The sequence below is a fragment of the Rhineura floridana genome, chromosome 3, assembly GCF_030035675.1.
Source record: "Rhineura floridana isolate rRhiFlo1 chromosome 3, rRhiFlo1.hap2, whole genome shotgun sequence".
In the NCBI taxonomy this organism is placed as follows: domain Eukaryota; kingdom Metazoa; phylum Chordata; class Lepidosauria; order Squamata; family Rhineuridae; genus Rhineura; species Rhineura floridana.
The window spans coordinates 181,577,430-181,838,147 of record NC_084482.1 but is presented as its reverse complement, the minus strand read 5'-3'; the positions used below and the strand labels follow the sequence as shown (position 1 = coordinate 181,838,147).

The 260,718-nt window shown below is 41.1% G+C and overlaps 4 protein-coding genes across 6 annotated transcripts; 2 read left to right on the top strand and 2 right to left on the bottom strand.

Annotated features, from left to right (window-relative positions):
* Positions 1-38,565: 38,565 nt before the first annotated feature.
* C3H3orf49 (chromosome 3 C3orf49 homolog) lies at positions 38,566-59,411 on the top strand. The gene is made up of 5 exons (XM_061613434.1): positions 38,566-38,642; positions 41,279-41,607; positions 44,209-44,339; positions 47,873-47,983; positions 59,217-59,411. Exons 1-5 carry the CDS (start codon positions 38,566-38,568, stop codon positions 59,409-59,411), a joined length of 843 nt encoding a protein of 280 aa, XP_061469418.1.
* A 994-nt stretch (positions 59,412-60,405) lies between these two features.
* On the bottom strand, positions 60,406-71,168 carry THOC7 (THO complex subunit 7). The gene is made up of 8 exons (XM_061618732.1): positions 70,780-71,168; positions 69,175-69,292; positions 66,017-66,144; positions 62,937-63,023; positions 61,765-61,822; positions 61,289-61,355; positions 61,100-61,169; positions 60,406-60,644 (listed from the first exon to the last, which is right to left on the bottom strand). The coding sequence occupies exons 1-8, from the start codon at positions 70,796-70,798 to the stop codon at positions 60,580-60,582; spliced, it is 612 nt and encodes a 203-aa protein (XP_061474716.1). The 5' UTR covers positions 70,799-71,168; the 3' UTR covers positions 60,406-60,579.
* ATXN7 (ataxin 7) lies at positions 70,929-227,213 on the top strand. Of its 3 annotated transcripts, XM_061618729.1 has the most exons (13): positions 70,929-71,168; positions 91,332-91,424; positions 112,843-113,121; positions 114,266-114,334; positions 145,374-145,478; positions 210,400-210,655; positions 212,739-212,998; positions 214,419-214,501; positions 216,265-216,530; positions 218,532-218,730; positions 219,153-219,274; positions 220,348-221,293; positions 222,457-227,213. In XM_061618729.1, the coding sequence occupies exons 3-13, from the start codon at positions 112,854-112,856 to the stop codon at positions 222,472-222,474; spliced, it is 2,592 nt and encodes an 863-aa protein (XP_061474713.1). In that variant the 5' UTR covers positions 70,929-71,168; positions 91,332-91,424; positions 112,843-112,853; the 3' UTR covers positions 222,475-227,213. The 3 variants fall into 3 exon arrangements, with proteins under 3 accessions (XP_061474713.1, XP_061474714.1, XP_061474715.1); XM_061618730.1 differs by lacking the exons at positions 70,929-71,168; positions 91,332-91,424 and adding an exon at positions 112,027-112,071; XM_061618731.1 differs by lacking the exons at positions 70,929-71,168; positions 91,332-91,424; positions 112,843-113,121; positions 114,266-114,334; positions 145,374-145,478 and adding an exon at positions 185,816-186,073.
* A 4,615-nt stretch (positions 227,214-231,828) lies between these two features.
* Positions 231,829-251,975, bottom strand: PSMD6 (proteasome 26S subunit, non-ATPase 6). The gene is made up of 8 exons (XM_061618734.1): positions 251,692-251,975; positions 247,532-247,737; positions 245,326-245,471; positions 240,755-240,974; positions 240,543-240,651; positions 239,422-239,590; positions 237,860-237,937; positions 231,829-232,114 (listed from the first exon to the last, which is right to left on the bottom strand). The coding sequence occupies exons 1-8, from the start codon at positions 251,834-251,836 to the stop codon at positions 232,018-232,020; spliced, it is 1,170 nt and encodes a 389-aa protein (XP_061474718.1). The 5' UTR covers positions 251,837-251,975; the 3' UTR covers positions 231,829-232,017.
* Positions 251,976-260,718: the final 8,743 nt, after the last annotated feature.

Genomic DNA, 260,718 nt, shown 5'->3' with positions numbered 1-260,718 from the left:
GGTCAAAGATAAAAGATCCCTCCAGCTGCACACCCACCACTGGCATATAGCCCTCAGAGGGGTGGCTGACCACCAATGTGACCCTCAGGTGGGAAAGGATTAGCCACCGCTGGTCTAAGGGCCCAAGGAGTGAGTTCTCAATCTGTTCCCTAAAATGCAGGGTTTTTTAAGAAGATGCTAGCCTGGGCCCTTCTGATTGGGACCATAGTGGAGGGTCAACATGTTTGAAGCAAAGTCCCCTTACCTGCTATGCTTCCACATTGCTGTTGCCATTCCTTCCCAACCAATAGTAGCACGTGAAGAACCCTCCTGGTGGTGGTGGCAGTGGCACTATCACTTGCCAATGTGGGGCAGAGCGAAGTTGGAGGAGCTCTGGGTTGGTGGCATCAGTGTCCCACAGGTGTGCACACACCCAGAGCCAGCCCAGAGCTCCCCTGACCTCACCACCACCTTATCCTATCCTAGTGAGAGGCAGCATCGCTCCCCTCATGTCACTGCTGTTACCAACCACTCATATTTCTTTCTTGTTCTTTGAAGCCTTTCCCATAGTCTGATGAGATGACATTATTATTATTTATCATTTATATAGCACCATCGGTGTGCATGGAGAGTACAATCTGGGGGGCAATGGGAGACAATAGGAGACTATTGCAGTGATCTAGGAAAGAGACGGGCAGGGCATGGGCCAGAGATTTTACTGAGTGGGTAGGTGGATGGTATTTTTGCAGTGCTGTAAAGAGAAAAAGTGACATGACCTGGGTACAGACTGAAGATGGGGAACAAAGGAGAGGGAGGTGTCAAAGTTAAAGCCAAGGCTGTTCAGTGGAAGGATGCTAAGATTTTTGATGGTTATGGAAAGCTGTCTGAAGAGAGGAAGGATTGGGATGGGGTCAGGGATGAGAAGTTCAGCACTGGACACAGTGAGCTTGAGATGATGATGATACATCCAATCTGAAATATCAGAGAGGCAATAGAGATGCAGGACTGGAGTATGAGGGCAGTTCAGGGGTAGAGAGATAGAGCTGAGTACCACCTGCGTACAGGTGATTCAGTAAGGCATTGATGAGGTTACCCAGGGACATAAAGACATGTTTGAAGCAAAGCTGTAGATACTTTTAAAAGTGGATTAATAGGGCATTGACATTTGAAAAACACAGCACATCTCTTCAAATTGTAACCCTGCAGAAAACCTAACGAAGGCATTTTAGCTGTGGTCAGCTAATGTTCTGAACTTGTCTGCCACCTGGTGGCTAATATGGCATTAACTCAAGGGCTCAATTTGCAATTGACAGCAACCTAGTTTGCACGGCATTGCACTCCTTCATAAAGGAGGGTATGAATGTTCAAAAAACGTATGCGCTTATGGAGCTTTGCTTCTTGGTTTTGATACAGTAATTCTCAACACTGAAAAGAAAGCAGCTGTGCCATTTTAAGAGATGTTTTGTGTCTTTGACAATGGAAACTGCTGCAGCAAAACTGGGAAAGAACACTCTAGCTCATATTTGCATATTCTTTCTTTGTCTCTATCCCTGTTATTTTAAGGGGGCTAAACCAGTGCACATGGTTTATCAGTCACTATTCTACATTTTAAAAATGTGCTCTGTCATCCTCTAAATTGTTCTCAGCTTTTCAGCGACCTTCATTCAACCACCTTCTCTATGAATCCACACTGTAACAAAAGATTTGGACAGCTCCTTGAAAGTTTGGATTAAAACCCAGAGTGGATTCCACTGCCCCACTGACATGGAGCTATCAGTCGCCACTGGTTATACTGGATAGTCCCTCCCTGTGACAGCAAATTCAGCTAGTAGCCAAGATGGGGCCACTAAGAAACAAATAGAAGTATCAGCATGCAGAAATACAAACAAATCTTGGGGTGGGAGGGATATAAAATGGACAAAAAATTCTTTAAAATATCTCATTGAGCACTGTGCATGCTCAGTGACAAAGAATGCTAATAGGGGATGGGGAAATGGAATGGAGTATACTGGAAAAGGGTGTGACTGACTGGCTGGCTGGCACACTGAACAGCAACACTCCACATTGCAGTGTTGTATTGCAGGTCCAACCCCCTCCCCATTTTAATTTGCTGTTCCTTAACACAAATCTCTGAGCCATTACTTAGGCAATATGCAAAAAGTAATTCATTCGTCTTGGATGATAGTGTTTTATTTAGACTGCTTTTTATCAGCACCACAAGAGCCTTTGTTCTTTTTTTCCTGCAGCAAACTAATGTGGCTACTGTTATGTTTATGGCAGATCCATTATTTGGTGCTGACCAGGGTTCTAGAATTCGCTGGGCTAAGCATAAACTAGTCCATCCATGAACTTTGGCCACATCCGCACTATACATTTAAAGCATTATGATAGCACTTGAACAGTCGTGGGAATCCTGGGAACTGTAGCTTGTTACAGGTGTGGAGAGGAGACCCCTATTCCCCTCACAGATGAAATTCTGGAATCCTGGTCTGGATCAAGGAACGGATCTCCCATTAGGGTTGCCAGGTCAGAAGCATCCCAAAACCTGAGATTTTAGGGGCAGGCCCAAGTGATGCCACGGGGCGGGCATGAGTGATGTCATGGGGTGGGCCAAGTGATGTCACAGGGCAGGGCGAGTGATGTCACAGGGCAGGGCGAGTGATGTCACGGGGCGGGCCCAAGTGATGTCATTAAGCATGATACATTAAGCATCAACCACAGTTGCTTGGAGTGTACAATTAAAAAAAAATCTGACTGGAAATTAAGCTAGACATCTTAGCTAAAAGATGGAGCCTGGGTAGGGAACATTTAATCTAGCCTACTTGCTTTCGGCAAGAAGGGTTTAAGTGCCTTCAGGCCAGGCCAGTCACCAGAAGGCCACTGTAGGAAGGAGCCTAGTGTTGTGGAGATGTTAGATGGGAGCATTCAGGAGTAAAGATGGATGCCGCTGAAGGCTGCAATTCTAAATACACGTACTAAGGGACTAAGCACCCATAGAACTCAATAGGACTTACTTCTGGGTAGATATAGTTTGGATTGTGCTGTTGGTAAAGCTTGACTAGGGATCCTTTGCAAAGAGATCCATATCCAAGCATGGATGGCAACCCCCTGCCTGGAATGCCCTGCCCTTATCTTTTAATGTGGCTGCTCCAAATGTTTTTACAGATTTGACCCTTCACTTCAGAAAGAGGTCTGAGAAATGAGTAAGAGTAAGAAGATTCTCTACCCTTTCTGTCTGCATAGATGCCCTCCTCCGTGCCCTGCACCCAGCAGAAGCTCTGGGCCAGGCGGGACGCAGTGGCATCTCATAGAGGACACCCTCCCCTTTCCTGGGGTATATGATTAGTCCTGGCCCAGAGCAGAGTTTGGGGTGGGCACCCCCAGTTACTTATTTTTTATGATTTTATGACATTATTATGTATTTATGATAATATCAGAAGCCTGATGCTTTTGATTGCATAAATGTATAGTTATTCTTGACGGGGAGAGTCCTCCGATCACAGTGATATATCATACAGGGTACCTCAACATATATTTTGGGGTTCAGAGACATGTTAAGTTTGGTTTGAAGTTGCTGTAGTTGTCAACTCTTCTTTTTTAGTGTTTTGAACTTGCCATGCTTGTGTTTGATGTTTGTTTCATGGCTGAATTATCAACCAAAGAAAATGGCACTTTATAATTAAAATCTAAATTGTTCCTTAATTACAGGTATTGTTAAAGTACCGTTCCCTGCTATATAATTACTTCTCATGGAGATGACTAATTTATTATTATTATTTAAAAAATATCCAATAAAACATCCCCATAATGGAGGGTTGCCAAGACACAAGATTTGCTCAAAATGTTAGGGGTCTCTTTTGGAGAAAAGAGGTGAAGTCTCAGGTCAGGAGCCAGGGCAAGGGGACAAGATATCTTCTGCAGGACCTGTTTCCCCAGCAAGCACCTCCATCCTGCATTTTAAACCATCCAATTGTTGCAACATATATTTCCAGGCCCAGAATCTCTCTCACACACATTTGTTTGGTGGGAGGGAGAGACTAAGGAGCAGACAGCAATACAAGCATTTTTGTAATGGACGCACATGGTGGAGACAGGCCTACTATTTACACACACCATGCTCAGGCACCTGCCAGGGACTACGTGCCCAGGGAGGGCCCACTGGGACGAACGCCTACCAGCACCAAAGGCTGGCATGGTCAGGCATCCACTGAGGGTCCACGCCCCAGCATAGGGCCCACTGACCAAAGCCCCCCAACCCAGTAGTGTGGCAGCAAATTCCGAAGTGCAGGGTCCTGTCATGATAGTCACACCACGCTCCCTCACAGCACCACTCCTTTTTCCTATTTCCCTCGTCTCCCTTGCTCTCCGTGTCCTCTCTGATTCACACTCTACAATAACAGATATCCCTAGGAGCCAGTCAGCATGATAGGAGAGGCTGTGTGTTAGCTACTGAGAAGAGTCTCATACAATCTCAAAATAACTACAACAATGTTATGAGCACAGGTCAAACAGCCACACACACTGCAAACAAAAAGTATTTGAGCTTTTGTCATTTATAAACCCATTTAAGGATAGGGGGTGGGGGGTGGGGGTGGCAGGACGATTGAGCCAGCGGAAAGAGCAGGCTGCGGGAGACAGCGGGGGTTACATGTCTGTTGCCCACCAATCACAGGAGCAGAAGACTTCCCCTGCTTCCTCCAAGTAACTGGAAGGGGAGGGTGGAGGGAGAGTGAAACGAAAGAACTCCTAGTTTCTACTGCACCTGCGTGACGTTATCACCCACGGTAATGCATTTTTTAATCTATTAATTAAAAACAAGCCATGCCGTTTTTTACTTTAAACCTACTGAAGATGAAGGTCTATGTTTGGGGCAAGCTCAGAGATTTGATTAGAGATACCTTACAGTCATCTCTGAGTTTTAATGAATGACCACAGATTATGAGAACTTCTCAAGAAAAAAATCCAAATGGCTTCTTGTTTTTTCTCTCTCGTTTTTCACTTTAACCTGTGGATTCTCCATGGGGGGGTTGTGTATCACCAAGAAAACTTTCAGAGTTGTAGAGCAAGCGATTCTGAATCCAACACTATAAGACTTGTAAGTTTTTGTTTTGAAGTGGGACTATACAAAGCACCAGAAAGGTGTGTGTGGGGGTATTTTCATTTAACATGGTAGAACACAAAAAATCCCTACTAACTATAGTATACAGCCACTCTCGTGGCTGTATAATAAAGATCAAATAAGGAACAGGTTTGAGGCTTTCAACTTAGTTGACAGAGAACCAGAAGAACTATGGAGTAAAGTCAGACACATTATCAGGGAGGAATGCAAAAAGACAATACCTCTAGTTAAAAAGAGAGAAAGACTTCAATGGATGATTGAAGAAACTCTTAAAATGGTTAAAGAGAGAAGGAAAGCAAAAACAAAAGGAGAGAGAAACATGGTCAGAACCCTAAATGCAACAATACAGCGACTAGTGCGTAGGGACAAAGAGAACTATTACAATAGTTATTGTATAGAAATAGAAGAGGACAACAAAAAGGGTAGAACAAGAGCTCTATTCCAAAAGATTAGAGAAATGAAAGGGAAATTTAAACCAGGGAGGGATGTTGAATAATCAACAGGGGAGCACATTGACCGACCAAGATGAAATAAAAGGAAGATGGAAGGAATACATTTTTGTAACCTTTTTTATGCTTTTCTCATTTTCTTTTTAATAAACTTTAATTACTTTAAACCAACGTGTGTTTATTCCAGAGAGAGGGGTCAGTTCCTAAATTCAGTCCTTGCCATTTGACCACAACTACCGTGTAACAGAGAAACGTTTTTACCTAAGGCTTCAGAAGGGGCCAGGAGTGTATCCAGACTCTGGTCCTGAGAGGCTCAGGTGTTTAAGTGGGCTCTGGGGTCCCCTTCGCCCCAGAGTAGCTAACCAGTTGAGGGGTGGTGGTAACCTTGCAGGGTTGGTGTTGACGTGCACAACCTTGGCAAACCAGGATTTGCTGGGATCAATTGCCCAAGGCTGGGGATTGACTCCTAGGACAGTGAGAGCAGACGGGGAAGGGTTCCCCGCTTTCACTACAGAAGCATTCAATATACATCCCAATTCCAAAGAAAGGGGATCCCAGGGAATGCAGTAATTATCCAACTATTGCCTTAATATCCCATGCAAGTAAAGTAATGCTCAAGATTCTACAACAGAGGCTCTTACTGTATATGGAGCAAGAAATGCCAGACATCCAATCTGGATTTAGAAAGGGAAGAGGCACCAGAGATCATATTGCAACCATATGTAGGATAATGGACCAAGGAATTTCAGAGGAAAATCACCCTGTGCTTTATAGATTACAGCAAAGCCTTTGACTGTGTAGATCATGAAAAACTATGGAATGCTTTAAAAGAAATGGGGGTGCCACAGCATCTGATTGTCCTGATGCGCAACCTATACTCTGGACAAGAGGCTACTATAAGGACAGAATATGGAGAAACTGATCGGTTCCCAATCGGTAAGGATGTGAGACAGGGGTGTATTTTATCACCCTATTTATTTAATCTATATGCAGAACATATCATACGGAAAGCAGGATTGAACAGGATGAAGGAGGTGTGAAAATTGGAGGGAGAAATATCAATCATTTAAGATATGCAGACTATACCATACTACTAGCAGAAACCAATAATGATTTAAAACGAATCTAATGAAAGTTAGAGAGGAAAGCACAAAAGCAGGACTACAGCTGAACATGAAAAAGACTAAAGTAATGACAACAGAAGATTTATGTAACTTTACAGTTGACAATGAGGACCTTGAACTTGGCAAGGATTATCAATATCTTGGCACAGTTATTAACCAAAATGGAGACAATAGTCAAGAAATCAGAAGAAGGCTAGGACTTGGGGAGGGCAGCTGTAGGAGAACTAGAAAAAATCAGGATCATTCAGACCATGGTATTCCTGATCTCTAGGTATGGATGTGAAAGTTGGACAGTGAAAAAAGTGGATAAGAGAAAAATCCACTCATTTGAAATGTGGTGTTGGAGGAGAGTTTTGTGCATACCATGGACTGCGAAAAAGACAAATAATTAGGTGTTAGAACAAATTAAACCAGAACTATCATGAGAAGTTAAAATGATGAAACTGAGATTATCATACTTTGGACACATCATGAGAAGACCTGATTCACTAGAAAAGACAATAATGCTGGGAAAAACAGAAGGGAGTAGAAAAAGAGGAAGGCCAAACAAGAGATGGATTGATTCCATAAAGGAAGCCACAGACCTGAACTTACAAGATCTGAACAGGGTGGTTTATAACAGATGCTCTTGGAGGTTGCTGATTCATAGGGTCACCATAAGTCGTAGTCGACTTGAAGGCACATAACAACAACAAACATAGTAAGTTAGATATTATGTTTATCAGTGCTTTCATGTTCAGCAACCCTCAGGCTGCACTTCCGGTGCCCAGTGGAGGAAGAGGTCAAACAATAAAGAATTCATATACACTTTGGGACTTACACATTTTCCTGTGACCACCATCCATAAACATAAACCTTGTAGTCAAATGAGTTTTTATTTCATTCTTATGTTCTTATACCCAATGCCCAACAGTTAAGCTGTAGAAATTTCCTTTCACTAAAGTCAGCAATCACTTGCTCCAGAACAAAATGCCAATAAAATGGGCACTACACAACCTCATCTTAATGGGTCCAGGTAACCTCAGCTCAGGGAGACACTGCACAGGTAATTAAAGGATCTTATATACGCTGATAGCCAGAAACTACATCATATTGGCATATATGTCAAGGTTCTTTTCTACTTGGGCTTGGTGCTAGTTCCACCATAAAAATTAATAGAACCAGACAGGGCTCCAAATGTTATCCATAGTTCAGCTTATCAACCCACAGTCCCAGTATATTTTCTGTAGCTAATTGTGCTCTGACAGGTAGCAATTGGCAGATTACATAGCAGAGTGTTCCATGCCTTGTTTTACATTGATGTATCTATGCAATCAGTGCATTTTGTTGTCTTACTTTTGTTTCCTGATGAAATCACTATTGTTTTATTTGACTGACTGCCCAGATCCCACTGCTAGGTGGAAGGAATAATTGTAAAGCAAACAGGCAAATGAAGAGAAGCTCAACAATGGGTAATGATATGATAATGCAAATTCAGGAAGGCACATTTGCTTGCTGATGCATTATAAAAGATGTTTTTTAAAAATCCACAAAAAAGAAACCAGCAAGGGTATTCAAGCCTTTCTCTTTGGCTATAATTTGTTTCCTCCACTGTTACTTTACAAATTAATTCTTAAGCAACAAGAGTCTTTCAAGAAAGACTATCTGTAAAAATAAATAAATATCTGCCAAGTTTATCAACTCACAAGCACATGTAGAGGAATCAGCTTGTAGTATTTGAATGAGAATAAATTTGATGAAAAATACAAATGGACTGTCAGACATTAGTACCTGAAGAAGAATCACTAAGCAAATACTTCACTGATCATTTTTTAAATGAATAGATTAATTCATTAGTAAGACTGCATATTAAGAATGGCATAGGAAGGGTAATTTTGGAAATGCCTGCAGGCAATGGGGGACTGAGAACAGAGTTCTGAAGCACTGGCCTTTCCCATAACTCTTAGAGGTATAAAATGTGTCTCTAGCTCTGGATTGACTGGTATTATGAGCATGGGGGTTGGGATGGATGATTCCTGTGGGTCACCTTTCCAGCCTCTGATTTGGAATCCTGTGCCTTAGAATGAGGAACTCTCTGCTGGTCAAATGGGTCTTTTGTTAACCAAATAGATTGGCCAGGTAAGATAATGGGCCAATCAGTTGCCTAGCAATGGAGAATGGGCCAGGAAGAGCCCTTTTGTCATTTAAACTCTACAGGAGAGCCTCCCCCCCACTCCTGGCATCTAGCAGAAGTTGTGTGCTTGTAGTTTTTAGTGTGTGTCTAGAGAATTGCTGGGAACTGGAAGGCAGGGCAGAGAGAGACTAGCGCTCTGCACCATGGCCTTTGGGGTGCCTCCTGCAACCCAGAAGAAAAGCTGGATATTGGACTGCTGATGCCTTGAACCCCTCCATGCTTGAGCTCAGGTTGGAATGTGTGTAAATAAATAAACCATATTTCATAAAGACACCGCAGTCTCCACTGACCTTCTTCCCAAAGGAAATCAAACCCTGGATGGGTGCAGAGACCCATGAAATCTCACCGCTCGGAGATTGGGAGAGGCACGCAACACTGGAATTGTTGACTCCTACTTAGTGGGCTGAAGCTTCTGTAATAGCTGGTTCATAGTTGTGATTTTCTCCATTGTTTTATTTGTTTGTTTGTTTGTTTATTATTTGAATTATATCCCGCCCTTCCTCCCAGCAGGAGCCCAGGGCAGCAAACAAAAGCACTAAAAACACTTTAAAACATCATAAAAACAGACATTAAAATACATTAAAACAAAACAACTTTAAAAACATTTTTTCAAAAAGCTTTGAAGATTTTCTTTTTTAAAAAGTTTTTAAAACATTGTTGTTGTTTTTTAAAAAAAGGTTTAAAAGCATATTAAAAAGCAATTCCAACACAGAAGCAGACTGGGATAAGGTCTCAACTTAAAAGGCTTGTTGAAATAACTAAATAACTAAAATGTTTTAGTTATTTATGATTTATTTTTCATTAAATGGTTGGATTTTAGATGCATTTGACATTTGTTTAACACTGTGAATGTTATTGAAACAGAAAGGCAGGGCATTAGTAGTTTAAAATAAATAAAAATGAATACTTGGTGGCGTTTAAGTGATGCGAAAAGGGCAGACCAAGTTCTATTCCACAGTCACACCAATCTGCATTTAACAAACCTCATGAACCTTGGTCACCCAATTATTTTGTAAGGGGAGGTGAATGTAAGGACGATGCTCTTCACAAACAAGCAAAATCATTGCACTGGTCATCAAACACCCTGGGCCATATCTAACTAAATCATTCCACTAACAGAAGCCAGCGCAAGGATTCCCACTAGCACAATGGGACTTTGACCCCCCTTCCCCAGTACTCCCCATGCCCTCCCCAAATCTGCTTTGGAAAGCCCCCAGAACAATACAAAAGGGGAGGAGATAACATTCCTTTGAGCAAGTAAAAATGCTTGCACTGATGGAACGATCTCCTTAGGGCTAAGTTGAATACAATCTCTTGTCCTCTGCCGACATATCTGAGATAGCAGAAGACATCTTTCTGTGCTATCAGAAACAATGCCACAGCACACTTGAAATGAGAGCGCCCTCAAGTCTGGAAGAATATGAATGAGCTTTCCATCACCCAGTCCTGCCAAGTGAAGAGAGCAGCAGGAACATCAGAAGTCCCTCCTATATTATTAACAGAACTGAGACAAGTGCTTTATTCAACTAACTCATAGACAAAAAGTAAAGATAGCTATGTAGATCTTTAAGGAAAAAAGAAATCCAAAATGTATATTAGGGCAATATTGGGGGGGGGGGATCCCAGGGGATGCAGTAAATATCGAAGCATCACCTTAATATCCCATGCAAGTAAAGTAATGCTCAAGGTTCTGCAACAAAAGCTCTTACCATATATGGAGTGAGAAATGCCAGACATCCCAACTGGATTTAGAAAGGGAAGAGGTAACAAAAATCATATCACAAACATACGTGGGATAATGGAACAGAGCAAGGGAACAGACCAAGGAATTTCTGAAGAAAATCACCCTGAGTTTTATAGATTACAGCAAAGCCTTTGACTGTGTAAATCATGAAAAACTGTGGAATGCTTAAAAGAAATGGGGGTGCCACAGCATCTGATTGTCCTGATGAGCAACCTATACTCTGGACAAGAGGCTACTATAAGGACAGAATATGGAGAAACTGATTGGTTCCCAATCGGAAAGGGTGTGAGACAGGGGTGTATTTTATCACCCTATTTATTTAATCTATATGCAGAACATATCATACGGAAAGCAGGATTGAACAGGATGAAGGAGGTGTGAAAATTGGAGGGAGAAATATCAATCATTTAAGATATGCAGACAATACCATAGTACTAGCAGAAACCAGTAATGATTTAAAACGAATGCTGATAAAAGTTAAAGGGGAAAGCACAAAAGCAGGATGACAGCTGAAAGTCAAAAAGACTAAAGTAATAACAACAGAAGATTTATGTAACTTTAAAGTTGACAATAAGGACCAGTAGTGGATTTTGAACCAAATTTTCCATTAATTTGCTTATTCACCATAATTGAGAATTGGATTTTGATGTATTATTATTATTTATTACATTGTATACTGCCCCGTAGCTGAAGCTCTCTGGGTGGTTTACAACAATTATATGTAGTGATTTTCTGCATCTATTTTTGGAAATGAAAAATTTAAAAAATCCATGTCGATGCCCTAGTTAATCTTTGGAATAGGGAAATGTCCAGGGCGGTGGACACGATCGCTCCCGAGCGTCCCCTCTTTTGGAGTCGAGTCAAACCGGCTCCATGGTTTTCCAAGGAGCTGGTGGTGATGAAACGTGTCAGATGGGGACTAGAGCGATGTTGGCGGAAAACTCGGAGCGAATCTGACCAATCTCGGGCTACAGCCTATTTGAAGGCCTACTCCGAGGCAGTACAGGCTAAGAAGAAATCTTTCTTCTCGGACTCCATTGCGTCTGCTGGAAGCCATCCAGCAGAACTGTTTTGAGTGGTTAGGGGGCTTTTAACTACTAGCTCCCGTGAAGGTAATTCTGACCACTCAGCAGTCCGCTGTCAAGAATTTGCACGGCACTTTGCGGACAAAGTTGCTCAGATTCGCTGTGATTTGGACGCTAAAATTGATACAATCTCTGAGGATGTAACTTCGGCGCCTGTTTGTCCAATTAAAATGGATTCCTTTCAACTTGTTCTACCCGAGGATGTGGAAAAGATCCTTGGAGCGGCGCGCACCACTACGTGTGTACTGGACCCTTGCCCTTCCTGGCTCATTAGAAGTACCAGAGGGGGACTGGTCGATTGGATCAGGGGAATAGTTAATGCCTCTTTACAACAAGGCAGAATTCCATCATGCTTAAAGGAGGCAGTTATAAGACCACTGCTGAAAAAGCCCTCCCTTGATCCCTCTTTATTGGGTAACTACTGGCCAGTCTCCAATATTCCATTTTTAAGCAAGGTAATAGAACGTGTGGTGGTCGCCCAACTCCAGAGATTCCTGGATGATACAGATTATCTAGATCCATTTCAATCTGGTTTCAGACCTGGCTATGGGACAGAGACGGCTTTGGTCACCTTGGTGGATGACCTATGCAGAGAACTGGACGGGGGGAGTGTGTCTCTGCTGGTTCTCCTAAACCTCTCAACGGCTTTCGATACCATCGATCATGGTATCCTTCTGGGCCGCCTTGCTGAGATGGGACTTGGGGGCACTGTTTTACAGTGGCTCCAGTCCTTCCTGGAGGATCGAACCCAGAAGGTGGTACTGGGGGACTCCTGCTCGACCCCTTGGCTATTGACCTATGGGGTCCCTCAGGGTTCTGTTTTGTCCCCCATGTTATTTAACATCTACATGAAACCGCTGGGAGAGGTTGTCCGGGGTTTTGGTGTTCGGTGCCATCAGTATGCTGATGACACTCAACTCTATTTCTCTTTTCCACCTGAAGCCAAGGAAGCCGTACAGACCCTAAACCAGTGCCTGGCATCAGTGATGGACTGGATGAGGGTAAACAAGTTGAGATTAAATCCTGACAAAACAGAGGTACTCCTGGTCAGTCGGAGGGTGGATCAGGGAATAGGGGTTCAACCGGTACTGGATGGGGTCGCACTCCCCCTGAAGTCTCAGGTTCGCAGTTTGGGTGTACTCCTGGACTCAGCTTTGAATTTGGAGGCCCAGATTGCTGCAGTATCCAGGAGCGCATTTGCCCAATTAAAACTGGTGCGCCACCTGCGCCCGTTCCTGGACTTGCCTGATCTGACCAGGGTGATGCATGCCTTTGTTACATCCCGTTTAGACTATTGTAACACGCTCTACATGGGGCTGCCTTTGAAGACTGTTCGGAAACTTAAATTGGTACAAAGAGCTGCAGCCAGAGTACTAACTGGAGCTGGTTACAGGGACCATACAACTCCCCTGTTACAACAGCTCCACTGGCTGCCAATTTGTTTCCGGTCACAATTCAAAGTGCTGGTTTTGACCTACAAAGCCCTATACGGCTCAGGTCCAGACTATTTGACAGATCGTATCTCCCTACATGAACCAGCCCGGGACTTGAGATCTTTAGGTGAGGCCCTTCTTGTGCTCCCTACACCTTCGCAAGCATATTTGACGCGGACACGAGATAGGGCCTTTTCGGTGGTCGCCCCTAGGTTATGGAACTACCTCCTGAGTGAGGTACAATCAGCTCCCTCCTTGCCGTCTTTTTTGCGACAAGTAAAGACTGTTTTATTTCAGCGGGCATTTATTTATTTATTTAGTTGCATTTCTAAACCGCCCTATAGCTAGCAGCTCCCAGGGCGGTGTACAACATGATAAAACCACAATATTTAAAATACAGCAAGTGTGTATTGCACAGACAATATAAACATTATATAAACAAAGTAAAAGAAAACTAAAAAAAAATAAGATTAAAAGCTTAAAATACTTTAAAATGCCTGGGTGAAGAGGTGGGTTTTTACCTGGCGCCGGAAAGATGACAGAGAAGGCGCCAGGCATATCTCATCTGGGAGGGCATTCCATAATTCGGGGGCCACCACCAAAAAGGCCCTAGATCTTGTTACTGTTCTCCGGGCCTCTGTATGGGTTGGGACCCGGAGAAGGGCCTTAGACGTCGAGCGGAGTGAACGGGTAGGAACATAGCGGGAGAGGCGTTCCATCAGATATTGCAGTCCAGTGCCGTTAAGGGCTTTATAGGTAAGGACCAACACTTTGAATCTGGCCCGGAAACATATTGGAAGCCAGTGCAGTTGGGCCAGAATAGGTGTTATGTGGTTGAATTTCTTCGTCCCAGTAAGAACTCTGGCCGCAGCATTCTGCACTAGCTGAAGTTTCCAAATCGTTTTCAAAGGTAACCCTACGTAGAGAGCATTACAGTAATCCAATCTAGAGGTTACCAGAGCGTGAATAACTGAGGCTAGGTTCTCCCTGTCCAGATAGGGTCATAGTTGGGCTACCAGCCGAAGCTGGTAGAACGCATTTCGTGCCACCGAGGCTACCTGGGCCTCAAATGACAGAAGCGGATCTAATAAGATCCCCAAACTACGGACCTGTTCCTTTAGGGGGAGTGTAACCCCATCTAGGGCAGGTCTGACATCAACCATCTGAGCAGAGGGCCCCCCAACTAGCAGCATCTCAGTCTTGTCAGGATTGAGTTTCAGTTTGTTTGCTCTCATCCAGTCCATTATCGCGGCCAGGCAGCGGTTCAGTACAGCAACAGCCTCACCTGAAGAAGATGAAAAGGAGAAATAGAGCTGCGTATCATCAGCATATTGCTGGAAACACACTCCATAACTCCTGATGACCTCACCCAGCAGCTTCATATAGATATTAAAAAGCATGGGGGACAGAACTGAGCCCTGCGGGACCCCATACTGGAGCACCCAGGGACTCGAGTAGTGTTCCCCAAGCATCACCTTCTGGAGACGATTCCCAAGATAGGAGCACAGCCACCGCCAAGAAGTGCCTCCAACTCCTAAATCCGCGAGTCGCCCCAGAAGGATACCATGGTCGATGGTATCAAAAGCCGCCGAGAGATCAAGGAGAACCAACAGAGTTACACTCCCTCTGTCTTTCTCCCGACAGAGGTCATCATACAGGGCGACCAAGGCTGTTTCTGTACCAAACCCCGGCCGAAAGCCGGATTGAAATGGATCCAGATAATCAGTTTCATCCAAGAGGGCCTGGAGTTGGCGAGCGACCACGCGCTCTAGAACCTTGCCCAGAAATGGAACATTTGCTACCGGCCTATAGTTGTTAAAGTTATCAGGGTCCAAGGAGGGCTTTTTTAGGAGCGGTCGCACTACCGCCTGTTTCAGGCAAGGTGGGACCACTCCCTCTCGTAACGAGGCATTAATCACCTCCTTGGCCCAGCCGTCCGTTCCATTTCTGCTAGCTTTTATTAGCCACGAGGGGCAAGGGTCCAGAGCGGAAGTAGTACCCCCTATCTGTCCAAGCACCTTGTCCACATCCTCGAGCTGTACCAACTGAAACTCATCCAATAAAACAGGACAAGACTGTGTTCTGGACACCTCATTAGATTCAACTGTTACAATATTGGAGTCAAGGTCCCGACAGATGTTTATGATCTTGTCTTGGAAGTGCCTCGCAAACTCATTACAGTGGGCCATTGATGGTAATATTGCGTCCGGAGAACCAGAGTGTAAAAGTCTCCGGACAACCTTATAAAGTTCCACTGGGAGGTTACAAGATGACTGAATGGAGGTAGCGAAGTATTGCTTCTTCGCCATCCTCACCGCCTTCACATAGCGTTTCGTGGAGGCCTTCACAAGTGCATAATTACAACCGTCGGGAGTTCATCTCCATTTACCCTCCAACCGTCTCCTTTCTTGCTTCATCACTCTTAGCTCCTCGGTAAACCAAGGGGCCAATTGAGCTCTGCAATGGAGAGGGCGCACCGGGGCGATTGTGTCAACTGCCCGGGTCATTTCCGTATTCCACAGAGTGACCAGGGTTTCGACAGAATCGTCAGTTTTATCCGCCGGAAAATCCCCCAGAGCCCTCTGAAATCCTTCAGGATTCATTAGTCTCCGGGGACGGACCATCTTAATTGGTCCTCCACCCTTGCAGAGGGGAGAAGACGATGTGAGTCTAAATCTCAAGAGGCGATGATCTGTCCATGACAAAGGAATAGATGTAAGATTCCTCACTCCCAGATCACCTTCCCCCATTCCAGTGGCAAAAATCAAGTCTAGAGTATGTCCTGACAGATGCGTTGGGCCAGTAACAAATTGAGACAGCCCCATGGCTGTCATGGAGGTCATGAAGTCCTGAGCTGCTCCAGAGGCGGCCTTGGCATGAATGTTGAGATCCCCCAATACCAAAAGTTTGGGAGATCGCAACACCAAGTCCAAGACCACCTCTGTCAGCTCAGTTAGGAAAGCTGTTGGGCAGCAGGGTGGACGGTACACCAACAGTATTCCCAGTCTGTCTCACTGGCCCAACGTAATGTGCAGACACTCCAGGCCATTAGCCACTTGGATGGGGTGCCTAACAAGAGAGATGGAACTTCTATAGACCACAGCGATTCCCCCTCCCCGACTCTCGGATCTACCCAGATGCTGAACCGAATACCCAGGTGGGCACAACTGGGAGAGATTAATACCTCCCAGATCGCTCACCCAGGTTTCGGTAATGCATGCCAGATCGGCATGAGAACGACCAGGATTGATGTCTTATAGGCTTGGTGATCATATTATATGGTTTTATTATTTTAAATTGTTCGCTGTTTTAACCTATATTTTGTAGTTTTTAACTTTCCCTGATAGTTTAATTCTTTTTTAATAATATATTAATCTCTCAGCGGCTTTTGATACTGTCGACCACAGTATCCTTTTACATCGCCTGGAGGAATCGGGAATAGGAGGCACTGTACTACGGTGGTTCCATTCCTTTCTTTCCGACAGGCATCAACAGGTAGCATTGGGGGAGGAGGTTTCAGACCCTTGGCCTCTCAATTGTGGTGTGCCACAGGGCTCTATCCTCTCTCCCATGCTATTTAATATCTATATGAAGCCGCTGGGAACAATCATCAGGAGATTTGGGCTGCAGTGTCACCAATATGCGGATGACACTCAGCTCTATCTCTCGTTTAAATCTTCACCAGAGTCTGCTGTGGAGACCATGTCCAAGTGCCTGGAATCCGTGAGTGGATGGATGGCAAGGAACAGGCTGAAGTTGAATCCTGATAAGACTGAGGTGCTACTCGTGGGAGACAAGGGAAGGTTGGGAGATGTTGACCTGGTGTTCGATGGGGTGAAATTGCCCCTGAAGGACCAGGTCCGCAGCCTTGGGGTTGTTCTTGATTCCAAGCTGTCCATGGAGGCTCAGATTTCGGCAGTGAGCCGGGCAGCTTGGTATCAATTGCACCTCATTCGTAGACTGCAGCCCTACCTTCCTGCTCATCAGCTCCCACTGGTGGTACATGCCCTGGTCACCCCTCGGTTGGATTACTGTAATGCGCTCTACGTGGGGTTACCCCTGAAAACGGTCCGGAAATTACAACTTATACAGAATGCTGCGGCTCGACTGCTTACAAACTGTCGCCGCCGGGAACACATCACCCCAGTGTTGTTCGACCTACACTGGCTTCCAGTTATTTTCCGGGCCCAATTCAAGGTGTTGGTATTAACCTTTAAATCCCTATACGGTCTTGGCCCAGTTTATCTGATGGAGCGCCTCCAGCGCCACCAACCATGCCGCCCAACAAGATCAGCCACACAGGACCTTCTCTCAATCCCGCCAACAAAAACAGCTAGGTTGGCGGGGACAAGAGAGAGGGCATTTTCAGTGGCGGCCCCCACTCTCTGGAACTCCCTCCCGTATGACCTTCGACATGCCCCATCCCTGAATGTATTCCGCCAAGCTTTGAAGACCTGGCTCTTCAGACAGGCCTTTGGGACTTACGGGGAGGGTTAAATTTTTACGATGAATAGCCTACTGCTCTGTACTGGAACTGTTTTATTGTTTTATTGTTATATTGTATTTTATGATGTATTTTATTATGATGTAATGTATTGTTGTTAAATTGTACGTCGCCTAGAGTGGCCATTGGCCACTTAGGCGACCCACAAATTAAATTATTATTATTATTATTATTATTATTATTATATTCTGTATGTTTTAACGATGTTGTTTTTAGTTGTAAGCCACTCTGAATCCTATTGGAAAAGGGCGGGGTAAAAATAAAGTTTTATTATTATTATTATTATTATTATTTATTTATCTTCCTTTAATATATCACTAAATCCTTGCAAAATATTGTTTTCTTTAAAAAGATATATATTTCCTTTAAAAATTGATATTAATATCAATATTTTTCTGAGGGGGGAAAACAGATTGGTAAAAGCAGTGGCTTGTGGACAAAGAATGATCTCGAATTGATACCAGCCTGTTAGGTTTTTGGAATGCTTTCAAACTGGCACCGGCCAATGGATCCCATTCCTAGAAGGCACACAGCACTCCCACTGGTACGCAAGCATAGCACCAACCTTGCCACTCCCTCCCCCACACCAGCCCCATCTAGGTGAACTGCAGCAACATTGGTGTCAGGAGGGTGGATCCACAGTGCTGCCCCACCTCACTAGCCACTACTGCCATCGACCAACCCACTCCCCCCCTGCCACTTTATTTACCATCTAGCCTGATGAAAAGGTCTGGGGAACTTGAAAGGTTGCGTATTACTTTGTGACATATTGATTGATTTAATAAAGATATTGCCCTAATATGGATTTGGGGGTTTGTGTACAAAGCTGTACCTTTCCTGATGACATCATCCACCTGGAAGAAGATTAGCCCTTTCTCATCTACCTCCCTAAGCCCTTGGCTGGCTGGGAGCAGAGGTAAAGTGACAGGGAGGGCAAATGAGGACATTGCCCTCCCAATGATAATTCTGCCCTCCCAAATGAAATTTTCCTTCAGTCCCCAAACTTCTAGCATTGCAGTAACTTAAAACTTCAGTTGAGCTTTTAGAAATACAGTTTAGGCATCCAAAGAGAGGGACAAGGCAAAGTTACCAAGGGAATGCGAACATGACAAATAAAAGAGTTAACAGTATGAACGAAATGAACACAAATCTTGATGGAGGTGGGAAGCAGCTGGCAAACCTAAGGGTTTGTAATTGGAGGAAAGCAAGGAGGGAAGGACAGTATTGTGATGCATTGTAAGCATATCCCCCATGGTTGCCAGTTTAATGATTTCCCCTCTAAACCTAGTGTTTTTAGGCACATATGTTGTGGCAAATTTTCCTGTCTAGTGGATAGTGGGAAATCTAGTGGATGTGAAACATTTTATGGTCAGAATCTGGCAGTTTTTACAAATATTTCAATTTCATTTTTTTCTCCATTATGTGTTTCATGAAACTAGCCAAATCTAGCCTTTTTAAAAAAAATTATACTTTCGAATATTTTATTGTATTTTTCCTTGTTTGCATATCTGTTTCTATGTACAGTCTGTAAAGTGCTACTTAACTATTGTTTTATTTCTGCTGTAAGCCATGGCTAGTTGGCTACTCCTTTAACTGAAAGGATACTGGAGTAATTTACCCAACACCACACAATGCACCAGTGACAGAGAGGAGGTTTGTTAGGATAAGTCTCCAGATCCTCCAGTGTGCTTGTTTTTTAAAGGTATATGACAAGGAGGTTCTTGCCAATTGACTTAGGCTGTTTTCACACTACACTTTATTCCATTATTCTGATGATTTCTTACCTAATAATTTGTGCATTATATTTGATCTTTCACACAATGTAAAAGCTAGTTTTGGAATTCTAGTGGAATATAGTGCAAGTTTAGCACTAATTTTTGTGATAAATAATACCAGAAATAATCCGTTTGCAAGCTTGGGAACCCGGAAAATAGCAGGAGTTGTTTGTTAGCTGCAGCTGCTCACATGACAGGCATCCCAGCATGCAGTGCATCCCCGCCCTTTAGGCACATGGGGTTTTATTGCCTGACTAAAATTGTACTGGTATTCCAGAGTAGGCATGGATAGAAGCTGCACTTCCTACAGACACCCCTGTGGCTATACAACTAATTTTTTTTTAAAAGTCAGATGCTAAAAGGAAAAGGGGTTGCATGGCGACATGACACGATTTTAGACCTCCTACACAGTGGGGAACTACAGCGCACATGTGTATAATGAGTGTGGGATGACAACAAGACATTGTTTGTTGCAGCTGTGTGAAAGACATTTATGCAAAATCCCAGTATATCGACTGAAAAAGCGACTGTTCCTTAACGCAACAGGTACTGCAGTGTGAAAGAAATGTTAGAAATCGGAACAGAAGCACAACCATTTAAATCTGTTAAACTAATGCAATAAGCCCCATGTCTGAAAACACTCCTACCCAATCAAAGCCTGACATAGTCTAAGCTCCATCAAAGGAGACAGGATGATTAGGAATTATAAGCCTCAGAAATGAATGGCATGTGCATGCACAGAGTGCACCTGCCTCACCAATGAGAAACCTCTGCTTGCATTTAATAAGGTGATTCCTCAACTGGTATCCTTTGTATAAACAGTACATCTTATAATCATCACAGAGAGGGCCTGCTGGATCAGGCAAAGGCCCATCTAGTCCAGCCAACCAACACACACACACACACAATTTTTTTAAACCTAAAAAAACCCCAAGAATGCAAAACCACCATACTTCTCTCAGAGCTAAAAGATATACACACATATGTATATCTGCAGTTCCAAACTTAAATACAACACACCAATGGTTACTAATACTTTTAAATTGTATTATCCACCTTGTTAAGCAATTCCTCATAAGAGTGTTTCACAATAACACAAAAATGTTATCAAATGTGGTGTCTAGTGGGTTAAGGTCAGATTTTGGTGGATTTGGGGCATGGGTCTGGTGGGGGGGATTCTTGTTGGCAACACTGATATCTTCCTGCCCTCTAGTGCTCAGGCAGCCTCTGTAGGTGGTGGGTGCTATTAGTGCATCTGGTGGGTGTGCCTAGGCTTTTGGGCCTAGACAGTGCAGTAGCCTCATAGGGTTGCCAGGTTCAGGGCCTGATCCTGATCCTGTATCTTTTGGAGAAGAGAAAGTCAGCCAAGTGCAGGTGTTCTTGCAACCCTGTAATGGGAAAAACCACACGGTGAAATTCTCCCTTCCCTCTGCACAACTTTTAAAGATACAGAAGACCTCTTGGAGGTCGGGCCTGGCAACCAAGAGGTCTTCTGTTCTTTAAAAGTTGGGTAGGGGGAAGGGAGAATTCCACCTTGTGGTTTTTCTCATTACAGAGTTGCAAGAACACCTGCACTTGGCTGACTTTCTCTTCTCCGAAAGTTACAGGATCAGTCTCAGGTCAAGCCAAGTCCAGTGCAGGACCTGAGAAGAAGCAGAGAGATGAGTGAGCTCTCTCTCCAAGGCCCAGGAAACCTAATGAGACCTTACGAACTTAGCCCAGGCAATGGGGAGGTGGAATATTGTGTGTGCATGTGTGTCTGGAGGACATTTTACCCTGGTTTGTTTAAAAAGTTGAAAAATATATCCTTTCATTCCTTTCAAGCTGATTTCATTTCAAATTGGTTTTGAAGAGTACAATGTGGCAGGAGCCTTAATTGCAACAGTTTTGAGATCTCCATCCAAATGTGCAAATGATCACTGTAAATAATTCACTTTATTTAACTTTTCTCATGCGAACTTAGGTACTACCAAAATAGGATGTGTGAGACTTGTTAGTAGAGCCATCAGAAGCAGTGTTAGCTGGCTGGCCCCAGGGCCTTGCTGTAGAACAGAGACTGTGTGCTTGTACAGTTGATTCTAGCACTTGTAGGTCCAGAGAGAGAGATAGTTCCTATGTGACACGCTGCTGTCAAGTATTTCCTTGTGAAAAATGATGTTTATAGGTATTAATTAATTTTAAAATGAAGCTTCTCTTAACCGCTTTCCTGGCATGGCAAAGGGGACCAGGGTAGTTAGTTAACGGGAAGTAGCTGCCTCAGGAGAACTGACTCACAGTTCACAAGCTTACTAAAACATTGTATCTGTACAAGGAAGCCTTTCCACACACATATGCTGCAGGACTCACATTTGCTGGATCTACAGCTGTGTGTGAAAATTCATTCTCAACTTTGACACATGTGCTGACACCATACAGGTGTTCAATGCTTGATCAGAGAAAAGCAAACTTAGTAATCTTGGCTTTTGAAAGTAACATATTTGAAGGAATTTTAAGTGAACAGTTCTGCAAGTTTGCAGAGAAATCATGGTGCATTAGACTTTATTAACAGTACAAATAATTGTGGTAGGATGACTTGCACAATATACATTTACTTCCTAGTAATGGTTATTTAGTTTCCACAACTATTGTGGAAAATATTGTATTTTAAATTGGTTTGCTTTTTGTAAACTTCACAAGTCATAATTGGGGTTTGTTTTTGTCATTACCTATGAAAACGTCCCCCCCAGAAACCTCTTTTATAGTGACCAATGCCCCCAACCCTTCTGCTCCTCTCAAATTTTTCCATCTGCCTCCCCAATGAAAATTGTCTCACAACACTCACATGGCCGGGAGTAAATCATGTGACAGCATTCTATAACAGAGGTAGGGAATCTCAGGCCCAGGGGCCAAATGTGGCCCTCCATGCCTCTTTATCTGGCCTTCAAGACTCTCTCTCCAGGCCACAGCCTCTCTACAGGTTACACCCCTCACTGGCCTTGCTTCACTCTGTGAATGTTTTAGCCTGGCCAGGATGCGTCCTTGAAAACTTGATAATGCCTCTTGCTTGCCAGGATGGAATATAGAGGGGGTGTGTGTGTGTAATGTGGCACTTGAGCTGAAAAAAGTTCCCCACCCCTCTTCTATAGGTGTCTTGGTTAGACTGATCTGAACAACATGAACATTCATCCTCCCAAATTAAGTGAGATGTTACAGACTTGGGCCAGCAGGATTTGGGGCCTGAATCTCTCCTCAGCCATAAACTTCTTTTATGAATGGAACTTGACCAGCATGCAAGGTTGTTATGAGGATGAGTGCAGCAATGACTGTAAAGCACCTTAAAGGCAACACGAAGCAGAAAAGGCAGATATGTTTCCCCACTGAAATTCCAGCTGGGTCACACGCAGGAAATTCCAGCTGGGTCACACACTGGGTCTCACGCAGGAGAAGGAGGTAGTAGAGCCCTTAGGTGGTAAAATGGATTGTGCCAGGGCTGGGATATCAATTTTGAATGTTCCCCTGTGTAAATGCTTCCAATAAATAAATACCTAGCACATCAGGGAAAAAAAAATCTGGCCCAGCCCAGGAAATATCAAAACTATGATTCTTCACCTGCACTCCTAAGTGGTGCAGGCCATTCTATCATTCTACCACTTTCGCACATCCAAAGCTGCCTTTTCCTGAGTCAGGCCTTTGGTCCATCTAGCTCGGTGTTGTCTACACAGGCAGCAGTTCTCCAGGGCTCCACACAGGATGTCTTTCCCAGCCTGACCTGGAGATGACTGGGATTGAATCTGGGACCTTCTGCATACAAAGCAGATGCTCTACCACTGAGCTGCAGCACTTGTGGACATTTTACCACTTCACTCTGCAACATGTGTAGACCAGGCCTATTTTGTTAGCCATTAGGTCAGGGTTAGCCCACAGACATTTGGCTGCCTCCAGCAAAGGAAATGATAATGCTTTCCTCCTATTTCGCTTGCAAAAGCCAGCCAGACTGCAGTCAGTTCCAGATTTATGCACAAGTTTACAGTAAGTAGGCTACAATTTAGGACCTCAGACTGTGAGATGCCTCTAAATAAAATTAAAATAAAACACAAAACCCTAAATTTCAGGTTTTACATAATTAATTTTTAGTTAGATTGTTAGCTTGCAATCTGATAGACTGCAAAGATAAAAGTTCATAATAAAATGCATCATGGGTCATCTTAAATTTGACATTGCTTATTTGATGCAGCCTCAGTTTGTCTTAATCCAGCCCTGCTGGCAGCTATGTCTGACTTCAACAATGGCGAGGGGCAGCATCTTCCACTGCACCTGAGTGTAACAGACTACCTTATATATGTGTGTGTGTGTGTGCTTAATTTTTTTTATCCTGTCTTTTCTCACATAGTGCATGGCACCATAAAAATAGTAAAATACAGCACATTAAAAGCAGAAGTATATTGAAGCAGCAGCAACCATAAAGGCAGGCAATAAAAGCAACTGTTTATCTTCAAGCAGAGGTGAGGGACCTTGGGCCCAGAGGCCAAATGGGCTCTGGGCACTCTGTCTGGGCTCTCTATATTCTGCCGAGGCCATACCCCCCAGGCCACATCCCTCACTGGCCCTGCTCTGGCCCTTCCTCTTGTGATTTTACTGGGCTCAAATGCATCCTTGAACTGTGATAATACCTCTAACTTGCCTAGATAGAGGATGAAAAGTGGTGTATATCTAGCCACGCCCACTCTAACCACACTCACCACTGGTCGCAGCCTGTGGAAGGTTGCCCAACCTGTGAGGGAATGTGACTCTTGGGCTGAAAAGGTTTCCCCACCCTGGCTTATAGAATCCCTTCAAGTGCCCATCTGGTACACTTCTGAATATGGAATGGGGTTGGTGGGTCACCATCTTCTCCTTTGCCTGACGCAGGAAAATGTCTTGGGCTGACCCTGATGCAGGGCAGTCCATGTGGCACACACTGCTCTATCCAGTCCCTGCTGTTCAGTTGTAAACAGCCCAGAGAGCTTCAGCTATGGGGCGGTATACAAATAAAAGAACAAGTAGCCGGAGTGGATGGCATCCAACAAAACAGGAGGATCTGGGGGGTGGGGGACCCAGGATGCCAGAAAGAAAAAATGTAGATGATGAAGTTCCAAATGGATTTATTAAAAATAGTAAAGAAAATATGCCCAACGCGTACCAGGGAAGGGAGAATTCCACCTTGTGGTTTTTCTCATTATAGTGTTGCAAGAACACCTGCACTTGGCTAACTTTCTCTTCTGCTAAAGATACAGGATCAGTCTCAGGCCATGCACCTGGCAAACCCTATGTCTAAGGGTTCTAGAATGGATCTTCCTGCTAGCTCCCCAAACTCCACACCTCCATTTAGAGCAACCTGAAAAGCTGTCCTCCCCAACAGTATCATTGGTTGGTCTGGCAAGAAAAGGAATGCCTGTTAATTAGAAAAATTAGCTAGCCCGTGAGGATTCTATCATACAATCAGCCCTTCACATTAACAGGCATTACCCCTTAACAATAGCCACCACTTTAAACAAAGTTAATCTGACAACATATTCAGGTGCAACGCCTGCTGCAACTTCTTGCGAATTGTTTCAGTTGATGCGGCCTGATGATGTGGACAAGGTGCTTGCGATGATGTGGCCAGCAACGTGTCTTCTTGACCCTTGCCATTCTTGGCTTATTAAAGCTTGCTGAGGGGGTTTGACCGAGTGGATCCAGGGTGTGGTCAATGCATCATTGCGGGAGGGAGTGGTTCCAGCTGCCTTGAAAGAGGCGGTGATTCGACCACTCCTGAAAAAGCCCACCCTGGACCCATTGGTTTGTGACAACTACCGACTGGTTGCAAATACTCCCTTTTTAGGGAAGGTGATTGAGAGGGTCGTGGTGCAGCAACTGCAAGTACTCTTGAATGAAACAGCTTATCTTGACCCATCCCAGTCTGAGTTCAGGCCTGGTTATGGGACTGGATCAGCCTTGGTTGCCCTGATGGATGACCTTTATCAGGAGAAGGACAGGAGGAGTGCGATCCTGTTATTCTTACTTGATCTCTCAGTGGCTTTTGATACCATTGACCAAGGTATCCTTCTGGGCCGACTTGGTGAGATGGGTATTGGAGGCACTGTTTTACAGTGGTTCCCATCCTATCTCCAGGGTAATTCTCAGAGAATAGCATTGGGTAACTGTCTTTCGGCCCCCTGGCAGCTGTGCTGTGGGTTGCCGCAGGGTACCATCTTGTCCCCCATGCTGTTTAACATCTATATGAAGTCCTTGGGAGCAGTCATCGGGAGCTTTGGGGCGAGGTGTCAGCAGTATGCTGATGATACCCAGCTCTATTTCTCCATAACATCTGAATTGGGAGAGGCTGTGCAAGCCCTGGACTGCTGCCTGGACTCGGTGGTGGGCTGGATGAGGGCCAATAAACTGAGTCTGAATCCTAGCAAGACGGAGGCACTGTGGGTTGGTGGTTCCCGAGTTCGGATAATTGGTCAGTTGCCTGCTTTGGACGGGGTCGTACTCTCTCTGAAAGAGCAGGTCCGTAGCCTGGGGTTCTCCTGGATCCATCTTTGTCACTAGAGGCCCAGGTGACCTCAGTGGCTAGGAGTGCCTTTTACCAGCTTCGGCTGGTGAGACAGCTGTGGCCGTTTCTGGACCGGGATAGCCTGACCACTGTTGTCCATGCACTGGTAACCTCCAGGCTGGATTACTGTAATGTGTTCTATGTGAGGCTGCCCTTGAGGTTGGTCCGGAAACTGCAGCTGGTGCAAAATGTGGCAGCGAGACTGCTCACTGGGGCAGGGTATCACCAACTTGTCACCCCGCTGCTGAAAGAATTGCACTGGCTGCGCATTTGCTACCGGGCCAAGTTCAAGGTTCTAGTTTTGGTGTACAAAGCCCTATACAGCTCAGGACCAGGATACCTGAAAGACCGTCTTATCCCTTATATACCCAGCCGATCACTGCACTCTGCAGGTGAGGGCCTCCTGCAGATACCATCTTATTAGGAGATTCGTTCTGTACAATATAGGAAATGGACCTTTAGTGTGGCAGCACCTATCCTGTGGAATTCCCTCCCTTTGAATATTAGGCAGGCGCCATCTCTGCTATCTTTTCGCCTTTTGAAGACTTTTCTTTTTCAACAATTCTTTTAAGTTGAGAGCTATCCCAGTCTGTGTCTGTGACAGAATTACTTAATATGTTTAATAATGTTTTTAACCCTTTTAAAAAAGTTTTTAAAATGTTTTTAATGCTGTTTTGTCTTAATGTATTTTAAGATTTGTTTTTATGATGTTTTAAAGTGTTTTTAGTGCCTTGTTTGCCGCCCTGGGCTCCTGCTGGGAGGAAGGGCAGGATACAAATTAATTAAATAAATAAATAATTTATTTATTTAACAGGCACCATTAACAGTGCCTGGTTAGTACTGTGTTATTTGCTGCTGGTATGAAAAAGAAAACAGCACAACACCAATGTACCCAGAAGGATATGCTCCAAACATATGTTTCCAAAACCCTCTGGAAAAAGCTATCAAAGCACTGTAGAACCAGAGTATATGTAAGTGTGACACATTTCAAAGATCTGGATATATTTAAGGGAAAAGACTATGCCAAACATAGTTCGTTGCAAATTATACCTTTTTGCCAGTACTGAGTCATTGCAAAAATACTGGCAATTACATCAGAAAACAAATCATAGTAGTAGGAAGGACACTGTTATCCTCTGCTGTCCCCTGGTGTTTAAAAAGCACAACTGCATGACTACTACTGACGTACTGTTGACTTTGGGCATAATCAAAATAATCAGGTAGGGTAATCATTTCCTCTCCCCAGGGAATCCTGGGAATTGTAGTACTGTAAAAGGAGCTAGAAATAATTAACACAGAATTTGCAGATCTCAGCAAAACACAGGATTTAGCAGAAACTTTATCAGTTAATGTGGTATTAAAAGCAATATGACCATAATCCAGACCGTTCACCAAAGATTTGGCCATTTGGGACCATGCATCATTTTCTCTGTTTCCAATGTTCAGACATGAGTGCTAATGCTTATGCATCCAAAATGGCACCATCCATGCACGAGAGGGAGATGCCAGCAGTCTTGGGGAAATGCCAAACTTTGCAGAAATACAAAAAATCTTTAGGATGGAAAGATAAGGGGAAACCCCAAAAATAGCCCAATCAGAAATGAACATGGTCAGTGGCTGTGGACTACTGACTGACGGTTGTGAGGGGGCACTTGAAAATGGGACGGGAGGGGGAATGGAATAGAATATCCCAGAGGAGGGCATGACTGATTGATTTGCTGCTGGCCTCACTTGTATTCAAATATAATCCCCCTCCTACTCCTCCTGAGCAGACTTGGATTTATTGGCTGAAGCAAACTTCACATCTGCACACAGAAAGCACTTAGTGCAATGGAAAGGTCTTTGCTTCAGACTGGATATATTTGTATTGATAGATGAATGCTAATACCTTGCTGGACCCACTGTTGAATATGCCTCTTCCCCACCACAGTAAAATTCTCATTCAGTGTTTGATGTTACATCACTGCAGGCAGATCCTGCAGGTAATTTACTACTACCACCATCAGTATTTTAGAAAAGGGATTGAAAGGTGAGTGACAATTATTCTTAAATGACACCATAAACTGGTATGTTTGCTGTGTGAGATTCTCGGAGCTAGCAAGCGGTAGATGACCCAACCAAAGAGGGAATGAATATGAGAAGGTTGACTGCCTTGCTCCACCAGATGATTTAAAGCAGTACTGTATAGTTGTTCTCCAGCTTTGAATCTGCAGCATGGATAGCCAATGTGGTGCCCTCCAATTCTAAAGGGGAAGAGCTGTAGCTTGATGCTAGAGTACAAAGGGGCCATAAGTGGTTTGAATGCAAAAGGTTCCAGGTTCAATCCTGGCACCCCAGGTAGGGCTAGGAATACCCTCCCACCTGAAACCCTGGAGAGCCACTGCCAGTCAGTGTTGACAAGACTGAGCTAGATGGACCATGGTCTCAGTATAAGGAAGATTCCTATGTTCCTCCCATCACCCTTAAATATTGGCCATGCTTGCTAGGGCTGATGGGATGGGAGTTGTAGTCCACAACATCTGGAGTACACCACATTAACTACAGGGGTGTAGTTGTCTAGGGTCTCGGGGAGTCTTAGACCTCTTGCTTTTTTGGGAGAAGGGTCCAGGCAGGGTCCCTATGTCTCCAGCATCTTACAAGCCAATCAGCAAGAAAGGGGAGTGTGTTAGCCACCCGGAAAAGGCTTCTATCATGGTTCCTTATCCTTTCCTGCTGATTGGAGCCAATCAGAGTGAAAGAAGGTTAGACAGCCACTGAGAAGACTCTTCTCAGTAGCTAATACAATCCCCTTTCATGCTGCTTGGCTTCTAGGTATGTCTGTTGTTGTGGGAGAAGGCACTCACGGAAGGGACTAAGCGGTGTGGAGATTATAACAGTGAGCAAACAAGCAAAGGGGTGAGACTTGACTATCATGAAGGGACTGCACTTCTGAATCTGCTACTGTTGTTGTTATGTGCCTTCAAGTCGACCACAACTCATGGCGACCCTATGAATCAGTGACCTCCAAGAGCATCTGTCATGAACCACCCTGTTAAGATCTTGTATGTTCAGGTCTGCGGCTTCCTTTATGGAATCAATTCATCTCTTGTTTGGCTTTCCTCTTTTTCTACTTCCTTCTGTTTTTCCCAGCATTATGGTTTTTTCTAGGGAATCATGTCTTCTCATTATGTGTCCAAAGTATGATAATCTCAGTTTCATCATTTTAGCTTCTAGTGACAGTTCTGGTTTAATTTGTTCTAACACCCAATTATTTGTCTTTTTTGCAGTCCATGGTATCCGCAAAGCTCTCCTCCAACACCACATTTCAAATGAGTTGATTTTTCTCTTATCCACTTTTTTTACTATCCAACGTTCACATCCATACATAGAAATCGGGAATACCATGGTCTGAATGATCCTGACTTTGGTGTTCAGTGATACATCTTTGCATTTGAGGACCTTTTCTAGTTCTCTCATAGCTGCCCTCCCCAGCCCTAGCCTTCTTCTGATTTCTTGACTATTGTCCCCATTTTGGTTAATGACTGTGCCAAGGTATTGATAAAGTTCAATGTCCTCATTGTCAACTTTAAAGTTACATAAATCTTCTGTTGTCATTACTTTAGTCTTTTTGACTTTCAGCTGTAGTCCTGCCTTTGTGCTTTCTTCTTGAACTTTCATCAGCATTCTTTTAAAATCATTACTGGTTTCTGCTAGTAATATGGTATCATCTGCATATCTTAAATTATTGATATTTCTCCCTCCAATTTTCACACCTTCATCTTGGTCCAATCCTGCTTTCCGTATGATATGTTCTGCGCACAGATTAAACAAATACGGTGATAAAATACACCCCTGTCTCACACCTTTTCCGATTGGAAACCAATCGGTTTCTCCATATCCTGTCCTTACAGTAGCCTCTTATCCAGAGTATAGGTTGCGCATCAGGACAATCAGATGCTGTGGCACCCCCATTTCTTTTAAAGCATTCCATAGTTTTTCATGATCTACACCAGCCTTTCCCAACCAGTGTGCCTCCAGATGTTGTTGGACCACAACTCCCATCAGCCTCAGCCAGCATTGCCCATGGCTGAGGCTGATGGGAGTTGTGATCCAACAACATCTGGAGGTATACTGGTTGGAAAGTCGGATCTACACAGTCAAAGGCTTTGCTGTAATCTATAAAGCACAGGGTGATTTTCTTCTGAAATTCTTTGCTCCGTTCTATTATCCCATGTATGTTTGCGATATGATCTCTGGTGCCTCTTCCCTTTCTAAATCCAGCTTGGACATCTGGCTTTTCTCGGTCCATATACAGTAAGAGCCTTTGTTGTAGAATCTTGAGCATTACTTTACCTGCATGGGATATTAAGGCAATAGTTGGATAATTACTGCATTCCCTGGGATCCCCTTTCTTTGGAATTGGGATATATGAACGCTTCCTGTCTGTGGGCTGTAGTTTAGTTTTCCATATTTCTTGATGGATTTTTGTCCAAATTTGGACAGATTCAGTCTCAGTAGCTTGTAGCAACTCTATTGGTATGCCATCTGTTCCTGTTGATTTGTTTCTTCCAAGTTTTTTAAGAGCGGCTTTTACCTCACATTCTAAAATGTCTGGTTCTTCATCATATGGTTCCTCCATGAATGAATCTGTCATCCCTGCATCTTTTTTATAGAGTTCTTCAGTGTATTGCTTCCATCTTCCTTTTATTTCATCTTGGTCAGTCAGTGTGTTCCCCTATTGATTATTCAACATCCCTACTCGTGGTTTAAATTTCCCTTTCATTTCTCTAATCTTTTGGAATAGGGCTCTTGTTCTTCCCATTTTGTTGTCCTTTTCTATTTCTATACAATAACTATTGTAATAGTTTTCTTTGTCCCTACGTACCAGTTGCTGTATTGTTGCATTTAGGGTTCTGACCGTGTTTCTATCTCCTTTTGCTTTTGCTTTCCTTCTCTCTTTAACCATTTTAAGAGTTTCTTCAGTCATCCATTGAGGTCTTTCTCTCTTTTTAACTAGAGGTATTTTGCATTCTTCCCTGATCATGTCTCTGACTTCATTCCATAGTTCTTCTGGTTCTCTGTCAACTAAGTTTAAAGCCTCAAATCTGTTCCTTATTTGATCTTTATATTCTTCTGGGATGTTATTTAAATTATATTTTGGCATTATGATTGCTTTGTTCTTCTTCTTTAGCTTTACTCTGATTTTCGATATAACCAGTTCATGATCTGTATCGCAGGTCTGCTCCTGGTCTTGTCTTTGCAGAAAGTATGGAACTTCTCCATCTTCTGTTGCCGATTATATAATCAATTTGATTTCTATATTGACCATCTGGTGATGTCCACATGTATAGTCGTCTTTTTGGTCGCTCAAAAAATGTGTTTGCAAGAAACAAATTATTGGCTTCACAGAATTCAGTAAGTCTTTCTCCTTCTTCATTTCTCTCTCCTAAGCCCCATTTCCCCACAATTCCTTGTTCTTCTCTGTTCCCTACTTTTGCATTCCAGTCCCCCATGATTATCATCATATCTTGTTTTGGTGTGTGATCAATTTCCTCCTGTACTTCTGTATAAAATCTCCCCAATTCTTCTTCTTCTGCGTTTGACGTTGGAGCATAGACTTGGATGATGGTTATGTTAATAGGTTTCCCATTTAATCTCATTGATATCACTTGCTCAGACCTTGCATTGTAGCTCCTAATTGCTTTTGCTACATCACTTCTCACTATTAAAGCAACCCCGTCTCTTCTTTATTTCTCATTTCCTGCTTAAAGTATTTTGTAGTTGCCTGATTGAAAATGTCCCATTCCCATCCATTTTAATTCACTCATGCCAAGTATTGTAATGTTGATGCGTTCCATTTCTTGCTTGACAATTTCTAACATTCCCTTGTTCATGCTTCTCACATTCCATATTGTGTGCATCATACAACTCTGGACTCTCCTTTCGCATCTGTGCATATCAGCCTCTGGGCTTCTTTTCGGCTTTGACCCAGCTGCATCATTAGTCACAGCGCTACTCATACTTGTCCTTTGTTCTTCCCCAGTAGCTCGGTGAGTGCCTTCTGACCTGGGGGTCTCATCTTCCAGCACTATCTCGTGTTGCATTTTGGATACTCTGTTCATAGGGTTTTTGTGGTAAGAGGTATTCAGAGGTGGTTTACCATTGCCTTCCTCTGAGTTTGGATGCATCTTAGTCTGGTGTTTCAGCTTTGACCATTCCGCCGTGGGTGCCCCTGCTAGGAGTCTAGCCTCTTGGTCTAGACTCCTGACGGCATTGCTCTCAGCTTCTTCAACACTCTCAAACGCCCTCACCACATTAAGGTGTGCATCCTAAAGGGGGAATCAGCTACTACACTAGTGATTAACTATCCCTTTCTTACAGTCTTTAAAACAAGGGGCATCTTGAAAACCTGGGGCGTATGACCATGAGTTGCAAGGTGGAAGGTGGTAGTTGTGATGTTCACTCCGTTCCTCTCTGGGATACCCCACACTTGGATCAGGAGGTAGAATCCCAGAGAGGCACAGGGGTGCATATCACAAATGGCGGCAAAAGCAGTGGGATCCAAAATAAAAAAGCTTTATTTCATGGTCAGCTAAAGGCTACTGAATAAAAGGGAATCTTGTTTAGTCACAGGGTGGTGACAGGCGAAGAGTGCACTGGTGAAACAATATATCAAACCCTAACTCAGTATGGTGAAAGTTAAGTTGAAATATTGTTTGTGAGGGAGAAAAGAAAAGGAAAAAATCTATTTGGGAAAATGGAGATTATAGAATCATAGAGTTGGAAGGCGCCTATAAGGCCATCAAGTCCAACTTCCTGCTCAATACAGAAATCCAAATTAAAGCATACCCAATAGGTGGCTGTCCAGCTGCCTCTTGAAGGCCTCCAGTGTTGGACAGCATACCACCTCCCTAGGTCATTGGTTCCATTGTTGTACTGTGTGATGATCCTATTAGTGTAAATAGGGTAAGTGCTGTTTGTTTAGAAGATACATGGTAAGTGGAGTGAAAGAGGAGGGGGAGTGAATGGGCAGTAGAATGCTGGATGATTGGCTGAATGTTTAAAAAGGCTGACAGTATAAAAGGAAGAATGACAGGTAAATCTGGGTGGTGAATGTTAGTGGGTGGATGTGAAGTGGATGTGAGGTGGATGTTGGTGGGTTTGAGAGAGTTGTTTGTCAGGAGAGCGTGGAGAAGGAGGGGGGTGGAGTTCAGATTAGTATTAGATAAAACCATATGCTTATGTGCCTTATGAAGAAATCTTGTTAATCTTGTTCTCTGTGTTATTTAATAAATACTTAATTTGGTTTACCAGAGGCCTGAACCTTGGCTGGGGTTTCACAGACCAGAAGGGAGGGTGAGGTAAATAACCAAGGCTGAAGAGTGGCAAATGGTGGCAGCGGGTGACGGGAAGAATATAACACCACAAGTATTCAGAGCAAACCAGAATTATAAGCAGTCTGAGTAAATCAAAGGGATTGGGACAGCTTAAGCACGCAGTCACAGAGGTAACCTAATTGAGGGAGACTCAGGCAGAGTCTCTAGGAATACTGGTTATAGGACGTGACTGGTGATGCTGCCTAGCAGGGGGATCTGTTGAGATCTATGCTAGAGCGGAGAGGGAAACCATAAAAAAGGACAGTCTGGACTGGTGGAGTCCCTGGTGGTGCCTAGAGACAGGCAGTAACCACGAGCAGGTAGGAACCTGACAGGGAGAGCCAGGGAAGGACGCCTCACATACTGCTGTAACAGTTAGGAATTTTTTCCTGATGTTCAGTTGAAATCTGGCTTCCTGCAACGTGAGCCCATTATTCCGTGTCCTGCATTCTGGGATGATTGGGAAGAGATCCTGGCCCTCCTATGTGTGACAACCTTTCAAGTACTTGAAGAGTGCTATCATATCTCCCCTCAGTCTCCTCTTCTCAAGGCTAAACATGCCCAGTTCTTTCAGTCTCTCCTCAAAGGGCTTTGCTTCCAGTCCTGTAATCATCCTCATTGCCCTCCTTTGAACCCATTCCAGTTTGTCTGCATCCTTCTTAAATTGTGGTGTCCAGAATTGGGCGCAATACTCATGAGGAGGCCTAACCAGTACCGAATAGAGAATATTTCACACGATTTGGAAACTACACTTCTGTTAATGCAGCCTAAAATAGCATTTGCCTTTTTGCAGCCACATCACACTGTTGGCTCATATTCATTTTGTGATCAGCAACAATCCCAAGATCCTTCTCGCATGTAGTATTGCTCAGCCAAGTATTCCCTATCTTATAACTGTGCATTTGGTTTCTTTTTCCTAGGTGTAGAACTTGGCAATGATCCCTGTTAAATTTCATTCTGTTGTTTTCAGCCCAATGCTCCAGCCTATCAAGGTCCCTTTGATACCTGTCTTCCAAGGTATTAGCTATCCCTCCCAATTATGTAACATCTGGAAGTTTGATAAGCATTCCCAGCACCTTCCCATCCAAGTCATTAATAAAAATGTTGAAGAGCACTGGGCCCAGGACCGAGCACTGCAGTACCCCACTCGTTACCTCCTCCCAGTTTGGGAAGGAACCATTGATAAGTACTCTTTGAGTACGATTTTGTAGCCGTGGATCCACTTGATAGTTGTTCCATCCAGCCCACATTCAGCTAGCTTGCTAATCAAAATAACATATGGCATTTTGTCAAAAGCTTTGCTGAAGTCAAGATATATTATGTCCACAGCATTTCCAGTCTACCAGGGAGGTTATCTGATCAAAAAATGAGATAAGATTAGTCTGGCAGGATTTGTTCTTGATAAATCCCTGTTGGCTTCCAGTAATCATTGCATTGTTTTCTAGGCGCGTACAGACTGACCGCTTTATAATCTGCTCCAGAATTTTCCCAGGGATTGATGGAAGGTTGACTGGTCTGTAGTTCCCAGGTTCTTACTTTTTGCCCTTTTTGAAGATAGGGACAAAATTATCTTCTCCAGTCAGTGAAGAAAGAGAGCTTGATTGACAAATGTAAACAGTTGAATCTTCCTCATGAAGGGAAACCAGCTGATGAGCTAAAGCTGATGCTTTTAGATTACCTCAGAGGTAAAAGTGCTGGGGAGGTTGAAAGAATAGCCAATAGACCCACACCTATGGAAATGAATCCTCAATATCTGGAGTTCCGGAGACAGAAAGCAAGGGCTGAAATGTAACATAAAGAGGCAAACAAAGAGAAAAGGATAGAGAATTGGAATTTGAAATATTTGAAAAAGAGAAAATACTGAGGGGAAAGAGTAGGAGAGGGATTAGACCTTGAAGAGTTAGAGTGTGTTGTTTGGAGGGATAGGATTGGGAGGGTACTGAGGGAGGATTTCATTAGGATTAGAGGGGTAGAATAGGATGGATAAGGACTATAACAAAGACTAAAGTAATGACAACAGAAGATTTATGCAGCTTTACAGTTGACAATGAGGACATTGAACTTGTCAAGGATTATCAATACCTCGGCACAGTCCTTAACCAAAATGGGGACAATAGTGAAGAAATCAGAAGAAGGCTAGGACTGGGGAGGGCAGCTGTGAGAGAACTAGAAAAGGTCCTCAAATGTAAAGATGTAAAGAACACTGAAAAAATCAGGATCACTCAGACCATGATATTTCCGATCTCTATGTATGGATGTGAAAGTTGGACAGTGAAAAAAGTGGATAAGAGAAAAATCAACTCATTTGAAATGTGGTGCTGGAGAAGAGCTTTGCGCATACCATGGACTGCGAAAAAGACAAATAATTGGGTGTTAGAATAAATTAAACCAGAACTATCACTAGAAGCTAAAATGATGAAACTGAGGTTATCATACTTTGCACACATCATGAGAAGACATTTCATTAGAAAAGACCATAATGCTGTGAAAAACAGAAGGGAGTAGAAAAAGAGGAAGGCCAAACAAGAGCTGGATTGATTCCATAAAGGAAGCCACAGACCTGAACTTACAAGATCTGAACAGGGTGGTTCATGACAGATGCTCTTGGAGGTCGCTGATTGATAGGGTCTCCATAAGTCGTAGTCGACTTGAAGGCACATAACAACAATTAATAAAGTTTATTTTGTTTGTTCAAAATCCTGTGTGTCAGCTTGGTCACTTATGCCACCACAACAAGGTCCACTTCCATACCATACCTATAACAATCCTGTTATCAGTTTACACCAGTGATCACCTTTTGAGGAGAAAGGTGGTGGGCTGAAACTTGTGGTTCAGAGTGTATATCTGACATAAGCTGAGGCAGATATCTCATGGGGGATTTTCTGATCCAAGTGTGGGGTGTCAGGAGGTAGAATCCCGAAGAGGCACAGGGGTGGATGTCACAGCAGCTCTCAATGAGAATCTACACTTTTATTAATGGGAATGATACAGTCCTCCTGTCTTCCTCACAAGTGGGTTTAAGGATAAGGGATTTTTGTAGCTATTGTAAGTCTGAGTTACTAACTATCAACTATGGTAAAACTGAAATTATGGTAGTAAGGAAAGATCAGAGACAACGTAAGTGGTCTATGAATGGAAATCAAATAGCCCATGTTAAGCAATTTAGATATTTTGGGATCACTTTTTCCAGCTCAGGATCTTTTAAAGTCCATCTGGAGTCAGCCAGAAAATGAGTTGGTAGGACAGCAAAAGGATTAGTTAAATTTGACTTTGGCAGAGGAGGCCAGCTAATTCAGCCTGCACTTAAAGTCTATAAGACAAAAGTAGTGGGACAGTTGCTTTATGGAGCACAGCTCTGGGGTAATACTGATTTATGTTGGAAGTGGGGCAAGAGCAACTCCTGTTTTGTTCTTTTGTTTGTGTTCCAGAAGGGAGATAGAGCTAGGGTCCTCCATATGGATAGGCTTGTTTACCTTTACCTGTGATGCTCTGACTGATTTCCTTCTGTTGCTAGACTGTTATGTCTTTAGGGAAGCTTACCTGCCCCTCCTCCTTCTGCCTTTTCCACTTCTTTCTTCTCCCACTGTCTGGGAGAGATGAGACATCCTTTTGTCTCTGCTCTCACTCCTAGTATGGGGCTAACTCCTACACCTGGGTGTTACGCCTCCAGCTTAGTTAGTTAGTTAGAACTAGGTTTGCCTTTCTATCTCCTATGTATTTCTATAAATAAAGTAGCTTATTTTACTAAGTCTCAAGTCTCAGTGATCCTGATGCAGGGTACAAGCCTGCTTTCTTAGGTAAGCACACACACATGCTGGCACACTCGCATTTCAACATCCGCTGTTACTCTCTACTGCTGTTGTGCTGCTTTAAACAAAATTAAGCACACAAACACACACGGCAACAATTTACAGAGGATTGAATCTATCCAAAACCGATACCTCAGAACAATTTTTCAAATGCCAAATGATACACCATCTTCCCTGCTACGACTTGAAGCAAACTTACCAAACCTGACTTCACTTATAAACAATAAGATGCTAGTCTACTAGATTAATATGGTTTATGGAGAGTCAGAATCTCTTAAATCTAGCATTGATTAGAATCTCTTAAATCTAGCATTGATTAGTATCTCAGACAGTGGTTGGGTTAAATAAGTACATCAGCCGATAGCCTCAATAGGATTTTTAGCTGAATTCCTATTAACGCAAGGGAGGAAAAAAGCAACAGTTTTGGTGAAGAAACGTTTATTGGATCTAGATTTTCATGAACTGGTGGCAGAGATTAATACCCAAAGAACAGCCCCCTATACCCAAGATTGCATGTTAGGAGCTCTTTATCCTTATATATAATAAAGTTAACTTATCCAAAATGTCAGAGAGCAATTACCTTGCTAAGAATGAGCAGCTTTTCCTCAGCAGTTACCATGGGATGGTTCAGAGGGATCCCCTTGGGAGAATGCTGGTGCCAGTGTGGACTGTCAGCTGTGGAGACCTTGGAGCACTTTGTACTGCAGTGCAGTCTCTATTGTTGCCTAAGGCAGAAATCCATACAGAAATGGTTGGGGGACAAAATGGATTGGAGGGGAGGGGATATTTTAGTCGTCTTGCTGACAAGCCAGATCCATCAGATTATTTTTGATATAGCCAGCTTTTTGGTAGCCATTCTTGCTAATAAGAGAATGGGCTGAATCTCGTATGATTGCCAACATGATGTGGAGCAATGAAAATGGGGAGGTAAAGCTGCCAATAGTGAGCTAAGAATATCAAACTAAATTAAAGTCATAGGCAAGATTTTTGTTATGTTTTACTGTCAGAGTACTGTTGCATTGTCGGAGCATGGAGATTTGACAAGTGCTGTTTTGTATTTTTCTCTTTGTACAATTGATGGCCCTTGAATAAAGATTTTGGTGTTAGTGGGAATGAAATAGATTTCATTCTGTCGTCTGCAGCATAATATTTGCTCTAAGTACAAAAATGTTTCATGTCTCTGAGGAGGAATTTACCATGCCACGATGAGCTGCGCATTGTAGAATTTCCCAGGGCTCCGACAAATTTGATACCAACCCTTGTAATATTCAATAATTTCACATCACAATTGGTCCAAATCCTTACAAGCCAAGGACAGATGGCTCAGGGAAGCACCAAGTCCAGCATCTACAGGATACCTATAAAGACTGCATATTAGGAATCTAATTAGCCAGCTACCTTGATAGGAAGGAGCCATGCATGGCAACCCAAGGTGTTTCCCTGGCTCTCTTGGGAGCTATATGGAAAGACCTCCCAGTGAAAAGACACAGGAAGCTCAGAAGAAAGCTGTCCAAGTAAAAGAAGAGGGGGCTGAAAGGTGAGTCACAATAATTTTCAACGTGCACCTTAAACAAGTTGTAAACGTTCCCAGGAGCTTCTGCCATCTAGTCAAGGGATCCCTGACGCTTAAGAAAAGAAAATGTCAAAAGTACTGCTATGTTGTTGGGTTTTTTTGGGGGGGGGGTTATTGTTGTATACTGCATTGTATTGTAGTTTTGCATTATATTGCATTGTATTATTTTATATTGTACTTTTGTCAGTTTCATTGTTTGTTTTATATATATACATATTGTAATTGTCATTTTGTAAATCACTTACAGACTTAGTATTAAGCAGTATATAAATATCTGAAATGAAATATGTATTCTTGTTCCAGCAGACATCTGTCCTATTGGCTTGAGTAGTTTTAACAGGCTGATCCTGTCTTTTAGGTTTGTAACTGTAACTCCTGTCTCTTTTTAATTTTTTAATAGTGGTATTAATTTTTGTGTTTTTTTGTCATTTAAAATTGTTACAAGCCACCCCGAACACACACACACACATCTGTCTATAGCAGCCTATTCCAGCCTGGTGCCCTCCAGATGTTTTGGATTATAATTCCTATATCTACATCTGTCTGCCTACCTGTCTGTCTACGGCAGCCTTCCCCTAAAGATGCATTTATCTACAGCTTTCTGTCTGTATGCCTGCCTGTCTGTCAATAGCAGTCTTCTCCATCCTGGTTCCCCTCCAAATGATTTGGACTACAACCCTTATGAGCTCCAGCCTGCACTGCCATGAACCCATCAGCCTCATCATTGTACAGCCATGCTGGCTGGGGCTGACTGGAGTTGCAGTCCAAAATATCTGGAGAGCAATAGCTTGGGTAAGGCTAGACAAGCCCCAATTTTCTGAGCAGTGAGAACTCCAGGGGCACAGTGTGTACCCAGGTTCTTGGAATGCCTGAATTCTGTTGCCTTGGAAAGAGGTCACTGGAGGCTTACTGGCATTTTGTGATATATGCTTTATTTGCACACACATCCAGAAAAAGCAAAGGTAGCCACGAGAAAAACAACTACAAAATCCACTGTTAGGTAATGCCTTTGTTAGGAGCGAGCAACCATAAAGTCACGAAAATGTGGACTTGGGAGGGATATATGCAATTTGAGTATAGGAGAAGATACAGCATAACTCCAACAGATATCCCACACTCACTGCTCCTCACGAGATTTCTTGGGGAGCTGCCAGCACCATTAGATCCTTACAGAAAACAACTCACTCCTCTGCTCTCTCTTAGCTTGACTGAAAACACAGAGGGTGGTATTCAGTGCTATTTCTACTCAGAGTAGACTCATTGAAGTTAATGGACATGACAAACTTGGGTTCTTTCATTTCAGTGGGTCTATTCTGAGTAGGATTTGAATGCAACCCATCATTAGCACATTCCACAGATGAGAGGATGGAGGGGGAAGGTAAGCCCCCTAATAACAAGACACTTTCTTCTTCTAGGAGGTCTCCAACCATTAGCTCCCATGGCAACAAATCACCTGTACTTTGCCAACTGTTTTACATACCAAAGCAGACCTGTTCAGCAGATGTGACCATTTTAGCAGTCCTTCTAATGCCCAGACTCCAACCTTACAACAATAGAATCACCCAGTTAGAATGGACCCCAAAGTCATCCATTTCAATCCTGAGCCTGGCCTCAGTTGTTCAATGTTCTGATCACTTCCCATCTGGACTACTGCTGTGTGCTGTATGTGGGGCTGCCCTTGAAGACAGTCTGGAGGTTGCAGCTAGTGCAGAATGTTGCTGCTAGGCTAGTAAGTGGGGCAGCCAAATGGGACCATGTGTCACTGGTCCTGAAAGTGCTGCACTGGCTGCCAGTGAACTATCAGGCCCAATACAAAGTATTAGTACTAGTATATAAACCCTGGTACTAGCATATATACAACCCAACCGTAAATGGCTTGGGACCCAAGTATCTAAAAGAGTACTTTCCCCACTATCAACCATCTGAAACCCTACAACTGGCAAGCGAGGCCTTGTTGGTGCTTCTACCACTAGGGGCTGCCCAGTTGTCACTGACCCATGACAGACCCTTTTCCGTGGTGGCTCCCCATTTGTGGAATGTTCTTCCAATTAGGTGTATCTGTCTCCCTCACTATTGACTTTTCATTTGAAAACATTACTGTTTACCCAGGTGTTTGATGGCTGAAGGGGACTGTTCCCACAACACGGAAATCATTGGATGAAATAATGTTTTTAACTATAATTAAGTTAGAATTTTAGAATGCTTTTCTTTTTGTTGTTAAATTGTTTTGTTGATATGTTTGTCATCCTGGGGTCCTTCAGGAGGAAGGGTGGGATATAAATTCAATAATTAAATAAATCCTATTACTAACACAATTGCTTAGAATTCATCTACAAAAGTTAAGATCCAAGTTTCTATTCTTTCTTTTTTAAAATAAAATGCCCAAAGAAACAATTTTAAAAACAAAAATTGAAATGGCTTTAAATTCTGAAAAACCTATTTTGAATTTCAGAAATACAGCCTCCTATTTCAAGGCACAGTTTTGTTTTTTAGTCAATTCATTAACAACAATACACTGAACCCTTTGCATAAATCAGAACTGTGGGTGGCTTAGTTGTTTTCATAATCAGTAACGATCCATGATCTTTGTTCATTTTCAGATGGCAAAGAGTCATCCCTGTTCATTTAGTGAGAGAGGATACACAGATGCCTCAAGGAGCATTGCCTAACAGTTCTGAAACTCTTGAATTCCACATGGGCAAGAAAAAGAGCTTTATGAAACAGTTTAGGACCACAGTGATGAAACTGTTTCCCTTCTATCAAAAGGCAAGGGAGAAATCCAAGCTGCATAGTGACAGCCCTCCAAAACCAGTGATGCCTAAGATTTGTGCTATTCCCAACAAGTGCCATGTTCTTCCAAGGGCCATTAGGGAATTGCCGTCTCCAAAAGTATTTTCAACATTGAAAAGAAGAAAGCTGTCTCAGAATGGTATGTACCTACTTCACCAACAGCCACTACATACAAGCTGGTTTTGTGTGCATCATAACTTGTTTCAGGCCAAGTGTTTGCTTCTGGGGTTGCCTATCAATAACAGTGGTGGCTGCTGGCTCCATGTCAGCGGGGCAGTGGAGTCCGGTGTGGGTTTTTGCTTGAACTTCCAAAAAGCTTCATCACTTTGGACAGTTCCTCGAAAGTTTGGACTAAAACTTGGAGCAGATTCCACTGCCCCACTGACATCAGAGCCACCGGCTGCCACTAAATATATATAATGTAGGTCCTCTATTGTAGCCTGAGTGAGCTCAACACACTGAAATCCATGTATTTATGGCACAATTAAATGTGATACTGAGAAATCTCTGATTAGAACTCCTGCAGTTTTTTACAAAAGGTAAAAGTGGTTGGAGGAAGAGGATGCTTAGCCTTTCCCCCTGCTGTTTTCCTGATTCAATTTCCCCCTCTGATGATATTGGCCTTGCAGATAAAAACTTTTAGATGTTATGTTATGTTATGTTAATGTTTATTTATACCCCGCCTTTCGGCCAAAAGGCCCTCAAGGCGGCTTACAGAAAAAGTAAACACAAATGTAAAAATACATCAACAAGGCAATACACCAATAAAGCAATACATCAACAAAGCAATACATTGTACAAAAAATTAAATTAAAAAAGTTTCTAATTTCTATCTAAAATACTGACGCTGAATAATTTGTAGTGCAGCTCTACTTTATGTGGTCAGCTCAGGTCCAGGCTGTCCAAAACCACCACTACCATAGGCTCGCTCCTTTAGAATAAGCCCTGGATCACTGAAGTTATGTTAAACAGTCTTGGGGGCAGGAAAGCCAACTGCAGCAATGTTGATTTTCTCCTCTTCATTATCTTGGCCCATGTTACTATTCAATCAGAAACACCTCAACATAAATATTTCACATTCAGCCCCATTCCAAAGGTTCCAAGTCCCTTTTGTCTGATCCTCTTCAAATCATTTGTCCATTTTGAATAGCTCGGACACACAAATATATCTGTGTATGTTTCCAGCTCTGTGGTGTGTGCATCTTTGAGCATCATAAAAATCAGTATTCAGATGGTCCCTCCCCTCAGGCTTACGTGGCAGAAGACAGCGCAGCCAAAATGTCTTTGATGGCAACTCTCATCACCTTTTCAGTCTCATTTATCTCCAGAGGTCTGGCAATTGCCAGATATCTATGTGGCTTTGGGAAGTGAGCCATGCAGATGAGGAAAACATCATAGGGTTCCTAGACCTGGAGAGCTTGATCACAGTAGTGCAGGCACTGGGGACTTCTAGATTGGCTTACTGAAACGTGCTCAGTGTGGGGTTTCTCTTGCATTTAGTCTGGAAACTGCAGCTAGTGCAGGACACTGCAGCACAGTTGCTGACAAGAGTGAGACCCTTTCAACATATAATACCCCTGCTCAGAAAACTGCACTGACTGCCAATTTGTTCCTGGGCAAAATTCAAGGTATTAGTATATAAAGCCCTTAATAGCTGAAGACCACTTTTCCTGAAGCCTTACCCCATTTAAGTTTTTTTTTTAAATCCTACATTGTTCTGCTTTAACAAACAAACACCACCACAACCCAGCTCTTCAGAATTCTATAGGCAACATTTTTGGACAGTATCAGAGGACACTGAAAAAAGAAAGAGTGGAGTTTAAAAAAATATACAGGCAAGAATATACACTACTTGGCCACCTCTTAATTATTTTAAGGTAAGAAAGAGCATGAGACAACTCCTCCCCCCTCATAAGGGATTATGGGAAAAAAGCAAATCCCTATTACTTTATCCCCCCCCAAAAAAACCCTGGACCTTTTTATCTGCAATTTGGCAGGCTTAATCCGCTCTGGAGGGGCTGCTGTTCCTGCAAATGTCATCTGCTTTGGTCAAAAAGAGAAAATGTTATACCTGTTTTTATATTCTCCATTATAGTGAATGGGGAATACAGTGCTTCATTTCTATGCAGCGCCGCTTGGAACCCAAAACACAGACTGAAGCAGAGAGATAACAGAGCTACTCAGAAACAGATCAGAATTATTTTTAAAATGCACAAATACAAGGCAAATCTTTGGGGCCATGCACACCCCACTAACCATTATTCTAGGTATAATACAGTGGTTGCAATGGGGGAAATGGTGATGTGCATTTGTATAATGTGTCTTTCAGAGGAATCAACACCTGACATAGGAAGGATGCTCCCCTCCTTTTAAAACCTGCATGTGAAATAGTGTTTATAGTAGAGATAGGGAGCCTGTGGCTCTCCAGGTGTTGTTGGGCTTCTTCCATCAGCCCCAGCCTGCATGGCCAATGGTCAAGAATGTTGGGAGCTGTGGTACAATAGCACCTAGAGGACCATAGGTCCCCCACCTCTGGTTTAAGTTATAACTCCTAATCATCTCCTTGGAGTGTAGCTAATGAAGCGTAAGGGTCTCTTTGGGCCCTTTGGGATATGGTTCTGGCATGTGGAACAGCAGTATTCATTCCAGATTACCTAACTGAGAATGAATAGATTTGATCTTGTGAATAATGAGCTACAGTCATTTGACTTGACACGTTCTGTTCTTTATTCATTGGAAGCATCAGTTCAGCTGGATGTGAACATTGTGGAAGAACATGCACAAAGCAAGCGTGGGACAAACACAGTTGTGCAAGCAAGACGGATGACAAGGCGCATCTCAGTAGTGTCACTGCCACCTGGGATCCGAAAGGTAACAGTGATGTGACTATTGGCAAACAAGCTGAATTTGCTGTGTTTATTAAATGGCGATGTTTACTGGGTCATTTCTTCATGGAATGAATGGATATTTTACCTGTGTGACAGCTGAGGACCTGGAGTCTATTAATCTATGCTATTCATTGTACAGACGCACATACATACCAATGTTAAGACACTTACAAAGCACTAACATAATTTTAACAGGCATAAGTGCAAAGTTCTACACCTAGGAAAAAGAAACCAAATGCACAGTTATAAGATGGGGGATACTTGGCTGAGAAACACTACATGCAAGAAGGATCTTGGAATTGTTATTGATCACAAGGTGAATATGAGCCAACAGTGTGATGTGGCTGCAAAAAAGGCAAATGCTATTTTAGGCTACATTGACAGAAGTATAGCTTGCAAACTGGATGAAGTATTGGTTCCCTCTATTCGGCACAGGTTAGGCCTCATCCTGAGTACTGCGTCCAGTTCTGGACACCACACTTTAAGAAAGATGCAGACAAACTGGAATGGGTTCAGAGGAGGGCAACGAGGATGATCAAGACACTGAAAACAAAGCCCTATGAGGAGAGACTGAATGAACTGGGCATGTTTAGCCTGGAGAAGACTGAGGGGAGATATGATACCATTCTTCCAAGTACTTGAAAGGTTGTCACATAGAGGAGGGCCGGGATCTCTACTCGATCGTCCCAGAGTGCAGGACACGGAATAATGGGCTCAAGTTGTAGGAAGCCAGATTTCAACTGGACGTTAGGAAAAACTTCCTGTTACAGTGACATGACAATGGAACCAATTACCTAGAGAGGTAGTGGGCTCTCCGACACTGGAGGCCTTCAAGAGGCAGCTAGACAGTTACCTGTTGGGTATGCTTTACTTTGGATTCCTGCAGGATGTTGGACCGATGGCCTTATAGGCCTTATAGGCCCCTTCCAACTCTATGATTCTCTGAATTGGCTCCCGCATCACCTAAACTCTCAAAGTTTGCAGATTTGCACTAGGGACTCACATTCAGAGATAGCAACCACTACCACCCCACAAGTAAATCCAGCTGTTCCACAGAACCTAGATCTATTACTGTAGCCACTGTTATTGATGACATTTTCAGAATTTATTTTATTATTTATTTATTAATTAAAATTATATCCCACCTTTCCACCCAAAAGAAGCCCTGTTTTTAGTTTTGAAAAGAATCAAGTTTTTTGATACTCCTGTTTAAAAAATATTCACTTTTCTCCCTCCCCTTCTGAAATGCATTTTCAATGTTAACATTGATGCATACTGCTCATTTCAGCTGTGTACAGCACTCCATCTCAAAAAGGACACTGTAAAATTGGAGGATACATTGGAAAAAACAACCAATTACAATCAGATTGAGGGTCATCTGGTTGCACAATTCTTGTTTCTAGAGCACTTGATCTTATCTGCGTTGTGCAACTGTTTTCCTTTAAAAAAAGCATAAAGGTTCATACAATGCAGATGTCTTGTGGATTAGGATACCCTCCATAATAGAACTACTTTACCTGTGAGAGAAAAGGTTAATAAACTAGGCAGATTAGATTAGAGAGCAAACTTGCAGTGAAGCAGGCTTTTATTCTTTAAAAGCAAATTCAAAGACAACCTTAGTTTTCGTAAGGCATGCATGAAACTTGCTGGAATAGGAACTCCCAGTATCAGTTCTGTTTCCCAATCCTGAGCAGCTGATTTCTACAGATAAACTACTTGCCAAATTTTGTTTGTTTGTTGAAGCCCTCTGCTGGTCAGAAGTGAAATTAAGTTTGTTCCTTTTTATGTGTTCATAAAGGTGGCAAAAGATTCACTGCACTTGATGAAAATTATATATATATATTTAAAAAAAAAAGAATTAACGAAAGTAACCAAGATACATATTGGCTTGGGTCATTGTGTGGTATACCCTGAAAATACAACACTAAATTGCCTTGCTGGATCAAACAAAAGGTGTCTCTAGTACAGTACTCCATTGCTAACAGAAACCAACCATTTGTCCTGTGGAGCTTGTGTTTTGCTGTCTACTACTGTTTTATTAAGTGGGCTCCGTTTTAGCTGCTAGGCACAATAGCTCTTATAAACCTAATGTCCATTTTAAAAAAAAACACCCACACAAGCCTCGGTGTTTTCAGTACTGACCTCAGTAGTGCCCCCCCATCTGTAGAATACTTTCCTCTGCAGAAGTAGATTGGCTTCACCAGTGTGTCTGCTAATCTGCCCACTGCCTTTCCCTCTCCCTGTAAGCAGAAGTGACACCCTTGATTAGAAGCTAGAGTTCTGGCTCTGCTGCACCGGGCAACCTGGCAATACATCCCATCAGGGCCTCCTTGGTGTTGGCTTTGCCGTCTTTTCAGCACCAGGTCAAGATGTTTCTCTGCTCCAGGGATGGAGAATCTGTTATCACCCTCCAGATGTTGCTGGAATACATTTCTGACGGTTGGCCATGCTGGTTGAGGCTACTGGGAAGTAGAACCCAATATCATCTAAAGGGCCACAGGTTCTTTACCCTTAACTACTGCTAGCCATTTGATGAAATGTAATGGTCAATTTCAGGCCTTTCTTTACTAAATCCCTGAAGTTTTGTCTGCTGGGGTGAATGCTATATTATGATATTGTTTACACCATTTTCTATTAGTTTTATTTTTTGTAATTTTAATCTGCTGTAAGACACAAGTATTTTTTAGAAATAGGAATGTAAGAACTTTAAACTAATCCAGCCTTCCCAACTTGGTGCCTTCCAGATGTTTTGTACTGCAACTCCTATGATCCCTGCATTGGTTATGCTGCCTGGGGCTGACTGGAGTTGTAGTCCAAACTCCTGGAGGGCACCAGCTTGGAAAAGACTGAAGTCATTCCTTAAGCTAACACAAGTCATCCCAGTTTCCTGATCAGAATTAGTTGCTTTTTTGCTTGCACCTCTTCCAGTTTTACAGTTGAAGTGGGGTGATCACAACTACCAATAGTATTTTAAAATGTAGATAATTAAAGCTGCAGTTGTATGATCTTCAGGGAATAAGACCCATTTTACCTCAGTTGGATCTACACTGAGTAGATATATATAGGATTGCACTATAATGGTACTGGACTTCTCGTGGGTGAAAGATGTTTAAAATGACGCTATCAAGTTCATGAGGAGGAGACTGTACACATACCTATCTGCACACCATGTCAGATAGACATTTTTGACAGCCTATGACCTGTAGTGTGTTTGATAAGTATCAACTGCATTTTTGTTTTTATTGATATTATTTGCATTTTTTTAAAAAAAATGTAGCTGTATTATTTTTAACCACCTTGAGCACCATGTGGTGGAAATGCAGGGCACAAATTTAAGTCAAACAAAATACACTAACAAAAATAGGGCTCCATGCATTCCCATTTTGTATGAGGCCAGAGATCCTCAGGGAGCATGATGGCAATTGTCTGCATATGCACAGCACATAACTTTCACATGGAATATAATGGAAAGCCCCTATCTATGTGGATCACAGGATGCTGTTCTTTTTTAAACAGGTTTCGTATCTGGCAAAAAAGAAAACCTTCCCAGTCTTCAAAAAGAAGGAAAAAAGTATGCCATCGATATGGTACCATTCAGACATTACACTAGGGAAGCTTCAAATGCAGGTATGTTAAAACATTATTATTCAGCCATTAGAGCAGCTCTGTACTATAGCCAGCATGGATTTTTCATATTCTGCTATGTTAAACTGAAAATAGCCCCCATGTAGGGTTGCTATACTCCAAATATTTGGAGAGCTCTCCAGGTCTCTGAGTAAGTCATCCTAATCTCTGGACTCTCAGCTTTCATTTAAAAAAAAAAAAATTACGTTTCTTGGTGGTCTGGTTTCCAAGATATACACCAAAACATCAGCACCTCTCGCACTTCAGTTAAATGAGCTTGTTGGCTGCTCTAATCCTGCTCTTTCAGGTTTGTAGCCAATATGTGAAGTCAAGGTTGTGATTGAGAAGGCAGTAGCTACACCCCTTTGCAAGTCAAAAAAACTTGTTTTTTTTCCTGCTTATCTGAAAATCTTATAAATTGAGTAAGTATATAGCTTTCAGTGTTTTTCTCTCTTGTGTGCAGGAGTCAAACAAGTTTAAATTTTCCTGGGCTGTTCAAGAGGGCAGTATTTTGAAAAACATCCCAATATGAAGCTTTAATCCAATACTCACTTTTCTGGGAGTAAAGCTGCAATGCTAATCCCACATACCCAGAGTAAGACCCATTGAATTCAGTAGGACTTACTTTTGTATAGACATGGTTAGGATTGTGCTGTAAATTGGTGGGACTTTTGAGGGAACATAGCAAAAATTGTGTTTCAGTTGTAAATCTTTCTCTCCCCCTCCAATCCTGTTTTTGAAAGCAATTAGAGAAGGCTTACTTAGGTATCACTGCTTTTATTATATTGGAAACTAATACTGATTTTTAAAAAAATGTTCTGCAATAACCAACTGGTTTTGACAATAAACTGTTATATGGGGTGTATGTATTTTTACATCTCCAATGTGTGTGTGTGGAGTCTTTCCAACAACCCTGTGAGGTAGGGTTGCAGACTTCAAGGGAGCTCACAATAAGAAATAAATCCCTTTAAAATCCAATAACCATAAAACCAAATATAAACAGCTGCAAAACAGCTTAAAGTGGCATGATTCTGAATTTTGGGTTGGGTGAATGAAGTTCCTTATCACTTGAGGTTGCAGTTCTCTGCACGCTTCCCTGTTTGAGTAAGCCACATTGAATTCATTGGGACTTGCTTCTGAGTAAACAAACATAGGATTGCACTATAAATATCTTTACAGATTGTGTAAATAATAAACCTATTTGATAGTCATGCTTATATAAATATTTTTTCATACTATGTCCCGATAAGTATCTGATTTCACACTATGGTTGTACATGATTATTTCCTCTAATTATTTCCTCTACATTTTAAGTATGCCCTTCTTGGTGGTCTTGGTTCTTCTCTGTTGTTTTCATCTTGAGGGGCAGATTAGACTGAGAGATAGTGAGTAGCCCATGGTCACCCAGTAAATTTTATAGCTCATTTCCATTTAAAAAAATTAATTAAAACAGTTTACATGCAGGCAAAGTTTATTAAGTAGATCCACACAATACATTGAAAGTACATCCAACTTGCAATTAAAGCATATGACATCCCCTAACAAATCCTGGGAAATATAGTTTCCCCCTCACTGTTATAGTTCCCACCACCCTTAATAAACTACAGTTCCCATGATTCTGGTGTGATTCATGTGCTTCAAATACATGTTGAATGTGCTTTAAATGAATGTTGTGGATCTGCACTAGGTATGATGTACATTCATTTGTGAATCAAAAATAACAATTTTAAAAGATTTTTAAACAGGGGAAGGTTGTAGCTCAGTGGTAGGGCATGCGCTTTGCATGCAAAGGTCCAAAATTCAATTTCTGGAAAAGACTATTGCCTGGAATCCTGGACAGCCAATGCTAGTCCATGTCATCAGTACTCAGGTAGATGACACCAAATGGCCTGAGTCAGTATAAGGCAGATTCCTTTGTTCCTAAAAGTGGAAAGAGACCCAAGGGCCACAGTGACTCCAAATTGTATTTATGTATTTTATTTACAACATTTATATACTGCTTTATTGTAAAAAATCTCAAAGCGGTTTACAGAAGGAATTAAAACAGTACAATTATTGGCAAAAACAGTAAAAGGCAGGTACTTAAAAACATTCAAAGTATAAAACCCAACAATGAGTTAAAAACAGATAAAAAAACACAATAGCTTCTAATAGCTTCTACATGTCTGGGTAGGCTTGCCTAAAAAATGTTTATGGCAGCTGCCGAAAAGAGTACAATGAAAGCGTCTGCCTAATGTCAATAGGCAGCGAGTTCCAAAGTATAGGTACTGCCACACTAAAGGATCACTTTCTTACAGGAGCAGAACCAATACCCTTAACGTGGACAGCACACCTTGCAAATTGGAAACCAGTACAGATTTCAGAGCAGAGGTATTATGTGCTGATAGGGACTCACTCATGTCAGCAATCGTGCCACAGCATTCTACACTACCTGCATCCCCTGGGTCAGGTGGTGTTGCATGGGGATTTCTGTGACCTTGGTTGACTGGCTGCCAGGAATTTTTTAGTTTTGGTTAGGAACCTTGACTGGTTGGATGCTGAGTTTTCTGTCTTACAGGAATCTTGTTGTGGTTGGTATGGTGTTGCATTTAGGAAATCATCACTGCCTTTTCTTTCTCCTTTTGCATTTCATTTACCTTTAACCTCACTCGCGTACATCCACAGAAGCAACAATGGTTCCATGCGCTGAGGTCAACTGCCTTAAACCCACTGATGCTGCACTTTGTTGGGTGCATGACAGTTTGTTTCTTGCTCAATAGTGGTAAAAGAGAATTCATACTGAGAAGCATGGCTGAAATTGTTGTTCCCAAGCTGCTGCTTGTGAAGGTAGACCAAACCATGTGTGTTTTCTCTCTGTCAATTATTATTCACTGGAATTGAGTTGCCTATCAAAGTGAGTTTATAGCAGCCCACAGGGTAGACAGAAAAAGGTAGAGAATCCTCTTACTCTTACTCATTTCTCAGACCTCTTTCTGAAGTAAAGGGTCAAATCTGTAAAGAAATTTGGAGTAGCCATGTTAAAAGGTAGGGGCAGGGCATTCAAGGTTGAGGAATGCCTGGATATCTTTGTAGAGGATCCCTAGTCAAGCTTTACCAACAGCAAAATCCAAACCATATCTACTCAGAATAGGGTTGCCAGGCTCAAGGCCTGAGAATGATTCTGTATCTTTAAGAGAAGAGAAAATTCAGCCAAGTGCAGGTTTTCTTGCAACACTGTAATGGGAAAAACCACAAGCCGAATACGAGCCAACAGTGTGATGTGGCTGCAAAAAAGGCAAATGCTTTATTAGGCTGCATTAACAGAAGTATAGTTTCCAAATCTCATGAAGTATTAGTTCCCCTCTATTCAGCACTGGTTAGGCCTCATCTTGAATACTGCATCCAGTTCTGGTCTCGGCACTTCAAGAAGGTGCTTTTTGGCAGACAAACTGGAACAGGTTCAAATCTAAAACAAGAGTAAAATACCCGTTGGACTTTTTTGTTAGTGGTCTCATAATTTGTTGAAATTAATTAATTATCAGCCATGTTCACAGAGTACCTGTAATCCTATTACTAACCTTGCCCCATAGTCTGACCTTCATCTTCTGCAGTTTAAAAGAGACTGAAAAAACTGAGTATGTTTAGCCTTGAGAAGACCGAGGGGAGATATGATAGCACTCTTGAAGTATATGAAATGTTGTCGCACAGAGGAGGGCCGGGGTCTCTTCTCAATCATCCCAGAGTGCAGGACACGGAATAACGGGCTCAAGTTGCAGGAAGCCAGATTTCGACTGGACATCAGGAAAAACTTCCTAAGTGTTAGAGCCATACAACAATGGAACCAATTACCTAGAGAGGTAGTGGGCTCTCCGACACTGGAGGCATTCAAGAGGCAGCTGGACAGCCATCTGTCGGGAATGCTTTGATTTGGATTCCTGCATTGAGGAGGGGGTTGGACTTGATGGCCTTATAGGCCCCTTCCAACTCTACTATTCAAAGATTCTATGATTCTATGGATATGGATATCTTTGCAGAGGATCCCTAGTCAGCTTTACCAACAGCACAATCCAAACCATATGTACTCAGAAGTAAGTCCTGATGAGTTCCATGGAGCTTAGTCCGTTAGTAAGTGTGTTTAGAATTGCAGCCTTCAGGGGCATCCATCTTTACTCCTGAGTGCTCCCATCTAACACATTCATGACACTAGACTCCTTTCTTCCTACAATGGCCTTCTGGTGACAGGCCTGAGGGCACTTAAAACCCTTTTTTGCCCTAAGCAAGTAGGCTAGGTTAAATGTTCCCTACCCAGGCTCCTTAAGTGTGTGAGAAGGAATGATCCCGTCACTTCAGCTGGACCTGGGAACACCATCTTTTAGCTAAGATTTCTATCTTAATTTGTAATCAGAGAAATGTTTGTTTGAATTATCTTAATTTGTAATCAGAGAAATGTTTGTTTGAATTATATCCTCCAAGCAACTGTGGTTGATGCTTAATATATCATGTTTAATGACATCACTAGGCCCGCCCCTGAAATTTCAGAGTTTGGGATGCTTCTGACTTGGAAACCCTAATTGGTGTGGAATGTGTAGTTGATTAGGCCCTTACAGACAGTTTATTCCAGAGAGTCTTGTGAAAATTGAATGTTATGAATAATTGTTGTAGCAGTGGCAGCTGATCAGATTGTTTTGGACCAGAAACCTCGGAGTTTCATGGTGGTGTTAGAAAGGGGACTTACATCATGCAGTTAACCCTAAGACTTCAAATAACGCTTGCATCCCAGGATGAATAGGCCCATTATATTTCCTCCTTCTTGCAAAAGAAGTATAAAATCTACCTTCCTATTTCTATAGCAACAAAAGTAGAAAACATTCACTCTGTAGGTAAAAAAGGGTTTGTAAAAATGGCATTTACTCATGGCATTCATCTTTTCTAGCATGTAAACCATCTTGCCATATAATGCATTTTTCTTTTTCAACTACTGCTACCAAGAAGACCAGTTATTAATCTCTTCTATTATATCATACATCAATGACTTGTCTCTCTGTAAAAGAATTTTTGGTATTCTGTGCACAAGTGGGACCTGCAATAAAATGTTGCTGCATACACTCACCTTCTAACAAGAGTGCTCCTATTCACGTTCCAACCAGCTAGCTATGCTCACCTCCAGGATATTTCATTCCATTTCATCACACACAGTTTCCATTTTTTTTCCATCTGACACTCAACATTCCATGACTTCTAAAAATGCTTAGCAGTCATTTGGCTGTTTTGTTGCACATGTGCTGAGTTTGAGGTTCACCCCCTATATATATATATGTATATATGTATATGTGTATATGTGTATATATGTATATATATGTATATATGTATATGTATATATGTATATGTGTATATGTGTATATATGTATATATATGTATATATGTATATGTATATATGTATATGTATATATATATATATATATATATATATTACTTCTCCAAACTATGGGGGAACCCCAAGCATTCTGATACCTCCTTCTTGTTTCTCAGAAATGCTGGCACTCACCACCTGGCTTTGCTATTAGAGGGAGTGATTTAATTTGATTTTGCTTGAGTTTTGTCATTTCCCCCTCTCAGTCTGTTTACTGTTATTTACCTGTGTAGTTGTTTTATCTCCATCTTATTTCCTTGGAGCAGTAGAATTGGCAGCATTTTAAATTACTATGGTCCCATTTGTCAGGACATCTTTTTGTGAAGAAAAACTATTTCAACTGCCAAAACAGTTCTTGGCTCATGTGGTGATGGTCAGACTCTGAGACATTTGTCAGGTAATTTCTGAAAGTGGACAACCCCTGTGCTGTCAAGTAGGTGTGAATAAAGGAACTAGTGGAAAAATATCAAAATCAGAAAGAAAGAAAAAACTGAAGGCAAATAATCAGATAAAGTTCAGAAGATGTAATAAAACAAAACCTCTTTCTGGCGCTTTATGCAATTTCTTACCTAAACCTCCTTAACATGGCTGCACCATGCTTAATTGATTGGATGTATTCACTGTAAATATGTACAAGAATAATGGCAAATAAAATCCAGAACCCCATGCATTAGGGTTGCCAGGCTCAGGGCCTGAGAATGCTTCTGTATCTTGGTTGCCAGGCCCAGCCTCCAAGACGTCTTCTGTATCTTTAAAAGTTGTGCAGGGGGAAAAGAGAATTTCACCTTGTGGTTTTTCCCATTACAATGTTGCAAGAAAACGTGCACTTGGCTGAATTTCCTCTTAAAGATACAGAATCATTCTCAGGTCCTGAGCCTGGCAACCCTAACTCAGAAATAAATGCAATTGAGTTTTATGGGACTTACTCCCTTAGTAAGTGTGTTTAGAATGCAGCCTTCAGGCATATCCATCATTAGTTCTTTTTTTTTTTTTTTTTTTCAATAATTTTTATTCAGATTTTCATAAAACATACAAGACAAAATCATAAAACATTCAAAGACAAAAAACAAAATCAAAAATAGTTAAACAAAAAGAAAAAAAGAAAAGAAGAAAAAAATAAAAAATAAAAAATAAAGAATAAAATATTGACTTCCCATTTGTCAAAGATCAAATCAGTTATAAGTCTATAATATATAGCAATCCTGTCTCTTAAGTCATATTATAAAATCACTTTCCTCCAGTAGTTATCTTACTTAATCATCAAATCTCATAAACATTACTTTATTCTTTCCACAAAAAGTCAAAGAGAGGTTTCAATTCTTTAAGAAATATATCTATCAATTTTTTTTCCAGATAAGCATATCGATTAATCCATCTCATTACTAATTATGATAATCTTATTGTCATAACCATAGTCAAAATAAACATTTCAATTAATCCATCACATCAGAATCTGTTAGGTTCAGTAATTTCAGTAGCCATTGTTCTATTATCTCTATTAGTTCCATTTTCCATCTTCCATCTTCAGTAGTCTTGTTAAGTCCAGTAATTTCAATATCCAATCTTCCATTATCAGTATTCCATAATAATCTTGCTGTCAAAGCCATAGTCATATAATAAGAGTCTGATGGGAATTACCTCTACCCCAAATATTTTCTTGCCATCCATTCTGAATAAGTTGCTGAAATACTGCTGTAAAATCATATCTCTGTTCTTTTTTTCAAAATACACTGGGTCATCTCTTAAAAGTTTTTCCATTGTCACATGGCTGCAGTTAATTCCATAGATTTTCTCTATATTGGGCTCCATCACATCATTCCAGTCCAGAAGATAATCCATGCCATTGATAACTTTATCTCTAGAATCTTCATTAGTTTCTTCAGAGATAACATTGAGTTCCAAACAATAGATTTTATTTCTAAAGTCCATAGACTCCAAATCTTGTTCCTGTTCCACGTTTGTTCCAATCTCCGGGATCTCCTCTCTCACAGGGACCCCTATTCCAGTCTCCAGGGTCTCCTCTCTCACAGGGACCCCTATTCCAATCTCTGGGGTCTCCTCTCTCACAGGGACCCCTTCCAGGGTCACCTCTCTCACAGGGACCCTTATATCTTTAATCTCCTGCTTCATTTTACTCAATTCAATTTTCGTTATCTCAATCTCATTCATTATTCTCTGAAACATAGTTATTTCCAGATTCTCAGCCACTTTCTTAATTGCCATTTTAAAAGAAAAATATAGGAAAACCACTTCTTATTTCAGCAACAATTGGGTTAATACTCCAAACTTGGTGACATCACAGTATAAACAGAGCAGACAGCCTTATCTCTCCAATAGTTAAGTAAACAAAATGCAGTTCCCAGGATCGAAGCAGTTAATGGCAATCGTCAAGAAACAGATTCGTCAAAATAAAATAGACCAAAAAGAGAGTAGTCTCAAAACAGTATAATATTTTTCAAAATAAAAATCTGGAATAGAAATCCCTCTTCTGTGTGTATCTTTAGAATGCAAATCCAGGACAGCTTTTTGCAACAAAAACAGAGATAAGCTATTAATTAGTGCGTAGCAGAGAGAAGTTACGGCTCCCCAGTGAGATGTCAAAAACCGATCAATCTGGCAAATCTCTTTTAAACAGCAACAATTTAAGTCAAATAAAAGAAAAATATAGAAAGAAGGGTGCTTGCCTGTTAGTGCGTTCTCTCTTAGAAGATAAGGTGAACGTTCGCTTTATCAGATAGAGCTTGCTGTTGAAAATCCGTCCCACCTTCGTCGGCTGGACCTCGTCCCATAAATTAATGAGATCTGGTCGTCCCAACAAAAATAGGCTTTGAGGTTAATTTCTTCGTTTCTCCCTACCCGGGAGAAGTTTAATCAGTCAAAAAAAAAAGAAAAAACTGACTGATATATCTGAATAAGCTTCTTTTGAGGCAGGAGCCCGTCTCAAAAGCAGGCACAGGCTAAGTCACCCTTCCCGGAAGTCCATATCCATCATTAGTTCTGAGTGCTCCCATCTAACATTTCCACAACACTATGCTCTTTTCTGGCCTGGTCTGAGGGCACTTAAACCCTTCTTGCCGGAAGCAAGTATGCTAGATTAAATGTCCCCTACCCAGGCTCCATCTTTTAGCTAAGATTTCTATCTTTTCCAATCAGAGAAACGTTTGTTTGAATTTTATGCACCAAGCAACTGTGGTTGATGTGTAGGGTTACCAACCGTACTCTTTTAAGAGTACAAGTACTCTTTTTGAGATGGTGCAACAGCATACTCTTACTTTTCACTTATCGAAGCCAAATGTACTCTTTTTGAAATGACAAAATGATGGTAACCCTATTGATGTGTAATGCACCATGTTTAATGACATCACTAGGACCTGCCCCTGTGACATCAGTAGGGTCCACCCCCAAAATCTCAGGGTTTGGGGTGCTTCTGACCTGGTACCCCTACCTGCATGCCAGTTTGCTGCTTCCCATAAACTCATCCCAAAACAAAATCTTACAAAATTTATAGTCCTGAACTCAGAAACGCTTGCTTAACAACCCTCCAAGTTTTCATGGCAATACACAAAACACTCAGAGAAAATCCAGAGTTCAAATCTAAAACAAGAGTAAAATACCCGTTGGACTTTTTTGTTAGTGGTCTCATAATTTGTTGAAATTAATTAATTATCAGCCATGTTCACAGAGTACCTGTAATCCTATTACTAACCTTGCCCCATAGTCTGACCTTCATCTTCTGCAGTTTAAAAATTAAAAAAATGCCTGGCTGATTTTTAATTAATTTAAGAAATTTAACACTGAAGTCCATTATAGCGTCAGGCATGCTCAATGAGAACCATCAGTGTTCTAAAAGCCAGACTCACAGCTGTTTGGCTTGGCTAATCAGGGGGCCACACTCACACCATCTTCTCTACTTACAGTCAAGGCTTCCCCCAAAGAATCCTGGGAAGTGTAGTTTGAAAAGGGTGCTAGGAGACTCTTATTCCCCTGACAGAGCTTCAGTGGCCAGAGTGGTTTAACATTCAGCCCCTCTTCCCAGAGAATTCTGGGGATTGGAGCTCAGTGAATGAAATAGGATGTCTCCAAACTCTCAGCACTCTTCATAAACTATACTTCCCAGGATTCTTTGGGGGAAGCCATGACGGTTTAAAGTGGGATAAATGTCTGGTAAGGATGTAGCCAGGGAGTTTTGATTTAAAAGTGGGTGTGTCTGCTGTAGAATAAAAAGGTGGGAGAAACCCCCCAAAATAATACTGTTGTTTTCCTGTTGGAAAGGGGCTTTCCTTCTGCCCAGTGTTCACCCACTTAATCTCTTCCTCTGCCTCCCCCAGGTCAGTTTCACCTATTGTAAGCATGATTACACAGGAGTAAATCTCACTGAACTCAATAAGTATGCAAATGATCAAACCTGCCTCCCCCTCCCCCCCCCTCTGCTCAGAGGCACATTATCAAATTCTTTCAAGCTACACAGGAGGTGGATTGGACTGTGAAAGACCAACCCAAATTGTGTTTGCATTTTTACAAATTTGTCAGCTCTCCTACTCCCCGTGTGCATACGCTATAGCTGCCCAATTTCCCTGCTTTTTAAAGTTTGATAGAAATAGCTATAGGTACATTCTTAAACCACAAGGGATTTTGCGTATTAGTGAATTTGTATTATGCAACATCTTTTTTTAACTCACTGCAGCTCCTCCTTCTACATAACAAACTGCTTTAGTGCTTGTCACCTCACCCCTAAACACTATCAATGATACTCAGCCATACTCAGAGTAGACCCATTTATTTCAATGGATGTACTTTGACTATGACTTAGCTGAATATCATTCATTAATTGGAAGCGAGCTCACGAAGAATGCTCATGAAGTGAGTTTAAGAATGACTTCATTGACTGCAACACATTGTTGGTTCATCTGGGAACAATCTAAGGACGCTTGGATTATGCGGGTTATGAATCTCTCTTATTGTGACTTTTCTTCTTTGGATCCACCCTGTGAGAAATGCTTATTTTAGAATAATTCAGGACTCCGCTCCCTTCTCATCTCAGGTTCTCTAGAAGTTAAAACTCTGGAGTTGATAAATGAAGGTACTTCTGTCATCTGCGTATGTAGGAAAATGCATGTATATTAAGTACACACTGTCATTTTATACACACTGCAGCTGTTGAGGTAAATTTTGAATTGTTGATAATGTATTGTAGGATTGTTATTCTAAAAATATGTGGCTTTTAAATCAGTGGGGGACAGGCCTATACCCTTCAACAATGAACTGAATCCTGTAAAGGGGTGAGCCCACAAAGTAATGCTTGATATGTGATGGGGGGGCTACAAGTATATTCCCGTTTTCATCCATCACGCAGAGTAGAGAACCTTTTTTAGCCCAAGGGTCACATTTCTTCATGGGCAACCTTCTGTGGGCTACGTGCTACTGGTGGATTGGGCCATAGGCAAAGATTGGGTGGGACAATGGATGTGACTCCTACCTTTGTACAGTAGGCTACATTTCAGCCAGACGAAAGTCAGAGGTCTATACAGGCAACCAAGGAAGAAGCACTCCTCCCAAGTTCAAGGTACTTGAGGAGGGAATGGAGCAAGGCCTATGAAGAGTGTGACCTAGGGAAAGGGGGGTGGGGTAGCCTGAGGAGAGTCCATAGGGTGATATGTGACCCCGGCCTTGAGGTTCCCTGCCCGACCCACAGTCTCCACTATAAATTGTTTCTATATATTACTGCTACATGCTTTTCTAAACAAATCCACAACCTCTTCAGTGACTAAAACATTTTCTCTTTCTTTCAGCCAAAACACATTTGGTTTATTCTCCTATGCTTCACATTTTGAACTTGTTTCTCACTAGGTGGATAACCTCTTGGATAACATCAGTGAAAAATCTATTCACTTATTGGCTCTGAGAAGTGCAGAGCTGCAACGGTGCGAGTCTTTGGGAGACAAGATACTGCAATCTTCTAAGCAGTTCCAAAGGGTTTCCTTAAGGACAACAAAGAAGCATAAACTGAAAAATATGTGTTTTCCATGTAGATGTTGTTGCTAATATGTTATTGCCACCTTGAGCCTGTTTTCGGAGGAAGGGCGGGATATAAAATAAATAAATCTCTTTTTTTAAAAAAAATGTTCAGGCTGAAGGTGAACTGCTTGCTATGAATCTTGTAATTTTTGATTGACCTTTCTGAGATAAAGTAGATTAAGATTTGAAGCTATTGTAAGCAGCAATTCATAGTTTTGCTATTTTCAGTTTCAATAATGTCAGCTCAAGATCAGGATGTTCCTTTGTTTATTGGTATCACTTCAAATATTGCTGAAATGTTGTGTTTATATGATGTACAAGATATATCTTGTATTTACAATATATGCTTTAAGTGTGACCTGAAAGCTTTTGTGGTGGATAAACACTGCTGGTGCACTGGTACTCCCTCCCTATGCTTGGAAAAGACCCCGATGCCAATCACCAGCAATCCACAAAAAACTTTACATGGTTATCTAAAAGAAGAAATCAAATTACTAGATCTACAGCTTATTTGAGAACCTTCTAATTGCAGCTACAATGTGCATTACTCAACACTGGAAATCAATAAAATCACTTAACAATGAAGAATGGATTAAAACAATGTGGGATATAGTATTCCTCAAAAAAACAAAGCAAAAACAAAACCCTGACCTATTACTTAAGTGGAAAACATAACTCTCAAAATGATAAAATTATAAATTATTCCTGTTCATTGATTATTGGAAATATAAGGATAATTCAACCTTATGTACTTTTTTTCTATTTTACACCTAAATATCTAAGTTTGTAACAATGCTAGCTAAGGCGGTATCAAATAAGTGATCACTATAAGGCCATGCCCTTGTATTACATTTAATATATTTTTTCTCTTTGTTCTTTTTTAATAGCTACACCAATGTATTAATTTAAATATGGATTTTTTTAAAAATTGAAAAAGAAAGAACTCAAAACCTAAAGTGGTATTTTAATTCCAGAATGCTAACACTTCTGTATGGTGTGAATCCGAAACTAAATTACTCTATTATTGTGTCATTCTCTTTATTGTATAAAAAGATAAAATAGTATTTCAAACATTAAGACAAATTCACTCCAATGGAAACATAATTTAGTTTCTCAGATGCAAAAAAGAGAAAGGATTCATCAGCTGCAGGGAGGGGGGGGGAGTCCTGGCTTCTGAGATATGTCCAGGACTCATCTATTTATTCTCTGGTTCCATTGCACTGTCTGAGGCTTCTTCTGCTTCTGAAAGCTTCTCATCATCTGAAAAAAAATATTATGTTCATTGTTTAAAAATATTCACTTTGGAATGAATGTAGAGTATATTATGCCCTAATATTTTGAGCACTACTGAGGTGAGTATGAAAGGTAAGTAGACATATTGAAGGTTCTGATGAAATCGTTTAGGGGACCACTTCTGTTGAAGAACTTTTGTTTTTAAGATGTTTTTAGTGTTTTATCAATTGTTATTTCTGGCCTCAGCTCCTTTTAGAGCAATGACGGGATACAAATTTAAATAAATTTAATAATAAATGATATAAATGTAATAAATAAATAAGTAAAAATAAAGCTTGGCATGCTGAGTGCATGAGGGAAGGAGCAAGTGTGCAAACCCATTATGTTCTCAGTCTTATACTTTGGGGAATTGAAGTCTGAACCTGCCCAGTATCTTCAGGCAAGGAAAGCAAGGCACGTCTTTATGTACTGGAATAACTTACTTTCCAGTGTTTGCTGAAGTTCATGGATAGTGCTCAGAAGAACATGGAACTGCTTTCGTCTCAACTCCAGCTACAACAAACCAAAAAGAATTACTGAACTATATGAAATATTTCTCTGTTCTGTTGTGTATCTATAAAGATGTATACAATATTCCATTATAAAATGAGGAAAAAATAGGGGGAAATTACTTTGTCTTCTACATTTTCTTTGATATGGGAAAGGTGTTGAAGTTCTTTTCCCAGAGCTTCTAATTGCCTGTGGAAAGATTTAACATATTGTCATGGAAGACATGGTATCTTTATTTTATTAATTATTAATTCCATTTATAACCCAACTTTCAACCCAAAGATTTTACTTATATCCCACTCCAACTGTCTGTGGTTCCCAGAGCAGCTTACACAAATAATAACAGGCATATGAAAGTACTTGAACTTAAAACAATGCAACACAATATAAAATAGAGAGAAGTGTTCTAGCAGTTTTTGTTAAAAACAACAACAACAACACAAGGTGAGGGCACCACAGTTGAGAAAGCCCTGTCTCCTATCACCACCTGTATTAATTCCATGTTAATAATTCCATGTTAATTTCAGTGACTACAGCTTCCAGCTACTCTAACGGACTTTCATCACAGTTTTATATCAGATGTTAGACCCATACTTACTTCAGTGTTTCATGCCTATCTGGATGATGCTGTATTACTTTAGCCAAAGCATCATATTCTGAAAAGAATAAAATGGTTATAAACATGACATCCAGTTTTATTCCAATTCCACAAGATAAGAGCATAAATTCACTAATTTGAAAAATTGTATTTATAACTTTGCCCATTCTCAAATGTTGAGACACGTAACAATTAGCATAAGAAATATTATTATAACAATATAACTGGGATGACAGATGCATGGATAATGGTTTAGTTGCTTTGCATACCCACAGCCTCCCACTCATAGACCTATCCACATTCCAGCATGACACACTGGCTTGTCCACATCTTCGCCAGTCTCCCTTCTCAAAAGAAATCTCCTTCCTAGTTCATAACAGTCCTACACTGGTGAGGCAGAATATGAAGTCCCCACTCCTTCCAACCCCTTCCTCTAACTTACAATCATGGGGTCCACATCACCCCTGGCATACGCTCTCCCTCACAGAGGAAGCCCTCACAGAGAGGAGCACAGCTTTCCTGCAAACCAGAATGACCAGGATTAAAATGTGGTTTGTGATCCTAATCTGTAGGAAACAATGCTTTGTGCCAACCACTGTTAGCCAGATTCAGTCTAAATGGCAAACTATGGTTTGCTGCACACTATAATATGAATCTCAACATGAAGGGGGACAAGGGGAAAGGGAAGCAAGGAAAATTTGAGGTAGAGGTTTATAACTGCTTGGTTTGGCATTACACCTGAATTTGGCCCCTGGGTGTGACTTAAAATCTGGGAGTGTATAAGGCAGCCAGCTGTTGTTCCCAAGTTTGCAATTTGATTAGGCATGCCAAGAACCACTTGTAGGTTCAGTAGTCTCAAATATGATACTGAAATTTGTTCTACACTATCTGGATACATCATGAGTAGTCTGAGCCAATCTAGGAAGCAATTATTTCCAGTCATGCCACAAGAAATACACCAAAAGAGCAGGCATTTTGTGGTTCAAGTTCAAATTTGGGAAGTGACAAATAGCATATTTAATAATTTACTTGTAAAGATGTAGCAAACCATACCCTTCATAGAAACTGAAAATAATCAGGACAATTTAAAACTCGTGTCCTAAGCATAAAAACCACACGTTACATGCCTCTTAATATAAAACTAACAATTACTAACTGTAATAAATTGTTACCTTGGCGATTTTTTCGTATTCTTTTTGCTTGAAGAATTTGCTTTTTGCATTCTGCAATTTTCTCATGTGCTGCAGCTATGCTATTTTCTTCCAGACAAATAAAATAAAAAGTGATTTGACGCAAATCTATAAATGTCACAATGCCTATTTATTAAACAATGTATGGTACTAAAGTGGCAACATTACATTAAACATCTGGCTTTCAAGTTTCATCTCTAGTAATTGTGAGTAGGTCTATAAATCACAGTATGTTGTGTATTCTAATACTGTAGTTACTCTGAATGTTTAGAACGCAGATCTACTCAAATTAATATTTTTGTAGATATACCAGACAAATAGAAGATACATTTATACTAAGTTACATGAAATCTGATGTGTTTACTGGTCAAAAATGTTAATGTGGATTTAGGATTATTTATTTTATTTAAAATATTTCTATGCCACCCTGTAGCTATATTCTCAGCACAACTTACAAGAAAATAGAACTACGTACAATAAAACAGATGAACAGCAAAACATACAAAAGCAGTGGCTCCGAAAAATTAATCAGAAATGTAACAGATTAAAAGGCCATGGAAACTAAAAAAGTATTTGCCTGATGCGAAAATAACATCATAGATGCCTTTCTGGGGATGCCACCACTGAAAAAGCCATTTCCCTGATGGTTACCTGCTGCATCTCCTCCAGCAGGTGCTCCTGGAGAAGGCTTCGGAATAAGACCTTTTTCTTTCAACAAGCCTTTTAAGTAGAGACCTTATTCCAGTCTGCGTCTGTGCTGGAATTTTTTTTTAAGATATTTTTACAGCTGTTTTTAAAAGATTTTTTAAAACTGTTTTGTTTTAATATGTTTTTAAGGATGTCTTGTTTTAATATGTTTTAAAGTCTTTTGTTTTTAAGATGCTTTAGAATGTTTTTAGTGTTTTTGTTTGGCGGCCTGGGATTCTTCTGGGAGGGGAGGATGGGCAGGATATAAATTAAATAAATAGTGGTGGGACTATTCTTCTTCTTCATCATCATCTTAAATTCCAGGCAGGCACATGTGGAAAGAGGGGATCCTTCAGATATCTTGGTCCCAAATCTTATGGGCCTTTAAAGTTCAAAACTAGCACTCTGTACTAGGCTCAGAAATGGACTAGGAGCCAGTGATGTTGGCAAAGCACTGGAGTAATCTGCTTATATGTCCAGTCCCAATTACTAATCCTGGAGTTATATGCTGAACTTACTGAAGTTTCAAGATAGTCTTCAATAGTATTCCCACATGCAATATATTACAGTAGTCCAAATGGAGGGTACTATAGTGTGGATAATTGAAACCAGGTTATCTCTGCCCAGGTAGAGTCATAACAGTGCACCAGCCTAAACTGGTAAAAGGCTCTTCATGCCACAGTGGCATCATGAGTCTTCATCAGGTTAGAGTGATTTAACTGTGTGATTTAATTCAAGTTTCTCTTTGATACTTTTTCATGTTTTCTAAACAATTGTGCTAATCTGACCACTAAACCATGTTAATCTAAAACTAAAGAGAATATTATTTACACTGTTGTTTCATTCTCTTAGCTAGGCCTTGCATCTCCTTGTCGCACTGCACACATTTCGTATATCTTCCTTTTTTACCTATAGAGGGAATATCTTCAAAATGTATCCTCAGGTAGGGTTTTTCTTATGCCCAGCTGCCATAGCAATTTGTAAGGTTAAGAGTACAATCCTGTACATGTTTACTCAAAAATAAATCTCAGTAAGTTCAGTGGAGCTTTCTCCCAGGTAAATGACAATAAGACTGAAGACTAAGTGTGAAAATATAGAAACCTGTGCCCTGGATAATTTTGTATTTCCTCCTTCTTTCTAGTGTTGCTCCTTTCACCTACAGTCTGGATTGGCCCAGCCTCACAACAATAGGCAGACTAGAGCAGTTTATTTTATTGGGTGATGAAATGGCAATGTTTGGTAGATAAAGTGTAAATATTCATATCAAAGAAATTATCAAACCGGTTCTTCATTTACACAGAAAAACCCCCTTGAACATGGCATCTGGTAGAACACATTGATTCTGTTTAGTGATTATTTGCAGGGCTAACACAGCCTTGTAAATAGGCCTCAAAATCACCAGCCTGCTGGGGACTGGCAGAAGAGAGATGAAGAGCTATTTTTCTATGCTGAATGCAGAGGAGGGCTGGAGCGCTCCATCCCTCCTACCTCAGCCAACTTACTTGCCTGTATGGATACCTCTGTCAGTGATTCCCAAACTTTCCTCCCCACAGACCACTTGAAAATTTCTGAGGATCTTGGCTAAAAACTTAATATTTTTCTGCCTGTTGTAACAATTATAGTGTGCTATGCCAGATGCTGTATGATTTTTAATTGTATTTTTACAGATGCACCATGGATCATGTGAATGAAGCTTGTGGATCAGTTTGGTAACCCCTGCTTTATGGCTATCAGGCTACTGTGTAAATAAAAAGATGGGATAATATTTTTATATTTATAAAAATAAAATATTATATTTTCCTATTTTAAAAAAAAATATTTTATCCATTCTAGGCTCTAATGGCAAAGATGGATCAAGATGTTCCCCTTTCCCAGCTACGCACCTGAGTTTTTAAGACAGTGAACTAGTAGCCCTTCAGATGTTGTTTAACTGGGATTCCCATCAGCCCCAGCCAGCATGATCAATGAGCAGGGAATATGAGAATTCAAACCAAACAACATCTCAAGGGTCACAGTTTTCCCACCTTTACTTAAGGGGGCCTGTCACCTCCTCACAAACAGGGCAAATACCACTCCCCTGAGTAGATATACCCTCTACTAACCAAATCTCTGTCTTATCTTGATTGAGCTTCTCCTTGAAGAACAAAACAAGAACTAAACAGTTGGCATCTTGGCATCTAGCCAGCAGCTTTAGATTTCAATGTATAGAATTGAAATAAATGCAGTATATTTTAAAGGACTGTGGCAAGATTGGATGACTTCCTTGCACAGCTAAAAGTGCTAAACTATGTAACTTTAAGACTCATACCTGTTTATGTTTTCTAAAATTGAATTTAAATATGACACTAACATTCAGTAGGAATTCTGCTGTTTACCTATATGTTTGTAGATTTTTTCATAGTTCTCCATTTCTCTGAGATTCATATCATATACAAGCAAGGTTTTTCCCATTGAAAATTCACATTGTGACAGAGTACTCAACATGCGCTGGTATTGGGTGTAACTGAAAACCAAAAAAGGTATTATGCATCTCAAGAAGTTAACATCTCATGCACATTACAATGATTCACAGAGGCTCAATGCTGAATTTAAGCTTGAAGTGAATTAACAGACATGAATGTTATTTCTGTATTTAAGGGGTCCTACAGCTACTTTCCAATCTATCTGCTCTTACTGGTGATTTTCTGGAATGTATTATCAGTTTTAAACCATGGAGTTATTATAAAAACAACAACAAGAATGTTTGTTGCAAAGCTGATCCCTTACCCTACTAATATGTGTATATTATCACAGCTATCAAATTGTCATTTTGTAAATGAACCTGGTTAACTGGTATCAATTAATTGCAAGGAGCGAATGCATACAAAAGGAGGAAGGAGTTTTCCTTTAACCAACATTTGAGCAATGCAGAGTAGTCAGAAGGATGCTGCCGCCAAGGAGACATAAAATGGCTGCCTCGTTCTTTGTGTTGGCTGAATATTAATAAAGTTAAAACAGGCACTGCACTCTATTCTTGTGTATAATCTTTCAGACAAAAAGTGTTTTAAAAGACAACATGCTACTATTGGTTCTGCTCTAGAAATAGGGTGGGGGAAGAAGGCAGACTTAACCCCATTTACCTGACAGTAAGTCCCACTGAATTCAATAGGACTTACCTCTGAGTAGACATGGTTTAAGATTGCAGCCTTAATTATTTAAACACCAGAGCAGGTGTTACAAAGGAAGAAACAATTTAAACACAGCAAAGCAACATCCCCAACATCAGTCTCAGCTATTTGAAAAAGAAAAAATATTCCGTATTTCTAACTAGGTTCTGTAATTGCTGCTGGTATCAGCTTCAAAACAGCAAGAGAAGCTAATCATTACGGTACTAAAATTGTATCCCTTAAACTGTTTATTTCAGACATAAATGGGGCCATAGTAAACAGTTTGAGGAGTGTACTTTAACTGCTCTGAGAATCTCAGCCTTAAGGGAAATAAGTGGAGCTAATAAATAGATGACAGCACTCCTCAAGCACTGTGCAAAATGCAAATTTATTTTAAAAGGAACACTGCAACTGATTATAACCCAGATGAAAACTCAACAACATTAAAAAAAATCATTCTGCATTACTTGACAGACCTAAGATGTTTATACTTTACATTAAATGGATTTGCACTTTAGGGGCATGAATGTAACTTCCTGATGCAGACTGCTTGGGCCTCTGGAAGTATTCATCAACAATAAATAATAACTATTAGAATAAATTTCATATACTATCCTGCTTTTTGCCAACACTGTTTTACTACAAGTCGTATTTATTTGTGAATCACCATTCATAAAGAGCCCAGGGCAATGTACACCAAACATATGAATAAAATTCAATTAAACAGTGCTAAAAACATATGTACACTAAAAAAATTGTTAACAAATCAACTAAAACAGAAATGCATACAATGCTGATGAGGAGTACACCAATTATTTATCTAACTGCAAAGGCCTGGGCAAATAAAAACATTTTCATTTGAAACCCAACTATGTGGGAGATCTTTAAGGGTAGATCATTCCTGAGTCAGGCCACTACCATGGAGAAGACCCTTCCACACATCCATTTACTGCAAATCCTGGCAGGGACTGCAAGCAGAGTCCCCTTCTCTGCTGATTTTAAGGATAAAGTTGGCTGGTACTGGAGGAGGTGCTCCTGCAGATATCTGGGACCTAAGCCACATAGGGTTTTCTACACTGTCACTAATACCTTGAATTGAGGCCAGTACTTCAAAGCACTTTTGAAAAACCATGGTTTAGTCTAGTTTTAGAATGCTTTTTCTAATAACACCTTCCTAACTTGAGTGAAGCTTGCTTCAGACCATAAGCCTAGCTGCCCCATCTTTTTATAGCTTTTGTTTGACAGCCTTGGAAGTTCCTATTCGAAAGCCGTAATACCACATCCAATTCACATGGAACAGATTGGATGGGGTAGTATTGGGAACAGTCATACCGTCCATCACAAAGATATGCACTCCAGTACTAGAGAGGGAGAACATACAACCTTCAAGAACTAAATGGAATAAAAAGAACAAAAAAGCTTTCTATGAGAGGAGTGTATGTGCATCCTTGGTGTTGTTTACCTTTTTAAAAAAAGCTAAGTGAGTGTTCCTGTGTAACAGTGGTATGATGGTGGAACACTACAGCAGATGTGGGGAACCTGTGTTCCTCCATATGTTGCTGGACTACAACTCCCATCATCCCTAACTAGCATGACCAATGGTCAGAGAATATGCAAATTGTAGTGCAGCAATATGTGGCCCCCTTCCTCTAAAGCATGAACAATTAAAAATCCCTCGAAGTGTTGTTGTGCCATCACCATTCATGTTTCAATCAATACCCAAGGTGCCTGCAACACCCATTACAGACAACATTCCATGAGGCAGCTGCATTACAATGGATCCATTATCTGGAGACAGAATTGCATTTTCCTAAATAAAAAATACATAGCATGTCCAATGCGAGGAATGTGACATGCTTGCAACATAAGCAGAACCCTGAAGGATTATATAGAGACTGCACACAACAAATGGGTGGCAACTATGCATTTATGTTAAAATGTTTGTGTTTGAAGGCTCTCAGAGAGTTTTCTTCTATATTTGTTGTTTTTCCTAAAGGTACAACTCAATACACCTTTCCAGGGTATACTATTTAGTTTGCCTGTTTCATACTAATCAGCAGCTGTTGGAAAGCCCATTACCAACAGCTGCCAAAAATGTTCACGCAGGTTGTTGAACAGGATATAGTTGAAAATAACAAGTAATTATATAATTGGTGTACCATAGATGGATTTCAATCATTTACACTTCACTGCAATATTTAGACTGTTTAAGTATTTGTTTCCCTAAAAAGCCTCATCTCTGTAATACAGAAATTTGGATACACATTTGTTTCTGGCATCTGCCAGTGGACAAAATTCCCAGACTCGGTTAAAATGAACAGATTTTATGTAGCATTGGTATCTGAGAATCTGTTCCCACTTTCTATTTATAGGTAACAGTAAAATACCCTTCTTCTTGAGATCCAGAGTTACACCACTTGATGAAACTCTTCACCAACAAATTAATTCGTCTGTCGTCACCTGCACCATCTCCATCGATCAACAGTCGTTTGCGAATAACTTCATCTAAAGTGTAAACGATATTGTAAAAATTGAGCAATATCAATAATATATTGGTTATTGTCACAGAAAACTGTCATTAGGTAAGGCGACTGCCCAAATCGGGAACCTGTTTAATTAAAAGTAAGTCCTGGTTTCAATGGGTTTTCTTAGTTGAAAGTAAGTATACAAGTGTAGTCTTGTGAATATATTTCCTGTTAACTAAAGTAGCGTACCACAGTAATATTACACTAGACTGTTTTCATAATCAGTAGCTGATTTTATACAGGCACGCAGATGGGGGCTTAAAGCACAATCCTAGACATGCATGCTCAGAAGCAAGTCCTACTGGGATCATAATTATTAGTACATTTTCAGGCCAGAAGCTTATTACAGTAGGTCCCCGCTTTTCGGCATTCCGTTAATACAGTGGTTTTCAATTAGAGTAAGGCCCCACTCATACGGTGCTTGTTCTGCTTTTATAGGTGCCATTTTATTGATAGAGTTCTGCTTTTCAGCGGGTTTTGCTTTTTGGGGGGGGTCTATATGAGTGGGGCCCTACTGTATTAACATTGTTGTCAAAAATACATCAAAGGGAAGAGTACAGAAAAGACAGAAAACTATGTAGCAAAAGGAAGCAAATGTACATATGTACATACATACATACTGGACCTGGAAGTGAGTGGGAAGGGGGCACACTGCTGCACTAACCTCTGGAAACTAACTACTCTTTAAATCTATGTGATGAGGTGCAAAATGAAAATGGGGAGTAGGGGGCCCTTTACAGAAAGAGTCATATTTGAGGCTCCCATTGGGGCTTTGTACATGTACTGAGCCTACATGTTTTAGTATTTGTCTGGGAGGAGATAAAATCCCCATGTTCACTGTACACAGATATGTACACATGTGAAAAAAACCACATTCTAGTTTCTTGGAAGGCAGGATTTAGATCCTAAAATATAATACTATACACATAATAGTATTTCCCCACATTGTAACTCTGTACCCTTATGCCTACCCTTGGTTTCCCCACCATCTATTTTAGAACGTGCCATGTGTTCTGGTGGCACAGCACAAATAAATTCAGCATCATGATCATCAAAAGGAGAGGTTGGGTTGGGGGAATAGACTGGAGTGGATAGATGAGCCACCTGATAGAGCTCCCCAGGATTTAAAATTTGACAGCGAGAGTGAGAGGAATTAAAAGCGTATTTCATGTCTCTCCTCCCCTCCTCTCATTAAAGGCCACGAGATTCCTTTAAAGCAGAAACGAGGGGGGTGATTTCTCGGTTAGGGAGGGTCTATTCTGGGCCACGGAAAAGGGGTGGCCAGGAACCGTAGAGGTCCCAAGGCGGGAAGAGGCCTAACGCTAGGACGGGAGGAGAAGACTGGGAAGGCCCCGGCTCAGAAGGGAAAACGCGGCGACAAGGCCCTCGCTGGGCCCATCCGGGAACGCGGAGCGGGAGAAGGAAGGACAGAAAGACACGCCGGGGGTTGGTCGGTCGGTGTCTCACCGTCGGTTACTGCCCCCATGGCGATGGCTGAAGCAGGAGTCAGTTTGGGCGGCGGCGGCGGCGGCGAGTGAGGTGGATCCGGCTCACCGCTTCCCACAATGCAGCAGCGGCGACGGCGGCAGCAGCAGCGACGGCAGCCGGGTAAGCGGCGGCCATGGAGTGGGAGGAGGAGGAGGAGGTGTCGTCGTCGTCGGTGGTGGCGACGGGGACGGCTGGGGCCTGATCCGAGCCGGGACGCGCGCGGGAGGAGGGGGTGACAGAAAGGGGAGACCAAGCAGGCCTGGCGCGGCAACTGAGCACTGGCAGCAGTGCAAGAGCCGCCCGCCAAGTGTTCCCCCGCCCCGAGGGCCCCGGCCTCCAACACCCCAGTAGGATTCCTTCTTCGTCAGGTGAGGGCAAAATAAGAGAGGGTGGGGGGAGGTGAGGGGATAGGGCTCCACCCCTCATCCTAACTGCTGTGGGTTTGTTCTGAGGGAAGTCGGGGCATGTCAAACTGACAGAATAGCTCTGTGACAGGACATCTATAACTCATCCCACGGAATCCAGTAAATTCTCTTGTAAATGTCTGTGACCTTAAGCTCAGAGCTGTCTGAAGTATGATCGGATTCCCGAATTCACTGCTCTGAATTCAGATTTGCGGCCGATATCAAAGGCGAACTGTCAGATTCAGAATCTTGGGTGTCAGTTTTGGCTGTCTAGCTGCATACAGTCAGTGGCTAATCCCGATTGGGGCTTCAGCAGTAAATTCTGGTGTGGATTTGGAAGAAGAATGGCTCTGTGTAAGCATAGCGACTTTCTAATTTGTGTTGGGCTTTCAGGACTTCCCTTACTGTTTTCCTGGCAATTTAAGTATCAGCTGCTGACAGCGAAATGAGGAATGGTGTTCATGCTGAGAGATGTAAGGCAAAGAGGCAGAAGTATGCTTTGTTTTACTCAAGTTCTTATTGGTCGTCTTGTTCTTCAGATCAACTGTCTCTGGACCCAGTCAAAGCTCCAAATGTGGTTTAGGGGGTGAGAATGTGGAGGGGGGGAGGGAGAGAGTTATGGAAATGGATGGAAAGAAAAAAAGAAATTAAAGGAGGAATGAAGCTGTGGAAGCGCTGTGAGGTGCTGTAGTCTGTAGGAAGACAGACCATGAAAACTGCAGTGATGTTAGTGAAAGCTGTAGGCTTTGATATTGCAGAAATCATAAGCTGTACAATATGGGGTATGTCTCAAATGTTTGAAGGTCTGGCCAGAATGTTTCATGCACAGATCCTTTTTCAGTAATTCCAGTTTTTGTTTTTTGCTGACATTTTAAAATGAACCAATCTGTTTTTCACATATTCAAAATATTTGTCTTTTTCAGGGTCTTTCTTTTGTTTAGACAGTTTCAATCAATGTTTTATAATGTTCTGAACATTGATATGGAGAACATGAAAGAATAATGGTTTCCAGTTTGTTCTTCTTCTGGTTTAGGGATTCATTCTGAGCCTGAAGATAACCTCCAATAGAAACACAGGAAATGTACAAAATTCATCCAGTTGTTCAGCCAGTGTAGTATCTTGTTTGCATTTTAGAACTATAAGCCATTATCAATATGCCCTTGTGCTCATAGAAATTTTATTAGCCATCTCAAATGTGTTCTAAGCTGAACCAGAAAACTTCTTCTTAATTTGTATATCCCATTAGGACAAAGAGAACTTAGTAGTACTGTAGATGTATTTTAGGGTTTGAACCCTTAGCAAACTTGTTCAGAGGGAAAGTGCATGAATCAGCATGGTAGACCCCAACAACATCTGCAGTTGTGTGTCTAGCTATTACTTTTAGAGGTGGCAGTATGAAAACTTTATAACAAACACTTTGCTCTGTTGTGTATAAACAGTGCATATTTGTGAGGCAGCGCTGAAATCAAATCTCTACTGAAGTAGCAATATTCCTGTTGGTTCTTGGTGAGACCTTTAAGCAGTTAACACCAGGAAGTCCTGCTTGCTTCAGTTAGGAGTGCTCTGGATTAAAATTTCAAGGTTTAAGCTAAGTGTCCATCTACACAGTTACTCCAAATTGAAGACAATCTGATCAGTATTTACATTTGATAACACCAGTTAGAATCATAGAGTTAGAAGGGCCTTTGAGGGTATCTGGTCCCAACTCCTGCTTGATACAGGAATTGCCATTTCATTTTAAATACCTACTGGAACCATGCAAAATGTATTATTTAATCATCCCTTGAAACTTAGCCATCTTGATTGTAAGAATTTCCAGAGGAGTAGCTGTGTTAGTCTGTTGCAGCAAAAACAACAAAGAAACACATTCAATATGGCATAAGCTTTCATGGACTAGAGTCCATTCCATTAGGTACATGAAATATTATTCTTGATGGGAGTATGATGGAGAAGCTAAGAATTTGATGCATAAAGAATTGTTAACATTTATGTTTACGCTGGCTTGATTGATATCAGCCAAACTATTATTATTATTATTATTATTATTATTATTATTATTATTATTATTATTTATTATTATTATTATGTATATCACACCCTTCCTCCTGAAGGAGCCCAGCTCAGCAAACATAAAAACCAAACATTTTCACAAGGGAAGAAAAGCATTTTAAAGCAGTCTGAAATCACAATTAAAACATTGTAAACACAATTACAATTAAAAATATTCTACACATTTTAAAATGCAGTTAAAACATTCTAAAAACAGTTAAAATACTCTAAAAACACAGTTAAAAATTATTTCACTGGTGATCTTCGAATTGTCAGGAGCAGCCATCAGCTGCCTGGGTAAACAGGAATGTTTTCAAATTCCTTCTGTAAGTCAAAAGTGATGGAGACAGACACACCTCACTGGGGAGGGCATTCCACAACAGAGAGCCACCACTGAGAAAGCCCTGTCACAGGTCAGCATCAACCAGGCAGTGCTTGGTGGTGGCACTACCAACAGGGCTTCATCTGCAGATTGTAGAGGTTGTTGATAGGGGACCTGATATTGGACTGGGTGGAACAGATATGGTAGTTTGCACTGATGGAGAAACTGACTAAGCAAGTTAGGACAAGAAGAATTAATGCACTGGTAAACAATTTATACATGGTAGTATTTTATTTGTTATGCACTTAAAAAACCATAATTCTCAATCTTCTGCTACATATGGACAACTTTGTAGGACGCTTTAAGATGATTCTGAGGTGTTAACCAGGGTGATGGTTCTGCCCACAGACAGTTATTTGTGAAAGATGCATTTAGTAATGAGTGAGAACTGACACTCTGATCCACATTTGAATATGTTCCCTACCCATTTTAAGTTGTACATAGATTGAGGATTTAATCTTATTAGTCTGTGTTTTATTTCTTGTATTTCATTTTTTCTGATCTCACTGCTTGCTTTTTTGTTTTGTATACCCATATGTATATATCTGGAAATTTAGGATAACCCTTCATGTATATGATGAAGTGGAATCTTTGTTTCATCTTGAGTATGGGAGCAAAGTAGTGGTTAATGTGTTGATTGTTCTTAGCGATCTTGGAGGCCATACTCTGCAGGCAAACAAGGTAAAATTGTGTCTTTTATTGGCTCAACCTCCTTTAAAAGAGTACAGACTTTCCTATTATAGAAATAGGGCTCCCCTTGCTGTTTAATTGTGCTAATGGATGCACCATTAATGTGTGTATTCAGTAACTGTTTCCTAAATTTAAAATTATCTATTACTTCTAATTCTGCCTTAGTTGACCTATGAATTTTGAACCAGTAGAATAAATGTTTCTTTATGTAGTTTGTGTCTTGTACCTTTTGGTCTCTAATAGCTTAACCCTATATAGTTATATAGGGTTCTTTCTACTTGAGCGCTGCTTCTTTCTCAGTGATACTTCATAGAAATGAGCCTTACAGCTTTGGATACTTTGTATTTAAAGTTGGCTAGTACCTGTATCATAATGTTCTCGGCATTAGGAAATGCGTTAAATAGGAGCATCTGATTGGACATAGCTAAACTGAACCTGCATATTTATCTTTGGCTGATGTCTTCTTTTAACCATTTTCATTGAGACCTTAACTATTTTCATAATTTTCCACTCCTTTAATTTTGTGCATTTTCTCCCTTATCAACATGTATTTTTATTTATTTTTAGGATAATGGAATTGTCCACCTGTTCAAGGCAGCCAATCAATGTTATATCATAGAATATAAAAATTTTATTTTTAGCCTTGGAAAGTAAATCAAAGTGGAAGTTCATAAAAATTCATTAGACTGATGCTTGGATATGTCCTTTGTCTTGTGTTATAACCAAATTTCAGTAGCAGTAAAAAAAACCCAGGTTTACAAAACTATGTCCTTAGTTGTATAACATACTTGCACTTAATCTCTATGGGTAGTTTAGTTTGAGATTGCAATACTCCAGTTTTGGGATATTCCTGAATATTGTAACATAGGCAGGAATATATTTATGTTTGTAAGTTTGTCATAACACTGCTCACTTTGCCAACAGCCTGTATACTTAGTTGTTAACACCACGGCATGATATGGGGAAGGTTTGATAAAAATGTTGGTAGACCTATAATTTCCTGGGCCATCACTGCTAATTGAACAAGCTGCATTTTCTGTTGTATTTCAAGAATTGTTAACCTTTAAAGTATTAAGGGGGTAAAGATCTTTAAACCCTCACTTAACAACACCAAGCCTAGATATCTGATGATAACTCAAGTAGCCTTGATAAAAGATAATGAAGGGTGGTAAAGGATTCTTTGTTGCCTGCATCCACCCGAAGAACTGAATGTGAACTGAGTACAACTTTGGACAGAAGAAAGTGATGGTGGCGAAGGTAGCAGGAGGATTCCCAGCAGAACCCTAGCTTGCATTCTTCTCTTTTCCCCTGCAGAAATTAATGTGGATAGTATTACGCTCCTGCTGGCGATACTGGGAGAGACTGACACCACTGCTTCCTCCTCCTGTCCTTAGTAAATTTGGTGGACCCTGGGGGGCAGGGGAAGGTGGTGATAGAAGCAGCGGCAGGTGCCTGAGATATGGGTCTAGCTCATTTCTTGTGGGAAGCCTTCTTTTATTGATGAATAACCAAATAGGGGCCCTCTTCTTTGATACTATTTCTATTTGCTTTCAGTTTATACATTGAAAAACAGGCTATTTTTCATTTCAGTTAATTGCAAATAGGTTATGGCAGTCACTTTGGTAAGAATAAATAAATAATGGAGGATACTTTCACTCTAAAGCAGTGTAGGGAACCTTTCCTCTCCAGATGTTGTTGTGGCCCTCCAGATGTTTCTTTACCCAGCTCCCATCAGCTGCAGCCAACAGAGCCATTGGTCAGGGATGATGGGAGTTGTAGTCCAGCAACAATTTGAGGGCTACAGCTTCCCACCCCCTCTAAAGGTTCCAAGCAAAGGTATAGGATGGAAGACTGCATCATATGTGGCATTTGAGTGTAATTTATAGTGACTTGGACATAGAGCGTAAGTGGAAACTTGATTTAAAAAAAGTTGATAGCTGAAAAAGAAAGAGGGTTTTATCCAGCTAAGTTTGGTACAGAGTAGACTGACTGAAATAAATGGAGCTAAGTTATCATGTTAATTAATTTAAATTGTTCTTCTTTAGTATGACTAGCATTGGATCGACACAGTCCTAAATTTTCCATTTAAGTTTTAATCCAAACCTCCTCTGCACTGGGCTGGAGGGGTGCATTGATCTGGGTGGAGTTATACCTTCACTCAGTTCTTCTGGTGTGTGTCAGCTTCTCCCTGCAGAGTGATGCCAGCAGTTTGACACATAGTATACTGATGCAGAGTACACCTGCAGAATGATGCCAGCATCATGCTGCCAGCAAGGAGCTTCTCATTCTGCCTGCCAGAAGGCAGGTGGAAGCACTGCTAGTGGGATTGCTGCTGGTGGCAGCTGACAGAAAGCCTCAAAACAGGGCATTCTCGGGGAGGGTGTGAGCTGGCCTGGAATGCATTGCATCCTGAGTCAGCCCCATTGCTGTTGCTTGGTACAGGTGGGGTTGCCACACCAATTTGCCTGCTCTTCCACCTTCTGCCCCAGTTGGTATGAGCAGCAGGGCTGCGGGTGCGATGGTGGTTCTGCCACTCGTTTAGCCATGCTGCTGCCCAGATTGCAGTGTTAAATTAGGCATATTAAGTTGGTCTTTCAAAGCTGAAATTTCTGAGCTTTATACCACTGTTGTCTATTAACTTATTTCCTTTGATAGGTACCAAATATGAAATCTCAAAAGCTATTAACTCTATAATATTGTCAGATACCAAATGTCATTGCATATAATATTTTGTCAAAATACAATAGCTGATATCCCATAATATTGTAAGTTTCATGCTTATTATTAAATTCAGTCAAATGCTACTTCATGTCAACTGTCACGTAGTGGTCAGAGTGTTGGACTATGACCCAGGAGACCAGGGTTTGAATCCCCACACAGCCATGAGGCTCACTGGTGACCTTGGGCCAGTCACTGCCTCTCAGCCTCAGAGGAAGGTAATTGTAAAATCACCTCTGAATACCACTTACCATGAACACCCTATTCATAGGGTCGCCATAAACCGGGATCGACTTGAAGGCAGTCCATTTCCATTTTCCAAATAATTGTATATTAAATGTACTATTGCATGCCAATTATCAAATAGTATTTCATACAAAAACAAAATATTGGTAAACAACAAATATTTGAAATTAAATATCATTGGATATCAATACTGGTATCAAATGCTTGGAGAATATTTAGTGAAATGTTGAATGCTTATCTAGATTGAAAATCAAAATTCATAGAGAAAAACGTTGAGAAACATGTTTAGGATTAACAGTTGTTGTTTTTACTACCCTTTTAGTGATGTTAATTTATTGAACAGAAAATTTCCAAGAGTTTTCCCTGATATCGATATAATTAACTGGTCTTCCGCTACAGTGGCTTGTGTTTTTTGTTTTTGCTATCTCCTTCCCAATATTCCTGCATTTTTTTTAGTATATTATTCCAGTAATTTCGTCACTAAATCTGTAGAAAGGAGTGATATCATCTCCTTACTTCACTGGCATTTTAGTGTAAGTGATCATGATGTTTAAGGATTGTATTGACTCTTAGCTGTTAACGCTAAATATTTTCAACTTCCTATGAGGATGTGGCACAGCTGATTTGCTTAAGCCAGCTATATTTGTTTTATTAAGCTCATTCTTTGCCCTGTAGGTACCTCTGGTGTTATATGCCTTGATCAAATGAATGAATCTGCATAATGTGGGCTACTTAAGATATTTTGGATAGAAGATACTGCCTCTAATTCCTTCCATTTGTGAATTAGACAGGTTGAGCATTGTATGATTCAAGATGGTACTGACTCCCTCCACCTGCAATAGGGTTGTTGTACAAAAGGCAGAAACATTCCACAGATGAAGTGCATTTCCATGTTTTTGAATTTTGAGTTTGTTTTGCTTTTCTGCAGCTGTTAGGAACAAGAGGCCTGCCCAGAAAGAAAGTGGGCAGCCCTAGTCGAAGCACTAAAGGAAATTCATATTCTGCTGAATGATATACATAATGATTAGAGAAAAAACACAAATGCAAAGGGGGAATAAAATAGGAGTTGCAGTAACAGTTGAAAAGCAACCGTGGAGTTTCTTAGGCTTAGCTGTGGGTTCTGCCTACTTTCAGTACCATTCTTAGCCAGGGTTAATCACAGTGATGTAGCATGAATGAGACTTTTTCTGGTCACATTTGGAGAGGTGGACAGTACCTAAGTGACTAATCATATTTTGGAGGATTACTTACTAGTACTTGATATAGTCATTCATGCTTGTAAATAGCTAGTGGTCTGTGACAAGTAATAATGGCCTTCCAGCTGAGGAAGACAACAAAAGTTTATCCTTCTTTTTTCCATCTAAGTGACAAAAGATTAACATTTATACATGTAAGAGGGTAGGCAGGCAAAACAAAAATTATGTGTGCTAGTAACTTCTGGATTTCAATCTTGTAATCATCATTCCTTTTAATATATTACCATTACAATATTATTGGCTGGTTAGTTTTTATTTACAATATTTTTATCCAACCTTTAAAAATAGGATTCCAAAGGAAGCTAACAAAATATAATAATTAAAATAATAAAAACTTAATAAATAATACTGAACTGGAGCTAAAACTGACCTGAAAACCATTAAAAGCCTGAGAAAACAAAAACAAAAAGATATTTTGCCTGCCATCTAAAAGAAATCTGATTTGATGTCAAGAGAGTAAATAAGAGGAGGGAGTTACAAAATTGAGGTATTTCTACCAAAAAAGCCCTCCCTCTGGTAATGCATCATCTTCTCACCTTAGATGATGAGGCAGAGATGAGCTGCTAATGATAGTCATATTGTTATATGGTGCTCAATTTGAGCCATGGACCATCTCAGTTTAAACCATAGAAAGTGTTTTTAGTTCCAGGATTTGCTCTTGGAATATGAGATGTACACACTTGGTAGTACTGTTCTTACAAGGTTCTGCTCCTTCAGCACATAGTAACTACCTTAGTCCCAACACAGATCTCCATCAGTGTGTGTGTGACCTCTGAGCTGAGCTTTAGTTCTCACTTTGGAAATTCAGCACTGTGAACATATGACGTTTTATTGTTTACGTTGCCTTATACCAAGCTGCACCATTGATTCATGTTCCAGTACAGTATACTCCAACTAGCGGTGGCTCTCCAGAGACATACGTAGAGGCTTTCCCCAGCCCTGTTCCCTGATGTCCTTGCAACTGGAGATGCAGAGAGTAAAAAGGCTGTAGTATAGAGGTAGAGCATCTGCTTTGTGTGCAGACCGTCCTAGGTACAATCGTTGGCATCACCAAGTGGGGCTGGGAAAACTCCCTGCTTGAAACTCTGGAGAGCTGCTGCCAGTCAGTGTAGAGAGTTCTGAGTTACATGGACCAATGGTCTGACTCGGTATAAGGCAGCTTCCTAAAATAAAAAGTGTTGAAAGGAAATACAAATCAAATTCTCAGGTAGAATGTTAGGTCCTAATATAAAACTATATGTAGAAATATTCAGGGTTGTATGTAGTGTAGCGCTAAGTAAGTATCCTGCAAGGATTTCTGCTTGCATGACAGGACTTCCTCTCCTCCTCCCACATGTGCTGTGTGTCCTCTCCAGATCTTCTCTGGAGGGTTGGCTGAACCCTTAGAACATATTTGGGGGTGCAGTAGGGAGGAAAGGGGGGAATTCCCATTGCACAAGTAAAAATTGTTGCACTGATGGGACACTTACTTAGCACTACGTTAGATACAACTCTCAGTCATCTGTCCCTGGAATCTTTCCATTAAAAGGTAAAATGTAAATGTACTGCCTTCAAGTCGATTCCGACTTATGGCGACCCTATGAATAGGAGTTTCATGAAGCTGAGAGGCAGTGACTGGCCCAAGGTCACCCAGTGAACTTCATGGCTATGTGGGGATTCAAACCCTGGTCTCCCAGGTCATAGTACAACACCTTAACCACTACACCACATGGCTCTCATTAAAAGGTATCATACGTAAATATGAAATAACATTTCAGTTGGGTTTCAGGCCTGGTTTTGGCACGGAAACAGCCTTGGTCGCCCTGTATGATGACCGCTGAGTGTGACTCTGTTGATTCTCCTTGATCTCTCAGTGGCTTTCGATACCATCGACCATGGTATTCTTCTGGGAAGACTGGCTGAGTTGGGAGTGGGAGGTGGTTCCGCTCCTACTTGGCGGGTCGGCTCCAGAAGATGGTGCTTCGGGAGCATTGCTCGGCACCCTGGACTCTCCAGTATGGGGTCCCACAGGGGTCAGTTCTGTCCCCCATGCTGTTTTTTTAAGGAAGGGAAGGAGAAATCCCAAGCAGCGGTGGGGGGGGCGGATCTGTGCACCTGCCTGTGTTCGGCAGCTCCTCCTCATCTCCCACTCCCTTGAAGTCACATGAGCCATCCAATAATTTCTCACCTCAGTGGGGGGAATAAATGCCGGGGAACTGTTTGGTGACACAAAGAGAGGTGCTCTCCCACAGGGATTGCCCTTTCCCTAGTGTGTGTGTGTGTGTGGGGGGGTTGACAGGAACCCCACTGTTGCGGGAGGGTGGTCAGAGTTCCACTGAGTGCACAGCTGAGTAAAACTTCCAAAGATTGCGGAGAACTGGCCTGCTGAATAGACGTCAGCATGGGGCTGCTCTCCAAGCCTTTGCTCTGCCAAATTCCAGCAGAGCCCCTCACAATCAGTCCATATGAGTTCTTCTGCTTTCCCCACACGCATGCGCAGGTCTCTGAATGTGCTGTTGGCTGGGAAGGAGAGAATGGGCTCGGAATATGACGGGAAAACGCCCATGGACCACCCCTGGAATGCCTATCTAGGTAAACTCCGCGACATTGCATCCGAGCTCCATGAGGCAATGCAATTGATTTCCGCTTTAGGAAGTCATATTGGGTTTTTCCAGGAATTGATAATGCGGATTTGTGAGAGCAAAAATCTGCAATAGCTTGCAACATCGTATGGACCACTACACAAAGCAATTACATTCCAGATTATACAGTCGTTTGGACGAGCCCTAGGTTCTTCTCTGGAAGATTAGCATGGTGTGCTTGCTGAGAGGCTGCAGAACCCTCTACTTTGGTCATTTGCTTCCAGAGAGATGTTTCACATGAATATTGTGGTCCCATTTTGGTCCACAACCACAAGAGCAAAAAGTTGAACCGATTATAATGATGAGGATTCAGTTGTTGCTCTGATGAGAATTACAGTTGTACATTCGCTGTTGCTTCATGTAACTGTTGAAATCAACGGAGGCTGCACAGCAGCAGTCTTGAATGAATTGTACCTGCACCGATTAGGCTCTTCTGTGTCTGCTTTCCCATTTTTTAAATAAAGTAAACCCTGTAATTATTTTTGTTCTATTAATGAAACACTACTTTATTGTTCTCTTCAAGCATAACAAGGTCTGTCATGCTGCAATATCTCCACACTCAGGTGTGTTTCCAAAAGTATACTTGGGTCTTGTCCTGAAGAATTACCTGCCCTAGAATGACATATGCTCATTCATTGTCTTGTAATATTACACTATGTGAGGAAACTGGCGTTCTTCTAGATGGGAGGAATTTTCAGTTTAATCCTTGTTTTTCTCTGTGGGATGGACTAGACATAGGAAGTTGCTTAGCTCTCTCTTAAAATAATGATTTTATATATAATTGAGCTACTAACTTGTATGTTTTTAACTGTATTTGTTTTAATTTTTGTGAGCCACCTGGAGTTCCAGTTGTAGGAAAAAGGCTGGATATAAATGAATAACTACAATAACAATAGTTATAGTAATAGTTGTGGTGCAGCAACTGCAAGTACTCTTGAATGAAACAGCTTATCTTGACCCATCCCAGTCTGGGTTCAGGCCTGGTTATGGGACTGGATCGGCCTTGGTCGCCCTGATGGATGACCTTTATCGGGAGAAGGACAGGGGGAGTGCGACCCTGTTATTCTTACTTAATCTCTCAGCAGCTTTTGATACCATTGACCATGGTATCCTTCTGGGCTGACTTGGTGAGATGGGTATTGGAGGCACTGTTTTACAGTGGTTCCGATCATATCTCCAAGGTCGCTCTCAGAGAATAGCACTGGGTGACTGTCTTTCGGCCCCCTGGCAGCTGTGCTGTGGGTTGCCGCAGGGTACCATCTTGTCCCCAATGCTTTTTAACATCTATATGAAGCCCTTGGGAGCAGTCATCAGGAGATCTGGGGCGAGGTGTCAGCAGTATGCTGATGATACCCAGCTCTATTTCTCCGTAACATCTGAATCGGGAGAGGCCGTGCAAGCCCTGGACTGCTGCCTGGATTCAGTGGTGGGCTGGATGAGGGCCAATAAACTGAATCTGAATCCTAGCAAGATGGAGGCACTGTGCATTGGTGGTTCCTGAGTTCAGATAATTGGTCAGTTGCCTGCTTTGGATGGGGTTTTACTCCCTCTGAAAGAGCAGGTCTGTAACGTGGGGGTGCTCCTGGATCCATCTTTGTCACTAGAGGCCCAGGTGACCTCTGGCTAGGAGTGCCTTTTACTAGCTTCGGCTGGTGAAACAGCTGTGGCTGTTTCTGGACTGGGAAAGCCTGACCACTGTTGTCCACACACTGGTAACCTCCAGGCTGGATTACTGTAATGTGCTCTATGTGGGGCTTCTGGTCCAGAAGCTGCAGCTGGTGCAAAATGTGGCGGCGAGACTGTTCACTGGGGCAGGGTATTGCCAACTTGTCACCCCGTTGCTGAAAGAATTGCACTGGCTGCCCATTTGCTACCGGGCCAAGTTCAAGGTTCTAGTTTTGGTGTACAAAGCCCCATACAGCTCAGGACCAGGATACCTGAAAGACTGTCTTACCCCTTATATACCAAGTCGATCACTGTGCTCTGCAGGCGAGGGCCTGCTGCAGATCTCATCTTATCAGGAGGCTCATTCTGCACAATATAGGAAATGGACCTTCAGTGTGGCAGCACCTACCCTGTGGAATTCCCTCCCTTTGAATATTAGGCAGGCTAATATTGGCGCCTTTTGAAGACTTTCCTCTTTCAACAAGCCTTTTAGGTTGAGACCCATCCCAGTCTGCGTCGGTGTTAGAATTGCTTAATATGTTTTTTAATAATGTTTTTAACCCGTTTTTAAAGTTTTTTTTAAAAAATGTTTTTAACGCTGTTTTATTTTAATGTATTTTAAGATCTGTTTTTATGGTGTTTTTAAATGTTTTTAGCGCTTTGCCGCCCTGGGCTCCTGCTGGGAGGAAGAGCGGGATACAAATAAATAAATAACAATAACAACAATAATAATATAAACCTCTTGTATATATTGCAAAACAGAAGATAATTTAGCTTACATCACTGGATTGTGATCACAATTTATGTGATTTCCATTATGTAGTTTTACCTTATGTCTTTGAAATTTGGAAGACTATCTCAGGGATCAGTTTTAACTCTCCTTTTTCATGTAGTATCAAGAAACATTTTAATATTTTTTGCAACCTTTCCTAGAGTGATGGATAACATGAAAATGAATTTAAATGTATGTGAGGGCTGATAGTGCTATAAATATAATTGCATGCCGTTTGCTATGCAGATAGTCTGAACAACAATTTAGTGAAATTAAATGGTAAATGTGTATTATAGAATAGCCTATAGCAGTGCAGGGTAGTGAGCCTTGTGCATTTCCAATTGATAATAAAGATTAAGTGATCAGCATCCCAGCCAATTAAGAACTGGATTGTGACATTTTCCAAGCACTTTACAATTTTATTTTGCTTAGCCTCACAGTTGCAACAACAGGTTATTTCCGTTTTACAGATGGAGTATGGAAGTTGAGAAGGAGTGATTCCATAACTTTTGGGGGATTTGTGCATGGTTTTTCCGGGTACAAGTCCAACACTTTCTCCACTAGGCCACATTGTCTATAAACGCAAGATTATCTAGTGTTACTCTGAGGAGGCCTCTGAAGAAATGGAAAAATATGTTGTTCCACAGAAAAATTAGGAAACGCTTGGTTTCTACACCTTAGACATGTTACCTGGACACAGAATTAGATGATACACTTCTTGACATCTGATTTCAGAATCAGCCCTAAAGGTTACTGAATGGCTGTATGAAATAGATATCTATTTTTCCCCTTTAAGGAAAAGTAGTTCCTGACATGAAATAATTAACAATAGAAACAATATTCAGGGATTAAGATTCTCATAAATTGACACATTTACATGGAAGTTGCTGTCTTGATTTTAGTGCAGCTATGTCAAAGGAAGTGCAGTTAGAATCACTGGCTTAATATGTGTTTGTAAACATCTGAAAATCAGAAAAAGCAAATTTATTAAGTAAACCAAGCTGCAATCCACTATACACACTTATTTTTAAGTCCTATCAAATTCAACCAGGCTTATTTCTGAGTATACATGCATAGGGTTCTGCTGTCAATAAGTGAAACTGCTGTTAATGGTACTGTGGTATTTATTTTGGCTAGTATATATCCCAGTACTTGATAGTATTAAAGTTACACACTTTTGTTAGGTTTTTATAGTTAAAAGATTATCAGGTCTATGGATTTTTTCCCTTTAATTTTTTTCCTATTAAATTTGAAGGCAACACATTCAGGTTTTCTTGTTCAGCTTTCCCTCCTGCTTGCTACATGACAAGTATTTTGTCTTCCTCAATAATTAGTGCCCCTCCCTCTGCCTCAACGTGGTGAAGAGGTTTGAGAGTGTCGAAGAAGCTGAGAGCAGTGTCATCAGGAGTCTAGACCAAGAGGCTAGACTCCTAGCAGGGGCACCCAAGGCAGAATGGTCAAAGGTGAGACACCAGACACATGTTAAGGTGTGCGTCCTAGAGTAGGTTCCCACCGATTGCTTCCCCGTCGGAAAGGGTATGAGACAGGGGTGTATTTTATCATCCTATTTGTTTAATCTATATTCAGAACATATCATATGGAAAGTGGGATTGGACCAAGATGAAGGAGGTGTGAAAATTGGAGGGAGAAATATCAATAATTTAAGATATGCAGATGATACCATACTACTAGCAGAAACCACTAATGATTTGAAATGAACGCTGATAAAAGTTAAAGAGGAAACCACAAAAGCAGGACTACAGATGAACGTCAAGAAGACTAAAGTAATGACAGCAGAAGATTTACGTAACTTTAAAGTTGACAATGAGGACATTGAACTTGTCAAGGATTATCAATACCTTGGCACAGTCAATAACCAAAATAGAGACAATAGTCAAGAAATCAGAAGAAGGCTAGGGCTGGGGAGGGCAGCTGTGAGAGAACTAGTAAAGGTCCTCAAATGTAAACATGTATCACTGAACACTAAAGTCAGGATCATTCAGACCATGGTATTCCCAATCTCTATATATGGATGTGAAAGTTGGACAGTGAAAAAAGCGGGTAAGAGAAAAATCAACTCATTTGAAATGTGGTGTTGGAGGAGAGCTTTACACATAACATGGACCACGAAAAAGACAAATAATTGGGTGTTAGAATAAATTAAACCAGAACTATCACTAGAAGCTAAAATGATGAAACTGAGGTTATCATACTTTGCACACATCATGAGAAGACATGATTCATTAGAAAAGATAATAATGCTGGGAAAAACAGAAGGGAGTAGAAAAAGAGGAAGGCCAAACAAGAGATGGACTGATTCCATAAAGGAAGCCACAGACCTGAACTTACAAGATCTGAACAGGGTGGTTTATAACAGATGCTATTGGAGGTCGCTGATTCATAGGGTTGCCTTAAGTCATAATCAACTTGAAAGCACATAACAACAAAATGGCATTTCAATAGTTTCTTATTGTGTTCATCAAAAGGCTGTTTTTTAAAATGCTGACATATATAGATAGGTGAATAGATTTCCTCAGCAAGTTTTCTAAGGATTCTCGAGAGTTTTAGTTTAAAAATCTGGAAAGTGAAACTAACAAAGTTAATCATTGTTTGAAAGAGGAAGGATACACAAATAAGTCCCTTGCTTCTGAAATCAAGCAGCGTCTTGAAAATGTGAAGTCTTTCCGTTTCTCATTCTTTTGAAAGTTTTAAAAAGTTGATATACAGTTAAATAAACATAACTAATGCTTGTTACATTATATAAAATGCTTTATTATGTACACATCCAATATAGAAAGTGTATGGTTAGAGGCAGTTTTTTTACTTGCTGCTTTGGTGGGTGAGCAGGAGCAGTTAATTTGTCAAAAACAAAAGTTTAGCGAACTTGCTACTAAGCAAATCTATTTTTATATTTAATTTGTAAAGATTCATATCATTCCTTCCTATAACTTACTAGTTTTCACTTTGCCTCTAAAACTGAAGCCATTTACAAGGTTTGATTTGTGTTTGAGGAACTCAAAGGTCTGCCCACCATACTTTTTAAGAGAAGAATTGTATATGGAAATAAATGTGTATTAAGGAATAAGCTTGTAAGCAATGCATATATCTTGGGAATAGAAGTAGTTGATTTCAAACAACTATTATGAGTACAAAGGTGCTAGAAATAACAGTGAGGTCATTCTATTTAATTCATTTACAACTCTGAATGTGTTTCCTTTGGAATCTTGAGTAACTACCGCTGGGAGTTGTGCCACAATAAACTGCACCATTAATACTTCAACTACTAGAAGATTGAGAACAAATTTGAGGGTTTTGTGTAATGACTTGGTGGCAATACGTTTAAAGATGAAGCCCAAGAAACGACACTTTGCAGTCATTGGCTGTGTTCACATGTCACGTTAAAGCATAGCTAATGTGTAGCTACTGTTTTAATGCAGATAAGCAGTGTGCTGGTGCCTGCTGCTCAAAAGTCCCTGCTTTGCTCCTCCCCATCTCCTGGCCATGCTGATAGTAACAAACCACAAGACTTGGCTTGTCATGTCATCTGAATCTGGGCTTGTGTTTGTTTCTCTCAAACACACCAAGAGTGACAACCCAAGACTTTGGCTACTGGTCATGGTTTGGAGAAAAATAAGCCATGAGCCTAAATTCGGATGACATGCGGCTTGTGGTTTGTTACTTCTGGCGTGATGCAGCCAGGAACAGACGAGGAGTGAAAATGAGACTTTTGAGCAGCATGCACAAGCATGCAGCTTGTTCATGTTAAACCATAGTTAAACATTTACTATGATTTGTGAACCAGGTCATTGTGACATGCTGAAATTTATACTTGGTTGCAACCTCCTACCATTGTATGTATGGGAGGGGCACTCTTCCATAGAGCTTCTCTGTTGGTCTTTGATTTATTTATTTGTTTGATTTATTTATTATTTGATTTATATCCCACCCTTCCTCCCAGTAGGAGCCCAGTGGGATTTAGCCAAGAGCAGCCTCCCCAAACCCAGTGCCCTCCAGATGGTTTGGATTTCAACTGCCATCAGCCAGTATGGCAGTCATTAGACCTTGTTCTCCTATATTGTTTCTCTGTCTTCTAGATAATTAAAGTACTCTCTGGTGTCAGCACACACGCCTGTCATCACCCAAGATGGCAGCAGGGATGTCAAACCCTTAGAGATGCCCCTGCCGCCATCTTGGGCTATGGTAGGCATGCACATGCAGAATGGGGTGTATGTGCACTGATGCAGCAGGTAGGTGCGCTTATTTAAGCCCATACCACCTGCATTGTGGGGGTTGCCTGGGAGATCCCCTTGGGCGGTCCACAGCAGCGTTGGGTTGCTGGGTCCCACAACCCAATGGATCACAGAGCAGGAGCTCCACCTTCCCAGCTTCAGGAGGGGCCCTTTAGGGGCCCCTCTTGTGCCAGGCCTGGCCACCAACATAATTATCTGTTTGGTGCTGGTGTTCTCCCAAGCCTTTAAATGTTTTTTTTAAAAAAAACATACTGTTACGTTATTTTTCTAAACTGCTCTGGAAGCTTTGCTGAAGCACAGTATATAAAACTTTTAAATAAAAGAATGTATTAATTGAAACTGTTGTGACAATGCTGCAGCTTGTTTTTGCATTTTTATTTTTACAGAGTGTAGATCTTTCTTGGGGTTGATGAAGTTTCGTCTCTACTTAGCTCTTTGCCCCACTCCATGATTAGGAGAAGCCACGTAAATTATTGGATATAAGCAAATGCATGATGTTGGTTGCAAAGAGTTTCTTTTGCCAACATTTGGAATGGGCCCTATAAATCCCTTTGTGTATCTGGAGCTTCACTCTTCACTGAAGTAATTTAGTAATTTTTGCCTGTGTGCCATGTGAAAGTATTGGCCTACACTCTTTATGTGTACAAGGAACTGCTTCTATCCACACAAATATAATTATTTATTGGCTGCTACAGAATAAATGGTTTATATATGACATATTTCAAAACATTTTGAAGTAGGTAGCTCAGTGTGTGTTTGTTTTCTGTTTTCTCTTACTCATTTTAACTAAAGGTAAAGGTAAAGGTGTCCCCGCACTTATAGTGCGAGTCGTTTCCGACTCTTAGGGTGACATCTTGCGACGTTTACTAGGCAGACCGTATATATGGGGTGGGATTGCCAGTTCCTTCCCTGGCCTTTCTTTACCCCCCAGCATATGCCGGGTACTCATTTTACCGACCACGGATGGATGGAAGGCTGAGTGGACCTCGACCCCTTTTACCGGAGATTTGACTTCCTCCTTCCGTTGGAATCGAACTCCGGCTGTGAGCAGAGCTTCGGCTGCGTTACCGCCACTTACCACTCTGCGCCACGGAGGGTCTTTCTGTTAAAAGTTTGAGTGTAGGACTCTGTGTTAGATGCTAACATTATATAATAAATAGATAAAATGTATTTCTTTGAATCAGTAATGTTTCAGAGTGATTTCTGGAAGATAATGCAAGCTGGAAGACCAGTTTAAAGGCTATGTGTATAGGTATAGTACATACAATAATATTTTCATGCAAGTAAGAAGTCGTAGTAATGCTGGAATTATGCCAGTTATTAATGCCAGCATGTATTAAAAGAGGCTAGATATCACTCTGGTTGAAAATAATGCTGCCTGTATCTGATGTCTATGTTTCAACATACATTCTAGGATTACATGCTACTTTGCTTAATGAGGACATTACATTTTGTCATTAGATCAAAAATCCTATGCTTACTCTGTGCTTCCTACCTTCTTTAGTTTTTGTGTTCTAAGCACAATATAGTTATCCTTGGAATAGTTTTTATCTCTTCTCCTGCTATTTTAGACCCTTTGTACTGCCAATTAAAACTCCAGTTAGTGGATTGGTGGGTAAAGAATGTCAAATCTTTCCCTCAGTTGCTCCCACCCTCAGCTTGCCATCTCCACCTCCCTTTGTATCTCCATCTCTCTTTGGCCACTGAAAATGTAGGTCAAATTGCATCACCATAAAATGGAACAGTCAGAAAGGTGTTTGAAAAATGCTGACATCCTTAGCCTGGGGTGCATGCTGCTGTCTTTTGTTTACATTGAGAATAGCGATGTGGCATTGTACCTGTAAATGAACAAACCTCTACTTTAAGGTTAGTGGTGTGGCGCATAAATTATTAGTCAGATTGGAGTTATATTTTCCTTTTCTGTGTGTGTGTGTGTGTGTTTTGTAGTAAATTAAAACTGCACAGATAAACATGCAGTAATTTACAGTAGTGAAACATTAGGGGACTCATTTGAATATCCTGTTTATGGTAGCCATAGCTGTTGACTTTGAAAACCCCCTGTTTTTCTATTAACAATAGATTTTATCATATTAATATTCATGTGCTTTGTAGTAATTAGTTCCTTCTCTCAGAGGTATAGTGAATATGCTTTACATTTTGTTTATGGTTTTTGTCAGTATTTTGTTGAAATATATGTAATAATCTGGGCCATTCTGTTATGGGAGAAGGTATTCTATGTAGAATGTTTTTTAGTGACTGTTTAACTCATCTCTTCTATGAGATTTTTAGGAACTATTGATCATAATAATTTTTTATCAGAAAAAATAAAGATCAACAGAAGATCTGTCATAACAATTCAAATGTTTTTACTTGTTTTTTGCCCACAAAGTTTGGCATGAAATGTAAAGAGACCTTTAAGTGTGTTCTAGTCTTGCAGGATATTAATATAATTTCTCTAACTAAGCCTTCAGTCATTGTTCAAAAATTCATAAAGGAAGAAAGAATTTTAGTGAGGTAATAGTAGTACAAAACCAGCATTCACATTTTTGCAGCTTAGGTATTTAAATAGATACAGTTACCTGAACTATATAAAAGAGCAGAATTACAATATCTAAATATATCTTATTTTCTTATTAACAATTCTGTCTGCTTTTGATGATTATCTGGAAATTAAAAGGAAAACTACTGCAGATAGAAATGAGTATACTATTTACAATAGCCTGTGATTGACTGTTAGGGCAAAAATAAGAATCCTGGATGGCTGTGTGCTGTAATTACACAGAGGAAGAAACAGCAAATGGAGAAGTCAAACACTAGTGTGAAGAGTGCACTTTATTGTGGAAGAGTTAGTTCTACAGGTTGTTTATTACCAGGACACTGAGATAGTTGCATCAAAGATACTGAAAGTCAGCAATTGACAGTCAAATGCTATGACTATGAATTAAAAGTTTCAGTATTTTTTATAAGTTGCGCTACTTCTGGGAGTTTGCTAACATTCTGTTATCATAAATTACAGCAATCCTAGAAAGTGTGCTTTCACACATCTACATTACATTTCTTCACAAAGAAATAAATTAAAAATTCTTAACAGTGCAATCCTAACCATGTCCTATTGAGTTTAATGGGGCTTACTCCCAGGTAAATGTGGTTAGGATAGCAACATAAATTTGTAGCATCCTGGACCATGAAAGCACTGTCTTAGCCTTAAATTTTTAAAATATATTTGTAAGAACTGAATTTGGGAAAACTAAACAGTTTATATTTAAGCCTTGATCCTATTATTCAAATACAGAAACTACAGTAATGAGAGTTTAGCGTCAAACTACTTTATTCAAATATGCTCGAGACAATATTAATAGTGGCATTAAATGGCCTGCATAGAAGAGATCAGAGTAATTTCAATTAAGTGTTTTCTGCAAGATAAGATGGCAAAATCTTGTTACTGTAATAGTGATTGTTACCATGTGTTCCATTATAGATTTAATCAAGTATAAGAAAGAGGAAACTTCCACAGTCCAGGCAGATGATGATCAATTGATATCCCAACGCTGAGTTTTACCAGACTTTTAAGGTACCGTGACCTGCCTACCTACCTACCTAATATATTCCTCAGCTATTATGTCTGTGTACTCCAGATGCAAGAGAGATTGAGACACAAAGGACAATAAGAATTTGAAAAAGACAAGACACAAAAGTTGTTTGGAATGCAACAGTAATATTAAGTGCTGCTAGATGTAAAGCATTTTGTTTATGGCAAAGGGGTTTTATAATTGTACATAATATATTTTGACCAATGACACCAACTTAACCCACTCTGTTACGCTGCTACAGGTCTCAAAAGAGGAATCATGAGGGTGATTTAGTCTTCATGCAGGATGGATAGTACTGCTGTAGCAGAACGCCTCTTTTTAAAGAAGAGGGATATTGTTCAAAGAAAAACCAAGAACAGGATTTTGTAAATTGTAAAAGAGGAAGAATAAAATTTAGACAAGAGCTGCATCCCTGAGTTACAGTCTTGAGAGGTCTACAGCTTTTAAAAAATGCTAGGACCTCAACAACATTTTTTAAGAATTTGCAAAGCAAGAGTGTATACTTGTGCTTATTACTCTGTTAAGAGTTCTCAAATGCCTTGTGACTCAGATCAGAGTTCACATACTCCAGCATTCTTTGCAAAATCTCTAGCAACCAGCCAGTATTATGTGGCCTACTGAAAGTTAGCCAGTGGTCCACAGGTAGACCTTGGACCACCTTCTGACCACTCTTGTGTTAACAGGAACAAAAGGCTCTAGTCTTAGTGATATCCTATAGTGTTTAGGTTCTCAGCAATGGAGGTATGAACTGGAGTGAACACCTTTGTATTCCTAGAAACACTGGACGTGCACAGATAGTGTTTTCAAGACTTTTATTTGTATATGTGTCTTTTTTGTTTTGCACCATACGTAATACATGACTCTTTGTTGCTGGGATTCTAACAAACACACTATGATTTTATGTTGCTGATTAAATGCAGTTCTTTCTCCAGCTAACATCTTCATAGCAATTGAGGTTTCTGTGTGTATCGTGGCTGAGCAACCACCATGAACACCTATTGGATAGGAGCCAGAGCTCACACCTCTTGTTCATCTGTGGTTCTTTCTTTCTCCCTCCTCCCCCATCCCCTAAGTAGTAAACAGCTTCAGCAGCCTCTCTCCTATTATATTTGGAATATAGAAAGTTGCCTTGTAGAAGATGAGGAGGTACAGAGCATGCTTATCAAATTTGCAGATGATACAAAATTGCGGGGCATAGCTAATACCACGGAAGACAGAAACAAAATTCAAAGAGACCTTGATAGGCTGGAGCATTGGGCTGAAAACAACAGCATGAAATTAAACAGGGATAAATGCAAAGTTCTACACTTAGGAAAAATAAACCAAATGCACAGTTATAAGATGGGGGATACTTGGCTCAGCAATACGACATGTGAGAAGGATCTTGGAATTGTCGTTGATCACAAGCTGAATATGAGCCAACAGTGTGATGTGGCTGCAAAAAAGGCAAATGCTATATTAGGCTGCATTAACAGAAGTATAGTTTCCAAATCACGTGAAGTACTAGTTCAACTCTATTCAGCACTGGTTAGGCCTCATCTTGAATACTGCGTCCAGTTCTGGTCTCCGCACTTCAAGAAGGATGCAGACAAACTGGAACGGGTTCAGAGGAGGGCAACAAAGATGATCAGGAGACTGGAAACCAAGCCCTATGAGGAGAGACTGAAAGAACTGGGCATGTTTAGCCTGGAGAAGAGAAGACTGAGAGGAGATATGATAGCACTCTTCAAGTACATGAAAGGTTGTCACATAGAGGAGGGCCGGGATCTCTTCTTGATCGTCCCAGAGTGCAGGACACGGAATAATGGGCTCAAGTTGCAGGAAGCCAGATTTTGACTGGACATCAGGAAAAACGTCCTAACTGTTAGAGCCATACAACAATGGAACCAATTACCTAGAGAGGTAGTGGGCTCTCCGACACTGGAGGCCTTTAAGAAGCAGCTGGACAGCCATCTGTTGGGAATGCTTTCATTTGGATTCCTGCATTGAGCAGGGGGTTGGACTTGATGGCCTTATAGGCCCCTTCCAACTCTACTATTCTGTGATTCTCAGATCAGACTATTTGTCCATCTATCCCAGTCTTGTCTATTCTCACTGTCAGAGGCTCTCAAGGATCTGAGGCAGAGGTTGTTCACATCATGTGAACCTTTTAATTAGAGACACCTGAGACTGGGACCTTCTGCAAGCAAAGTCTCTGAGCTATAACCACCTCCCACCTTTGCAAAATCAGGGCTACTGTGAGTTAGGGCTAAGATGGAACCGATTGTCATCACTTCTTAGAAATGATTGGCTAGACAAGCACTTACAACAAGTCACATATCCGAAAGAGAATGTAAAGCACACCACTGAATGCCACAGTGAGCTGTATATGTAGTTAATTGGAACCACAAATTTCTTTATTTTGAGAATTATATCTTGCCTTTCAATTAAAGGAAACTCAAAGTGCCTCACAACAGTGTAATTATAAAATACAAAGCACACACACACAAATATGCCAGCTGCTCTGACTGATGGATGTGCCCAGAATGTGCTTCTCTTCTGTTCTACAGCCCCAAGCAAAACTGACATTTGGACAAAACATTCTTCCTGGTAGGAAGTTGAGAATGAATGGATGAATAAAATTTATTACAGTCAAAGACCAGCATAGAAGTTGAGAAGCAAGGTCCCTGCAGCTGCTCCTTCTTTGGATGATGGTTTGGGCCAGGTCTTCTCCATGGTATGGTGTTTCCTGGGAGGCAGGGAGTGGCCAGTCGTCCTCTGTTGGATGGATGGGACCAGAGTATGCTTTCCTTAATTTCTACAGTCCTAGGGTTGTAAATTTGTTCATATTTTTAATCACATGTAAAATATAAAGTTATTTACGTCTTCCTTTTGTGTCTTCTATTCCCATTTAACAAGTTGGGCAGTGAGACTAAAAGACTGGCTTGGCCAAAGATGTGCAGGGATTTTTACCTGAATCATGTCCTACACATTGACCACTGGGAGTTATGTTACATAAATTTAAACAAAATCATCATTTTGTTTAATTAGCAAGTGATAGAATATGTCTTTCCTCAGGTGAAAGTATGTTTTCTCTAATAAAGGGTAGCATTGGAGAACATAATCTTTTATTGTAATATGAGGCTTTCCTTGAGACAATATCACATTACAGTTCCTTTAAAAAATATTTGTCTTAATTTTCTGGAATCTCTTCAGTTCTGTTAGATTATATGTTATTGTTTTTGCTTCATATTTACATAAGGTGGAATTCAGCACCTTCTAGAGTCCTTATGTATAGAGGTTAACCTATTTTAGTTGTGTTAATTTTGTTGTGATAACCATCTTTATGTGCTTTTAAAAATAGACTATTCTAGCAAATGCCTAAAGTGATAAAGGGTTGTTTTATGTAGCTGAAAGAAGCAGAACACATTTAAATGCAAAAATAATCTTGCAGAATGCTAGTCACAGTACAGATCTTTTCCCCTTTAAAATATTTATTTTCATGAAGCTCAGCTAAAAAACTACTTGGGAACGCTTGGATCAATAGCAGTTTTAGAAAATGTTACAAAGAGAGTAGCATATTAATATCGCCTCAGTTGAGTGTTCCATTTTCTTTTTGTAGAGATATGTATACATAGCTTTGCAGAGAAACAGTGCAAAGTGACAGTGTAACCAAGTTCACTTAATGGCTCTGTTCAGAAAAAACTAGAAACCATAGTTTCTGACTATGGGCACAATCCACCTCTTAGATACACTGGGCTGAGAGGATGCTGGATGCAACACAACTGCAGCAGCGGAAGGGTGTCGCTGCTGCTAGGCTCTGCCTGCAGATGTCCCCCTCTGGGTGCAGCTGCAGCACCACTGGGGAACTCCACTTTCACTGGCGTACAGCTGGGACCCAGCTGGCTCAGCCGAGACTGGCGGAGGTGGAGTCAAGGGAAGGCTGCAAGGGCATTTTGGGGCGTATGTTGGGGGCCGCACCAAGGGGAGGGGGACTTATGCTGCATCCTGAGCCCATTGGCTTGGTCCTGCAGCTCTCTGTCCTGGCAGCCAATATGCCAGGAAGAGGGGTGGTGAAAGGAAACATGCATTTTGTTTCCATCCTCCATACCCTGCTGGCACAGCCAGCGTTCCTCCCTCTGAGTGGCTCCTGAATGTGGTAGCCCTTCCGCCAGCTCATCTTCCACTGGCTTCACTCCTGCCAGCCTCTTCTGAGTTGGATTCCTCTGTATATAAATGAATCTTCACAAGCCACAGATTCTCACACTCTCTTCACCCTTCCCTTCCCCTCTCCTTCTCTTTCATGTGCCAAAGGAGGATATCAAAATCTTTTGCTTTTAAACTAAACACAGTTGCTTGTGACATTTATTTATTTATTATTTATTTATTTTATTACATTTTTAGACCGCCCTATAGCAATAAGCTCCCAGGGCAGTGTACAGCATAATAAAACAGGTTAAAATACAAAAACACAATAAAACATAATTAAAAATTTTCAATTTAAATACAGAGAACTGTTGTTTGTCTCAACTATAGCTAGTGAAAACAAGCCAAGATCAAACTGTATCTTACATAATTCATAGCGTCAGTCTTGTTACACAGAATGTTTTAAGGCATTGTTGAAATCTCACTCATCATATAATATTCTTCCGTTCAGGACCAGGATTTTGGATGGCTTAGAGCTTTCACCCTTAAAGAAGGAAAAAAATAGGTATTTAGAACCTTTTTTTGCAGGTAGTTCTCTTCTGTTTCAATTTTGTAGATAAGAAAATATTCTTTAGAAACAGTGAGTCACCAAAGGCTACCCACTGAACTTGTTATTCTTGTTCTTGTTTTAGATTTGTAGTAAACCTCATTCCAGAAAATTAGGGCAATAACAGTATGTAAAATGTTATGCAAAGGCCAACTAGTTAAAATGAAATTGACAAAAACATAATATTAAAACCATCCATATATCAGCTTAATTCCTGGTACCCTAGCCTAGTTCAGATAAAATATTTTATTGGAAGACATGATTTTATTGACTCCAGTATGTTTCTGGAGGAAGGGAATTCTGCAGATGAGGGCAGCCTTGATCTCTAAATACATTGCATAGAGAGTGTTTTAAGAGAATGATTATCCTTTATAATGACCTTGTCTCTTTACACCCAGTATAACTTTGCACCTACAATTCATTATACAAAGGCATTTGAGGACTTTATCAAGGTAAGTGGGACAGAGCTGGCTATATCTATCTCACTTTCTAGGGTTGAGATGCTGCTTTATGAATGTATCTTAGGCCTCTGCTTCTGCCATTGTAGCTAAGGTTAGCCATGTAAATCTAGGCTGCCAGGCAATGGTTTGACTTTTTAAAAAATCTTGTTTCCACATGAAAGTATCTACATGCATAACATAAGCTGTTTTTGCTTGCATTTCGCTACAGGTAGTATGTTTTTATGCTTCAGTATTTGTGATTGTTTTTATGTTTGCTAAATTACCTTGAGTTTTTGGATCAAACTTTTTGACTAAATGTTTACCCCTTAATATTTGCCTTTTACTTCTTGCCTTTATAGTAGGATAGTAAAAATTACAGTGGGCGCTATTCAACAAAATAATTGTTGTTGTTATGTGCCTTCAAGTCAATTACGACTTATGGCGACCCTATGAATCAGTGACCTCCAAGAGCATCTGTCATGAACCACCCTGTTCAGATCTTGTAAGTTCTGGTCTGTGGCTTCCTTTATGGAATCAATCCATCTCTTGTTTGGCCTTCCTCTTTTTCTACTCCCTTCTGTTTTTCCCAGCATTATTGTCTTTTCTAGTGAATCATGTCTTCTCATGATGTGTCCAAAATATGATAACCTCAGTTTCATCATTTTAGCTTCTAGTGATTTGTTGTTGCATGTGCCTTCAAGTCGATTACAACTTATGGCGACCCTATGAATCAGTGACCTCCAAGAGCATCTGTCATGAACCACCATATTCAGATCTTGTAAGTTCAGGTCTGTGGCTTCCTTTATGGAATCAGTCCATCTCTTAACAAAATAGTTACACTAGTTCTATGAGATTTTTCCTTCTCCTCCCCCTGAACGCTCCCCTCACAGTCCCCAAATCTGCTTTGGGGGGTTAGGGGTGCACAGGGGAAGGAAAGGGGAAGAGCATTCCACATGTGCCAATAACTTAATTCCAATCATGTAGTATGATGCTATTTTCATATTTTCCCTATCATTTACAGTCACAAAAGCTACTTTCAGTTGTTTAATTAGGCAGGTAAAATGTTCTACATAGCAATCCTAATCAATGATGTGGGCCACAAAATTTTCTGGATTTTTTTCAAGTGTTTTTTCTCCACAGAAATGTTTCCATTTCATAAATCTGTTAGTAACAATGAATGGATGCCAATTGCAAATACAATATTAGGCAAGCTTGATAGTTTCAGAGTTGTAGTTAACATTTTTAAATTCATTATCCTTAGCATGTATGGCAGTCAGCCTTACTGGATCATAGCTAAAGAATATAACACAGTGATAGCAGTGATACCAAAAAAGAGAGAGAAAAGTATCCCAACAATTCCCTTCCTCCCCAGTGCCATCTTAAAAAGGCAACTTAGATAAGATCAAGCAAATTTTCCTGGAATATGCTCAGACTCTTCTTGACTAAGGAGTTCTGCGGTTACAGTATATTTACCCAGAATACTTAAGAGATTGTAGTGGGACATGGGGAAGGAAATAGTTTTTTAAATGCCTATTTATTTACATTCTTGTCCCAACCTTTCAGTTATGAGTTTAAAGGAACATGCATAGATTTCCTAGGTTGTCTTGGATATTGGTGCTGCACTGGCAGCTTGCCAACCTGCTTAGATTTAGAAAGGGAACTACATCAGGCACATTTACACACCATTCTCTTGGTTTATGTGTTGTGAATGGTGAATTTAATCTATTTTTTTTTCTACCAGGAGGTGATAGTAAGGCAGTATCAACCTTGGAATGTTAGTGAAATATGCCCCCAATACTCATTTGAATCTTGAACTTTCAAGCATAGTTGTGCAGAATGCACTGATGTAATCTAGTAGTAGTTTTAGGTTGGAATCTGAAAAAGTTTTGTGTATGTGTGAAATTTCTGATCGGCAAATATTTTCCTATAGCAGCTTGTACCAGGATTTGTCACCTGGGGTACCTTGGCCCACAATTGGAAGCTGGTATTTGTACTCATGTACTTTGCACTATTGTCATGACAATGAGCAAAGAGTAGTTTATAAATGAGTCATGAGAACCAATGAACTGGGGGGAAAAAAGGAAAATGCAAGAGAACAAAAGTGTACAAAAATTAAAGAAAGTTTTATATATTTTCATGGGATATATTTTTAAGTTCTGGTTTCTGAATTACTGTGTATATGGAAGTTCTTTAAAGTTACTGTGAAGAAGGGTTTTATACCTGTAACACATGGGGCGTGTACCAGTAACAGGGATGAGGAACCCATGGCCCTCCAGATGGTGTTGGACTCCAGCTTCCATCAGTATCAATTAGCATGGCCAATGATGAGAGACGATGGGAGTTGTAACCCACAGGCTCCCCATTCCTGTTGTATAACCTTCAAGGATTCTTTTTTTTTGGTTCTCCTTTTCTTTTCCCCAATCAGCTCTGTTTCCATGCATTCCTTTTTTGGCAGGTTGATGAAAGTTACACACACCACACTGCAGTGCTTTGCTTGCCTGTTCTGCCATTTCAAATTCCATATCTGACGAGTGAATTTCTCAAGTGCTGTCTGTGAATTCATAATCTTTATTTTTCTACCATTATTGTTGTTGGTCTTGTTGTTGATTACATTTGTATACCGCCCCATAGCTGAAACTCTCTGGGCGGTTTACAACAGTTAAAAACATTAAAAACAAATATACAAATTTAAAAACACATTTTTTAAAAACCAATTTAAAAACACATGCTAAAATGCCTGGGAGAAGAGGAGACCTGGTGCCGAAAAGATAACAGGAAAGTCTTGACCAGGTGCACCATGTCAGGGAGATCATTCCATAATTTGGGGGCCACCACTCAAAAGGCCCTCACCCTTGTTGCCAGACTCCCAGCTTCCTTCGGAGGAGATAACCGGAGGAGGGCCTTGGATGTTCCGGCCTTGGATGTTCCGGCTGATAGAATTGACGGTCCTGTCGAAACCCTGGCCACGCCGTGGAATACAGAAATGGCCCGGGCAGTTGACACGATCGCCCCGGTGCGCCCTCTCCGTTGCAGAGCTCAATTGGCTCCCTGGTTTACCCCGGAGCTAAGAGTGATGAAGCAAGAAAGGAGACGGCTTGAGTGCAAATGGAGGCGAACTCCCGATGGCTGTAATCATGCACTTGTGAGGGTCTCTACCAAACTCTATGTGAAGGCAGTGAGAGCAGTTGCATGTCCAGTTGCAAAATCCAAGTCTAGAGTATGTCCTGCTACATGTGTTGGGCCAATGGCATATTGGGACAGTCCCATGGTTGTCATGGAGACCATGAAATCCTGAGCCGCCCAGGATAAGGTGGCCTTGGCATGGATGTTGACATCCCCCAGAACCAACAGTCTGGGGGATCTCAACAGTACACCCGAGACCACCTCTGTCAGCTCAGCTAGGGAGTCTGTTGGGCAGCGGGGTGGGCGGTACACCAACAGAATCCCCAGTCTGTCCCGCTGACCCAACACAAGGTGCAAACACTCCAGACCAGTAGTCACATGGACAGGGTACTTGCAGAGGGAGATGGAGCTCCTATAGACCACAGGAACCAGCCCTCCCCGACCCTCAGGTCTACCCTGATGCTGAACCAGGTACCCTGGCAGGCATAGCTGGGAGAAACTGACACCTCCCTGCTCACCCACCCAGGTCTCAGTTATACATGCCAGATCGGCTGCCTCATCCACAATTAAATCGTGAATGAGGGATACCTTATTGTGCACCAATCTGTCATTTAGGAGCAGCATCCGGAGGTCTGAGAGCTGGCTGATAGGGCAACCAACAAACCTGCAGGTGTGGAGAGGACCGGAACAAGGCACAATCGTTAACTGCCTGGGCCGCGTTCCCCTTATCTGGCAAGTCCTCCTCACAACGCCATATCTCCCTCGACCCGTCACTACACTGATTGGGCCTCCCTCAAGTCTCCCCACTTGGCTCTGAGTCCTCCCTCCCAGGTACATGACTGTCAGCTCTTCACTGAGACAGCAGTGTCAGTGGGGGTGCAGGCAGGGCTGGAGATTCCTTGGTAATTGCTAGGCCGTAAGTCCTCAGCCGGCAGCTTGGCTATAAATCTGCCAGGCTAGCAAGGAGGAAGCAAGATAAGGGCAGAGGCCGTTCAAAGCTTACGTGCCAAGCCAGAAATCCAGAAGAGACATCAGTGAAAGTCCGGGTCTAGTTTGCCGAGAGATCAGTCCAAGTCCAGGTTCAGGGGATAGAAAGACACACAGTGGCCTGACGTTGTAGTCAGCAACAAGGTGAAGCCAAGGTTTGACTTTTAAGGAGCAGGTTTGTCAGCAGGTGTGAGCCATCAGCGTTTTGGCCTTAAGTGGACAGGCCTGCCCCTCTTCTGCCTGACCTTCTGTTGTCTACGTTCTGCAGGTGAGGGGGGAGTGTCCTGTTCACTGACTGCGTCTGGCTGAAGGGCTTCAGCTGTGTCTGGGGTGCTCTGCAGCTGAGGGGGAGAAGGAGCTGGGTTCTCAGGAGTTTCCTCCATTTCTCCTTCTGGGTCTGCTGCTTCTGGGTCTGCTGCTGTTACTCCCGAGTCATCCTCGTCTGATGAGTCCTCTGACGGGGCCATGACAATGACCCACAAAAAGCCAGGCAATCTGCAAAGCAGGAGCCACCTCAGCCAGCTGGCTTATGCATCTCCTCCAGGGAAGGGACAGGTGGACGATATCAGCAACAGCTGGCTGAGTACCTGGGGGCCTGGTCCTGCAAGGCATGACCCCCGCAGAGCAGAGGTCCAACAGGGAGAGGGCCGTGGTGGTAGCCGAGCAGCAGCAGCAAGCAAGCAGGCAGGCAGGCAGGCAGGTGGGCAGACAGCAGCAGCAAACGGTTCTCCTTCTTCCCTGGGCGGTGGTGGTCCCCTTCCTCCTGCAGGCATTAAATATGTTCATTTTAGTCCTTTGCAAAACTATATCAGATTTTAAAAAAAATTTGATTAATTAAAGGGCCTTTTTGGTAGTTCCACCACCATCAGAAGCCAGGAGGTGGTGGCCCGGAGGGAGATAACATTATCTGTGGCAGCCCCTAAGTTGTGGAACTCCCTCCCAACCGAGGTACATCTGGCAATCTCACTATACAGCTTTAGGTGGATGCTGAAGACGTATCTCTTTATCCTGGCCTTTATTTATTTATTTATTTATTTATTAAACTTGTATACCGCCCCATAGCCAAAGCTCTCTGGGCGGCTTACAATAACTAAAAACAAATACAATTTAAAATACATCTTTTAAAAAACAATTCAAAACACAATTCAAAAATTTAAAACAATATAGAACACATGCTAAAATGCCTGGGAGAAGAGGAAAGTCTTGATGTGGCGCCGTAAAGTCAACAGTGTTGGCGCCAGGCACACCTCATCATAAAAATCATTCCATAATACCTTTGATACCTGAGATGGATATTTTTAGGACCCACCCTATTTTGTGACTCTGTTTGTTTAAAATTGTATTTAACTGTATTTTAAGTTTGTTGTAACCCGCTATGGGATCTCTGGGTGAAGTGTGGGCAATAAATGCTGCTGCTGCTAACAATAACAACAACAATAATAATAATATTTAAAGAAGTAACCATTCTCTCTTTTGTTAACTTCTTTGTCTTGTAGTATACAACATGTGAAATTGGCTCCCACTTATAACCCCATAAAAAAAACGTTCGGAACTGACTTTATTATTGAGTTTGACTTGACAATCCGTAATCTTGTTGGTTGAAGTGATGAACTGGTCTTTCTGCTGCTGCTCTTTTCTTTCTACTGGAATACTGATGGGTTCATGACACATTGGAGGAATGCTTCTGTAGTAGAAGAATAGTATAGCACCAACCGGCCTAACGTGATATCTCAACATGCAGAACAACTGCCAGGAGAGGACATGAATTTTTTCTCTCCCTCTCCTCTCTCCCCTGCCGTAACAGGGAAAAAATAATGATGTTAAATGAGCCAAAGAGCAATAAGACAACTGAGCAATATTGGGAAAATAACAGTTTAGAATTAGCATGTTAAGTGCTTTTTTTTATATACCAGTTGCCGAGTCAGAATTCCTCCCCCCCCCCCCCAGAATTTTGAGTTTTGACAGATTTAGGTGCTAGAGAACTGTATAGGGAATGAAAATGTGTATAGAAAGGAAGAAAATGACTAAGTTCAGAGATGGTACGCTGTTTTGTCTGAAGTGGAAATGTTTTTTTTGGCTTCCAAGTTTTCAGAAAATATGTACAGAAACTTGAAAATTATTTTGGTAGTCCTTCAAGACTTCACAATAATAGAAATTAAATGGGCCTCAAGTGGACTCTGAAAATAGCATTATCCCACTGGACAGTCTTTAGCTAGCAGATGCCTACTCAGAAGTAAACCTCTCTGAGTTCAATAGGGCTAACTTCCAGATAAGCTGATATAGGATTGCAGCCTTCCTCTGCTACTTTTATTGCAGAGTTTGTTTTTGATTATACTTGTCTTTATTTTGACTTCTTATGTTTCCCTGAGTTGACATGTGCTTAGAAAAGCAGGATATAGTTTTTTCAAAACAGACCTGTTGATATGGTATGGCTGAGCACAAGCTAGTTTCATTTCATGTTGTAGAAACTAATGCAATTATTTTCTTACACATGCCATATTTATCTGTTTTGATGTTTGCTTTTGTCTTATACCTACTTCTTGTTTTCAGTACAAAGAATGTTGTTATGGCGCAACGGGGCTTTAAAATCCTTCTTAAGAAGTATTAATTGACAAAAACCTTTGTTTAGCATGAGTCCAAGTTTGGAAAACCTTTGACTTCCTTCATTCTGTCAAAAATGCCTAGTTGTTTTGCTGTCAGTATTGCATGTTCAACTTGTTAATTTCTCACATCTAATTTTCATAATGCACTTATATGAGCAGTATTCACTCAGTTGCATTTCCACAGGCACTTGCATGAGGACAAGTCCTTTCTAACAACTGCTCTTATCTATTACAACTATCCGGGTAGCTATGCTCTAATATTTATTTATTAAATTTATATCCCTCCCTTACTCCTAGAAGGAGCCTAGAAAGAATTAAGGTGCCATTTCTTCCTGAATGAGCCTGGGACTGATTGGCAGATTCTGAAAGCCTCTGCTTAATACATCAAATAACCCTCATCTGGAAGTTCAAAAATATGAGTACTTGTCATTCTTTACAGGTGAAATGCATTTATTACAGGCAAAGTTTTGAAAATAGGAGGTGCAAGAGCTGTCTTGAGCCCTTCCATCCTCTTGACTGCAATTTGCTTAAATTTTAAAGCCACTCAGTTGACTCAAAATGGTCTTACGTGTTCACATTAAAAAAAAGTTCACATTAAAAAAAATGAGATTTTGGAAGGACTTGCTTTCTAAGTAAGGTTCCAGAATGTTAGCTGCCCTTGGTTGTTAGCCATTACCTCCTGTGGTTGCCACTGATTGTGCCACTAGCTTCTGGATTTGAGTGAGGGCTTGGCTTTGCCTTTTTCCAGGCTTTGGTGACACTTTGAAGTTGTGATGAAGTTACTTGCTGTTTCTGAGTGCATCCAAAGCTTGGTGAAAAGTAAGACTGATCTCTCATACAAATTCTGTCAGTGCCAACATACTCAAGGAAGGATAGACTCTGTCTTTCCCATCTCTGATAAACTGAAATACACCTTCCCCTCCTCTAAGTTCTGTGCTACATATGGAAAACATGTGATTGTCCCTGGTTTTTCTTCATATGATGCCTTACATTATTTGCACACGAGGGAGTGGTGAGCTCAGGATGGGGTATATCCAACTGTTCCCTGCTGTTCACAGCTCCCCCCTGCCTGCTTCCTCCCCACAAGAGTGTTCCAAGAGCAGAACTCCACTCATAGTTAGTCTGGATCCAACCCAGTATTTTTCTTATGGGGGAATGGGTGTAGAATCCTATTTCTTTTTTTATCATTTAGTATGTTAGATACATTTTTTATATCCTTATGACCAAAAGCACTCCAAACCTAACTGAAGTGTAGAACAACCAGCATTCTGCCAAACAACAAGATGAAAACTAGCACTGGAAAAGATGTTCTTTACGTGCATAGAAAATGTTTCCAAACATTTCGTCTCACCTTTTATATACCCAGTCTGCAAGTAAGGGCCTCCTGCAGATGCCATCTTATCAGAAGGCCTGTTCTGTACAATATAGGAATTGGGCCTTTAGTGTTGTGCCACCTTCCCTTTGGAATTCCCTCCCCTTTAAAAAGGCAAAAGAGCTCTGTCTCCATTGTTTTCAGATGGCACCAAATAGACCTTCCAACAAGCCTTTCCTACTCTTCATCTGTATTGCAATTGTTTTTAAGGTGTTTTCATTGTTTTACTGCTTGTCGTTTGGTCCCCTGGGCTCTTTTTGGGAAGGAGAGTGGAATATAAATTTAATGAATAAATAATATGGAAGTCAAGTGGGACCTGCAACAAATTCAGCATTCAGTCAATCAGCTGTGCCTTCTTTAACAATATTCCATACTATTCTTCTTTCTGTCTAGCTCTTCCATTTTTTCCTAAACATTCAGTCAGGATTCTGTGGCCACTGAATACACTCAATCCTCACTGAGTTGTTTTTGGAGTTCCCCCTTGATTCCTCTGTCTTTGTACTTTTCCACAAGCCTGCTGCTACCCACCCTCTTATTGTCTGTGAATGGTTCTGTTTTAGCTACGTAAGCACCAGTGCTCATGCTTGAATGTTGGAAATTGCATATTATTAAGGTATCAGTATGAGATGGCTTAAGTTTAATAAACCTTGAATTTCAAGGTCCATGAGCATATCCTAAAGTAGGGGGTGGCTAACCTGTGGCCCTCTGGATCTACAACTGCCATCATCCCTGACCGATGGTCAAGCTGGTTACATATAATGGCAGTTATAGTTCAGCTATATCTGGAAGGACACAGCTCAACCACCCTGTTCTAAAGTGCTCCTCATTAACACTAATCTGCTGGCCAACGGCTGTCTGCTGTACTGTCAAAATGGAGCTAGATCAGCTAATGCAATCAAGAGAAACATGGCAGATAGGGTAGTTTGAGATATGTAATGTTCAAAGCCTATCAGGTGCTAGAAGAAACACTGGCAATACCTTGCCAGGGAGACATTCCCCTAGTATAGATAAAACACTATTGGTACAAAGGGCTGACATACAGCCTTTCATATCTTGGTTGCAAAACAAGATACACAGAAATACTACGTTTTATTTTTGTGCCAGTAAGGTGCATTCCTATGTATATTTTATTTGACAATAAGACCCATGGAACACAGTTTCTCAGTAAACACAGGATTGGGCTGTATGGGTTATACTGGGCTAGGTTCTGCTCACTGAAAGTCATGGACCTTAGTGAGTCATGGCCATTAATTTCAACAGGTCTACTCTGAGTAGAACTAATAGTCGCTTCAACCCTATGTCCCACTAAATTACTTCTGAACAAAACTAAAGGATTATTCTGTCCTTAGAAGTAAGTTCCACTGAAATCAGTGGCTTTTCAGTCCAAATACACATTTTAACTTTGGTTCTTAAGTCTGATTTTCTGTTATACATGGAGCAACAAATATTTTCTTAATCTAATGACTTTAGTAACTGATCTGTTTACTAGATATTTTAGAGTACTTTTAATGAATTTTTTCTCCTATTCTGCCAGATTTTTGCTCTGTTTTTATGCCCAGTTGAGTAGTTAATTTTTAACCTATCTCCTGGCTCCACAGCTTCATATTTTTTGACTTCATGGAATATTTGACAATGTTTGATTGAAGTCAAACCATAAGACGTCAGTATAGTGCCTTCCTATCCTGAATAGGTGTGGTGAGGGGGTTTGAGGGTGCTGAAGAAGTTGAGAGCAATTCCATCAGGAGTGTAAACCAAGGGGCTAGACTCCTAGCAGGGGCACCCAAGGCAGAATGGTCAAAGCTGAGACACCAGACCACCTCTGAATACCTCTTACCACAAAAACCCTATGAACAGAGTATCCAAAATGCAGCACGAGATAGTGCTGGAAGATGAGACCCTCAGGTCAGAAGGCACTCAGCAAGCTACTGGGGAAGAACAAAGGACAAGTACGAGTAGCACTGTGACTAATGACGTAGCTGGGTCAAAGCCGAAAGGAAGCCCAGAGGCTGATGTGCACAGATGCGAAAGGAGAGTCCAGAGTTGTATGACGCACACAATAGGAACATAGAATGTGAGAAGCATGAACCAGCCAAGTTAGAAATTGTCAGACAAGAAATGGAACATATCAACATTACAATACTTGGTGTGAGTGAATTAAAATGGACGGGAATGGGACATTTTCAGTCAGGCAACTACAATATATTTTATGCAGGAAATGAGAAATTAACAAGGAACGGGGTTGCTTTAATAGTGAGAAGTGATGAAGCAAAAGCAATTAGGAGCTATAACACAAGGTCTGAGCGAGTTATGTATGAGATTTAACTGGAAACCTATTAACATAACAATCATCCAAGTCTATGCGACAATGGCAAACACAGAAGAAGAGGAATTGGAGAGATTTTATGCAGAAGTATAGGAGGAAATTGATCACACACCAAAACAAGATGTTCTGATAGTCATGGGGGACTGGAATGCAAAAATAGGGAACAGAGAAGAACTAGAAATTGTAGGGAAATGGGTCTTAGGAGATAGAAATGAAGCAGGAGAAAGACTTACCAAATTCTGTGAAGCCAGTAATTTGTTTCTTGCAAACTCCTTTTTTGAGCAACCAAAAAGACAACTGTACACATGGACATCACCAAATGGTCAATATAGGAATAAAATTGATTATATAATAGGTAGCAGAAGATGGAGAAGTTCCATACTTTCTGTGAAAACAAGACCAAGAGCAGACTGCGGTGGAGATCATATCGAAAATCAGAGTAAAGCTAAAGAAGAACAACAAAGCAATCATAATGCCAAAATACAATTTAAATAACATCCCAGAAGAATATAAAGATCAAATAAGGAACAGGTTTGAGGCTTTAAACCTAGTTGAAAGAGAACCAGAAGAACTATGGAATGAAGTCAGAGACATGATCAGGGAAGAATGCAAAAAGACAATACCTTTAGTTAAAAAGAGAGAAAGACCTCAATGGATGACTGACAAAACTCTTAAAATGGTTAAAGAGAGAAGAGAAGAAAAAGAAGATAGAAACACGGTTAGAACCCTAAATGCAACAATACAGCGACTAGTATGAAGGGACAAAGAGAACTATTACAATAGTTATTGCATAGAAATAGAAGAGGACGACAAAAAGGGTAGAGCAAGAGCCCTATTCTAAAAGAATAGAGAAATGAAAGGGAAATTTAAACCACGGGTAGGGATGTTGAATAATCAACAGGGAACACACTGACTGACCAAGATGAAATAAAAGGAAGATGGAAACAATACACTGAAGAACTCTATAAAAGAGATGCCAGGATGACAGTTTCATTCATGGAAGAACTGTACGATGAAGAACCAGAAATTTTAGAAAGTGAAGTGAAAGCTGTTCTTAAAATACTTGGAAGAAACAAATCACCAGGAACAGATGGCATACCAATAGAGTTGCTACAAGCTACTGAGACTGAATCTGTCCAAAGTTTGACAAAAAATTGTCAAGAAATATGGAAACAATGGCCTACAGACTGGAAGTGTTCAATATACATCCCAATTCCAAAGAAAGGAGATCCCAGAGAATGCAATAATCAAACTATTGCCTTAATATCCCATGCAAGTAAAGTAATGCTCAAGATTCTACAACAAGGCTCTTACCATATATGGAGCAAGAAGTGCCAGACATTCAAGCTGGATTTAGAAAGGGAAGGGACACCAGAGATCATATTGCAAATATACATTGGATAATGGAACAGACCAAGGAATTTCAGAAGGAAATCATCCTGTCCTTTATAGATTATAGCAAAGCCTTTGATTGTGTAGTAGATCATGACAAACTATGGAATGTTTTAAAAGAAATGGGGGTGCCACAGCATCTGATTGTCCTGATGCGCAACCTATACTCTGGACAAGAGGCTGCTGTAAGGACAGAATATAGAGATATTGATTGGTTCCCAATAGAAAAGGGTGTGAGACGGGTGTATTTTACCACCCTACTTGTTTAATCTATATGCAGAACACATCATACGGAAAGTGGGATTGGACCAAGATGAAGGAGGTGTGAAAATTGGAGGGAGAAATATAAGTAATTTAAGATATGCAGACGATACCATACTCTTAGCAGAAACCAGTAATGATTTGAAACGAATGCTGTTGAAAGTTAAAGAGAAAGCACACAAGCAGAACTACAGCTGAACTTCAAGAAGGCTAAAGTAATGACGAAAGAAGATTTATATAACTTTCAAGTTGAGAACGAGGACATTGAACTTGTCAAGGATTATGAATACCTTGGCACAGTCATTAACCAACATGGAGACAATAGTCAAGAAATCAGAAGAAGGCTAGGACTGGGGAGGGCAGCTGTGAGAGAACTTGCAAAGGTCCTCAAATGCAAAGATGTGTCACTGAACACTAAAGTCAGGATCATTCTGACCATGATATTCCTGATCTCTGTGTATGTGTGTGAAAGTTGGACAGTGAAAAAGACAGATAAGAGAAAAATCAACTCATTTGAAATGTGTTGGAGGAGAACTTTGTGGATACCATGGACTTCAAAAAAGACAAATAATTGGGTGTTAGAACAAATGAAACCAGAACTGTCACTATTTATTTATTTATTTATTGCATTTGTATACTGCCCCATAGCCAAAGCTCTCTGGGCAGTTTACAGCAATTAAAAACAAATATACAAATTTAAAAACACATTTTTTTTTTAGAAGCTAAAAGGATGAAACTGAGGTTATCATACTTTGGACACATAATGAGAAGACATGATTCACTATAAAAGACAGTAATGTTGGGAAAAATAAAAGAGAATTAAAAAAAAGAGGAAGGCCAAACAAGAGATGGATTGATTCCATAAAGGAAGCCACAGATTTGAACTTACAAGATCTGAACAGCGTGGTTCGTGACAGATGCTATTGGAGGTCGCTGATTCATAGGGTCACCCTAAGTTATAATTGACTTGAAGGCACATAACAACCAAATATAACTGTTTGTGGTCAGCACTGTATGGGTTCGCTTGGAGATGATAGCAAGAAATATCAAGCACCAACACAAAACCCACAGGCACAACTTTAATACAAGATCCAAAAGCTATGGTTACAAGGCTATTAAAAGGCCTGAGAGGAGATGAAGGCCTTTGCCTGGGGTCTAAAAGACAATAGCATAAGCACCAGGTGATCCTCTCTGGGGAAAGCATTCCATAGATGGGGTGTCACCAATGGAGAAAAGAAAGGCTCTCCAGCATTTTTAGAACACATGAATACTTCACTTTCACAAACATAGAAGTATATGTGGATAATCTTAATTAATTACAAAAGAATGTATAATGCTTATAAGATCACATTGTGGTAGAGTTTGCTTGTGCTTTGGGTGTATAAGACATGAAACACGGTTTTGAAATATAGAACATATGGATTAAATAAGTAGTGCCTATTGCTTGATGTTGGATAATAACTTCAGTTTTATTTTCTTAGCATGTGTAGGCAGCATGTAAATATATTTAACCATAACTTGCATTAAATGTTAATTTAACTCTTTTTTGGTACTGAATAGCCCAGATCTCTAATAAATATAGTGTTTAAAATTTTACTTGGCTTACCTTATGCATGCTAAATTAGAGTAACACTGATATTAAAAAGAGTATTTAATTGTATATATTTTAACATGCAATTTTTTAATGGTTCAGGATGTGTGATTTTGGCATACTCAGGATAAATCTAAACATTTTTAAACACATTCTTTTCTAAAGCACATGTAGGACCTGCAATAAGATGTTGCAGTGTATCTCTACCCACTGCTACTGTTTAGCATTCCAGATAGCAAGCTGTGTCCTCCTCTGGGTATGATAAGTTGTTAGACCAATTCTTTCTCACTCCCCAAGTGACACTGTTTTCTAGCTGACACTCACCTTGCACAGCTCTTGGAGACAAATGGATCTGCATTAAGGATTGGGGTTATTTCTTCTTTATACTTTTTGGGTTTTTTTTGTGCTTCTGAATAGCTAGGGAGTCACCTAGCAATTTAGAAACCATTACCTTATTTGTGGGTGAGCATATGTCATTTTCTAACTATTCACCACTCAACCAGCTGAGTACACTATTAATAACAATTTATGTACTGATGAAATTTTGTGATGACCAAGTATTTGTGTGACTTGAGTTCTTTTATGAAAAATGAAATGAACTGCCTTCAAGTCGATTCCGACTTATGGCAACCCTATGAATAGGGTTTTCATGGTAAGCGGTATTCAGAGGAGGTTTACCATTGCCTTCCTCTGAGGCTGAGAGGCAGTGACTGGCCCAAGGTCACCCAGTCAGCTTCATGGCTGTGTGGGGATTTGAACCCTGGTCTTCCAGGTTGTAGTCCAACACTCTAACCACTGTGCCACACTACTACACTGTATTTTGGGATCTGTTAAAGTATGCTAGAATTAAACATAATAAATTTGTGCAGCTATTGCTAAATTAAATATTCCAGAAGCTGTGTAATGATAACCTATGCTGCCCAAGATCAGCCTCAGAAGACCTTCTTTCCATCCCATCAGTCAAAACAGCCAAACTGGTGAGGACTAGAGAGCAGGCTTTTTCAGTTGTGGCCTCCACCCTGTGGATCTCCCTCCCAAATGATCTCTGACATGCCCTTTCCATTATGAGTTTCCGCCAGGCCTCGAAGACCTGGCTCTTCAGGCAGGCTTTTGGGGTTGGCTAGATTTTATCTTCATTGTTTTTAGATTTTTAATGTCTAGGTATTGTATGCCTATTTTGTACTGTTGTACTGTTGTCAAAACCACTCTTGTCCTCACTAGAAAAATCAAATCTTGAATTATATACATTTTCTATACTTTATATAAGAGTTAACATCACAGGTTTTACTTTGAATGAGAATATCTTCAGTTAATGTATGTGCAGTAGTACAAAATTGCAAGTACAGTTCCTCTGAGAAAAACGAAAGAGTTACGTAGAGGTCTGAATAATTTTGCTTCCTGGTCATCTTTTAAAGTGTTTAATTGTGTATTTTGGGGGAACGGGGAGAATATTTTTCTTGCTGATGCTTCTTTAACTCCTAGTATTGGAGGGTGGAGGGGACAGCGAGAAATTTGGCAATCTCGGTCTTCATTCATGGTTTTGACAGATATAAAGCCCGGCTGTGGGAGAACCGAGCGATTCTTAGCTAGGAAGCCGGCGTTTACTGTATTCTATTGGTGGATTGGTGCGGAGCGATTTAAATATTAAATGAGACCTTTTAAGGCAAGATCGGTGGATGACATTTGTGAGAGGAAGGTGTCCGCAACAGCGATGGGGGCGGGGATGAGTTACATAGATGGGGTTAGTTTCCTGCTCGCTTCCTATTCAGCCTCCGTTCCCATGCTTGACGTGAAAACTTTTAAGGTGGGAGCGAAGCGTCTAGTGTTTAAGGTAGCCTTGAGAGGGACAAAGTATTAGCGCAAAAAGGGTGCTAAGAGTAGGAGGAACGAAATGTATGTCGGGGGAGATTTGGGTTACGTGTTTGTAAAACGAATCACAATTAGGCGGTGGGGGTTGGGAGGTGCTTCTCGGGCTTCCGGGCTGTGTGTGGGGAATTGTTCTTGTCCCTTTAAGAGCCTGCCTCTGTGAAAGGAAAAGGGGCGGGGCGATTGTGATATGCCCGGACCTTTTCTGAGGCTCCTAAAATAACCAACTTCCTTTCGCTGAACTTGCTGGAGTTCTGGATCGTGCGGAGTCTGGTGCGGGAGAGGGGGAGGAAAGAAGTCGAGTATGGTTGCTTTGATGGCGCCCTTGAAACAAGCGCTCGTCGAGTCTAGAAGCGGACTAGAGAAAAGCACCTCCCTATCTCGCCTGTCGGGTCGGGATCCCAGATGACTGCGGTCGCACTGGTGTCGCGCTCGGTGTCTTGCTGCCCGCCTTTTCCTAATAGCTGCAGTCGGGAAATGCTGGTTCACTTCCAGGGCTAAGTGGGGGCTAACCCGCAGTAGCTTGTCGGAGCGGTTAATGGGAAACTGGAAACAAAGGCGATGCGAGGCCTCCAGCTGCTGCTTCTGCCAGCCCTGTGCCCTTAGCGGCAGCCCTGGTTCTGCCTGGCGAGGGGGAAATTCTCTTGGAGCTTCCTTAAGTGGCGGTGCCACCTTAAAGAGCCTGATGACTTTTCTCGTTACATTGTAGCAGCGGAAAGAATGTCGGCGCGGGCCGTGGCTGACGTCAGAGGGGAGCAACGCAGAGCGGTGGCGGCCAGCAGGCAGCAGCGGCGGCCCCGGCACGGAGGGGGTAGCAGCGGCGAGATCGGCCCCTGCCCCGCCACCACGACTCCCGCCACCACGACCCCCGCCACCAGCGCGGCAATGGCGACCGTCGGGGAGCGCAAGTCCTTGCCTAGCCCGGAGGCGATGCTGGGGCAGCCCTGGAGCCATTGGGTCGATGCTGCTAAACTTCACGGGAACGACGGTGAGCAATAGTCCGTTGTCTGTAGGGGAGCGAAAGGGGAGGGGTCCTGCCCGTGGCAGCCAAGGGGTTAACCCAGCTGGTCGCCTCCGGGGGGGGGGATGTAGGCTCTCTAGCCTTCCTCTTGCCACTGGAATCTCCGAGGTGGACTGTCTGTCCCGGACTCAGAGATGGGGGGTGCGTGAGGGGTTAAGATGGCCAAGAAGATCGTAGCTTCACCGTGGACCAGCTCCATACCTATGCCACTCTTCCAGGTTTATCTGTCTGTGGGTAATCTTTAGTGTATCTATCATAGGGTGTTCTGTGGTCCTTAGGTACAGGTATGCTTCCTCAACCTATTTTTGAGGGCAGATCTCAGATATGTTCTGCTCCTCAATTACCTAAGTAACCAAGACACCAGTTGCATATTTCCAGGCGCTTTGTTTATGTTAGGGCCATATTCTGTATTGCAATTTTTGTTTTACAGGTACTTCTTGAAGTCAGATAATAACAACAAAGTCACATCAAGCAAAAGACTTAAATCTGTTAACTAGTCCCTGTTAAGAAATTGATGTTTTAAAAATCTAAAGTTAATATAACTGCATATGACTAGTTTGTACATGTGGTTTTTGCTTTTTCACATCTTATAATGTGTGTTCACTAGTATGTTCCTACAAATCATTCCCATGATTAATAAGTTATTTCTTGGGACTAACTTGTATGCTACGTCTGTGAATGAAAATTGTCACATGGGAAATATTTCCTAATAAAAGTATATGCAGGTGTGTGTATCAAATGATATGTGTGTATCATTTAGGATCATGGTGCAGTCTGCTTTTTTCCTAGGCACTTGCTACAGTAATGATTTATATATGAAGGAAAAAAGAAGGATGTACTAAATTTAAATAGATCCCTGTGATAAGGAGCTGCTGTTTTGGCTATCAAATGAATTCACCCCCTTTTAGTTTTGTTGCTAAGATGAGGAGGAAGGTGGGAGGAAGGAGGATGTGTTTTAGATTTTTGTGAAAAGTATTTTATATCCTTGCTACAAATGTTTTGGATTAAGGAAGACAAAGACACTATACAGCATGTCATTTGCTATATAGTCATCACTCAACAAGGACTCCTTAAACTGAGGTTTTTATTTTTCTTTGTCTTGTTCACATAGGAGCAACCTTGGAAGAAAGTTTCAAGGAATATGGGAAAAACCGAGAAGCAATGCGACTCTGTAGAGAAGGTGAGTCTGACACTGAGAGGTCTTCTAGTTAAGAGGACGGTCAGTAAAATGTCCAGATCTTGTAAGGGCCTATATTTGCAAGCCCAGTATGTTCCAATCCTTAAATGAACATTTTGAGATTATTGTAAACGTGACTCAGGCTAGGTTTTGTCTGAAACCATTATATTTTTCCATTATTTCTTGTAAGTTTTCCACTTATATAATATGTTGAATTTAATAACATTCTGGTCACTGTTTCCATTCGGTTCACCAATGTTTTTTATCTCTCACTAAGTCGTGGATATCATGGATTTAGAATTAAGTCCTGTGTTACCTCCCCTCTGGAGTTGATTTCATGACCAACTGTTCTAGGGCATGGCTGTTGATGGCATTAATAGAAATTTCATCTTTTTGTTGAGGCCAGAACATGCATTTACCCAATCTGTGACCTAGTTCATACATGGTGCTTAGTCAACATGACATGGCCTAGCATAAATAAGCAAACCTGTGGGCTCCATAGAAAAGATTATGGCTGCTTTGCTCCTCCAGTCTTAATGGTACCTTGGTGCTATCGTCACTCTAAGCCATAGTTTGGCTTAGCATTATGTCTGAACCCGAGCTCATGTTTTATCTCACCCAGACAAATCATGAGTGGTAATCCATAGAACAAACCTTGGCTATAGCTTGTGGTTTGTCCGGAGCAAGATGATCCATGAGCCCTGGTTTGGCCATAATGCTAAGCCAAACTATGGCTTCTCTCACAGCAGCATGGCAGCAACAGGACTGGAGGAGGAGCAAAGGAGCCATTATCTTCTTTCAGAAAACTCACATGTTTGATTGTTGCTACGTCATGGTTTGGTTTAGCATTGCGCGTGAGCCGGGTCTGTATGATGGTAATTGTTGGCCATTGCTGCAACCCTATCCCCTTCAGAATCTTCCCTGATTTCATTTGCCATCTGAAGATCACACTTAGTATTTTGGTCAGGGGGAGAGTTAATACACTCTTGGTGCTAAATTACTTTTGGAGCCTAATGTTGCACCCAGAGTAATTCTGTGCAGAAGTTTTACTTTTGAAGATTCCTAGATTGTTACGATGAGAGGGCAGTGCCATTAGTTTCAGAAATATTTTTCTACTTTGCAAGTGCTAATTTAAAGAGTATTAATTTTTTATACGTAGAAAAGAAACAATTGATCAATACAGCCAGTTTTTACTATGAGGAAACTCATATCCAGTAATAAAACTATTTTGGTAATCTAAAAAAGGGGGGTTGTACAAGCAGGGGTACATAGAATCATAGAGTTGGAAGGGGCCTTGTAGGCCATCGAGTCCAACCCCCTGCTCACAGCAGAAAATCCACAGCTACAGCATCTCCCGCAGATAGCTGTCCAGCCTCTGCTTGAAGACATCCAGCGAAGGGGATCCCACCACCTCCCTAGGCAGTCGGTTCCATTGCCGAACTGCCCTTACTGTCAATCTGAATCTGTGCTCCTGCAACTTAAAACCATTAGACCTAGTCCTACCCTCTGGGGCAGCAGAGAACAAATCTGTACCCTCCTCTATGTGACAGCCCTTCACGTACTTAAAAAGTGTAATCATGTTGCCCCTCAGCCTTCTCCTCACCAGACTGAACATGCCAAGTTCCTTCAACCTTTCCTCATAAGACTTGTTCTCTATACCGGCTATCATCCTTGTCGCCCTCTTCTGAACCCGCTCTAACTTGTCTATATCTTTCTTAAAATGAGGTGCCCAGAACTGAACGCAGTATTCCAGATGAGGCCTGACTAATGCAGAATATAGTGGGACTATTACTTCCCTCGACCTGGAAACTATAGCTCTGTTTATGCAGCCCAAAACCGCGTTTGCCTTTTTTGCCACAGCATCACACTGCTGGGTCATGTTCAACTTGGGATCCACTACAATTCCAAGGTCCTTCTCACACGCACTACTGCTAAGCCGGGTATTTCCCATCCTGTACCCGTGCATTTTGTATTTGTGGCCTAAATGCAGAATCCTGCATTTGTCTTTATTGAATGTCATTTTATTAATTTCAGCCCAATTTTCTAGTCTATCCAGGTCCCTTTGGATTTTATTCCTGTCTTCCATTGTGTTAGCTATCCCTCCCAGTTTCGTATCATCCGCAAACTTCATAAGGCTTCCCTCCACCCTGTCATCTAAGTCATTGATAAAAATGTTGAAGAGTATTGGCCCCAGGACAGAACCCTGTGGCACTCCACTCGAAACCTCCTTCCAGTCCAAAGCAGAGCCACCGACGACCACTCTTTGAGTACGGTTTTCCAACCAGTTGTGAATCCACCTGACAGTATTTCCATGTAGTCCGCATTTGACCAGTTTGCTAATCAAAAGGTCGTGGGGGACTTTGTCAAACGCTTTGCTGAAATCTAGATAGATGACATCTACAGCATTTCCACCACCAACTAGGCTAGTGACCCAATCAAAAAAAGAGATGAGATTAGTGTGACAGGATTTTTTCTTGACAAACCCATGCTGGCTCCTACTAATCACAGCATTGTCATCTCGATAGTTGCCAATGGACTCTTTTATTATCCGTTCTAATATCTTTCCCGGTATTGAAGTCAGACTGACCGGCCTGTAATTCCCCGGATCTTCTTTTTTACCCTTTTTAAAGAGCGGGACGACGTTTGCCTGTCTCCAATCCTCTGGCACCTCTCCCGTTCTCCAGGATTTCTCAAAGATGATGGCAAGAGGTTCCGAGAGTACCTCTGCAAGTTCCTTCAATACTCTGGGATGCAGTTCATCAGGCCCTGGAGATTTGAACTCATTTAGGTTAACTAGGTATTTCTTGACTATCACCTTATCAATCTCGAACTGCAATCCCGACCCCTTACTGAGATTGCTACTGATGCAAGGTTGCACACTGTTCCCTTTTTGGGAGAAAACGGAGGCAAAATAGGTGTTGAGCAGTTCCGCCTTTTCCTTGTTATCTGTCAACATTTTGCCATCCTCATTGAGCAGCAGTCCCACAGTTTCCCTGGTCTTTCTCTTGCTTCGAACATATCTGAAAAACCCCTTTTTGTTGTTCCTCGCTTCCCTCGCCAGCCTCAGCTCATTCTGGATTGTAGCTTTCCTTACGCTATTCCTGCAAGCCCGAGCCGCTCGTCGGTACTCTTCCTTGGTGATGCGTCCTTCCTTCCATTCTTTATACATGCTCTTTTTTATAATAATAATAATAATAATAATATTTTATTTATTGGTCGCCTATCTGTCCAGGTTAGTGGACACTCTAGGCGACTTACAATAACAAAAAACTATACATAATATACATATACAAAAACAAACCACAGTCCTAAACAATTTAAAACCAATTTCCAATTAAAACATCATAAAATTAATCCTCCTTAATCCCACCAAAAAAAAAAAAAAGGCAGCACACAAAAAACAAACAAACACCCAGGCCACCCCAGCCAGCCGGCTTATGTATCCCTCTAAAGAGGGACAGGTGGTAGCAATCAGTCCCAGCTGGCTGGGTACCTGGGGCCTGGTCCTGCAGGATGCAGGTCTGCCAGGCAGAAGTCCCACAGGGAAGGGTGGTGGAGGTGGTGATCCCACAGCAGCAGCAGCAGCAGCCGCCTCTCCTTCCCTGGGCGGCGATGTTCTCTTCCTGCAGGCCCTGGGTCTCCCAGGCCACCCCAGCCAGCCGGCTTATGTATCCCTCCAAAGACGGACAGGTGGTAGCAATCAGTCCCAGCTGGCTGGGTACCTGGGGCCTGGTCCTGCAGGATGCAGGTCTGCCAGGCAGAAGTCCCACAGGGAAGGGTGGTGGAGGTGGTGATCCCACAGCAGCAGCAGCAGCAGCAGCTGCCGCCTCTCCTTCCCTGGGCAGCGATGTTCTCTTCCTGCAGGCCCTGGGTCTCCACTTTTACCTCCTCCACCAGTCTTCCGTGTAGCCACATTGGCTTTTTCCGATGTCTTCCGTTTTTCTTTCTCTTTGGAATTGTTTGCGATTGCGCTTTTTGTAATACGTTCTTCATGAACTCCCACGCTTCTTGGGCTCCTTTTTTCTTTAGTCTATCTAGCCACGGGATCCTACCCATCATTTCCCTGAGCTTGCTAAAATCGGCTTTCCTGAAATCCAAGGTCCATGTTTGACTATATTCTTCTTTGGTTTTCCCCAGAATCACAAATTCCAGCATTACGTGGTCACTTTCCCCCAAGGTACCGACCGCTTTAATTCCTGTGACCAATTTGTCCGTGTTAGTTAAGATCAGGTCCAGGATTGCCGATCCCCTTGTTCCTTCTTCTACTTTTTGAAAGAGGAAATTATCAGCAAGGCCCATCAGGAATTTGTTGGAGGCTTTGTGCTTCGCAGAGTTTGTCTCCCAGCAGATATCCGGGTAGTTGAAGTCCCCCATCACTACTACTTCTTGCCTCCTTGAGATTTCAGAGATTTGTTTGAGAAAGGCCTCGTCTACCACCTCTTCTTGGCCAGGAGGTCTGTAGTAGACACCTACTACCATGTCGGTTTTATTTGTTTCTCCATTTATTTTTACCCAAATGGGTCTCTACCGGACCCCTTTGTTCGCTCTCTTGGATTTCCATAGAGGTGTATTTGTCTTTGGGTGTATTTGGGTTAGCCGTGTAGCAGCAATACTTGGAGAACTGCACATAATACAGTCTTGTAAATAACAGCAAAAAGATTTTTAGTCCATGTGCATTTTCTATTTGTTCACTTGACCACAATATACCTGTATATGGGAGAGAGAAGACAGAGCAGACTGGATCTACAGTTCTCCCAATGGAGGGATGTAGAAAGTGGAGTCCCCCAAGGATCGGTATTGGGACCTGTATTTTTCAACTTATCCATAAACAATCAAGAGATAAGGGGAAAGCAGTGAGGTGGCCAAATTTACTGATGAACTAAATTGTTCAGGGTCGTTAAAACAAAAGGAATTGTGAATTGCTCCAAAGGGACCTCTTAGCGAATGAACGGACAGTGACATGGTAAATGCAGTTCAATGTAAACAAATGTCAAGTGATGCATGATGGCAAAAAAAAAATCTTAACTTCACATATACACTCATGAGGTCTACACTGGCAATTACTGATCAGGAGTGAGACCATAGGGTCATCGTGGATAGCTCAGTGAAGATGTCCACCCAGTGTGTGGCAGCTGTGAAAAAGACATATTTCATGGTAGGAATCATTAGGAAAGGAATTGAAAATAAAATTGCTGATATCATAATGCTGTTATACAAATCTATGGTGCAGTCACATTTGGTATATTGTGTACAGTACTGGTCGTCTCAGTTGTTGTATTATTTTTAGGCCATTTTTTCCCTTTAAATTGGCGTTTCTGGGCTTTTGAGAGCCATGGTATGCCTCATTTATATAATGTAGGTGTCATTGTGATGGGCATTTTAGCAGTCAATGGGAAGTGAAAATACTGCTGCAAGTAAGTACTTCACATATCTTCTCTGTGATCCTAGGGAACGTTTAAAGTACTCTGAAGTGTCATCTGGTAGATAATACAAAGGAAGGTGTAAGAAAACTGTATGCGTAATTAGTGTCATGAACAATCTCACTTTCCTGCATGCATGCATTTCTAGAAGATTGTGTTTGAGATAAATGAGTCTTTAGAAGGAAATCAGCCCATTGTTATCACAAATGTTAAAATATATCAGAAAAGCAATCCAGAATAAATGGCTGAGACACATCAAGAATTAAAATGTGATATGTTAAGCATTTTGCTAGTGATCATTGATACAGTGGTGCTGTGCAGAGATAACATTTACTAACATGCGTGATGCTTGTTTCAATTCTCTGTGTCTTGACATTGGCACCAGGATATATAGCTACAGAATGACATTTAGGTCTAAGTTTCAAACAAACTTAGTTTTCACAGTATTTAAAATTAAAATTATTATTTATTTATTTATTATTTATTAGATTTGATTAGACGCCCATCTGGCAGAGGTTAGTCTGCCACTTTGGGCAACATACAGCAAAACACAAATACAGTTCATATAAAAACATAAACAGAGAACATTAAAAATTAAAGGTTAAAACACCCCCAAAGCTGCACACTGCCAACCTAACCCCGCTCCCACGCCTGGTTAAAGAGCCAGGTCTTCAAGGGCCGACGGAAACAGAGCAAGGAGGGGGCCTGGTGAAGGTCGGTTGGCAGCGAGTTCCATAGTGAGGGAGACACTACTGAAAAGGCTCTGGACCTGGTCCTCACCAGTCTCGCTGCTCTTAATGGGGGAATAAGAAGTGAACCGTTCGAGGAGGATCTTGTTAACCAGCGCCCCTGATGAAAATGGAGGCGATCCTTTAGGTAGAGTGAGCCGGCTTCAAAAAGGGCCTTAAAGGCCATGACCTTGAATTTGGCCCGGACAAACACCGGTAACCAGTGCAGTTCCTTGAGGACTGGGGTGATATGATCCCGCCGGCAGCTGCCGTTAATCAGGTGAGCTGCCGCATTCTGCACTAACTGAAGCTTATGGACCGTTTTCCACGGAAGACCCACATATAACGCATTACAGTAATCCAACCGAGAGAGAACCAGCACGTGTACTACTGAAGAGAGCAGATGGCTCTGGAGGTAAGGGCGTATCCTTTGGATGAGATGAAGTTGGTAAAGCGCCGCTCGACTAACAGCCGCTACCTGTGCCTCCATCGATAACTGGGAGTCAAGAATGACCTTCAAACTCCGGACCTAGTCTCTCAGGGTCAATTCTACCCCGTTGAGCACCAGATCAGTGATTCCCAGTTTATCTTTGTCACCCACCAGATTACACAGTATATAACATAAAGTGAATTTTTGTTTAGTAAAAAGAAGTAAAACAATACCTAGAGTGAATTTTAATGGAGTACTAAAACAAATGGTCTGCTTTCCATAGTAGCTGATAGCAAGCAGAACAGAGGCTTTTTTGCCTATTTGGGAGCTGGGGGGAGGGGGAGATTTGCTAGCTTATAAGATTTTATGCAGAAGATTTAATTAGAAAGAATTTAGTAGCACAAAATTAACTTGTTTTAAATACACTTATTTGTATCCACCCCATTGCTTTCCCTATATCAAAAACATTAATGCAAACCCCAGTTGAAATGAATGGGTATTTTTCCTTGACAGTGCTTGATAAATTTCACATTTTTTGTCTGCAAACAGCGTTGGTTTCTCTGCACAGTAACAGGGTTTCTCTGCACAGTAACAGGACCTTCCAGTTGAGTTGCTTTCTTTCCAGAAAGTGTGCTGTTTTTAAAAATCTCTTTCTTATGGCTGCAACAAGGCCTATAAACCTGTCCTATGTTTTACGATTATATGGCTGTCCTATAAATCTGTGGATAAAATTTTGACCTGTATATCTCTTTATAGAAGCTACCTCAATTCTTTATTCCTCATTGGAGAAAGAAGAGAAAACATTAGAGGAAGATACTGCTTACTGTTTTGTCCCAATTTGTGAAAGTGGAAGGCATCTATTCCCATCTTAATTAAGAACAAATTAAGCCTAAGAACATAATGATTATAGGAGGATTCTTTCCATTAAGGAAATAATTTTCTTCTTCGAAGGCCTTATTAAAATTTACTAAATAAACAAATACCAATCCTAATTTAAATATATGCATAAAATATTAATGTTTATCAGTAGCCTGTTCTTAATGTAAAGAATAATAGTTATAATTGGATTATCTCTGTTATTCCTGATCTGTACAATCTTGCACTTGTTGGTACCCCCCTCCCAAAACTACAGATATCAAACGGATTGTGGATTTAAACAGATATGATCAACCTAATTATACAGCCACAAGAGTGGCTGTATACTATAGCCAGCATGGATTTTTCACATTCCATAATGTTAAATTGAAAATACCCCCTTTCCCATAAGCTGATTTGAAAACAAAACCTTACAAAACTTATAGTCTTGAACTCAGAAATGCTTGCTTAACAACCCTCCAAATTTTCATGATGATATTTGAAACAGTCAGAGAGAATTGAGAGTTCAAAGTCTGAAAAGAGAGGGGGGGGAAACAGACTCCTTTTGGACTTTTTTCTGTCAGAGTTCTCATAATCTGTTGAAATTAATTAAAAATCAGCCATGCTCACAGAGTACCTGTAATCCTGATACTGACCTTGCCCCATACTCTGACCTTCATCCTCTGCACCTTAAAAGTTAAAAAAATGCCTTGCTGATTTTTAATTAATTTAAGAAATTTTGGCTTTGATAATGTCAGGCATGCTCAATAAGAACAAACTGTCAGTGCTCTAAAAGCCAGACTCACAGCTGCTGGGTTTGCCTAATCGGGGCCACACCCACACCAGACTTTGATTTCACGTGAGACAGTCATGGCTTCCCCCAAAGAATCCTGGGAAGTGTAGTTTGTGAAGGATGCTGAGAGGAGACTCCTATTCCAGTGACAGAGCTCTAGTGGCCAGAGTGGTTTAACAGTCAGCCACTCTGATTGATGCTCTGTGAGGGGAAGAGGGCATCTCCTGACAACTCTCAGCACCCTTCACTAACTACACTTCCCAGGATTCTTTGGGAGAATCCATGACTGCCTAAAGTGAAATAGTCTGGTGTGGATGTGGCCAGGGACAGCTTTGGTTGAAATTTGAGTGGGAGATTACATGTGCCTGCTGTAGAATAAAAAGGTGGGGGAAATGCTGAAAAACTATGATACTGTTCACAATGTTTTCCTTTTGGAAAGGAAAGGGTTTTCCCTTCTGCCCAGTGCCCACCCACCCAATCTCCTCTGTTCTTCTTCCCTCTCCCTTTCCCTCCCCATGGTCAGTTTTACCTATCTTAAGCATGATTGCATGGGGTAAATACCACTGAACTCAATAAGCATGCATATGATCAAACCTGTCCTTCTCTCCCCCTTCCTTTGTCCCTCCCCCTCCAATCCCCTCCTTCTCCCTTCCCCTCCTTCTGCTTCCCTCTCCTCTCCCAAGTATAATGTGGTCACTTTCCCCCAGAGTCCCTGTAACTGCCACTTTCATCCACTAAGTCATCTCTGTTGGAGAGAATGAAGTCTAGGATAGGTGATCCTCTAGTTCCTTTCTCCACTTTCTAAGGAGAAAGTTATCTCCAACACAAGTCAGGAGTTCCTTGGAGGGGCCGTATTTGGCAAAAAATTGTGTCCTAACCTATATTGGAGTAACTGAAATCCCCCATTACTGCTGCATCATATCTCCATGAAACATTGGCAATTTGCTTTTGAAAAGCTTCATTCACATCTTCTCCTTGATTGGGTGGTCAGTAATAGAGTCTAACCATCATGTTCCTTTTAATCCAGATGCTCTCAGTGGGGCTACCAAGCTCATCCTCCTGTATTTCTATTCCATCTGTTCTTTTTGAACAAGTTCCATCTTTCATTTTCCAGTCATGGAGTCTTCCCACCAAGTTTTATTTATTCCTATCAAGTCGTATTTATCCTCCTGCACTGAGTTCCAGTTCGTCCTGTTTGTTTCCATGCTCTGGGCATTAGTATATAGCCATTGAAGACCATGTGATTTATGGTCTGGCTTCTTTCCTTCATCCTTAAGAAGACTGTTTTGGGGCCTCTTCCATTAGAGCTGTTCTCTCACTTCCTGTTGCTGTGCATAAGCCTTTGTCAATTGTTATCTCCAAGTTTACATCTCCCTTCCTCTTAGGATTCAGTTTAAAGCCCTCCTGATGAAGTTTTCCATGTTGTGGCCAAACACTTTCTTCCCAGTCCTTGTGAGGTGCAACAGTTCACTTGCCAGCAGTCTATCTTCCAGGAAGTGTAGCCCGTGGTCGCAGAATCCAAATCTCTCATAGCTAGTTGTTCACCTGGGGTTTCTTTCCTTTCCTTTCCTACTTTTCTTCTAAGTAATGGAAGGATGGATGCAAAAGCTATCTGGGCCCAAAGTCCTTGAGTTTCCTTCCCAGAGCTTCAAAGGCTGACATGATTTCTTGATAGCTATGCTTGGTAGTATCATTTGTTTCCACACAGATGAGAAGAAAGATGTGTCAGTGGGCTTTGAGGGTTGGTAACCATTCAGTCACATCTCTAATCTGTCTTCTAGGGAGACAGCATACCTGGTGAGTCCATGGGTCTTCTTGGCATACTTGAGTTTCAATCCTATGCAGCAGGGAGTCTCCCACTCCTCCTCCTCTTCTCTTGTTGTAGGGCGTAGTTTCATTGGCTCTGCTTGACTGGGCTTCAGCCTCTCACTCACTGTCCCTCGGGGTCTTTAAAGGACCGTGGAAGTCCTTAAAGTATCCTGAACCCAATTTGTTCAGGGATTTGAACCTGTTCCAGGAGGATATGGGTAGCCAGTGCAGAGTTGTATTCCCTGCTTTAAATTTAATTTCTGCTACATTCACAAGGTGGCCTTAGGCAAGTCCCTGCCTGTCAGCCTCAGGTTCCTTCCCATAGTATGAGGAAAAAACCCTGACCTACTTTACTGGGTTATTATAATGATTACTAGAATAATATATGTGCAATGCTTTAAGCACTGTAAAACAAACTACTAGTATCATAACACTACAATGTGTGGCTACATGTGGAATACTGGGTACAATTATTTCACCACTTCTCAAATAAGGATATTATAGAGCTGAAAAATATGCAAAAATGAGCAACCAAAATGATCAGGGAACAAAGTAAGGCTACAACAATTGAGGCTGTTTCGGTTAGAAGAAAGTTGAGTAATGGGGGATGGGGGAGATATCATAGCTTATTGTGTGGATGTTTTTCTCCGTCTCTCATAATACTAGAATTATCTATCCAATCAAAATGGCTAAAAATTTGGGATGAAGGGAGAGTACTTCTTCATACAATGCATACTTAATGTATGGGATTTTCTTCCACAAGATGTGGCAATGACCATTAGCGTAAATGGTTTTAAAAAGGGATCTGACACATTCATGATTGAGTAGTCACATGTGGTATGTGGGAAGACTGCTTGTTGGAATGAATTTTTGTATAGAAGTATTTATATACCTCTATCTCACAAAACAACAAAAAACTTTAAAAGTAGTACAGAACAATCATAAAATGACTGGCTACTCATAGGCCTGTTGGCATAAAAAAGAAAGCCGTGAGGAGATCACTGAAAGTCAAAAGAGGGGAGCCTACCATGTCTGCTGGGAGAATGTTAAACTGCATGGGGCCAGCAGCACTAAATGCTGACCTGGTTGAGGCCAGTCAGGTCTTCTGTAACATGTAGGCCAATGAACAGCACTCCTCTGGATGATAGTGCTTGGGCTGGGATATAAGGGCTCAGGTGCCTCAGCACTCTCCCTGCCTGAGCTGACACAGATGGTCTTAGAGATGATGTTGAAGACTCCCAGACTGTTGCGTTTGGGGGTCTTCAACATCCATGCTGGACCCAGCATTCAGCATCTGAGGCCCTTCTTTGTGTGCCCCCTCCAAGGGAGGTGCGGAGGATGGTACCATGAAAACAGGCCTTCTCCGTGGTGGCCCTCAGCTTATGGAACGCTCTCCCCAGAGAGGCATGCCTAGCATCATCATTATCTAGGCGCCAGGCAAAAACAATACTCTTCTCTCAGGTGTTCAGCTCCGAATTTTTGGAGGGTTTTTTGAGAGCTTTTGACATTGTAGCCTCTTTTAGGGGTTGCCGCTGTCTTATCCATGTATTTTTTAACATTTTTGTTGTGTTTTTGTTTTAATCTTTTTCTTGTACATCGCTTTGGGTTCATTTTTATGAAGAAAAGCAATGAATAAATGTAATAAATAACAAAAAAAAGTATCATGGATCCAAGTTGTTCATGGATTTGAACCTGGTCCACTAGGATATGGGCAGCCAGTGCAGATGTTTTAATAGTGGTGTCATTAGAGCCAGTGTGGCGTAGTGGTTAAGGTGCTGGATTATAACCTGGGAGACCAGGGTTCGAATGCTCACACAGTCGTGAAGCTCACTGGGTGACCTTGGGCCAGTCACTGCCTCTCAGCCTCAGAGGAAGCAATGGTAAACCACCTCTGAATACCACTTACCATGAAAACCCTGTTCAAAGGGTCGCCATAAGTCAGGATTGACTTGAAGGCAGTCCATTTCCATTTTTCACATGCCATTGGCCATCTGCCCCCATCAGCAGTCTAGCCACTGCATTCTGCACCAGCTGGAACTTCTAGACCAGATACAAGGGCAGCCCCACATACAGCGCTTTGCAGTAGGTTAACAGTGCATGGACTACAGTGGATGAACACTGAATATATTATCTATATTGGATACATAATTTTACAGAAGTTTGTACGCATGTTCCAGCTCTGTGCTGGGAACTGTCCCTGATTTAGCAGTGAATGGGGGAGACTGTGTTTATGAGAAGCTTTAATTAACAGCGCATCATCAGCAAAACATTCCACTTCAGATGATCAAATAAATGGGGGAGGGGAGAGAGTTCAATCTTAAGTGTGTCTTTAAAATAGCTTGCCTGCTATTAAAATTGTTGAATTTGTTGTAGTTTCTCCCTTCTAAATTTTTATTAGAGTGGTATTGTGCAGAGCTTTGTTGTCATTCTAACTGATGTATTCCGTGTCAGTTACAGTCTTCTTACCAGCTACACAGTTAACTTCCTCTAAAGAATGAAAGCAGATTGACTTGGCTGATTACTATGAAATTCATAGTTTGTTATAATTCATATCAAAGTTAAATTTGTAGGCTCCAATTTATGCATCTTGTCTGTTTGTAGCATACCTGGACTATATCTGACATTTCCTTTATTGTAGCTAATCTGGAGATTTAAGCTTTTCTATTTTAATTGCAGAATATCTTTTTACATTTTTTTATGTTCTGTGGTCTTTATTTTCACTCTCTTTTATGATATTGGAATACACATTGATTATGGCAATTATATTCTCTCAAAAGTGCCCAGCCTTTTTTTAACCTTTGTTTTTCTCCTAAATGATTTTCCAGTTCTCTCTTCAAAATCCTTGAACAGTAGAAAAAAGAGGGCTGAACCAATTTGTAAACCAAAAAGTAATAGACACAGTGTTTACTTCAAAAATCCTTTAGCCTGTTTGGTGACTTGTGTTCTTGTTCTGTTGTTTCTTAATATCACCATATAATGGTGGTTGTTTTTTCATCATCACTGCTATCTTAGCATCTTGAACCGATTCTTAGCTGTTGGATAGAAAGATAAAGTTGCTAAATATTTCTTTAAGTCTAAATAACCAATCCCTGGTTGTGAATGGTGTAATCTAGTTATTTGAAAAATGTTTGGCTGAATAATGTTTGTTTTACACCATGAATACTTTTCCATTATGGTGTATCTCGAGACTAGATGGTTGTAATTATGTAATTTGTAAAAGGGTGTTGAATCTGGGAGATTAAGACTGATTATCTTTCTGTGTGGACATTTAGAATATCATTGTCCTGTAAACTTGCAAGATTGACTATTGGTTTATCAGTACAGATAGGATATTAGTGTTTCACTGACCAAAATCGGGTTGAGACTTGTCCACTCTTGTTACAGTGGCCCAGTTTGAGTGTTACACTAAACCATAGTTTGACATGATGAGCAAGCTGCAGGTCAGGTTTGTGAGCTCCTCATTCCCCTCTCCTGCTCTAATGCAGTTTCAAGTGGGATTTCACCAGCTTTCACTTTGTTTTTGCTTAATTGCAGATTGTTGTTTTGTCCAAACAGACAAACTGTGGTTAATATTAACTATCGCTTTTTTATAGAAGCCAAATTCAAACCATGAATTATAAACTGGATTTAAATAAGACATACTTAATATTAACCACAGAGATGGTACTCGAAAACTGTGCTAATAGAAAGCAACAGCTTCTTATGTCCTTCATGCTGCGCTGGAGGGGGAATGCTCAAGGCACTCTGAAGCTTGTTCTCTTCACTGTAAACAGTGGTTTAGCCTGATATCTGAACATAGTGGATCATTCAACATATCTACTTTTGGACTGTAGAAATAATGTATGTTTTAAAATATTTAAAAGATACCTTATGGAAAATTTCTAGTACTGGGGTTATGCCAAGATTTAAGCAGAGGCTATTAAATTGGAATGCAGTGATTTGATTTTACAGATTTTTCTGAATTGGGAGAGATTTAAGTCATGCTGATGTGGCCTTAGTGTAGCTGTGGGAGAATGTGATGGGTTTGTAAGATTTCATTGAATAATACAACAGATGATATATTCTTTCTGTCATATTTTCCACTATACTTTCAACTTCTTTTATTTTAAAAAGATAGTGTGTAATATGTCTTTGCCTATGTGTATACTATCTTGCTTGAAGTCACATTCTGATTAGAAATAGGATGGTCCATGCAATGTAATTTTTCAGCTATTGGCTGGCATGTTTTCCACTTTAGCTAGAAAGTGTTGGCAGTGTAGTTGGGTTCTGCTCTAACATGGGGCAAAAGCATTGCAAGGTATTGCATTCTTTCATTAGAGCTGAGCGTTCTCAGGAGAGAGTGCTAAAAATAGCAGGAGCAAGTGAAGAATTAAATGCAGGAGCTAAACACTCACATATATTTTCAAAATACATGCACAGTTATGTGTCAGTCAGTGATCCCTGTTTGCCAACACTGCCAAAATCGTCCTTGGATCTAGTTCTAAAAAATTTGTCTGTCTTTCATTTTTCAACACAATCATCATATTTGCATGAGGAAAAAAATGTGTGTGCTAAGAGCTGCGATTCCAGAAAGTCATTTATCAAAGAGTCAAGATAATATACTGGTTTCATAGTATTTAAGAGACTGGCTCATGATTTGAAATATTTGGAATTGGCAGAACAGGACTCTTTATCTCTCTAGCTTGCTGGACAACTTTGCTGTGATTTCAGGAGCGGTATAAAAAATACTGCCACTATATCAAAATACTGTTTTATCGAATATATTTTTATGAAAAGGAGTCTAAACACAGAAATTGCCTAATGAATAGCATGGAGAAAGTAATTCCCACCCATCCAACAAAGATGAGTCAATCAGATTAGGATCTACCATCGGGATGTAAATTTCTTTTAACATTTTGGGTGCACGCATTAAACTACTAATAGTTGTTTACTCTGTGATAGTTTTTCTCTAAATATTTGCAAAATCTCTGCACTCAAAATACTCTATCATAACCCCATTTATCTGGGAGTAAGCCCCACTGAATTCAGTGCAAATTACTTTTGAATAGACATAGTTAGGATTATAGCCTAAGGCTGCAATCCAATGCATGTCTACTCAGAAGTAAACTCCATTGAGTTCTTCCAGGTAAGTGTGTGTTGGATTACAGCCTAAATTATTATTATTTATTTAATTTGCATACCACTTCATACTTCAAAAGAAGCCTCTAAGCAGTTTATAATACAGTAAAAATCACAAATGCAATAAAAACAAAATAGCACATTTTAAACAATACAAAACATTTTAAAAGATCCTCTTAAAGCATCAGTATGAAGTAAAAGAACTAACACAGCAATCACAATAACTATTAGTAGATCAAAATATAACCAAGACAACCAGCCCCACCCTCCAAATATACAAGCATGTGTGTGCAGGTAGCAGCATCTCTCCCACTTCTGCTGTTACCTCCCCAACTTATGCTCTCACCAAAAGGTGGGGCAAAACTACACACTCCCTACCCCTGGAGCTCCCTCCTCTCACTAGGGAGCACCCACAGACATTCCTCCCTCACACAGCACCCATAACAACAACAGCAGGGGGTGACATCCTCATCCTAAGGATAATCCAGAAAGATTAATCTGCAGTAGCGCTACGGGCATGTCTATGGGCTGGGATTTAGAGATGCATCTTGTTGAAGTCATCCAATGACTACACATTTCTTGGCCACCAGTAAGTTGGCATATTCCCTTAATGCCATATAGGCCAGACTTTTGTGCTCAGGCTACTCACCCCTGGCTGAGAGCCCTTTTGCTCTTGCCCTTTGGCTTGCTCCAATGGCTTGCACCTTTGCCATGCACGAGTCTGAATAATTATCTGGAGAGGGAACAAACCACACTCTTCAGTCAAGGGCCCAGCTGTACCACTAGTCCCACCCACCAGCACTTCTTGTCAGGCACAAATCTAAATGGATACCTGGAGAGAGGAAAAACATCAAACATCTCTTCTAGATTGTGAGCCTGAAGGCAGCAACCATCATGATTTTTGTAAGCTGCTCTGATTTTTGGCTCAAGAGCCAGGGTACTCATGCAGGAAACGTAGAAAGCCTTTTCTTTGTGGAGCTGGGAACCTCACACCTGTCATTATTTCTTCCCTTTGTCTGCCCATCCTGTGGTATTAATGACCATCATGCAGTTCAAAGATTATGTGACCTTTTCAACTGGCATGCTAGTACTCTGCTTTGCACTTGAAATTCTTAGAAAAGAATCTGATCTAACTAAACACAAAGCATGAAGCCTTTTACTTAGATTTGCTTGGGACAAATTAATTCACTAATAAGCAAAAAACCTTGCAGTTTCAGAACATACCTATAGCCAACAGATATTTCTATCAAACTTTAAAAAGCAGGGAAATTAGACAGCTTTAGCGAATGCACCAGGGGAGCAGGAGACCTGACCTCCTCTCTGAGATATTGGACTGCCCTACAAATTGGTCAAAATGCAAACCCAATTTGGGTTGGTCTTTCACAGTCCAATCCACTTCCTGTGTAGCTTGGAAGAATTTGGTAACATGCCTCTGAGCATATGGTGAGTGGTGGCAACACCTGCCATTTCCAAAGATGGAAAATTACATTTTTGTATGTTGGCGTTCTTCTTACTTTGTTTCTTTGCTGGCTTACTATTGTTTCTACAGAGAATCTAACTCACAAAATTATATTTCTCCCATTATTCATCCTAGAAATCTGTGTCAAATTTATTTTTATTAATTTCAAAGCCATTTTATTGGTCAATGTCATATGACAGTGAAGGCAGCATTTTGTGTTTCAAATTGAAGGTTATGTTCTATTTCTGTTTTGGGTGCATTAACAGTGGAATCTGAAACTGCAGTTTGATGTCGAATCAGACTGATAACAATATGTTAGTACTTAAGCAATGACTAGCTGCTGGAAAAAATAAACTTGGCCTACCCAAGATACAAGTTTTCAGTCTGCTATGCTTAAACCACCCCACTTAAGGAAAGAGATTGGGTGGATGGGCACTGGGCAGAGGAGAAGCCTTTTCCTTTCCAAAAGGAAAACATTGTGAATAGTATCATTGTTTTTCAGCATTTCCCCCACCTTTTTATTCTACAGCAGGCACATATAGTCTCCCACTCAAATTTCAACCAAAGCTGTCCCTGGCCACATCCACACCAGACCTTTATTTCACTGTAGACAGTCGTGGCTTCTCACAAAGAATCCTGGAAAGTGTAGTTAGTGAAGGGTGCTGACAGTTGCTAGGAGATGCCCTCTTCCCCTCATAGAGCTTCTATCATAGTAGCTGACTGTTAAACTACTCTGGCCACTAGAGCTCTGTCAGGGGAATAGGAGTCTCCTCTCAGTACCCTTCACAAACTACACGTCCCAGGATTCTTTGGGGGAAGCCATGACTGTCTAAAGTGAAATAAAGGTCTGGGGTGTGTGTGGCTCCGATTAGGCAAGCCCAGTAGCTGTGAGTCAGGCTTTTAAAACACTGACAGTTGGTTCTTACTGAGCATGCCCAATATTATCATCGACTCCAATGCTAAATTTCTTAAATTAATTAAAAATCGGCCTGGCATTTTTTTTAACTTTTAAACTGCAGAAGATGATGGTCAGAGTATGGGGCAAGGTCAGTAATAAGATTACAGGTACTCTGAACATGGCTGATTTTTAATTAATTTCAACAAATTATGAGAACTCTGATAGAAAAAAGTCCAAAAGGGGTCTGGTTTTCCCCCCTCTCTTTTTACAGTTTGAACTCTCGATTCTCTCTGACTGTTTTGTGTATAGCCATGAAAATTTGGAGGGTTGTTAAGCAAGCGTTTCTGAGTTCAGGACTATATGTTTTGTAAGGTTTTGTTTTGAAATGAGCTTATGGAAAGCATCAGAATGGCATGGGGGGTATTTTCAATTTAACATTGTGGAACTTGAAAAATCCATGCTGACTGTAGTATACAGCTACTCTTGCGACTGTATAATATAGAAATTATATAGAACATGTTATCTATATATGAAAATAAAAGATGAGTCTGTAGGTTGATGTTTTCATAGAATTACCCAATAATTTGCTTGTGCTTTTCTTTTGAATATAGGTATTTTGAACCTTTTAAAGACATGGAAGTCAGTAGAATGTCTTTGTTAACAGGCAACCAATTTGTTTATGTAGCAAAATATATGTATGCTAACAAATTTTGCAGACCATTAAACTTTTTTATTAATAAACCTATTCATTTACTGCTTCAGGTACATGATGAAAAATGGGTAGTGCTGTGTCACATTCTTGATGCTCATCTTGTGAAATGGTATTTCACAGAATACCAACAGATGCTAATATCATCCAGGAGCAGTAAGGTTCAGACAGCAGGGATGTAATGATATTTAGAACTCAGTTTAACCATGCATGGAATATTGATATGCTAGGGTTTGTTTATTTAATAATGATATTTGTATGCCATACCATAGCATAATGTGATAATAGGAAGCACAGATGATGCCATGGAAAATGGCAGTGTTGAAGCCCTATTCATGAGGTGACGTGTCTGCAATAGGTTCTCTTCTACTTGATGCATTTACAGCAGCTAAGGCGAATGCTTCTGCAGCAACTCATTGGTGCAGCTTTAGTTGGTCATTTTATTCTTTTTTTCATGTATCTCACTGTAATTTGGTTGTTTGGAATTCATGTCTGTATTATTGCTTCACTTATGACACTGGAGAAATTTTCTTTGGCCATGTTCTTATGATGCAGCTGCCATCTTTCAAGAAATATCATCTTACCCCTTATATACCGAATCAATCACTGCACTCTGCAGGGGACAATGCAGATACAATCTTACTAGGAGGTCCGTTCCGCACAACATAGGAATTGGACCTTTAGTGTTGTGGCACCGACACTTTGGAATTCCCTCCCTTTAAATGAGACAGGCGTCATGTCTGTTATCTTTTTGATGCATACTGAAGACCTTCCTCTTTCAGCAAGCCTTTTAAGTAGAGACCGTATTCCAGTCTGTGTCTGTGCTGGAATTGCTTTTAAATATGTTTTTAAAGTTGTTTTTAAAATGATTAAAATGTTTTGTTTTAATATGTTTTAAAGTCTTTGTTTTAAAGATGTTTTAAAGTGTTTTTAGTGTTTTTGTTTTCTACCCTGGGCTCCTTCTGGGAGGAAGGGCAGGATATAAAATGAATAAATACATAAGAAGGGATAATTTTATGGAGGGAAACTCCTTATCACTGATGACCACAACCACTTTCTCTTCTGCCTGAGTTATGTTTTACAGATAGATTCTTGCTGCATTTGACAATGCTTGCTCTAGAAGGTAATACATACATTTGTGTTTGGCCTTTTCTTAACTTAGTTAAAAACTAGAGCAGGGAAATAATACTAAAATTTGATGTGTGAATGGCCTCAATGCCATGCTCTACTCCTCTGTGCAAAATTACCTTTTATTTTGGGTTGTTGAAATACCACCTCTGAACTTTGCGTTTTCAAATATTTAAAGCTCATGTAATGTGGTACCAGCATACTCTAGGGTGCACCTTGACCCATACACTTCTCTCTCTACTTTTGGATCAGAGTTTGATATATTCGGATGTATGGGCCAGCAATGTATTAAGCAGGGAATTCTTGGTATTAGCACCCACACTGTGAAATTTCAAATTTGAAAATTTTCTATTGCCCTGAATCAGTCATAATTTGTTTTATTACATTTGACATCGTTTTGCTCACTAAATGTGTGCCAGTTTAACTGTATATGGTATGTCTCGTTTTTTTCCAACAGATTGGAGGAAAAGGTCATTATAGCATTGTTAAAATAAATGTTACATTCAAAGCTTGAAAATTACTTTGATTGAAATACATTAATTCCATTACATCTGTGTTGGAATTGCTTTTTTTAAAAAAGATGTTTTTAAAGCTTTTTTTAAAAAAGATGTTTTTTGAAGATGTTTTGTTTTAATGTCTTTAAAGGATGTTATGTTTTAATATATTTTCAAGTCTGTTTTAATGATGTTTTAGAGTGCTTTTAGTGCTTATGTTTGCTACCCTGGGCTCCTACTGGGAGAAAGGGCAGGATATAAATCTAGTAAATAAACAAGTAAAGCACTGAAAACATACTGATGTTACATACTTAAAGAACAGTGTGCATAAATACATGCAGTTTGTAGGTATAGTCACCTGAAAGAAGTTAATTGCAACTGATTTTAGATTTGACTTCAACTACAATCCTAACCTGATTTATCTGGGAGTAAACCCCATTGAATTCAGTAGGACTTCCTTCTAAGTATACACGGCTAGGATTGCAGTGTTAGTATTATATGCATCCCAGTTCCCCAGTGTGATTCATATTGGGTTCATTCATTATGTTACTAATTAATTTTAAAAACAATGTGCTTCTGAAAGTGGACACTTTCTGTAGAAAAATAGCATGAAATACTTTTCTATACCACACCACTGATTCCAGAGCTCTTTACCTTCCATTTTTAGATTGGTGTCTTCTAATTTGTTCTGCCTTTAATATAGCGATTAATGTTATTGCTGTGTTCTATTTTATTTCATTTTGAACTAATTTTTATGCATTTAAATTTTGTGTTAGTATGATCTTGTACAGTATATTGCCTTGTACATTTTGGAAAGACAATTGATCACTGTGATAAGTAATATATATGCTAACTAATGAAATCTGACGTCTTGTATATAACATAAATATTTGAAGCAACTGTATTCTTTGCAGTAGAATACTTTTTCTTCTTGAGACAATTGGTCAGGCAAAGATGTTGAATGTTTTATTGGAATTCTGTCAGCATATAAACAGAAATACTCATCAGAATTTAAAAGCATAAATTCTAGAGTTGGCAGTATATCTTAGCAGTCTAGATTTATTTTTTTAAATTGTCCTCATATCACCTGTTGTAAAACAACAGTTGCCACTCAATAAACCAATGTTCTGTTGATCATGAGTTGATTGGTTGAATTGTGACTTTTGTTAAAAACAAACAAACACCTGTATTTACAGAATTTCTTACCATGGGAGAGACATAAGATATGAGACATAAGTTCATGTAACATGAATCTGTAAACGAGTTGAATTGTTTCAATATGAATTATTTCTTCCTCCCTTTTGTAGTGTAGAGGAGTCTTCAGCATTGTAATGGAAGTCTACTTGGAGAAACCAGATGCAGCTGTGTCATTGAGAACAGTGTCAACAGGTGTTACCAAAACACTTTGACAGTGGGTAGCAGCGACACTCAATAGCACTTGCCTGACCAGTGTTAAAACAAGCCTCATCCTTTCCTTCTGAAAGGTGAAGTTGGGACTTGTTTTTGTGGTGCTGGATGGTGGAGGTGCTAGATTACTGTGCACTTCCAGCACCGAAACAAAGTCAAGCCTTACCCTTCAGAGAGGGAAGGGGGCTGGGGTTGACCATTTGTGTGTTAAGCTGCTGAAGTACCCAGACTGCCTTGGCATCAAGCACTCCATCTCCTGTCTCCACCTTCAAATCTGGAGCTAGAGAGGGGTGGCAGGAAACATGCTCACAGTTGTGTTGGGCTTCTGTAAATGTGGGAACAATATCCAACCACCCTCCACCTCCAGACCCAGACTTGGAGCTGGGAAGAGCTAGAAGGATTTCCCTCTGATCTTGCATGAAGTCAGACACAAGTCCTGGGTTTGGCAAGTCCTATCTTGGTGGGCAAGTCCAAGCTAGACAGTGCAGTAGGTCATGCATGTATCAGCAAATTAATGAATACTTACATCTCTGTTGACCAAATAGCACGGACATTTACTCTCCATGGGATCAAATAGAATGGATGTTTACTTTCCATCTCATGGGAAAACACGTTTTGCCTGGTAATGATCAGCCATGCTTCCAGAAAGTTCTGGACGCAACCCACAATCTGCCATTCAGCACAATGCTGATTGTCTGCTGGATTGTCGTCCTCATTTTCAAGTAAATGATGTTCTTTGGCTTATGGACATATGCAAGAGTACTGATCTGATATATAGTAATTTCACAATTACTCCTCTTGTCTCTGTGCAAACAGAATTATATAGTGCACAATGCACCCGGAGCATATGACCAGGTATTTTGGATTATATTTCTAGGTAGCATAAATGTTTTGTTTAATTGCAAACTGGTATGTTTTAACCAGTGGAATCAATTTGTGCTCACTGTTATGTACAAAATGTATGAATTGCATAACAGGAAATGGTATTTTAAGGTTTTTTGTGATTTAAATCAATCCTTATTTTAACAATAAAATCCAGAGGTAAAATTCCCCTTTTTTTACCTACTGGCCATAAACCCTGTGAAGTTCACTTTTCATAGAGACTTGCGTATGCTGCCTTCATTGCAGGGTTTGGGTGGCAGGCAGAGACTTTTTGTAGCCTGACATTTAGAATGCTTGTTCTCTGCTAAACATTTTATACTTAAATATCATATAAAATGTGATGGTTTTGGAATTTGTAATAACTGATTTAGGTAAATCATCTTGGGCAATTTTTTTTAAGGAGAAATTATTTAGAATACTTACAGTGCCTTGCAAAAGTACTCAGCCCCCTGACCAATGGTTCCTAGATTAGGAAAAGGGTACAAAATAACATCCAAGTGATTTGATATCCCAGTAAGTACAGTTGGATCAATAATCAGGAAGGGGAAGCTGCATCACACCACCCAGGCACTGCCAAGAAAAGGCTGTCCCTCAAAACTCAGTGCTTGAACAAGAAGGAGACTTGTAAGAGAAGCCATAGAGAGGCCAACAATCACGTTGAAGGAGCTACAGAGTTCAGTGGCTGGGAGTGGTGTAACGGTGCACCAGTCAACCATATCAAGAGCTCTGCATAACACTGGCCTTGTTGTGAGGGTGGCAAGAAAGAAGCCATTACCCAAAAAGTACCATCTGAAAGCACGTCTGGAGTTTGCCAGAAAACATGAGAATGTCCCAGCTCCGATGTGGGAAAGATGAGACCAAGATAGAGCTCTTCGGCCAAAACTCAAAGCGCCATGTCTGGCGCAAACCTAACACTGCCCAGTGAAGTATGGTGGTGGCAGCATCAGCAAGGACTAGGCATCTTGTTAAAATTGAAGGAAGAATGGATGGCGCAAAATACAGGGAAATACTTCAAGAGAACCTGCTTCAGTCCACTAAAAAACTGAAGGTTGGGAGGAAATTCACTTTTCAGCAGGACAATGATCCCAAGCACAAGGCCAAAGCAACACTGGAGTGGCTCAAGAACAAAAAGGTGAATGCCCTACAGTGGTCCAGTCAAAGTCCTGATGTCAATCCCATTGAGAATCTGTGGTGCTCTTTGAAAATTGTGCTCCACAAGCAATGTCCAACTGACCTGGAATGAATCTGCCAAGAAGAATGGGCCAAAATCCCTCTGACATAGTGTGCAAAGCTGATACATACCTACCCCGAAAGACTTAAAGCTGTTATTGCAGTGATAGGTGGCTCTACCAAATATTAATGTGTGTGGGGTGAACACTTATACAAGCAACATGTTTCAGTTTTTTATGTTTCTTACAAACATTTCCCAACATAAGACCAATGTCACCTTACAATAATTGATTTTAAGTTTCAGTGTTTCAAAATAAAATATCATACAGAACGAAACTACAATGTACCTTTTGTAATTCAGTAATATGAGAGCATTGGTCAGGGGGCTGAGTATTTTTGCAAGGCGCTGTTTATACTACATCTCATAATATATATCCCAGGGTAGTTTACAGTGCAAAAGGGTTTCCATGCAAAGCAGCACAAATATTTATTTTATTTATTTATTGTATTAAATTTATATACCACCCCATAGCCGAAGCTCCCTGGGCGGTTCACAACAGACAATATCAAAATACAATAAAACACATATTTAAAACAATTCAAACAGCATTAAAAATGGGCTTCCTTAAAAAATTTTAAATTTAAAACGTTTATAACACATATCAAACACATATTAAAACACTTATTAAAATGCCTGGGAGAAGAGGAAGGTTTTAACCTGGCGCCGAAAAGATAGTAATGTTGGCGCCAGGCGTACCTCATCAGGAAGACTATTCCACAATTCGGGGCCCACCACTGAGAAGGCCCTTTTTCTTGTTGCCACCCTCCGAGCTTCCCTTTGAGTAGGCACCCGGAGGAGGGTCTTCGATGTTGAGCGTAGCGTACGGGTAGGTTCATATCGGCAGATGCGTTCCACCAGATATTGTATTACATGTTATGCTCAAACCAGGCCACATACCTCAGCTCCACCCTTGCGCAGCCCTTTTCCATCTTCATGTGCTGCAACTGAAGACTTCTGGTTTAGTTAGCTGTAGCTTTCCTATAAATCCAAACTGGGGAAACTGTGGTTCAGAATAATCCATGATTTGAAAAAAAAAACCAAGACACAAAAGAGAATGGAAATAAAGGAAAAGATAGGGGGAGACCAGTTTTTCAAGGCCAGAATGAAGTTATATGTGGGTTCTTATAACCATCATAGACTAAGCTGATTTGTCCTTGACAGTGTTTTCTTGAAATAGCACATGATGGCTCTTTGGCCAATGGATGGGAGCATAGTGTTGTTTCCCCCTTGCTTCTGCAGTCCCAGGGCAACTGGTAGTTGGAACAGAGTGTTCTTTCTGGCAGTGAAAGCAAAACAAGCTCTGTGAAACTCCTCCTCCTTTGACTGATATATGGTACCAGCCTTGTCTTCCCCTTGCCATGATGTTCTGCTTGGGTATAATGTCCCCTGGCCAATTGTAGAGGCTAGAGTGTACTTCACTTCTGCTCTCCACTCCTCAAGCAGTTGGCAGTTGGAGCTGAATTGCCACAGTAAATTGAAGCACAAAGAATCCTAATCCAGTGCAGGCACAGCACTCACATGCAGAGTGATCCCCATAGGGCAGGGATAAGGAAATTGTGGCCCTCCAGATATTGGACTTCAATTCTCATCTTCCCCAGTCAGGAATGATGGGAGTTGTGGTCCATAGGAGAGCCACGGGTTCCCCATTGGAGTCATAGAACCTAACAGAGCCACTTCTCCCTCTTGGCAGTTCTGCACACAAATCAACTGCTTCCGGATGTTATAGGGAACTGGAGATTTGTATATGCCTTCCCAATCCCCATCCTGCCTTGGCTAAGGAATGAATGTTCTAAACTCATGCTACATGACTGAGTGGAAGGAGGAAAGCGGTTGTGGATATAAGAGGTGTGTTTCCTGTAGCATTTGTTAGAGGGGGTGAAAGAGTGAATAGCGAGTCTGGGGTCCCAGGATATTGGCTGAAGCCACATGAGGCTACCATAATGCTGAAGTCTGGATCTGGCCAGTACCTGGACAGGACACTTCCGGGGAACCACATGTCCATTGTCTTGGGTTTCACTATGGGGAAAAAGGCTGAATAGAAACATAAGAAATGTTTTGTTGTGTTTTTTACAAAATTGATAACATATATCCCACCCTTCCTCTCAACAGGAGCTCAGGGTGGCAAACAAAAGCACTAAAAACTTTAAAACATCATAAAAACAAACTTTAAAACACATTAAAACAAAACATCTTTAAAAACGTTTCTAAAAAAAGCTTTCATAACATCTTCTAAGATTAAAAACAGTTTAAAACGAAGGTTTAAGAACATATTAAAAAGCAGTTCCAACACAGATGCAGACTGGGTAGGTTTCAACTTAAAAGGCTTGTTGAAAGAGGAAGGTTTTCAATAGGCGCCGAAAAGATAACAGAGATGGCTCCTGTCTAATATTTAAATAACTTCATAGATTACCTAAGTCATCAAAATTGCAACTGGATTCTGAGCACTAAGAAGGCTAGAATAATACATTTTAGGAACACAGGAAACTGCTTTATACATATTTTTAAAATACTTCTGCTTGGAAATTTCAGACTGGAGTTCAAATTTGTTAAAAATAAGGATTAAGATGTAGATTCCAAGGATCAAAGCATGTGATTTTAATTTTGTTTACTACTAAACTATGAAACATTTATAAACAAGCTGCTTTTGTGGTATTCCAGCACCAGTCCTAAACCTTTTAAATATCCAAGCAGTTGATTTTCAAAATGGCAATTCATTCATGGGGTCTTGTTCTCTACATGAATGCAGTAGTGGTAAGTCAAACTAGAGCTGATGAGCGGATGTAGTCTGCTTGTTGGAGATACAGTGACTGATGTGGCTGTGAAGTTCTGTTGAAGTATTCAGTTGCAGATTCCTTGTATCAATAAATAATATGCTGAGTAAGAAAATAGTATGCTGAGTAAGAAAGTAGCATTCTACCTCCTAAATAGAAATGGCTCTAGGTTTTAACATTCTCCAGACTCAGTGACAGTGTGGTGATTGCTGTTTGTCCATACAATGGTAATTCTAAATGTCATTCTGTAATAAAATGTACCGTTGGTAGAAAAGCTAAGCTGTTATTACAAAACTGATAATAGTTGGCCCTTATTGCATAAGCTGAATCCTAACTGAAGAAATAAGATGATTTAGCTGCCCATTATGTACCTCTTAAAACTCTTTTAATTGCTGTGTACTGCCAGCTATCCAGATTAAATTGATAATGCAGAAATTTATTGGTATATTTAGTGCTAGGGCAGCCTGTGCCTTGAACTTATAGTCCTGAGTCAAACATAATGAGAAACTATGGTTTCCCACCACAGGAAGGCTCAGGCTCACATACTTGCCTCTCCAGTATCATATTTTGCATCTGCAAGGAAGAAGCATCCTTTGACATTCAAACAGTGGTTTGTTTAAATTCTAGTTAGTGAGAACAAACCAGGTTCAGACTCTTGAACAGTGCTCCAAGTTCATACGCTATGGCAAACAATGGCTTGTATAAAATCAGAAGCAATGTTTCTGATCTCCTTGCAGTTGTGAAAGAGGGGATGAGGACATTGTGGTTTGTTAATGCAGCAGGAAAACACAATATCCCGTTACATCTGAACCAGGCCATAGAATACAGTTCAGAGGAAATCAAGCAGACCTGAGGGTAATTTTGCATGGTAGTTGGGGTGGGTATGCCGATACTTGGAATCTGTGTGGCAGACTATGGTTAAGTCCATATGAGAAAGTAGAAATACTGTTTCTTTTTTTTTAGTTTATTTTATTTATATCCTGCTTTCCTTCCAAAGGAGCTTTGGTTGGCAAACACAAAAATGATAAAATAATACAACTAAAAATAAAATAAAAGCATATTTCAAATGTTTAAAAATAATGTAAAACATTTAAAAGCAATTTAAAACAATCACTCTCACTGCTAATAATTTTCAAGGTTGTCAGGAGCAGTTTCTTTTAGCCATCATAGAATGCTTTTAAATTCCTCCTGACAGTTGTTAATGACAGAGATAGGCAAACTTCATCAGGAAGGACATTCCACAAATGGGGAACTGTTTAGTGTTGAAGCAAATGCTCTTTTGTCAATACCGTTTACTTATTCTCTAACCTGTACTTCTCCAAAACAGATTTGAATAGACAAGAATCTGTTAATGGGTTAAGCACAATTGATTTCAGTACCAGTGATATTGTTGTGGGCTCCAAGGAGAACCTCTGGCAAAACTGGGAGGATGAAGAGTGGGTTACAGATGCCATGGGGGGGGTAGTTGGAGAAAACAGAGGAGAAATGTTTCCAGAAGTCTGGTAGCTTTGAGTCTGGTGAGACACTTCCAGAAGCCTCTGGCAACTCTTGAGTTTAGTGAAGTTAATATAGCCCAATGCCCTCCCCCGTCTCTGACGATTGATGAGGTTCCCTCATTGGCACCAGCCCAGACCTAGCTGTTGAAAAGATAACTCTTAATGAACAACCTGGAGTCGTCCAGAAAGAGGAAAGCAAAAGCAGTCTGTCTGACCCTGAGTTTACTCTTTCACTAACGTCACTGAAATTAGAGAAAAGGCAGCTTCAGAAAATGCTCTCAGCTTCTTGAAGGATCCCCCTATCTTTCAGCTAACAAGAAAGTACTAGGGAATGCTTGGACAAGTATGTGGCCGTCCACCTCTCTTATATTTAGGGTGGGTGGATGAGATTAGTTTGTTGCAACAACAGTCTGCCATTGCCTCTGCATACTTAGTTTGTATCCTGAGATATGTAGTCTGCTGTTGCTTTCATTTTGCCTAGTCTGTGTCCTGAGAGATGACTAGCCTGCTTTTGAGATATGTCTAGTCTTCTCCTGCCCTATATCCTGAATCATGCACAGAATGCCTGATGCTGACTTCTGGAATAAAACTCTTTAAAAACTCAGCCTTTGAGTCCTGAGTCTGCTTCTCTGGTTGGGAGCCAGGATGGGTATTAGGCAAGGCATGAAAATCAACTGGCCTTTGTACTTCTAAGTGATTGGGAGTTAGGCTGTTTTAAAGTTGCCTCCTGTTTTACAATTAAGGTTGTAATTAAGGTTAAGGTTGTAATCCAGTACCCACTTACCTGGAAGTAAGACCCACTGAACTCAGTGAAACTTGGTTTTGAGCAGACAACATAGGATTCAGTTACATTTGTGTTAAACTTTAAACTTTCATTCTAAAGTAACTATTATATTTTATGTTGTGATCCATTTGGATGATTTTATCAAAAATATATAAATGCAAAGATAAATAAGTCATTTAAAGTTGAGGAGAGGCACTGAGAATCCATACTAATATTTCCACTCAGCATGTGGTCCATTACTCTGGCACCTCAGCTTTGATCTGGAATGTCTCTATAGATAGGCTGTCTCCAAGAAAATACTGAAATCTGTCCTGTCCCCCAATATTATAGTAATTATTATCTTACTGGTCTCTCAATGTTGTTATTTTAGATGCCCAGAATTTTGTTTCAAAGAACCAAGTTTTGTTTCCTGATGCTCCTAATACATGTCAATCATAAATGTATAGATACACTGTATTCTATTAAAATGACATATGTACACATGTCCATGTATATACCTATATTAGTATGACAACTGAAGATATGTTTCACTACAGTCATGTCAGAAAATCTGTGTTTGGCACAAAAACAGTAAAATTCTTGGTTTTGGGTGTGCAAATATTCAGATTTATGTGAAAACTGTGGAGATACTTTTACAGTATTGGGAGATAGGTATAGGAACCAGGGCTGTATGGTTTTGAAATAAAAATATTATCTGCAAATTATTGAGACTGATTTTATCCAGAGGCCTGTGTTTTTAGACACAGGGAACTGTAACAACCATCTTAAGAAACTGGGCTGTATTACAGCCCCCCATTTTGAGGGTATATTCATAATAGCATATTAATGTATAGAAATACAAGGCATAAAATGTGAAATTTACTACCCAGCTAATTATGTCCCAGATATTTGTATCCACAAAATATATACAAACATATTATTCTTAAGTATCTTTTCATTTAAATAGACCTTGTACAGTTTTGGCAGCTATTTTGATGCCGATTTTCTAGCATATTACCTTTGTTGTCATGTGCGAAATACTACAGTAATAAAATTTAGACACCTAATAGTAGCCTATATGTATGGTAGACTTTGTTCATTTTGTCCAAATAACACCACACACCCAAGTTTCATGTTCAGTTTTCTCACTCCCTTTTACAAGTAATGCTAGATCAGTAGTACCAGATGGCTGGGATATAATACCCTGTTAAATAAAATTATTAGATACATAATGCTGCCTAGTAAAAGCTATGCTGTTAAAATATATGAAGTCTGATCCTATGTATGCTTGCTAGGAGGTAAGTATTTATTACCTGTTAAAGTCAGTGGGGAGGACAGACTGGCGGGGGGGCCCAAAGTCTGTTCAAATCCCCACTCATGTCTCCTGGGTGTCAAGGGCCAGCTAAAGATCACCCCCACAGTGACTGGCTCAAGGGTTACATGCTTTGCCACCTGTGCAGCCGTGGGCAAGCTGCATAGTCCCAAGGAGCCCAGTTGCCCCCCAGCTGGCAGTTGCAGATAAGGAAGGGGCTGGCTTGTGCAGCTGTGGCAAGCTGAGCAGGCGCTAGCCAGCTGGGGAGGACTAGCCTCAGAGGGAGGCAATGGTAAACCACCTCTGAATACCGCTTACCATGAAAACCCTATTCATAGGGTAGCCATAAGTCGGGATCGACTTGAAGGTAGTCCATTTTTTCAAAGTCCCAAGTAAGTGTGCATAGGATTAACACCTTAGAAATGTTTTAATAATTTTCCCCAACCTGAATGCAGTTTAATACTTTATTTATTCAATTATTTGTTGTATTTGTATACTACCCCATAGCCGAAGCTCTCTGGGCCGTTTACAGTTACTAAAAACATTAAAAACAAATGTAAAGAATATAATGTAACATAGAGCTACTGCCTTATTAAGCTTTTGTATGCAGTAATAGCTCAGTTAACAACTAAAGCTCCTTTTAAGGAAAGTTTTTTTAAGGTGAAGCTGATAAGCTTTGCTTTGCTATGGATAAATTTTCAAGCCTGTGCCTTTGCTCTAAGGTGAAACTGACAAGACCGTGTCTTTGCTTTGCTATCAGTAAACTGATAACCCTGTGCCTTTGCTTTGCTAGGGTGAAACTAATAAGCCTGTGTGTTTGCTTTGCATTAAAGAGATCTCTTGCTTTCTCCCCGAGGTGGGGAGGGAACGATCCAATAGTATTCAGAGGAGGAGAGGGGGAAGGAAGGGAGTGCTTGCTAGGCACACTTTAAAGCCCCTGCTGAAGCTGCCCCCCACCATCTATGAGCAGGTGTAGGAGCCTATCCCTATTCTTTCCATGTTATTCCTACTGCTGGTACCAAAGTTTCTGTTAAAGTAGTGTCCAGGAATGCATCTACTTTGTTAACTGAGGTATTACTGTATTTATGTGCTCTCCCGCTAGTGATGTTCTGCTTAAAGTGATGTAAAACCATTCTATATTTATGTGTCTGTAGATAATGACCATCAATAAGAGAATTTATTATTTATTCTGAAGTAGACATTGTGTAATATTTAAATCCATAACTGTTGCATGTTCATTTCCCCACCCTTGCATGCAGCTTCTGAAATTTGGTGCAGTGACAAATTCTACAATCATTATGACCAGTTGTAAGACATACCCTTTGTCTTTTTATTTTAGATATGCCAATATTTGGTCTTTGCCCAGCTCATGATGATTTCTATTTGGTGATGTGTAACCACTGTAATCAGGTCGTAAAACCACAGGCATTTCAATCACATTATGGTAAGTGCTGAACCATTTTTTAATCATTAAGTGTAAAGTGAAATCAGGATTAAGCCTGGCAATTTTAGATTATCCCTCTTTGTGATATTTCAAGCTGATATTGCATATGGCATTATGTAAATATAGTACAAATGTGAACTGTGCATGAGACTGCATTTTCATGTTAAATTTTTAAAAGGGCATACCTGCAAATTTCTGGTCCATGTTTTATTTTATTTTTTGAAATATAAACGTGTTTATTGACCTTAAAGTTGACAATACATTTCCTGCATTAGGACCTCTTCTTATACACTGTTGGAGCAGAATAAGGATAATGTAGCCTTTGTCATTTGAAACCAGTTATACTATTGCAACTATGGTGCAAAACTTTAGAAAATGTTAAATTTGAACATCTTAAAGTGGAGCAATTGTGTCTAGGTTCATATTGAACATCTTAGAAGTAGAGCAATTGTGTCAGGATTCATATGTACTGCAATACTGAGTGTTCTTATGGGAGGAAAACCATTGTTAGTACAAGTAATTGGTGTAGTTATATTGAACTTCTGTGAACTGTGATTTGGATGTGTTGGTATTAACTGATTATTTATGTTGAGGAAATCAAGTGCTGTGCATAGGAATGGAAAGCACTCAGGGTTGCATCTGATTAAGTCCTACTTAGAGTAAACCCATTGAAATCAGTTGAGTTACGTGACCTTTGGAAATAAAACATAACAAATTGTTAAATTGGCAAAAGAAAATCATAAATGTATCTAGTCAATCAAGCCACATAGAACTGCTAATGAAAATCTCTGTCAAAAAAACAACAAAAGAAGGGCTGCATGCCCCTGATATCATGTGGTACTACCAAGCAGTGAAGTTAGAGGAGACTGGCAACTGGTTTGAAGATAATGAAGTAAATAGAGTGGAGCAAGAATTGTACAAGCAATTATGGGACTTATTGTGGTACAAACCAAAATCATACACCATTGATCCTAATTGTGTATCATCAACTAAACCAATTTTTAAAGCATGGTGTAAATTTCAATTAAAACAATCTTCTTTTGTCTCTTTGTTGACAAGCTAATTTATAGGAAGATCGATACAGAATACTATACCTTTTCTAATTTGGTCTAAGAAAAGGATATTACATTTTCCCATCTGGTTTAATAACAGGCATCTAATATAAACGAGATATTACAGATGGATTTAACACGGCATCTGCTCTTCCAGTAGTTTCAGTTAAGACATATTGCTGAACAATTAGCAAAACATGGACTTCTATGCACATTCATGCCTTTATAATTAGCAAAATTTACTCAGTCTTGTCAGAAATAGAAATAAATCAATTATACCCATCCTTTAAGAAAAAAAGGGAAAAATCTAATAAGGTACAACTTACTGATAGCATACGAAGAAAGGGCTTGGCTCTTTAAAACAGTATCATTTCCCCTGATGGGTGTCAACCTCAAAGAAGATATTTTCAAAACTGTTTACCAGTGGCCCCTTACTCCTAAGCTTAAGTAAAATCTACAAAACAAGTTCAAATTGTTGGAGATGCAGAAACACCAAAGTGAACTCTGTGCACATATTTTGGTCGTGCACAAAAATAAATCAAATAAATAAATCGTCTTACCCTTTAGATACCGAGTCAGTTACTGCGGTCTGCAGGTGCGGGCCTCCTGCAGATACCATCTTGTCAGGAGGTCCGTTCTGCACAACATAGGAAGCAGATTTTTAGTGTTGTGGCACCTACCCTTTGGAATTTCCTCCCCTTAAATATTAGTATCTGTGTTATCTTTTTGGCGCCTACTGAACACCTTCCTCTTGCAACAAGCCTTTTAAGTACAGACCTTATTCCAGTCTGTGTCTGTGTTGGAACTGTTTTTTAAAATGCTTTTAAAGCTTTTTTTTTTAAGATTCTTTTAAAGATGTTTTGTTTTTAATATGTTTTCAAAGATGTATTGGTTTAATATATTTTAAACTGTTTTTAAGATGTTTAATATTGTTTGTAGTGTTTTGTTTGTCGTCCTAGGCTCCTTCAAGGCGGGATATAAGTTAAATAAACAAACAAACATTTGTTTGTACTGGACATTTTTTGTTGTAATATGACCTGTATTTTAATATGTATTTTGCATTTTCCTTTTACATGTGTTTAATTGTGGTAGCCTATGGCTCTGAACAATAAAGAAAGATTTCATTTCATTTCACAAGAAATTGCAGTAATGTAACAAGAAATCCCCAAACTCCCCTCCTTGGAAAAATACAAATGGAAGGAAGAGAAGTAGGCAATTTGTTATAAGCATAAGTGGTGCAAAACTATGTATTGGATAATAGGCCCTCTGTCTGCTAATAACTGAATGGGAGAGAATAATATGGCAAACTGCATTGTTAATTAAAATGACATCAAAAAAAGTCTGTAGAATTGGAATTGGGAGGGGGCGTGTTACGGTGGTTCCAGTCCTGCCTACAGGACCATGCCGAGTATCTTTGGGTGATTGTCTTTTGTCCCCCTGGCAGTTGTGCTGTGGGATGCCGCAAGGCACCATCTTAACCCCAATGCTATTTAATACTTATATAAAGCTGCTGGGAGCAGTTATTAGGAGTTTTGGGGCAAGATGTCATCAGTATGCTGACAACATTCAACTCTGTATTTTTGTAACATGAATCAGGAGAGGCTGTGCAGGCCCTGGACCAGTGTCTCAACGCAATGGTGGGACAGAATTGCTTGCCCTGAATGGGGTTGCACTCCCCTTGAAGAAGCAGTTATGCAGTCTGGGGGTGCTCCTGAATCCAGCTCTGTCACTGTCAGTAGCTAGAAGTACCTTTTGTTAGCTGTGCCTGGTAAGACAACTATGACCGTTCCTGGACCAGGAGAGCCTGACTACAGTAGCTTAGGCATTGGTGACTTCAAGACTGGATTACTGCAATGCACTCTGTGTGGCGTTTCGTTTGCACTTGACCCAGAAACTGCAGTTAGTGCAGAACACTGTAGCCATATTGCTGATAGGAGTGAAACCCTGTCAGCATATAACACCTCTGCTCAGGGATCTGCACTGGTTTAGTATATAAAGCCCTTAACAGTTCGGGACCATTTTACTTGGGGGACCGCCTTACTTCATATGCGCCCACTTGAGTGCTTTGATCTGTGGAACTGGCTGTGTTACAGGTGCCTCATAATACTCAATCCACACTTGTAAGAAATCATTCTTTTAGTGTGACAGCACCTACTTTTTGGAACTGTCTGCTGACTGACATCAGGCATGCGTGTTTGCTGTATTGTTTTCAGTGCCTGCTTTTTTTTTTTAGGCACACCTGTCCAGAAACATAGATGCTGAAGTGTTTTAATCTTTTTTGTCTGTTGCTATTTTAATTGTTTTAATAATGTTTTGAATTACTTGTTCTTAACTGTTTTATTGATGATTGCAATTTCTTTTGTAAACTGCTTAGAGGTTTTTTTTAATGATCAAGTGGTATATACATTCTGTTAAATAATTTTTTTAAAGCACCAGTATTTATTAATTTGATTCACACATGGCAAAGCACCACATATACCTTGAGATCAGAACTATTAGTAGTAGGCCCCAGTTCACAGAACCATATTAACAGTACTAATTAAGTGGTTTAGTATTATTTATTTATTTATTGTACTTATATACCGCCCCATAGCCGAAGTTCTCTGGGCAGTTTACAGTAATTAAAAACATTAAAACAAATATACAAATTTAAAAACACATCTTTTAAAAACAATTTAAACACAATTTAAAATATTTGTAATAGTAATGAGTACTAAAAATGTTAAGTTTATTTTCACATGGATTTGTGAACAGTGTTATTTCTAGTAAACATATTCACTATCATTCTGATACATTTATTTATTTCTTGCCCTAAGTTAAAGTGCCTTGCTAAAGTAATCAGATCCCTGACCAATGCTCTCATATTACTGAATTGTTAATGGTACATTGCAATTTTGTTCTGTATGATATTTTATTTTGAAACACTGAAACTCAAAATCAATTATTGTAAGGTGACATTGGTTTTATGTTGGAAAATGTTTGTAAAAAACTGAAACATGTTGCTTGCATAAGTATTCAACCCCCACACATTAGTATTTGGTAGAGCCACCTTTTGCTGCAATAAGAGCTTTAAGTCTTTTGGGGTAGGTATATATCAGCTTTGTATACAGTGTCAAAGGGATTTTGGCCCATTCTTCATGGCAGATTCGCTCCAGCGACAAGTACGTCGCTTGTGGAGCACAATTTTCAAAGAGTGCCACAGATTCTCAATGGGATTGAGATCAGGACTTTGACTGGACCACTGTAGGGCTTTCACTTTTTTGTTCTTGTTTTTGTTCTTGTCCAATCTTGCTTTGGCCTTGTGCTTGGGATCATTGTCCTGCTGAAAAGTGAATTTCCTCCCAACCTTCAGTTTTTTAGTGGACTGAAGCAGGTTCTCTTGCAGTATATCCCTGTATTTTGTGCCATCCATTCTTCCTTCAATTTTAACAAGATGCCCAGTTCCTGCTGATGAGAAGCATGCCCACAGCATGATGCTGCCACCACCATACTTCACTGTAAGGATGGTGTGTCTTGAGCCATAGGCAGTGTAGGTTTGCGCCACACATGGCACTTTGAGTTTTGGCTGAAGAGCTCTGTCTTGGTCTCATCTGACCACAAAGCCTTTTCCCACATCAGAGCTGGGATGTTCTCATGATTTCTGGCAAACTCCAGACGTGCTTTCATATGGTACTTTTTGAGTAATAGCTTCTTTCTGATTGTTGGCCTCTCTATGGCTTCTCTCACAAGTCTCCTTGTTCGAGCACTGAGTTTTGAGGGATGGCCTCTTTTTGGCAGTGCCTGAGTGGTGTGATGCAGCTTCCCCACTGGTCAACACTAATTTTATTGCCAATGATGTTTGATCAATTTTAGGGTAACTTTGTGTCGCTGATTCCGAATACGGCATCGGTTTTGCTAGATTGGCTCTAATTTTTGAGATAATGGATGCCCCCATTGAAAAACATAACAAATTCAAAAAATTTAATGGTCAGGCATAGCCTACCCACAAATGACATGGAAACTGTCTCAAATCATACAAAAGTAAACACATGAAATACCTAATGGCGTTGTATTCAGTACAATAACATTAAAACAAAGTAAGCTGATTCAGATAATCACAATTAATGCATAGAAAAACGCTGTGTGTATGATTTTCTTTTATGTGGGGCATCAGGACAATCACGTTGGAGGCTCCAGCAGTAGTCTGCCATCATGTGTCTGTCCCATCTGCCTTGATACCTTTCCTCCATCACCTTTATATCCTGATGGAACCTCTCCCCTTGTTCCTCACTAAAATCACCAAGATCATCCGGAAATCTGTCTAAGTGGCTATGGAGATAGCATACCTTTATGCTCATATTAGTACCCAAATGTTTAAAGTTAGTGAGCATGTTTTGCACCAATTCTTCATAATTGTCTGCTTTGTGGTTACCCAAGAAGTTATTGACAACTGAGACATAACTGCACCAGGCAGAAGCTGCAACATCATTCATAAATTTAGTGAAATTCAAATCATTGATGAGTTTATGAATTTTAGGACCATAAAAGATTCCTGGTTTTAGTTTTTCCATAGTCAGTCCAAGGAACGATCTACAAATGTATTTGAAGCAATCACCATCTTTGTCCAAGGCCTTAACAAATTGCTTCATCAGTCCAAGCTTGATATGGAGTGGTGGGAGAATGATTTTTTCTCTGTCAACCAATGGCTTGTTAATGATGTTCACTGCACCTACTGTCATGTGTTCCCTTGAAGGCCATGTCACTTTTTTCCAGTGATCTCGCTTTGCCCTACTATCCCACAAGCAGATGAAACAAGGGTACTTCGTGTATCCACTTTGCTGCCCAAGCAAGAAGTTCACCATCTTTAGATCAACACAAATAGACCACTGGTGCTCATGATAGCAGAGGTTCTGCAAGACCATTTTGATATTTTCATATTGTTCTTTAAGTTTTGTTGAGTGAGCAATTGGAAGAGATGCATAGCGGTTACCATTGTGCAATAAAACACATTTCAAGCTTCTGGTGGAGCTGTCTATAAAAAGCCGCCAATCTTCTGGTCGATATTCTGGTAGTCCCATTTGGAGAAGAAGTCCAGGAATGTTATTGCAGTATACAAGTTCTTCATCTTGGCTGAAGTATGGAAGAAGTCCCTCCTCTCTTGTCCGATAAGCTGTTATGTTAGCTTCCGGCTGTAGACAGTTCTTTTCCATTAGCCTGGATGCTAAAAGTTCAGATGCTTGCTTTGACAGACTGAGGTCTCGTATCAGATCATTGAGTTCTTTTTGGGAGAACTGCTCAGGTGTTGAAAAGCTTTCTTCATATCCACTTCCAGGGCTACCAACTGTGCTACACTCCACGTCCAGCATTTCTTCAACATCTGACAATGGAAGGTCAGGCAGTGAGGTAAACACTGGTATGGGAACGTTTTCTCTGTGTGGCACAGGTCGCCTTGCTGAGTCCAAATCAGGATACTCCCACTTATGTTTCTTGTAGCGATTGAAGCCTTTCACATTCACAACACAAAAATAACAATCATCGTGATGGTTTTGCGTCTCTCTCCACACCATAGGCACACCAAAGTTTAAACATTTCCTTTCTCCATTTTCCCACTATCGTAGGCACCCTACACAGGTTTTGCAAACCTTATGGGGAGCCCAAGACTTATCTTGATCTCCAAGCTTCACTCCAAAATAAGCAAGATATGCTTGTTTCACAAAGTCAGTGATGTTTTTTCTTTGTTTTTGCAGAGTGTATTCGCCACAAATGTAGCAGAAGGCATTAGGATTGTTTAAGCAGCCTCTTTGTGACCAACTCATATTCCTCTTCAAAAAAAAGAAGTATCAATATGATATTATATGCAATGGATAAACTTGCAAAACAATGTTCAAGAGTAAAAAGACAGACCAAACCCTGCTGCATATGTCAGCAGCTACAGGTCGTATTGGGGTACAATCGTCATTTGAGGGGTATCCATTATCTCAAAAACTAGAGCCAATTCGGCAAATCTAATATCATTTTTGGATTTAGCACCCCCAAAATACCCTACAGTCATTCAAACATCCTTGGCAACTAAAAACAATTTTTTTTTTGTTGGGCTGTGATTGATCCGACTGTGCTCACTGGGATATCCAAACACTTGGATGTTATTTTGTACCCTTTTCCTAATCTATGCTTTTGCACTGCATTGTCTCTCACTTCTGTAGAATGCCCTTTGGTCTTCATTTTCCTTCACATCCACAGCCTGACCAATGATCCTTCAACAGTGAGGTTTTTATCCTGACAATGTGACAGCCACTTTAATGATTCACAGGTGGAGGCCAATGGTAAAGTAATTGTGTGCTCGATAGGGCAGTTTCTTTCATCTGTGTAAACTGGAAGCTTCCACAGCATAGGGATTGAATGCTTATGCAAGCAACGTGTGTCAGTTTTTTATGTTTCTTACAAACATTTCCTAACATAAAACCAATGTCACCTTACAATAATTGATTTTGAGTTTCAGTGTTTCAAAATAAAATATCATACAGAACAAAATTACAGTGTGCCATTTGTAATTCAGTAATATGAGAGCATTGGTCAGAGGTCTGATTAGTTTTGCAAGGCACTGTTAAGTCACTTAAAATTTTGTTTAAAGAAAGTAGTTACACTTGGTTTGCAGGAAGATTGGGAGGGGCGATCATGCATCTTGCTCTGGGTCCAATGCCAGGTCTCAGCAGCCCTAGTGTAACCTGCTGATGATTGGCAACAACGATATATGACTGAATAGCATAGAGCTTTATTGTTTTGAGTATTTATTTAAAACATTTCATTTTAAAAATTTAATGGTAATATAAAACATCATGAGTAATATAAAACAGCAATAATCAAACAGTTCACAACAACAGAAGGCAATAGTAAAAACCCTCATAGTAGAAATAAAAAATAAAATAGAAAATGTGTTAGAAGTTAAAAGTATGAGGTATCCATTCTTCAAAAGTCACAAAAAATGTTGTTAAATATTCAACTTTTTAATCTTTTTAACTTTTTAAAACTTTTAATTTAATATTTGTTCCAGCAAATATTGTAGGCTATTAAGAGACTGATGATGATCTGAAACTAGCTCTGTTAGTCTCTCTAAGTTTCAGCATCCTTGAAAACCCACAGCTAGTTCTTGGGAATATAAGAAGGCCACCCATAGGACATCCAGTAGAAGCTGGTCCATTGGGGCTACTGGGGCACAGACCTTCCAGTGAGAATGTCAAGCAATTTTTATTTTTTTACCCTCAAAATCTCAAAGCCACATTCTCTTTCTTGTTCCCTACACATTTTATACTTCTGTTTGAACTCAGAGAAGCCCTGCAAACATTTATATCAATCTACTGTTCTCTGACCAATTAGCTTCTTGTTCTGTGGCCAGTCAGCTCACTGCATCATTACGCCAATCCTAATCCAAAAGTGTAGCTATGGCAAAGAGCCCTTCCCCCCCCCTTGGTCTGCCAGCTTGTCAGCCCTCTTAGAAGGCTTCTGCTGCATCTCTTGTTAAGAAGCCTGTCTAACATAGCAACTATAGAAAATTAGGGCAGGGTCAGGGTAGAGTCTGGACCGGTTCCAGAGCAGCCCACTTGATAGTCTTAGCCTTTGTCAGAATCACACATTGGTTCTGGGCATGCTCAGATATATCTAGACATATACATGCGAGGACTGGTGATAAAGCAGGTTTAATTTCTTCACAGGCCAGACTGGGCCCTATTAGGAGGTTGGGAAGGGAGAGGATGTTCTTCTTGGTGACAAACTGCTCCCAAAAATGTTTGGCTGGCATCATAAGGTAGCGTGGGGAAGTCTGGTTTCTTCTTGGGCCAAACTAGGCATTTTTATTGTCAGGGTGGGGAGAAGAGGAGATTCTTGGTGACAAACTGCCCCAAATGGTTTGCTTTGTATCAAGAGAGAGAGATTGATTGATTGATTGATTCATTGATTGATTCTTGGTGACAAACTGCCCCCCCCCAATTTTAATTAAAACAAAACAAAAAGTAGAAGTACTTTGAAGAAGACCAGATGTTTATTTTCTTTCTAAACCCAGGACTCTGTCTTTCATGATGGGGGCTGGGGCAGAAGAGAGCAGGAGAGTGTTTATAACACAGATATCCCGGCATTGGTAATCCAATTAGCAGGGCACATGTGGAGTTGTTGCACACTTATTTATTATTTGATTTATATCCCGCCCTTACTCCCAGCAGGAGCCCAGCAACAATTTCACTTTGAGTGAAGAGATGGAACCTGTGTAAATGTGATTTATCAAAAGGAGAAGGAATTTTGAATTAAGCAAATCCCTGCATTTATAAAAACCAAGAGACTTAAATATACCTTGTGTGAATGTCTGAGTCCCCACATCAGTGAAATACTGAAGGAGCTTGTGGAACGTCCTGCTACAGTATTCAGAACTGATCAGATAGTGTGAAAGACTCTGTTTTCTAACATGTTGGCTGCTTGTTTTCCCCCACCTGTAATATCTTTTTCTGTTGGTGATAGGAACCTATATTTACAGCAGTGTTTCCCAAAGTGTGGTACGCGTACCCCTGGTGGTACGCGAAAGGGTTTCAAGGGGTACGTGGCCGAATGTTTTTTTTTGTACTTTATCATTGGGTTTTAGCAGCAAAAAAGTGTGTGTGTGTTCTTTTAAGAGAAAATACAGTTCTTGTGATTTCTCCAGTTTCTCACACAATCATGTGAGGAAAGATCAATATAATAACAGTGGTTTATCCCGACGTTATTCAACGCGTAGTCTCTTTCGCTCTCAATGCATTCCTGTCCTTTCGTGCACCTCTCCAGTTTCTCATAAGACTCGGACTCCCTCGCAATGACTTTGGCCACCAAAAAACGCTTCTACAAACAGACAGATGGCGCCACAAAGATATTTATGCGTATGCTCGACTACAAAAATGTTCACACCAGGAAGCAGGGAAGTGGGGTTTCTTCTCTATCTTCAGCCCTGCAGCAGCCATCTCGCCAGCCACTTCCCTCTTGGGGAATCTCCCGCTCTTTGGCTGCAGAGCGGTTTTCCCCCCCATCCTGCCTGGCCTGCCCGCTCATCAGCTGTGAATTTTAGGCGGGAGGTTTGAATCCCCTGCCTGCTCTTGGGCTGCGTGCCTGAATGGCTTCCCAGGCAGGATGGGGGAAAACCACTCTGCAACCAAAGAGCGGGAGATTCAAATCTCCAGCCCAGGCAAGCACTGCCTCTGTAAACCCGCTGCATGCTGCATGATTTTCGGCTGGAGTTTCCAGTTTTGGGGGGTCCCCTCCGGGCCTTTATTTCCAGAATGTTTTTTTTTAATAATAGTTATTTTAATTATTAGTATATGAATTATTTCTATATTTTTGAATATATAATTTTGTTATATAAATATTATTTCTATTATTAAAATATTTATTACTTACTTTGTATTTATTTTTTTACAAACATTTCATATAAAATTATAGGAATTATGAATGTGTTATAATACCTTACCCCTCTCCCAATTATTTTTGTGAAAGTTCGGTACGCCGGTAAAATCAATGTCTCAAAACGGGTACGCGCATGTTGAAAGTTTGGGAAACACTGGTTTACAGGATTGGATTTTTTTTTAAGAAACTCTGGAGATCTTTAGGCAATAACTATTAGCCATGGCACTGCTGTGACAGCAGCTGGAACCCCTTCTGAACCAAAGTAAGACACTTTACAGTTCAGTTAGGTGCTATATGCAAAACTGGTATGCTTAACTATCCACAGTATGTTTGCAAGGGCGGAAGATGGGGAGAAAACCAAAACTTGGCCACTCCCCCATGACCTCACTGGCCACACCCCCATAGCAACCCTACCAGGTGTAGTGGTCACTAGGCACCACTGAGGATACCTGAATGACAGGTGCAATATTCCAGGAAGGAATAAGATAGATGGTGTCCTTTCCCCCCCATGCCAGGACTATCTAAGCTCCAAGCAATTGACGGTCTATAGGAGCTTTATTAATCTAGTTTGGTCCAATTAGTGCTCCCTCCCTGACCCATTCTCGCAATGTGATTTGGGAAGAAAGCTGAGGAAAAGCTAGTCCTTTATTCTAATGATGGTTTCCTGTGTTTGGTTTTAGGAAGTGATCAGAGCCCTTTGGTTCCTAATATAGGCATTATAAGTTCATATAAGTATTCCAATTGGAGATCTTTCACACATGCAAATGCCTGTATGAAAGGAGAGATAGTGGGCTCTCCGACACTGGAGGCATTCAAGAGGCAGTTGGACAGCCATCTGTCGGGAATGCTTTGATTTTGATTCCTGCATTGAGGAGGGGGTTGGACTTGATGGCCTTATAGGCCCCTTCCAACTCTACTATTCTATGATTCCTCAGCCACCTAAAGCCCAGCACCATCATTGTTCTGCAGGTCAGCATGGAGGCTAGTGGTCATGATTTCTGCCTGCTCATTAGTGGAGCTGATTACAAAAACTGTTTTTAATATGCCCGAAAGGGCAAATAAGTAATTGTGTGGGCTAAAGTAGCAGGCATGCCTTCTACTTATCAAAAGTTTTCAAAAGATTTTCCTTATGAGTTAAATCAGCCTCCCCAACCTGATGCCCTCCAAATGATTGAGACGACATTGTAGTCACTACAACTACAAACCTCCCCAACTATTGGTCATACTACTGGGACTGATGGAAGTAGTAGTCCAAAAGATCTGGAGGTCACCAGGTTGGGAAAGGCTGATAATTGCAAAAAAAAAACCCTTTAAAATAAAATTCCTTGTTACCACATGTTGCCAAATTCTTCCAAGCTACACAGCAAGTGGATTGGACTGTGAAAGACCAACCCAAATTGTGTTTGCATTTTGACAAATTTGTAGGGCAGTCCAATATCTCAGAGAGGAGGTCAGGTCTCCTGCCCCCCTGGTGCATTTACTATAGCTGCCCAATTTCCCTGCTTTTTAAAGTTTGATAGAAATATCTGTTGGCTATAGGTACATTCTTAAACCGCAAGGTTTTTTTGCCTATTAGTGAATTATATATAAAATGAATGTGAACTGCAATGTTAGTTCTTTTGAGGCAATGTCTGTCACCTTAAAGGCTTTAATAGCTAGGTTCAGTTTTAGTAGTCATATTATCATGAGCCTTAAGCTTATGTGATTTGAGGGTGGTGGGAGAGAATTGTTCTGACTGCTCATGCTTGCTTTTCTGTTATGCAGACATCATGTGTATCTCCCCTTTGGAAAATGTATATTTCCTCCCTTAGATGAAGTTTGGAGTTTGTCCTTTTGTGATCCACATGTTGTCTGTGGATGCTGCCAGTGCCTATTTTGTGAGAAGCGGCTGGGGAGGCATTAACAAGATGGGGAGGTATATGTGTTGGGGGCTGTACATTGGGGATTTGTTCTCTGTTGGGTGGTCTTGGAAAGAAATGTGTCTGTCTTAATGAGAAGATCAGTACATGTGCAGTGGTGGTGGTATTATTGGTTAATACTCCCAATTAAAACTCAGGTCTGTGGCATGCACCTACCATACATAAATACAGTGTTGTGCTGCATAGCACCACAGTGTAAGGATACTTAGATATGATCTTACCCAAGAATATGCTCCTTAATAGCAAGTAGAATTGCAGAGAACAAAGTCACTTTTACCTGCTGCTTATTCCTCAGGTTACAGTTAGTGTAAAAATACTTTTTGAAAAGCTTTTTAGGTTTTATGTGGTATCCAGAACTCTAAACCCTCCATCTGCTGTCATCTAGTTGCCAAAATAAAATCTGCAGTGCCTCTGTTTCTTCACAAAAGGGATCCTCAGTGTATCAAGCTAATGCCAGAAAGGCACATGTGGTGGCTGATGACCAAAAGGCCTGAGTTAATTATACAGTTTAGCAAATTACCATTAGAAGCTTCAGTCGGTTGCATATAAGTACTTACATTCCTCAAACAGTAGTTCACTAATTCTGAATACTAGCAGCTGGATTTTAATCTTTAGTTCTAGTAATGGCTGATTTAATTTCTTCTTGGCAAGGCTCTATGAAATGCTCCAGTTCTTATAAGAAGCAGTCTGGCATGTCCCCAGAACTATTTTGCACTTCAAGTTTAGCTTGGGATTTGTTTCAGTAAAGACTCTTCAACCAATTAGTTTGTTATTTTAAAACAGGATATCATTTAGTAAAGTGTAACTGCTTGGATAGTCATTCCAATAAAATAAACAAACAAGGGATATGAGGGGGGCTTGAAAATATATACTCGGCAATTAACCTGAGGCTAAAACACTCCTAGCACGTGTAAACTGTAAGGCTGGCCACAGTCACACACACTATCAAGTTTAATAAATATGTGTGAAGCATGTTTTAATTTTTATATGATGCCCTATGTTACATGTAGCTTGTTTGCTGTTGAGTTGTCATAAATGTAAAGTTTTCGTTTAGGCACTGATGGCTCAGGATTGTGAGAGCTTTCTACTTGCACTTACATTAGTAGTTATTTGTATCTGATACAATGATATGGTTATTCAGTTTATTGCTTAATCTGTAATGAATATTATTGCTGAAGTACTGTATGTGCCAAAACACTGAATGTAAAATAGGCCTGGTACACATTGTTCTCTTCTTGACTTAACATTGACTGGTATGAATTGTTTCATTCTTAATATGCTAAAACCATTTCACTAATAGGCAAAAAAAACCCTTGCAGTTTAAGAATGTACCTACAGCCAACAGATATTTCTATCAAACTTTAAAAAGCAGGGAAATTGGACAGCTAAAGTGAATGCACCAGGGGAGGTGGAGACCTGACCTCCTCTCTGAGATGTCAGACTGCCCTACAAATTTGTCAAAATGCAAACACCATTTCAGTTGGTCTTTCACAGTGCAATCCACTTCCTCTGTAGCTTGGGAGAAATTGGTAACATGTGCCTCGGAACTTATGGTGAGTGATGGCAACATTTGGCAACAAAGATGGAGAATTACATGTTTGTAGGTGTTCTTACTTTGCTTCTTTCCTGTGTTACTACTGTTTCTACAGAAAATCAAAAATTATATTTCTCTCATTATTCATCCTAGAAATCTGTGTCAAATTTATTTTTATTAATTTCAAAGCCTTTTTATTGGTCAATGTCATATGATGGTGAAGACAGCCTTTTGTGTTTCAAATTGGAGGTTATGTTCTATTTCTATTTTGGGTGCATTAACAGTTGAATCTGAAACTGCAGTTTGATGTAAAATCAGACTGGCTACAATATGTGACTACTTAAGCAATGACTCTACCTGTTGGAAAAAACAAACTTGGCCTGCCCAAGATTAATGTGTTCTTCCTGCTATGCTTTAAACACTCCACTTAAGGAAAGGTGGGCATGGTCAATTAAAAGCATAGAGCACACCTAGAATTTTTCTAGAATATATTCATCTCCCACTGTTGTATCTTGCACAAATTGAGACACTGCTCGTGTCCATTGAAACTATTCTGCAGAATAGTCAGTGCCATTATTCCACAATTGTTTTTTTAGCTTTTTTAGTGTTGCAAAGTGTTGCTGTACTTTCCATATTCATAGAAACAAAATCAAAAGAAAATTATTTACTATAGGAAACTTCAGTAAAATTGCAAAGTAAATCAAACATATTTAAAGTGGCTATCTGAACTGTATCAACTGATTTAATATTGTTGCTTCCTCTCTGCTAAAACAAGATCAGCACAGCACATATCTTGTTTCTGTTATTTGGGCTAATTGCAGGTGTTGCTACCGTTCACCTTATGCTCAGAGGCACACGTTACCCATTTCTTCCAACTGTGAAAGACCAACCCAAATTGTGTTAGCATTTTGACAATTTGTAGGGCAGTACAATATCTCAGAGAGGAGGTCAGGTCTCCTGCTCCCCTGATGCATTCACTATAGCTGTCCAATTTCCCTGCTTTTTAAAGTTTGATAGAAATATGTCTTGGTTATAGGTACATTCTTAAACCGCAAGGGTTTTTTTGCCTATTAGTGAATTTCTCTGCTTTTTCATCTAGGAGGTAAAAACAGGATCCTGTGCAAGTTTGCTGAGAATGGATTGATCATTTGCATGCTTATTGAGTTTGATGGGATTTAGTTCTCTGCAATCATGCTTAGGATAGGTGAAACTGACCAGAGGGGCTGGGGAGGAGGAGGATGGGCAGGGGTAAGGGAGACAGAATAAAGGGAAGGAGGAGGATGGGTGCAGGCAGGAGGGGCAGGGGATAAGGAGGGCAGGTTTCATCATTTGCATGTTTTTATTGAGTTTATTGAGGTTTACTCCCCTGCAATCATGCTTAGGGTAGATAAAATTGACCGGGGGGAGGGAGAGCTGAAGTGGGCAGGGGAGGAAGAAGAGGGGAAGGAGCAGAAAGGCAGGTTTGATCATTTGCAAGCTTATTGAGTTCAGTGGGATTTACTCCTGTGCAATCATGCTTAGGATAGGTAAAACTGACTATTGAGGAGGAGGGGTAGGAGGGGATTGGAAGGGGAAGGAAAGGGGAGGGGCAAAAGGGAGGTGTTAGGAGGGAGGAGGAGGGGAGGGCTGGTTTGATCATTTGCATACTTTTTGAGTTCAGTGGGATTTACTCCTATGCAGTTATGCTTAAGATAGGTAAAACTGACCATGGGGGAGGAGGAGGGGGAGGGGAAGGAAGGGGAAGGAAAGGAGGAGGGGGGGAGGAGGGGTTTGGAAGGGGATGGGGATAGGGAGGGAGGGAGGGACAAAGGAAGGGGGAAGGAAGGGGCAAGAGGAAGCGGATAGGAGGGAGGAGAAGGGGAGGGCAGGTTTGATCATTTGTATACTTCTTGAGTTCAGTGGGATTTACGTCTATGCAGTCATGCTTAGGATAAGTGAAACTAACCTGGAGAGGGGCAGGGAGGGGAGGAGGAGGGCATGAAGGGGAGGGAGAGGGGAGTAGATTAGGTGGGTTGGCACTGGGCAGAGGAGAAGCCCCTTTCCATTCCCTAAGGAAAACATTGTGAACAGTATCATGGTTTTTCAGGGTTTCCCCCACCTTTTTATTCTGCAGCAGGCACATATAGTCTCCCACCCAAATTTAAACCAAATCTGTCCCTGGCCACATCCACACCAGACCTTTATTTCACTGTAGCCAGTCATGGCTTCTCCCAAAGAATCCTGGGAAGTGCAGTTAGTGAAGGGTGCTGAGAGTTACTAGGAGGCACCCTGTTCCCCTCACAGAGCTTCAATCAGCTGACTTAAATCACTCTGGCGACTGGAGCTGTGACAGAATAGGAGTCTCCTCTCAGCACCCTTCACAAACTACATTTTTCAGGGTTCTTTTGGGGGAAGCCATGACTGTGTAAAGTGAAATAAATGTCTGGTGTGTGTGTGGCCCTGTGATTAGGTAAGCCCAGTAGCTGTGAGTCTGGCTTTTAGAACACTGACAGTTGGTTCTTACTGAGCATGCTTGGGCTTATCATTGAATTCAATGTAAAATTTCTTAAATTAATCAACTATCAGCCAGGCATTTTTTTAACTTTTAAACTGCAGAAGATGATGGTCAAAGTATGGGGCAAGGTGAGTAATAGGATTACAAGTACTGTGTGAACACGGCTGATTTTTAATTAATTTCAACAAATTATGAGAAGTCTGACAGAAGTCCAAAAGGGGCCTGGACTTTTTTCTCTCGCTTTTTACACTTCGAACTCTCTATTCTCTCTGACTGTTTTGTGTATCACCATGAAAATTGAGAGCGTTTCTGCGTTCAGGACTATAGGTTTTGTAAGGTTTTGTTTTGAAATGAGCTTATGGGAAGCATCAGCATGGGAGCGTATTTTCAGTTTAAAATTGCGGAATGTGAAAAATCCATGCTGGTTATTGTATACAGCCACTCTGGTGGCTGTTTAATACATAGACTGCAGAAATTGACATTTTTTCCCTTCTGTAGGAGGGAAAGTGATTTCTTCTCACTTTCAACATGACATCTTGAAAGTCTTCATTAAGTAGTGTTTGATGTATTCACCTAAATATAAGGTATATTCTTTTTATTAGCCATTCTTGTAAAAACTCCCAACTGCAAAAAAGAAATCACCACTGGAATTACATGCAGATAGTCCTAATTCCCGGACTGAAGACATAGGACTGGTTCCCTGTGAAGTAGTAAATCTGTGTCTGGGTTTTTTTGTTTATAGCATTTATACTCCGCCCTTTAGCCGAAAAGGCTCTCGGAATGTTGTAGCACTTCAGATAGATACCCTTCTCCCTGATGTGGTTTTCTGTGTGGAGTACTATTTAGTATGAAGGAGCATTCAGTTATGTGAACCCTCACATGCAATTTGGGCTGTACCATCTCAATGCAAAGTAGGCTATAAAGAAGATGGTAACAATTCATTTTCCATTTATGATGTGGGAAAGACAGTGACAATTTAATACATGCATTGAAACTTGTTTACATGATTATAGGGCCCATGTTTTTTTCCTGGGGTGATTTTCTCAAATAGGTTTCTTCATGTAGGGTTTGTTACACTTACAGAATTTCCTACCTTAAATACCAACTGTATTATGTGATTGGGAAGAAGTTAACACACTGTTTGCCTGCTTATTGGTCTAGAGCAGCCTTTCCCAACCAGTGTAACTCCAGATGTTGTTGGACTACAACTCCCATCAGCCTCAGCCAGCATTGCCAATGGTCAGGAAAGATGGGAATTGTGGTCCAACAACAACTGGAGGCACACTGGTTGGGAAAGGCTGGTCTAGAGGCTTATCCTGTTGTTTTGTTATCTCTCTCTCTCTCTCTCGCACGCACGCACGCAGCATCTTAAATTTTAGACCAATACAGATTTTCAAAATAGCTCACATAACTGAAAACATGATAGATGTCCTCCCCCTAGAGTCCAAACTAAAAAGACAAGACACCCCAAGGTGGGGGATGGATAGAAAGTGTAGAGGTGAAGATCAGTTTTTTTTTTTTTTTTTTTTTTTTTCAATAATTTTTATTCAGATTTTCATAAAACATACAAGACAAAATCATAAAACATTCAAAGACAAAAAACAAAATCAAAAATAGTTAAACAAAAAGAAAAAAAAGAAAAGAAGAAAAAAAAAAATAAAAAATAAAGAGTAAAATATTGACTTCCCATTTGTCAAAGATCAAATCAGTTATAAGTCTATAATATATAGCAATCCTGTCTCTTAAGTCATATTATAAAATCACTTTCCTCCAGTAGTTATCTTACTTAATCATCAAATCTCATAAACATTACTTTATTCTTTCCACAAAAAGTCAAAGAGAGGTTTCAATTCTTTAAGAAATATATCTATCAATTTTTTTTTCCAGATAAGCATATCGATTAATCCATCTCATTACTAATTATGATAATCTTATTGTCATAACCATAGTCAAAATAAACATTTCAATTAATCCATCACATCAGAATCTGTTAGGTTCAGTAATTTCAGTAGCCATTGTTCTATTATCTCTATTAGTTCCATTTTCCATCTTCCATCTTCAGTAGTCTTGTTAAGTCCAGTAATTTCAATATCCAATCTTCCATTATCAGTATTCCATAATAATCTTGCTGTCAAAGCCATAGTCATATAATAAGAGTCTGATGGGAATTACCTCTATCCCAAATATTTTCTTGCCATCCATTCTGAATAAGTTGCTGAAATACTGCTGTAAAATCATATCTCTGTTCTTTTTTTCAAAATACACTGGGTCATCTCTTAAAAGTTTTTCCATTGTCACATGGCTGCAGTTAATTCCATAGATTTTCTCTATATTGGACTCCATCACATCATTCCAGTCCAGAAGATAATCCATGCCATTGATAACTTTATCTCTAGAATCTTCATTAATTTCTTCAGAGATAACATTGAGTTCCAAACAATAGATTTTATTTCTAAAGTCCATAGACTCCAAATCTTGTTCCTGTTCCACGTTTGTTCCAATCTCCGGGATCTCCTCTCTCACAGGGACCCCTATTCCAGTCTCCAGGGTCTCCTCTCTCACAGGGACCCCTATTCCAATCTCCGGGGTCTCCTCTCTCACAGGGACCCCTTCCAGGGTCACCTCTCTCACAGGGACCCTTATATCTTTAATCTCCTGCTTCATTTTACTCAATTCAATTTTCGTTATCTCAATCTCATTCATTATTCTCTGAAACATAGTTATTTCCAGATTCTCAGCCACTTTCTTAATTGCCATTTTAAAAGAAAAATATAGGAAAACCACTTCTTATTTCAGCAACAATTGGGTTAATACTCCAAACTTGGTGACATCACAGTATAAACAGAGCAGACAGCCTTATCTCTCCAATAGTTAAGTAAACAAAATGCAGTTCCCAGGATCGAAGCAATTAATGGCAATCGTCAAGAAACAGATTCGTCAAAATAAAATAGACCAAAAAGAGAGTAGTCTCAAAACAGTATAATATTTTTCAAAATAAAAATCTGGAATAGAAATCCCTCTTCTGTGTGTATCTTTAGAATGCAAATCCAGGACAGCTTTTTGCAACAAAAACAGAGATAAGCTATTAATTAGTGCGTAGCAGAGAGAAGTTACGGCTCCCCAGTGAGATGTCAAAAACCGATCAATCTGGCAAATCTCTTTTAAACAGCAACAATTTAAGTCAAGTAAAAGAAAAATATAGAAAGAAGGGTGCTTGCCTGTTAGTGCGTTCTCTCTTAGAAGATAAGATGAACGTTCGCTTTAACAGATAGAGCTTGCTGTTGAAAATCCGTCCCACCTTCGTCGGCTGGACCTCGTCCCATAAATTAATGAGATCTGGTCGTCCCAACAAAAATAGGCTTTGAGGTTAATCTCTTCGTTTCTCCCTACCCGGGAGAAGTTTAATCAGTCAAAAAAAAAAGAAAAAACTGACTGATATATCTGAATAAGCTTCTTTTGAGGCAGGAGCCCGTCTCAAAAGCAGGCACAGGCTAAGTCACCCTTCCCGGAAGTCGTGAAGATCAGTTTGTTAATGCCAGACCTTGATGGTGTTCTTGCTTGTTAGAAGTGGTGCCAACTACCCAATAGACCTTAGTCCTATGACTGGTGGCAGAAGACCTTCCTCCTTACTTCTATAGTTCCAGGGCAGTTGGCAGTTGGACCAGAGTACTTTCTGGCAGGGAGGGGGAGAATCAAATTCATTGCTGCTTCTCCTGCCTCTTCTCTGACTAGTAGCAACTACTGGAGCCAGAGTGGTATTCTACTGCATATCATTAAGGGTCTCTCAGTGAGTGAATACAGATGACTAGATTGCTGTGTGGAAAATGTGAACAGACTTGTTCAAATAGGTGCACAATTGAGGTTGATTTTGTGCTATTTGTATTACTTGTTGTTCCACAACTATACCCATAGAACTATTGCACATTCCCAAACTATGGCTTAGTAAAATGTACGGCCATTCAATCACAGGGAAGATCTCAAGAAGCCTTGCTGCTTGCTAAAGATCTCCAGATTCACCACAAGTGAGAATATGTGGTATGGGAAAAATATATACTGTGCTCATGTGCATAGTAAAACAGGTGATCAAGTAAGCATGTGATAGAAACCCTGGCCTGCTGCATAGTGAGCAAGTAACTTGTAACCATCCCATGTGAAACAAGAGAGAATGTGGAAATGATACTTTTCTTTCCTTCACCCCCAGTAGATGCTTACACCACAGAAATATTTGTTGCACTTGAACAGATCACATATACCATCATTCCTTTATTATTCTAAACTCAGCCCTAGTGTGCCAATGGTTATGTGGCCAAAATTGGGGCATCAAGCAAGAAGAGGAAGGTGCCTGCATTCTTGGGTGAATCCTGAGGTTTGCAGGAGCTTTAGGGGGGGAAATCATGGGGTAATACAACACAGGAGGATTCTGCTTGTGCAGATGAAAGGGTAGGGGAAAGAAGCAGGGAATGGTGCATGCCTGCCCAGTCCAGCGAGGGAATTAACATAGTCTCTTGATGCCATTATACTGAAATGACAGAAGAGGAAGAAGCTGGAGGTAGGAGAAGAGATGAGGGGGAGGGAAATAGGTGAATGACAACAGATGGAAGGGACAGGAGCAGGCAGCTAGGCAGAGGAGGCCAGAGGGGAAATGGTGGCAGAAATGAGATACAAGTGGGGATCTGGAGTGGAAAGGAACAGAAGTGGCAAGCAAGAGGCACAGGGATGGGATGATAGCAGAGGAAGCAGTAGGTGCAATGAAAACAAAAATGAGAGACGGGGACACAGACCATAGAATAAGAGCGGCACACAGGAGGAGGGGAGGTGCCAAAAGCAGGGACGAATGACTAGTAGGAGGCAAGTAAAGGAGAGCTGGAGGGGACAGGTGGGGGGAGGCAGGAAAACCAATAGAACAGGGAGAGAAAGGAGACAGGAAATAAGGAAAGTGACAGGTGGAGAAAGGGAAACAAAGGTTTCTGTGGGGTACTAAATTATTTCATTAATAACATTTTGTTGCAGGTCCCATACTTATTAATTTATTTATTGCATTTATATCCCACCTTTTCTCCAAGAAGCTCAAGGTGACATACATGGCTTGCTCCCTCCTCATTTAATTCCCACAACAGCCCTGTCAGGTAGGTTAGACTGGGAAGCAGTGACTGGCCCAGGGTCAGGCAGTGAACTTAATGGCAGAGTGGGGATTTGAGCCCTGGTCTCCCAGGTCCTAGTCCAACACTAACTACCACACCACACTGGCTGTCTTCCCATACGCCTTCCCATACCAGTTTAGAAATGAAATGAGCCCACCAAAAATAAAGTTTTTCTTTCTGCATACTTGGGAGATGTCCTAGATATACACTCACATATAAACAGGTAAAGTTGTGACCTTAAATAAAATGACATTTTAACACACACACAAAAACAAAAATGTTGATGGTAGGGGGTGGGGTGGAGAAGAGGGGGAGAACAACAGAAATCAGCCAGAGTATATGCAGATTAGAAGCCAGCAGCCCTAGATAGCGGGGTGGGGGAAGGGCAAGAAAAAAGAAGCCCTTTACTCACTCCTTAAACTATCCCACCACCCAACAGGCCTGGCCAGTACTACAAGGTTTCTGTTTCAGGCTGTCAGGAGCCATGAACAGGAGCACTCATCATTTGGGGTGGAGATACATTGCAACATTTTGTTGCATGTCCCACTTCCATATTTATATTTGTAAACTTTCACATGCTATAGCCCATCCTTGCCTATTGGTTTGCATGGTATTGGCCCTTGGTTGGTCTTATAGGTTATAGATATATAGGTCTCCATGGTCTCCTAGCCAAAGGGCCTTTTATACTGGTTCTTTGGGCAGTCCCTAGTTTCTTCTGGTTTAAGAGTTACAAGTTTCCATTCTGCCAGTGCTGTCTCTTGACATCATTGCAGCATCTCTCCAGCATGGATTTTTACCCTTTAGAACCCTTTAGAACCCTTTAGAACAAATCCCTAGGGTGGCCTACAGAAAAATGGTTATTGTTGAGATTTGCATTTATCTCATCTCAGCATGTCTCACTGCTTAGTCTGCACAGATATGAGATGTAAACCCATTACAGTGTTTAAAACCAATTAGTGTGGTTGGATCTAGAATTGCAGTTGGCAGAGGTCCACTCATGCTGGAGGAAGTGGAGAAGACAGTTCATCCTTCTTGTAAGAGTCTCCCAAAAATCTGCTCAGAACAAATGGGAGCCATCTCCCATGCATTCTAAGCAGTTCTTCAGGAAGCTGCAGTGGGAGAGAGGGATAGGCCAAAATCTCCCCCCCCCCTTTCCTCCAGGTGAGCAAAACTCCATTCATTACAAATTTGGTTTAACCCCCCTGTATAAAAGTTTCAAAAGTTATGCCATAGCCAAAAGTATTTGAATTGGATTTTTTTTTCGGTTGTGCACATGCAAATTCAAAGCTTCCCTTGGATTTATTGGAATACTGTTAACATACTCATTTTTGCACATTCCAAAACCATGCATTTGTAAATCTTTCCAAGTAAGAGTCACCTGGAAAAAAGTTATAAAAACAAATAGTTATTGGTATGAAGTATTGAGTAAGAAAAGAACTTTGTTTAGATGCATGAGATAAACGTTAGTCTGCACAGTCATGATTTACTCATCAGGCATATAATGTCACATTTAACATGACTAAAATGCACTAAGCAGGCTGCAATACGGTTAGATGTATTTGAATCTGGCTGCAAGGTTTAGGGGTGGGGAAGAGAATACAGTCACTTGGTAAGTACTTGGAGGTATTTCTACAAAGCTTCCTGTCCACTTGAACCAGTTTGGGGAGGTGACATATGATGAGAGGGTTGGCATAAAGAACTGGCTTCAAGCCCAGAGCTGCTGTATGCTTAGGATGGTGAACTGATAGTTTCAGATGGTAAGGGCGCTGGGGAGGCAAGGTGAATAAAGCAGTGCAATTTCCAAAGATTGGTTTCAACAAACGAGGGTTGTCAAGCTGCTAGCCTGAAGTAAGTAAAGACAATTTTAGGAATCTCATGTTAGAAGAGACAGCTCCTAGCCTTATGCATCTGTTGACGGTTTTTAAAAGGTATTTAAGTCCAATAGGTATTCCTTGTATTAGAATCCTTTCAGGCTTTTCTCCATCATTCATATGCTTGCTGTATTATTTGGTTTACCTTAACAGCAGCCCTATATGCTTGTCATGATACTTCCTATTATCAGATGTGGAACTGATGATGAGACAGTGGAAACAGTTGGCCATTTTACCACAAATCTCTATCTGATGTGTGGTAGAATTAATCGTTAGCCTCACTTAATAGCATGATATAGACAACTGGCTTATTAGATAGACAACTATTTCCCATCTCAGGCTGTGGTCTATTGGTTCCTGCTAGTAAAAACTTTTTATTTCATGTATTTTTTAGTTTTTTCCTATAAAGACAATTTAATGCATTAAAGCAGCTTCCAAACTAATTTAAAACCATTTAATGAAAAGTATTGTACTGCAACAAGAGCCATTTCGTTTGGCCTTCGTTGCCATTCAGATCACTTGAGAACAGGGCAGGGAAATCTTGGGAGGCACACTGAAGATACTTTTGCTAACTATTATCTTCTCTGAAGGCCTTATATGGAACCATTTTACTGTGGCAAGGCTTAGGTAATGACATATACTTTCACAGGCCAGGTTCTGGCACTCCTGGATCCAGCCTCACCTTTCCTCAGATCACTTCTTGTCTTCTTTTCTGTCCCAAATCTCTCTTTCAGCAGTTATCCTCTGATGAAGTGTATTGTAATTATGCTTCCCATCTGTGCTTGCTGATGATCTCTGGCCCCAGGTCCTACATGGCTGGTGCTTTTCACCCTCCTATAACTCACTTCAGGCCCGTTGCCCAGGCTCTTTCACTGCAATTACAGACTCTTGCTTATGTGTCCATTTTGTTTTCCCTCTTGATGCCCTGCATTGGCATCTCTTAGCACATCCATGTTTTGTGCAGAAGGGAGGGGCCCCATCTACGTGCATGCTTTGAAATATTCTCTTCACTGTTAAACATGTTGAGACATATATGTCCTTATTTTCAGTGTTCTCCAGGCTTTTTATTTATTATTTATTTATTCTAAGTCATTTCATATACATAACACAATAGTTCAGTTTCATATACCTTTCAGGGACTCAGCTGGAGCTGTATCCAGGCATAATAGAGGGGCACCTTAGTGCTGTTGTTTCTCTCTCTGATGTCCTTGGCAATGGCAGTTGGTAGCTAGAGGCCATCAGAGGGAGAGGAAAGCTGCTTAAATTATAATCTAGTGTGCAGTGCAGTTTGGCCTAGATGCAGCTGCAAACCCAGCTACCTGATTTTCACTGTGTGGGTCTTCCTCCTTTTCTAGGTGAAGCCATTGATTTGCATGCTTCCTTCACATTTTAAAAAAAATTATTAAATTTTCAACCTGAAGGTTTCCAGGTCAGCAGTACATGAATATGCAATATTATTTGTTTGTTTCTTATTTTTATTAGTCACATTTTTGCACTCAGGTGTCTCAAAGCAACTTACACAAATATAAAAAACATAAAACCAGCAACATTATAAAACAGAAATCCACAAGCAGAAATATGACTTCTTGCATCAGGTGTCTCCATAGGCCTGAAGTAAAAGATAGCATCTTAACTTGATGTCCAAAAACTGTTAGTGTGGGCTGGTTGTCCTCTTTAATACATATCAAAAATCCCAATTTAAACACAAATCATGATTGTCATTAGAACAAAAAAAACAGAGCAGAACTTACAAGTCCATCAAAGGTCAGGTGGAAGAAAATATTTTTATAGGCCGCCTAAAGCTTGACAACCTGACCTCCCTAGGGAGCAAAATGTAAAACCAAACCAAAATTGTCATGAGAAAAAAACCAGAGAGTGGGACTTACAAACCTATCAAAAGCCAGGTGGAACAAAATAATGTTTACAGCTTGTCTAAAGCTAGACAAAGATGGAACCAACCTGACCTCCCTAGGGAAGGAATTCTGCAATCTGGGTGCTGGTACAGAAAAGGCACAAGTAGCCTCCAACCTAGTCTCTCTTGATGGTGGGAGATACAACTGAGCCTCTGATCAAGGGAACAAGTGGGACCTGGCTGCCAACAAAGGACAAGTTTACACATGGCTTGAAAACAAACAGAGGAGTCAGTTGAAATTGTGATCTGCTATATAGTGCAATATGGCCTAGATGCTGCTGTGCCTTAAAATATCTACTCTACCTGCCCATTCATAAGGGCACAGGGAGATTTCCTTCTGAAATTCCTTGGTCCGTTCCATTATCCAACGTATGTTTGTGATATGATCTCTGGTACCTCTTCCCTTTCTGAATCCAGCTGGGACGTCTGGCATTTCTCGCTCCATATCTGGTAAGAACCTTTGTTGTAAAATCTTGAGCATTACTTTACTTGCATGGAATATTATGACAATAGTTTAATAATTACTGCATTCCCTGGGATCTTCATTCTTTGGAATTGGGATGTATATTGAACACTTCCCGTCTGTGGGCCTTTGTTTAGTTTCCATATTTGTTGACAATTTTTCATCAAAATTTAGACAGATTGTCTCAGTAGTTTGTACCAGTTCTATTGGTATTGTAGCAACTCTATTGGTATGCCATCTGTTCCTGGTGATTTGTTTCTTCCAAGTATTTTAAGAGCAGCTTTCACCTCACATTTTAAAATTTCTGGTTCTTCATCATACGGTTCCTCTGTGAATGAATCTGTCATCCTGTCATCTCTTTTATAGAGTTCTTCAGTGTATTGCTTCCATCTTCCTTTTATTTCATCTCGGTCAGTCAGTGTGTTTCCCTGTTGATTATTCAACATCCCTACCCTTGGTTTAAATTTCCCTTTAATTTCTCTTTTCTTTTGGATTAGGGCTCTTGTTCTACCCTTTTTGTTGTCCTCTTCTATTTCTATACCTTGTGGAACGCCTCTCCCGCTATGAACCTACCCGTTCACTTCGTTCAGTATCTAAGGCCCTCCTCCGGGTACCAACTCACCAGGATGCCCGGAGGACTGTTACTAGATCTAGGGCCTTTTCTGTGGTGGCCCCCGAATTGTGGAACAGCTTACCAGAGGAAATACGCCTGGCGCCTACGGTTCTTTCTTTTAGGCGCCAGGTTAAGACCTGGCTATACTCCCAGGCATTTTAATGTTCAATGTTTTATGTTTAATGTTTTAGTTTAATGTGTTCCTCTCTGTTACTGATTTTATTCTATATTGTATTTTAATCTCGTTTTGTACACCGCCCAGAGAGCTATTAGCTATGGGCGGTCTAGAAATGAAAATAAATAAAATGAATAAATAAATATTGTAATAGTTCTCTTTGTCCCTATGTACTAGTCGCTGTATTGTTGCATTTAGGGTTCTTACCGTGTTTCTGTCTCCTTTTGCTTTTGCTTTCCTTCTCTCTTTAACCATTTTAAGAGTTTCTTCAATCATCCATTGAGGTCTTTCTGTCTTTTTAACTAGAGGTATTGTCTTTTTGCATTCTTCCCTGATAATGTCTCTGACTTCATTCCATAGTTCTTCTCGTTCTGTGTCAACTAAGTTTAAAGCCTCAAACCTGTTCCTTATTTGATCTTTATATTCTTTTGGGATGTTATTTAAATTGTATTTTGGCATTATGATTGCTTTGTTGTTCTTTGGCTTTTACCCTGATTTTTGATATGACCAGTTCATGATCTGTAAGCAAAATAAAAACAGGGATGGATGGTGACATGAAGTGACATGACAAACAGCCCAAAAGCAAATAATGAGTTCCAGATTTCTCAAAAGGCCAGTGACAGGTGTGCTTGTATTTGATGTTCAGAGAAATACAAAATAAAGTCCCAATCTACCACATGAAATGTGTCCGGTTTAGCTCTGCCTTCAATTGATTTTAAAGAAAGTATAATTTTTTTCCAAAATGGCTATGTTCCAGGTATTCTTATACCAAAGGGAAAATTTCAAATTATCCAAGGTTTTCCATGTTTGAACAATTGAAAGATGAGCAGCAAGTAAAATATATGTTACAAGATCTTTAAATAAAATAGTTTTGATTTAGATACAACCATCAAGAATCAAAAGGAGAGCAAACTGGGGTAACATCTGAATGGGAGCATGGGTACTTTAAGATGCTTCTTCAGAAATATCAGTCCAGAAAGGTTTTGTATAGGAGCATTCCCACCATAGATGAAAATAGCTACCACAGGCCTCATGCCGTCTCCAACCTTCTGGATAAAGACCATAAGTAATGCATGAAAGCTGTACCATCAATAAGAGAGTTTCAGTGTGGCTTCTCTTAACAAAAGCAGACACAGATTTTTTTTTTTAAAGACCCATAGATCTCATCACAGATTTGCTTCGAACTGAAGCCCAAGATCCTCTTCCCACAACGTTTTCAACTCTGATAAAAGACCTGAATCAAAGCTTATCAGCTCCCAGTAGAGGACTGCAACCAAACCCTTACCAAATTCTGAATTCAAAAAAATGTATTTTAATTTTGTAAGGGATCCCAAAGGTTTAGCGCAAATTGTAAATTATGTGGGACTATGCATTAAGAGGAGTTTCCAACTGAATTACTGAAAAAAAACACCATTTTGTTAATACAATGCGTGCTCACTAATATAATGGGTGTTCTTTAATATAGCATGTCTGTTAGAATATTATTGGAGTAGCTTTGCTGTATTTTTTTTTCCTGTCAGCCTTGAATAACTGGAAATGCTACTTGAAGTTCACTCAACAGCTGCTGGACACAGTCTCCCTCTCTTTCTTACATGCCCTGATTTTGTTTAGGGCAATGGCGGGAAGGGAGAAGAAACTATGATGCAAGGATGACTTACTTTAGTCATTAACTTCTGCATGCAGCCAGAGCCTATGGCTCTGCACTCTGCTTCTGGGTCCTAGAGAGAGTATTTCCCATCTTATTTGCTAAGGCTGCAGATGGCAGCCTGAATAAAGTGGCACTTAGTGCTCCTTCTGCGAACACCAGATTGCCAAGCAGATATCTGCCCCTCACAATGGCTATAGCTGCAACTGTTGTAAACTGAACAGAGGAGAAAAGTGCCCTGCTCAAAGACACTAAAAGGTTTTGTTCCTGCATTTGATCTTTACGTTTCTACTTCAGCACGTCCTTTGATCTATGGTGGAAAAAAAGCTAGGAAAATAATTTCCATACATTAATATCAGTCTTTTACATCTCCAAGGATGTCTGGGAAAGACTGCCAGGGGTTGGCAACCTTTTGGAGATCGTGGGCACATTTGCCAACCAGATCGGTCCTGGGCACTGCACACACACTGCAACCACATACATGCACATGTGCTGAAACCACACAGCCCATGCACACCCACCCCTCTATGTGCAATTTTGTTGTTGTTGTTGTTGTTGTTATGTGCCTTCAAGTCTATTACAACTTATGGCAACCCTATGAATCAGCGACCTCCAACAGCATCTGTCATGAACCACCCTGCTCAGAGCTTATAAATTCAGGTCTGTGGCTTCCTTTATGGAATCAATCCATCTCTTGTTTGGCCTTCCGCTTTTTCTACTCCCTTCTGTTTTTCCCAGCATTATTGTCTTTTCTAGTGAATCATGTCTTCTCATGATGTGTCCAAAGTAGGATAACCTCAGTTTCATCATTTTAGCTTCTAGTGATAGTTCTGGTTTAATTTGTTCTAACACCCAATTATTTGTCTTTTTCGTGGTCCATGTTATGTGTAAAGCTCTCCTCCAACACCACATTTCAAATAAGTTGATTTTTCTCTTATCCGCTTTTTTCACTGTCCAACTTTCACATCCATACATAGAGATTGGGAATACCATAGTTTGAATGATCCTGACTTTAGTGTTCAGTGATACATCTTTGCATTTGAGGACCTTTTCTAGTTCTCTCATAGCTGCCCTCCACAGTCCTAGCCTTCTTCTGATTTATTGCTATTATTTATTTATTTATTTATTTGTATCCTGCCCTTCCTCCCAGCAGGAGCCCAGGGCGGCAAACAAGGCACTAAAAACACTTTAAAACATCATAAAAACAAATCTTAAAATACATTAAGACAAAACAGCATTAAAAACATTTTAAATACTTTAAAAAAGGGTTAAAAACATTATTAAAAAACATATTAAGCAATTCTGACACAGACTGGGATAACTCTCAACTTAAAAGGCTTGTTGAAAAAGAAAAGTCTTCAAAAGGCACCGAAAAGATAGCAAAGATGGCGCCTGCCTAATATTCAAAGGGAGGGAATTTCACAGGGTAGGTGCTGCCACACTAAAGGTCCGTTTCCTATATTGTACAGAACAAACCTCCTGATAAGACGGTATCTGCAGGAGGCCCTCACCTGCAGAGCGCAGTGATCGACTGGGTATGTAAGGGATAAGACGCCTTTCAGGTATCCTGGTCCTGAGCTGTATAGGGCTTTGTACACCAAGACTAGAACCTTGAACTTAGCCTGGTAGCAAATGGGCAGCCAGTGTAATTCTTTCAGTAGTGGGGTGACATGTTGGCGATACTCTGCTCCAGTGAGCAGTCTCGCCGCCGCATTTTGTACCAGCTGCAGCTTCCGGACCAACCTCAAGGGCAGCCCCACATAGAGCGCATTACAGTAATCCAGCCTGGAGGTTACCAGTGCGTGGACAGTGGTCAGGCTATTTCTTGACTATTGTCTCCATTTTGGTTAATGACTGTGCCGAGGTATTGATAATCCTTGATAAGTTCAATGTCCTCATTGTCAACTTTAAAGTTACATAAATCTTCTCTGGTCATTACTTTAGTCTTCTTGGTGTTCAGCTATAGTTCTGCTTTTGTACTTTCCTCTTTAACTTTCATCAGCATTCGTTTCAAATCATTACTGGTTTCTGCTAGTAGTATGATATACTCTGCATATCTTAAGTTATTGATATTTCTCCCTCCAATTTTCACACCTCCTTCATCTTGGTCCAGTCTCACATTCCGTATGATATGTTCTGCATATAGATTAAACAAATAGGATGATTGTCCTGCCCAGAGTGCGAGACACGAGACGGAGGTGAGACTGGAAGTAATTCTTGCTTTATTAGAGTAACGGTTACATCCAAAGCCGTGCACTTAATAGACCTAACTATGCTGACTCACTAATGACCCTAACTAGGCTAACTAGACATTCTCTGCAGCATATGGAGTAAGTTGACTCAGCACCCCAATCAGGGGCACCGCCTTAAATAGGGAAGGTCTTAACCCGTAAAGTCTGACTCCTGTGAAGTATCACCTTCTGACCGGCCCACTTCTCATGTCATCTCGCACAGGGCAAAAGGGGGTGAGCTCATTTGACAGCAAAAGCTCGCTAGGTGTCGGCTCAATCTCAGGGGGTGGGGGGCAGGTTGGCAGGGAAGCATTTGAAGTGCCAGGCCGGGAATCCTGGGGGTGTGTGGAGTTGGCATGCGTGCCAGATTGCTTGCCAACGGCTCTGTTGGAGTGCTTGCAGTTGGAGCAGGAGCCGCGTCAACGGGAGGGCTCTCCATGGGAACTTGCGGGCTGTCAGCATCTCCCCCTCCCTCAGTGTCCTTGAAAACCTCCTCCTCTGATACCTCTCCCTGATCCACCTGGGGGAAGTGGGGCTCAACAATGATAAGATACACCCCTGTCTTATACCCTTTCCGATGGGGAACCAATCTGTGGGGAATCTCCTCTAGTATGCACACCTTAACATGGTGAGGTGGTTTGAGAGTGCCAGAGAAGCAGAGAGCAATGCCATCAGGAGTCTAGACCAAGAGACTAGACTACTAGCAGGATCACCCAAGGTGTAATGTTCCAAGCTGAGACACCAGACTAAGATGCATCCAGACTCAGAGGGAGGCAATGATAAACCACCTCTGAATACCTTTACCATGAAGACCCTATTGTCAGCTTCAGGGCTGGGGGCTGGGCAGTAACGAAGCAGCCGGCAGTTAGCTGGGCAATAAATCAGTCAAGGCCAGGCAGATAATGGAGGCCGGGTGGCAGAAGAAAGGTTTGACAAACTAACCAGTAGCAGTGTCCAAGTGCGTTGTCCAGGTAGGGAAGCAGAGTTCAGAAAGCCAGGGGTCCAGTCCGAAGGTCTAGAGGCTAGCAACGGCGTTACACACGAGGGGTCACAACCGACGTTGTAGTCAGCAGTCTGCTGCAGCCATGAACTGCCTTTTATAACAGACTCCCTAAGCCAGGTGCCCATGATTAGTCTCCCAGCTGCTCAGAGCTGCTTGTTCTTAAACGACCTGACCTCTTCCAACTTTGCTGTGCTACTTGCTGGCGTCTCCTTTCTGCAGGGGGGAGGGGAGCCTCCTGTTCATGCCCAGAATCCGATTGAGGGGCTTCAGCCAGGTCCTGGACATTCTCCAGCTGGGGAAGAGCCAGAGTTGTGTCCTCAGGGGTCCCACTAGTTCCTTCTCCTGGGTCTGCCAACTCTTCCTCTGAGTCCTCTGAAGGGGCCATGACACCTATGAACACAGTATGCAAAAATATAAATAAATTTTTATTGATTTATTAATAATTTATAAATAATTTTTAATAATTTTTAAATAAACTTTATTTATATATTAAACATATATCCCACGCTTCCTCCCAGAAGGAGCCCAGGGCAGCTGATGGGCAGCCATCAGCACCACCTCCCATGCTGTTCTGGAGGCTTTCCCAGTCCTCTAGAGCAGCCTTTCCCAACCTTTGGGTCCCCAGATGTTGCTGAACTACAATTCCTGTCAACCCTAGCCAGCATGGCCAATGGCCAGGAATGATGGGAATTGTAGTCCAGCAACATCTGAGGGCCCAAATGTTGGGAAAGGCTGCTCTAGAGCTTCGGAGATGACACTGGGAATTGCCAGGGGAAGACAAAACTGATGAAAATTGCACCTCACCCGCTTGCTTCAGCAGGAAACGTCTTCTGGATCCTGGTTCCCTTTGCGAGGAGCAAGTCTTCATCCAGCCTTTTGTAAGCTTAAATAAAGTAACAGATGTGCACACATGTGGTGTGTGTGTATTATGTGTATCTGTAGGTGCTTGCATTTTTCTTTATTGTAATAATACATTTGAGTGAATGTGAGCTTTGTTAATGTACTAAATTGTAAAGCTATTTGATGACCCTGTTATGCAGAGTTAACTTTCAGAAGGTTGTGCAGATGGCTGCTGATTTAAGTCTTTCACTGGTTACTAATCATATATGGAGCCTCCATATTCAGAGGCAGTACTGTATGTCATTGAATATCAGTTGCTGGGGAACCACAGTAAGGGAGGGCTGTTAACTTTATGCCTTGCTTGGGGCCTTCCTATTGGCATCTGTTTGGCCAATGCAGGAAACAGATTACTGGACTAGCAAGCTGTGTAATGTTGGTTTGTGTTCCCCTTGCCAATATATTTCCATTGTTGGAAATGGAAAAAAATCCTGGTGATACAAATACAGTAGTGTGTATATAGAACTCCACGTAATTATATAAAGTGTTCATACATTTATAGAGCGTTTAGAGCACTCGTTATACTTTATTTTAGTAATATACTTAGGTCTTAGAGGGGAAATTGTCAATTCTGTGATAGTGAAAGGCTTGGAGGGGAGGGTTGGACATGAAAATACAATAACTTTAGAATCTCATGTCCTGCAGCTATGCAGAACTAAAAATGTACTGGCCAAGATTACCTAAATCAGCTGCCGAATTAGGGTGTTTTTGATCAGGAGCATCCTATCAGCTTGCATACCCCTTATCCTCTTCCTTTCCTGTTAGCTTGTGTACTTTTTCTCCTTCCCTGATTATTGGTAACTATGATTTAGCTCTCACAGTAGTAATCCAAACTGGGGTTGGATCTGGTTTTAATCTCTGGTTTGAGACCTAACTTTTGTTAACTATCGTTACCCTGGCTCAGATGTAACTAATGGATAGTTACTGCTGACCAAAGAAAAAGAGGGAGGATTTGCACATGAGGAGGTGAAGAACCCACAGAGAATAGCTGATTGTCAATCATCATAACATTGCATCACTATCACTGTTAATATGAATTACCATTCGTAAGACGTTTTGTAAATATAAAGCATAGCACTGCTATTTATGAATAATATTACCACATTAGTATCGCTTCCTGTCACCAAGAAGCTCAGGGAAGTATTCATTGAAGTCATCACATTATGTCCTTAGAACCCGCCAGTACAAAGTTGCCCAGCTACTGGTTTGTCAAGATTATGTACTCCATAGACAAGGTAAGGAAATGGAAATCGACTGCCTTCAAGTCGATCCCGACTTATGGCTACCCTATGAATAGGCCCAGTTGCCCCCCAGCTGGAAGGAAGGGGCTTCACATGTTCTTCTTCCAAGCATGACAGCTTAAACTAGCTTGTTACTAGTATTACTCTTGCAGGGAAATCTTAAAGCAACAAGGCTGGGGGACCGAGGCTTCTCTGCAGTGATGCCCTTCGTACTTTTTCTTCTCCTCCTTGTCACTTGTGTCATCTTGGTTCTTGTCAGAGGACTGACACATAAGGAGCAGAGTTCTTGTCATTTCAGTATACAACTCGCCAGAACTGAGCAGACAAGCTGGCCAAGGGGCAGCATGGTGATCCTGCACCCAAAGCTAGCACATCTCTGATTAATTTTTGTGATCCCTAGCCCAGAAATATGTCTGTTCACAGGCAGCTGAAATTGTTTCAAAGTAATGCTAATAAGTGGTATATTCCTTCTGCTATTATCATTCTGCAATTTAAAGTTCTTGCTTTTCTTAAAGCAAACTTTAAAAGCAATTAAGCCACTAATTGCAGATCTGCCAATCTTTTATAGATCTTGTTGCTGTTCATTGTTTTGCTTGCTAATTTATTCTGCATTTGAAGATACATTGCTAAATAGAAATGTGTCTTTACAGGTGAATTTATCTACTCAGATAGAGCGCCTGTAATCATCAAAGTTTGTGGACAATTTGGAACTATCCTAATACAGTACACTTTTATTTTATCAAGGCAAAGTATAAAAAATCCTTAATAACTTTAAATATGTGTCTTCGGGCTATCATGAATTTGTAGATATTTAAGAATTTAAGATGGAAATGTATACTTTACTTTTATATGGTTAATTAAATGTTGTAAAGAAAACCAAGATCCACCTTAGCTTAGAACAGGTTTGTGGCAATTGACCTGCTTCCATCAAGAACTTTTCACCATGTGTCAAGTATCGCATCACCCTCTATAATTCTGAGTCCTGCTCCCAATACTCAGTGCTGCTGAGTCATTCTGCCTCTGTCCTTGCCTTCTCTCAACAACTGGATGATTTCATAAAAGGACTGCATAATACTAGTAAGGTACACTTTATTGCTTGTTATCTGCCTTTTCTGACTGGCAATTGACTGACAAATTCTCCACGCTTCTATGTATTCTTGCTTCTAGAATACAGTCTGAAAGCAGATTGTGGTAAGCATGAATATTGGTAAGCTAAGATCTTCACCGAATGGAAACGTGACTACAAAGATAGGCAGTGACTAATGAGCAGGAACTCCTTTCCAGTTCTCAACTCAATTTGCCCCTGTTCCCTGAAGTCCTCTCTGTATTATGGCTCCTGCTTTTTTTCTCCATCTTTCTCTTGGCTGCACTGCCTCTATTCAGTTCATCAGGACTTTTCTGCCTCTCTCCCCTGACCCAAAAAAGCTGATATTTTGTTTCTTAACTTCATTTGGATTGTGCTTCCTTCATGCAACACTTCCTAGCCAAGATGCTTTGCCTGTTGAATTTCTGTTGTGGTTGCTTTGTATATAACAAAGGCTTCACTTCCAAGATGTTTAGTAATTATGTTTTTAAACACCTTTCCTAAATCCATTGTTTCTGGACAAAGTGATTAATTTCTGCAGAACTGACTTAAGCCCCCAGCACATGCAAGATGGTTAAATTGAAGTTCGGACTGTTCAGTTGCTTGACAACCTATCGACTCAGCTAGCTTATTAGTTAGCTGTTGGAGTCATCCTAATTGGTATGTTATAGATGTACTTTGTGTTTTGACTTGTGTTACAAAGGCACTGAATCTGAAATATCCAGCCTGCATTTTCTAGGCTTTCCATAATTTTTTAGGAAAGAGGCATTGTGGGGATTTATATGAGATGCTAGGTTACAAGTGATATAGGGTGTGTAAAAAAAATATGAATTAAGTTTTTTTTTAAAAAAAATCCATTTAAGTTAGAGTAATTTGCATCAGAAAAAAATTAGTTTGCATGGGAGGGGGGAAGATGCCCCAGAAAGATCTAATTTACTATGTTTATTTTACTAAATACAAGTAAAATACAAAACAAAGCTAAAAACTTTGAAACTGCTGTGCTACCTCCATGGGTAGAATTAGGAACTATAGTGCCAAATAGAAGGAGTCGGTGCTGCTGTTCATATAATGTTTGGGCAGCTACGTTACTATGGTTAAGGTTAAAACTCTTTCCACAGTAGTTTTTGGGTTGCAGACTGATAGTTCAGTCCTGTTCAGGTTTGTTTTCTAAACCAAATGTGAAACTCTAAAATTTTCTAGAAATTGTTAAATACCTTAAATCTCTTGGGGTTGTATTTAGTAAATTCAGCACCAAATACAAATGAGCAAAAGAGCTTAAAAGCTTTGTTATCAAAACTTTTTTTAAAAAGCGCTGTATTGATTTTGTATGCTGTCTGAGTAAACATTTTACCTGGTAGTCAAAGGTTTTTGAACTGAAATATTTTATTTGAGAAAAATAATACTTTGTTTACATGTTTTGTTCAAATTTATTTGGTAATTACTGCTCTTGGAATGTTTGTATTTGTTTTTTAAATTTATCAACTATCCATTAACCACATTCTCCAGAAAAAAAGAAAAAACACACATTTAAGATGACAATTTGGTAGTACACATTCACTTTCCATAGTTTAAATTCTAAAATGAGGGGTATGGAATCTTTTTGCATCCTCTGTTTAGACTATGCAAACAGTTGAGTATTAGATATATAGATTATTTCCTGACTTCATTTTCTGCCTTGGGAATACGACTTATTTATTTATTTTATTTATTTAATTTAATTTATATACCGCCCTAAGCCCGAAGGCTCTCTGGGCGGTGTACATAAAAGATAAAACAAGCACAGTGTATAAGTACAATAAATCAAGAACCAAAAACAAACAAACAATAAAAGAACCAAATAACGTCCAAAATACAAGATAATAGTGAAATACTGTTAAAATACACTTTAAAATGCCTGGGAGTATAAAAAGGTTTTCACCTGGCACCGAAAAGATAGTAGCGTCGGCGCCAGGCGCACCTCATCAGAGAGACTGTTCCACAGTTCGGGAGCCACCACTGAAAAGGCCCTAGTTCTAGTCACCACCCTCCGAGCTTCTCGAGGGGATGGCACTCGGAGGAGGGCCTTAGATGTTGAGCGCAGTGTACGGGTAGGTTCATATTGGGAGAGGCGTTCCACCAGGTATTGCAGTCCCATGCCGTGTAGGGCTTTATAGGTCAAAACCAGCACTTTGAATCTAGCCCGGAAACAAATAGGAAGCCAGTGCAGACGGGCCAGAACAGGTGTTATATGAGCGGACATTGAACTGATTGTGTCTGTTGGCCCTGCCCTCAGCCTCTGAATGTTCAGCAGAAGGTGCAAAATGCACTCTGTGCAATCTGGAACTATGGTCTTGCCAGGCTTCCTGATTGTGAATACACACTCCATCTATGTATAGGAAAAAGGAGGAGGCAACACTCAGAACAGATGGGTGAAAACAGAGACAAAGCCTGAAAGCAGTTCGGGGATATATAAAACTTTTAATCAGAAACATCAAATGCCTAACATTTTTTTTTTTAAAAAAACTTCCTCAGAGACAAAAAAAAAAATATTTCTGTTTAGTGCACTTTAGCAGAGCGTATAGCCTATTCTCACCTTTCAGAGATTGCACAGAGGTTGAGAGAGGGCAAGCAGATGCATCCCGATTAGGGTGTGGCCAGCAGTCACAATCCTGCCTCCACATGTTGATAAAATATAAGAAGGCTATTTATTTATTTATTTTATTATACTTGTATACCGCCCCATAGCCGAAGCTCTCTGGGCGGTTTACAGTAACTAAAAACATTAAAACAAATACAATTTAAAACAGATATTATAAAAACAATTTAAAACACAATTTAAAAATTTAAAACAGTATAACCATGCTAAAATGCCTGGGAGAAGAGGAAAGTCTTGACCTGGCGCCAAAAAGATAACAGTGTTCGCGCCAGGCGCACCTCATCGGAGAGATCATTCCATAATTTGGGGTCCACCACTGAGAAAGCCCTCCCCCTTGTTGCCACCCTCCAAGCTTCCCTTGGAATAGGCACCCGGAGGAGGGCCTTTGATCTTGAATGTAGTGTACGGGTGGGTTTGTATCGGGAGAGGCTATAGCCATCTTGAAAAAGTTAATTATAAATTTGACTGTTTTACTGATATGCTACTAGTTTATTCACTTACTCATTTTTGGAAATGGAAAACTAACTGGAGAAAAATATAAGCAACAGTTTGGAAATGTTTCTGCCCTGCATCACATCAAAACAAAAAAATTAAAAACAAGACCTGGATCCAAAAAGTAATGTTAGTTAAGCTTGCACTCAATAAGAATGTTACCCTTTAAGCAGCAGGTTTTTCCCCACTACATGCCATATCACACACCACATGCCATATACTTTTGAAATTCCTGTTACTTCCAGACTTTACTGTGCAGCGCATGGTGAAATGCTTCCAAACACACAAAAAAGCCCCCTTCGGCACATAGAGTTAGTTACACAATGTTTTGCATCCTGACCACAGTTTTTGGAAACATAAGCTTTAAAAGGTGGCTTTAGAAAAAGAATCCAGTTTTAATGTACTTTGATATTCACTGTTTAGTCTTATAGGTGGAGATTTTACTTACCATGAATTGCTATTTTCAGACTGGAGTGGAGGACACTCTGTTGACAGGGATGATCCTACCTCTGGGAGTGCAGGCATTCTTTCCAATCTTCTGCCTCCTCTCCAGGGGGAAAAGCCATCCCTTTCACCAGACCAAATGACAGAGCAAGACAACTCCTCAACCCCCACCAAATCACACACACAAAACACCCCATAGGGAACCCAGAGGATGAGAGGGTGGAGAGAGGGGACCCCCCCCCAAAAAAAAGATCTACCCTCTGAGTGACTGCACACTGGACATCGCCTTCAAGAAAGCCAGAGCAAGCTGCAAGGCAGCAGTAAAGACCAAAGCACCCCCACGCTCTGCAACTGGAAAAAAGGCGGAGGTGTGGTAAAGCAGAGAGTAAACAGAAAAATGTCTTTCAAAATGGTGCTCTCGCCAAAAAACGATGAAGGCCACAGAAGTGGGAAAGAAACAAAATAGTGTTCCTACCAAAAAACCTCCCCAAAGCAAACCATGATCTAAAATGGTTTTCCCGTCAAAATCACAGGTAGGCTCCCAACACAGACAGGAAGAAAGGAGTGCAAGGACTGTCTGCTAGTCAGCACAGCCCTCCATCGCCCCTACATTCCAGGCCCGGTGGCAGTAAAATAAAATCCAAAAAGAGGTGCATACCCCCACAAAGCCTGCTCCCCCTCCCTCCCCCAAAGCCCAAGGGGACAGAGACACAAGGAAGAGAAGGGGAAAAGATCTCACACAGGACAAAAAGTAGGAGAGGAGGATTTACGGAGACAAAACAATATCTACATAGATGGGTAAGGACTGCAGAGCAAGCCAACCCTTCATCCTGTCAGACCCACAGACAGGGTCAATCTGGTGAGAGGAATGAGAGGAGGTAGAATATTAGAAAAGAGCCTGCCTGTCATTCCCAGAGGGAGTGACATATTCACATATTTCTGAAGGATGAGTAAAAAAAGAAAATGTCTCCAGTAAGTGTGATTAGCTAAAAGCTGACTGTTACTGTAAAGGGCAGGACTAGAACCAATGGGTGGGAATTGTAGGGAAGCTGAGCTTGGCTAAATGTTAGAAGAAACTTCCTAATGGTAAGAACTGTTAAACAGACTGCCTCAGGAGGGATGGTCTCTCTTCTGCCCCAGGTATTTAAGCAGAGGTTGGGTGGCCATCTGTCAGGGATGCAGGGGCTTGGACTAGATGACATGCATGGCCCTTTCAATTCATACGATTCTTTAATCCTTTCTCTACAGTTTTTTTTAAATTTATTACTTATTTTTAATAGATTTCTTACTTGCCATTTACCATTAGGTCCCAAGGTGTGTTATAACAATAAAATATACGGTAATAAAACAAATAAAACAGTTATAACCAGAAAAGTTTGAAAACAGTCCCATTTTTAAAAGTATTTAAAAACTTTATAAAACTATAAAAATAATACAAACATTTATAAAAACAATTCAACATCTAAAAGTATCTCCAATACAGGTGCAGACTGGGATAAAGATCTCATGATGTGTTTCAGCTAAAACTCAAGTATTCAGAGTTATTAGCATCTTTGTATATGGACTAAATTCAGTGTTAGCAACTGGTTGTCAAGACTTTTTGGAGAATCTGGTAGCTCAGAGTTACGTATATAGGAAAGGAACATGTGAAAAGCAAAGTTCTGATCCAAGTATATCAAAATAAATGGTATGAGGACTTACAAGGCTAGAATTCAGAATGTTAAGTAATTTTATATAATAGTTCTGAAGTTTTGGTGTAAGAAGCATGCCAGTTGTAAAAAGTTCTAGTCAATACTTCTGGAAAACTGCAGTGTTGCATGAACGTTTATAATGCATATTGTAGCAAAGTTTGTTATTGTATGTTCAATGGCAGCTATTGTAAAGAAAATTGGAACAGTAAATGATTAGCATGTTATATGGTAAATTATTTTAAGTACAGCCTTCTCAAACTCCTGCAGGTTGTCTGAAAACAGAGGGATTAATTTACATCAGCAAGGATTCCTGGTTTGACCATGTTAGATAAAATTAGACTCCACCTCCCCGTTTTTACTAGTTATCTGCCAGGACCTTTGTGACTCAAGTGCACTTCACTGTAATAGCAAATGTTACATAAACCCAAACATGGAGCCTGTTTGGAGTTTGTGGGCAGACCCAAATTATGATGCAAAGCTTTAGTAGCAAGTGTGCAGCGAAGCACAATCAAATTATGTGAATGGGAGAGTCAAGCAAGAAGGCTTTCCAGAACAGCCTTTTTCCTTTGCACGGAGCTTGAAAGTTCTGGGTAACTTTTCTGGTGCAGTTTTCAGAGGCAGGAGTTGGCAGGGAGCCCAGATCTGAATGGAGTTTGCAGAAGGTTGGTATAGTTCTGTACTAACGCGGCATGAAACTGAGAGACTTACACTTGCGTGCCTTTTTCTAGGTTTGTTTGTTTGCTCTGCCAGAGGTGGAGCTAAGTATTGTTGAAGTCCCGTAGATGGCCTTTGCAGAGTTAGTTGATGAAAGTGGATAATCTCAAAAAGTGGGATTAACTGCTGCAAGCAGCCCACATAAACCATTCCGAAATGTGATTTGGCCAAAGTTCAAAAGCAGATGGGAGTTGAGTTTGCTATTAACTCAAACAAAATGCTGATGTTTGCACTGAGCTATCACAGTATTTTGGAACATAGTAGCTCTTTTTAAACTATATTGCAAAGACGTGTAATGTTCAGAAAGCTGATGTCTACAGTTCCAAGATTAACATTTTTGCGTGCTTAAAACTCTTAAACTGTTATTTTGTTAATCATACTTGTGATTAAAGTGCTTCTGTGAACCAAATAAGTTTACTGAACAGAATGCTGTGTTAAAGCTGTTTCTCTGCAGAAATTTAAAATCCACGTTTTTGTAAAAGAAGAGGCATTTAAACAAGGGAAGCAGCAACAGATTCAAAATTGTTTTCTGTCTGGTAATTCTTGGAGCCTTCTAAAGGAGAGTGCTGTGTTTGTTTTGTTGAATTTATTAATAAACACAGGCTTAATAGGTTAATTTTAGCAGCTAATCACCTGAAAAGCATATTTCATAGCCCAATTGAGCAATGTAAATTTACAAGTCAGGGTGCTATAAACTCAAGACTTTTGTTTACAACAGAAGGAGGTGACCATTTTAGCATTGCAAATCTCATGCAATTGAAAGATGAAAACAAATTTGCTAGCCTGATCCCATCTACATATAGTTATATTTTTAATATTAAGACATTTTATTTTAAATTGTTGCATCCCACATGATAATATTTTACTGAATTTTATGTATGCATATAAATATAAAGTAAAATTTAAGAACATTTAACTGTGCAAACAGTATTGTTTGCTCTTAATGTTTACTTTGCATCGTTCGTTGCTTGATTGTATCAGTGACAAAAATGAAACTGTTAATTTCTATGTAATCCTTCTGGGCAGCACATACTAACCATATAGCAAGAGTCTAGAAGATTTTGACGACATAACTGCATTTAAGTCTTCACAGTATTAGTTGACTGACCAAGTATATCTCATGCTTCATCAAAAGTCGCTACAGCAAAGACCAAAAAAACCCCCCAACAAAGTAGTTTGCTTCTAAATTATGCTTTTGTTAATAAAAATGTCTCATAACTTTTTATGCATGTGTGAACCCCTTTGGTACCTCCCCCTCCCAAAAAAGTATGTTACAGCATTTTGTTTCTTTATATATGCTATAATTTCCCATGTCCCTAAAGATATTTAAATAACAATTTAGGGATTTGAAAAACCCGTTATGGAGCGAAATTAAGCAAAAGTAAATGTCATCCCTCTGTTTCCAGGATAGTACAAGGTGTCTGTCTTCCTTCCAGCAGCCGAATAGCATCCCATTGAACTGAAATCACCTCTGGTCTTGGAATATAGGAGCCAATGCAGTGTTTCAGTCATTCAGTTTGAAACTGGGCCTTCTGGCCATAGACCTAGTTCACACATATCCCCTAAGACAAACCATGGTTTAGCATGAATAAGCAAATGCGGGCTCTTGAACGGAAGAGTACAGCCACAGTGCTTCTCCCTGCCCAGCACAAAACCGTGATTTAGCTTAGCATTACATCCAAACCCAGATTCATGGTTTGTCTTGCTCCAGACAAAAGACAAGCTGTAACTGTGGTCAAATTGAGATCTTTTATTTCTAGTATTTTTGAACCATCTATTCTCAAGAACTTTATAGAAACCTTTCACGTTGTTATTTGTCTAGGCATTGGCAAATGTGAAAATGTTTATTCAAAGGGGAGCATCGGGGTTTGTTTTTATTGAATGAGAAAAGTGGAATGATAGTTATCAGGAAACTATGTGTAATGGGTATATGATGCATTAATTCATGTATTGATTATTGTTACACTTCCAGTATTCTGGTGATAAAAAATTTCCAGAACAGTAGGTAGCTCTTGTGGCATACTTAAAGTGAAAGATGCCTGTTGTCTTTCTTCACTTTTCTATACCTCTAATAGGCTCCTGACGGTTTCCACTTAAGATTGCTGCCTGCCACTTAATGTGCTGTTTTCATACCACTGTTGCCCTTCCCATAGCCATTAGACTTAGGTTTCTATCCAATGTATGGTCATAGGAATTATTTCAGCTGTTGTATTTTGCACTAGTGATAGTACAAGAAAGCTAACAAAGTTGTAGCCTGGCCCACAAAAGAGTCAACAAAACTTATCTGATACCTTTTATACAAACCTTTAAAACATTTTGAACTGTTTCTCATCTGGTTGGAAGTGGGAAATGCATGAAAAGATAGACAGGAACTATCTCTCTGCATATGAATTGTGCAGATCTTATAACCATTAGTGCTAGCTGCTTCTTTTACTTGATCATAGGTACTGTAGTAATGGTCTGAAGGTACATGAGCCAGCACCCTGGGTCAGGTCTGGTCAGTGTCTGGATGGGACACCGCCTAGGAACCATATGAAAAGAAAGGTGGGGTATAAATGAAATAAATAGTAATAACCATGAATGAGGGGAATGCTTTATATTACTTGGTGTCATCATTGTGCTTCTTTCATTGCCAGTAGTGTAAATGTTGGGCTAGTCAAAGTCTCTCAGGCTAAGCGTCCGTACAGGTTTTTTGTGAGAGTAAAATGGAGAGTGAGAGAACCATGTACATTGCTTTGAGCTCCTTGGCGGAATGGGGGGATATACATGTAGAAATAAATAAATAAATTTGAAAAGCTATATTCTCTGAATTATTTGTTTATTTAATAGTTTTGTATACTGCCTTCACCAGTAGGCCCCAGAGCAGTCTATAAAATATATTTATGAGAGCCAGTGTGGTATAGTGGTTAGAGTGTTGGACTAGAACCTGAGAGACCAGGGTTTGAACTCCCACTCAGCCATGAAGCTCATTGGGTGACTATGGACCAGTCACCGCCTCTCAGCCTAATTTACCTGTTGCGGGGATTAAATGAGGAGGGAGAGTACCATGTACACCACTTTGAGCTCCTTGGAGAAAAGGTGGGATATAATGTAATAATAATAATAACAACAAAAAACAATACAATAAAAATAATTCGAACACAAAAGAAAAGAAGGAAGTATTAAAATATTCATCCATCAAAATCCAGCTGTGAAAAAACTGACAAAATTCTTCACTCTATCCCTCCTCCCAAAGCCTGCTGAGAAGAGGTGTGTCTTGACCTGTTTTCTAAAAGAGTATAATGAAGAGGTGAGATACACTTCAGTACTGTAGGATTCAAATGATAAGGAGCTAAGCTGTTTTTAAAAGGTTATTCAGTTTATATTTTTACCCATTTTATTAAAAAAAAAAACCAGCAACATGTAGTGTAGTAAAATTGATCATAGTTAGATATATCGATGTGATTGCTCTGTACTGGCCATGCCTTAACCAGATCTGTATCTGTAGCGATCTGTACCAGATCACTGTTGCTTTGTAAGTTAGAGGTTTGTAGTGTCCTTGTCTCCACATATTTCCTACAGAAATTTGTTCCTTCAAAAACTTGTCATGAAAATCTTTCTGAGAGATGCTGTGACTGGCCTCTTTTCAGTATGCACTGACACCCCTGGTTATGAGCAGGGTTTTCCACATTACAGAAATTAAACTGTGAGCAAAAAAGTTACTTGTACAAATTATACAATTTGGCAACCTTGCATAATGTATTGAGAATTTTAACAAGTTTTGTTTTATTTAGTAATGGGGAGGGGCTAGATTCAGGAACTATGTTTGACACTGAAGCCCAACTATTCTGTTATACTTCTGGATTTTTGCATGTAAAGTATTAACACACTCTAAAAAAAAAAAATACTGGATGCTGAATTCTGTGCCCAGTATCACATTCTGCCTTTTGTTTGTGTACCCAAAGAATCTCAGCATATGCAAGTCTGTGTTAACAGGTGAGATGCTCTATGATAGCTGATCAGTTTCAGACAATCAGTTTCCTTTTGGGTTACCATCTTAGGGATCTGTCAGATCAATAAACTACTCTCTATAAACCACTTGTCATAAATCTTTAGGAAAGAAGATACTGTTTTTTAAATGCAGTACAGCTGACAAATGAACTGACCAGATTCTGATTTACAAAGATAATAACTAATAAAATCTGTGGTCTAAAGAAATGTCAGTGGAAGATTAGTTCCTTTTCTTAGTTTCCCAACTCCTGTTGCAGGAAAAGAGCATTCTGCTCCCTAGCTTCTTGGGTCATACCAAGAAAAAGAAAAAGTAATGGATCAGGTCGCTGATTCATAGGGTCGCCATAAGTCGTAATCGACTTGAAGGCACATAACAACAACAAGGGCTTTGTAGACTGATGCTGTGTGTCACATTCCCTAAGGAAAGTGAACACTGATCCTTCTTCACTGCAACATAGAAGTACATTGAAGAATTCTTAAAAAATGAATTTCTTATTTTGGGATGGCTACAAACTTATTTAGTAGTGGTAATTTTTACTATGCATGTCTAGGCATCACATGATATTAAAATTATGACTTTCCTTTTGAAGCCCCCGATTTTCTTTTTTATACAAATAGGATGTCCTCATCCAAAATGAATTTCTTCCCCTAGTGGCTATTGTGTTTGCATTTCCATTCTTCAGTTGACTTGAATCAGTGTTTTTTTATATTGAGTATTCTGAAACATACTTTTATCTTACAGTCCTTGAACAAGGCATCATGCAGAAATGTATCTGCCAATTAATGTTGTTTTTGTTTCTGGGGCAGTTCCACCCCACTCTGGCTCCCTGTGCTGCCCCATCATTTTTGTGCTATAACGCAATGCCCTGAAAGACTGTAGCCAAAGTGTCAGTAGCCCTATAATCTACCTATCTTGGTTTTGTGGCCATAGTCTTTGCATAATCTTAACTAGAGATGTGAATGCTCAGGAAAAAAACAGGAAAAAATCATTTTTTTCCTAAGCTGTTTTTGTTTTTTCCCCGAAAAATTGAAAAAAATGAAGACAAAATTGATGATGGAATGTTTTATTTTAGCATGATGAATAAAATGTTTCATTGAATCTTGCCCCCCTTTTTTCTCAGTTCTTTTTATGGGAATGGGTGCTTTGTCTTCTTGACACGGTGGAGGACTAGTGGAGACATAAATAATTTTCTTTGTTATTAATGTTAATGGTTTCTTCTGTGGTTTTTTTACATTGTTTTTTGCCTGCTCCTCATAAACTGGCAAAACGAAAGAGGTTCCTTCCAGTTCAGGGATTCTTTACAGCTCTGGATCTTGTAGATCCATTTGTTACAAAAAAAAAATTTAAAATTTAAAAAGTAAGTTTGTAATTATTATTTGAATAAAATGTACTTTTAATATAGTACTTTTAACATACCAAATGTGATAATTTTATGCCAAACCAACTTGTACATAATTACATTTCATGTTCCTGAAGTGACAAAATCCTGAAGTCTGTAAAAAGTGCTAATAATTGCATTTTTTCAGTTTTTCTGAAAATTTCCATTTTTTTCGAATGGCTTCAAAATTTCTGGAAATTTTGCATCTCTAATCTTAACTGTAATTTGAAGAGTTCTTTCACTTCATTAGACTATCAGTTGGATCCAAAGTTGCAAGAGCAGAGGGGTGGTTTACCCTCCCTGCCTTTGTTGCTATTTGCTCTGCTGCTGCTCTTGTTTTTTATAAACCACCCAACATTTTCTAAGCACTGTACAGGGATTAAAAGATAGAACTGTCCCTGCCTATATAGGCATGATACAAATGGGTTATTATTATTATTATTATTATTATTATTATTATTATTATTATTATTATTATTATTATTATAGTTTATTTATACCCTGCCTTATGGCCAAAAGGCCCTCAAGGCAGCTTACAAGAAAAACACAAATATAGAAATACATCAATAAAACAATACTATTTACAAAAATTAAATAAAATAACAAATAACATTATTAAAAAACAGCGATTACAACTTCCAGTGAAAATACAGGGTGGTGCAGGTGCCTGGAGCAGCAGAAACATTGCAAGCTGCCCCCAACAAAGCTGTGAGTTGGTTCTCTTTCCTTCTATGCTTGCAAGTCCGACACCTTCAGATGAACTTCTGATCAGCTTCTCTGCTGGGAAAATATGACTAAGCTTTCCCAAGCACCAGCTAGTCCCAGAGAAGCAGGGTGGGTTGTGATGCGTCCTTCCCTGGCTCTCCCTGTCAGGTTCCTACCTGCTCGTGGCTACTGCCTGTCTCTAGGCACCACCAGGGACTCCACAAGTCCGGACCGCTCTCTCTTATGATTTCTCTCCCCGCTCTAGCACAGATCTCAACAGATCCCCCTGCTAGGCAGCCACCAGTAACGTCCCAATACTAGTATTCCCAGAGACTCTGAATACTGGTATTGTTATTCTCTTCACCGCTGCCACCATTTGTTACAGTTCCCCTTCAGCCTTGGTCATTACCTTACCCTCCCTTCTGGTCTGTGAAACTCCAGCCAAGGATCAGGCCTTTGGTAAACCACATTAAGTATTTATTACAGATAACAAAACTAACAAGATTAACAGGATTTCTTCTTAAGGCACATAAGCATATGGTTTTACTCAATACTAATCCGAACTCCACCTCCCTCCTTCTTCACTCTCTCCTGACAAACAACTCTCTCAAACCTCACCAAGCAATCCACTCTTTCTCTTCTCCCCCCTATTCCACAATTTACCACCTCACATTCACCCAGATTTACCTGTCATCCTTTCATTTATACTGTCAGCCATTTTAAACATTCAGCCAATCATCAAGCATTCTATTGCCATTCACTCCCCCTCCTCTTTCACCACTTACCATGTATACTCTAAACAACCAGCACTTACCATATATACACTAATATATAGGAACATCACATGGGTCATGGCCTGGATGTTGTTCCCCATCCTGCCACCGTAGTTGTAATTGGCGGCGGCTGCTTCCCGCTTGGCGGCCTTCTAGATCTTCTCAGAGAAGGTGTACCCGCCGCCCCGCTGGATGAGGGCGAGCCACGGCGTACCTGCTGTGGCGGCTGGGATGCTGAAGTTAGTGAGGGGGTTGCAGGCGTTGACAGCATCGAGCCCCTCCAGTAGTACCAGCACGCCGGCCACCTGCTGCAAGTCCTGCCCATAGATGCCATTCTCGCCGGCACTCCACCCGCTCTGGTTGTTGCTGGGCATCTTCCACAAGACATTGAGCCAAGCGGTCCAGACTGCCTGTGCCGACACCGTGTTAACAGAGTGGCGGAGCCAAGCACAACAGTGTGTCCAGGGCACAAAGGGCAGGTGGCCACTTTACCTCAAGCAGCGAGGGAGGGAAGGAGAAACGGAAGAGGTGCTCCTACCACCATCTTGGCAACAATATCCCGTTCAGGCATTATGCCCTCAGTGTCCCTGCTCCTTGCACTTCAACCTTCCCATGATGAATGGAATGTCTAAAAGGAGGCATTCATCTGGATACACTAAAAAGCCCCATCACAATCAGGAACATTGTGTTTTCAGAGTTCCTGATCTCAAGGAGGCTTTTAAGCATCTTTAACCAGATGTACTTAGAAGCCCCCTTCAGACCTTCCTGCTCAAGGGGTTATGGAGAGTACAGGTAAACAACCAAATTCAGGTCCCCGTTATTAATCAATAAAGTTGCATGAATGTCATAATGACCAGGTGGAATGGATGTTGAGGGGACACAGTTCTGGGAAGGAAGATACTAAAACATGTTTGTACCCAGCTGAGCCATTTGAGGGGACTTTGATCTCTCAGTTCCCTCATGTTGGTAGTGGAATGGCTACTGACAGACATAGTTCTAGGAAAGGAGGAGCCAAATGACAGTTGGCCCCAGCAGAGCCAATGTTATGGAAACATATCATAGAATCATAGAATAGTAGAGTTGGAAGGGGCCTATAAGGCTATCAAGTCCAACCCCCTGCTCAATGCAGGAATCCAAATCAAAGCATTCCCAACAGATGGCTGTCCAGCTGCTTCTTAAAGGCCTCCAGTGTCGGAGAGCCCACTACCTCTCTAGGTAATTGGTTCCATTGTTGTATGGCTCTAACAGTTAGGACGTTTTTCCTGATGTCCAGTCAAAATCTGGCTTCCTGCAACTTGAGCCCATTATTCCGTGTCCTGCACTCTGGCACGCTCGAGAAGAGATCCCGGCCCTCCTCTGTATGACAACCTTTCATGTCCTTGAAGAGTGCTATCGTATCTCCCCTCAGTCTTCTCTTTCCAAGGCTAACATGCCCAGTTCTTTCAGTCTCTCCTCATAGGGCTTTGTTTCCAGTTTCCCCTGGTCATCTGTGTTGCTCCTCTGAATCTGTTCCAGTTTGTCTGCATCCTTCTTGAAGTGCGGAGACCAGAACTGGATGCAGTACTCAAGATGAGGCCTAACCAGTGCTGAATAGAGGGGAGCTAATACTTCACGTGATTTGGAAACTATACTTCTGTTAATGCAGCCTAATATAGCATTTGCCTTTTTTGCAGCCACATCACACTGTTGGCTCATATTCAGCTTGTGATCAACGACAATTCCAAGATCCTTCTTGCATGTCTTATTGCTGAGCCAAGTATCCGCCATCTTAAAACCGCATTTGGTTTCTTTTTCGTAAGTGTAGAACTTTGCATTTATCCCTGTTGAATTTCATGCTGTTGTTTTCAGCCCAATGCTCCAGCCTATCAAGGTCCCTTTGAATTTTGTTTCTGTCTTCCACGGTATTAGCTGTGCCCCCCAATTTTGTATCATCGGTAAATTTGATAACCATGCTCTGTACCTCCACATCCAAGTTGTTAATAAAAATGTTGAAGAGCACTGGGCCCAGGAACGAGCCCTGTGGTACGCCACTTGTTACTTCCGCCCAGTTTGAGAACCATTGATAAGCAGTCTTTGAGTATGATTCTGGAGCCAACTGTGGATCCACCTGATAGTCACTGCCTTCTAACAGCTTGAACTAAACACCTGAAGAATGGAGGCTGTTGGGGTTTTTTTACGGTAGAATTTATTTTTGCCGTTAACCTCAAAAGCACCCCTACTCTGTAAACTTTTAGGTTTTACATTATGGGTAAAGTCCAGTGCTGCATTCTGGTCACAGAATGGCTTTTGATCCAGTGGACTTGTCTGCTCATATAAGAGAAAGGGAGGTTATCCTTCCTCCAATATTTCCCCCTTTCTGTGACAGCTGCCTCCAGAACAGTGTGGGAGATGGTGTGGGGAGCTACAGGGATATGGAAGAGTTGGAGGAGAGTTGCGTCCCTTCTCTTATGTTTAGCAGACACCTTCACTGGATCAAAAGCTGTTCTGCAAACTGAATGGCAGCATTGGATTTCATCCATTTACTTCACAGTGTGGGGTTATGAGGTCCTTATTTTAAAATGCAGTGTTGATAGCTCTCAAATTCATATTCAGATATCTGCCATCACAAAAAGATGGCTCATATGATATGAGCTGTTTTTGTCACACACAGCATGCATTAACTTACATTTTTGTGAGGTTTAAAGTGTAATGCCATGAATTTATGCCCTGAGAAGGGGTGGTTGATCTTGCCTGCTAACGTTTTGCTGCCAGTGAAATTTAAATGTACTTTTTAATTTTTATTATTATCTATTAATTGCTTGATCCCCGAAGGTCCCCAAGTGACTTACACAGTGTTAAAAACTGTATGTTTAATATAGGGTAAGCAACGAGTTTATTCTTTCAGGTCTGCTATTTAATTACCACCATGTAAGATACTCCCTCTCTAGGTCTTGATTTTCTTACAGTGATACCCTATACAATATTGTATGCGTGGATCCACTATGACACTGTACTCACAGGTTGCTCTATATATAAAAATAGATCAAAGTTAATTCCCCCTTTTGCCCAAGTATCTACATTTTACACACATGCACGCACGCATGCACACACACACACACTTCATAATTTATCCCATGAAGCCCCTTTTTACCCAAATAGTGTTTTTCTTAGGGTCTCATTTTGATGATGGATATGTAGACTTTGGATATGTTGCTCAACTCATTTTTATGAATATTTTGATTTGTAATTTTGTCTAGGTTTGCAATTTCCTCACCTTTTCTGTCCTAGACTAATACTGAAAATAATATTGCCACTGAAGACCAAACTGTCAGAACAATTAACAATCACTATGTTCTTCAGCAAAAAAAATGCAGTTAATGGAATTTTTGTCAATCAAAACGATACATTGCATAATAATGGCTTGCAGTGGAGTGTTAGTAGTTACATCAGTTTCTCAACCAATACCTTTTGTTATTGTGTTACAAAGTAACTCCCCTGTCATTTCAAGATTATGTAAAATAGAAGATACTGGTACCTTGCCAATGGATCAGATGCTATTTTTAATTGTGACAAGTATTAGGATTTAGGATTTGCAAAATGTACAGTAGTTAAGGTAGAAATAGCCAGCAATTTTTCTTTCCTTCATATAAGGGGTCTGTCATCACTAATATTGGCTCTAGCTAAATCATAAAGCATCGCTGAACTTTTAAGGCCTCCAAATAGTAACTTAGTAAATCCACTCTGGGATTCTTGCCATTGTTATAAAAAGACATTTGGCACTTAGTACTTTGTCCTATTTAGAAGTGCAAAATTTACCGCTATAAAATGCAAATACACTTGCACAGCACGTAGTTTTGTAAATAGGCTAAATAGCTTGTTTTGGATACAGGGGAAGATTACTAAGGAAATCTTGAAGTAAATCAGTGTAGAGATTTATTTTGCTTCTCAGTAACTTTCACCCAAAAGTCTTGTCGTTTTCCCTCTTTGATACTTAGAATGCAAGGTTATAACAGAAGCTTATGGTTCATTTTGAAGTTTAAATATGCAGGTTTTATATGTCGGAGCCCTTCCTTATCTTAATAATTGATTGGGAGGGTCTGACGATTGTTAAAGAATGTGATGAATTAGCTTGAATGCTAATCCTAACAACTATAAATAAGATTGAATTAAGATTCTTTGTCTCTGGCTAATTAGTGGTGGTATTTTAGTCCATATTTTTAGGCAGTAATTTTTTTCCAACATAAAAATGATTGATCATCTGCAGATTTGCAGCACCCAGGATTATTTCTGACCTTGGGATAAAGTGGCAATCCTAGGACTTTGGTGGACATTTAGTGCACCACTGAGTACCAGAGTGAAATCCAGTCATGAATAGTGCAACAATAATGCATGTGAATTTATTGACATTTGAGCAATTACTAGCGCAGACACTGAGATAAGCAAGTATACTTCTAAGTGAATTTATGGTGTATGCGAGTACTGTATATATTTTCTTACTTATTGGAAACCGCTTTCATGTTTTCAAATGAAAAAGTGGTATAAAAATATATTTATAAATAAAAAATGTGAAAGTTGAACAATTGTTGCTGGCACTATGATTCAAGGTGCTGGTTTTAACCTATAAAGCCTTACACGGCTTAGGACCACAATATCTGATGGACTGCCTCTCCCAACATGAACCCACCCGTACACTACGCTCAACATCTAAGGCCCTCCTCTGGGTGCCTCCTCCGAGGTAAGCTGGGAGTCTGGCAACAAGGGAGAGGGCCTTCTCAGTGGTGGCCCCAAAATTATGGAATTAACTTCCTGATGAGGTGCGGCTGGTGCCAACACTGTTATCTTTTCGGCGCCAGGTCAAGACTTTCCTCTTCTCCCAGGCATTTTAGCATGTGTTTTAAAATTGTTTTTAGTTTTTTTTTTAATTGTGTTTTTAAATTGTTTTTTATGTTTTAAAATTTGTATATTTGTTTTTATTGTTTTAATTGCTGTAAACCGCCCAGAGACCTTCGGCTATTGGGGCGGTATATAAATGTAATAAATAAATACAAGCATGTTAGGAAAGAAGCTGATGGTTATAAACTATTGATAAAATTAATTAACCTCACAAAGGAGACATCCATTAAGAAACCTGTTGCTTAATCTTAGTTCAGGTGTGGCATCAAAAATAGGTATACAGATTTTTGGTCCAAAAAACATTAGGTTAATCTGAAGGGACTATTCCAGGCAAAGAGTCTTCATATGAAATGAAGCTTATCCAGGGCTATCCCAGAATTTTCCTGATAGCACTGTTTTTCTTTTGATTCCTTATGAGATCCCTGGACTGCAACCTAGACTCTCCATAAGCAAGTAACAACTTGCTTACTGAAGATAGTCACCATCTTCTCTGTGGTGGGTACAGACCATAGAAAATGGAAGAGATAGCTCTATTCTGGGGATATTTTTGTGAATGAACAGCTAAGCAGTAACAGTGTATACTTGACAGGCTTATCTACTTAGACTTCTTCTTGGGAGTAACTTCTTTCATAACAGGCTTAAAGTTAGTTAAATGTTTGTTAAACCCAAGGTAATTGGGGTGGAGGGACAGTTTCTCTAGCTGCACCCTGAACAGAATAGATTCTAGTTGCAATTGTAAGATCCAAAACCTTCAGTTTCAGAAAAGAGGTGCTCACAGATCTACTTGTTTACTGAAGACCAAGGAAATTGGAAGTTAAAGCACTCATCCTCAACTTCTGTATCATGTAAATGGTAAATATGTTCTACAGTCTCTTGTACTGTGCCAGTTTACAGGTTAGCCTCCAAGCCCCCATACTTTCCCCATTGGTTCCTGGACGCATTCCTCAATCTGGGATCATACCTCCCTCTGGCTCTGGAAGGCAGGCACCAACTTCTAACCTGGAGGAAAGTCTATCCCACTCTCCAGACTGGCCCTGCCTGTCAGTGTGGCCAGTTGGATCTAGGCTGGGCTCCTTAAGAGCCAGCCCACTTACGTAAATTTCCACCTTCTCAATTTTTCCTCCTTCAGCCTTCTTCGCATCTTCTTTTTACCACAGCGGTATTAACTGGCTTAATACCACAGTTCAGGGCAGGCCTGGGGTAATACTAGCAGGCCGCATTCCAGCGGCAAGGCAAGGGAGAAGGCTCAGTGAGGTGCACCTGCTCAAGCAGCAGAGGTATGACTGCAGGTGGTGAGGGCATCAGATCAACGGGGCATGCTTTCTCAGAGAGGAGAGGCGCAACCGTGACTTACAGGTCGTCATTGCCTGATTCGCAAGCCCCTTTTCCCACCAAATAGTTTTGTGGGAGAGATGCAGGGCATCATTGACAGGGGCCTGGCCTCATGTTTGGCCTCTTCCAACCCCCACAATAGGATCAGTTGGGCCGCAAGAAGCTGGACATGGCGAGCAATGAATCTAGTGATCCTGGGAGCAAGCAGCCATCCATGCAAGAATGTGGGTAGAAGAAAGAAATGCAAGAGGACTCATTTGGGACATTCCAGGAAGAAACATGCCAGGTCACCCCCTCCTCATCCCTGGAGTCTTCCTTCACCACCAGTTACCCTTTTCCCCACACACAAAAGGTGGCAGGATAAGCAGCATGCTCAGAAGCGCAAGAAGCAGGCCTCCTCATCCTCTTCCCCCCTCCCCCAGGCAGGTGGTGTAGACATAGCAGGCACATGGCAGTGGCACTGGGCTTGTTGGAATCAGAGGGCTTGCTCTTCTCAGAGGATAAGGAGGGAGAATTCTCCAGTGAGAGCCTGGAAATCCCCTGCCACCGCCGCCAAGGGAAGGTTTTTTCAGCAGAGGTTGGCCCTGCTCTTCTAGCCAAGGCCCTGAGGATTCTGGAGCTTCCAGAGGAGCTTGTTAAGGAGAGTGAGGCTGTGGCCAGTGTTTCTTCCAGGGGAACTACATCTTCTCTTCCCAATGGGCAGCCTAGATTGGTCTCCTTTCCCTTCCTACACTCCTTTCCTGAAATATGGAAAGCAGAATGGGCTCCCTGAATAAGGACAAGCCTGCTCACAAGCTGGTTTGAAAACACTATTCTTTTCCCATCAGAGTGTTGGAAGAGCTGAGGACCCACACTAAATCAGCCAGTAGCCTCCCTATCCTCCTCCATGGCTATACCATCTGAGGGGGAAGGAGGCCCCAGAGATCTGTGTGATAAAAGAGCGGAGGTTGCACTGCACGGGGCTTCAAGGCTGAAGTCCATACCTTTGGAGCTTCAGCTGCTGCTTCTGTTTTTGCCTGGGCCAATATGCTGTGAGCGAATGAGTTGGTGGCCAGGGAAGATATCCCCAAGCACATCAAGGATGCTCTCAAGAAGATGTCCCTCGCAGTAGCATTGCAGGCAGATGCAGTAAGGGATGCAACTGGGAGGTGGACTTCAGATCCCAATCCACGCTGGCCCTTTGCAGGATCCAAGCTGTTTGGGGAACCACTGGAGAAAATCCTGTAGAAACACATGATCAGCACAAGGCCTTGCCCCCACCCAGGAAGGATGAGCACAAGCACAAACAGTCCCAGTCTTTTGGGGGCTCAAGATCATTCCAGTGCCTGCATTCCTCCAGGGCTTTCAAACAATGCTACAGCAGGACAGACAGGTCTAAGGGGATGGCTTCCTCCAGAAGTCAGTCATCCTCAAGTTACTTCACTGGTTCCAAGTTCCAGAAGGGGACAAAGAGCCAGTCTACACCATAAGAGCAGTAACCCAGGGCCACAAAGGGGGCAGCCTGCTCCATTTTGCTCACCAGTGGGCCAGAACCACCTCAGACAAGTAGGTTCTTCAAACTGTTTCCTCATGGTACTCATTGGAGCTTTCCAGGGTGCCATAGGAAGAGTTCATAGTGATTCTGCACTCCAAAAGGCCAGACAAACATCAAGCTTATCTCAGAACTATCAGCTACCTCCTTGATATCTGGGCAGTGGAGCCGGTCCCAGGACCCAGTTGAAAGTGAAGTGTCGTCAGTCCTGGTTTTGGTTCTGAAGAAAAATGGGAATGCCTGTACTATATTGGATCTCAAGAGGCTGAACAGAAGAATGCTGTACAAGAAGTTCAAGTTGGAGACTCTGATGTCAATCGCAGAGGCCATCAATCAGGACGACTGAATGGCACATATCCATCCATCATGGGCACAGGAAGTACCTTTGATTTTGCTATAACAGGAGGCACTTCCAGTACAGGGCTCTTCCATTTGGTCCCACCTCTGCCCTTAGGGTCTTCACTAAGATGCTAGTTGCCCTGGTGGCACACTTGAGGACCCTGGGGGTGCAGCTGCATCTCTGTCTGGATGACATCCTCATCCAGGCACCATCGAGGGAGCAATGTTGGAGGGACATTCAGATCATAGTGGTGTCCCTTAAAACAGCAGGGGTTTGTTGTGAACATGGAGAAGAGTGCTCTGGAGCCCACCCAGACCATCACTCATCTGGGGGTTCAAATAGATTTGGACAGTTTTTGCCTGTGCCTCAACCAGGAGCGACTAGCAAGCCCATTTCTGTGTTGGAGAGGGTCATTTCTTTGGGATCTACCGACCTGATGGAGCTGGCCAAGCTTCAAGGGATACTTGTTCATGCCAGGACATGGTGATGCTTGTTCATGCCAGGAACTGGTGAATTGGTCTCACTTCCATTCTCGGCCACTGCTTCAGGTTCTGCTGCCATTGATTGCACAGTTACATCGCTTGGAAATTACTACCTAGATGGATCTTCACAAGGACTTGTGGTGGTGGTTGGTCCCTCACAGAGTTATGGAGGTGGTGAACATGGAGATACCTGTCCAGAAGGCAGAGAGGGTTCATTTGGACATCCATGGTACCCAGGGAGTTTGGTCTATGAAGAAAGTACAAAGCAGCATTACCTTGCTGAAGCCCTGGTCAGTGAGGTTGGCTGTGCTGGAGTTCAAACCGCATATCACAGGCCCTCGTGTTGGTGAGGACTGACAACATCTCTGCCAAATTGTATGTCAAGCATCAGGGAGGCATGAGGTCCAAAGCACTAATAAAGGAAGTGTGTCTTCTTTTCAGCTAGGCAGAGTCACAGCTTCTGTCATTGATGGCAGAATATCTGGCAAGAATGTGACAGTGGAATGGTTGAGCAGGATCACCTTGTCATATTTAGAGTGAGGATTGCATACCCAGGTGTTTCAACACATCAACCTATGGGTTCAGTTGTCCTGTAGTGATGCACGACAGCTCCTAGCCCAGCAGCTTCTTCTCTCGTTACCTGTCTCTGGAAGCCCTGGGCATGGATACGCTGACAGCAGTTTGGCCAAAGGACCTTCGTTATGCCTTCACACCATTCAGTCTGCTTTCACAGACTGTCAGGCAGATACGCCAGCTGAGGGTAGAAGTAATCTCGGTGGCCTCACTTGGGCCACATAGATCTAGGTTCAGGCCTGGTTATGGGACTGAATTTGCCTTAGTTGCCCTGATAGATGACCTTTATCAGGAGAAGGACAGGGGGAGTGCAACCCTGTTACTCTTACTTGATCTCTCAGCGGTTTTTGATACCATTCACCATGGTATCCTTCTGGGCCAGCTTGGTGAGATGGGTATCAGAGGCACTGTTTTAGATTATGACTTATGGCAACCCTATGAATCAGCGACCTCCAAGAGCATCTGTCATGAACCACCCTGTTCAGATCTTGTAAGTTCATGTCTGTGGCTTCCTTTATAGAATCAATCAATCTCTTGTTTGGCCTTCCTCTTTTTCTACTCCCCTCTGTTTTTCCAAGCATTATTGTCTTTTCTAGTGAATCATGTCTTCTCATTATGTGTCCAAAGTATGATAACCTCAGTTTCATTTTAGCTTCTAGTGACAGTTCTGGTTTAATTTGTTCTAACACCCAATTATTTGTCTTTTTCCCAGTCCATGGTATGCGCAAAGCTCTCCTCCAACATCACATTTCAAATGAGTTGATTTTTCTCTTATCCGCTTTTTTCACTATCCAACTTTCACATCCATACGTAGAGATCGTGAATACCATGGTCTGAATGATCCTGACTTTAGTGTTCAGTGATACATCTTTGCATTTGAGGACCTTTTCCAGTTCTCTCACAGCTGCCCTGGTTTCTGCTAGTAGTATGGTATCGTCTGTATATCTTAAATTATTGATATTTCTCCCTCCAGTTTTCACACCTCCTTCATCTTGATCCAATCCCGCTTTCCTTATGATATGTTCTGCGTATAGATTAAACAAATAGGGTGATAAAATACACCCCTGTCTCATACCCTTTCCAATGGGGAACCAATTGGTTTCTCCATATTCTGTCCTTATAGTAGCCTCTTGTCCAGAGTATAGGTTGCACATCAGGACAATCAGATGCTGTGGCACCCCCATTTCTTTTAAAGCATTCCATAGTTTTTCATGATCTACCCAGTCAAAGGCTTTGCTGTAATCTATAAAGCACAGGGTGAATTTCTTCTGAAATTCCTTGGTCTGTTCCATTATCCAATGTATGTTTGCAATATACTTTCTGGTGCCTCTTCCCTTTTTAAATCCAGCTTGGACCTCTGGCATTTCTCACTCCATATATAGTACGAGCCTTTGATGTAGAATCTTGAACATCACTTGCATGGGATATTAAGGCAATAGTTCGATAATTACTGTATTCCCTAGGATCCCCTTTCTTTGGAACTGGGATATATATTGAACACTTCCAGTCTCCCATATAAGGCAGCATTATTCAGAGCTCTTGATATGGTTGACTGGTGCACCATTACTCCACTCCCAGCCACTGAACTCTGTAGCTCCTTCAAAGTGATTGTTGGCTTCTCTGTGGCTTCTCTCATAAGTCTCCTTGTTCGAGCACTGAGTTTGAGGGACGGACTTTTCTTGGCAGTGCCTGGGTGGTGTGATGCAGCTTCCACTCTCTGATTATTGATCCAACTGTGCTCACTGGGATATCCAAACACTTGAATATTATTTTGTACCCTTTTCCTAATTATGCATTTGTATTACATTATCTCTCATGTCTGTAGAATGCTCTTTGGTCTTGATCCTTCAACAGTGAGGTTTTTATCCTTACAGTGTGACAGCCACTTTAATGGTTCACAGGTGGAGGCCATTGGTATGATAATTGTGTCCTCGATAGGGCAATTTCTTTCATCTGTGTAAACTGGAAGCTTCCATAGCACAGGGGTGGAATACTTATGCATCATGTTTCAGTTTTTTTAAAATATTTTTTACAAATATTTCCCAACATACAACCAATGTCTCCTTACAATAGTTGATTTTGAGTTTCAGGGTTTCAAAGTAAAATATGATACAGAACGAAATTACAATGTACTATTTGTGATTCAATAATATGAGAACGTTGGTCAGGAATCTGAGTACTTTTGCAAGTCACTGTATATAAAAATATATATCCCTGCACAGAAATGCAGGAGGTAGCTCCACCAAGAGTATCTGGATTAAAATAAATGGGGCAAAGAAGAAAAGGAACATGGTGATTGCAATCTACTACCTACCACCCAATCAAGGGGAAGACAAGAATGAAACTTTTGAAAAGCAAATTGCCAACGAAAAAAAGTGGAAGGCAGCAAAAGAAGCCAATGTGGCTTCACAAAAAGCTTACAGATTACTTGAAAACCGAAAAAGGACACATATAGGAGATGGAAAGAAGGCCAGACCACAAAGGAAGAGGACAGACAGGAACATGGAATTACTGGGATGGCATGAGGAAGGCTAAAGCTGAGAATGAGCTGAGGTTAGCAAGAGATGCTAAAAGCAACAAAAAAGTTTTCTTCAGGTTCATGCATAGCGAAAGAGAGAGAAAATAAATGGTGGTACAGCTACTCGATGAGGATGGCAAAATGATGATAAAGAAAAAGGCAGAAGTGCTCAATTCCTACTTTGGCTCAGTCTTCTCCCAAATTAGGGTCTATGACCCTCCTGGCAAACATGAAGTTGAAGAGGTAGGATTGGAGCTTGAGAATTATAGACAAATGGTCAAGGAATACCTAATACCTTTTGAACGAGTTCACATCTGCAGGGCCTGATGAACTGCATCCTACAGTATTGAAGAAAGTGGCTGAAGAACTCTCAGGACCACCATCTATTATCTTTGTGAAATCATGGAGGATGGGTGAAGTGCAGGATGACTGGAGGAGGGCTTATGTTGTCTCTATCTTCAAAAAGGGCAAAAAAGAGGCACGTGAGAACTACAGGCCAGTCAGTCTGAACTACAGACCAGTCAATCCCTGGGAAAATTCTGAAGCAGGTTATAAAGCAGTCAATCTATAAGCATATTGAAAACAATGCAGTGATTACTAGAAGCCAACATGGATTTATCAAGAACAAATCCTTCCAGACCAATCTTATCTCATTTTTTGATCAGGTAACCTCCCTGGTAGACTGTGAGAATGCTGTGGACATAACATTTCTTGACTTCAGCAAAGCTTTTGACAAAGTGCCCTATGATAGTCTGATAGGCAAGCTAACTAAATATGGGCTGTATGGAGCAACTATCAGGTGGATCCATATACGGGTATAGAATTATACTCAAAGAGTGCTATCAGTGGTTCCTTCTCAAACCCAGGGGGAGGTAACAAGTGGGGTACTGCAGGGCTCGGTCCTTGGCCCAGTGCTCTTCAACATCAAGATTTGAACAGAGTGGTTTATAGCAAATGCTATTGGAGATCACTGATTCTTAGCGTCGCCATAAGTCGTAATCAGCTTGAAGGCACATAACACATACACACAGACACTCACAAGATGGGGAATACTTGGCTCAGCAATACTACATGTGAAAAGGATCTTGGGATTGTTGTTGATCACAAGCTGAATATGAACTGACAGTGTGATGTTGCTGCACAAAAGGCAAATGCTATTTTAGGCTGCACTAACGGCAGTATTGTTTCCAAATCACATGAAGTACTAGTTCCCCTCTATTTGGCACTGGTTAGGCCTCATCTTGAGTACTGCATCCAGTTCTGGACACCACACTTTAAAAACGATGCAGACACACTGGAACGGAGGGCAACAGTAAAACAAAACAAAAATCATTATGTATTATGAAAATTATTAAGTCTCCTCCAGTCCTCCACAGTGTCAAGCACACTTAAAGCACTAATTTTCTAAGCTATCATCAGTTGCTACTTCTTTGTGTTGCCCTGTACTTTTTCCCACTCCCAGTCTTTTGGCCTAGTCAAGAGGACAGTAATAGATCCATCAACTCTGTCAACAAGGCAAAAAAATATATGGACTGCCTTCAAGTCGATCCCAACTTATGGCGACCCTATGAATAGGGTTTTCATGGTAAGCGGTATTCAGAGGTGGTTTACCATTGCAAAACCCACAAGCAAAGAAAGCACTGAATCCTTTTTCCATTTCTTGTATCATTGGCAGTGCCTCCTAGAGGAAGATATATATCTTGCTGTTGCATTTGAGAATTGTAGTATCAGTGTGCAGCTCGGGACTTCCCTGTCCTCAGTGTATAGGAATTGTAATGATCTTATACTGCACATAATCTTACATAAAAGCCTGTTACTTAGTTTTAATAATCATTTTAGGGGAGTAAATATATGAACACCTTATCTTAAATATTTTATTCATCTTTCTAATAGAAAACATTTCATAATCCATTTTTTCACTCTTTTGGAACAACAAAAGAAGGCTTCGGGGACAAAAACCAGTTTATGAGAAGCAGGCAGTTGTACCAAGTTCTTTTCCCTTTTCCCTTTTCTTGCTGGTTTTAAAACGGTATTACAGCCTATGCTGAGTTTTAGGTGGTATTTTTTCTGCTGATTTGTATTTTTTAAAAGTGTTAATGTTGTTTAAATTTTTAGATGACAATTTGTAATAAGCTTGTAAACTGTCAAGAAGAATTGAGTAGAGTATAAATGTAACAAATAAATAAATGTGAATGGCCCTAGATAAACATTTTATATTGACTTCAGTGCAGTGCTGTTCAGGGGATTTAAGTGAAATATTCAGCGCCTGTCAACTTACAGTGGATAAATCGAGGGATGTACAACAGGACTCCACAAATTGTAGCTGTCTGTGGTAGCCAACCAAAAACGTTGTTGCCAGGACCCCCCTCTTTCCCCTAGGAGGTGGCATCTTGTCCTTGACATTGCTCTACATCTGTAAATCTCAAAGTGAGGTCAAACAATCCATTACTTTTCTCAGAAGCTGGATCTGAGGAAGGTGATGGGAACTCATTCCTGCAAGTTACACTGTGCCTCAGTGAAAAAGCAAGGTCTCATCCAGGGCTGTGGAGTCAGTACGCCAGACCTTCGACTCCAACTCCTCTATTTTTCTACTGTCCGACTCCTTCATAAATGGCAAATGTATATTATATCTCATCTCTTTTTTTGATCGGGTCACTAGCTTAGTAGATGGTGGAAATGCTGTAGATGTCATCTATCTAGATTTCAGCTAGGCGTTTGACAAAGTCCCCCACGACCTTTTGATTAGCAAACTAGTCAAATGCGGACTACATGGAAATACTGTCAGGTGGATTCACAACTGGTTGGAAAACCGTACTCAAAGAGTGGTCGTCGGTGGCTCTGCTTCGGACTGGAAGGAGGTCTCGAGTGGAGTGCCACAGGGTTCTGTCCTGGGGCCGATACTCTTCAACATTTTTATCAATGACTTAGATGACGGGGTGGAGGGAAGCCTTATGAAGTTTGCGGATGATACGAAACTGGGAGGGATAGCTAACACAATGGAAGACAGGAATAAAATCCAAAGGGACCTGGATAGACTAGATTCTGCATTTAGGCCACAAAAACAAAATGCACGGGTACAGGATGGGAAATACCCGGCTTAGCAGTAGTGCGTTTGTGAAGGACCTTGGAATTGTAGTGGATCCCAAGTTGAACATGACCCAGCAGTGTGATGCTGTGGCAAAAAAGGCAAACGCGGTTTTGGGCTGCATAAACAGAGCTATAGTTTCCAGGTCGAGGGAAGTAATAGTCCCACTATATTCTGCATTGGTCAGGCCTCATCTGGAATACTGCGTTCAGTTCTGGGCGCCTCATTTTAAGAAAGATATAGACAAGTTAGAGCGGGTTCAGAAGAGGGCGACGAGGATGATAGCCGGTATGGAGAACAAGTCTTATGAGGAAAGGTTGAAGGAACTTGGCATGTTCAGTCTGGTGAAGAGAAGGCTGAGGGGGTGACATGATTGCACTCTTTAAGTACCTGAAGGGCTGTCACATAGAGGAGGGTACAGATTTGTTCTCTGCTGCCCCAGAGGGTAGGACTAGGTCTAATGGTTTTAAGTTGCAGGAGCGTAGATTCAGATTGGATATTAGAAGGAACTTCTTGACAGTAAGGGCGGTTCGGCAATGGAACCGACTGCCTGGGGAGGTGGTGGGATCCCCTTCACTGGATGTCTTCAAGCAGAGGCTGGACAGCTATCTGCGGGAGATGCTCTATTTATTTATTTTATTTATTAATTAAATTTCTATACCGCCCCATAGCCGAAGCTCTCTGGGCGGTTCACAACAAATAAGCATCTGAAGTACAAGTAAAAAGCCATATATAACACAAGTTGAATTAATTAAGCAAAAAATGTAAACATAATGAAACACATAACTAACTGCAAAACTCAATACTAAATATGAAAATGGTAAAGATGTGAAATTGGTAAGAATGTTAAAACGTTAAGATAATTAAAAAATCAACATATTAAATAATTTAGATGTTTAAATGTTTGAGATGTTTAAAATGTTTAAAATGCCTGGGAGAAGAGGAAGGTTTTTACCTGACGCCGAAAAGATAGTAGTGTTGGCGCCAGGCGTACCTCATCAGGAAGGGTATTCAAGAGTTTGGGGGCCACCACTGAAAAGGCCCTTTTTCTCGTTGTCACCCTCCGGGCTTCTCTCTGAGTAGGCACCCGGAGGAGGGCCTTTGACGTTGAGCGCAGTGTACGGGTAGGTTCATATCGGGAGAGACGTTCCATCAAGTATTGTGGTCCCAGGCCGTGTTAGGCTTTATAAGTTAAAACCAGCACCTTGAATCGGGCCCGGAAACATATAGGCAGCTCTAGCTGTGGATTTCCTGCTGTGAGCAGGGGGTTGGACTCGGCCTACAAGGACCCTTCCAACTCTATGATTCTATTAACTAGTACTAACACATTTACTGTAGTAAAATGGTAGCACAAGGCATTTCATCACCACCATGTGAATCCAGAGCTTGGAAAGTTACATCCCTGGGGCTGATGGCAGTTGTGATGATGAAATGCCTTGTGCTACCATTTTACTACAGTAAATTTGTTATTACTAGTTAATATACATTTGCCATTGATGAAGGAGTCAGAGTCGGTACATTTCTACCGACTCCACTCAAAATTGCTTCCGACTCCAACTCCACAGCCCTGGTCTCATCCCCAGCTTTGAGGAGCAGGGATTGTCTCTTGAGGTTATGCTAAACTCCTAAATGGAGCCAGTTTTTTAAAAAACTTCCTAACATTTGAAGTAGTCCTGTCTTCCATTTCTGAGCACGATTCATAGTGGTGGTGGTGGTGACTTTTAAATCCACACATGGCTTGAGACTCCGGTTCCTGAGGAGGAACGTCATCTCCAACATGGCTTGCTTGGGTGCCAAGATCTGTGTAGGAGGCACTCTTTTGGTACCTCCACCAGCTGGGGTGAAGTGAGTGGTGACTGAAGAGAGGTTTTTCTTGGCTGTGAAATACTCCCCAGGGAGGCATGACATCTACATTGTTATCTTTTAGGCATTGGGATAACACCTTTTTATTTTTTCAGCTTTTTAATTACTGATTAATGTGGGTTTTTAATTTTTTTTTAATTAACTACTGTTTTGTTTCAGTGTTTTTACTGAGACTTTACTGTATTTTACTATGTTCTAAACTTTCCTGAATTCTTTAATTGAAGGAAGGTATTCTGTTTGAAGTCCGAGCGCTTCACACATTATCTCAGTAATCATTACAATAGGACAATTCAATATTATACCTGTATTGTCGATTGGGGTTTGTAGGAGCATAGGGGCTGAGCCTGAGAATGGCCTGCCTCCCACTTCCTAGTGCCCGCTACTTTCAGACAAATAAATTCTGCTTCGTTCCATTGCCAACTGTTAGCTTGGAGAGAGTGGGATGATTTATGGGAGGCAAAAGACAAGCTACAATAAAGAGATAGCAGCACTTGGAGATTTGTTTTATCACAATGGTAAGATGGCACAAGCAAGTATCTTTGTTTATTTTAAAATGTGTACTGCTATTTATGTAACATTTTCACAGTAGTGTACAAAGTTTAAACAATACCACCAATAAACAGCAAGATTAACAGGAAAACAAAAGCAGCACATAAAAACAGCAGGTACAATTTGGAAAGCAAGCACGTAACGGCAATCCATGTTAAGAGGCTTTCTGGAAAATAAGCTTTTATACCCACATGCAATGAAGCAAAAAAGGTTCAGTTTCAACTTAGTTTAATACTATGTTCTCAGTGGTGACTAAAACATACTCCTCTTTTTCCCTTCCAGAAAGAAGACACAGCTCCTCCAGCAAGCCACCTTTAACCCCTCCTTCCTCTTCAGTATTCTCCCTCTTTTCATCTCTGTCTTCAAAAAGCAAAGGTAGCAGCGGAGGTGGGAGCAGTCGCTCATCCAGTGGTGGAGGTACTAGTGCATCATCATCATCCAGTTCCAAGTTATTGAAATCGCCCAAAGAAAAGCTGCCAATCAGTGGAAACAATAGGCCAATGCATCTGGTACATAGCAAAGGTCCCCATGATAAAATGTGAGTATGCTCTTGCAAAAGAAGCCTTAACATTTAGCGCTGGCATAAATATTCTCTCTTTAAATTTTGTGTATCTCATCTGGAAAGGCATATTTCATTTTGGCCTAGGGCTCCTTCCCAGCATTTGGCTTACGACCCAGAGCAGTTGCAGTGCATCTCTTCCCCTCCCCCCAATTCCTTTTCTCATCTAGTATCACTAGCATAGTATTATTTATGTACTGGAACTAATAGCAACTATGGTTACATTAAACCAGGCTGTGGTTGGTTTACAAATAATTGTTAAAGATAACAATGATTATCATTAAGTATGGTGTGGTGTACTTCACTATGGTTAATGCTGAAAAGAGAAGGAAGAGACTAATTCACCTGGTACAAAAGGTGAAGAATGGGGCTAGCCCATAGGATTCACCCAAGTATTAGATCTGCACTAGTGTGAGCCCTTGGTTGAGATGTTGGCTTTTCCAGGAAAACAGAATAGTGGCACATAATTCATGGGGATCAATAATAAATACAAAAACTTGCATATATAGTATGTGGGGTCTAACTGACTCTAGTTTTTTTAAGTGGGACACAAACATTACCCTGGCACAGCTTTCATTGTGCAATTTACATATAAGTAGGCCTATAGGGTATTCTTTCTGGGATATTGCCACAAAATGTCACCTGTACAACATCCCCAGATTTCAGCCATTTTTCTTCTGGAAACAAAAAGGCACAAAATGCATTGGGGTGTATTTAGCACCCATTGTGTTTTCATAGAAAAATTGTCAGGGACACTGGAGTCAAATGTACAGAAACATTCTACCACCTCTGCATATGTGTTTTCTAGCTCTGAGTGTTTGGGTATTGTCAGGCACACCTCTTCTGACACTACAGACACAAATGTTATCAGGGGTCAAGATGTCAGTCCACCATACATTGGAAATCTCATTAGGGTAGAAAATATACCTCAAAAACCATAAGTGAAGGTTAAACATTAAAAAACGCATTGTACAGTTGTATTGTAGGGTCTTTATTCTGTTGTAAAAATCTTTATTCGGGTTTTATTATGTTTCCAATGGTACTTGACATCAATATGAAGCTGCTGGATGTTGTCAAAGGTTTGGGTCTTAGTGTACTCAGTATGTCATTAGTATGCTGATGAGACCCAGCTCTTTATCACCATGCCTTCTGAACCAGATGCAGCTATGTCTGCTAAACTGCTGCCTGGAGGTAGTAACAGGCTGGATGAGGGCTAGTAAACTGAAGGTGAATTTTAATAAGACAGAGGTGCTGTTGGGAGTGGTTCTGATATTTGGGAATTGGGAATCTGACCTATTCTGGATGAACTAGCAGTCTGTCTGAAGGAGCAAGTACACGGTCTAGGGTGGTCTTAGATCCATAATTGTAAGTGGAATCCCAGGTGGCTTGATTGGCTAGGAGTCCCTATTGCCAGCCACGGTTTGCTCATCATCTGCAGCTATTCCTGGACTGAAACAGCTTGGCCACAGTTTTGAATGCTCTGGTAACCTCAGTTTTCGCTTTACTCTAATGTGCTCTACGTGGGGTTACCCTTGAAGATAGCTGGATACTGCAGCTAATACAGAATGCTGCCTCCAGAGTATTGGCTGGCACCTCAGTGCCATGTCATATAGCATCTGTTTTTGTAGGAACTACACTGGCCACCAATGTAATTTGGGATCTAGGTACCTGATGGATTGTGTTTCCCCATATCAGCCAGCCTGGGCTGTCTGTTCAACCAGGTGGGGAGGCTATTATATTGGCAAATGTTGCTCTCTGTGTGTGGTTGTGGGCCTTCTAAGTAATGTAGCCCCAGCTGTAGAACTCCTTCCCCTTAGAGGCATGGATGGCTACATCCCTGATGAGCTTTTGACGCTTAATTTAAACCCATCTTTTTGAGGGCTTGGCTGATCTGCTCTGGAGCTAGGATTGTGTGCTGGTGCTAATTTGTGTTCTAGATGTGTTTTTTAAATGTTGAGTTGTTTTACTTTCTGTTGGAAAATGCTTTGGGACAACATCTGTGGTGAAAAGCGGTCTACATATTTTATAATAAAGCAATAAATAAAATATTTCCTCCTTGCAGCATGACTCCATCTGTCAAAGTGGAAAAAATACATCCAAAGATAGATGGTGCACTATCGAAACCTGCTGTTGGTCCAACCTGTTCTACTACTGTGAGCTCCTCAATAAAGACTGGCCTTAATCCCTCAATACCAAAGCCACCCTTGCCTTCCCCTGGACAGATACTGAATGGTAAAGGTCTTCTCTCTGTGCCTCCATACTTGGAAAAGAAGCAAGATGAGAGTACAAATAATAGGAAATTTTTACACAAGAGATTATCAGGTAATTTTTAGAAGACAATTCTTTATATTAAGTGCTAATAGTTTTTTTTTAAGAGCTGGCAAGAGCTGAGAAGTGTTGTCTTGCAGTTTTAGTTAACGGGTATACTGTGGGTAACATTAGCTATGATTAGTTTCAAACGAGCCAACTTCAAACAATGTTTTCTGAAATGGTTAGTTAAAACAAACCAGTAATTAATGTTAACCAGAGTTCTGGGTTTGGAAGGGAGAAGGAACTACACAAACCCGGGAGAAGGGCTCATTCACATCTTGCTAAACCATAGTTTAGTGTGACATCCAAACACAGGTATTGTACAAGAAGAAAAATGCTATATAAATACTAAATATTGGTTGGATCCAAAATTCCACGTGTGACGTTCTGTTCATGCACGGGTATTACCTGGCTCCCCTCTTCTGGTGCCCCTCTCTTGAACCTTCTGGTGCAGCACCCTTTGAGATCCTGCTAGTCAGAAAAATCAGCCAAATATGTACACATATGTACCTCACCCAGCCTTCCTTGGATCTTACCCATTATTATTATTAAATGTGCCTTAAATCATAATTTTGTGGCATGAGCTGAAATGCACAAAGCTAAATATGTTAGTGCTGGTTAATAGTGAAGACTTCTACGATTTCCTTTAGAGTGTTATTCATTTGAAGTATAATTTATTTATTTTTAAATCTACTCAGGTGAATTAAGTGTATGAAATCATTTTCCTGGTGCAAGAAATAGCCATAGATATAGGCCAAGAACCAAAGGAGTCTACGCAGTTTGGTCTTACTATGTAGTTTTTTTTCCCCCTTAAACTTATTTTTATTAAATTTTAAAATCGTAACAACAAATGCATTGTCACTACAGAAAGTACATAGCCAAGAGTTGGTGAATGTTACAACCAAGAAAAAACCCCACACAGAGCCCCTTTAAACAAAAAACTAATCAACATGAAAGGAGTCACGTCAGAAAGAGAGCTGAGTTCTACGTACTATGTGGTTTTCAACTTGGAAGTTTTGATAGCAAATGAGGCACCCCATGAACCGTGTGGTGACTCTGAGCATGGGAATGGCTCCTTTGAAAACTGTAGAAAAGCACTTAACTCTATATATGTAGGGGTTTTTTGTTCATATACAGGTCACTTGGTCCATAGCCTAGACCATATCTGGAAGACAGTCATTGAATTTTGGCAGGTATAAACATCTTTCTTTACAACATGTGCTGTTTTGAGAGTTTCCATGTGATTTCTGTCTCTTGAGTTCTACAGAGAATAAGGGCCTAGGTGTAAAGAAAAATACAAATGTGGTGATATATTTGCACACTATCGTATCTCAAAAACAATTCTGAGATTAGTTGTGCATTAAAGTAATCAAATTCGGTTTCTATACAGACCATATATTGTAATCGGATTTTTATTTTTTGCATTTAACAGAGAGAGAATTTGATCCTGATATCTACTGTGGCGTCATTGACATAGAAACAAAGAAACCCTGTACTAGGTCTTTGACATGCAAGGTAGGATGCCTTCCTAATGAACTAAGTTTCCTGAATGACAGGACAGAGAAGTCAAAGTAAATTTAGGTGACTCAAACAACCCCTGAAAGCAATGTAGAAACTTGTGTTATAGAAGGTTAGGAAGACGGCTAGGTCTAGACCAGCGTTTCCCAACTAGCGGGCCACCAGATGTTGTTGGACCACAATTCCTATCTTTTCTCACCATTGGCAATGCTGGCTGAGGCTGATGGGAGTTGTGGTCCAACAACACCTGGTGGCCCACTAGTTGGGAAAGGCTGGTCTAGACTGTAGTGGCAAAAAAATCTTGTTTAACTCAAGTCTTCATTAAAGTATATTCAGACAATACAATCACTTCTGTAGGGTTCCTTATCCGAATGCCTGGAGTCCTACCCCACAAACTTTCCTGTCTCCCACTTTTTTAAAAAAAATAAAATTCTATTTACTATATAATTCTATTTACATATTATTTTCTTTTCACATGGGAAACACAGGGAATTCTAATGAGAAAATTCAAATACCGGGTTTGCAGTTTTATAAAATAATCCATATGAAAAGATAAAAATGTTAAGTAATACCTGCATAAAAATTCAGTTGAGAAATCGTCTGAATTACATTCACAGAGTCATCTCTGCTCCCTTACTAGGCTAATACTGCATCCTTCATCATGGTCCTTATTATCTTAGATAATGTGCAGCTTTGAATCTGTGACTGGGTTTGAACTGGGTACTAAAAATGTAGTGTAATGTATTTATAGCTATACCATGTAAAAGAATGGTTTGTAGACTAAACCTTTTAATTTCTGTGCACGACTCCTGTATTGTCAGCAGAGGGAGCACCAGCTAACATAATTTAACAAAATGGCATTTCCATGTCTACATTGATATTATTATTTTTATTACAGTATTTCTTTTGATCAAGTTCTATATTTAGGAATTTCACAAGCACCACAGGAATTTGGATACATGATCAAATGCTAATTCTTTAAACAGTCTTGTTCTAGATACGGCTAGGACCATATGTACTGAATTTGATTTATCATTAGATAAGAAGCTCCATAATAATAATGTCTCATGAGTTTAATGCCCACTTTTAATATCTTCTTAATGTCAGGTACAAACATGGAGTGTGGAATTGCAGGTCTGTTGTGAAAGTTTTGCATGTGTTACTGCAGGCCAGTATGCGTATTTATGTAGCTGGAGATAGGATAGGTATAACGGAGTTACGAAATACTGTCTCGTTTTCCTCTCTGTATCCCTGGTGTTCCTCCTTCAGCCCATTTTGGGCTCTGAGAATTAGGCTGGGGTTCCTCCCTGGCCAAGGCACCCCACCACTACCAGTTCTTCTGGAGCTAGCATCCAGCCCAAGCCCAATTTGATCTAGAGGACTTAGTAAGCAGCACATGCCATGTGAAGCTACATGTCTGGGTTTTTAATGCCCTCATAAGTCAGCTAGGGCGGTCACTAACTGGGAATTACAGGTTTACTTGCACTATGGAGGGTCCTGGTCTGTCTGTTTGTGTCTCCTCCCCCTTACTTCCTCTCCAGCCCCTTTGTTCCAAATCCAAAATGCTGTATAACTAACCACACTACTCCCTTCCCCATATGTGCCCTGCTTTCGTAAAAGCAACCAGGATAAATCTCCATTAGTAGATTGCTAAACATAACCTTCCTATATTCAAGGTGGGGGGGGGTGCGTGCGTGGGTGCGACAAATAACTTCTACCATACTTCTTCAGGTAGTAATCTCTTATCTTTTAATTTGCAGACACATTCCCTAACTCAACGGAGAGCTGTACAGGGTCGAAGGAAACGATTTGATTTATTACTAGCTGAGCACAAAAGCAAAACCAGGGAAAAAGAATTACTCCGCCATTTGGATCATCATCAGCAGATGCCCCCTCTCAGGGAACCACATCCCTCTCCTTCAAGAACTTCCCAGGAGCTGCACCAAAATTCTCATGGAGTTATTCCTATAGAATCAAAGCCTTTAGTACCTAATAAACCCAAACCTCACACCCCCAGTCTTCCAAGGTAAATAATATCAACTGGGTGAGTCTGGTAGCCTTTTAGGGAAGAAACTTGAGGAATTGTGACATTTAGCATTCTGCCTGGTAAATGTTTGCTTGTCTACTCCATCTCCATTTGTGTCATTCAAGTAGCACCAGCTCTCCCATTTTAAGATCCTTTCACCCTAGCTATTTGCCCTGGCACGTGCCATAGTCTCACATTAGAATTGCTATGCATATATTGGTGACAGTGTAACATATTTTTATGTTGTACTTTCAAGATCTCTGGGTAGATGTGAATTAGTTCTGCTTATTAAACCCAGCCCAGTAACAAGTTAATGAAGGTGAATAATCAGACCACCTAGATGTTTTCAGGGTAAGGCTGCAGTCATATTGACCTGTTCTACAGTCGAGAAACATGAAGACATTAATAGAGCACATGGTGAAGGATGTAAATGCCAAGTAATTGAAAAAGCCAAAGCCTCCTTTCTTCTGAATTGGAAACCAGGAATGATCATATGCCTCTCTCTAGAGATGAGAGATATTTACATTTCTGCAGCTGGTCTGCCTTAGGATTTTTTTTAACCAAATCAACACATGTAAGCATTGGGGGGGGGGGGTTTCCCAGGCAATGTATGTAAGGTAAGTTTAGTCTGAGGAACTATTGTAAAGCAAAAGAGAAGGGGTTATATTAACCTAAGGCTTTTCCAATTTAGGGATGGTTCACATAGTTCCTTTCAGCTATGATCTATCCCCTTTATTTTCTGTATCGGAAACATCACTTGGGGAAATGTGTTGTTTTTGATCCAGTAGAGGTGTGCATTAATGTAAAAGAGAGAAGGTTTTCACCAATTTCCCTCTGCAGCTCCTGCCCCTGTCAATTCCATGATCTTTTGGAGGGTTCCCCAACCTTCTAGAACAGGAGTCTGTAGGTGTCCAGTTCATCAAAGGTGGTTGTTCTTTGTAAAAAACAATTGCTCTTTGTGCATGTGCATATAAGTTAAAACTGTATTTTTAACATGATGTTGGAATACAGCTTGGATGCTTGAAAGAGATGTTTGTTTACATTTATATTTTGTCTTTCCTCCAAAGGAAATTCAAGGCAATATATGTCGTTTTCCCCCTCCCATGTTATCCTCACAACAACCCTGGCAGATATATATCAGACTGAGCATGAGACTGGTCCAAGGGCATCCAGTGAGCTTCATGGATGGTTGAGTGAGGATGTGAACTTTGGCCTCAGTCCTTGTGCAGAACTCAAACCACTTCACCAGCCTTTCCCACTCAACCTGCGGCTCTCCAGATATTGTTGGCTATAGCTCCCATCATCCCTGGCTGTTTGGCCATGCTGGTTGGGACTGATGGGAACTGTAGTCCATGACATCAGAGGGTACCAAGTTAGGGAACGCTGAATTACACCAACACTGGCTGGCTCTCAATTCATCAGACTGATACATTTGACTACCAGAAAAGTTAGAAAGGAGTAAGAGTGTACAGATCTCTTGCTATTCTCTGCTCTGCCTAGCATATAGCTAACATATAGCTCCGGGTAAGCTCCTTGTCATAAACCTCTAGGCAAATGCTTATTGCCTATTTATCCTGTTAAATTGGTCTGTGAATGCATTGTGCCATTTCCTACAGGTTTCATTTTGCACATATATGGTATAAGCCAATGGTTCCTAAACCTTTTCACCATGGACCTCTTGAAAATTGCTGCTGGTCTTAGCAGACTCCTAAATGATTTTTCTTCCTGTTGTAGCAATTGTAGTGCACTGTTCTAGGTACTGATTTTTTATTGTATTTTTATTGCTTCTTTCATTCTTATCTTGTATCTTATGGCATTACAATTTGCATTCCATAAAATTCAAATGGTAATACCATAAAATACAATATAAGAAATAAAAGAAGCAATAAAATATGATTAAAAACTAACATGAATATTTAATGCGGGCGTATCACGGACCACCTGAATGAAGCTCACAGACTATGGGTATTTAATTTATTCAATGATTACTCTTTTATGAAGGCCTCCAGGCTGCCCAGCCCAGCAAAGTGGGAATGCCCCGAATGAGTCTCCATCAGTCCATGAATCTCCACATGCTCCTTTGCCTGCAACTGAGCCAGCATCTCGGTTATCCAGTGATGAGGGAGAATGTGATGAAAAAGAAGAGCCTGTTGAAAAACTGGATTGTTTTTATTCAGATCGTCATCCTCAACCAGCTGCTGTATGTTTCCCAACACTTTTTGTGTGTTTTACTTGTCTTACACTTGCTGTGTGTTTTAAATATGTGAATTGGCAGCAAATTTTTATGTTCTGTAGGGAAAGGTGCATTCAAATGTAGCTGTGGGTCTGAATACAAAATGCTGCTGAGTACTGGGTCACTGAATTGGTTGCGGTTGCTGTAGTAGACGTTACATTTTTCTGAGACACAAAAAGCTGTTGTGGTAACCCTACAGTATGATGACAGGAGCCGAAAGGCTGTTGGATTCCTCAAATTGAATTTCAGAACTGTGAGATAGTCACAGACAGGCATGAATGTTTTGATTCTTTTCTGTGCGTTGTTTTATTGCAACTGTTATATTTTTCTTCTATTTATATTTGCTAAGTTTCTTCACTGAAAATACTAACGTAAATATTTTCCCCTAGTTTTGCACAATTGGTAGTCGACAAATTGGAAGAGGTTACTACGTGTTTGATAAGCGGTGGAACCATATCCGATGTGCACTTAATGTCATGGTGGACAAGCATCTTAACTCACAGATGTGGAAGTGAGTAGAAACTGAATACACTGTGATATATAACATTATGAAGTAGCGGGGTTTGCACACACACCGTGACAAAGGAAAATGTTGGATTATAGTCAACATAGCGCTAAGCAGATCATTCTGTCAGTTCAAGGATTGTGTACAATGGAATGATCTCCTCCTCTCCATCCTTGCACAGGCCCTAAATCTGTTCTGGGTTTTTCCCCAACCCTCCAGAGCCAATTTGAGATGGGGAGGGGCACACATATGAGAGAGGAAAGGGGCAAAATCTCCTTGAACTAGCACAACTTTTTAGTTAAATAGCACCCAATATGTTTTCTTTTGCAGTTAAGGAGTGTTAACATTAAACATCATTGTATTACCCATTTCGCAATTAATGGAAAGAAACGTGTCTGGTCTGTTAATTTGTTGAAATTACTCTAGATCCAGAAGTCACGTCTTTTGTGGGTCACCAAGCAAATCCTTCCAAAGATACCATTATAGGCTTCAGTAGTCTGCTGTTGAAAATTGACCACAAACTGAGGGTGAAAAATCTCAGAGAAGCAGGCCTGTCACGCCCACCTTGACTAAGATCAGTCATCCAAACTTTTACTGGCTGATTGAGATGGACTGGTGTAGGCTTTTGTGCGAACAGCCATGTAATTTGGACTAGTTCTTTTTCAGAGGATGAATCTGAGGCATGCCCAAGCATGATCATAACTGCCATGCATCTCTTTGCTCAAAGGCCTGGAGTTGTTTCTTCTTTCTTTTTGACTTCAAAATGTTGTATGAGACTTCTCTATGACACAAAACAGCTGGAAAAGTGCTGGGTTTGAGAGGAGGAGGGATTTGAACCCTCCTTGCTTTCCTCAAAATTTAGCACATAAGTTGTTAGCAAGAATGCTGGCAAATCTTAGGAAGGCAATCACTGGAATTCCTCAAGTGGCCCTGTCTGATTATGATACCTACATGCACAGGGGCTGCTTACAGAAGGGGCTTTGTTTATGTGACCTTTTCAGCCTTCTTTCAGTTAAGATAACAAATGTGTTATTAAATTGGGAAAGTGAATAATATTACCTGCTATTTCTGCTCTCTAGGAAAATTCCTCCAGCAACGAGCAACACTACATTGGTGCGTGCGCCACACCGGACAAACTCGACACCTGTGTCACAATACAGCGCCAGCACAACAGGTTTTCTCCTACCCACCACAGCTATGCCCTCACCAGTACTCGTGTCTCCTTCCTGTTTATCTCTTAGTGGTAAATCGGTACCATCCCACGGGACTACGCTAAATGCCAACCCTGCTAGTTTTGGTGCAGCAGAACCTGCCTGCAGTATGCAATCAAGACAAGTGTCTACATCCCCTTCAACACCTCCAGTGCTTTCCTCAGTACCTTCACCTCTGTCCAGCAAACCTCAGAAATTAAAATCCAGCAAGTCTTTTAAGCCCAAGGAATCTTCTGCTAGCAGCACCAACTGTAACAGTACCAGTAGCAACAGCAGTAGTGGCAGCTCAGGAAAGAAGCGTAAAAATAGTTCTGCGCTGCCAGCACCTTCTTCTCATTCCACAGAGTCCTTTAGGAAAAACTGTGTGGTTAACTCTGGAAACTCTGGGGCTTCTTATCACTCACCTGGGATGTCTTCATCCCACAGCCTCAATTGTATGACTAGCAAAGCTAACTTTGTTAGCCTCAAACATGACCAATCAGGGAGGGGCCCTCCAACTGGGAGCCCTGCAGAATCTATAAAAAGAATGAGTGTGATGGTGAACAGTGGTGATTCCACTCTCTCATTAGGGCCGTTTATTCACCAGTCCAGCGAACTAACTGTAAACTCGCACAGCGGATTTTCACATTCGCATCCTCCCTTAGATAAATTCATAGGAAAGAAAAGAAAGTGTTCGCCTGGTTCAACCAGCATAAACAGCAGCAGCAAAACAAACAAGGTTGCCAAATTGCCACCAGTTAACAACATTCATACGAAACACACTGGTGCCATCCCAGGGACGCAAGGACTGATGAACAATTCTATCCTTCATCAGGTATGAAATCTTACTTGGGCCAAATTTATCTCCAGATGAATTACTGTGACAAATGCCCATTCGGGACAGTGTTTGTAATGTGTATTGGAGGTGCACTTTTTCTAGCAAGAAAACATGGTGCTGGATATCTTGGTTGTATGTTTTGATTTGGTTTATTGTTTCATTTTTATTTTTTTAAATTTTTTTTATCAACTTTGCCAATGAATGCTGCTACTTTTTAGAAGCATTATTCCCTTTCATCTTTTGGGACTTGAATTGTTAAGACATGGCCATAGACTCCTTGTGGGAGAAAATGGCACAATACAGGGCTCACCTGTATATCCTGAAGGGTTTTCCTCTTTTCATTTATGGAAAGGCAAAGATTCTTGTGGGCTTGTGGATCTTTTCTTTACCCCATGGGGCTTTGAACTGCGAGCATGTTGGAGGAGGTTAGGTATGTTATTGAATTCAACTCAAGAGTATAACTTTATACAAGCATCCCATGGATTTCAGTGAGACACAAGTCTATTTGCCTTTCTCCAGATTGCCAACTTGTAGTTTTAATGCCATTAGGGGATCATCTAACTATTTTTTTCAAAACTGCTGCACAAGCCAAGAAAAGCAGCTTCAGTATTATAGTTGAATAATTCCCAAATAAATTATATCATCTCAGCAAGCAGGAGCAGATGCCTGTGAACACGATGCTGACTGGATTTGACAAGAGTGTACCACAATGAACTAAGTGGAGGATAACCTCTGGGTCAGGGGATGGGATTGGTCAGTAAAACAACACAAAAGTTTTTCTTTAATCAGTAGCCTTATTAAACATCTAGAAGCCAGTGCCATTCCATAATTTTCAACCTTCATGAGTGGTGGTTGAAAGTGGTCCTTGTACTATGTAAGAAAAAGTAAAAAAGTATCCTCCTTTGGCTCACAGGAAAGGAGTCAGGTAGGTTCTTTTTGGCTGTTGCGACAAAGAACCCTATACAGAAATATTACTAACAAATCTGATAAAATGCACATAGCTTCCTTTCCCAGAGAAGCTAGATATCTGGTTGTTAAACTGTGCCACTGGATTTTGCCAAGGCATGTTTTTGGTATTGCAGATGATATAATTGGGCATAGCTTTATCACTTGAACTACTTTGTATATATTTATCCATTTTTCCTTTTTTTGTGTGAAAGCCTAAGGCTCGTCCCTAACAGTTGACACAGACAATGCCATGGTAAGAAAAGAACTGGATTATTTTCACTACAAGCGTGAAAAAGAAATCTCCATCTGGAAATCCTGGACTCCAAGATGCCTTTTGAGTTCTCCCAGCTTCCCACGGTCCTCAGGTGTGGAAATCTACTGGACTGTCACACAATCAAGCTTTTCCCTGAAGCCATGTCTGTAGCAGTGAAACTTGGAAATGGACACTGGATTGCCGTTCAGCCACAGGATTGTTCCTATCAGTGTTACCAGTGGTTGGACTGCTTGCTACAAAACCCTGTGAGATTTTACTTACAGGAAAACATCAACTTGCCACTATTGGTTCTAGATTGGTTGGGCAAAGCAATGTTCGGGAAAGAACATTACTGTGGACTTGTTTATTTTTCTTCTGATGGTGTCATAGGCATAACTAAATGTTTTTTGGCTCTGTCCAGTGAAAACCCCTCAGGAAGGGGGCACAATGTGTTAGGCACAATAAAAAAAAGAAGAAGCCCTCAAGAAGGGAATATGGCTTTAGTGTTTTATAGCAGTGTTCCTTGACTGGAATGCAAAAATAGCACAATTTAGAAACAAAACAGTCTACGTTTTGCCCAGCCTTTTGCAAGTAATTTGGGATAAGAAGCTGTCAGGAGTTCTAAAAAACAAACACAAAAATGTTCATGGCCATCACTAAAAACTAAAAAGCATATTTAAATAGTGAAATCCTATGGTACAGAACAATCTTATGAGCACCATCTACCAAGCACAGCTGCTCAATGTTGTTCGTTCATTCCAGTGGAGCATGTGAGGGGGGCTTGTACGAGCCCTAGTGAAATGAAACGAGGTTGCATACTGGCATTATTTGGAGGAGGGCTGTGCCTGCTTGAATAAAATGCTTTGATTTTTTAGAATAAATAAATACCCCCCATCCCAGATGCAAAATCCTCAAATCCAAAATGGTGAATGACCTCTAAAACTATTCCCAAAGAATATATTTCTTGACCTATACTGTATGCCATAAGCCTTTTTTGTTTTGGGGAGGTGGGTGGGGGAAACAAAATGCCAATCTAAGTTGGTTGTACCATCCAACCTTTTAAAAAACAAAACACAAAATAGCCCATATAAAACTGAATCTCAAACCTTTCAAACACTGAATTCTCAATTTTCTTGAAAGGTTTTCCAGTAAGTTGATGCCTTGTTCACAACTAAATTAGTATCCTGTTTTCTAAAGTCCACATTCAGATTTTTTTATGACTGCATTAAGTGCCAGTTCAAATTCTGAGCTCAGTGTTAAATGCACCCCTTGTATTGCCAACTTGTGAGCAAAGGGGGAGCATTTTAAACATGCCATCCAGTGCAAAGTGGTCATTCCTTGCCCCTAAGTAAAAATATTTTTTTTAATAAGTAAAATCCTCAGAAGGGCTTTAATATCATTTGATCTGGATGTTTGTGACACTAGTGAATTCTGAACCACAACCTGGAATTTCTACACATTTTATCATGTGAAAGGGAAAGTATAAACCCCAAACCATAGGACATAATCCAGGTGGAGCTTTCCTTCAGCGAGTCCATCAAAAGTCAATTTCTATCCATTTTAATGAAGTGTGTTTTGGATTGTGGATTCAGACAGCCTCCCCAATGAGAATTTGCTTTTGAACAATGAAGTGAGGCTAGATTGTCTGAGGGTGCCAACTAGCTACAGAACCTGTTGTGCCTTGGGACCCCATCGGATCACCTAGTTCTATTTCATTCCTGTCACTTGATACACGTGGCCAAAAAGTTAACACCCATGGAGGAAGAAAATGAATTGTCTGAATCTACCCTCGACAGGGCTTGTGCAGGAGAAGCTCTCAATGGAATGTGTGCCTGTAGATGTCTGCCTTAAAGGGGCACCTTATAGGATCTTGCTGAGATTAGACAATCTGAGCCTATCTAGTTACAGCCCAGCCTCTCTCCCTACTATGGTGGTGCATTGCACCTCAGGGATCCTAAAACCACCACAAGCAGCAGCTGCTTGGATGTGTTTTTTTTAACCTGTTGAGGTTTTCAAATCAACATTAAATTTGCTACGATTATTCAAACACAGTGAAGCGACAAGACTCTATGCAGACAACACTAAAGCCTTGAATTTAGAAAGATAATGTGTTTGTTTTTTAAGTAAAGGAATAATACTTGGATGGTGATGATTATGCAAATATTAAAAATGAATGCATACTGGGGGGAGAAGAAGTTTTGGACAGCCCTTCAGTTTATGGAGGATGCTATAAAATATTAAAACCTCTTAATTGGCTTATTTGGGGAGTGGGTGGAGACAACCAAAGTAATGTATCTGCTCTGCAGAGAGAAAATCGACACTGGCTCCATCCCATGTGTTGGATATTTTCAATCACAAGTGCAATTTGGTTTTGATAGATTTACCTTCGAAGGCTGACAAATTTTTCATAAGTTAAACCTTAGTGGCTTTAAGTATTCAAAAATGTCTCTGTTTTGTAAAGATTATGTTGCTCCAAAAGCATCAAAGCAAGTCTTAGGCTCCTTAATAGAAATGCAGATCTCTGTGAAAAGTTCAGCAGTTGACCACTGTGTTTAATTTATATGAGTTGCAGCTCTGGGCCCAATTCCCACTGGGAATGCCTCCACTGGAAGCTACGTTGAAATTAATGGGAGCTTCACACAACACAGCCATGCTCTTGCACAAAGTCCACTTAATGTATTCAGTGGGACTTATGTAAGAGGCATTCCAGGGTGGAATTGTCGCCTGTATATGTCTGTTATGGCTTATAATTTTACAACTTGCCATGATTAAAACTAGAGGACGTCTTAATTTATGCCTGCCCTCAAAGGTTAGACTTGCTTAAATATACAAACAATATTCCATTCTTGGGGCTTAGTAATAAATGGAATTATTGTTTTTGAAGCTTTTATTGTCTGACAACATTCTTATTGTAAATAATTAAGGAAATTTCAGATTTAATTTATCTTGCAAAATTTGCAGTGGCTGGGTTGTTTCTTAGAAAGATTTTGGTATTAATTTAAGAGATACAATTTTTATAGTCTTTCCAGCTTCTCATTATGACTCCTGCAGTTTTCTTAACCTAAAAAAATAAAAAATGTTGCAATGATGAACAAAGAATTATACGAAAATAATGAAACCCATACTTTTGTATGTTTATTTTGGAATTTCTTGTTCTATTATAAATATTGATGTATCCCTATTTCAGAAGACATATTTTGTTAATTGATTGTACATATTTAAATATGTATTTTTGCACAGGTCTTTTTTGCTTATATCCAGTTTTGGTACAATTGAAAATCATCTAGTATTTATTAATTAAAAAGAAAAAAAAGCAAATACTTTTTTTTATAATTTGAAGTGGTTCACTGCCAATCCAATAGTTAACATGCCTACTTTACAGATTTTAAGGGATGCTTCTAATTGGGGAGAGGGGAGGCGGGAGAGTTGTGTCCCTTTTTTAGTGTCTTGGGAATTAACTGCTGGATACAAGCGAAGGCTTTGCCATTGCAGTCCTATGCCCACATGTGCCACTCTTCTGAGCAGGGAGGCAGTGTGGCATTTAGTTGCATATTGTTGGCCTGCTCTGGTATACACAACATTTCTCACAGTTGCCTGAGTCCCAGAAGACTACATTTAGTTGTGACACACTGCTTCATCTTTTGTTCTTTTTAGCATTTTTGTGTCTGTGTGCACATGTGTACACCCACATGTGTGCGTCTTTATGTGGTTTAAAACTAATGGAAAAACTGAAAGTGCCTGATTTATATATCTAGATTTTAAGCTTGGACTGTTTTTTAGACAGCTTCTCCTTTAAAGACTTGAATGTTCTGTTAAAAAAAGATAAATTGGAGCTTGCTTTTCCCACCTACATATGACTTTCCATTGATGAGGGAGAGAGAATGCAGGGGAGGGGAAAAAACCACAAAGCAACGCATAAGATCAGACTGAAGCAAGTCCCCAGTTCATAAATAATGCCAAGGATTCTGGAGATACTTTTCAAGTAAGTTTGAGTAATTTCTCCTGTTGCTATCAGCTAGAACTTAAAAAAAAATACAGAATGTCAACATTGTTTCGTATTATTGAAAAAGTAAGGTACCTCTCAAAGCAGTTTTGCAAACTACAGACACAAGTCACTACCAGCCTATCCTATACACAAACCTTACTGAAATGAATGGAAGTTAGCAACTGCACAACTCCCTCTTCATTCCAGTGAGGATAGCATGAGAGAGGTTTACAGTGAGCTTCTGCTTGTAGTGCAATTTCAACACATCTTCCGGTAAGTTGTCTTCCGGCAAGAGTTGTTGCCAAGGATTTTTGTTTCTGTCTTTTTGGGAAGAGGGGATTGTACGGTGAAGGGGATTGGGGTTGAAAAGATTGTTTTTCTGCTTTCCAACAGTGGAAAATAATTTATTTTAAATGCTTTGTGCAAAATATCCTACTTTTTATGGAAGGTGATTATTATTTTTAAATGAGCACTACATAATGTCAATAAGAATGTAGGCCGTGGAAGCTTCTTGCTTTTGGAGTTGAGCCCAGCTCCATAGAGAGAGGGGAAAAAAGCAATCTCCTGTGTAAAATGTGTGAATAGTTTGATAATTTGTATACATATTCAAGAGCATCTGCTCAGAGCTGAACTTTTTGTGTTGGCTGCTGTATAGTACATGAACAAATGTCATGGGTAGAAAAATTACTTTGGATATTTAAAAGAAAAATAAATATATAGTCTATTTGTTTTGTAACAAGTTTCTGTAAATAAAATAATTTATACTATTTATAAGAAAAAAGTTGTGCTTTTGCTTCTTGTCCAGGAAATCAAATTGTATAAACAAGATGTTACTGAAATAAGGCAATAAAATGATTAGGATGTCTTTGTGAGATGCACAATGTTTCTGCTTCGTTATGAAGACCAGCAAACATTAGTCTGAACTCCAGGAAAAGATAGATCACATTAGTTGCTGTCTGCAAAGAACCCAGCCTGTCTAAAGTAGATGCCATCCAAAGCAGGTACAGTGCTTCCTTGCTACTGCTGTTGAGGTAAACATAGGCAGAACAGCAAAAAAGAATCAACAATGATATGAACTGTGATTGTGCCCACACTGGCAGTTAGTATCTATTGCCACTCTCTCGTGACTTTCTGAGAGCATCCAATTTCCATTCTTACAGGAATCAGTGCTAAAACAGTGGTGCAAGCAAACTTGTGATATAAAGGGACATGGTACGAGGTGAGTGAATGCCACTGCCCTCCCCCTGGGCTCAGTTGGTGAGAATCTGTCGCTGATTCTGCCTTGCCTCCACAGCCCATCACAAAGTGAAAGTAGTTCTATTCATTTCTGTTCCATGCTATACAGACACATGAAAACGGTCAGATAATTCTGATCAGCTTCCAATTTCTCATGAAGTTAAAGGTATCCCTTCTTCCCCCAGCATGTCTTTTGTGCCCGAGGATGTGAGAGAAGCTATGGGTTGACAAACTAATGGCAAACTGCTAAAGCTTTCTGAAATCTATGGCTCCTATTTCTTACTATGCTAGTTCTGGATCTTCAAATGTTGCATGGAGAGTTGCTGTTTTTTCATTCATAAATGTCCAGTTAAGGAAACATTTCTTTACATGGTTGCCTGTACAAATGTCATAGGAGTATGCTGGCTATTTTTTGAGATGCTATGTGCATAACTCATAATATGGACAATATAAGACATTTTATACAAATGTAGTGACAGCATTCTTAATTAGAAACATTCTTCATTCTAAGCAGACAATGAAGCGTACAGGCATTTTGAATTATTACAGGGTTGATTTTTTTCTTTAGAACCAGTCTTGACCTTAATATTCAAGTGCAAGTATTAATCTAGCTTCACTAAATATCCTTGAGTTCTAGTGCTGAGGGCAGAAAAACCTCTATCCACTCTCCACATCATGCATAATATTATACACCTCTATTATGTTTATTATTCCCTTTTTCTCTCGATTAAAAACCCCAAATGTTTCAACCTTTCCTTATAGGGGAGTTGCTTCATCCCCTTGCTCGTTAGGTTTCCCTTTTCCAGTTATAAAAACCTATGGTGCATTCGCACTTGGAACTCTGTTCAGTTGCCTCGCCTCAAAAAGGATGTTGTACAACAGCATTATGAATGGGCTGTTTTATTTTCAATTCCTTTTCTCAAGATCCCTAGCATGGAATTTTTTCACAGCCGCTATCCACGATGATTCCCAAGCTCTCATTCCTGGCAAGACATTGTCAGTTAAGATCCCATGAGCATATATGTGAGATGCAATTTTTTTGCCCCAATGTTTTATCACTTTACATTTGTTTACACTGAATAGCATTTGCCATTGTGCTGCTTATACTGTTCTTCACAATTCATTTTTGTTTCAACTACACTGTCTGCATGCTTGGCTACAGCACTGCTCACCTCTAATTCTAGATCATGGATGAACAAGTGCAAAAGCAGTTCCCAATACTGAACCTTGGGGGACTCCACTTTCTACAGCCCTCTACTGGGAGAACTGCACACTTTCTCCTACTCTGCTTTGTTTTGTTGCCAGTGTCTGATCCAGAAAAGGACCTCTCCTCTTGTTCCTTGACTGCTAAGCTAAATCAGGACTCTTTGGTGAGATAAGTTTGTCTAAACCTTTTAGAAAGTGTCAACTGAATCACCTGTCTGTATGCTTGTTGACACTCAAAAAGCTCTAAATTAAAGTTAGTGAGACAGGACTTAACCTTGCAGAAGCCATGCTGGTTCTGCTTTAGCAAGGTTTGTTAAGAACATAAGAAGAGCCTGCTGGATCAGGCCAGTGGCCCATCTAGTCCAGCATCCTGTTCTCACAGTGGCCAACCAGGTGCCTGGGGGAAGCCCGCAAGCAGGACCCGAGTGCAAGAACACTCTCCCCTCCTGAGGCTTCCGGCAACTGGTTTTCAGAAGCATGCTGCCTCTGACTAGGGTGGCAGAGCACAGCCATCACGGCAAGTAGCCATTGATAGACCTGTCCTCCATGAATTTGTCTAATCTTCTTTTAAAGCCATCCAAGCTGGTGGCCATTACTGCATCTTGTGGGAGCAAATTCCATAGTTTAACTATGCGCTGAGTAAAGAAGTACTTTCTTTTGTCTGTCCTGAATCTTCCAACATTCAGCTTCTTTGAATGTCCATGAGTTCTAGTATTATGAGAGAGGGAGAAGAACTTTTCTCTATCCACTTTCTCAATGCCATGCATAATTTTATACACTTCTATCATGTCTCCTCTGACCCGCCTTTTCTCTAAACTAAAAAGCCCCAAATGCTGCAACCTTTCCTCGTAAGGGAGTCGCTCCATCCCCTTGATCATTCTGGTTGCCCTCTTCTGAACCTTTTCCAACTCTATAATATCCTTTTTCAGATGAGGCGACCAGAACTGTACACAGTATTCCAAATGCGGCCGCACCATAGATTTATACAATGGCATTATGATACCGGCTGTTTTATTTTCAATACCTTTCCTAATTATTGCTAGCATGGAATTTGCCTTTTTCACAGCTGCCGCACACTGGGTCGACATTTTCATCGTGCTGTCCACTACAACCCCGAGGTCTCTCTCCTGGTCGGTCACCGCCAGTTCAGACCCCATGAGCGTATATGTGAAATTAAGATTTTTTGCTCCAATATGCATAATTTTACACTTGTTTATATTGAATTGCATTTGCCATTTTTCTGCCCATTCACTCAGTTTGGAGAGGTCTTTTTGGAGCTCTTCACAATCCCTTTTTGTTTTAACAACCCTGAACAATTTAGTGTCATCAGCAAACTTGGCCACTTCACTGCTCACTCCTAATTCTAGGTCATTAATGAACAAGTTGAAAAGTACAGGTCCCAATACCGAACCATATGCTTGGTTATTTTATATTTAACAATACTTTCCACCAGTTTTCCCAGAACAGACATTAAGCTAACTGGCCTGGAATTTGCAGGATCCTCCTGGGATCCTTTTTAAAGATTGGTGTTACATCGGCCATGTACCAGACCTCAGGTATGGTGGCTTATCTTTTCACATTTGAATTTTTAGAACTCTTGGGCACATGCTATCCAGACCTGACAATTTGTTAGTTTTCATTTTGTCTTCAAGGCCTAGCACTTTATCTCTTGTCACTAATTTTGCCCCAGTTCCTCAGACTCCCTCCTTCTGAAACTTAGTACAGGCACCAGGATCTGCCCTATATCTTCTCCTATAAAGAGAGATGTAAAGAATTCATTCAGCTTCTCTGCAATCGCATCCTCCTTTAGCAACACATGCAAACTGTCAAAAAGCAAAGCTTAGGCCGCAAGATATGCTCAAGTTTAATTACCTCCAAAGGGACTATGGTTAGGTGGCAACTATTGTTCAGGTCTTTATTTGCGAACAGAAGGTTGGGAGGGTTTGATTGTGTCATTCAACATTCTCTGGCTGCCTCCTTTTACATGTAATGCTTCAATGAGGACTTTCTAAACTGTGTATGAGGTATACAGCATGTATCTAAAAAAATCACAACTTATGCTCCCGTTTCCTTGTGCCACTGCCTGAGCTGCTCAGTGCAATCTAATTTTTCTATTCTCCCACTGGTATCTTTTTGCTTTTTATGGGGCTGCTCCTGCTATCCAAAACCCAGCTATCCCTATCCTAAAATCCCATTCAGAAGCTTAAGCTAGTACATAATTTGAATGGCAGCAATTTATCAAAGTAGTACATTCACTTTTGTGCGGGTAGCTTCCATCTCATTCACCTTTCTTGGTTGTGATCATTAGGAGGCATAAGAAGCCCCCCCCCCCAAAAAAATGTTCATTTTCATCAACTTTATAAGCTGTCCCATAGGAAAAAGGCCACCAGTAGCTCAGTCTTTGGTGGCAAACTCTAAAAGCTTTGCATCACAGGTGGCCAACCCACAGCTGGCCCTTAGTCACTCTTGGCCATGCTCCAGGAAGCCCTTCCCAGCCAATCAGCTAAGTGGCAAAATGCTAGCCCCATGATGCCAATGCACACAGGGATACTACCTAGAGATACAAAATTCCAGAAGAAAATTCAGAAAAAGTTTCCCCAAATTGTTTTCTAGGCCTTCACATCTCTACAACCACCTCAGATGAAGACAGGATTTGGCCAGATTTGGGGGTGGGGGTTTAATTTCCCTCCACCATGCTCATGGTTCAGCCCCAAAATCTTTCCCTCCACAACCCAGCTGGCAGCAGGAATAAGTGTGCATAGCCTGTTAGCATGCAATTTATCTCCCCCTGCCTATATGCCCTACCACCACCTCGTGTGGCCCTCAAGGGTAAAAAGGTTGGCCACCCTTGCTTCAAATAAACCCATTTTATTAACCAAATTAAACCCCTCAAAGAACTCAGTCAACTGTATTAAACATTTAATAAATGAAGTTGATCTGAGAACACAAACTGAACATTCATACAATTTCATTAACATAAGTGAAGTTGCCTATAAAAACCCCTAACTACATAATACTTGCCATTTCCTCAGCTACAGTATAACAAGTTATACAACATAGTAAATTATGCATTCTCCTTTTTGTTTTTAAAGGTTACATATTAATTACTCTAGAAAGCTTCTGCACTCTGTTTAGCAGCAAATCTCCTTTTTTAATAGTTTCTTGGTACTGCCAGTTCTTGCTGTCAGGCCTAAAGAGAGAGAGGGAAAAAAGTAGTCAGAGATTGTTCTACAGCAGTGGTTTTCTATGATCCCAGGAACTTTAGAGCAGTGGTTCCCAACCTGGGATCCGGGAAGGCATCCTGGGAGGCGCACGAAGAGCCAACAGAGGAATTATTTAATAATTTTTTTAAAAAAGTTTTCAGGATGGCTGAAACAAACTGATTAAGTGCGAGTGACTTTGATTCCCAGCTCCTCACCCCACCCGCAAGGAGACCAGCTGCTGATTGCTCTTCCTGGGCTCCCAGCTCCTTAACCCTTTATGGAGAACAGAAGGTCCAGCCTTTGCACAGTGGTCGGACCGGTGACTGCAGCAGCAATAACAGGAGTGCAGACATGGTGGCCAACACGTACTCGTGGGGGGGGGGTTTCTCTGGCCTTCTTACAACCCCTTCCCACAACCCACCAGACTCCAGAAATGTGCACAACACAGAAAGAGGCACGCAGCAGCAGTGGCACACTCTCCTCTCCCCATGCATGTTCCTGTAATCCCACACAGGCCGTTATCAGGCTAAGAGGAAGGTGGTGGTGATGGGGGGGGGTGAGGGAGAGAAAAGAAGGGGAGGTCACTCCTCACCCCTTTGCTTCAGAAAGAGACGGAGAGAAAGGAGGCTCTGGCTGAGGAAGAGTCTGACCTCACATTGGTCTACTTCCCTTTTCTCCCTCCCGCGGGATACCCTCCCTTTGGTGGAAGGGGGGGAGTGAGGAAAAGGAGAGGAGTGGCACCAGGTGTGTTTGTTTTGAGGTCTCACTCCCAGCACAGGCCACTACAAGAAAGGAAGCACCCAGAATGGACACATAGCTGGCTCACTTTATTCCAACCCCCCCTCCCCCCCCACCCTCATGTCCTGAGCGCCCTCCCGCCCACGACTGCTCCTCTTCACTCTTCCACTGAACCTCTTAATAAACTGCTGCCTTCTTTTGACCCACTGGACCTCTCCCCCACCCACAACTTGACACACATTTCCTTTCTCTATCCCTGCCCTCTCCCTTCGTGTTACTTTTCTTTTTCTTCTCTCTGCCCACTCGCACTCACTTGCCCTCCCCCACGCCCAAGCTTGCTCTTATTTTGATTCTGCCCATAGTCTTGTGTAATCCATATATTTACATTTATTGTATATTTATTGGGCTTTAATTTCCTGCCAAGCAGATTTCTCTCTCTCTTCTGACTCTATTTCTCCGCCTGCATGCAAATTGTGGTGATGACCAGAGTAGCAGCTGCAGAAGGAGCAACAAGTAACATGTGGGGGTCATGAAATTTCTTGAGGTTACAGGGGCAGTCCTGAACTCATAACGGTTGGGAACTACTGCTTTAGAGTTCTTTAGATACTTATCAGGAATTCCACTGCAACAAAACTAATAGCAGAAAAGCTGCTTTCAAATGAAGTTTGTTCATCACTACTAATCTTTCCTTGCAATGTACAGTCGCAGGAGAGCACTGGTGTAAGTGGCACATTTAGTTAACTGGGAGTGCATCATAACACTTGCTCCAGTCTCTTCTGTGGTAGATAAGGTGATGATGAGAGAGGTGCTTGAAGGCAGAAAGTTTGAAAGCACACTGTTCTATATCCTATAACAATTTCAATTGTGGAAAGTGTGTTTTGAGTTGGAAGAGCAGGGCTGTGGCCAAGTCACTATCTCACAATCTGTAAAATGGGAAGACCCAATAGGCTTGGTTGTACAGTAATCTGCAAAGTACTAACATTAAGTCTAGTACACTAGTAATGTCATTACTAGTATTTTTAATTATACAGCCATGGGAATATAGTCAGCGTGGATGTTTTGCATTCCGCAATGTTAAATTGAAAATACCCCCCACGCCATTCTGATGTTTCCCATAAGCTCATTTCAAAACAAAACCTTACAAAACTTATGGTCCTGAACTCAGAAACACTTAACAACCCTCTCAATTTTCATGGCAATACACAAAACAGTCCGAAAGAATCAAGAGTTCGAAGTGTAAAAAGAGAGAGAGAAAAACCAGACCACTTTGACTTTTTTTCTGTCAGAGTTCTCATAATCTGTTGAAATTAATTAAAAATCAGCCATGTTCACAGAGTACCTGTAATCCTATTGCTGACCTTGCCCCATACTCTGACCTTCATCTTCTGCAGGTTAAAAAAATGCCTGGCTGATTTTTAATTAATTTAAGAAATTTAGCATTACAGTCAATAAGCCTCGACATGCTCAGTAAGAACCAACTGTCAGTGTTCTAAAAGCCAGACTCACAGCTGCTTGGGTTGGCTAATCAGGGGGCCACACCCACACCAGACTTTTATTTCACTTTAGACCAGCTTTTCCCAACCAGTGTGCCTCCAGATGTTGTTGGACCACAACTCCCATCAGCCTCAGCCAGCATTGCCAATGGTCAGGAAAGATGGGAATTGTGGTCCAACAACATCTGGAGGCACACTGGTTGGGAAAGGCTGCTTTAGACAGCCGTGGCTTCCCCCAAAGAAGCGTGGGAAGTGTAGTTTGTGAAGGGTGCTGTCGGGACGCGGAATTGGGGTCCCGTGGATTTAGAGTCAGAAGACGAGGGGGAGGGGAGCCCCCTGTCAGACTTGAGCGAAGGAGAAGAAGAGGAATGTCCAGAGATAGGGTTGCCCAGCAACGGAGATCCTGGGAGCGCCAGAGTCTCAGAGCCAACCTTGAAAGTTCACACGCCTCCCCCTCCGCCCGGACCTCCCCTTACGCCCATACTGGAGTCGGAATCTTCAGAAGGGGAGGGGCCGGCGCTTCCCCCCTCACCGCGTACTCGACGACGAATGAAGAGACAAGAAAAGGGGAGGGGGAGACAGGTGGCCCCTGAGGGTGGATTGAGGCGGAGTGAAAGGCTTCGCGCCCGTTTGGGTCCTACTTAAGAGTTGGGCGGGAAAGTGCACTTCGCTCTGTCAACTATCTTTCCATGTCGCAGGATCTGTAAGTCAGTGGCGCTTTATGAGGAGGCGCAGCGTTTGTGTGGATGTCACTCTAATAAAAACTGAATTGCTTTCACCCACTGGTCTGGTCCCTCAGTCTCATCCTGGACCTGACAGGTGCTGAGAGGAGACTCCTATTCCACTGAGAGAGCTCCAGTGGCCAGACTGGTTTAACAGTCAGCCACTCTGATTGAAGGTCTGTGAGGGGAACAGGGCGACTTCTAGCAACTCTCAGCACCCTTCATTAACTACACTTCCCAGGATTCTTTGAGAGAAGCCATGACTGTCCAATGTGAAATAAAGGCCTGGTGTGGATGTGGCCAGGGACAGCTTTGGTTTAAATTGGGTGGGAGACTACATGCACCTGCTGTAGAATAAAAAGGTGGGGGGAAAGCTGACAAGCAATGATTGTTCACAATGTTTTCCTTTTGGAAAGGAAAGGGGCTTCTCCTCTGCCCAGTGCCCACCCCTCCCCCTTCCTCCATCCCGCTCCCCTTCCTGCCCTCCTCCTCCCCTCCCTCTCTCTTTCCCCCTCCCTCAGATCAGTTTCACCTATCCTAAGCATGACTGCACAGGAGTAAATCCCAACTCAAAAAGCATACAAATGATCGAACCTGCCCTCCCCTCCTCCTCCCATCTATTCCCCTCCCACTAGCCCCTTTCCCTCCTCCCTCCTTTGCCTTCAAATGATCAAACTTGCCCTCCCCTCGTCCTCCTATCTATCCCCTCCCTCTGGCCCCTTTCCCTCCTCCCTCCTTTGCCCATCCATCCCTATCCCCTTCCAATCCCCTCCTTCCTCTCCCCTCCCCCACTGTCAGTTTTACCTATCTTAAGGCATGATTGCACAGGAGTAAATCCCACTGAACTCTGTAAGCATGCAAATGATCAAATCTGCCCTCCTCCTCCCTGCTCCCATCTCCCTCCTCCCTTCTGCTCTTCCTCTCCTCCCCATCCCGTGTGGTCAGTTTCAACTATTCTAAGCATGATTGCAGGGGAGTAAATCCCATTGAACTCAATAAGCATGCAAATGATCAATCCATTCTCAGCAAACTTGCACAGGATCCCATTTCTTACGTCCCGGATTTAAAAGCAGAGAAATTCACAAACAGGCAAAAAAAACCCTTGCAGTTTAAGAACATACCAATAGCCAACAGATATTTCTATCAAGCTTTAAAAAGCAGGGAAATTGAGCAGCTATAGTGAATGCACCAGGGGAGGAGGAGACCCGAACTCCTCTCTGAGATATTGTACTGCCCTACAAATTTATAAAAATGCAAACACACTTTGGGTTGGTCTTTTACAGTCCAATCCACTTCCTGTGTAGCTTGGAAGGATTTAATAACATGTGCCTCTGAGCATATGGTGAGTGGTGGCAACACTTGCAATCAGCCCAAATAATAGAAACAAGACATGTGCTGTGCTCATCTTGTTTTAGCAGGGAGAAAGCAACAATATTAAGAAAGTTGATCTAGTTATATAGTCACTTTGAATAAGTTTAATTTACTTTGCAATTTTAGTGAAGTTTCCTATAGTAAATTATTTTCTTTTACTTCTCTTTCTGTGAATATGTGACACTAAAAAAACACTAAAAATACTAAAAAAGCTCCAAAAACAATTGTGGAATAATGTCACTGACTATTTTGCAGAACAGTTTCCAATGGACATTAGGAGTGTCTCAGTTTGCACAAGATAAAACAGTGGGAGATGAAATATATTCTACCAAAATTCTAGGCATGTATATGTTTTTAATTGACCGTGCCCACCTTTTCTTACATGCAGCGGTTTAAGCATAGCAGGCTGAAAACACGCATCTCGGCCAGGCCAAGTTTGTTTTTTCCAACAGCTAGATTCATTGCTTAAGCAGCAACATAGTGTAAGTCTAATTTTACATCAAACTACAGTTTCAGATTCAACTGTTAATGCACTCAAAATAGAAACAGCATAACCTCCAAATAGAAAGAGCATAACCTCCAAGTTGAAACACAAAAGGCTGTCTCCACAATCATATGACATTGACCAATAAAAAGGCTTTGAAATTAATAAAAATAAATTTGACACAGATTTCTAGAATGATCAGATAAATATAATTTTCTAGGTTAGATTCTCTGTAGAAACAGTAGTAACACAGAAAAGAAGCAAAGTAAGAAGAACACCAACAAACATACAAAAATTTATTCCGACAGGCTTTTGGACTAGAAGCTGTTTAAGATAGGACCTCATAAGGTCTGTTGTATTGTTCTATGGTCCTATTCTTAATGTTTTAAATTGTCTTAGTATTTTAAGTGTATGATTCATGGTTTTAATGTTACGAATAGTTTAATTCTATTTTAATTGTATATTTTTGTATGTTTTTTACCTATGTGTGGTTTTTATTTGTAAGCCGCCCTGAGTTCCAGTTTTGGAAAAAGGGCAGGGTAAAAATAAAGAGTAATAATAATAATAATAATAAAAATGTAATTCTCCATCTCTGGAGAAGGCAGGTGTTGCCACCACTCATCATATGAGGCACATGTTACCAAATTCTTCCAAGCTACACAGGAAGTGGATTGGACGATGAAAGACCAACCCAGATTGTGTTTGCATTTTGACAAATTTGTAGGTGTGTACAATATCTCAGAGAGGTCAGGTCTCCTGCTCCCCTGGTGCATTCACTATAGCTGCCCAATTTCCCTGTTTTTTAAAGTTTGATAGAAATAGCTGTTAGCTATAGGTACATTCTTAAACGGCAAGGGTTTCTTGCCTATTAGTGAATATCAGTGTATGTATTGCCCAAGATACAGTAAGAAACTTGACGGTTACCTGTTAGTTTCTACTATTTCGTTGACTTTATCTATTTTGCAGTGCAGTCTCCCAGCAGCAATAAATCTTGACAGTTCCCTATTTAATAAAAAAAAAGTATCTTAAGACACCATCTGTATTTGTTCTACTGCAAAGCACCTGAAGTTTCATGGTGGATGACTGAAGCTTCTAGTTCTTTGTTCCAGTTTGCAGCGGGGAGGAACAACCCTGCCATGGAGACCTTCTGAAGCCATGTCAGCTTGATCGAGGCACCAATTTCTTCTTAAAAGATATGCTGGAAAGTGCTTGAAGCAGCAATGACTGTGTAATTAAGTGCCATTCTGTTGTTTATAGCTATCAAACTAAAGAACTGCAATTAGCAAACCACAATGGAACTAAGATTGCCTAGTAGCTTCTGTACCACAGCTCACAGCCATTCTGCTTCTGCAGCTTGTGCCCTTGGATGTGTGTAGTAGTAGTTACCTGTGCTCTAAACCAGTGGCTCTGCACTGGCCAGGACTTGTGGTGCAGGACACAATGGCATGCTCTAAGCAGCATGATGGAGCACTGGCTTCCTAGCTGGATTTTACTGTAAATAATCAAGGAGCAGACAGCAGGTCCTGATTTTATTACCACAGAGAGGTGGTGATCCAGCCCATGAAGGGTTTTAAATATAGCATCAACACCTTCAACAAGGCCTAGAAGCAGACAGGGAGCTGCCACAGAATTAGCTGCACAAGTTCTTGCCTTCCTCCATTCAGCAGAAGGTGCACCAGACTATTCTGCATCAGCTGCAGCTTTGAGTCATAGTTACAAGCTCCTCCATATCCAGCATATTATAGTTGGATTTCTTAGGTTACAAAAAAACCCAAGCAGATTGTCAAGATCTTTCTGTTCTAAAAGGAAAGATGGAGCTTGAATTAGAAGTGCAGCTGCTAAAAGCCAAACTACTTATCCAGGAGCACCCCAGGTAACACCCCCTTTTCCATAATAGGCCTCTGGAACCATGAGCTTACCAACCAGCATCACATTCCTCTTGTCTAGATTTTAAGTTGTTTAACCTTTAAATAGTTTCAGTTAAGCAGTGAGATTGCAGGATATGGATGCTTAGTTAATAAAATGGGCATCCTCAGCCAGATTATCTCTCTCTGCAGCTTCTTACAGAAGTTAAATAGCATCAGTGAAAATCTGGATAGCAGTCAATTTTCACTGCATCAGTCTACAACCCCACATTAAAAATGGAGTCAGATACAAAAGATCTAAGCTAGTGGAGCACAAGCTCAATACTGCAATTAGATACTCAAGTCATTCTAAAAGTATAGTGTTAAAAACCACTAAGGGATCCAAAGAATTCTACTGGTAGGTTGTCCACTGAAAAAGTATGATAAAAATAAAGTATGATAGATATGAACGTAATACACACACACACACACACACACACACACCAGAGCTTGGAAAAGTTACTTTTTTGAACTACAACTCCCATCAGCCCCAGCCAGCATGGCCACTGGGTTGGGCTGATGGGAGTTGTAGTTCAAAAAAGTAACTTTTCCAAGCTCTGCCACACACACATACATACTTACTGATCTATGAACTCTACACAGACTCCAAAAGCATCTGCCATGTAACTGAGTGTCAGTGACCTATAGGATTCTAGAAGCTGGCTGTAGGCATGGATTCTCATTTCCCGAACATAATATCGATAGTGAGGCGCAAACAGCCAATCTTTTTTCATCTCTTGCTCTACGGTGGCTGAAATGGAAACAAAAAAATGCGTAAGTGATGACTATGTCTCACAAAACTTAGGGTTTTTTTTTCCTCTAAGAGGTGGTTTAACAATTTGAATGGCTTTAAAATAAGATTAGACAAATTCATGGAGGATAAGGCTGTCAATGGCTATGCTCTGCCACCATTGTCAGATGCAGTATACTTCTGAAAGCCAATTGCCGGTAGCTGCAGGAGGGGAGAGTGCTGTTGCACTCAAGTCCTGCTTGTGGGCTTCCCATGAGAATCTGGTTGGCCACTGTGAAAACAGGACACTGGATTAGATGGGCCACTAGCCTGATCCAGCATGCTCTTATGTTCTTAACGTCCTCCTGATGTTGTTGCACCAATGGTCATATCACCATGGCCAATGGTCAGGGATAATGGGACTTGGAGTCCAACATCATCTGTAGGGCATCACATTGGTTAGCCCAGGGTTCCACTAGTGTGGGCAGGATGAGCTTCTCTCAAGAGAACTGGATACCTCACAACAAGAGTTCCTCTGTGGTCAGCACCCCAACACAGACTGAATGCTCACCACACATACACACCTCCCTTGTCCAGGCAACAATGGGGAAAACTTGTCATATTTAAAGGTGAATAGTAAGGACCAATAAGGAAATTAGTGGTATTCATGGGCATTTTAATTCTGTCATTATGAAGCACACTTTACCTTTCTTCTCATTTTTTCTAACAGCTGCCGCGTGAGGCTAGGCATGGTCACAACCTGAACCAGCTCTGGAACAGTTTTACTTTTTTTCTGGAAAATCTTAATTCTCCCCACCACCACCTTATTTGGGGATGGGCCCAAAAAGAATACTAATCCTAGAAAGTAGGAAAGGCAAGTATTGGCAGATTGTGCATGTAACCCATGGGCTGTGTACTCCCCACCTTCAGCATAAAAACTCATACAAACCAGAAAACAAAAACACTTCCTCACCCAGCGACTGGAAGAAAACTGAATACCGACATTCATAGAGTGAAAAAAGATATTGCCGGACTTTGGGTAAACTGTGCAACACTTCCAGAATCTCTGCCCCTTTGATAACCTAAAGAAGATTGGACCAAAAGAGAAGCAAAAATCAGACACGAGAGGAATAAGGGGGAAAGGACCCTCTGCAGGTTCTCTGTGCAAGTAGCTGCTTGGCCTACCTTCTCTCTAAGGTCAGGCCGGTCCAAGGCAATCATGCTGACATAGACTGTGTATGTGACAAAGGTTTTGTAATCCATAAGTTCGTAAGATGTGAATGTTGAAACTGTATCCAGGAAAAGCTCAGCTGCCTGCTTGAAGTCTCGAATGGCCACGCAGTAAAGACCCTGGTAGACCTTAAGACGATTCCGCCGGTCCCAATCTCCTCCTTCCTCTATTAGACTTTTAAAAGAAAACAGATACGTGTTTTATCCCCCAGAATCCTAGGCAATGCACAAACATTTCATTCAATTTAAACCACTGTAATAAAGCTAACTAAGCAAACACAAGCTATATCCTACCGAACACTCACCTTCTCAGGAGCCTTTAACCTTTTCAGGCAAATCAAGTACAAAGTACAATATATGATTGTTCTTAGGCAGACATGCAGCCTCTCAGGATAGTTTTTGGCTTTAGTCTACTGCAGCCTTCACTAAACTGGGGTCCTGCTGATTGTTTTGGACTACAACTCCCATCAGCCCCAGCTGGCTTGGCTGTGCTGATGAACTGATGGATGTTGCAGTCCAAAACATCTGGAGGACACCAGGTTGGCAAAGACTAATTGAGTCAGCTAAGGAGCAGGCAGGCCCAGAGTGCAGAGCTGAGTTTAGCCTCACAACCAGAGCTTTGTGGCACTTATGCTGTAGGTTAAACCCATGCTTTAAGGAAAACAGGGAAGGGCAGTAAGTTTCTGCCCTACATGCCAAGCAACAGATGACGCTTAAGACGGAACAGCAATAACTGTAAAGCATGATTGACCCACAGTTAAATATGTGAAGGCCTGGGGGGAGGGAGCATGGGGGGAGGGAGTATGGGGGGGGGACCAAACACCCAGAATAGAAACTTGGAAAGAATTCTTATGAAATATTTTCAAACCCTTCTAAGGTATGCTACTGCTCTGAAACTGTGCCCCCACCCCATTCATGCTGCTGCAAATCTCTTAAGCATCTTGATTCAAAGGTAAAATATTAGTGACTATTCTATTTGACTGGATGACTAAGCGAGTACCCCCTTGGGACATGATACTGAAAAAGGTAATCCACAAAACAAAACTTCAGCTATCACAACAGTCCATTAGTGTTGTGGAACCCACCCTTTGGAATTGCCTCCCCTTAAATATTAGGCAGGCACCATCTCTGTTATCTTTTTGGCACCTACTGAAAACCTTTTTCTTTCAACAAGCCTTAGGGACCTTATCCCAATCTGTGTGTTAGAATTGTTTTTAGATTTTTAAAAATATGTTTCAAAAATGAATGTTTATAAGATGTTTTGAAGATGTTTTTAGTGTTTTTGTTTCCCACCTTCTGGGCAGATGGCAGGATATAAATTTTAATAACAACAACGTCAGGGATGCAATCGGGCAATCTGCCAATCACATTGCAACATGGTGTCAAGATCTGTGTACCACATAGCCTCAGCCTCCTTTTTGCTTCTCACTTGCCTCAGGTTACTCCATCTTCTACATCAAGTAAAATAAATGGATAAATTTTTGACTCAGTAACTAAGATCTTTAAAAAAGTAACCCTGAAATTCCGTTTCAATTTATGCAAAGATTTACTTTCTGAAACTCAGAATCAGAAGATTGTATCTGACAAAGTCTTACATCAGAGTAGACCCTGTGAAATTAAGGGGCTTCAGTTAGTCACTAACTTAAGGCCCACTGTGAATTGTTTGCAAGGCACTTTGAGGGTAAAGTTGCTAGCCTCCGTAGCAGTCTTGATGCCCCATCCACATCTAATGTAGTCCCCAATGAGGTGTCCAGTGCAACGTCTGCTGCAACTTCTTGGGAATGGTTTCAGTTGATGTGTCCTGATGACGTAGACAAGGTGCTTGCAATGATGCGGCCAGCAATGTGTCCACTTGACCCCTGCCCTTCTTGGTTTATTAAAGCTTGCCGAGGGGGTTTGACCGAGTGGATCCAGGGTATGGTCAATGCATCATTGTGGGAGGGAGTGGTTCCAACAGCCTTGAAAGAGGCAGTGATCCGACCACTCCTGAAGAAGCCCACTCTGGACCCATTGGTTTGTGTCAACTACCGACCAGTTGCAAATACCCCCTTTTTAGGGAAGGTGATTGAGAGGGTTGTGGCGCAGCAGTTGCAGGTACTCTTGGATGAAACAGATTATCTTGACCCATCCCAGTCTGGGTTCAGGCATGGTTATGGGACTGGATCGGCCTTGGTCGCCCTGATGGATGACCTTTATCAGGAGAAGGACAGGGGGAGTGCGACCCTGTTATTCTTACTTAATCTCTCAGCAGCTTTTGATACCATTGACCATAGTATCCTTACGGGTCGACTTGGTGAGATGGGTACTGGAGGCACTGTTTTACAGTGGTTCCTATCCTATCCCCAGGGTCGCTCTCAGAGAATAGCATTGGGTGACTGTCTTTCGCCCCCCTGGCAGTTGTGCTGTGGGGTGCCGCAGGGTACCATCTTGTCCCCCATGCTGTTTAACATCTATATGAAGCCCTTGAGAGAGGTCATTAAAAGCTTTGGGGTGAGGTGTCAGCAGTATGCTGACGATACCCAGCTCTATTTCTCTGTAACATCTGAATCGGGAGAGGCTGTGCAAGCCCTTGACCGCTGCCTGGACTCGTTGGTGGGCTGGAAGAGGGCCAATAAACTGAGTCTGAATCCTAGCAAGACAGAGGCGCTGTGGGTTGGTGGTTTCCGAGTTCGGATAATTGGTCAGTTGCCTGCTTTGAATGAGGTCATACTCCCTCTGAAAGAGCAGGTTCGTAGTCTGCAGGTGCTCATGGATCCATCTTTGTTGCTAGAGGCCCAGGTGACCTCCATGGCTAGGAGTGCCTTTTACCAGCTTCGGCCATTTCTGGACCAGGATAGCTTGACAACTGTTGTGGTAACCTCCAGGCTGCATTACTGTAATGTGCTCTATGTGGGGCTGCCCTTGAGGTTGGTCTGGAAGCTGCAACTGGTGCAAAATGCGGCAGCGAGACTGCTCACTGGGGCAGGGTATCGCCATGTCACCCCGCTACTGAAAGAATTGCACTAGTTGCCCATTTGGTACCGGGCCAAGTTCAAGGTTGTAGTTTTGGTGTACAAAGCCCTATACAGCTTGGGACCAGGATACCTGAAAGATACCATCTTATCAGGAGGTCCGTTCTGCACAACATAGGAAAAGGACCTTTAGTATGGTGGCACCTACCCTGTGGAATTCCCTCCCCTTAAATATTAGGCAGGCGCCATCTCTGTTATCTTTTCGGAGCCTTTGGAAGACTTTCCTCTTTCAACAAGCCTTTTAAGTTGAGACCTATCCCAGTCTGCGTCTGTGTTGGAATCGCTTTTTAATATGTTTTTTTTTAAAAAAAACAATATTTTTAACCCTTTTTTAAAGATGTTTTTTAAGCTTTTTTAAAAAAAAATGTTTTCAAACATTTTGTTTGGTGTATTTTAAGGTGTTTCTATGATGTTTTAATGTGTTTTCAGCGCTTTTGTTTGCCACCCTGGGCTCCTGCTGGAAGGGTGGGATAAAAATCAAATAATAAATAAATAAATAAATATTTCTTTTTCTTCAGTGGTTACTCTAATGTAGCTAATCAGATATGACCCAGAAGCTATGGGCCTTTCAGACACTGATTCTATGAGATATAAATAAAGTAAATAAGTATGAATTCAGAAGAGCTCATTTTCTCTACTACTTATTACGATACTTGCAGTCCAATCCTGCCCGTGTATTTGCTCTGAAGCAAGTCCAACTAAGATAAATGAGGTTAACCCCCAGACAACTGAGCACATAGCTGCAACCTATGTATGATGACCTACTGCTGAGAAGTCCGTCAGTATGACGTTTAACCAAAAATCCTAATTTACTGCTGTTCCGTAAGTATACTATAGCCATGTATATTTTCTGTGTGATTTCTCTAACATATGAATTTCTTCTGTCTGGGTAACACTGATGTCTAAGTATAATTTCTATGCCCAAACAATTAAGAATTTACGGTTTAGTAAAATGTTGATGGCTTCTATCTCCTTTTATGTTATTTTATTTCTCTCCCTATTTTCCCAACTGGCAAAAATTACACACAGAGGTATCTGAGAGTGAGCAGGTTTGAAGAGCCATCTCCAACACTGGATGTGTATTTTTGTCATCACTGATTGCATAAAAGCCATTGATACTTCTAATTTTCATAAACGTGTACTCTTCTTGTTTATATACCTTTCAGATTCCTAAAATAACTTTAGTTTTGATAAAAAGTATTACATATTTCAATTTTTTTCCCAAAATACCCATTATTTTTTTTAAAAAAGGAAACAGGCACTCCTTTTTCTTAATGATCTCAAGAATTCTGGAAAAACATTTGCCACATTTCAGCACTTTTAAATCTATAGCACACACTCCTTGCCATTCCCTAGCAACCAGACTGCCCTATAGCTATCTTCAGAACTTGTATTACTTGTTAATCAAGAAGCAGCCACAAAAATGCTTTGCACATCAACATAATTTACTCTAGACCCCTTTTGCGTTTTTGTCCCACAGGTTTCTTCCATTTCCTATCACAATAAAAATTGTACCTTTTTGCTTTTTCAGTGTTCCGGGTGATGAGGTCATTGTCCATATAAAACAGGCCAATTCGGAGGAGATAGAACACAATATCCAGCCTATGTCCTAGAGCCACAGTTTTGTCATACGTCTTCCGGAAGGCAGTCAGAGCAGCTTCCTGATAAGACAGCATTTGCTCATGTTAAATGGCACAGACCTGAGGATCTTTCATGACTTGATAACAGGCATACTCCACCCCCAGGTGCACTACTGCGACATCCAAGGTCCTGCACTATCTTCCCCCACCCACTGAAGTAAGGCATGTAGATATTCGGCTACCTAATGACAGAGGTGAAGGCTGCAGTACGTTTCTAGTTTACTGTGGTTTACCACAAATGAACAACATATTCACGCAGCTTGCCCAATTCCTCCTGCTTTCCCCCAACCTGCTCCGCCCCACAAGCAGGACAAACAACAAACCATGGCTTAAAGCTGGTTTGTGTTTATCGCTTACCAGGGAAAAACAAAACCACGATCGGTGGTTCAGACATAACAAAGAGCCAAGCCTTCCTGGTTTGTTTATCTTCTTCACATGGGGAGAGAAGCATGCACCACCACACCCCCTGTTCATGATAAACCACAATATGGCTTATTATAATGGGTGACCATAGCCAAGGTATACACAACAGGGGAAGAAGATCCCCCTCTCTCTGTTCCGCATGAAGGCCTGCAGAAACAGAGATCACAGAGGTACTCATAGCTCAGCACAGAAGTCTTGAAATTAAAAACACACACTTGGCAGACACTGAGTATCATCTACCAGACATTTAAAAGCAATCCGAAATGAGCATGCTATTTTCCCATTGTCAATTTTTCCCCCATGAATGAAGGCCAGACTTCCACAAATTGCAGAAAACTCAGGTCTTTACATCAGAAAGCTCCGTGTGATGGGGGGGGGGGACCTAGATCTCTGTTGCAGAGCCTTCGAGCAAGTAGAAGCAGCACAAGAGGCTGGCACTGCTTCTGCATCTTCCATAGCCTAGCCTAATGCAACATGGCAGAACGTCCCTCCCCTAAGTTCTTTGGCACGCACAGAGGATTTGAGAAAGGGAGAAAGGGCAGCAGCAAGTACAAATAATTGCTGGGTCAAGTCAAAATCTGTGGGCCCATGGAGAAGGCCAGTACCTGGCACTAGTTTCCCATTTACGGGGTAGAATTATCTCTCCTCATTAATTCACAGGAGTGCTATGAGAATTACTATGCTGATTATTTTAACTTCTATATGTGGAAGAAGGCCCACACATTCCTTCCACTTGCTACATTTTTCTTATTACTGAATTTCTATCCCACTTTAAGGTTGAACCCCTCAAAGCACCTTACAAAACTAAAATCCAACATACCAAACAACAAGACAAACTTAGAAGACAGAAGTTACCTAAAACACAAGTATCAGATTGCCCATCAGATATCAGAAGACTAAAAAAGGCTCCCCATCATTTGCTTATCTGCCAAACCTCAGACAGCTTGGATAATCTTAAGGCACTGTATCCTACTTTCTTGTCCACGCTGTCTATATAGAGCATGTCTCCAGCAAACTTGTTTTATAAGAGACCTTTACACTCCATTTAAAAACATAAAAGTTTGCCTACATTCTCCTTAACTCCGATTCTTACTTTTTCATATTGTTTTGTTTTGTACACTGCTCAGTTTTATTTGTGATATACAGTTGCGCTTTTGTTTTTAATCTCTTTTTATCTAATTTTAGGATACTTTATTGAACGCTGTTGTATTTTTAGTTTAGAGATCTTTATTATATTAAGCAGTATAATTCCTGAATATAAAATAAATACATGAAAATAATGGATGCCATGAAAACCCAGTTCCGGTGTTTGCCGAGCCTCAGACCTTCACGCATTGAGGGAAGTTTCAAGCATTCAGCTGAATGCATGTAGAATCTCCACGCAATTGAGAATCCTGATTGCCCACGGCTCCTGATCACCAAACATGCAAAGATTCCCTCCTTCAAACCTCCCCACTCAATGCACAACAGTCAAGCGCAGAGCTGGTGGGGATGCTGGGGCAAAGCCATTATGCACCAACCTACTCCTTCCTCCACACATTCTAAGAATATGCAGAGGCAAATGCCTGAAGAGGGCACACTTGCACTTAAGTGTAATCATTCTACAGCTGGTGGAACCTGAACTCTCTACATTTTTTCTTAACGTTAAGTGGAAATACCTTGTCCCCAATTCGGCAGAGATACTCAGCTTTGGCCATCATGGCATCACGGATCTCACTTTCCCCCAAGTTCTTCTCTGCATCTTCCAACTGCTCATCAAGGCGTTTCAGCTCATCTTCATTTGCCTTCTTCATCTTATTCAACAGATCTGTATCTACTTGCCAGTCAAGTGACTTGCAGAGGGATTCATAGTATGGGGCCATGTCTGAAAAAGCAGAGTTGTCACAGGGCTGTTGAAATAATCAGCCATTCAAAAGCATATCTTCCAAGATCACAACAGCAAAAAGAGTTTAGAAGGAAATGAAATTAACATTGTTTCTTCCTCTCGGGCCGGAGCAGAGAACCAGTATGGTGTGGCAATTAGACTCAAGTGTTGGCCTGAGACTGGGGAGACCTGGGCTCAAATCCTCACTCAGGCACAAAGATTACTGGGTGACCTGGGGCAGTCATCCATTTGTGCTTACACTCCCCCTGATCCCAACCTGCCCCATGGTGTTATCGGGAAGATAAAAACAGGGCAACCATGTTTGTTTTTAATGTGGAAGCGCATTCAAAAAAATAATGGGCACACCCTTCCCACCCCACAATCTTAAATGGCACAATGCTCCCCAAAATCTCAATATCCTTCCATCTCGCTGCTACATTTGTCAACCAGATCACAACCTATAAAAGGGAGCCAGCACCACAGAACTCTGAAGGACTTTTTCCAAGTAAATGTGTATGAGATTTGGCTGGAAAGCTACCACAGTGGAAATCCACAGAGCACCATTTCCCAAAACTGTAAACCTGCCAAGACCACCACACTGAGCTGATTACGCAGCCTCCTCATAACATGCACACGCATCGGAGCAAAGGCACACATCAAATATTTTATTTTTAATCTAGATTTAAAAGAAAATTCCTAATTATCCACAATATTTTCATTTTCGTATTGCCTCACTGAATTGCAACAGCTATCTATTTACCTCACCTACAGCAGGAGTGGACAGACTTCAGGTTTGCAGGATCTGCTTTGGGGTTTTGTTTTGTTTTTTACTAGAACCCTGAAATTCACCAAATAGAGCAAGATGCAAAAGATACACACTATGACAGCATTCTGAGCCCAGGAATTTGCTTTGGGTACCAGAACTGAATTGAACTCAGAGTCCTTCCACACAAAATTTTACTCCTGGTTACCTTCGCCCCCAGCATCCTTTGGAGAGAGGATCATTTTGTTGTTGCCATTGTTAAAACAATTGGGAGTCAGAAAACCTTGCCAATCTTCTTCTGCTACATACTATTATTAATTATTAAAAGATAAGTGCCACAACACTAAAGGTCCGTTTTTTATGTTGTGCAGAGTAGACCCCCTGATGAGATGGTTTCTGCAGGAGGCCCTCACCTGCAGAGCACAGTGATCGACTGGGTATATAAGGGGTAAGACAATCTTTCAGGTAACCTAGTCCCAAGCTGCATACGGCTTTGTACATGAAAAGCGGCACCTTGAAAGTGGCCAGGTAACTAGTGGACAGTCAGTGCAATTATTTCAGCAGTGGGGTAACATGTTGGCAATACCCTACCCCAGTGAGCAGTCACACAGCCGTATTTTGCACCAGCTACAGTTTCCCCACAGAGCACATTACAGTAATCCAGCCTAGAAGTTACCAGTACATGGACAACAGTGGTCAGGCTATCCTGGTCCAGAAACAGCAGAAGCTGGTAATAGGCACTCCAAGTCACTGAGGTCACCTGGGCCTTTAGTGACAAAGATGGATCCAGGAATACCCCCCAATTATGAACCTGCTCTTTCAGAGAACTAAAACCCCATCCAAAGTTGGCACTTGACCAGTTATCTGGAGTCAGGAACCACCTACCCATAGTTTTGCTAGGATTCAGACTCAGATTATCGGCCCTCATCCAGCCCACCACAGAGTCCAGGCACTGATCCAGGGTTTGCATGGCCTCTCCCAATTTAGATGTTACAAAGAAATAGAGCAAGGTATCGTCAGTGTACTGCTGACACATCACCCCAACTCTCCTGACAACTGCTCCCAACAGCTTCATATAGATGTTAAACAGCACTGGGGACAAGATGGTACCCTGTGGCACCTCACAGCACAACTGCCAAGGGACCAAAAGACAATCACCCAGTATTATTCTCTGAAAAAGACCCTAGAGGTAGGATAAGAATCACTGTAAAACACATCCAATACCCATCTCACCAAATTGGTTCAGAAGAATACCATGGTCAATGGTATTAAAAACTGCCGAGAGATGAAGTAAAAACAACAGGATCCCACTCCCCCGGTCTTTTTCCTAATAAAGGTCCTAACCTGGTTTCCTAACCAAGGCTGATTCTGTCCCATAACCAGGCTGAACCCAGATTGGAATGGGTCAAGATAATCAGCCAGAGATCTACCAGTGGATCCTGATCTACCTTCTGCCCACCCCTGACCGAGAGGAGCTGTTATTTCCCCAAAACAAAGGATTTGTTCATGTGCAGTAGAGGTTAGAGGAGAATCTAAACACTATTGAAATGATGATATTTTCTTTTCAATCTCCAGTGCTGTTGGAAATTGTGAAATGCTCCCAGAAGACAACATACTATAAATACTAACACTTACTCAGTCTCACGCACACACACCCAACTAACTCATTCATGCCCAGCCTTCTTACAGCCAACTTATCACACCCACTACATCCCTATAACGTGAAGATAACTAAAGATTACTGACAGGATAATAACACTGAAAACAATACTGAGAAAGGACGAGCATATAGGGAGACACAGCAATAAATACACAGCAGATGATAGAACGGTATACAAGAACTAACAGGCACAGTATACAAAAATCTGGTAACAGAGGCTCAACAGTTGTGACGACAGCACTGTAGTTAATTTGACATTTAAATAGGGCTATTATTCACGGGGGGAGGAAGAGAACTGGGAAAGATGAACTAGAGGGATGAGAAACCTGTGCCTCTCCAGAAATTGTTGAACTCCAACTCCCATCACCCTCAGTCACTAGAGTCAATTGTCATGGATGATGGGAGCTGAAATCCAACTGCATCTTGAGGCCACCCTGGTTTTCAACAAAAAAAGTGAAGATGAGGAGGAAAGCGTGCAGTTGTCCTAACCTCATCTTATTGTTTTCTCTATGGCTATCTGACTCCCCTCTCCAGTATCACACCTACATTACTCATCTCCACCTCCTCTGCCCTCTGCAGGAAGTGCCAAACTAAGGGCCTTCCTAGCATACTAGCATAAAGAATGCAGAAAATATCCAAGCAGAGAATGTGAAAAATAACCAAGCAGAGGCTGGTACCTCTTTCCTTCAAGACAGTTCCTTCTTCATGCTAGCAGTTTTAAAATGGTAACACCTCATTGTGTAACTGTATAATCCATTAATGCAACTGCCTGCATTTTTTGGACTCAGAGAGGAGGCTGTGGATTCTCCCTGGGGGCATGGCTATTGGGGAGGTCACCTGATGAGCTCCTGAACGTCAAAATTTACCAACCAAACCCCCTCCCCCTGCCCAAATATGACGTGCGTATAATAAATGAAACTTTACTAATAATCCTCCTCTTTCAACAAGCCTTTTAAGAAGAGACTTTATCCCTGTATGCATCTGTTGGAATCTTTTTATGATGTTTTTAAAGATTTTTCAGAAATATGTTTTCAATTTTTTTGTTTTTAAACATGTTTTTAAGATTTTTTAAAATATATTTTGTTTTTAAGATGTTTTATAGATGTTTTTAGTGCTTTATTGCATGTTTCCACCCTAGGCTTCTTCTGGGAGGAAGGGTGGAATATAAATTTAACAACAACATTCCCTACTCCTCTGATCATGTCCAGAGCAACTTCCTCTCCATAATAATAAAGCAATAATAATATAGTAGTAATAATATTCCCTGTTCCTCCAAGCATGAACAGTGCATCTTCCTCTCCATAATAATGTAGCAATAATAATATTCCCTGTTCCACCGAGCATGTCCAGAGCGTCTTCCTCTCCCCACCAGTACACCCCAGTCTCTGCCCAAACCAGTGAGGGTGTTAAGAGAAGAACGGGGGGGGGGAACACTCGGTTCCCAGGCAGGCTCTGAGCCGGTCTCTCTGCTGTCCCAGCTGTTTGCGCGTGGGGCTCCCGCACACTCCCTCGCCTTGCCTGCCTCGCTCACCGTGCTGGCGGATGGCGGCCATGAGCTCCTGCCGCACGGCAGGGTCCGGGCGCTGAGGCTGAAGGCTGAGGAGGAAGCGGAGCTGGGCGATGCGGAGGTCCGGGTTTTTGGGCAAGCCCTCCTCCTCCAGGTTCTCCAGCGGCATCGCGGCGAGGAAAGGCAGGCAGGCAGGCAGGCCCGGCAGAGGAGTAGCAGGAAGATCAGCGACCAGCAGCGACGGGGCTAAAGACTGACTCAGCCTGTCACCCGGAAACGGAAGGAGTGGCCCTAGGAGGCCGCCTTCCCCTGCCTGCCTCCATGCAACCAGAGGGCTGCAGTCTCCACGGGATCGAAAGTAAACTTCCGGATCCCGGCTGCACTCTGTAGAGTCCTCCATGTGCGGGGTAAGAGGAAGAGGAGATCTCTTCAGACTGAATCCCTTTTATTGCACTGCTATGGACTGCCTTCAAGTCGATCCCGACTTATGGCGACCCTATGAATAGGTTTTCATGGTAAGCGGTATTCAGAGGGGGTTTACCATTGCCTCCCTCTGAGGCGAGTCCTCCCCAGCTGGCGAGGGCCTGCTCAGCTTGCCACAGCTGCACATGCCAGCTCCTTCCTTGTCTGCAACTGACAGCTGGGGGGCAACTGGGCTCCTTGGGACTATGCAGCTTGCCCACGGCTGTACAGGTGGCAGAGCATGTAACCCCTGAGCCACTCGCGGGGGTGTGTGAGCCAGGCTCTCCTCCCCACTGTCCTATACCAGCACTGCTATAAGGGCTTCTTAACACCCCCTCATCCTATCCCACCCCGCTTCCTGGCAAGTTTCAGGCCTTTTTATTTCAGCCAGTCTCCCGGGCTTTGAATCATTCATTTTGTCCATTGTCCTGATACCTAGGAAAACAGAAACGAAAGGATGATAACTGAACGTAGAACTGTCAGGCTGTGGTTCTATTTGCACACACTTACATGGTACTTGATCCCCTCCACCATAGTGGGGCTTATTTCTGAGTAAACACACATAAGATTCCACTGTTGATCAACAAGGCGGCTTGTGAGCTTTTAAAATGGAAGCGCTTCGCGACGGGCAGAAAGCCAGCGGACGGCGGCGCGCTGGTGACAAAGCTCCACCTGCCGAAGTTCCTCCTTTTCTAAGATTTCGTTGCGGTGTTTGGAAACGTAGCTTTAAAGCAGCTTTCCCCAACCTGGGGCTTTCCAGATAGTGTGGGCTTCAACGGCTATCAGGCCCGTTTAGCACGGCCATAACTCTAATTTATAATTCAAACAAATTAAATTGACACTGAATGACAAGTCTGTTTCGCTTTTAACTGTTCTGTTGTCTTCCTCCTCGCCATACTTGCCAACGACAACCGAATCCCCTCCCCCCAAAAAACCCGAAATTTTATTCCAGCAGCCAATAAGAAAGCAGGTTCATCCAGGGACCAAAATAACAAGTTAGGAAAGGAGCCTCTACTAACTTGCTCTGTTTCCCTTAAAGGTTTACATGAACACCTACATTACATGTATTACATTACATTACATGTATTACATTACATGGCATGTAAAGGGAAGATTTTAATTGGAACCAGAAGTGACGGTAGTTGAGGAGTGGGGAGGGGTTGAGATCTCTTTGGACAGACCGGCAGCGACCTCTGACGGGACGAGAAGCTCATCTTGCCTGAAGGAAACACGGGATAGCTGCCATTAAAAGTTTTGTTAGAAGTAGGGAAAGGGGGGATATCAGTTTAAAAAACATACATCAGGAAATAACAGATACCATCCTACTTTTGCCAGTTGCAAATGATCAGTAGTTCAAGTTCCTGTATTTACAAAGGAGCCAACCAAAATGGCACAGAACAGAACAGTGATCAAGCTTTCTCCAGAACTCTTCATCAGGCTGCATGTTAAGCAAAGGGGGAGGGGAGAGAGGGAGGAAGAAAGAGGGAAGACAAGCTGGCTTGACGTTGGAGCCCCAAAGGCTTCATTTGGTCACAGTCTTCAGATGGAGTCTTTAGGAAGAGATAGCAGATTTAGGCCCCATCTACACGACACATTTAAAACGTTATCAAACCATTTTAAATGGTCATGGCTTTGCCCCAAAGAGTTCTGGGAACTTTGGTTTGTGAAGTGTGCAGAGTTGTGAGGAGACCCATGTTCCCCTCACAGAGCTACAGTTTGCAGAGTGATTTCACATTTCCATTTAAAGAACAGAGCAATTTAAGAATAGGACCCTGTGAAGAATTCAGTGAATAAGGCGGGGCAAGTGCACAACAAAAGCTTCATCTGGAAGAGCCCCCAAAAATCTGCTTGCTCAAGACATTCTCTGATGGAGGGTGGATTTTCATTGTCACAATCACTGTATAATAATAATAATACTTTCCCAAGGAAGAACTTCCTCCTAAGAAAACAAAAACACACTTTTCTTTTCTTTTCTTTTGAGTGCCCTGGTGTCTGTGTCTTGCTTAAGGTGTGTATCCAACCTTGATGTGCTTATGGAAGGGGTGTGCAAGTAGTTGAACTCAAGCCTCCTCACTATTTTGTGATATGTTAGATAGACCTAATAAAGATATTGCCTCACTGAATTTTGGCATTTTCTTATGGATTACCATGGCTCCATTTGCTTTTTACATAGTGACAAATTCTGGGGCAGGTAGAGGAGTATCCCTGTTAGTCTCTTGCAGTCAAAACACCGCAAAGTCTTGTGGCAACTTAAATGACTGACAGGTTTATTGTGGCAGCAACTTTGGTGGACCAGACACTTTGTCAGGTGCATGAATTGTTATTCAGCTGGCAGATTTTCTATATGCACAGATGAAATGCAAGAGGTCCAGGCAGTCTTGGGTGTTTCTACAAAGTTCAAATGCATACAAGGTAAGGATAGGCAGCTGGGAGTTAGAGGCAACAATAAATGCTATTGTGTCCCTTTCTGTTCTGGCTGTGTCTAATCTGATATTTGCCATCACCTTGCCCCGTGACTACAAACCAAGTGTGTTGTCCTTATTTAGTTTCTCATAGGGATCCTCTAGCCATTTGTAATTTGACTTGAAGTTTGCAGTAACAAAGCTTAGAATTACTGATAAAGGAAATGTAGTAACTGTGCCTGTATAGTTAAGCCTCATCAGTCAAACTGAATCCCACCATTATAAAGCCTGAACAGTCTACATGTTAATAAAATGAAGAACATGTGTCAAACATTTCTGAAATCTGGCTTGGAATATCGACTTGTGATAAACTGGCCAAATTTCATATCTGTTGAGAAATGGCCAAGTAACAACAATTTAAATAATTTTGTTTGTGGGCTTTTTGTTGTTGCTTCTGCTGCTGTTTATAACTGGTTTAACTATTTGGAACGGGAAATGGTCGCTTCAGTTGCATAGATTCCATGTGTCTGTTCCAGTAAACAGACAAATCTGAGACTTAGCTCCACCGCTCTGTCACTAACAGACATCCAGCTCCAAGTTAGTAGTGAAGCTGAAACTAACCACAGCATAGGATACCATGTGTGGTATTCAATGCTAGTCCTACTCAGAGTAGACCTACTGAATTTTATAGACATGACTAACTTAGGTTCATTTATTTCATTGGGTCTAATGAGTAGGACTTGGTAAATACTAAGTAGCCACCCTGGGGTCCTATTGGGAGGAAGGGCAGGATAGTCTTGTGCACCGCCCAGTTAGTCTTGTGCACCTCCCAGAGAGCTTCGGCTATGGGGCGGTATATAAGTTTAATAAATAAATAAATATAAATCTAATAAATAAATAAATATAAAATACAACCCCATTCACTTACTACAAAATGTCTCACAGGATTTACAATTTTTTTTAAAAAAGCATACAATCCCAAAGTTAAAATACATCAAAAGATAAAAGAACATTATTCACTAAAAGTGCTTATCCTGCAATAATAGAAAAGGGGCAGATCCTACCCCACCCAACTTAAAGATGAATACCAGTTACAAGCAAAATGCCTGGGTAAATAGGAACATCTTCAGGTGGCACCTAAAGATTGATAGTGATGGCACTAGGCACATCTCTCTGGCGGGAGCATTTACAGTCAGAGAGCCACTACTGAGAAGGCTCAATCTCATGTTGCCACCCTCTGCACCTCTCTCGGAGGGGGCACACAAAGAAAGCCTCATGTGGCAAATGCAGGGTCCAGGTAGGTTCATATGGTGAGAGGCAGTCCCTAAGGTATTGGTATCCTGATGCTTGAATTGAATCCAGAATTGGCAGCTGATGCAGTCAGGACAGGTCAGGTGTTACATAATCAAACCTCTATATCCTGCATAATGTATCTGTTAAGAGTGTGGCCCTTAACATCTGTAATTTCCCAGCATTTTGGAGCTTCAGTGAACATGGAAACTCTTAACACGGCATGTGTTAACATGAAAGGGATTATTGTTGTTAAATGAATGTGCTTACTGCTTACTTGGCAGAGAAACAAAGCCTGTGTGCCTTATGATGTAATTCCCATGCTTTTCTGTCCTATTGCTCTTCACTTCATCTGAAGACCAAAGGTGCATCATTAAACTCAGTTTCGCAAGGTGCAGTGATGGTCACCAACTGGGATAGCTTTAAAAGGGGGGTTGACAAATTCATGGAGGAGAAGAGTTTCGGTGGCTACTAGTCATGATGGCTGTGTATTGCCTTCAGGATCAGAGGCAGTATGCCTTGAATGCCAATTGCTGGGACTCGCAGGAGGGGGGAGTGCTCTTGCGCTCAGGTCCTGCTTGCGGGCTTCCTACGGGCATCTGGTTGGCCATCTGTGAGAACAGAATGCTGGACTAGATGGGCATTTGGTCTGAACCAGCAGGACTCTTCATATGTTCTTAACTTATTTTTTTAATCCTAGATGCTGTTATATGTTGAAGCTCTGCTGGTACATTTATTATGAGCCATCTGTGTTTGTAAACTAGACAATATTCCATTTCTGTGGGTTGTATCAAAGTTTTGTTAAGATTAGCCCCACTGAAAGAAATGGAGATGACTAACTTAGATCCACTAACTTCAATGGGTCTACCCTGAGTAAAACTCCTTTTACTGTCTTCTGAGTGTGACATTTCAATTTTTCTCTTTGTTTTAATTACATAAAGTATCACCATGTTTCTTCACTTCATTTTAATCTTCTATGAAATCACCAGATGGCGCAGTTTTACAGGTCGTGTATGTCTGCTAGATTGAAAGAGCGCTGGGTGGTGGAAATTCAGGTTTTAGACATTTGTCCTGGAGAAACAGTAAATCACTGACAAAGTGATGAAAAGGATCCCATGGAGACCATGCCGGTGTTTAATTTCTTTTCTAACAGAACTGAAGGACTCTGTTGTTTGTCTTGTTTGTGTTTAAGTTTGCTTTGCTGCAGGCTTGTTATTCACATCCTAAATTTCAGTTTGCAAGAATCTAAAGTTAAATAATAGGTGTCAGGTTCATTCGTGTTCATAAATAAATAAAGCCATATGAGACAAATACATTGTCTGGGGTTGTTTTGAAATGAGCATAGGAAGTTGCCTTCCACTGAATCAGGCTGGTCCACCTAGCCCAATACTGTCTGCGCTGACTGGCAGTGGCTCTCCAGGGTTTTCAGACAGGGAATCCCTCCCAGCCCTACCTGGAGATGCCAGAGATTGAACTTGGGACCTTCTGCATGCAAGGCAGACACTCTTCCAATGAGCTACATCCCTTCCCCTAAACTTTTGTGCTCAAACACACACGAGTGGCCACGACTCACACCCCATTAGGAGTCATGGGAACAATTTGGTGACTTGTTAAAACAGGCAAGATGACTTTTCTTGAGCACAGTCATTTGCCATTGGCACAACTGCACAGTTGTTCTGTATTTACTGTTTCTTCCAAGTTCATCTTGTTAGGATTTTTATTGGGGAGTTTTAATGTAAAGATGGTATGGAGCAGTTCACATACTTTATTAGTTGGGTCTGTGTCAACTGGAGACATCTGTAACTGTATCTCAACTATCATATGCATATTCACATCTGATTTGTATCATTTTGCATTTACAGCACCCAGGAATTATTTGCAGGCATGCTTCAACTACGTGCACTCCATTTTCAAACAGACAAGCCCTGGACCAAACATATACACCACACAGGTGGGCTGAAACTCTGTGAATAGAATATTAAAGAGTGCTGCATGCACCAATTTTGTGGGTTTACTTTCCACCCACTGTATGGTGAGGAGCCATACTCCGTTGGCAGAGCACATGTTTTGAATGCAGAAGGTGCCAGATTCAGTTCCTAGTGTCAGTGGCTACTAGCCATAATGGCTGTGCTCTGCCTCCACAGACGGAAGCAGTATGCTTCTGAATACCAGTTGCTGGAAACTGAAGGAGGGGAGAGTGCTCTTTCACTCAGGTCCTGCTTGTAGTTTCCCACAGGCATCTGGTTGGCCACTGTGAGAACAGGATGGTGGACTAGATGGGCCATTGGCTTCATCCAGAAGGGTTCTTTTTATGTTCTTAGTATCTCCATTTTAAAAACAAAACTCCAGCAACAGGGCTGGGATATATCACCCCCTATATCCTTGCTGCTAATCAGAGTAGACAGTAATGTTATTCAGTTGTTCTCTTTCTCCACTCACCACCTGATTCCCATCCCACATGTCCTCATCACCATTCCTACAGCCCCTACCCCTATGCTGATGGCTGAACATCAGATGTAGGGAGCCTGCTGTACTTGAAGAGGTTCCCCACAGGATGCAGAAACTTGGTCTTCCAGGGTTTAAAATTGCACAGGAAACTTATTCAAGTAGAAGAGGTTCTCCACTGCAGAAGTTCAGCCTCCAACATGAGGGGAGGCACTGAAGGAGAAGGTGGGGCCAGTGGCCTCATCATTCTTCTCCCTCTTTTCGCATAAATTGTTATTGTGGTGGTGGTGGAGAATGGCTGGATAAGGTTAGAACTGGCCAAGAATCAAATGGGCCAATGGTCTGACTTGCTGTCAGGCAGCTTCATGTGGATATGTGCTTCTGTTGGTCTTCCTGAACTGACGGTGAAGGAAGCCAAGTGGTCTGAGCTATTCACCCCCATTGAGCAGGGGACTTCACTAGATGGCCTTATAGGCCCCTTCCAACTCTACTATTCTGTGTTCACAATCCAATTTAGCAGCCAGTGGAGCAATGTCAGTGGGTTCACATTCTTCCCAGCCTTCTTCTTCATTCTTACTCTTTTGCCACTTCATTAGTGAGAAACAAATGGTAATTTTCCAACTTCTCTTCCTTTCGTTCTCCCTCCCTCCCTCTCCCTAATTGGTAACTGAATATCTTTGCAGGAATCACTTATTAAATGCATCTTCATTACTGAGCTTGTTCTAAGTTTGCTTTCCTATTTGTTGGCTAAAGTTGGCTATCGGAAGAGTGAATAGAGAACAACCACAAATATTAAAGGAGAAAGATTAAGTCTCTGTTCAAAGCTGACCTGCAGCTGACAGAATGACTCTAGATATGCATCAGTACAGAACATTATGGGACAACATTTCATCAGTTTTACTTTGGAGATGCAATCCAGCTGCATGGTTGGGGGCGGAAGGGGGAGAGATAAGCCACACACAAAGTAATTCAGTGAGCGATGCATGAACCGTACCAACTCATCCTCACAAGCTCCCAATCGTATAACTGAGAGATGCAACCAAAGATGCTTCCAGATTGTCACAGTTTTCAAGTGGGATTCAATCACATACAGCAAATTCAGGTTGCGCAACTATAGCTGACGGTGAGGGCTTGCATGACAAACTCGCTTCCCCAAAAGATCAAACTTTTGACAATAAGGAAAGTGATGGGGAAATGGGCTGGAAAATGTGGGTAACACTTGTTTTGACGCAACATTCTGTAACCTCCCTGCAAACAAATCACAATGAATGTTCATTAAACAGCCAGTGTTGTCTAATCTCTCCCTGCAAACAAATTAGGATGATGCTCAATAAACAGATTATTGAAAAGCACTCCAAGACTTATATTGAAGCCCTTCATTTATCCAGAGAATATCACCAGGATCTGAGTGAATTTGAGCAAACGGACTTCAATGTGATGTCTCTCAGCACACATCAGCTGATCAATGCTGAAAGGCATCACCTTTGAAATTTGTTTCCAAGAGGTTTGCATTGAAACCACTTGCAAATGGACTTCAAAGAAGAGCACTTTTCAGGTTGTCACCCGACATAATTGTTGGAAGTGGGGCAAGTGCAACTCCTGTTTTGTTCTTTTGTTTATGTTCTAGAAGGGAGATAGAGTTAGAGTCCTCCAGATGGATAGGCTTGACTACCTTTACCTGTGATGCTGTGACTGACTTCCTTCCGTCGTTAGACTGATATGCTCAGGGAAGCTTATCTGCCCCTCCTCCTTCTGCCCTTTCTTCTCTTTTTTGACTGTCTGAGAGAGAAGAGACACCTTTGTCTCTGCTCTCTCCCGCCTGAGCCATGAGGGCCAGGGCCAGCAAAATACCGATTGGACCGATTGGGTCAATCGGGCCCTGCGCTTGTGGGGGAATTGCACCTTAAAGGCTTAGCGGGGGCCAGGGCAGGCATGCTGGGGCCCTTGGACACCAGTCTGCCCCGGGCCCCGGCACTCCCCTTCTGGATTGGTACTGCAGATCACAGGGCGGGAGATCCCAAGCCGCCCGCCATTCCCCCACTCTACTTACCTTTCTCTGTGTTTTTTTCAGCTGCTTGCACTGCGTGCAGGTTTGCCATCAATCAAGATGGTGGCTGAGGTTTCCCTAAGGGGCTGAAGCCTCTGCCGCCATCTTGGTTGATGGCACGCATGCGTGCTACACATGCGCATTGCTGCCATCAACCAAGATGGCAGTAGAGGCTTCAGCCCCTTAGGGAAACCTTGGCCACCATCTTGATTGATGGCAAACCTGCGTGCACAGTACACACAACCAAAAAAAACAAAGAGAAAGTTAGGTGAAGCCGGGGAATGGCGGGCGGCTCTGAAGCTCCTGCCCTGCTATCCACTGCAGGAATCCTGCTGCGGATTGCAGAAGGGGAGTGCAGGGCCCCCGCAGGTTCCCAATTGGGCCACACGTTTGCAAAGCCAGCCC

Bases quoted from the DNA above. Each gene is read 5' to 3' on its own strand.
- C3H3orf49 (XM_061613434.1), top strand. From the start codon at position 38,566: ATGGAAAGACCTCCCAGTGAAAAGACACAGGAAGCTCAGAAGAAAGCT. The intron at 38,643-41,278 runs GTGAGTCACAAT...GTTCATTTTCAG, and splicing joins AAAGAAGAGGGGGCTGAAAG to ATGGCAAAGAGTCATCCCTG. The intron at 47,984-59,216 runs GTATGTTAAAAC...GTTTCTCACTAG, and splicing joins TAGGGAAGCTTCAAATGCAG to GTGGATAACCTCTTGGATAA.
- ATXN7 (XM_061618729.1), top strand. From the start codon at position 112,854: ATGTCGGCGCGGGCCGTGGCTGACGTCAGAGGGGAGCAACGCAGAGCG. The intron at 145,479-210,399 runs GTAAGTGCTGAA...TTTCCCTTCCAG, and splicing joins GGCATTTCAATCACATTATG to AAAGAAGACACAGCTCCTCC. The intron at 218,731-219,152 runs GTATGTTTCCCA...ATTTTCCCCTAG, and splicing joins GTCATCCTCAACCAGCTGCT to TTTTGCACAATTGGTAGTCG.
- THOC7 (XM_061618732.1), bottom strand. The intron at 63,024-66,016 runs GTAAACAGCAGA...TTTGTCTGGAAG, and splicing joins AAAAATCTACAAACATATAG to AAAATAGCATAGCTGCAGCA. The intron at 61,823-62,936 runs GTAACAATTTAT...TATTCTTTTCAG, and splicing joins AATACGAAAAAATCGCCAAG to AATATGATGCTTTGGCTAAA.
- PSMD6 (XM_061618734.1), bottom strand. From the start codon at position 251,836: ATGCCGCTGGAGAACCTGGAGGAGGAGGGCTTGCCCAAAAACCCGGAC. The intron at 245,472-247,531 runs GTATTTCCACTT...CTGTCTTATCAG, and splicing joins TCTGCCGAATTGGGGACAAG to GAAGCTGCTCTGACTGCCTT. The intron at 237,938-239,421 runs GTAAGTATGTAT...TTTATTAAATAG, and splicing joins TGTGTAGAGTTCATAGATCA to GGAACTGTCAAGATTTATTG.